This window comes from Nymphalis io, chromosome 4 (assembly GCF_905147045.1).
Source record: "Nymphalis io chromosome 4, ilAglIoxx1.1, whole genome shotgun sequence".
In the NCBI taxonomy this organism is placed as follows: Eukaryota; Metazoa; Arthropoda; class Insecta; order Lepidoptera; family Nymphalidae; genus Nymphalis; species Nymphalis io.
The window spans coordinates 14,031,848-14,320,205 of NC_065891.1; the positions used below are offsets into that span (position 1 = coordinate 14,031,848).

The 288,358-nt window shown below is 33.9% G+C and overlaps 6 protein-coding genes and 1 long non-coding RNA gene across 8 annotated transcripts; 4 read left to right on the forward strand and 3 right to left on the reverse strand.

The window, feature by feature from the left end:
• The first annotated feature begins 35,920 nt into the window (after nt 1–35,920).
• LOC126781621 (protein O-mannosyl-transferase TMTC1-like) lies at nt 35,921–149,575 on the forward strand. Its single transcript, XM_050506551.1, has 14 exons — nt 35,921–36,535; nt 85,191–85,368; nt 141,955–142,028; nt 142,450–142,584; nt 142,798–142,968; nt 143,156–143,345; nt 143,870–143,991; nt 144,874–145,038; nt 145,146–145,259; nt 145,855–145,998; nt 147,392–147,591; nt 148,009–148,162; nt 148,466–148,583; nt 148,883–149,575. The coding sequence occupies exons 1-14, from the start codon at nt 36,246–36,248 to the stop codon at nt 149,180–149,182; spliced, it is 2,355 nt and encodes a 784-aa protein (XP_050362508.1). The 5' UTR covers nt 35,921–36,245; the 3' UTR covers nt 149,183–149,575.
• LOC126781622 (uncharacterized) lies at nt 145,152–146,166 on the reverse strand. Its single transcript, XR_007670692.1, has 3 exons — nt 145,883–146,166; nt 145,422–145,538; nt 145,152–145,349 (listed from the first exon to the last, which is right to left on the reverse strand). It is a non-coding gene; the product is annotated as an uncharacterized LOC126781622 (long non-coding RNA).
• A 5,772-nt stretch (nt 149,576–155,347) lies between the features above and the next one.
• Nucleotides 155,348–165,756, forward strand: LOC126781612 (uncharacterized). The gene is made up of 4 exons (XM_050506534.1): nt 155,348–156,408; nt 160,067–160,286; nt 163,610–163,802; nt 164,380–165,756. The coding sequence occupies exons 1-4, from the start codon at nt 155,704–155,706 to the stop codon at nt 164,516–164,518; spliced, it is 1,257 nt and encodes a 418-aa protein (XP_050362491.1). The 5' UTR covers nt 155,348–155,703; the 3' UTR covers nt 164,519–165,756.
• Nucleotides 165,757–166,026: 270 nt separating this feature from the next.
• LOC126781618 (uncharacterized) lies at nt 166,027–168,654 on the reverse strand. The gene is made up of 5 exons (XM_050506546.1): nt 168,397–168,654; nt 167,626–167,797; nt 166,785–167,005; nt 166,459–166,589; nt 166,027–166,286 (listed from the first exon to the last, which is right to left on the reverse strand). Exons 1-5 carry the CDS (start codon nt 168,526–168,528, stop codon nt 166,103–166,105), a joined length of 840 nt encoding a protein of 279 aa, XP_050362503.1. The 5' UTR covers nt 168,529–168,654; the 3' UTR covers nt 166,027–166,102.
• A 313-nt stretch (nt 168,655–168,967) lies between these two features.
• Nucleotides 168,968–171,557, forward strand: LOC126781615 (uncharacterized). Its single transcript, XM_050506544.1, has 5 exons — nt 168,968–169,239; nt 169,363–169,549; nt 170,622–170,842; nt 170,989–171,122; nt 171,330–171,557. Exons 1-5 carry the CDS (start codon nt 169,084–169,086, stop codon nt 171,502–171,504), a joined length of 873 nt encoding a protein of 290 aa, XP_050362501.1. The 5' UTR covers nt 168,968–169,083; the 3' UTR covers nt 171,505–171,557.
• A 977-nt stretch (nt 171,558–172,534) lies between these two features.
• On the forward strand, nt 172,535–201,197 carry LOC126781620 (uncharacterized). 2 transcript variants are annotated; one of them, XM_050506550.1, is made up of 6 exons: nt 172,535–172,696; nt 172,836–172,977; nt 173,182–173,392; nt 173,596–173,680; nt 173,804–174,117; nt 201,188–201,197. In XM_050506550.1, the coding sequence occupies exons 2-5, from the start codon at nt 172,843–172,845 to the stop codon at nt 173,913–173,915; spliced, it is 543 nt and encodes a 180-aa protein (XP_050362507.1). In that variant the 5' UTR covers nt 172,535–172,696; nt 172,836–172,842; the 3' UTR covers nt 173,916–174,117; nt 201,188–201,197. The 2 variants fall into 2 exon arrangements, with proteins under 2 accessions (XP_050362507.1, XP_050362506.1); XM_050506549.1 differs by having other exon boundaries at nt 172,535–172,977.
• Nucleotides 177,068–185,862, reverse strand: LOC126781619 (protein ARV1). The gene is made up of 7 exons (XM_050506547.1): nt 185,552–185,862; nt 185,101–185,220; nt 184,795–184,928; nt 184,006–184,142; nt 179,590–179,661; nt 178,587–178,754; nt 177,068–178,189 (listed from the first exon to the last, which is right to left on the reverse strand). Exons 1-7 carry the CDS (start codon nt 185,639–185,641, stop codon nt 178,077–178,079), a joined length of 834 nt encoding a protein of 277 aa, XP_050362504.1. The 5' UTR covers nt 185,642–185,862; the 3' UTR covers nt 177,068–178,076.
• Nucleotides 201,198–288,358: the final 87,161 nt, after the last annotated feature.

A 288,358-nucleotide genomic window follows, 5' to 3' on the forward strand; every position in this document is an offset into this window, starting at 1 on the left:
TATTTATGAAAAGACCGTAACCGTAACCGTAACAGCCTGTGAATGTCCCACTGCTGGGCTAAAGGCCTCCTCTCCCCTTTTTGAGGAGAAGGTTTGGAGCTTATTCCACCACGCTGCTCCAATGCGGGTTGGTAGAATTCACATGTGGCAGAATTTCAGTGAAATTAGACACATGCAGGTTTCCTCACGATGTTTTCCTTCACCGTAAAGCACGAGATGAATTATAATCAGAAATTAAGCACATGAAAATTCAGTGGTGCTTGCCCGGGTTTGAACCCACGATCATCGGTTAAGATTCACGCGTTCTTACCACTGGGCCATCTCGGCATATGAAAAGACGCTCAATGAAAATTACTGAAAATGTATTCATGGAAAAGGTCACAGAATGACAACCATATTCCGATCAATTGAGAATGTTGACCCTTAGTATAACTGCTTTTACTAATTCCATAAGTATCTATCAGAAAGGTTTGATTAATCCTAAGAGTACTATTAGGATGTTCAGAAGATACATCTTATATATTCCTATTGAAATAAAAAAATAATATTATAATAATTGGTTTAATAGCTTTCAAATTGGAGGCTGATAGTACTATTAATATGATTAGTTTTAATCATAGTAAAGTCCGAGTTTAGAATTTCTATGAAGACTCTCATAGAACTTATTAAATAACAATAATATTGAAGTCTTCGCTTCTTTATTTAATTTGCCAGATGCCATTTCTATAAAGTTAATTTATCTAATCGAGGCGGCACGAGTGAGAGAGCTCACATTTAGCTGTCTTAAAGGCACGTAACTTGAATATGGCAGTTAAAGTTGAAATGAACAGTTAGAGCTCTTTGCTTATTTACATATTTAATTTGATTTTAATACTTATAACTCCCTAAAGATATCAAAAGTATTTATTAATTGAGAACGTTTTATAAAGATGATTTTATTCTGATCTAAATAGTTTGGAATTCCTTATCAGCGCATCTACAAATTATTAATTTTGCCCCATGTGTATCCACTAATCCACATCGTGCAGTGTCTTTATGCTGAGAGAATTCTTATTAGCTTACCTAGTCCCATGTTATTTCGAAAGGGTAGTCGCCTTATGGTCTTCACGATATAGTTTTATTATCGTGGAGACCGTAAGTAATCTCTTTTTTTGCTTACCAATGTGTAAACTCAGAATATATATCTTAAATTCACTTTTATAATTCCATATGAATGTTGCATGTTGAAATAAAATTATTTTTTTATAATTAAGATAAGAGAAGACTTTTGTCCAGCAGTGGAATATATACAAGCAGTTACTTCAATGTATTCCTTAAAATGGGCTAAGGTGATTTTATTATCATATGATCCATTTGCTTGGTCTTCCTTACAGAAAAATAAACACAAAATAATTCATTGCAATCCATCTTTTGAAATTATCGAAAGCACTTATTACTTTTGCTTTAAAATTATCAATGTAGTAATCGGTTAAGCTATCAATCTTGCTGCAAGGCTTTAAATATTGTTGCCATTGCAATTAATTGAATGGCCACGAAGCGTTTATTATCGACATCAGTTGCAGAATAGATAACGTGCTCGGATACGTATTGGCTCATCTAGTTACTGAGACAATACACGTGGATCAAATAATATGAGGTTATAAAAAATTAAAAACAATAAATTACAGACTTTATGTTATGCAGGTAAATTGCAGATTATTTCATCATGTTGCTCTAATGCTGGCTTGTGCAGTGCAGAAAACATTATAGTGGTGCACAGCACACATTCTCTAACCATCTCTCTTTAACGTGATTTCTACGGCACGGGTGTATAAACACTGTAAAGTAAAATAACAGCATGTAAGTGGCATTCGCTGAAATAACGGTCGACATCAGAGAGCTCAAGAGGACTTGAACAGAAATTCCAATGAAAGTCAGAAATTCCTTATTATTTGTTTGATAAACTAGTTTAAATAAGAAAAACATCGTTAACACAAAAGTGTCTTTATAACGCCATGAAATATTTTTTTTTTTGGTAAAAATCATAAGGGTTCATCCATCACTTTTGTAACGTCATCAGTCGTCTCAGTTCGATGATTTGTGACGTCACGGAACCGTTTCGTCATATCCCTGAGTGAGATGGCTATAAATAGGTCAACACTTTTGAAACATCTATCGAGTACCATGACCTTATAGAAACAAAACGAGTAATCGAAATACAAATAATACTGAAATACATAAATTTATTTATTGTTATACAATAGAAGACAATTGTTGTTCAGAATTAATTGAAGATTATTATCAAAAGCCGATGTCTCTTTATTGTATTTGTTCAATAAATTCTATCGATAGTTGCTACATACAGTTATGTAAGTTGTGTTTTTGTAAAATGTAACAATGAAGCCCTTAAAGTTTCACTCTTAGGTCTGTTTTTGCATCTGTCACAGAATTTGGTGCCCCAATAAAGGCTAAACAACGAACATTCTAACTAAAATTTTCGGGGTTTAAAAACAGGTATTATGCGTTGTATTGGTGTTGGTATGGTTTATGAGATGAAATATAACGAAAACATATTTAAGGAGTTTATATTTCATTTTTTTATGTCCGAAATATTTCCTGCGAGAAGAATTTTGTTGTCTGGAGGATTTCTCGCCTACCTCTTAAGTAATATAGCTTATAAGGTGTGGGAGGCTTAAGAGTAGGTGGTTTGTGGGAAACAGATTAGGGGTATATTAAGATATTTTTAAATAAATACTCTTCTTTTACATGGTTTGTTCTTGTACAAGTTTAATATAAGATTGTAATTTCTCTATGTAATTGAGTAAAATTCAATACATTAGAATTAAAAGCAATATGTGTCTTACTGCAGTGCCTTTTCTCCTTGAGCAGTTTTGGAGCTTATCTCACCACGAATATAATACAGGCCGAATTTGAACTCGAGATCTTTGATAAAGATACATAAATAATAATAATTAATAATAATAATAAATAATAATACATATGCCATGACAAGTTGGTACAATTTAGGCAAAAAATTTTGGCCGTTTTTAAAATAACACATTAATAATGCATGCACTATTGAAATTATAATTTAAATGAAACTTGGATCTGTTTGTCATGAATTAATTAATGATATTTTTTATAGACATTTATGAATATTCATATATGTACATATAATATATATTTTCTTCTTGATTAATTTTAGTATTACACATAATGCATTTTTTTTTAAAATAACTATAATAAAATAAAATATTTTTTTAAATTTAATTTTGTGATATTTTAAAACTTTGTGTTATATTGAAATGTTAAATTGTATTTTCTGTAATAATGTTATTAGTTATGTCAATGCTATTGATTATTATATAATGTTTTATTGAATTTATTATTATTGTTTTTTAATTTAAATCTTGATATACTACAATTATTATATTTTGCATGATGTGATAGCCTATAATTAAAAGGACATTTAAGTTATTGTTAATAGTTTGATAATGAAATGAATGTAATAATGTTTTCTTTTGTTGGTTATCCAAATAATAATAAATAAATAATAAATAAATAAATAAATAAAGATTTAATTATTCTAACCACCGAGATGGCCTAGTGGTTAGAACGCATGGATCTTAACCGATGATCGTGGGTCCAAACCCAGGCAAGCACCACTGAATGTTCATGTGCTTAATTTGTGTTTATAATTCATCTCGTGCTTGACGGTGAAGGAAAACATCATGAGGAAACCTGCATGTGTCTAATTTCATTGAAATTATGCCACATGTGTATTCTACCAACCCGCATTGGAGCAGCGTGGTGGAATAAGCTCCAAACCTTCTCCTCAAAAGGGAGAGGAGGCCTTAGGCCAGCAGTGGGACATTAACAGGCTGTTACTGTATTCTAACCACTGATTTTCTGTCGTTTTGGATATGATTAATGAATACTGCGTATAAACATTGATCAATAGAAAATCGTAAATATAATAAAACTTGTATTTAGTTAAATCAATTTAAAACAAAAACATTTTTATATACAATATTTTAAGCATATAAAAAAATATCATGTTTATGATTCTGACCGTTGGAGAGTTCCTTCGTTTGGAACTAATCCTGAATATGTAATAAGATTATCCTTACTATAAAACTGTATTGTCATCGGAATCGAACCAACATTATAATAACATTTCAGATTCTTAGGATATATAGACGTGGTTCTAATTCAGCGTGCATTTGATTTAATCAGACTGATAAACGTTGCCATTTAAATAAAAGCTTTTTAAAATTGGTGTAAGTCGATTATAGTTTGAAAAATCTTATTTATAAATAGCTTTATGTAAATAAAAAATCTGTAAATATGCAATTTGCCTTTAAAATAAAATAATAAACGTCATTCCCTTGGGATCGGTGTTCACTTTGTTTTAATATGCAAAGCAGGTTGATTCTTCGTCTTACGTCAGATCAAAGAAAAAATTTCGGCAAGTTTGTAACAAGATCTAATGAAGTGACGCTTGGTTCGGAGAATAATGTTTAGTGATCAGAGTTTGGTACATACACTTGATTGTATAAGAAAAATATTGGATAAAACGCTATTTTGCGGGTATCGACGAGGCTTTTAGGTCAACGTTTTCATTTTCGAAATAGAAAATACGATGGGATTCGTACAGTTTAAGTTTTAGTGATATATGTTATCCATTTTATTTATTATATTCGGGTTTTAGCTGCGATCATACCTTGCTTATCATTGTTACTTTTGGCTGGTAAAAGATTATGAAAACGCCTAAATTCCTATTATAATATTGCGTATATGAGACGATGTTTGTTTGGATACTCAATTCATCAATTGACTTCTTAAATTTATAGTATTCTAGTGTTGGCTTAAGTTATTTTGGTATATAAATCATTTTATGCTCATAAATATGGCAGTATCAATAATCTTATATGTTAACATAAACAGAGAAAACAACACCATAGGTTTTTCGGCATGACAGATGATTGTTTTCCAATAATGTCTCTTCTAAGGCTGAAACTTGCCTTCCCTCAAGAAGGTCTGGATATTATTCCGCGCATATTTTTGATGTTGTTTTCTTTCACTGCCGAGTACAAGAGACACACATTTGTAGCAATGGTATTTTCCCATATATAAAGAATCTAATACGTTTATATTATAATTATGGTGTTTAATAGTGACAACTCATAAGATTTGTTTTCTTTTTCACTCTTTCATACACATACTCTAAATATATGTACGCACATACACTGTTTTCTATAGTTCGACCACTATTTTGTAGTTCTCTCATTGAAACAGATTATATAATTGATTAAAATAATTTCATTGGGATTACTTGAAATACTTGAAACCTTTTCTTATTCTTATTCATAAAAATATTAAAGGGAATTCTATGAAATTTATTTGTACAAAGTGAGAGACTTAACAACGGAACAACGGAACAAACGTTAACAACGGAATATGGAATAATAAAAGAATATATGATAGTTTATTAAAATATCTAATTAAAAATCATAAAGAACTGAGATAGCTTAGTGGTTTCCCTATATATATTCCAACCCAGGCGAGTATTGCCGAACTTATATGCATAATTCGTATTTTTAATTGCATCTATTGCTCATCGTATATGTAAAGAAATATGAATGTATTGAATACAATTCTGTCACATGTATATCCACCAAACTGCTTTGGAGCAGCGTGGTGTGTAAGCTCCAAACCTTCTTTTAAGAGAAAACCTTTCTCCAGCAGTGGTACATATGATAACGGTTATTACACTAACTTAGTTGAAATTGAAATTTAAATTCAGCTACTTTGAATTTGTTTATTGCAATATGAATATTCTTGATACTTGTGGAGATCACAATAAAAATTTATATTAACACGAGACTTATTTAAGTATTGTACGGTTACCAAGCGAAACTTCTAGTAATTGGATACACTTTCACGAAATTCTCTGGTTTCAAAGCGCTACGTGTACTGTATTTCAATTCCTTGAATATGAGCGTGTACTGTTTTATTGTTAGAGGATGGGGTATTGTTTGAATTCTGTAAACGTATATTTTTTTAAATATAATAAAATGTAACTACATCGTTACTCGATGATGAGTTATATAACAGTAGATGATAAATAAACGCGGAGTTAGTATTCGTTGATGCGAGATATATTATGTAATAATTTAAAATATAGCTAATTAATATTCCTGTTTAATTTAATTATTGGAAAAGAGTAACTTAGTTTCTTTCCAGTTCTCTTTGTCTGTAAAATATATATTCCAAGCAGATGGTAACTTTAAATTTAATTTTATTCTTGTAAAACAATGTTTGGAAAGAACTTATCTTACGAGCTTTTTTCAGTATATTTTGAAGTTAACATTTTTGATCTTTAAACTTTAGTTGGGCGTCGTGCATTGGATAATTTCCAGTCAATAAGTAAAGTAGTGTCAAACACCAATAATGTTATAACGCAGATGACGTGGCGATATAAGAAGTAGTTTGTATTACTTAGAAAACTACTGTCTTTGGGTGAAGATGACCATTTATCATCCGCAAGCCTATTGACTCTGCGTTCCTAAAATAAATTTGTAGATACTTTCAGAAATTTTTATTGCTTTTCTTGTTGTTTAGCAATTACAATGTGCCTGGAATAATATCATCAATTCGAAACCAGTAATTGCTTTCGTATCGCCAATTACGAATATGTGATAATGTATAATGATTTAAGATACAGGAAACACAGCATCCCATATCTTGCTAATGACGTATTGTGTAATGAAATCAATCAGATAGCTTGGTTACAACTAACTCGATATTTCGACGATAACATTCGAGCAACGGTTCACCTATCACTATTCTATTTGAGTTAAAGATTTCTGAAATTACATTGTAACTAAAATACTGTACGGTTAATTTTAATTTTTCCCTATGACTTAAAACGGCTAGATTCATTATAATAGAACTCTCAGGATATTTAGTTCGAGTATGATTATTCGATAAAAATAGATTCAAATGGTTTCTTAGGTAAATACTAATAGAAGTATAATAGATATACTTAGCCATTTTAAAATAGTTTCTCAGTGCTCAGTCAAAGTTTCTAAAATGTCCAATCAACTTATTTTTATTTCTGGTACTCAGTTGGTTATCTCGGTATATCGAACATAACTATCATATATTTTACTTGGTGGCGTGGCTTTGTGTAAGCCCCACCATCCCACTCATCATATGTATATTCTACTATCTAACAGCAATACTTAGAATCGGTAGAAATTTGGTATGATGACAGGCATAAGTGACATAGCATCTTAGTTCCCAAGGTTGGTGCATTTAAGACGTAAGGGACGGTTAATATTTTTGACAGTGTAAATGTCTATCGGTAGTCGTGACTAATATCATCCAGGTCGATCATATGACAGTCCGCTTACGCCTACCTATTATAAAAATAAAATATATAGATTTAAAAATCATATTGACGGAAAAAAAATAGTTTATCTAATCGTCAACATTTTAATGGAAACTTTAAAACAAAGTTTTGAGGACCGCAGTTAGGGTAAAACTAAAAGGATCGAAAATTAATAAGACATCTTGATAATAAGAGTTTCTCTACAATTTCGAGCGTATGTAGTCAGCCTGGCTTAGATCCCTTACAGCTTATTCATCTTTACTTTGCGGCGCAAAGTTCGATACAAAAGAAAAAGTTAAGAATCATCGTACAAACGGTCGTTCTTCAAACATCATTTGTTAAATATTTGGCCAGTAATTAGTTTACTTGTTGGCCAAAATTTCGGCAGTAAAATAGCCTTAAGCACAGGTCATTACCAGATGGGTCATTAGTAAAATTATTATTGGATTGGAGTGGATTTATGTATCTGTATCTTTTAGCTCATTAGTGACCAAATTTTTTTTTTCTTCGTTATTCCATTTTCAAAAATTAATATACGTAGAGCAAACTTTTCCTTATTTGAGCCCGTGAGCTTGAATATTATGCTCGTATATTACCCACGGACCGTCGCAGTCTATCACGCAAACTTTACACAAACCTTTCTTTATCTATTTAAGCAAATAAATCAACAAATAAACTTTTTTATTTTCATTAATTCTTACATTTTCAAAAATTAATAAGTAAAGCTAATTTTTCCGTATTTGAACCCGTTAGCTTGAATATTATGCTCGTATTCTTCCCAAGGGACTGTCACAGACTATCACGCAAACTTTACAGAAGCCTTCTTTTATCCATTTAGTTATCAACCTGAATCTAAACGAACGTTAAGTATCTCGGGGTTTGAGATGATTTTCTTTGCGCATCTTAAGTTCCCCTTTCGAGGCATTATCCCAGCCATCTAATAATTCATTGATCCCTATAACTTATGATAGGTTTTTCTTATATATAGAAATAGTCTTTAGGAGCAATATGTATTTCAACAGCGAGCTTTCTATCATCCGTAGCTTCCGTATCGATTATTTGTTATAGTTGGAAACAATAACAAAATTTTTTACTCATCAAATTAAGCGAAATTAAATTGGAGTTATTATGTAATAGTAGAGGTTCACTATCTACCTGGCGCCAACATCAAAGTTCAATAATATCTAATAAAATCACCCGAACCATTACCATTTATATTACATCTACAATTAAAAGTATATTCAAATAGACTTCCAAGGGTTGATTACTTCATACTTTCGTTATATTTATAGGAGTACTTAATATATATTAACATGTAAATAGTATCGTTAATTATGTTACTCGTACAGTTATTTGTTATATACTTACTTACTAATATACTTTTAAAGTAAAAGGAAATATTAATTCATATTTCATGATTACAACATTCATATGAGTTGGTAGCTGGCGGTTGCCAGGTTGTCGGTTTGACCCATTTTCTCTCAGTAGAGATAGAAAAATGACATTATTTAAATAATATTTTAGTAGCATTTCAGCTTAATTATGTTAAATTAAAAAGTATTTGTAAGAGATAATTCTATAAAATATGTTTAGATTTTTACTTAATACTTGGTTAAAAGAAGTAAGTCTCAGGTAATAATTAATTGCCCTTTTGTCACCTTCGCAATATAACGACCTTCTGTTAAACTTATGGGAGTCAACATTCTGCTACGATCTTATATCTTTATATTTTTCTTTTTACTTTTATGGATTAATAACAAAAAGGAAATATTTCTGTTAACAATATAACTATTTACAAGAAACGTGTTTGCTTTTAAGTAAATTATTTATTGCGAAACAAATATCGAGTGTATTCTTCTTTTCTCTTGTATTCTTCGTACATTTGTAACATTTAACTTAAAAGTTTTCTACAAAATAGTTCTCTAGGAAATGTTTTGTTGTTACTCGTATTCGCTATCTCGCAAGGGAAATAATGTGTAGAAAAATAAACGGATCTTTAACAAGTACGTTTGTTACTTGGACAATATAACATGGTCTGGTAACTTTTTTTGTCAATAGACCCTCACCAAGTTTGAATGCTTAAGATCGCGTGAGTTCGTCTCGAGTGTTTTAAATTTGCTCGCGTTATAATAGCGACATTACCTCCCCGATTTTGTCATCAAACAATGGCGGTACCGGGCAGATTTTAATTTTCTAAGCCATATTTATGAGTTTCCTTACTCTTAATAACTTGCCGTTAAGACTTCAAAGGAATGAATAATGCTTCATTATAGCTTGTAAAATAAATGTATTATTTTTATCTTCTTTATAATGCACTTGTTTCTTTAATATATTTTGATAAGATTATTTATACAAAAGTTCTTTGAATTTTAAAGAAAAATGAATGAATATACATTATAAATCTTGATTGAACCCGTATTTTAAGGTTACATTAACCTAAGTATTACAAATCAGTAGCTGGACGAGATGTGGGTATATTTGTATTCATCTATCCAGCCAATCTAGGCTCCATTTTTATTTCAAATCTGTAGGCAGTATGGCACAGGGTAAGTTATCACCCCCTCCCCATAGATATTGCCACTGTAAGAAATATATAATAAAATTTTTTAATCATCTACCGAGTTTCTTGACTTATCTATAAGTACACTTAATATATTTTTGCTAATTGATGATTCAGTAGAGCTGGTACTAGTTCTTTTGAATATATTTTACTTATTTTAATTTATAATGAAACTTCAACAGAAAATAAAGTACGGTAACCTTTTAAAGATATATTGTGAACTTAATTCAAAAACAAGGTATAGATAAATTAGCTTGGGGAGGTTGTAATTTCATATTACAAACATGCTATGACGTCATTTATGACGTCACACGCAGATAACATTACATAGTAGTAACAGCATGTTGTCACCAAGCCAGTGACACTTGCCAAAAGCAATTGACTATGAAACTGTAATCTGCAAAACAAATTAAATTTACTTCGTAATGTAAACTTTATTTCCTTGTTAAAAGGTCTAAAGTTGAATGCGAAATCTTCACCGTTCAATATGTGTTTACAAGTGCAGTCATGGACAACGAGAGGTACGGAAATTCAGTAAACCTTGAGCCTTTTTTGTTTCTTGTCCGGAAATATAGATTCTACTTATTTTACTTGTTAGAAGAGCTTTGTCCAAGCCTGGCAAAGCTTAGGGCTGGTGGGCACTCATCATATATTCTTAGTTCTATTCTAGTATCTTAGTTTCCAAAGTGAATATTTTTACAGGACGAATGCGGTGACCATTTATCATACGTATTTTATAAAAAAAAAAAATTGCAATCTTCACAGTCATCATGTATGCGTAAATTTCGCTTATATTTCAAAAAAATGGTTTCGTTGTTATCTAAAATGCTATTTTGTTCATGCATTACAAAACATATTTAATTTTAACACGGGGAAATACATTAGCATTTGATAGTATGATTAACAAAACCCAGACTGTATGCCATCGTTATGTCGATCGGTTGAATTGTATAGGAGTTGATGTGCTGCAATTAATTGTCTCTGATCTCGAGTTATAACAAAGTGGAAAGTGAAAACCATCTTCATGAATCATGCATATGTATTTCAACTTTCACGGTAATCGGACGAACTATGTCGAAGTATTAATTTGCAAGTTATATATTAAGATCCAAATTAATAAAAAAAAATTACAATGTGAGTACACTTATAATTAAATAATTAGCAATCGACGAAACCCTTTTTTAAAAAAAGATAACACCTGTCAGTCTTCAATTTAGGTTCTCGACTATAACTAGCACATAAACAAAGTGTTTTATGTAATCGAGTCGGTGCCTAATATGTGAACATAATAGTCTGGTTGTATAAAATAATAACAAAAGAATCACTTTTTCATGTGCTAGCCTGGTCTCTTTGTTCAGAGTAGGGTTATCAAATCCGTTGAAAAGGGAATTTGGGAGCGATGAAATATGACGGAAAATTTGTTTTCACTTAAAATTGAATGCGTTACATTAAAAAGCGTCTGAAAAGAATAAAATGATAAAAAAGTGAACCTCATTCCCTATGAAACCATTTAACAAGAATCATTAAAAGTATAAGTAAAGAATCGTTTATAATACAGATACTACGAAAAACTAAGTTGAGTGAAGCTATACTATCCGTAGCTGTTCAAAATTGAGCCACAGAATTTAGTGATTTTCGCTCCAAACCATCTCCTCAAAAAAAAGGAGAAGAGGCCTTAGCCTAGCTGTGGGACATTCACAGGTTGTTACTTTGCAGTGATTTTCGAATATTTACCTTTCAAACTACGCAGTTTATAAATTAAAAAATATATATATACTTGTGTTTCTAATAAGGAGAGTTCCTTATTAGTTTCATTTAATATGACAAATGACACTCATAGACATTAAAACTGTTAGAAATATTATTCAATACTTACAAAACCAACTGCCGTCGACCTAGAAAAAATATAAATCAGATGTATTAGCGTTATTAACGATGTACATTTTATTTAATTTTATATATTGCGCCCTAAAATCAACCCATGGCAACACGTTATTATGCTAATTTCAAATTATTTTGTCCAAAATATTTGAATAAAATAGTCTATGGCAGACGGGCACCCAATCGCTCGGGTGCCCGTCTAAAACTATTTTTCGTATTTCATTCAACTTAAAAATAGTAGTACATATTATTCAAGATTATTTTCATAACATGAATATATTAAATAAAATTAATATAACGGTAAAAGTTTACGTATTGAATACGTAATGTAATATTTAGGAATACACACGCTATTTTAATCTAGTAAAATCGCTGAAGCCAGTTTAAAATAGCTTAGTGCTTTCGTAATCCTAAAATATTATAATAGAATCCCAAGAGCCGGAAAGTTTATAAATTTTCCTGCCAAATTCTAGGAGAATATTGGAATTTCGAAAGGCTGCCAACCCTGTCTGCGAGCATATTTTGGTAACAAACACTGCGGCATCGCGCCACTATTTGGGAAACAAGGTACACGTGAGGCAAACGAGTGTCAACGCTCGACCCGTTTGTCAATTCGTACCAATTGGCACGTACTAGCACTCGCATGAGACGGACAAGCCTTCTAAAATATCCTAAAATATAAAATAATATTTTTGACAAAAATAAAGCGTTCCAGAGAAACGTTTATGTTGCTGTTTTTGGTAATTATAGATGTCTTTATTGCACAGAAATGAACATAATATATGAAATATTATAGATTCCAGGTACGTTGCCGGCCTTTAACTAAAGAGCATATTCTTTTCTTGAAGGTCAGTAAGAAGGAACGTACATAAACGCATGAAACGTATAAATATAATTTCATACACATACATAATATAAATAACAATATAATATACTAAACACATAATGCGAACTAATAAGAGTCATAAACATCTATAGTGTTTTCAGATTTCAATTAAAAAGATGGCGTTTGTCTTATAAATAAATAACAGAGCACATAACCCTAGCAATGGCACTAAGGACAAAACAATAATTAATCACTTAATTACGCTCACTAACTAACGCTTAAACCGGAACACATTAATATAAATTATTGCTATTTGGCAATAGAATAATTGATGAGATGAGACCCAGGCGGACCAAAGCCCACCGCCGTGTGATTATCTTAACTATGATTTCAGATTATCATAAGCTAAAAAAACATACAACGCAAACGGTACTAATGAGTAATGACATAATTAATTTTCAGAGTATATATATTTTTTTATGAATAAAAAATAAGATAATTTATATGTTTTAAATAACTTTTTAATTTTTACATTAATAAGTAATAGTAAGTGTTATGTTAAAATTCAATTATAAAATATATAAATAAGGGACAATATTTGTTGATTTTAAGCTGGATATACAAATTTTCACTTAATTTATTATCGTACCCTTTAATATATAATTGAAAAATTGTTACTGAATTTCTTGTCCGTTTTTTCGATATTATGTACGTTCCGAAAAGGTAGCTTTACGTTTAATATAATATTGCCAGAGGTCAAATTTAAGATATTTTTGTGGAAACCTACTTGATAAAGTATATCTGTTTTTTTTTAAATGCAAAACGTTAGCAGACTGGCAAATAATCACCCTGGTATGACCCTAGGTAAGTGATCTAGGAGTTCGCTTTGTATGAAATGTTCAGCCAACCCTTACATCACCAATACGCCACCATCCTTAAGCCCCTTGTGACGTTTTTTTATAGAATAGGTAGGCGGACGAGCAAATGGGCCACCTGATAAGTGGTCACCAACGCCATAGCTTACATCACCAATGCGCCACCAACCATGGGAACTAAGATGTTATGTCCCTTGTGTCTGTAATTACACTGGCTTACTGGGTGGTACCTACCCAGACGAGCTTGCACAAAGCCCTACCACTATACTGGCTCACTCACCCTTAAAATCAGAACATAACAATACTAAATATTGATCTTTGACGGTAGAATATACATAGTGGGTGGTATCTACCCTGATGGGCTTGCACGCAGCCCTTGGTTGGAGTATCTGATTAAGCTTACTGAATAGACAGACAGTAGCACCAGTTCTATTTATTTTCGTGTGTGTGGTATGCCTGAATTAACAAGAGGCATTCGTGCCTCGCAGGCTTTGTGATTAGCTTGGTTTATTATTTAATTACTTGAAGCGTAGAACTCTATGTTTAGGAAAATGAAATATTCCTCTTATTGTAAGGTCGTAGTCGGACGCGGTAATAATATAAATTATAATTCAACCAATAATCATTGGCCTTCTTCGTCTCGCTGAGTTTTTTGGCGATTGTTCTCTTTAGAATCTACATGCGAAACTGGTGGTAGGCTTACATTTAATTAATTAGTAACATCAATATGGTTGATTCGGGCCCATTTTTAAGTCCACTTCACGAATAAATTATTAGATGTGAGCAGTAAAGCAATTTCAAAAGACTAACCAACGCAGTCATGATATTTCTACTTTATATAGCAAAAGTGCGTGTATGCGTGCTTTATATAGAAAAAGAGACAACGGACCTAAAAGTTGAACCTGCCCCAATGTTGAACCCAGAACTACGATAACCAATAAGGAAATTATAATATTATTTTTTTATAATTTCCGAAAAGGCAAATGACTCCACTCCACCTAATGGTAAGTGGTAGTAGAGCCCTAACGTGACTGCAAATACAGTCGGGATAAATAACCTACACTAGCCGTCCCCTTGCCGGCTCGCATGATGCCTTTTCACGCCTCCTTTGAAGGAACCAACTATATCATGCATACACGATGTCAATTAAAGTATAATTTAATATAATGGACACATCCATGAATGAAAATTGATGTTTGAATGAGCAATATTAAAAACTAGTTCACGCCCGCGGCTTCGTTCGCATGTCATCGGCAAGTATAAGGTACCCTATGTTCTGTAATTAATATAAAAGCTATAGTAAAGTCAATTAATTCAATTCAATTGTTTTTAAAATCCAAATATGTCACCTGATGATAAGTGGCCACCATCGCCATAGACATCGCCATACTGGTGGTAGGGCTTTGTGCAAGCTCGTCTGGGTAGGTACCACCCACTCATCAGATATTCTACCGCAAAACAGCAATACTTGATATTGTTGTGTTCCGGTTTGAAGGGTGAGTGAGCCAGTGTAATTACAGGCACAAGGGACATAAAATCTTAGTTCCCAAGGTTGGTGGCGCATTGGATATGTAAGCGATGGTTGACATTTCTTACAATGCCAATGTCTAAGAGCGTTGGTGACCACTTACCATCAGGTGGCCCATATGCTCGTCCGCCTTCCTTTACTATAAAAAAAAAAAAAGACATTAGTGCCTTGAGAAAAATTAACTATTCCTTACATTGCCAATGCGCCCCGAACCTGGGAACGAAGATGTTATATCCCATTGCGCCTAAAGTTTCACTGGCTCACTCAGCCTATCAACTAGAACACAACATTACTAAGTAATAATGTTTGGCGTTAGAATATACCGAGTGTTTCTACCCAGGCAGGCACACGCACAAAGCCATACTGCCAAGTGCTAAAACATACACAAAATAATAATAAAGATTAATAATATATACTTATATATATTTATACCATAGTAATAATCATGAATGTGGTTACAGCACCAACCGTTGCACCAAACAGTTTTAAACGACAAAATACGTATTGAACTGTGACAGTATAAGTATTTATAGCATTCAGCGGATAATAGCGGTGAACGTTCGTGCCAGGTACACTGTTTGTTTGACATTATGACGACATGTTGAAACATTCCCGCGCTGGTTCTGGGATATATATTTTTTAGGGTTTCAGATTGTCCAAAAGCTGCTAAAATTTGTTGATTGTAATTGTTAGTTCACTAATATACGTTTGTATATAATATTAATTAATTATTATACTTTCTATATATGTTGGAAAACGAGATTTTCTTTTCTTATTCTTTTTGTTAATGTGTATACTTCTTGCTTAAAAAAAGTAATTTATCAACTTAATAATTCTTACTAAATATTAGTATTTCGTAAAAAATTACAATTCGAAAGTGAGTTTGTTTGTTACGTACTTAAGTACTCAACCGGTCATCATGAAATTTTGCATAATCGTTACCAGGGGCACCTAAAATGCCTCCCCACCCCTCATACGCAAAGCCGTTGACGACAACTAGAATATATTCATAGTGTATATATTAAGCTATGAATAATATAATTGATTACGTATAATAATATATTAAAAGCTTTGTTGTATGTTTATGATTCCATAGCTAAATGAGAGACTAAGTGTTTCGTTAGCACTTAAAAAAAAACCCTTAAAAGATTTGTTTGCAACGGCTTTTAGAAGTTTCTCGAAGCTATTGCAAACTGACGAGGAGACATTTGCTCGTCAAATATACAAACATTAAGGTAGTACACGTTTGGCTAGCGCTTTGGTGCAACTTGTATCGTATTCGTCGTATTTTTACGCCATTAGCCAGTATAAGATTTAGCTAGCGCTCGCTTTAGACACTTATATGATATTATTGACTGCCTCGTTGGTCTAGTGGCTAAATGTAAGGCCGCAGAACCGGAGATCTTGGGTTCAAATCCAAATAAAAATTTATTGAGTTTTTCTGCCGAAAATTCTCAATAGCAGTCCGGAGTCTGGAAGTTGGAAGTGTGACACTGCCGTGCCTCGTGCAAGTAAAGCCATTGATCCTGCGCCTGAACTCTTTTCGGTCACGTCGGATTGCCGTCCCATCGGATTATGAGAGTAAGGGAATAGAGAGTGCACCTGTGTTTGCGCTCACGCTTGTGCACTATAATATCTTCAGCGCAGTTGGCTAATTTCTCTGTCGCCCATGGCGGCCAATCTCAAGAGAAATCTGTCTAAAGGACGTTATTATTGTAATTATATTATATAATATCAACTTTAAGTATATTAATAATAATAAATCATTAATTTCGACCAACAAGGATCATATACAATATAACAAACCATACAATAAAAAGATAAAAGTTATAATAATAATATTTACAGTTTATAATGGTAATTTTATTTTGTTATTACAATAATCATGTCATAAATTAAAGTAATTTGAATTAAATTATTATATTATATTAATTTTTATTTTTTATTTTATCGAATTAAATTATATAAGAGAGCGCCTAGAAATTAATTCACGAGACAAATAAACTGTAAATCATAAACTTTTCGTCTCAGAACGATACGTCATATACAAACGTAACATTTATATTTTACAATTTGGCCAAGGCTCTTCTGAACAGATTAATAACAAAGAGCACAAACACAACTAGTTTTTCTATTCATTTACTCTCATAGTCCGATCGGATGGCAACTACAAAAATATCAGGTGCTGTTACTAAAAATTACTTATGAGAGAGCCCCAAAAGTTTTACGAAGTTGACCTGGGATTGGAACCCAGTGTTTCATGATCTGAGCTGAGCGGGATAGCTACTAGATCAACGAGTTACTTCATTTAATAAATATAAGCGTGTCGAAAAGAAATCCGCTGAAAGTAGTAAAACAAAGTTGTTTTGATCGGGTAAATAATAACGTGGCAGTATACTTTTAAGCTTTTGATCATTTTATATTCCATAACCGACCATAAAATTTTAGTTGATCCTCGTCATTTCACGCAGTTGAACCATCGAAATAAAACCAGCAAATATAAATAATAAATAATAATAAATGGAACACAATACAATAGATATACGTCATTATAAAAGCGATGCTAAGTACTGAATACAACTCTCATAATAGCGCTAATAACCAATCAACGATCGAACTTTTAAGGCCGGTTCATAATTAAGCCAATCATTATTCGTATAAACAATCATTATTATTTATACGTAACTACGCGTGGTCTATTGTTTCAAAATGTTTTTATGACCTTAATGAAAAAAAGTTAAAGTTATAACGACATGCTCAGGAAACTTTTATTTAAATGTTTCCAGTATTTTTAAATCCTTATATATATATATATATATATATATATATATATATATATATATATATATTGTATTTATATATTTGGTTGCGCATATATTTTATTTATATATGTTCTCTTTATTACAATATTTGTTTTTGGATAAAGTAATAATTTTTGTTTATTTTATATTTTTTTTTTTTTTTTGATTAACTACATAACATACAGTTGAAAAAACAGTTAAATATCAGAATTTAGATTCTGACAACAATGTTAACTGTTAACAATGTCTTATACTAATGTAATTTGAAGCTTTACTGAGTTCAGAGCAAAAATAATCGTCAAACATTTATATGAAAAAGATATATACATATATACTGATGACATATGTTTCTTTAGAGTCAATTAAAAGTAGCCTGACACACATTCAAAACGTTATTAGATAATGTTCGGTTCATATAGACAAATAAAAACAAACTGTCCATTCTACATGTATATCCTACAAATGAAGCCTAAAACGTAGTTGAAAAAGAAAAAATCGAAGGAATGATTGCGATGTTTCTTCGTTTCCATTCGTGAAATGAATTCAAGCGGATTTGCTAAAAAACACATTCCCCTCCCTTACATGGGTGTAATAAAAGATATAAATATGGCGGCTCTGCCCAGGTATTGCGCATAAAAATAAATTCATTCCATTTTTATTATACGGAAAAACAAGCCTAATTTTACATAATGCTGACACAGATAATAAACTGTTACCGTGTGCTGGTGTCTTGTACTCTCTTATGAAAAGAAAGAGATTGTCTTACAGACTGTTTGTATTTGTATGTTTGAATATAAAATAAGGATAATATTTTATTAGTTTTAGTAAAGCTGTAACAGGTAAAGACAGTTATGATAACGTTTTTTGTAACGGGTATTAATTTCAACATTATATTAAAATTACAACAAAACATTTCATGTCGAATAAAACAACATAATTACATTAGTAACATAATTAAAACAGCAGCGAAATAATTATCATATATGTAGGATTAAATTTATATTATATACATAACATGGTTTTTGTGTTTGGTTTGGGTTTTGAGCAAGCCCGTCTGGGTACGTTTACCACCCATTTATAACTTATTCTAGCACTAAACAGCACTAAAAAGTATTTCTGTGTTTCGGTTCGACGAGTGAGTGAGCTAGGGGAATTACAGGCTTTTGCCTGTAGTATGTCCCATTTATAAATTAGTTCTAAAGCTGGGTGGCACATTAACCATGTAAGGAATGATTAAAATTTCTTACAGAGCCATGCAGCAGCAGATGTCTTTAAACAGTGGCGACCTTTTATTATCAGTAATATCCATATTATTAATAGGTATGCAAGTTCACCTACTTATTATAAGTACAAATAAATAAATATGCAAACTTAATCTATACATTTATGTCATAATCATAATCAACGTTATTTATCAATCGATTTCGTTTCAGATTCAATGTCAAAACGAACAATACATTTTCTACCCCTTCACCATTAAAACAATGTCCCAACGAATGTAACTATCAATGTAATATGTATATGTGTAGTACATGACATCATTTGTATAACCACTACCGTTATTTGAGCCTAATAACTACGAGATGTGAATCATTTTGTCAAATTGTGCCCCGAATGTGGCCGGCAAATGGATCGTAACGCCTCGAACAAGCCCGCCTGTTCTGAATTAGTTCGATTCAGATTGGATATCTATTAAACATAATCGCGTCTTGACTACAGGCATTTTATCTTTTGGGGGAGATTTTCAGGAAATGGATAATCGTTTATTATGATGTAATGAACCAATGCTGCTTAATTTAAATGGTAGAAAATATTTGAAGAGTAACTACTGACTTTCTTGCCGTTTCTCGATACAATCTACATTTCGAAACGGTAATAACTTCAAATTTCATTGATTTCTGTAACATGACGACTCAAAAGTGCCCTTATAAACCTCCTTGAATAAAAAAATAAATTATTTGATTTGATTCTATAAATAAATAATAACAAATGTGTGTATTTGTCTTCTATGGGTTTCTAAGCCATTGATCCGATTGTGATGAAAATCTCGTGAGGTTTCTTGTGTACGCTCGGGAAGGTTACTGACCTATAAAAAGCAGGGTTTTTTCTTTGTATATTTGTCCTTCAATAAACGTAGTTTACGTTTACGTTACGTTACGTTACGTTTACGTTTTACGCAGATCCTTGTGCCTGTGCGGAGCGTGGCTAGTAGCTGGTTTATTTATAAATATATGTGGGAACACGTAGTCGAAGATTGTGGGACTTGTGATCGAGCAAGGAATTTGTTTTCATGTGATTAATATGTATTTATAAGTCCTCTTTTTTAATCTTTAGTGTAGTCACCGCAGACGTGTTGTCCGTGCTTTGATGTATCTTTTTATCAGTTTAATTTGGAGATTTGATGTGCTGGCATATTTTTTTTAATAATGATCACCTACCCACGTTGGAGTAATGTGGTGTAATAATTAAGTCATCTAATAATCACAGTTAAACTAGTCAAGTTTATTAAACTGAAAATTCACAATAATTGAATAACTATAATCGAATTCCTAAAAAACATTTTCACTAAAGTTCCATACACCGAAACAATTTTCATAAATCATTTAATATGCAAGTATACTATAAATAACAAACTAATAACGATTTAACTAGCAAGATTTATTAATCCGAGGTCTTAATTACTTCAAGCTAATGAAATTAAACGTCGCCGCAAACTGATACTCTAGATAGTGTAACCTGAATCTGAGGCTTAATTATTTTAGGGAGCACTCAACTGGGTAGGATTCAGGTTAGATATAGATTTAGTAGATACAGGTTGCCTAGGTCGAGGTTTAGTAACAGATCTAAGATCTTAATTACTAGAAATGAATTGAAGCGTCTTCGTAAGTAATTTGGCTTACTCAGAGTTTGTAACTACAAGCGGAACGCTTTCTTTAATTGGATTCGATATAAATTTATTTCCTTTTTATATTAAAAAGTAACTTATAAATAAATATCTTAATTATTAAGTTCTAGTTAATTATATATTCCTCTGTTATTTTTTAAAAAGATAATTAAATAAGTATTTAAATCCAAATTGTAAATATAATAAAATATCAATTTTGAAAGTGCCTTGTTTCATTTCATAAAATATGTAAGCTAATATACATTTTCATAATGTTAAATATAAACTATATTTCATTTTTACAAATTACAACAGGAAACTAACAATGGCAGTTTAAACTTTTTTATTTCACTTTTTGTAATTGTTTTTATAAGCGATAACTTACTTAGTAATTTAAAATTCACATAAAATGTTGTTAAAACGAGTCATCTCAGTATTTAGCTGAGTCCAAATATAAAATTGGCTTTCATTTCACCTTTTTACTTTGGGCATTATGTAATGTATGTGATTTGGATTTGATGATTGGCTTCCCTACTCCTAACATAGGGCTTGTACATAGGAATATTAGTAATTCCTTAAAACGAGTATTGCTAAATAAATATATTATTATGTAACACGAACATAAATAAAAAGATAATCTTATCCATATATACCTAAAAAAGGAGAAAAGAATAAATCTAATATATAATATTATTTATTTTAATAAAATATCATATATTATGCTAATAAAAAATGGCAAGTGGTTCTACCAAATGGACGATACTACTAACTATAATACAATGTAGGTTCTGAAATTTATCGTCCATTCCACTAAAAATAAATATATTAAGAACACTAACGTATTATTAACTTCAACAGAAACGGTATCTGAAAATAGATTTAACAGTGTTATATTTCGAAAATTTTAACAAATCACAAACTTCCTTAATCCTTTGTAACAACAACCAGTAATATAATTATCGATAAATTTCAAAATGACGTTAGCTATTGACATTTAATTGTCGTCAAAATAGTCAACTTGACCACACAGTCATATCTCTGTCATGTATTACCACTTACGTTTATAGCTGGCGTGGCAGTATCGCTGTCAATTAACAACCCTCATGCGGATGGTGTTCTGGCAAGTTTGGACGCGGATCGAATTAGGTCAGGTATATTTGGCATGAATGCATCAATTTAAAGAAACCTCACAGTGCCCTGTGAACTCTTGGTCAGCAAAGCGGTCGCGTTTTACATTTTGCCAACACAAATATTCGTGTTCGTGCCCACTGTATCAGAAAGTCATACAATTCGTTGTTAGGTCCAAGTTAGACGATATAAGCTATTTAATATTTATATATTTAGATAAAATTTAAAATTATATAATAGTATTAATAATATTTTACAAAATTAAATGTTATAAGTAACGAAGTAAACTTCAACTCATTATAAAAGAGCTAATATAGCATTGGACAGATAATCTAAACCAATTGCAGGTTCAAGCCAGTTAAGCATCATTTAGTTTTACTTAATCCCAAGGAAAACATCGTGATAAAACGTATGATACATATGGTTACACCATGTAATCCACCAAGCCACACAGTGAAATAAGCGCCTTCTCGCATTTTAGAAAATAAATTGCCTCAGTCCAATTTGGTCTGTCACTCAACTGACCATTTTTCGTAGAGCAAAATCCTGAGATTTGCACTTCGAAAAATCACACAATATAAATACTGAATGGAAGATCAAAAATTGTAAATATTCTATCTCTAAGCTATCCACTTGCATCCACACCATCACCAAACCGCTCGTCCGAATAACTGATATGAGTCGAAGTTTGAATTGCAAAACTACGCCGGATCTCGCCTCTCCTACTCCACTGCACTTTGCACACGAGTGCGTTCGAACGTCAATGATACGTGAAGTTCTTTTGTTCCACTAACAATCTAACCAAACTGCTTTTGTTGGTATTTCGCTTTGTCGTGTAAACATAGCTTAGTTCTCCATTTCAAATAAGAAGTAGCTTACGTTGATATTTATTTTGGGTATATAATATTATCATTTAATTCGTGAAGATTTGGAAAAAATATGTGTATTTGGTTCTTTGTTACTCAATCGAAGCACTGCGCGGATTAAATTAATACCGAGTCGATTAAGTTCTGGAGTTGCGTGGCCTTAATTATTCATTTGATTATTAAAAATATTTTATATATTTTAATTTACATTCTGGTGAAAAGGGCTGTTATAAGCTAGTTAATAATAAATTGATGTTATTGTGTGGTATAACAAACAGAGCCAACTTTAAAGAGGCAAAGTGTTTATTATAATGTATGTCGATAATATTAGAAGTTCACCTGATCGACGTCGCAGGCGCAACAACTAGAGTTGTTAAACAAAATATTATTTACTTTGATGTCATTTACATATAATTTTGTCCCATAACTATAGAATAACCGCCAAAAAACGTATTTATATGAACTGAAATAGGAATTATTCTTAATTCTTTGCTTTAAAATTGAAATATTATTCCCTTTTAAAAGTAAAATGTCCTTAATAATCCAGGTCTTAATTGGCTGAAAGGCAATTGTTTTACTTGAAATTGATAGTTTAACAATTTATCTTGGATAATTTATTGCGCTCCTTAAAAGCTGTAAGAGATCTCATTTAAATCTTAAACAAGATATCTAGTAACATTGATCTTTTAAAATGTATTTGCCAGCTTTGTTTATTTGCCAGCTAATTTTAAGTATATAATAAATATGTTGTAAATAAATTATAACCGAATAATATAATAGTTAAAGATAACGTACGCGTACATTAATTTTATTTTAATTTACTTTGTACATGTACTTTTATTTGTAATGGCTATGTTTTTCACAATAAATCATTGCAGGATAGCTATTATCATCTCACTCTCATTTCTATTTTATACATTTCATCTTATACATAACACAATATTTTATATGTTAATTTTTCTATGATTGACTCCACTTTCGAACTTATTTTGTGTACGCATTCCTTGTCTTATATTCCTGCTTTTCACTCCACATGCATATCAACATTTTTCTTTAGTATACATGTAATCGATTTATTAAGTATTGCGACTATTACGACAGGTTATAATATTGATACTTAGTTAACTATCTATTTAATTTTTAGTAATATTTGTAAATTATATTTTAATAAACATATATTAGTATTATAATATCACACTCATTCTCAAAATACAATTAATTTATATAGATACAGATTGAAATAAAAAATAATTACTGAAGAAATAATTGCGTACTGTGAAATGGTGGTCAGAATTTATCATCATAGTATGCAAAATAGTTTAACATCGGTTTGGAAACTGCACCGAAGGCATTGCAAAGATTTAAACTGTTAAGGTTCGGTGTACCTTCTATTTTAACAGAACGAATTGTAGTTTCCGTAAAAATTACGATCAAATTCTTTTTATAAAATAATTTACCTGCTGATTTTTTATAAATGCAATTTAAGAATTAAAGTTTATAATTTTAAAAGTGGAAACAAAACAATAACTAGTTATTTCTTTATTAATCTTGAGATACTTACCCATATTTATTCCAAGCCCGGTCGAGGTGGGAGGTTCAAAAACGTCCCGGTTCCTCTCTGCGTTATTTACTCAGCGAGAAGTCCACTGCCGGCAGTTACAGAATGTTACTATTAACGGAGGAAGCTCGTAACCTGGAATGAAATTCTCGGCATTAGCATTTCAAATCGAGTTTTCTGAAGGCGTGAATGTTAGGACCTGATTCATCAAAGTACTAGAGATAAAAGTCAAGGTTTTTGACGAGTTTTGCATTAATCTAGGAAAACTTCTGCCTGCTTAAAACAGGAGATCTTAAATTAATTATGTTATAACAGATAAGAGTTAGAATACGAGTTTTTGTTGCTGCGTTTTATCTCAAAATTTAGTTAATTATTTAATTATTTAAATAATTTCAAGTAGAATTTGATAAGGACGCGATTGAGGATAATTTATGCATTTACATTATGTAGGTTGAGCTTTTTAGTACTGTTTGAATTTTAAGTAATGGCAAGCAACTAAGTAAGATATCGCAAAGCTATTTGGCAAACTTTACCATTACACATGCTGCCAACTATGACATTTAAGATGGAATGTCTCTTGGATCGATAACCTGGTAATATATAAGTCATGAATACCAGGATTTGAGGTATGTAATATAATATTTATTTCTTTCTATTTTGTGTAAAATATGTTTTGATTGCCTCATAATATTACAACGGTTTAATTTGAAAATTTCTCAAGGATTACAGATAAAGATTAAAAGTCTATCAAATTCGTTCATCATTGAGATAGAAAATGTATTATCTTACTGTTTCATTTAAACGTGATCAAATCACCGATACTAAATTAAACATAATCTTCAAAATTTTAATTATACTCCGTTAAGCGATGTTGTATTTATACATTCGTTATCTTTAGGCTATTCAATAAATGCCAATGAAAACATTCCACTTTGAAAAACAAATCTCGTATCAATTAACCTTTCCGTATCGGATTTTCCAAAATTCGTCGATGGAACATAAACAAAGGCGACATCAGACGACGTTGTTTACAGCATTGACTTTGCTGTGAAACGAAATAAATTACTCAGAAACGATTTGTTTACGCTGATGTCATCTTCAGTACAAAATAAAATAATCGATGGTTATTATGCTGTAATTATTTTTTACATAACATGTATAGCACGGATTGACGGATTCAAGTTGAGCTTTGAAGTTCTTTCACCATATTTATACACGATTGTGAATTTATTTGTGATTTAGGTCCGTGGTGCCATAAGCTAACCAATATTAGAAGATATTATGGAATAAATGGTATAACTTAGATAAATTATTTACCGTCTAACATTTCGTTATAAGTTTATTTAGATAATTCAAATAAAACTTTTTCTAAATGTAACTAAGGTCGCTTTTAAATGACTCTGTAGTTTTAATTTATCCATGAAAACTATGAATACTCCATAACATGTACATAATAATTTAGATAAGATATTTAAAAAGAAAATGTATTATCACAGCGAATATTGAAAACATAATCAACAATTTAATATCAAAGGCATCTCATCTGCTCCTAATCGAAAAACTTGTATCGTGTTAGCAAAACTATGACGTCGGTTATACGATCCATTTTCGCTAATCAACTCTATCTCGGGACAAATGACCCTCAACTTTGTGATTGATCACGGTCTTAGTGTTCCGGACACTGGTAATCCCCGCGGTATGTGTATCATACAAATGGATTAGACCAGCACGATGCTGTTTTTTATTGGTACAGACTTACACCCATTTATCGAACAGTATTGACATCACATCTCCTAAATAACTTATTGCTTGTGGCGCTTGTGGCGTTTCATTTGTTAATTTTATTAGTAACTATATAGTCATCAAGAGTTCGTGCAAGTGATGTAATGGTTAATTTTAATATTGTGTTTTATTTACCCTTAAGTTATATTTAATTAAAAATATATTTATGTATGTACTATAATTACACTGCCTATAGCTATTATGGTTGTAATTAATCTTGTGGAATTACTGTGTAAAGTAATAATTATACTCGAATGAGGTTTTTAATATATTTCTATGAAATAAAGGCTTCTGTTTCATAGAAATATATTTATTTACTAGTTTCTACTAGTTGCTAGCTGTATATAGTAATAAGTAATAATAGCTGTTCCGAATAATGCTTAAACGAATGAAGTTCTTACGTTTTATTGTTTTATTTTTGGAAGTTAATATATTAGATAATATAAATGTTGCGTAGAGATCTATATTATATTTTCTGTCGCAGTAAATACGAGGTAATTAGCTTGGTTTTCAAAATAAAAATTTTAAATTGTTTGTAATTTGGTAGAATTTTCTTAGTTTAATCAAATTACAAAAGGCTTCTAGATTAACTTCCTGTGGTGGGGAGCCCTCGGAGTTACGGAAGATTCATGTAGGTAATGATTTCCTTAATCGTGGGACTGGGTTGCGTAAAAAGTTTAAGATTAGCTTAACAAATGAAATAACTTTAAAATAACATTATGAAAATGATTCTTAGATTATTTATCATATTAAATCAACAAGTTTTTTATTAATTTTCCAAGCTCATATAAATTTAAAAACAAAAGCAAGCGATAAAATTGTAAATGACGATATATTATATATTGTAGTACTCGTACAGTTTCTGAATTTAATAATTTATTTTCGCGGTTAGAAAGTATACTAAGCGGGATAGACCAAGCACATAGACTAATAAAAGGGCTAGAGGCGAATTAATTGTCGGAAAGCTGGAAACGGTTTTAATATCTTCATTTGCATGTAAAAAGAGTTTATGAATTATGCACCAATTTTCTGCTTGTGCTAGATGAGAGAGTTCGAAAAAATCGTATATTTTTCAGTTTTTTTTCTAAGAATTCCTAAGCAATGCATTTCTAAGGAGTATGTATTCTTTTATAAAGTTCAGCATCAAATGAGTGACATTTATTTAAAATTACACCAAATCGTTATCGGTTATATTATATATATAATTATCGGTTTGTGTCTTTACCGTAATTATTGCACTCAAGTCATGTTAGGGACCATACTTTGGCTTCGTTACATCCGTACACTAGACAAGCGTTGGGTGAGGTAAATTCATTAATTCAATTTATTACTTAGTAACTACCCGTCCCGATTTTGTACGGGTGGGATTAAGGACTTATCCCAAGATATTTCAAGCTAATAATATATATTGTGAATACAAATATAACCAGTATCGCTTCAACGATCCTCCTGGCCAGACTCCTGCCGCGTATTGCATTGTTTTTTTTAAATTTAAAATAGGAATTTACGAGCAAGTGGGTGGCTTAATGGTAATAAGTCACCATGACCAATACATATTGGCACATTGGCCGCCAATCTGGGATATTTTTTTTTATTTCTGGTTCATTCGCTCCTCAAAATGAACCAGCAATCTACAATATTAATGGTTGTCTATAATAAACTTGGGCTGAGTGTTACCCACCCGGATGGTCTTGCACAAAGTCCCGTTAAGTAAATCTCTCTGTCATTATCTGTACGTAAATTCAAAAAGATTAATCTTTTCTTCCTTTGTCAAGGAATCATTAAGTTACTTCATTACCATAAAACGTCTCCGTTGACAAAATTTGACTTAAATGGAATAAAATTTGGGCGTTTAACTAAATAAAAATGGTTAGTTAATTTTGTAACCCATTTTCGATTCGGAACGTGCCATAGTTAAAAATGGATTTTGGATATGATCGTTTCGTATGGTTTCGTCACCATTTTCAAACTAAATGAAACTTTGATAAAGATTCGAGAACATTTTGGCAAAAGTTCGACAATTATGAATTTTAAATATCGTACAATGCCTGAACATGTGTTGTTTTTTGTAATGAAGCTGCATGTGTATAAAATGTTTTCGTAAAGATAAACCGTCTGCAGGGTTGAAAAACGTCGCTTATGAAGATTTTTTTTCTGTTTATTGCAATTCAAATTCAAAAATGTGTTCAAATAGACTTATAAAAGCCCTTTTAAATCATTACAAAGTAAATTTGTAAAGACTTTTGTGCGTGAAGTTCCTACTGTTTTATCTAAGTAAATATTCTATTATTCGGCCTCCTTTCCATTTGAGGATTTCGTTTTTCGAATAAATTGTATTATAAACTAAAACTTGTAGGTACTTTGTTTGTTTATTTCCTCAAGTCGTCTCAAAGTGGTTCTATTTTTTTTATGAATATACAAGAAAATTTTTATATTTGTTGAGTTGATAAAAAATTAAATTACAATTTTAATATATAACGAGTGGGTCCAGTTTAAACTTATATTCCAATAAAGGAACTTCATTGTTCCATCAGAAGCATCCTATTCATTTTTTATCGAGTAAAAAAAACCATACAGGGTTTTATAAAACTTCATCGAACGATAAAAACTCTTCAGCGAAATTTTCCCAGAGCGTTATCTGCCGTAAATTGTTTTTAAAAATCGCTTATCAAGATAAAGTTGAAAGTTTGTGAAAAATTCGAAGCTGATGGGAAAACTTGGACTCCTGAGATTGGCCCCTGTAATATATGACAATTTCATTGCGTCAGTAATAGCGATGAAAAATCTATCAGTTTGAAATAATTTTATTTTATAAGCTGATGACTGTGGCTAAAAGGTAGTTGCATTGGTAATATCTTGTATAAACAAAATACGTGAAAATTTGAGTATACATGACGTTAGAATGAACATTACCTAACAACAACGTCCGATCAGACGTATCGCTTTAATCTTTATATAGACAGTCCATGTAAATATTTTATTTATATTGCGCTAAGGAAAAAGGAAAATGATAATATTTCATGATTAAATCGCTATTCTATTTGTCTATAGATATGTGTGATCTATGACGATATTCTTTGAGTTTGAGGACGAGAAAATTTCTCTATTTATCGATTCATTATCGTGAATGAGCATTAATATTTGAATAAAAATAGCTTTTGTACAAATGCGAATGGAATTATTTATTTAATTTAATGTTTAAATATTTTGCAGTCATTTACTTTAATTACATTGCAATATTAACAGCCGCTACATTCTTCTCTTGAATTATACAACAGTTATTTAATAAAGCCATATAAAGCGCTTCAGAAAATATACGAAATATTTAAAAAATCTTTTAGTTCGAACAACCATTAAATTGATTAATAAAACATTATTTATATACGAGTAGTTACAAAAGTCTGTAAAAACGAATAAATGCTTGTAAAGTCAGCTTTTATTTAAAAATTTTAAATAAATATAGTTGCCAGGTATGAAAGTGGTTACGTCTAAAATAGAGGCTTGAACTGAATGAGGAGCATGTGCTCGTCATTTAATAGTTATTTATATTATCATTGCGTAGATAATATTTGATGTCATATTTTTTGTTGGTTAAATCTTTTAAATGAATGTATAAGTAGGCATCCACCTTGTAATGTATATACAGTAACAGCCTGTTAATATCCCACTGCTGGGCTCTTCCTCTTACTTTTTGAGGAGAAGGTTTGGAGCTTATTCCACCACGTTGCTCCAATGGTAGAATACACATGTGGCATAATTTCAATTAAATTAGAGACATGCAGGATTGTAATATATATACTACTTATATATTATATGTTTATAATACTTTTTAAATTATTAACTGATTTAGTATTAAATTTATTATTAATCTGTTTATTAGGGATTATTCGTATTGATTGTGTGATTCCCCTAAGATATATTTTTAATGTAGCTTACATTCGATAATTTCTCGAAGTTATTTTTATACCCAATTCTACTACTCTATTTACTACTCTCTATCCTTCTACTAATCGATAAACGAAAATAATTACCCTATCTGGTGGTAGGGCTTTGTGCAGACCCTGTGTTGTCTGGGTGAGTACCGCCCACTCATCAGATATTCTACCACTAAGCAGCAATACTTAGTATTGTCAGGTTCCGGTTTGAAGGATGAGTGAGCAGTGTAACTATAGGCACAAAGAACATAACATCCCAGTTCCCAAGGTTGGTGGCGCATTGGCGAGGTAGGGAATGGTTATTATTTCGTACCTCGCGAATGTCTATGGGCGGAGGTGACCACTTACCAATTACATAAAAAAAATCAACATAATATCGAGATATCTTGCCCAAATGAGACAAAAATTTTGTATAATGAATTTAGAAACGATTCGATATAGAATATTCGTTTAAAAATAATTATCAATTCTTTACGTAATTTTCTATTCGTTAAAATGGCTGAGCATGTGACTAATCGAATGTCATTTGCTCTAGTGGCTTGCAATAGATATTCACGCAGGCAGCTCTGCATATATCCGCAGAGGAAATCCTAGTGACATTTGCAGGATCAACATACATACATACACATAACATACTTACTTCATATAGTAGTATGTAATTTACTGATTTCAACAAAAAGGGTACACGCAAAGATCATAACGTAAAGTTATAACAGTCTATAATTTATTTCAATAAATAGGCTTTATAAAGCACAAATATTTTCGGATCGGAATAGTAGAGCCTCAAATTACCACGTTCCAACAGTGAAATAAATACCTTCATACATTTATTTTTATAGGTACATAAAATACATACAATTTATACACATTACACTTATATAACAGACCCGTTGGCGTAATTGGCTCTTACCCTGCCATCAGCATCGGGGTTGCGGGTTCGATTCTCGTCCCCAGTCGGGGTGTGTAATGTATAAAATCGTGTATTATGTATTTACACATTTTGTTAAAATGATGTATCTGTGTCTTATCTTAGGAACAAGACGACCGTGAGTGTAAAGAAATACCTTTTTTTTATTTATTTTTTTATAAAATAGGAAGGCGGACGAGCATATGGGCGACCTGATGGTAAGTGGTCACCAACGCCCTTAGACATTGGCATTGTAAGAAATGTCAACCATCGCTTACATATCCAATGCGCAACCAACCTAGGGAACTAAGATTTTATGTCCCTTGTGCCTGTAATTACACTGGCTCACTCACCCTTCAAACCGGAACACAACAATACCAAGTACTGCTGTTTTGCGGTAGAATATCTGATGAGTGGGTGGTACCTACCCAGACGAGCTTGCATAAAGCCCTACCACCAGTAGGGTAGTTATAATATATATAATAATAAAAATATTCGAGTATATACAGGATAACCTACTTGTAATAAGTAGGTTACCTATCGCGTGTAAATTATATTATGTTATAAATAGCAATTTCGTATTGATGAATTCAAAATAACGCTGGTGTTTTCGATATCAAATATCATATTCAGTTAAATATTACGCAGACGAGTGGTTTCGGTTAATTATGGCTTAACATAATTAAAGGAATTTTAATTATAGAACAAATTTAATTTAAAATTGTTTACGTTACAAATTTTATTGAACATTTTTAACCGCTGTTTACACTGTATGCACAATTTGTATGTTTTTATAAGGTAACCATCCTGGCTTCGTATGGATAAATTAAGGGGTAATATACCGTTTATATTAAACGAAAAACATACAAAGAAGAAATTTTTAGGTCAGTAACCTTCGCAGGCGTTCGCAGAATAGCTCACCAAAGTTTCATTAGAATTAGATGAATGACTTAAACACACACAGAGGACTAACATACAAATACTTATTGCCATTTATGCCAAGTATATAATTAATCAAGTAATCATAAGTGCAGAAATATACGAGGGCTCATAAGCTTTTGAATCATGTTGCAATGTAGTCTCATAGAATGTACAGTATGTAGCATGTAGAGGCGAAAAAACTCAGCAATTATTTTTTTCATCAATCGTATTACATATAGTATTCATTTATATTTTTTTTATATTAAGCAATATGTACATGTCTTATTTTTGGGCTAAGAGCTATTTTTCTTTGTCGCGAAGAAGGTTTGGAGCTAACTCCAACACGTTGCTCAAATCTGGGTTGGTGGATATATGTGGTTGAACTTAATCCGCCACATTCATGTTTCCTCGCTATGTTTTTCTTCACGAAATGAATTGTAATCATAAATTAAGCACATGAAAATTCAGTTGTGCTCGCTGGGGTTCGAACTCGGTATCAGCAAAGTAAAGGAACAGCTTATAAATATTTCACTGCTTGTCTAAGACCTGCCCTGTTGAGGATATGATTCGGTGCTCATTTCACCATGCCTCTCCAGTACTGGTTGGTGCATTCACACATAGACAGTTTGACTGCCGCTCATGAGATGGATTATAAAAACATAAAAAATCGATGCTAAGCCGGGTTTGAACCGGCAGTATTCGATTAAGATTGTGGTGCTCTAACCACTAAGCCAACTCAGCTGATTATACTTATAAACATTTTGATAAAACCCTAAATATTTGTGGTTGAAGCCGATCTGTTTGCTTATAAGTTGTAACAGTACAAAAATAGCCTGTGAATGTCCCACTGCTGGGCTAAGGCCTCCTCTCCCTTTTTAAGGAGAAGGTTTTAGAGCTTTTCCACTACGCTGCTCCAATGCGGGTAGGTGGAATTACTTTTAAAGTTGTAATTTAATTGTTTTCCATATTGCGCTCCATAAAAATATCAACAGCTGTTCATACTTTTAGGAAGCTTTTATGACGCTTAGTGCGCGAACACATAAGCACCATTGGATTATCATGTGCTTAATTTGTGTCTGAACCTGCATGTGTCTAATGCAATGTGCCATATCAATCAACTATATTGGGGAACTATATTCTCCCTCAAACGGACAGGAGCTTAGCCCAGCTGTGCCACATTCACAGGCTGTTTCTATTTATTACTTTTTACTCACAGTTAAAATATATTTTGATAAAACTAACAATGCCTATTGACTTTATCAATATTCCTATTTTTTTATAGAACGTATGGGAGTAAGTGTAGACTAGAGCATCACACCACTTCACAAAGCTGGATTGTTCAATCAATGCATATTAAAATATTTTTATATAAGAAGATACTTATAAAAAAGTCAGTTTCGGTCAAATTACTGGATATTAAATAAGGCGCTATCACCAGTACCGAAAATATATTCTACCGAAAAATAAATACGTAAAATCAGTAGTTATTGTTTTTTTTAAATGAAATATCTAATTACATATACAATTAAAGTTCCACGCTTTTTGTTCATCGATACTGTATACGCCATAATTATTAAGATTTTTATGAGAAAATTCTTAATTAATACTAAGGAAAATCAAATAAAATTATCAGTATGTTGTAAGAATGTAATTATGTGGATTGGAATGTGATTTGAGAACGAACGTCCTTTTAGATTAGACATGGATAGTTGGTCGTCCTCATATCGCTCATACTCAATCACACATAATCCGATATTTCCGCCGGCCCAGTAATTGTGAAGGGATTAATATTAAGCTACTACATGACGTGTTATTTATAATAGAAAATATTTTAAAATCCGTTTAAATTAACAATAAACCAAATAATTTTTTGTTACTTTTGCTAGGAAATTAATAAATTTAAAAGATTCTACAACAGAATAATACTCTGCTATATTTAATTTTATTTTACGTGTCAAGGATTTCTTCGAAGCAGGTTAATCTTTTATCGTTGAAAATATATAATTTCAAATAAATTAATTTAAGGTTTCACGATATTTTATAAAATGCTCGTATTTTAACAAGCAATATTTATTTAATTGGTCGACAATTCATTCATATATATATACTATAAAATTATAAAATATCGGTCGTTATAAAAGTATGAGTAATTTAAGAAGCGGTTTAAAAAGAATATTTGTTATATAAAAACTGCATATGATAAGAGCATGCCAGATGACCATTATTTATGTTACTTCCAAATTATGAAACGTCAAATTAACTAATTTGACTTTAATCTCAACGGTCATTGGTCGCTTATTGCGTCATCAACTGCAATCGACCAATGACCAATCAGATTACGACCAAATTAGTTTATTTGACGTTTGATCAACTCATAATAGACATTGGAGAAATACAATATAGCGAAGTCTATTAATAGTAATAATAATAATGTCCTCCAAAGCCAACTGCGCAGGAGATATTACAGCGCACAAGTGTGTGCGCAAAAATAGGTGCACTCTCTCATCCCTCACTCTCATAACCCGATGGGACGGCAATTCGACACGATCGGAAAGAGTTCAGGCGCAGGATCAACGGCTTTACGTGCTTTCCGAGGCACGGGAGTGTACACCCTTCCAACTTTCAGACTCCGGAATGCTACTGAGAATTTTCTGACAAAAAAACCCAATATAATAATAATAATAATATAATGATAAAATAATAATTTAATATATTTGATTGCATAACAAAATTATCATCGTCATTAACGTTGTATAAACGTAGTTATAATGCGATTCTGCTATGAATTCATTTAGCATATACTGATGTAATGAAATTACGTCGTCTTAATTCATAGTGCAGAAGTGAATTGGGAAACATAACATTAGCATTTCAAATGCTGTAGTTTCAGGAGCTTATGTTAAGGCCGATTCGCACTATCAATTTAACGTTATTTCAAAAATGGAATTTTTATGTTTTTATCGATAATTTTTATACATCTAGTATTTTTTAAGTGTTTGTTTTATTTTTTGATGCCGGTGGTGGGGCTTTGTGCAAGCTCGTGTGGGTAGGTACCAACCACTCGTCAGATATTCTACCGCAAAACAGCATTACTTGATATTGTTGTGTTCTGGTTGGAAGGGCCAAGAGTGAGCCAGTGTAATTACAGGCACAAGGGACATAAAATCTTAGTTCCCAAGGTTGGTGGCGCATTGGCTATGTAAGCGATTGTTGACATTTCTTACAATGCCAATGTCTAAGGGCGTTTGGTGACCACTTACCATCAGGTCGTCCATATGCTCGTCCGCCTGGATATTCTATAAAAAAAAAATTTAAAGTGTGTCGTTAATGAAGTAGTTTTTATAAAATTCAAAGTATAATTATAAACGAATACTAATTCGATTAAAAAAGACACTATTATTAATCAATCAAATATGTCAGGCTCAAATTCAAAACTAATATTAAACATAAAAATACTAATTTATACTTTAAGTAAATGGTTTTACTCAAATATGCCTGCCTTATTATATAAAATTTGGTATGAATCAAGCTTAAGCCCCAAGGATATAGGCCACCTGTCGCTAATACAAAGCCGCCGGCGAAAACTAGCAGAGTAACTAGTGGGTTTAAATTTATATTTTAATAAGGCAATAAAATCATTTAACATTCAATTCATGATATTATTATTTTTTTTCACTTTTTTCTAATAAAATGCCTAAGAAATATTAATTTAATACTTTACAGATTAATTCTTATTACATCCAACTTTGAGTTATCGTTCACCATCCTTTTAAAATGTCAATCCCTTTTTCTTTTATCATCTTTTGGATACTTTTCAATTATCACTTTTCATGTAGTTAAAAAAAGAAGAATAAATATTTTGTATTCTTATGAATGTAATGACTATCTTATAACATCGTTACATCTGCATGCTTTTTACATTGGCTCGCTCGCCCTTTATGGCCGTATAATTGATGAGCGGTAAACACAAAGCACAAAGCTTCAACCAGTAAAAAGTAAAAGTTAACCAAAGCTTGTTTCTTCTTGTTTCAGATTCAGAACGAGAACCTTAATAAAAATAAAAATAAAAAATTACTACGCCGAAGTGAAGTAATAATAAAAAACGAAATACAGAAAAGGGTCGACCATCTTCGTCCGGAGCATCGTTTAGCACCGGGTTACTCATGAATATGACATCAGCGGTCCTGGACTGACCCAATATTGATTTATGTGCCGGTGATCCATCATACTTGATAAACGTACCCCCCGCAAACATTCTGTGTATACATACACATACCAATAACTTCTGCCACTGACCAAAGGAAGTTTTGCCGTAGCACGAAATTGATATGATAAGTCGAATTTTAAATCGCTGTTTTTGTAAATTATTTCACGTTAAAGTTTTCTTGTGATAATTCAAAAATGTTATAAGTGCCAATATGCGACGTCGGCCGTTACCTGTTCGTGAATCGAGTTCGAAATCGTGGTGTAGTTTGTGTGAAAATGAGTGGGCAATATACGCACTTGTAGCGTCAGTGGGTGCCTTGACGTATTCGAATAGCTTGAACGGTGAATTCGTACACGATGACATACCCGCTATCGTGACGAACGGTGACGTGACGGGCGCGAATCCAGTACTGAGGATATTTGAAAATGATTTCTGGGGCACGCCGATGTCTGATCCTGGCAGTCACAAATCATATCGACCGCTGACTACACTGACGTTTAGGTACGTACATTGTAGTATATGATTCTTTTGTTTAAAATAAAAGTCATATGTTTATTTTTAATGCTTTAATGTTATATAATATATACAACTATAAACATATTAAAATAAATAATTTATTCTTATAGATATATATTTAAACATACAAGATATCATACTAAGACCTAGTAACTCGCTATTACTGTGTTCGGATTTATAAATTCAATATATATGATCATGAGGGTCCTTTGAAATGCCAAACAGTATGATTCGAATCGGGAACCAGAATTATATACGAAGAACTCACATCCTCAGAAGCCCAATCAGGTGAAAGGCTTTTACTATTGTAATGCGACCAAAAATATATCATTTCATATTATTATTATTAACTGTATTGGTTCTTCATTTTTGGTACTCGTATTTCCAAGAAATTAATATTTGTAATTTGTTAATATTATAAATTGAAAATCTATATATGTTATGAAGAACGTATAACTTTTCTTATTTTATTCTACATTCCTATTAATGACAAAAGTATTCAAATTGGTAGATCACAGGTGTTTGTACTTTTTACTTTAGTCGCTTAACATCAGTTAAATTAGGATGAGACCATTTTGCGAGATGTAAATGTATTGCATACTATCATAGCTTTACATTTTATTTATCACTTATATGTTGATATCATAAAAAAAACTAAATAACAAAATAAGTTTAAAGACTGGAACCCGAATGCAGAGAAAATCGCACTTTGACAAGTACAACACAGGAAATATTATTATTGTCTTAAATTTTAATCAACCAACTATTTCATATCATATAATGCGTAGACAACTTATACATTTCAAACACACATACCTAGGTATAGGTATGTGTATATATATATATATATATATATATATATATATATATATATATATATATATATATATATATATATACTTTCTTAGTATTATTGCATCCAATGCCAAAGAAAGGATTTTTTCTACTTTGTATTGTTACCAACTCTGAAACCATTTTGAAAATTAAGCTTGTTTTATTATTTATACTATAATTACTAATATCTATCAAAAGTGTGTGCGAATTGAGTTTACACACAATCTGTTTATTCACTTTTAAAAAATGGTTAAAAGTAAATAATGTTGGTGTCCACGGCGACATGTATATTATAAAATCGATACAAGATTAAACATAAATGTAATTAACTTCTCTATTGTAAAAGTTACAAAGTACAACTACAACACAAGTGCTATTGTGGTTATAATAGAGTTTTATAAGTACTTAAGAGCTAATTATGCAAGTTATTATAATTAACAATTTCTACATTATTTAGTTCCGAGTAAATCTAATAAAACGCGCATAAAATGTGGTTTCTCTCGAGTGCAACATTTTTAGCTGTATTTATTACTTTTTAGTTTTATAAGATTTTTTATTATATTTACAAATAAAGAACGTTGAAGTATGTGTATTTAGATTCGTAAGCTGTGTTTTATTTTATATGAAAATATATAAATAAATAGTAAGAACGTTTTTTTCTGTATAGGTTGGATTAAATCCAATACAGAACTTTTGTGAGTTGAAACAATATAATTACCTGAAGGTTGTTACATCATCATGCAAGTTACTACCATTGGCCAATGGTAAGGCTTTGTGTTGACCCAACCAGCCACTATTCAACCACATAATGTAAAAACTACAAAGTAAATGAGCCAGTGTAATTAAAAATTTAAAAAAAAATCTTATAAATGTTCCACTACTGAGCTACGGCCTCCTACTTTTTGGGGAAGATTTGAGCTCACTTTCAATACGCTGCTCCTGGTGGATACACATGGCAGTTTTTTTTCATGATGTTTTCTTTCACTTCTGAGTATGTAATGAATTAAAGATATAGTTCGGTGGTTCTTGCCCGGATTTGGACTGGGAATCATCGGTTAAGATTCTCGTCTTCTAATCACTGAGTCATAATGGCATATTGTGATTATAGCTACATGTAATACACGGTGTAAGGAATGGTTTTTACTTCCTTCAGTGTGACTTACTATCAACTGGTCTTTTAGCACAGCCACAAATATCTTTCTAAAATAACTAAAAAAAACTACGAGTATAGTGTATAATTATATCCGAAAATTATAAATGGTCTCTTGTTCTTTTAGGATAATTCATTAGTTACCTCTATATATAAATTACATGATATATATATACATATACACTACCAAAACTAGTAAAACTAAAAATCAGTGTGGTGAAATAACGCCTCCATGCTGCTCCAATGCGGTTTGGTGCCTACACAAGTCACAAACACGACGCGTACAGGACACTCAGGAGCTTGTCCAGGTAGGAGCAATCTTTCATTAACGTGGTTCACCACATCCAGCCATCCAATAAAATATAATATTAAATGAAAATCCGGGACTAATAACATTTGCCATTTTATTATTTATGCATTATTATATAAATTAATTATAAATAAATTATTATTATATAATTATTTATAAACTTAAGTTGTTATAAAAATATTCATTACAGTCTATCAATCATCATTACATAGAACTGTTTATTTTTGAAAGTATAGTAACAGCCTGTAAATGTCCCACTGCTGGGCTAAGGCCTCCTCTCCCTATTTGAGGAGAAGGTTTGGAGCTTATTCCACCACGCTGCTCCAATGCGGGTTGGTGGAATACACATGTGGCAGAATTTCGATGAAATTAGACACATGCAGGTTTCCTCACGATGTTTTCCTTCACCGAAAAGCACGAGATGACTTATAAACAGAAATTAAGCACATGAAAATTCAGAGGTGCTTGCCCGGGTTCGAACCCACGTTCATCGGTTAAGATTCACGCGTTCGAACCACTGGGCCATCTCGGCTTATTTTTGAAACATCAATATAAATTCATTTCCGTTATAATTACGAGACGCCTGACGAGAACAAATACTTAAGACGAGATAGCCTTATTTATAGAACACTTGGCATTTACATACAAGTTTCCACTTGCTCGATTTGTATTCATAATTTATCTCGTGCTCAGTTGTGAAGGAAATTTACAAATATAGTAAAATATATCCTGCCATGTATATCAACTGTCCTGCTTGGAACGGTGTTGCGGATTATGATCCAAGCTTTCTTCGTAATACCGGACTGGGCAAACCCACTCCTGTTTTGCCCAGTCTGGTAATTAATTCCTTACTATGATAAATAAGATTGGATTGCAAATTCTATTATGTTATTCCCTTACTCATTCATAGTTCGATTTGGGTGTAATCTCGTTCGTAGTATTGGCTAATCTCCGTTGATAATGTCCACCGCATACGAAATTAGAAAGATCATCCTAGCTGATCATAATGTCTTATTTAAATTATTGTTATAGTTTTTTTTAATTCGCAAATTACTGATTACTTATGTTACATAGCATATATACACTACATAACCTCATTCGAAATAGTTATTACTAAATTAATAGTAAATTTCGAATAATGGTGTTCGATCGATTTGATATTATATAGCTTTATCTATATTTGTAAGGACCCTCAATGGATAAAAACTCTGAAGCTATTTTTCTCTAGCTTGGGAATTTTCAATCGAATATAAAAATATTATTCAACAAAATATTTCTATGGATCCAAACATAATACGATACCATATCCAATATGTCAGAGTTTTTGCGGATTACAACTATCGAATTCGCTTTTGTAGCAGCTCCACTCTCGATATGATGTTTAATATAAGAGAAAGGCTACATTGGGTGAACAGACAGCCATTTCAGTTCTAAAACAAAGGATCAAACAATAATGAGCTTTAACACTTCATTATAAAGTAGCTGTTTCTTTACTCAAATGTAAAATTAACTCAGGCATGTATGTTAAAGATTTTTTTTGCGCGAGAAACGGAAATGGGACATGTGATATGCAAATTTAGATATATTTTTATAGGTTACAGATAATACGAGGGTGTGGGGACGTGAATGGCGCAAAACCGATTTGTTATTTTCCCTCCGTGTCAGTACATCAGAGTTCATTTTGCGATAATGATGTTCTGTCTTGTCTATTTGTTATGATTGGTATTGGTAGTAATGCTATCTGTGTCGTAAAGTTGAAGAATTTTTTGTTCTGTTTGAACAAGCTAATCTAAGAATCTATTAGTTCTATTTGAAAAAAATATTTGCATTAGGTAGTCCATTTTATTAAGCGATTATTGCGTTCATGTGGATAATTTTTTTTAAATACAATTTGCCAAATATTTTTTTACCGCCGTAAAAAAATATTTGCCACTGGTTCAACTATCCCGTATTGGTACAGCGTAGTAAAATAGATATCTTCTTAAGAGGAGCTTGTTGGGCTACCCAGCACTGGAATATTTAATATAATTATTTATCTACATGATAAGTTTTACATGCTTAAATCATATACTTAATACATATATTAAATCTTATTTGTAACAACTCCTTTGAAGGCGTTGGTATCAAGCGATGTAAAATGAGCTTTGAGTGAAACGTAATTTCAACTTAAATACCCTATGGTTGTTTAGTAAGATGAATAGCAACAATTTAAGAAAGGTGTACGAGGTAAAATTCTATTTTCGGCGAATTTTTCCTTTTGAAATAAAACCTTTTTCGTTTGAAATAACACGAAGACTAAATTTATCATAATAATAATTAAGTCTATGGTTACCGTGTGAATACACGCAGATAAATAGACAATCACGAAAACATTTCGTGTATTGACAGGGGTTATTTTATTATATTTAGGTTTTGATATTTATATTTTTACCGGTGGATGGCTTCTAGTTTGTAGGATGAGTTAGTGTAATAAAAGATAACATCTTGTCCCATTTGACGATGTACGAAGTTGTTTCTTAGTCATAGTCTATGCTGTTTTATTTGCAATTATAACCAATCAGCAAAATAAAATATAAACATATTATATTATTCAGTTCTTTGTACACTAACAACAAAAAATGTACTATTTTATAACATATACCTAATATACTATTTCACAAATTATACGGCCATATTTACTCTTTAAAAAGTGGCAAGTTTATTTTCTCACTCACATCCGCTAAAAGTTGGCCGAATATGACCAGTCATTAGTCTAGCACATTTAGACACTCGTAAAATCAGCAGCATTTTATTCAAAAAATCCAGATTATTATGTTTAAAAAAAGTTGAAGTTATAAATTTTCATAAAATATTTAACACAGGTTTGGTCATTGACGGTTTTTATCACTTAAAGACAAAATAGCATCGATATAGACACGTCACTTATAATAAAAGAAAACCATAAATTAAATTTTCAATTTTAAAGCAGAAATTTCTAATATTTTATGACTCTATTGAAATCTCATTTGATGGAAAGCAATAAAATTGACAAAAACTTCACTTGGCTAAGCATAATCATCGACAAACCGACTTCGTCAGATTCACTTGTGCAATCTCGCCTGGGTAGGTACCACCCACTCATCAGATATTCTACCGCAAAACAGCAGTAATTAGTATTGTTGTGTTCCGGTTTAAAGGTTGAGTGAGTCAGGGTAATTATAGGCACAAGGGACATAACATCTTTGTTCCCAAGGTTGGTGGAGCATTGGTGATGCAGGCGATGGTTAACATTTCTTAAAATGCTAATGTCTATGGGCGTTGGTGACCACTAACCATCAGGTGGCCCATATGCTCGTCCGCCTTAAAAAAATCAACATTATGTCAAGACTTAATAAAGAGTAAGCTTAAAATTATTTAATATTCAAGTATTACATAAAAATTTGTACTGAAATGGACCTTATACTGAACGAATAACGTTCACTTCACGCTACGAAGGTAGATATTGCACAAAAAACTACAAAACACAAGTGTAAGGAAGTAGGTCACAGAGATTCTCAAGACAATGGCTGTGAAGCGCTCTGTGATAAACGACACGGTGATGAGTAGGTGGAAAACCCTTGGAAATTAAATGTGTTCCCATGATAAATGAGCACTTCTGCAGGAAGACATGCTTCTTTATTTAATTTACTTAAATTTTAAAAAGATAGTACGTGCATATTGTAGAATATTTCAATGGATTTGTTGGAAGTTAAAAATATCTTTGGCAGTATTAATATTACTCTTTTGCAATCAATATATTTTTTTAATTATGGTTATACTTTAAATATAATATTAATTGCAATGTTTTCACACACATATATAATAGAAGTAATTGCTCAATAATGGTATACTTTCGTGCTAATAATGTTATCGTGTGTTCAACCTTATTAACATGAAATAATATTCTTATAAATACAAGATTGACACGTTTTATTTTCGAAAAGTTCTATTTTTTAAATGTTTAAAACTTATTTAGAGATTGATCTTGTTTTACGAATATTTCTATGTATGTAAATATAAGATTATTTAGTAATCTAATTTGTTATTTAAACTAAAGAGCAGCATACTAACTTAAATAGGTTTATCGAAACAGTAGTCGTTATTAGGCGATGGCTTTGATGATGAACAATATCACATTTTATCAAATAATTTAGTAAATTTAGGTATAGATTTACATACGTCAAACAAACTGAAACCGAATATTAATCAAATATAGCCATCTATGTGAGATTTCGATAACAGATGTGTTATTACTAAGCAACGTCATAGTTACGTCAATGATGTTTTTTACTTCCGATAGCAATAATGGTTTTTATTAGCTGATGTTTCGTGATTCGTGACGAATGCAAGCTATTTGCCAACAGGAATGAGTTATAGTGGGAATCGCAATGCGGTAAGAGGCAACACGCAACATTGACGCTAACACTGCGTACTTCTGTCTGAGCTCGTCTGACTTCTCAAGACTGTAATTGCTCAATTCAATTACATAAATATAAAATTAAATTGTTGCCTCCGTTCTTTTCGGTAAAATACCAAGGAGTTGCCTATACTTGAATTGCCACTAAACAAATATATTTGCTATTATTAATATTAATATACTTTTTATTAATATGAAAAAATGCAAGAAACGAATGATTGCTGGCTCTCGTGTAAGAATATTTAAAACGTGTAACCACTTCATTTCTTGCTGATTGTTCTCGGTAGATTCTGAATGTCGAGCCGGCAGTAATGCTGGAAAATTCAAAAGTACTTGTAAAAGTCTATTTAAATAAAAAAATACTACTGACAAACATGTTTTCCAGTTTGCATGGTGAGTGAACCAGTGTAACTACACGAACAAAGGACATAACATCTAAGTTGTTAAGTTTTTCGATAGCGACCACTTATCATCAGATAGCCTTAATAAATAGAGCCGTCCGCCTCCTTATTATACAAAATTCTCGAATCATTGGATTTAAATATTAATTAAAAATATACCAATAAAATCCTCACAATAGTTTTCATTCAAAATTTAACGATATTTACAAACTCGTAAATGTTAAATTTTTGTTCCAATATTCTTATTTTATATTAAGCATTCCGTTCGTTTTCAAAGAGAATATTTTGAATATAACTTTGTTCCTACAAGGAACATAATATTTAGAAGAACGTGCATAATTATATTTGAACACAGTTATTGCCCAAAACATAGTTCGTCAATATATATATTTTTATAAAATTGCTTGGCAGATTTGCCGCCTTTTGGTAACTGGCCACCACCACCCATTGACTGTAAAAAATAGGATATATATAAAATATAATATCTAATAAGTGCTTTTACAAATAATATCCTGGGACATTATTCACACAAAATAAACAGAGCTTGTACTATGGAAACCAGACAAATGATATACTACATATATTAGTTTTCTTTTGTAAATACATACTGATATAGATAATTAAACGCAGACTCGGGACAAACAGACATGTTCATGCACACAAATGTCTGTCCTGGGTGGGAATCGATTCCACATCCTTCGGCGTGAAAGTATCTACCAACCAAGCTAACCGGCCCGTCATCGAAATAAAGATTATTTCGATTTTGTTTGTGAAAACATACCATGAACTATCTCAAATATATATATTTTATAATTTGCCAACACATAAATTACCACTTAGAATTGGTTAAATCAGTTAACAGTAGAACTTAATGAGTTGAGCACTTATCACGGATACATGTGAAGAGAAATAAAATATGTTCGTAAAGGATTCTTTCAAAACTTGCAAACGCCTGTCCACAGATAAAATATCCGATTCCATACATTATATTAAACTAAGGAATCAAATAAAAATTATAATTCGTAAAATATTTTAATGTTGAAAAATTTGCCAGGAGAGGTGAAATATGCGAATCGCAATGCGGTATGAGGTCACACGCGACCGTGACACTGCGGGTTTCCGACTGACTCTGAGGTTTTTCGCTCTAATTACTTCAACGCATTTATTAGTGGAGCAACACTTTCAGCATATAACTTCCAATACCTGCCTCACTTGTGAATATAATTGATATCAAGTTATTTCAGCTAATGGTTTATTTATTTAGAAGGGTTTTGATACTTGAACGATTACAATTAAAATTGGCACATAATATATGTTTTTTTTTTTTGGAAATATTTTAAATGTTATATGTTTTATTGTAACTCACTCATTGTAGGCTAGTTTTTTTATTCATCAATCTAAGTTAAGTAATAAATTTTTCTTATATGCCTACATTTTTAGTACAATCAGAGAGCCAACAATAGAAACTGTAACGGTCTGTAAATGTTCCACTGCTGCGCAAACATCTCATGATAAGGCGTAAGTTTATTTGACTATTCCCTCACGGTACTCCACTGTGGGTTCGTGGATATATTTACAAAAATAAAGATCATATAAACATATGTATAATATGAAAAATATAACAAACTTTATCTCTTTACAATATTAGTATGATTATTGTAATATTTTTATAACAAAGTAATTTCTGTCCGCGACTTCGCCCACGTGTGAGGAGGGAAGAGTTATTAGGAATAAAATATTATAAGAAAAAAATGTGCGTACTACTTGTAACAAATAGCCTTATTCTTCTAAGCATGCTTAATACCAAATTTTAACAAAATCAGTTTATTAGTTTAGTCGTGAAAGCGTAACAGAAGTAAAGTACTGGTGGTAAGGCTTTGTGTAAGCTCGTCTGGGTAGGTACCACCCAATCATCAGATATTCTACCTCAAAACAGCAGTACTTGATATTGTTGTGTTATAGTTTTAAGGATGAGTAAGCCAGTGTAAGTACAGGCACAAGGGAGATAAAATCTTAGTTCCCTAGGTGCGCCATCAACCTTGGTTATGTAAGCGATGGTTGACATTTCCAGTTGGTGACCACTTACCATCAGGTAGCCCATATGCTCGTCCGCCTTCCTGTTCTTTAAAAAAAATGTTTATTTTTAAGGTAAACTTAAAAAAATGCATACTTCAATTTCATCTAATTTTTGAATAATCATTTCGTGTCAAGAGTATGTACGTAGCGACAATTTGGACACACGACTTAATTGGCTCAGCACTCTGGAAGCGAAACTCCAACGAGACAACGAGTGCAAGTTGAATTTCGCATTTTGTATAAATTTTGAATGTAAAACTACGACTTAAATTCCATTACAATCAGTTATAACTACACAAATAGAAAAACAAATATATGCAGTATACACATATTACGAGGTGTTTGGATTTGTACACACCCACACACACAGAGAAACACAACAGGTGCACGCACGCACAGACTGGTAAAAATAATTACTCTAAAATCCAATTTAATTATACAGGCAATAATATAATAAAGGCTTATAAAATAAAATAAAAAGGATTTTAAACAAGAAAATCAAGATATACTTAAACATTCACGTTGTTCAAAGAGACTAAACTGTGTGCTCAACTTCGTAAAGTGCTCTTCGTAACTTAAATTCTAAATAAACGTATCGCGTACAAAGTCATAGGGATTAAAGATAGAGTGAAAGCACAGTGAAAGGCTTGCCAATTCAGAACGGTTGAAGAGGTCTCATAGAAAGATAACCCGCAAAAACACGCCTGAAAACGGTTGAATAGAAAGCTAATAGAATACCGTGGATGTTTAAGTGCTATTTAATTATATTCCATTTTAATTTTAAGCAAAAGGATAGTTGATGATAAATATAAATTGAATAAAAAGTATTATATATATAATATAAGTATTATAGTTATAGTTTCACAATCGACTCGACCCAATCAAGCATGAATAATACAAAGGAATTTCAAGTAAGACTTCTTCGTCGAACTTCAATTGTATAAAATGTATGTATCTTAAAATCTAAACTCAATAGTAAAGATGCAAGAACATATAAAATATGTTATATTGTACATATTATATATATATAAACATACATACAGGGACAAGTAATACGTGAAGTAAAATTTTGTGAAAAACTAAACACATTTGATGTCTAGTTTTTAAATTATTGTTTTCTGTTTACCAAAAAAAAAAATATCGCACAAAAAACGTAGAGTTAAGATGGTAAATTGTGCGTTAATATTATCCTAAGTATTCAAATTCAAGCACAAGTAAGCACCATTGAATTTTGCTATGAAATATGCTAATGCGTTAGAAATATTAAACATCGCTTATATCGTCAATGCGTCACCTATAGGGACATCACCTGTAGTTATACTGGCTCACTCACTGTTCAAGCTGAAACATAATAACAAAACTATTGCAGCTTGGCAGTAGAATATGACTGTGATGAGTGTGTGGTGCCTACCCAGACGGCCTCGCACAGAATCCACTGTCTAACCGCGGTACTTTTACATTTATTAAGGGCGTATATTTTTATGTTTTTTTTGTAAATATGTGCACATCAAAAATGTATATATAAAAAATATAATAAAAGACGAGCCGACCTCTCAACGCAGCCCACGTATGTCGTACTTACTAACACACATGAGTTGGTACGACATACGCAAGAAATATCAAGGTGAGGCGTAGCAATCTACCATTTACCTTTTAAATCTTAAAATAATTTATTTTACTTTTCATTGCAGTGTTTGTTAAAAGTCAAAGGCAGTGAATATAAATATATTGTAATGGACCCCTTAGTTAGTAACACGTTGTTGGTGTACGAAATTTTTATTTTCCTTAAAAAATAACACTATTTTCTTAATTTTAATTGATGTCTACTTGTTGAAATTAATTAGTTCAAATAATTCATAATCTTACAGTTGTCGTTAGGCCAAATCCACGAAACCTTAACAAAATGTAATTTCACGAATCGATGAGCTGTTCCATGAGCATAGCTCGTTTATTCCACACTCGAAATAATGATCCTTTAGCAGAGCAGACGTCAATGTCGTTTGACACGTTCTGCGGTGACTCTGCTGGATCTAACATAAGCTTCTTCAACACCCTAATATGGCTTTATCAAATTACTTACACGTGCAATTAAATTAATTGTTGTTTAAATAATAATATTATACATCATCTTTCAATAACTTCTTTCTAATAACTATATACATTTAAATTATAGGGCTTTTTAAAATTATATAACAGTTCAGATTTATTTCATTTATGATTAGAGATTTAGTGTGTCTATTGAAGGCGTTTAGCATGAAACAAATATTTTGACTTATATCTAAACCGTACGGGTTAATGCTGGACAAAGGGATGGGACGAGATTAAAACCAATAATTTACGGCCATTAAGATAGGACACATCCGAACAACATAGCTTTGCGAGCGAGCTTTACCGCTTGAGATAGCGTAGCGCTTGTAACTATAATACTTGTAGCATACTAAGCGTTACGAGTTACAATTCGTAGGGTTTTTAAGGTAAAATAATGTTAAAGATATCAATGATCCAGTTTTTACTATTTAATTGCAAAAAATAATTCCAATGAGGCAATTTTTACGTAATTATTAAATGGGAAATATTTTTTTATAAGTCTAGTCTTATTTAAACAGGTGAGAGAGATGGAAGATTTACTCTGCTATTATACAGAAAATATAAAAGTTTTTTTTACCACACGTTATTGTGATACAGCGCCCTTAAAGTGTTCTCAGAGATAATGATGGCGCGTTTTCTCACAATATGTTTACTAAAAAGAAAACTGTTTCAACAATTTAAGTATATTTTAAGTACATAAAGAACAATCAATTTAAGTACGTAAAAACACAGCGGCGCTTTTGTTGGTTGATCTGTATTTGAACACGAGGTGTACAGCGCCGCTTTTGTACACGGTCTGGCCTCTGGACTATTAAGACAGATTAAGATAATGCAAAAGATAATGTAAAAATTTTACTTTGAGTTTTTTATTTTATAAAAAATAAATTTAAAGCTGAGATGGCCGAGTGGTAAGATGATTGTGGGTTCAAACCCGAGCAAGCACCACTGAATTTTAATGTGCTTACATTGTGATTATAATTCATCTCGTGCTTGACGGTGAAAGAAAACATAGTGAGGAAACCTGCAAGTATCTAATTTCACTGAAATTCAGCCACATGTCCACCGACCGGCATTGGAGCAGCGTGGTAGAGTAAGCTTCAAAAACCTTTTCCTCAAAAAGGGAGAGGAGACCTTAGCCCAGCAGTGGGACATTCACAAATTACAAGTTCTTCAATAATAGGTCTTTAAAAATTAGTATTTTTCCTAGAACAACCGAAATCCGGGGTTTCTGGTCACGTTAAGGAACCAAAAAACATGTTTTTGCAAAAAATAAATGAATTTTTGAATTAAATGTAATATTATTAAATAATCTGTGGACAATAGCACTGTGAGCATACACTTCATAGCTATCACAGGCTTCTTTTGTTTTCTATCATCCTTTTACGCGCGTTTACTTTATTAATAATATTAATGATACGAGAGGAGATTTCAATATTAGGATAAAGTTTCGTCGATTTAAATTTAAAATTATAAGTTAAATTTCATGTACCACCTTATCTTATGGCTGCACGGTCTCGTAAGCTATGTATATTCATTTTAAACCGCTTTCTTAAGGAGCTTTCTACACGTACTTGACTATCGCAGGTGAAAATTCTGTCAGAATTCCGATTAGTTACTTAAGTAAATTGCCTCGAGTTGAATTCAGATTAAAATAAAATTATACTATTTTCGGTACTTAACTTATTTTCGCTGTCATTAACTTTTACAAATAACATCTGCTTTTCTATCTGTAGAATTTTAGAATAGTTAAGTTATCTCATATAATAGATATGTTATTTAAGATTACTTGATAATTGATTTATTTTATGTTGGTATACCTATTAGAGATTAATTATATTGTTTAAGGAGAAGTTCTATGATCCCCTTTGTTGTAACGTGCTGCTAGATAGCGCTGCAGCACTTCTATGACGTTCATATTTACACAGAGAGAATATAATACACCAGATTTTGATGTTATAAATAAGTTTCTTTTAAATATGTCTGACCTTCGCATAATCCATCTGGGAGCGCCATGACAGAGATAATTATAGTGAAACCCTTCCCGAGTTCTGATTAGATCAAGCTAATCCCCGACTATTTTCTCTAAAAAATACGACATACCGTCGCAGATAAGCCTTAGTCGCTTTATATAATCATATATTCTGTATCAATACAATCTGACTTTTTTTTTTTTTTATAGAATAGGAAGGTGGACGAGCATATGGGCCACCTGATGGTAAGTGGTCACCAAACGCCCTTAGACATTGGCATTCTAAGAAATGTCAACCATCGCTTATAGCCAATGCGCCACCAACCTTGGGAACTAAGATTTTATGTCCCTTGTGCCTGTAATTACACTGGCTCACTCACCCTTCAAACCGGAACACAACAATATCAAGTATTGCTGTTTTGCGGTAGAATATCTGATGAGTGGGTGGTACCTACCCAGACGAGCTTGCACAAAGCCCTACCACCAGTGGGCAGTGTGTCGGCTTGAAGGTGAGTAAATATAATAATTTTGTTCTACGTTTGGTTGTATATTGGCATCAAATAAAATTACCAATGACGTCATCAAGTTTAATATAAAACAACTATTTTTTGAATCGACATTTCGAAACATAAAAAATAAAAAAACTTTTTATTTTATTTACGCATTACAAAAAGATGGGCATTACATAAATATATTAAAATTTTTCTTCTATTGAGTACTTTTTACGAGCTTTTTTTAACTAGTTTGTCTGTTAGTTTGTTTAATTCAAACTACTGAAGCCGCTTTCTCTTATAATATAGAATTAATATTTTATTGGATTGGCTGCTGACGAAGTAACTTTCTAATGGTCAAGAGCGTGGACACGGTATTATGTTTATAAAAGATTATTGTTTTTTTTAATATTAATTTATATATACAAATATAAAAGAATAACTGACTGATTGATATATCAATATTTAGCTGAAAATACTGGAGCTAGTTATATGTAAATATGTTACATTCCTATACACACGGGTTCCTCTTAGATAGTAAGTTAACACTATGTAAGGTTTTTTTAAATGTAACTGGTTGATAAGGGGTTGAAAGTTTGTATGAAAATCTTTTGATATTTAAAGAGAAAGCTATGGAAATTCTCGTTAAGCAATTCAGAATTGAATTGAATTTGACGCGAGCAAAACCGCGGGTGGAGCGTACTTTTATTATATATAAAATTATATATAACCATTAATGTATTATCCTTTGCACATCGTTAACTAATTTGAACTATCACCATTGAACGAACTAAATTAAATTCATGAACTAATATATAGTTGATAGAGCAGTTTCGTCCCATTCATGCCAATTTACACAATGCTGCTGAATGCGGAGTGAATGATGGAATGAATAAATTCTGTGAAATCACTCCGCTTGCTAGAATTCAAGATAACTTGCTGATGGTTAGCTTGATGGATGAAACGTTAACAAGGCATTCATGTTTAACTCCTCACTTTGCAGACGACTCATTTCAATAGTGAAATGTTTAGAAGTGTAACGATATACCAATATTTTATAAAATGAATCACGCCCACAACTTTTTTGGTTTTGATTTTAATTATTTGTAAAGCAAAAATAGTTACAGATACATATTTTTTATAGTATTGGTAAGTGGTCACCAACGCCCATAGGCATTGTAAGCAATGTTAACCATTGCTTATATCGCCAATGCGCCACCAAACTTGGGAACTAAGATGTTATGTCCCTTGTGCCTGTAACTACACTGGCTCATTCACCCTTCAAACGGAAACCGGAGTTACTGTTATTTTATTTTGCTTAAAACGTAGTCTTACGTTTTGAACAGTGGACGAGCTAGTGTAGTGTCTAGCACTAGTTTTTATTGGTTGGTTCTACAGTTGTGATATTTAACGTGTTGGTTAACAAATACTAAAATGTGAATAAAAGATCAATAAAAGAATTGTAGTGTTTGAACAAACACGCGTTCAATCGATTTCAGTTGTACAATATTCAAAAATGCTAAAACTGAATTCGAATAAGTAACTTTATGTCCTTTTAACAAAGAGTTTAATTTCCTTTGAGCATATTTCATCAAAGCGACACTATTGAGTACACTAGTGTTCAGTTTTTGATAAATGTTTCGGTACATCCATCACTGCCACTCTCTAGTGCACCGACGTGATGAATTATTTTAAATCTCCGTATAACATAGGAATATTCCTTTTTTGAATGTTTTAAAGTTAAAAAATATATAACATTTTACAGACTGCTACACTACACTCGACTTTGTTTATGATTGAACGTTTTATTTGTCTTTCAAAGTTGGAACAACTGTAAAAGTTTCAAATAAAAACTACTATTTATTTATTTGTATAAATTGAAAGTACCTTCATGTATTTCTTGAATAATGATGTTTTTCAATTGTTAATTTTTTATTTACTAGTTTTTATTATTGTATTGTTTATTTCTATATTTTTATAGCATAAATATTTCGTTTATGTTTGTATTATTTGATTATTACTGTAATTTTCTTTGTAGCGCCTTCATGTCTTTCTAATTAGCCTGACGATTGAATGATGTAGAGAATACTATTTGGAATTATTTCTGTCTCTTGTACTAACTATAATAATTTGGTCAATAAAGTTTTTAAATAAATAAATAAGTTGAACAGACCCGTATGTCAATTCTGTTAAAAATAAATAATTTAAAATTAATTTAAAATTAATAAATTTAATATTAATAAATTTATTTAATATTTGACTTCTTCCTGAGTTTCACCTTGCGATGCCTCTTTATTTATTATTTTTAAACTAAAATTACATAAGTCGTCCTAATCGTCACATGTTACTTACTATGCCAGACACTTTCACGCATTTCAACACAACCATTTTGCTATAGTACCTTATACAAGACAATCAATTAAACATAAATTTATATATAATACTATAGAAATAACTTCATCATAATATAAAATAACATTTCACAAACGATATAAATAATATTTAAAATACATGTTCATTTACGGAATTTTTACTCAGAATTTCTAAAACATTTTATTATTGGTATTTAATAAATGTTGTTCCATTTTAATTAACAAAATCGCAATTTTACGCTCGCAGTAATTACTTAAAAGATTAATTAACTTTCCAAAAAGAAAAACATGTTAACCCCCAAAAGGGACACTTGACATATTTCACTAATATATACCAATTTACAAAATGTAATTTGGTATCCTTATACATATTGGCGGTAAGCGTAAAAAAAAACATTACTCGTAGTACTCTTCGATGTATTAATTAAAATTCTGTGTACGGGAAGCAAAGTGCCCCGTCACGTGATTGACGCTAGAATAGGGGGCAGGGAATGGATCTGAACGGAGCAGGGGCTCAGCGGGGGACAGGGGCATTTTGATTAATTCGTTTAATTAAAGCGGAGGGCATCGGAACGTGTGCTCCTATATCGGGAATTAATATTTTTTGCCCGCAACGGTTCGGCTGTCAATCTAATTAATGGCCGTCATTGTACGGCCAAGGGTTACTGCTTTATTGGATTTTTACATGCTTTTTAATGAAATTAGGGAGTTTCGAAAGTAATTAATCTATCTCTTCTTTATTTTAGGTGCCAGTTTATGGGAATTTATTAATATGTCATCTGGCTGGCTAATTAATGATTGAAATGATTTTGTATGATTTATAAGTTTGAGATTATAAAAGATAAAAGTATTTTTTTAAACAATAGAGAGAGTACTTTAATTAATTATCAGTTTATCAGTAAATATGGAAGGCAGACGAGCAAATGGGCCACCATAGTGAGTGATCGTCTTGACCCATAGACGCATTGCAAAATGTAAAATCTCATACTTTGTCTACTATTTCACCGTCACTGCGCCAACGATTCGATCCAACATGCCCTTACGTGCATGTAATTGACTGGCTCACTAACCCTTCAGATAAAAACACATAATGTTTAATAGTAGGGTAATTGATAATCGATGAAAAATCATCATTTGTTCAAAATTGGTTCATCCGTTTAGGAGCTACGATATTACAGATAGAAACACACATTCCCACATTAAATTTATTAATCTTTTTTTGCTTCAGGGTTAAAAATGCAACGTATAAGATATTGTAAATAAAAACACAAAAAATGCAAGGACACGAAAATAATAAAAAATTACACACGATTCACATTAGTACCTTTAACCAACCGATAGAAGATCGTTAGTATAAAAATTCTAGATCATCATGATATTACTTAGTACCAGTTAGTTTGACGTTTCATTTCGATGAAGTAAAATTTCAGCCTCATTTTAGCTCAAAATTCACCCTCAGGAAATTCGTATCCGTAGACCGAGGCGTGAAGGAGACCTTTTTTGGTAGCGGTAAAAATACTACAAAAATAAAAACTACGGATGAATTTCTCGACCCACTTTTCAAAATACGAAATAAATTGATGTATATTTCGAGATCTTTTGTAACAAAGAGCCGTGTGACGATTCTAGAGATTTTAAATAAAACATAAACATTTTTTCAAATGAAAATTCAAACTTAATGTTTCTCCATTTGTATGTTTTCAGTGTCTGTTAATATTTTCATTTTCACAAAATACAGAATATCATTGATCTTATTATGTTTTAAGGATTATCTAGATTAAAAACTTCCTGTAATAAAATAAATTTCAATTATTTTAAATAAAATAAGAAGAGGACAAGATCAAACCCATTTTAAATTTATTTTATGTAGTTTAATAATGACCGAATTTTGGGTATATCACATTTTTATGCGAAAACTTTAATGTCGTTAAAAATTTAAAAATGATGTGATCACTCAGCTCCTTATAATATGAAAACGGTCGATATCTTTCGAAGAATGAATATATTTTTATTTTATAATATAGGTAGGCGGACGAGCATATGGGCCACCTGATGGTAAGTGGTCACCAACGCCCATAGACATAGTCAAAAGTAACAAGTACTGCTGCTTTCCGGTAGAATATCTGATGAGTGGGTGGTACCTACCCAGACAATAGGTCGACTATTCAATAAAAAAAAACACCTCATATACTCATTCACTCCATTAATTACGGTAAATAAACTATAATATTGCGATTATATTTAATCTAGCGGTCCTAAAAACTTATAAAGAGAGTAGAAGTTTTGAATAAAATAATAAGCAAAAGTACGAGCAATTGGTAATGGAGTTTATATTTTAACAAGATAGCAAGCAATACCATTTATTCAGTTGTATCTTAACCTAACCTGAATTATGAAGAAAGTTTTCTTGCGACTTCATGTTATTCATACCGAAGTGACCAAGTTGGAGTTGGAGAACTAAAACTTTAGGTTACTGCTACTAACTAATATTTATTCATGTTCGTCCGTGTTTACATTAACATTGTGATCATTTATTTTAGAACAATAATTTCTTATCAAGATCAGCGAACTCCTCGGTGATATTAGAATTAAGAAATTAAAAATATAATAAATAGTCTAGGCTTTGTATTTAAAGATCACATAGATCCAATTGTTTTACATCATCATAATTTCTTGATAAGGAAATTAAAACTTTTAAAAGCCTACTGTAGGTACAATCTATCCTTTAATTAAAAGTAAATATATGTGATTATTTATGTCCCTGTATGTAAGGAGAAACAAAGGATCTTAATGCTGCTTTAATGCTTAATGCTGGAAAATAAACATTTAGCAATGTATCATCCGACACATGCAGATTTCTTAACGATAAAGTTCAATCAATCAACAGCCAATCGTTGTCCACTGCTGAACATAGGCCTCTCCCAAGGTGCGCCAAAGCTCCCTGTCCTCCGCCTTCCACATCCAGTTGGTGCCCACCACCTTCTTAAGGTCGTCGGTCCACCTGGCTGGAGGGCGCCCTACGCTGCGCTTGCCGATTCGCGGTCTCCACTCTAGGACTCGTCTGCTCCAACGGCCATCGGTCCTACGACATACGTGACCAGCCCACTGCCACTTCAGCCTGCTAATTTTGCAAGCTATGTCGGTGACTCCGGTTCTTTTCCGGATAATCTCATTTCTGATCTTATCCTTCAAAGATACTCCGAGCATAGCTCGCTCCATAGCACGCCGAGCGACTTTGAATTTGTGGACTAGTCCCGCAGTTAGTGTCCACGTTTCGGCACCGTATGTCATGGCAGGTAAGACGCATTGGTTGAAGACTTTTGTCTTCAAACATTGCGGTATAGACGACTTGAGGACTTGACGAAGGTTACCAAATGCTGCCCATCCCAAGTGAATTCTTCGATCGGCTTCCTTCTCGAAGTTATTCCTACCGACTTGTATTATCTGTCCTAGGTAGGTATATTCACTAACAACTTCGAGAGGTTTCCCCTCGACGTATATCGGTCCCGGCACGACATGCCTATTGAACATGACCTTGGTCTTGTCCAAGTTCATACCGAGACCGACACACCGGGAAGACTCGCCTAGGCTACGCAGCATTTCGGTGAGTTGTTCCAGCGACTCTGCTATGATGACGATATCGTCGGCAAATCGAAGGTATGAGATGTACTCGCCGTTTACATTGACTCCATACCCAGTCCAATCCAGCGTCTTGAAAACGTCTTCCAACGCGTTGGTGAACAGTTTCGTGGATATTACATCCCCCTGTCTCACCCCTCTGCGCAGATGGATCGCCTTCGTCTTACAGTCCTGGATGTGGACAGTCATTGTAGCGGCGTTGTACATCGTTGACATCTCTGCAATGAGTCGACCACTGCCCAGGTTTCGATGGAGTCGAAGGCTTTCTCGTAGTCCACAAATGCCATACACAGCGGCTGATTGTACTCTTCGGTCTTCTGCACTATCTGCCGAACAGTACGGATGTGGTCCACGGTGTTGTAGCCTGATCGAAAGCCAGCTTGCTCTGGGGGCTGGAACTCGTCAAATCGTCTGGCGAGACGGTTCGTGACGACTCTTGAGAACAGCTTATACACGTGACTCAGGAGGAAGATTGATCTGTAGTTTTTTAAGAGGGTTTTATCACCTTTCTTGAAAAACAGTACCACCTCACTCCCGCTCCACGTTTCCGGGGTCTTGCCATTTTGGATGACGGAATACGGCTTGCTAGCTCTTTCAGGACCAGAGTCCCGCCTGCTTTAAGCGACTCTGTTGTGATTCCGTCATCTCCCGGAGCTTTGTTGTTTTTAAGCTGTTCTAGAGCCGCCCTAATCTCGCCTTGGTCAACGACCGGGAGCTCCTCGGGGTAATGGCGCGTAAGAGGGGCGCGCTGGTCATCAATACTGATTCCCACGGGTTTATCCAATCTTGAAGAGAACAGCCCATAAAACCTCTCTACTTCTCCGACAATCTCAGGCCTAGAGGTAACGACCCCACCATTTTCAGTTTTAAGTTTTGTCAGACTCGGCCTCCCAAACTTGCGAGCGAACACTTTCGATCCCCGATTTTGCTCAATCGCAGCCTTGATGGCACGGGTATTGGAGCGTCGGAGATCGCGTCGCGTCAGCGTTTTTATTGTTCGGTTTAAGGCCTTATCTGACAAAAACGATGGTAGTTCTCGTCATTTTCTCATGAGCTCGAGTGTCTCAGCAGAGAGTTTTGGTGCGTTGTCTCTTCTCTGTGGCGGAAAACACTTGCATTATGTGTTTTGCAATATTTTGACCAGCGTGTCGGTTTTCTCATCAATGCTGCTTACGGTTTCCAACGCGGTGAATTGATTTTGAAGTTCCATTTGGAACTTTTCGGAGCCTTGAGCAGCTTGGAGCACGGTAGGTCGGAGAGTAGACCTCATCATTCTCGATCTTTCGGCTTTGAAGTCGATATTTAGAGTGCCTCGAACCAAGCGGTGATCACTTCCGGTATTAAACCTGTTGATCACTGAAACATCTCTAAATATGTGCCTTTTATTCGAAATGATAAAGTCTATCTCGTTTCTTGTCACGTTATCGGGGCTTCGCCAGGTCCACCTCCTCTGAGGCTTCTTTTGAAAGAAAGAATTCATCAAAAAGAGCCCCTGTGCTTCGAGAAAGTTTACCAGCATTTGCCCCCTGTGATTTCTGCAACCTAAACCCTAAGGTCCGACTTTCGATTCACCGCTATCTTGTACTCCCTTTTTAGCATTAAAGTCTCCCATAACAACATTGTAGTGGGCCTTCGAGGTGTCGTTGAGGGCCTTTGCGATGTCCTCGTACATCGCTTCGACCACATCATCAGAGTATGTCGAAGTTGGCGCATATACCTGTACGACCTTCAGGGAGTACCTGTCGGAAAGTTTTAGGACAAGGTACGCTACCTGGTTCGATACACTACTGATTTCCACAATGCTGCTAATGAGATCCTTTTTGACTAGAAAACCGACACCACCCTGGGAGAGGTTATTACCTTCGCGGAAGTAGAGTAAGTTACCGGACTCTAGAGTTATCGTGTCCTCCCCCTGTCTTCGGACTTCAGATAACCCCAGTATATGCCAGTTTATATGACTTAACTCTACTTCTAATTCGGCGAGGTGATGGTCCAGCCTCATCGAGCGTCCATTGTACGTTGCCATCTGAAGTCGTCTTATATGGTAGCCTGCCGTGAACCGGTGATTCTTAGCACCCACTGCCCTGCCGATACCGCGACCGCTACCTTGGTCGGGCCTAGCGGGCTTGCCGGTAACTGGGGGCCTTTTTTTGGGCGCATCTGCCATTAAGGGAGGGGTTTGCCCATACTCGCCGCGCTGGGCAGGCGTGTTGGCGAGCGCAGTAGGGAGGTAAGATGTTTATGGGGGAGGGACGCTGCTGTCCATCCCCCCTTTTCCCCGTCCCTCAGTCGCCTCTTACGACACCCACGGGATGAGATTGGGGGAGTACTATTCTAAGCCGGTACTCCACGGCAACGATAAAGTTCGATATTAAATAAATAAATGTAACCCTACTCTACTGAGACTGAGGTGAATTATAAGCACCTAAAACTCAATGACACTTTTCCGGATATGAAGCTCCAATCTTCGGTTAAGACTTACGTGTTCCATGCATTATGCCATCTCGGTTTTTCTACGTGTCTTAATTATTGATAGTTAATGCTGAATTTTACAATTATAACCACATGCTAACGCAACAACTTCATTCTGATCTACACCTGCCATGCCTTTTATGTGAAACTAATGAATTGGTGGGCCTTGGGAGTAAAACCAAATCGAAGCTGCTATTGCAAACTGCATGACGCTTTCTACTCCCTTATTATATTTTTATAATACTTATTTATATAGTTAAAGTTTTACAGCTAAAGTTTTTCGTCCAAAGCGATCTTCCTCCAAAAATGCTTCATCGATGTCTTGAGTTCGGTTATATAATTATTAATAATTTTTTTTTAATTTTTTTAATTCTAATTAACATACATATAATTGAATTCAATTACTTTTTAAATGTTATGACAATATGGGTAGTTATAAAACTTTGTTCACGCCTAGAACTAGTTAGTCGAAATACAACGTTAGGTGTCAAGAATAAAATTTCGATACACGTATCATTATGAGGAAGGCATTAATAAGTCGTCAAATATTGGAGGATCGGTGACAAGTGTAACTAATAATTGAAGCCTGCTTTGTGGCAACTGAAGTATAGACTGCGGATTTTTATTTATTAAATGCGTATACCTAGCCCTAAAAACGATTGATTAAGTTTATTATATATATATTATTCACATATCTGAGGGAAGTTCTAGCTCCAAAATTATAAATAGTCCGTATGGCCCTTTTTTGAAGAATGAAAATCTCTTCAATATCAGTCGCTTTACCCCAAAGAAGGATGCCGTAAGACAATATTGTGGAAGTAACTGAAATAAACGATCCTGGCAGTTTCGATATCTGTCAATGAAAGTTTCAATAATGGTAGCAATATATTTTGCTAAGAATATAGCTTTTATGTCTGCCTTATTGGCTTAGTGGCGAAACTAAGGTAGAACCCGAGTTCCTGAGAACAAATCCCTGCCCGGGACAATAAAATGTTATCTGTTTTTTTGTGAAGTAATTTTCTGTATCAGTCTAAGGTTGAAGTTGCCAGTGTTTATATTCCCGTGCCCTGGAGAGCACGTAAAGTTACTAATCCTATGCTTAACTCCTAGACTTTTTCAGTGACAAAATCTATTTATTTCTAGTACTACGGAACATGTTATAGGATTGCTACAACTAATTTTATAAATAAAGTAGTCACGAAAGATATGTGCTTAGCTAAAGTAATTCAATCCACTAAGTAAGTTGAAGGTATAATAATTATAAATATATGTATGCGTGAGCAGCGACGATCGCTTTGTGAGTATGGCTACAATACCTAATTTAAGTTTTTAGCACAGAAGCGCACTACAATTGGTTGTTGTGATGATAATAATAATAATAATAATAATAAAAATTTATTGCTTCAGATAGGTCGTACATTACAAAGTAACTCTTAAGAAAAACATACATATTTTTTATGAGATACAAATTATTCATACTGGACACATTTTTTCTAATTTACCACTCTTTTTCATTGACGACCGTATCGCAATTGGTTGCAAGCTCAGCTATGTGCTGTGTTATGCCCAGCGCTGATTTTCAGCTATATTATGTTGATTTAGTTGAATCAACATAATATAGAAGGAGCAAGCAATGAATTGAAAAAAAATAATAGTCAGAGGCTCAATAGTAATTAGCGTGGGCTCATGGCAAACATTTATATAGGTATGAGACTCATATCAAAAGGTTATCTGGAAAACAGATTCTTGCGTAAAATTAATTAATCTATTTACTTAATACAATTTAACTCAACTTGGTGGTGAGTCTTTGTGTAAAACCGTCAGGGTATATACCATCCACACATCAGATATAAACCGCCAAATAGCAATACTTGGTATTATTATGTTCCTGTTGAAAGGAGCCAGTGTAACTGCAGGTACAAAGGAAATAGCATTTTAGTTTCCAAGGTTGGTGGCGCATTGGCTTTTATTATTGTTATCATTATTATTATTATCTTCATCCCATACTCTGCGTTGTTTATCCATCATTGAAGGAACGTGGTGGATTAAGCTCCACACCTTTTCTTCAAGAAGTCAGAATGTCTTTGTCTAGCAGGATGGAGGAGGACTTTAACAAGTTGTTTAATATATATATATTTATAAATAAAAATAAATGAAAGGTGTTAAAAGTCAATATAAACAAAATTCAAGTGAAAATGCTGAATTATTTCTCGGTTCTTGTCGAAAGAATTCACGTTCCAAATCGATGGCTCTCTTCGAACTGGCGTTATAGACTTCAAAAATGACGACTCAAAAGAATTTAATTAAATTACATTACCTTATTCTCTCTTCAAAATTTGTTGGCTAATGGAAGGAAGGTTCCCTCAGAATTTCCTCAGATTCAGATAAATAAAAATAATTCTAAAACTCGTTGAAAATAAAATATCGGTAAGATCGTTAATACACAAACTGAGATTAAAATAATATTCTAGAATTTTTTATCAGGACTGAAAGATCCATAAGGTCACATAGATCCGTTGCACCTACAGATATCTGAGTTGCATCAAGTGAAGATTAAGTATTATAATATATATAAACCTTTGTACAGAGTGTCCTATTCAGCTAGGGAATACTTAAATGCTAAACTTATAACAGACTGCAAGATTCGCATATTTCGTCAACAGTAGTGGCCGAAGTAGGAGGTTGAAGGTCAGTAAAATAATATTTTAGTAAATAGCACAATCCTCGTGGTCGGAGGGACGCCCGGGATAGCGACCCTATTATATAATTCAGTTGATCTGCCCTCGTTTATGACAAGGTCAAAAGTTCGAGAACATTGTCCATCGGTTGTTTATATTATTTTATTTGTGGGATTATTTTTACGGGTATTTTTTTAACATTACCTAAGTTTATACACGGATTTCGGGTATAAATCAATTTTCTTTTCATTTTACTAAGAAAATAATTTTCTTAGTAATTTCATGTACTATATAGACGCAAACATTACTATTATTATTATCAGTTATTTTTAATAAATGACAATGCTTATCTTTATCTTTCTCATTTAAAAAATTGATATATAACCAAAAATTACAATAAAATCAACATGCTCAGCAAATAATAAGAAATATTTCAGAGCGCGATTTTTTCCGTAGTCGTTATAGTTTTTAAGCTTATTTTTTATTTTCTATTTAAGAATAAAGTAGTGTCTATGTAACTGTATATTATATATTTTATACACCCGAGCACATTATGATTTAATAAAGATAAAAAAATACCAGCCTGTATATGTCCCACTCCTAATCAAAGACCTCAAGAGGAGACTCTTGAGGAGTATGTTTGGAGCTTATTCCACCAGGCTGCTACAATGCGGGTTAGTGGAATACACATGTGGCAGAATTTCAGTGAAATTAGATACATGCAGGTTTCCTCACAATGTTTTCCTTCACCGTCAAGCACGAGATGAATTATAAAAACAAATTAAACACATGAAAACAGTGGTGTTTGTCTGGGCTTGAATCCACGATCATCGGTTAAAATTCACGCGTTCTTACCACTGGATCATCTTGGTACCTTCTCCTCAAAAAGGGAGAGGAGGCCTTAGCCCAGCAGTGGGACAATCACAGACTGTTACTTACTAACTATTTAAACCACAAGCAATCATTATCAACCATGCATGTTGAGAGCAAATACTGGTATGTTCTATATTAGGGGAGGTGTGGCATAGATATTTTCGTACATTTGACGGGAGCGTAATGCAATAAGGAGAAACATGACTGTATTTACACAAATAGAAGTAATATATGTATTCATGTCTCGGATAAGCTCAGAGACGGAATACAAGCGACGAATTTCATAGGCAAGGAAATAGCAACGTGAGCGCGTTCCGAATTTGTATCTTGGAAATAAAATGTTACCGTTCGGTGCCCTTCGTATGTTGTCGGTTTAATGGATGCTTGGTTCGGTTATACGAGTATAACAATAGCTCTTGACAGCTTGGATAATCTAAAAACAAAAAACATAATTAAAAAAAACGATTTTCATTTTTTTAATAATTTAGACTTTTTAATATAAATTGAATTAAAAATAAATGTTTTAGCGAATTGAAATATTTTTAAACGCATATGAAACAGCTTAGCTTAAAATAGATATTAAAAAGTTTAGTTAGCTTTATTTTGATCTATAAAGGTTTCTTATGAAACGTAATCCTATATAAGGTTATTGTATAAAGTAAATGAGCACTAAAATATTATTTTTTATTATGTTATATATTTTTTTTTATTTAAAAATATATTCACTATAAGGAGTTGACATGTGATGAGATTTTTGATGGAAATTCGTCGTTTTCGAAGTATATATCATCCAGCTATTCCTTAGTTCCAGTTTTCATATTTTTATATGAAAACTGGAGTTAATACTCCTTTTATTTTAGAAATTTGTATATTTTTTTAAAAATGTAAATTTCGTGGCGTATTTAGCGATTATTTGTAGAAGTGGATACAAAAGCGAGAAAATAAGATGGCATAGTCAAATCGGATTATTCAAAAACTAACATTTGATAAGCAGATTGTTTTAAGAAGCAGATGATTAAATACAAAACCAATGGATACAATAAAACATATTACACTTGCACGAAGGCATTAACTATTGAAGGTAATAATAATAATAATAATGTTATAATATTATTTAAAAGTTATATTTAGATACAAATGGATGCACAACCTCAGTTCTCATATGTCGAGGTAGGAGGCTTACAAGTATAGAAAGTTATTCTATATCAAAGGCGTATGACTCACGCTCTCCAATTAGCCTTTCAGAGGTATATTGTTAAGTTAATGTAGTCGTATATTTTAATATGATAATACATTTCATACATCTATTTTTGTAGATTTAATTTAAGATGTGATATGTTTTAATAACATACTAGCAATATTATCGTTGTCAAGAAGCAAGCACGAAATGTTGTTCCCCTCGAAAAGAAAGTTCAACATTATTGATTATTGTACATCGGGATATTTTAATTTTCATTCGCAAATGATTTCTAAGATGAATGTTTGAACTATTTTTAAAAATGTCACACAGTTCTGTTATTGAAAATAGTTCACATGCAAATTATAGAAATCATACAGTCGATAGAATTAATCTAAGCACGATATAGATAAGACTTGTCGTATGTTTTTATTATAACGTGAAATACTTTATATAGCAAAACCACAGGGAGTAGACAGAACAACAGAAGTTTCTAACATTGTTTTTTAGTTTGTCTTTTGTGATATACTTTTACTTTTATACATATACGGTTTTATTAATGCTGTGTCTTTTTCTTTCGAATGTCAAATCAGTGACGACAAAAGGAGATAAATCGGTCTTTAAACAAAACACATGCTAATCAACGTTTATAAGTAAGCCCTGTAGTAATTCTTGTAGAATTATTTACATAAGCCACTATGTATTTTGATGGATGTGTCGTCTATGTACATTTTTGGCGTTCCAAAAATAAATAACCATTCGTTGATATTTTAATATAAACGTACACAGCTTGTGTTATATTCTTACATTTATAAGCCTACATTTAATTTTCCTCTCGACTTAATTAAGAGAGCTTGTATAATGTTAATAGTATTTTTTTCTTCATTCAGAGTTCTTTTGCATTGTTCTGTTCTTATCCACTGGCTTATAATTTGTAAAGAATATCAGTGGGTGAAAAAACATAATTTTAGCCTTAAGCAACTGTTTCGAAATAAAAGAAAGACACTGACCCGTTATATATGTTTATATTATAACAATACTATTTATGATTTAGTAATGGTGGTAGGGCTTTGTGCAAGCTCGTCTGGGTAGGTACTACCCACTCATCAGATATTCTACCGCAAAACAGCACTACTTGATATTGTTGTGTTCCGGTTTGAAGAGTAAGTGAGCCAGTGTAAATACAGGTACAAGGGATATAAAATCTTAGTTCCCAAGGTTGGTGGCGCATTGGCTATGTAAGCGATGGTTGACATTTCTTACAATGCCAATGTCTAAGGGCGTTTGGTGACCACTTACCATCAGGTGGCCCATATGCTTGTCCGCCTTCCTATTCTATGTAAAAAAAAGAAAAAAAGTAATATTGAATACAAAAAAGATAGATAGAGATAATAGATAGAAAGATGCAGAACAACGAAACTAAGATTTTCATTACAAAAAAATTTTTTAGTACATGATATTAGTAAATAACAAAATTTATAAATAGATGTGTTCATTCATTCATTTTCAACATTTATGAATGAAGGTGGTGTTTTTTTAAATATAATGAAAATATAATAGTATGTAAATAAAATGAAAATAATGTTTTCATATATAAAAAGATTTGTCTTGCCCGGCTTTAAACGTATATAAGCCAAAATAAATTAATGAGCCCACGTTATTATAGTAACAGCCTGTGAATGTCCCACTGCTGGGCTAAGACCTCCTCTCCCTTTTTGAAGAGAATGTATGAGCTTATTCCACCACGCTGCTCCAATGCGGGTTGGTGGAATACACATGTGGCAGAATTTCAGTGAAATTAGATACATGCAGGTTTCCTCACGATGTTTTCCTTCACCGTATAGCATGAGATGAATTATAATCACAAATGAAGCACATGAAAATTCAGTGATGCTTACCCAGGCCTGAGCCCACGATCATCGGTTAAGATTCACGCGTTCTTACCACTGGGTCATCTCGGCCACTTTATTGTTGTAAATTTATTTTTAATTTAAAACAATTAAAATTATTTTTACTGGTGCAAGTCTAACGTTTATTATGTATTGAGAAATCACAGTATTCGCTATAAAGTATTGTTACCTTGTAAAATAAATTAAAAATAAATAAATAACAAATCCTCTACAGGAATGACTTCGCAATTTTTTACCTAAGGAATTAATTAAACTTCTCAATAAAGAATTCGAAACTACTTTAAACTTGCATCTGTAGTTAGATGAGGTCTCAACTCGCTGGAAGTGACTTACAGATACGAAGAAATGAGTTTTTATTAGAACTCTCCTGCGCTTAGCTTTAACATTTAAAATAGTTAACAACGAATAGCGGAGATAAAGTTAAAATTATACATCCATTGGCGTAACTTGCAAACTTATTTTAACTGGAATGATCTGGGAATGACAATTATATAATTCACAATCAAACAATTAAAGTATATATATTATTAGATATTTATATAACAGTAACAGCCTGTTCATGTTCCACTACTGGGCTAACGCCTCTCCCTTTTGAGGTGAAGGTTATTCCACCACGCTGCTCCAATGCGGGTTGGTAGAAAACATTTATATATTATATAATATTTCCATATTTATGGTCCGTCGGCTTATCAACAACAATATTAACCAAACATCAACAATTTGAGGTTAAGAACATCATTTGAATTATTTAACCTTTCTAAGCTTCTTTCATTTTTTTTTTTTTTATAGAATAGGAAGGTGGACGAGCATATGGGCCACCTGATGGTGGGTGGTCACCAAACGCCCTTAGACATTGGCATTGTAAGAAATGTCAACCATCGCTTATAGCCAATGCGCCACCAACCTTGGGAACTAAGATTTTATGTCCCTTGTGCCTGTAATTACATTGGCTCACTCACCCTTCAAACCGGAACACAACAATATCAAGTATTATTATTCATTATACATATGTACACACGTGTTGAACATTTTAAAATATCTTCTCAGTTGAAAGTTAAAATTATGAGTACAAATCGTAAATTATATAAAGTTATTACAGCGCCAGCAAGATCGCTTATAGCTTAATTCCGTTTTTGGAAAATTTAGGACCGTGAAATCTAAAGCATCCTGCAAATAATCGCTTTGTCCAATAACCCGGTAAAAGTCCATTTTCCTCACAATTAACCGAGAGTCCCACACGTGTTGCCGTACCTTTATTGTTATTAAAGCGATCATATTGTTGTTGTTAAAAAGCCGAGATGGCCTAGTGGTTAGAATGCGTGAATCTTTACCGATGATCGTGGGATCAAACCCGGGCAAGCACCATTGAATTTTCATGTGCTTAATTTGTGTTCATAATTCATCTCGTGCTTGACGGTGAAGGAAACATCGTGAGGAAACCTGCATGTGTCTAATTTCATTGAAATGCTGCCACATGTGTATTCTACCAACCCGCATTGGAGCAGCGTGGTGCAATAAGCTCCAAACCTCCTCAAAAGGGAGAGGAGGCCTTAGCCCAGCACTGGGACATTAACAGGCTGTTACCTGATCATATTGTTACGTATAGTCTAATATAACTCAAACTTATATAACTACATTTAAACAACACAATAAATTATTAATTAGGGATTTAATTTTAACTATTTTAAAAGATAAATGTTCTTCCTTTAAGGAGGCAGATTTCTAATGCTGGTAAGTCTAAGGTTGGCCATTTATAATAAGGAATCTTTCGCCAAACGAAGAAGAGGCGTTGGCCTCATCTCCCCATTAATCTATAACTTTGTGGTTGTTAAAAAATCAACTATTCTCTTTTTTCTCAATTTTGGCCATCATGAAGGTCTATGACATTTCTGCTTAGTTTCACCGGTTGGAGGCTTTCTTTTTTTTGTATCCAATTTATTGTAGCAACCTTTGTTAATATCACAATTCAAAGGTCTCGTAATATACTCTTCTAAAGTCTATACTGTCACTGTATTAGAATAAATTAATATCATAATACGTATTCTACGGATTTTATTATGTTAATATATATATATTATATATATAAAATGATAGCTACTGAAAAATGACCGCGTGAAACAGTGGCAAAAATTCTAGCAGATTTCACCGTCGGTTCGAAAAATGAATCACCCCTTCTGTCTTCCTTAAAAGTATGATATGGTAAATTTATACATACATCTAAAGTTACTTTGATACACTGTTAAGTGTATTGCAATGTTTATTATACATTAAATAACTTATTATTAAAATTATATATGAGTATAATACTTATTTAAAGTACAACTTGAACAATATTTCATTTGCTAACGACGCGTTATCAATTATATAGCCTTAAATTTTTTCATCATCTTAACTGAAAGCGTCGTTGACGTTCTTTTAAGGAACAAATTTTTAATATAAAAGTTTTGCGATGTCGTTATACCTTTCAACTTTTAATTTCGAAATACAAGATTATGTTTCAAAATCCGAGCCTTAGTATGAACTTCATAGAACTTTCCCGAAAGTTTCCATTATTTTACTCTTTATGATAAAATGATATGCCTCCAAAAAAACTCTATAAGTTTACAACCTTTTTTTATTATTACCTTATAATACTTTCTTTTTAATATAATTGACAAGGTTTACTAGCTGTACGAATTTATATGGAATATACGATTTTACTGGTGGTAGGGCTTTGTGCAAGCCCGTCTGGGCAGGTACCACCCGTACCTGCCCTACTAATCAGATATTCTACCGCAAAACAGCAGTACTTGTAATTATTTTTTAAAACGGTTTAAAGGGTGAGTGAGCCAGTATAATTACAAGCACAAGGGACATAACATCTTAGTTCCCAAGGTTTGTGGCGGATGGCGATGTAAGTGATGGTTAGCATTTCTTACAATGCCAATGTCTATGGACGTTGGTGACCACTTACCATCAGGTGACCCATATGCTCGTCCGCCAACCGATACTATAAAAAATACGAAAACTTCAACTTTACAGTATTTTAATTTATCTTTTACAAAAATGTAAATAAAAATATAAGTACGTATATTTTAGTTGAATGCTATAATATTAATTGAATATAAAAACGGTTCAGACTGTAATTTTATAGAAAAGAAACGACAGGAAATTTAGTAGTTAGTCTTTTGTGCTGATTAAAATATTTGCATCGATTAAATGTTTATAATAAAACTGTATAATATATACTTGAAATACAAAAAAAAAAAATGAAATTATTAAATATTTATTCACACCTGCTTATCCTATGAGTATCGTAATTTTATCGGATAATATTTTGTGATTGCATTATTTGCTTTCAGCTTACGTAGCGACAATTGTAAGCGCTGGATTAAAAGTAAAAAAGTAACTGCCTGTATTACACGTCAGATTTGAGGACCCCTCTCGTCTTCAAAAGGTTTGGAGCTTATTCCATCACGCTGCTTGTTACACTTGTCGAAAACCCTCATAGTTTTCGACAAGTGTAACAAAATTTTAACAGATTTTTTCGCGATATTGTTCTTACCCACCAAGCACAAGATGATTTACGCTTAATAACCATATATTATGATAACTCCGCGTTACTTGTCCGTGCTTGATCTCTTAACTTTCAATTTAAATTCAATTAATTTTGCTATCTCGACATTTGAGATTATAATATTGTTCGTCTAAAAAGTTCATTACAGGTTGCTTACAAAAGCTCGAGTGACGTCACACAACCGTGCGTATTCGTAGAGAGCCGTTACAGGAATATGTACGGACCTATACGTAAGCACAAGTGTATTACACTGTGTACATATGTCAGAGGTGACCGAGCAACTCCTCACGTAATAATTCCTATGGGTATCTAATATCAAACCAACCGTGACTACGTAGATTATACGTGCATATTATATAATACATATGTAACGATTCTGTTTTGTTTGACTTAGTTATGTTATGAATATTTTATTTTTATTCTCGTCGTTTCCTTTTGACAATATTAATATAATAATTGCAGCTCTATTAAACTGAACCAGAATGCAAGCTTTCATATCGGCTTTTTGAAAAGTAATACAACTAGAGCGGGAGCCACAGGAAAAATATATTTAAATTTTATTAAGTGTAACATTTAATTGCTAAAAGATGTACTCATAAATATTATTAAATTGAACAAATAACCATTAAATATAAATAACAACGCATTTTAAATAATCCCAAAATTAAAACCACTCGTCAATTCATTTAATAAATCGTGTAAAAATAAAATTACCTAAAAAAACAGTTATGAACTTTGACCAGTCTCTTTTAAACCCTCATTATAATAAGGAAGAATCTGTGAGGCGGAATACGTTATGATGATTATGGCAGCCATTCATCCTTTCTGTTGGAAATTTTACGGTATATTTGAGTCGGAATTTATTTCCCTTTATCTACCTTTATAAACATAACATTAAATATCTCATGATCATGTGAAACTGGTGTAAGATTAAATAAAGACCTAATCTGGTATAGATAATAAAATATTCGATGTTTTTCTTTTGATCGTATTCAAAAGCACTCGTGTGTTTTATGCCTCTTATGATATCCAACACAGTGGCTTAAAAAACCAGTAATATGGAGTGTAATTGTCGAAAACACTCGCAATGAAAGTCTTGTTACCGTTGTTATCAAGATTTTAAAATGGAATGAAAGGAATCTTGATTGATTTGATTCATGTTTCTGTTATCTGAATCTGATTGTGATCGTCTCCTTTAAAATATAAGATTTAAGGCCACGATGTTCTGGTAGGTTCGTTGGTATAAAAAATATGGCAGAATTTAATGCTAGATTTTTCAGGACTCTTTTAGTAGTAATTTTATACAGATGAATTTTAAATGTAACTGTCCAATAGGCAAACCCGGTTTCTAAAGAGGTGACGACTTAAGAGGTCTAGTAGTGACTTAAGAGGTCACCACATATAACGTAAGAGGTAACCTTATAACAAAGGTAAAAATCAGTTATTTGTGATTTTATAGTAACCTGTAAATATCTCACTGCTGTTATAAGGCCTCCTCATTCATTTGAGAGGAAGGTTTGGAGCTTATTCCATCATGCTATTTCAGAGCGGGTAGGTGAATACATATGTAGCAGAATTTCTGTGAAGTTAGACGCACGTTCTCTCACGTTATTTTCCTTCACAACCGAGGATGAGATGAACATGAAAATTCAGTTTCTTCTTACATCTCCGCTCTTTATAATTATATAAATATCTATATAATTTTAAATAATTACCTTCAATTTAACAAATAGAGATGGTTAGTACACTGTGTATAAATTATAGCGTATGTCTTTAGTCTTGAAAATGAACATATGATGCTTAACTTACTACGTTAAGCTTCTTATTTCCATTAGCCAAATAACTTACAAATGTAATATTTATTTATTTATGTGGAAATATAAATAAGATAATAATATCTAAAAAAATAACAAGAAAAACTATAAATAGTCGCAAGAATTGAATAAATTGTAACCAATTCATTGAACAAATATATTATTAGACTATGTACTGTGACGGCACAAAGGAATAAATCACTCAGCCATAGACAAGGCTAAGAAGCTCTTCACACAAAGAGAGAATATAAAGTATGAAAGATTTACTTATTACTTATAGCAAAACTGTGTCTGTTATGTATATTAATGAATTTATCGAATTCAAAAAAATAAGAATATCAATTATATTGTGCTTCCTTTTTAAAAAAAAAAAGTGTTCGTTAGCTTAAAATTCCTTCATTTGAACCTTTTTTTGACTTTCCGTTTGATCCCATTTAAATATGAAGAAAAAATACCAATCTTAAGAAAAAACAGGGGCTGATAAAATGGGAACGAATTTTATTTGAGTCGGTTTTGTTTTTAAGCATAAAATTATTTGTCTATAAACACATATACACGAATTGTTGATATGAATCGTCTCTGATCTTTGTGACAGTATTAATGAGAAATTTCGAAACGTTAGATATGGTTTCGTATAAGGTGGAGCAACGGTTACAAATCTAAGACTTATATAGACATTTTCTATTAATGTTCATTAACTGGATGCGGAACGCATCGCTTTGACCCAGTTTATTAAAAACATATAACAAGGCTTTATTATTATATAATTAAATCGTATTACCTCTCCCCTGTAAAATCATGTTTTCTAACTTACAATTCTATACTTCGGAGTTATCATAGCGCTTTCTATTGAATGTATCACGGCGAGTGCTCTGAGGAATTATTCTCCCTAATTCCTGCTTCCCCTTTCCTTCACAAGTCTACGCTGGCTCTCGATGTCACCGCCTAACTGTGACCTCAATTTCATTGCGCACGAAGAAATTTGGCAACTCTTTTCTTTGTCGCACCACCAAAAAATGGAACTCTTTACCAGCACACGTGTTCCCCTCCTCTTACAACCTGGGTTCCTTCAAACGAGGCGTGAAGAGGCATCTTGCGGGCCAGCAAGGCGGGAGCAGCTAGAGCAGAACATTCTTCCCGACTGAACTAGCCGCCGTCGCGTTTGGACTCCACTACCACTTACCATCAGGTGGAGTGGAGTCATTTGCTCTCCCGGTTCTTATAAAAAAAAATCTATTTAATAGTTTGCACTTTGCCGCATCATCATTAAACGAAGATAATCTACAAAGATGCAGTTTAATGTATTGTTGGGTTGTTGGGTTTGTTACTTTAATTTTCTTAATAAGGTACGCAGGTATCTTTAATTATTGTGATGATTAACCGACTGTATAAAACAAAAATAGTAAATAAATGGTTTAATATGTACATAAATGTATTTTTATATATAAAGAGAAGCGGTGCTTTGGTATCTTTAAATTAAATGAATTTTCAGTATCCTTTCTTATTAAGTGAATAAGTGTAATTTGATAAAGATGATATTCTCCAGTTTTATCGGAGATATCCTCCAAATTTAAAGTATCTATGCCTTATAGTTAAAGCTATGGGTTGTCAGTCGTTGTCATTAGCTGCAAGTCAGGCTTATATAAATGTATATATTAAATAAAATCACCATAAAATAAAGAGGACGTTTTATCTTATTTGTAATTTTTTAAGAGCTCTCAGACGTAAACATTCACGAACGACACTTTACTGTGAGCGCAATTTCGAAAGAGACGAGTCGAAATAGCATTAAACTTTCATTAAAATACTTTAAAATATAAAAATGATTGCGTCACAAATGAATTACTTAAAATAAATACGGTTTTTTTTTGTAATTATGGTAGTAATGAAGTAGAACTTTCGTGCTCATTCACGTGGATGTCGGATAAAAACATCTGTATAAATTATTATTACGCGAATGAATTTAAAAAAGAGGGGAATGAAAGCTACATAATTCACAAATTACTATAGATATTCTCGAATAAAAATTGGTCGAATGTATTTCTACGATCCTTTTTATTTGTCGAAAATCTAAACAGTCCTCTTATACTGTTTTTTTTAACAAAAATACCTCTAAACAATATGTATTAATTACATTCTGTTTTGAATCCCAAAAAATTAAGAACAATAAAAATGTATTTTGATATTATTTTAATGACGAGCCTTAAAATTCGATTTAATTATATACTCTTTCAGTTACTGATAATGTGGATTTTTTTTTTCTTACCGCAGCTCGCAAAATTACTGTATACAGATGCGTATTGTAATAAAAAGCGTTTGCATTTTATCTATGCTTTATATCAGTGCGATCAAAGCAGGTGATCGGCAAATCTTGTACTTCACAAGAAAACAAGAACACAACTCTGACACCTACAGACAACTTGCTTGCATGCAGAACCAGTTCGTATAATAGTGGCCCAATAACTGATCCCTGAGTGACCCCATAGAACATCCCTGAGTCCTCGTACATTGTGCGATATAAATAACATACCTGTGGTACAAATAGCCTTAGGCAGCCTGCAGGTAAGAGGCAAACAATAGTTTAGGGGCACCGTCTGATATCGTACCATGTTTTAGCAGTAATGCGCTTCATCGATAATGACGCACCGCCCCGAGCCACCGCATGATTTGTCTAAAACTGGACCGGTATCATCACGGCTACATAAAAGTCAAACAAGAATGGTGCACGGTACTGGGAATAAAATGAATCCAGGCCATTGCATATGAAAAAAAAAGTATTTTATTGTATAAAACCTATAATTGTAAAATATGAGTTACAAAAAAATCCGCTGAGTTTCTTTCGCCGGTTCTTCTCAGGTCTAAGGTGTTCCAAACCGGTGGTTTGGAATTTTGGACAGTCAACAAGAATATAATACTTCTATATTGAAAAAAGATTTTTGACAATGTTCATACTAAATTTCAAACTTATTTCCGTATGCGACTTCCCATGTCAATAAAATAAAACATAAGGCAAAATAAGAAATATTCATATTTAATGGAACTGCGTTCCAAAGTTTATTATAACAAGGCATATGTTATAAACTTTGTTATCAAAAGGAAGGATTTCCTGAACGTGGGCTCAGGGCGAAGGGCTGCAGCAAGGGATCAAACCGACAAAGTTTCAGAACTTGACCAACGGTTTTAAATTGTTCAAATAACTTTCAAAATATCTAACATGATAATAACATTTCAAAACAATTTAAGTGTATACAACTCGTAACTTCTTAAAGGGATCGAACGTAATTAAAAGACGCGAGTTTTATTTCCTTGTTTATTTTTACTCTGTTTTATGCAGAATTTACTGATCTATATCCAACCAAATAATATGGAACTTATATATTATGTTACAATAAATAATAAAAAAGGAGAACTTTGCCTAATAGCGGCTCTCTTTTATTTATATGGTCATTCTCGGCTGTAACCTTATGTGTTATGTGTAGAACATGTGTTTACACTAGAATTATAATATAATACACAAAAGGTAAAATGTTTTAATTATAATATATATATTTACATACATACATACATATATGTATGTATGTATGTAAATTGATGATCCGTCAATCATCCATACTTGTCTTAATAAATAATTAATTATTTATACTTCGGTATAATATCATTGTTATTAAAATAACATTCATAAATCAAAGAAAAATCTGATAAGGACAATTTCAATAAGTTTTCTCGGCGTTCTTTTCTCAGCCGTTTTCAATTCAAAAAGAGAATATTACTAAATTATTTTTCCTCCATTCATTAAGAACAATAAACGAAATGGGAACAAAACAGAAACTTGGCGTTCTATTGTTTTGTATATATTTTTTTTATTATAATTTATAAAACAAAGGCTACTTGAACTGATTTGTTGTAAGCAAAATTATTTTATTTCATATTTATTAAACAATGAAAATGTCCAATTCATTCGTGCATACTAAAATAAAGAGTACGCGTATCACAGAGCGGTACCCGTGCCTCGGGTTGTGATTAATAATTTATAAAAAGATTCATTCCTATGAATTTCGAAATTTTCGTTTAAGAAAATGTGTTTATATTTTTAGTAAAAATCATCAGTCTACGTCACATTGTATTTTTTACAAAATGATTGTATCTATACAAATACAGTAAATAATAATAATTTGATTTCTAATAATTTATATGTTATTAGTAAAATGTAACGTTTGACTTTTAAGTTAGTGTTAGTACCTACTGTTAAATGAATCTAATTTGATCTAATCTATGTTTTTTTTTTGTTTTTGAATATTAATTCTGTAGAAATGATTCATTTAAGGGTAAAGTAATCTGCTATCATTGCTAGGATACTGTAGAGTTCGCGCATTCTACGTACCATACTACGTAAGTAGCGCTTAGAACAGTCCCAGCAGTAAGCTCGTTTATAAAGGTGCGCAGTAAACTCGAAACAGAAATATTTTATTTCTTCGAGCATCGATTAAAGCTGCGAGCAATTAAATTCGCTTATATGGCTCTTCTTTCCAGTTCTTAACTTTATTAAGATTTAGACTAAGGTATAAATAGCGAGCCAGATATATATTTAAACTGATAGTCAAAATGTAGACTGTGTAGTGTACCGGCCTATGCTGTGCACTACATCAACACGAATTTTATTACTCAAGAAGGCCTCGTGGTTAGAACGGGTGAAACATTAATAAATCATTAATCATTAACAATAAATCATCAATTAATAAATCATTAAAAATCATTTTTTAACATATTATTTATTAAATATTAACATATACTTTTATTTATTTATTTATAAAATTAACTTTACGCAAACACGATAGCACATCATCGAAGTACAGAATATACAGCACGTTATAAGCGTGCATAGCCGGCCTTATCGCTATAGCGACATCTTCTATGAAAATTTTTGCCAGAACTTAAAAAAATAGTACAAAATAATATAAAAATGAGGTAACATAACACCAAATGGAAGTAAAAAGGTAGTATTTCTGGGATAACAGAACCTTGTCCAAACTGTCTTGTAGCAACTGTTTCAGCTATTTACGATATAAATCCATTTGGTTAATGATGGCCGAGATGGCCCAGTGGTAAGAACGCGTGAATCTTAACCAATGATCATGGGTTCAAACCCGGGCAAGTACCACTGAATTTTCATATGCTTAATTTGTGTTTATAATTCATCTTGTGCTTGACGGTGCAGAAAAACATCGTGAGGAAACCTGCATGTGTCGAATTTCACTGAAATTCTGCCACATGTGTATTCCAACAACCCCCATTGGAGCGTAGTGGAATAAGCTCCAAGCCTTCTCCTCAAAAAGGGAGAGAAGGCCTTAGCCCATCAGTGGGACATTCACAGGCCGTTACTGTTACTGTAACGATTAAATAACTTGTTAATCGAAAGTCTCAGTTTAAAAGCAAATTCCCCCAATGCCTTGCTATTTTTACCTGAGAAATTAATTAAACTTCTCAAAGAGCAATCTCGAGTTTTCAAGTTGCATCTGTAGTTAGATGAGCTTTTTTATTCCTTAAATTCACTAAAAATGAGTTACAGAAAGGTTCAAATTATTTTTTTCAATTTCATTCAATTTATTATTTTTTTATTCTAAGATTCTTTAATAGACTATAATTACCTGCTTTCTCGTCTCTAAAGAGCTGTGCATATTAATATATAATACATAGAACCTTTTTAATTTTTAATCGCATACGTATATGTCTTTACTTGATAGGAGGTTTTTGATACCACCCACTCATTACATATTCTTGAATACGACATTTCCATTCATTTTTAATACCAAAATATAGATTTTGATCATGCCTGGTAACAAAAACTTGCGGGCACTTTAAAATAATATAAACAAGATAAGATACCCCAAAGATAAATACAATATGTCAGTGTAGATAGAAACATAATAAATAAAAAAAAATATCACCCTAAATCCAAGATGGTTTAAACATTGTTAAGCCGTTAGTAATTTTTTACGTATAAGAAATATGGGTTGCATGTTACTGCTCGAGAACATGGAGTTCCCCTTGACTTGAACTTCGTGGCTCTGAATCAGCTATGATTTTCAACGGGATTGGAGTGGTTGGTAGACACTTGCCTTTCACGCCGAAGGTTGTGGGTTCGATTTCCACTCAGGACACAAATTTATGTGCACGAACGAATTATCTATATAAGTATGTATTTGCATAAGACAAGTAGTATATGTAGTATATCAGTTATCTAGGTTTCCATAGTACACTGCTTAGTTTGGGATCAGATGGCCGTGTGTGAATAATGTCTCAGGATAAAATAAAAATAAAAATAAATGATGGTAAGATCACTATAAGTATATATACTCCCTCACTTAACACAGCAATTCAATATACCAGTGTGGGTCGGTAGAATGCATATGAGTGGACACCTACATAGAGAAACTTACACAAAGTCATTCCACAAATAAATGTAGTAATAATTAAAATAGTTGCTCGTAACCTTAAATATATATAAAATAAGTAAGTGTGCCGCATTACCCACTATAACCCGACTGTGTGCAGTTTAATTTGCGGCGCCGACTCCCAATGAGGTCCACTAATTACCGTCCACGCAACTAACTGTGACCGGAGTCAGTTCATTTATTAAATTTTAAGCGGGTGATATCATCTTTCTGAGTTTTATCGTTAAACTACGAGCGTAGTTAAAATAATATTAGAAACTTCTGAACTCAGCTTATTTATTATACAAGTAGATATGAAATGAGATAATAAAAATAATATATAGTTCCAGTGATTAAGCGGTTATCTAGCAATCTTTTACTCTGACGAAAGGCGTCGCAGGTGCTGCGAATAAACGAAAAAAAAGGTATTTATAAATACCACTTAAAACAATATTATTTATCCATAGAACGTTACATTGCTATTATACACGTGGGCCACGACGTTTAAAGATAACCGACTGGGAAGAAAATTAATTGAATGGAGACAACGACTCGTATAATGAAGTACAGCACGTTTCTGGACCAGATGCACTGAAAACAATAGATAACAGAGAACCGCTGAAACAGGATGGCGCAGGCTTTAAAGGCTGATGATTTTTTTTTTATTTTGCGTGCATAAATATATGTCTGCTATATATTGCTTTGCTTTTGAGGATAAGGTTTGGAGCTTATTCCACCACGCTGCTCCAATCCGGTTTGGAAGAATACACATGTGGCAGAATTTCAATGAAATTAGACACATGGAGGTTTTCTCACGATGTTTTCCTTCACCGTCAAGCACGAGATGAACTAACCACTATGCCATGTCGGCTCTTATCATTTTGCTATAAGTATAAAAGTTTATATTCATTTTCATATTTCAAAATTACACACAATTTTGCTATAAAGGTTTTTTATTCTGTTCTATGATCAATTGTAACAGAAAGCCGTAATAGTAATGGCTGTAGCCTTTTTTGTTGAAGGATTGAACCCTATTATTATATTATAAACATAAACAGTATTGACCTGTATTTTTTCAGCTTATCGCCATCCACTGCTGAACCAAAGCCTCCCACCAAACGCCAACCATCACGATCTTGGGCAGTGCGCATTCATCATGTGCCTGCCACCTTTTTTAAATCGTTGGTCTACCTTAAGCTTAAGATCCTTTATAAATACTAATAAAGAACACGAAAATCGGTTATATATGTATACTTTGAATTAATTAACGATATAAGTACGATATATACATATAATTCAATTAATTAAACCTCAGTGACCATATCATCTCCCCTGAGTTCCACCGTGAAAATTAATGTCATCTCCAAATATACACATATCCCAATTAACCAGAGAGCCTTCTTTCGTAATTAGACGTAGGTTTGACCAGCGGGTGTGTTTTGTGTTATTGTTGTAGCAGCTTTAATATTTATTACAGTAAAAATCATTGGTAAAGTTATATTTAACTAAATTTACATTTAAATAAAATTTAATTTATATTTTTAGCGATATATAATAAAATAGCTTATAAATATGAGTATCTACGCTTCATATTATGTACATGCATTTACTTATGGTGTAGTGACAACTGAGCAAGAAATTCCTACCCTCTATAGGAGAAGTTTTGAAGCATATCCCACCACACTGCGATTTTATCACAATGTTTGTCTTCACTGCCTATCGTGTGATAAAATAATTTATTATTCTTTGTGACCCAAAAATCCAAACTTTCCATTCCAATTACAATTCACAAACCTTCAATTCCATTTTTTTTACCCTCGAGAAAAAAAAAAGGTTGTGTCCTTGTGGGGTTCAAGCTTACTTTAGTAGTACAGCCGTGGAGACAGACACATAGAAATTACCATCGCATTTATAATATATATCCTAATAAATAAAAATAATAAATATAAATATACATTACATACATATAAATTGTTACAAGCTTTACTATTTTTTCTTTACATGCAAATGAAGACATTAAAAATGTTTCTAGCTTTCCGAGAAATAAAATCACCTTCGCTCTGTTTTTCTTTGGTTCCCGGACTATGACTAAATAAAGAATTAAATATGATCTACCCGGCTCACCTTTTTAATTAGCAAAAGAAGTCGGAAAATAAAAATTAAAAATTATACCATTAAAACATATTCTACTTCGCTAAGCTCATCCAGCCGGTAATGGGAAATAATGGGGTCCAGCTCTAGATAAAATGTCCTTACCATAATATAAAGTTAGTGAGCATCGCGTAGCGCCATTGCTTCTGTTATAACTTCTGCTAACACAAATTACAACCGCTTTCAAAGTCTAAACGTTAAGTCTTCTTTATATTCTTGATGGAAAATGCCTTGGATTTTTTTATCACTTAGAACCTTCACTTTGATATGGAATTTCTTGTTCTGATATAATAACATTTGATTCAACTGAGAAGCTCCTCAGTCGAATTACTAAAGGGCATGTAACCTTACTTATGAATATAATATTTACCATATTATGCAGGCAACTTAAATATCTAAAATATATTATCCTTTAACCTATCATTCTAAAATATTGTAATTACAGCTAAAAGATAATATTCTTAATCGAGCGTATACCAATACCTGGTTTGTTAAACGTAAACGGGTTCCGATACCAGACCTCCTAGTGTTTACCAACGAATTATATTTTGTTGTATTGAATTGTATGAGTTATTTTTTGTTTTATTACAATAAATAACCACATTACCTATAGCTTGAATATGTATCTATCTACTCTCAAGCTCAATTTCTCTTATTTCTCTCATCTAGGCCAAACTGACCGCTTGATGTCGGAAAACAATGTAACGCACATGCAAAGTGCGTTTGTCAAATGAAATACTATCGCATGTGTCCACCAACACGCATTGGAGAAGCGTGATAGAATAACCAACCTTCTCCTCATCTAGATAAACGTGTTACGTATATAATATTATTATAATCTTGACCTTTTACTGACCAGGAAATTATTTCCGTCAAAAAGAACTCGCATGTTTAAAGACAACATTATGATTCTCTTCGCTGTTACAAATATAAACAAACAATTTCGTTACAAAGGAAAGCTTATCTCTATAATACTTTGTCTACTCACCCTTGAATATGTGTAATAAATGAGTTTGTAATTATAGTAATGTAGGTACAGTCAGCATTAAAAATTACGAAACACGGTACTTTATAGTACATGTGTATACATACAATTGAAATTAAAAATAAAAAAATTAACGTTACAAGTAAGTCCAAGCGCGGTGGCTAATTACAAAGACTATCCTGACTGACTAGCTATGCGTTAAGGACAAAAGGGCTGAAAAGATAACCTCGTATGTAATTGTGCTTGTAGATAGATCTCTCTTTTAAAAATCCTCCTTACATTATTCTTTGAAATTATAAGTAATTTAATCTTTTTACATAGATAGAGTTTATATACATCATAATTATACGAACAATATAAATAAATAAAGGTACAAAAATTATCATCGACAATATATTATTTATTATATTCAATTGACACAAAAGATTTCTGTCAGGACTTCGCTTTAGTTACGGGATAACATTCGCGTCAATCATACGCCAGGGCGGATTCATCTGGCTTCCACAGATGACTTTATTAAGATGAGGGTATTATAAACAAGTTGAGTTTACGACGCAGTGCTATTGCGAGCAGACATGATAATATCGTATTTAATGAGAGGCTTAAACGCACATGTGGGTGCGAACCTTATTTTATTTAAGGTAGATTAGAATCATATGGGGCTTAACAGGAAATTATAAAGATAATGAGGGTTATCTTATTGCTTCCTAATTACATAACCTGCATTATTTTCTTAATTGATCAATAATTCTTTTATTGGAAGGATTTTGTACAGGTCTGGATAGATACCAACTATTCTATATATTTTTTCCATTTTTGAAGAGTTACAGAGCTAGTGTACAATATTAGCAGGATTAGCATAATAATGCTACTTCAGTGTTTAATTAATCACTGAAGAAATTTCTTCAATCTATGATATGATATAAGACTGACGTCACAATAATATATAAAATACCTCTGATTGACCCATCAGATCTTCGAACTATACTCCTTTCGTAACGTCGTCTACGTTATGTCTATGGTGCAGTGCCTTTAGTTTTTTTTTCTTTTTTTTTATAGAATAGGAAGGCGCACTACCATATGGACCTGATGGTCACCAACGCCCTTAGACATTGGCATTCTAAGAAATGTCAACCATCGCTTACAAGCCAATATACTTAGCCAATGCGCCACCAACAAACTTATATCTTCTATCCGTTGTGGTTATAATTACAGTAACTTGCTCACTTTTCAATCTGAACACAGTATTTTAGTATAATTACTTAGTAATAAAATATGTAATGAATGATTTGTATTTACCAAGGGGTATGAATTGATGGAACTGGTTCAAATTGATTATAATCGAATATCAAGAATGATCTGTCAAAGTGTCCGTTCCTGTCGATTTCAACCGCAATCACCAGACTCTCTACAACCCGACCAATAAAATGGACGGAGTTTTTCGATAAGTGAATGTCAAATGTAAAGTGGTTTTCTACCAATTGTGTTTTTTATATGTTTGATGAACCTATTTTTATCTTATAAATGATAATTTTCGAAGTTTAATAAATACCTACTGGCTTATATCTGTGGTTTAGTTCTGATTCTTACAATGACAAAAAAATTGTTGCACTATTTGGACAAATCCTTGAAATACAAGTCATCCTAGAAAAACTGCTGATAATCAAACTTCAAATAGATATTACAAAAATATATTTTTTATATCTATAAAAACATCATCACCAAATTAAAACACTGCATTCCCAAAATAAATCACATAAATTTATGAAATTTAAAATTTTGTCTGATGGATTCGAAATAAAATAATCTGCGATGTATATATCTTTGTATATCTATTAGGGCTCTAGTTTTGCGCTGGATGTGTAAAGATGGCCGAGATAGCGCAATGGTAAAAACGCGTAAATCTTAACCAAGGATCGTGGGTTCAAACCCGGGCAAGCACCACTTAATTTTCAATTTTCATTCACTGGTGGTAGGGCTTTGTGCAAGCTCGTCTGGGTAGGTACCACCCACTCATCAGATATTCTACCGCAAAACAGCAATACTTGATATTGTTGTGTTCCGGTTTGAAGGGTGAGTGAGCCAGTGTAATTACAGGCACAAGGGACATAAAATCTTAGTTCCCAAGGTTGGTGGCGCATTGGATATGTAAGCGATGGTTGACATTTCTTACAATGCCAATGTCTAAGAGCGTTGGTGACCACTTACCATCAGGTGGCCCATATGCTCGTCCGCCTTCCTATTCTATAAAAAAAAAAAAAAAAATGTGCTTAATTTGTGATTATAATTCATCTCGTGCTGTACGATGAAGGAAAACATCGTGAGGAAACCTGCATGTGTATAATCACTGAATTTCTGTCACATGTGTATTTCATCAACCCGCATTGGACCACGTGCTTTTGGTCCAGCAGTGGAACATTCACAGGCTGTTACGGTATAAAAGATTAAAAATATAAAACGAGTAAGCTAACGGACGATTTAAATTGTAATGTAATTGAAAATATTTCCTTACCAACTGAATCAGTAATAACGCACAAAGGAAAAGATGAAAGATCCTTTGAATATCGTATTTAAGTGAAGTTGAACATAAAATTAGGCGTCTTAAAATAAAACGTCATGACGTCACAGCTGTCTCGCCCGACTCAGGCTTTGTTTCATCGCCCGAGGCTGCATATCTCACGTATGTGCTCGTATATCGTTTTGACGTCAACAAAACGTAAAACGCCAGACGTTTACTGGGGACAAAAGGGGAAATCTTCCTAAACTATGTTAAACACCGCGGTACTTGACATAGCTTTGCTGCATTCAAAATGTTGCTGCAATTTTTGGACACATTTAAAAATTCATTCTCTTGAACGAAATTGCACGTGATGTTGAAATGTAAATTGTTTTGAATTCTAAAATAATATAGTGTGTTTAATGTTATTTATTGGATATTCCTGTATGCCACCAGGGAGTAAGTGGTGGTCAATGTGAAAAGGCATTAACAATATGAGAAATATGTAATATTATCTATACTAATATTATAATTGCGAAACTCTATTTGTCTGTTATGCTTTCACGGTTATGCCACTAAACCAATTTTGATGAACGTTGGTAGGCAAGCTTGAACTTTTTTGTTACTTACACCTTCAAAAGAAAAACAGAACAGTATTTCAGACTTTAATTGAACAGGTAAAAGGCAACAATAATTGTATTTCTATATAATATTATTTATATTTAGTATAATAAAAAGTGGATCTTATAAAAATATAATATAAAGCTTTAAAAAATATTTAAAAGTTTTGCAAGAACAAATTATTGCAAAGAAAAATAATAAAGCTAGATTTATTCCAAATATTAAATAATATTATACAGATGCAAATCTCGGTAATTGTGGCGCAGAGGAACCGGGTTGTTGACAAGACACAAAAACTGTGAATATATTAACACTAAGGCAGCTTAAGCCATTATTTTAATTAATTATAACAATATGTACTAATAATTTATCTCGGTACTTAAGAAATCCTTGTCTCGTTATTTCTCTCCAGATAGCGCTTACTATTGTAACTGTCCTTTTATGTTTAAGGCGACATTTCTCACGGAAAGCAATTTAAGCATTAAGAAAATCTCTGTTTTAGCCACAAAACCATTAGAGCTCTGCGACAGACAATGCAAGGCCCATTAAAGACGTCGCCCATACATCCTTGGACGTAGCGAGGAATTTAGGACGCGGAGCCTTAAATTCTGTACGAAGTCTTAACTTATTCTTGAAATTTTGAATTTCGTAGACAAAATACTTTAAACGAACGAAAATAGAATAATATTATATTATATTAATGGTACTAGACTATTATCTCCATCTAGGTAGATACCACCTACCAGTTATTCTACCACCAAAGTGTTTCCTACTTTGGATAGTGAGTGAGCCACTGTACTAAACTGAGTAGCTTGTCGCTTTACATTTAATGTTTTTCTGAAATATGATTTGAATGTGCTTATAAAAAAATACTTGAATAAAGAATATTTTGATTGATCGACAGTCAATACTATTATTATCCTAGATGGCCCAGTGGTAAGAACATGTGAATCTTAACCGATGATCGTGGGTTCAAGTGGAAGTGGATCGTGGGCAAGCACCACTGAATTTTCATGTGCTTAATTTGTGATTATAATTCATTTTGTGCTTTACGGTGAAGGAAAACATCGTGAGGAAACCTGCATGTGTCTAATTTCACTGAAATTCTGCCACATGTGTAATCCACCAACCCGCATTGGAGCAGCGTGGTGGAATAAGCTCTAAACCTTCTCCTCAAAACGAGGAGAGGAGGCCTTTAGCCCATCAGTGGGACATTCACAGGCTGTTACGGTTACGGTTACGGTACTATTATTCTTTAAATAAAGAATATATTGTTGTACATTTACGGCCTTATTTATAAACGTTTCTTAGCGACTATTCAGTAAAACACAGATTTCTTTTTTTGTCATTATTTGATATTCAAGAGAGGAAATATTGTATAACTAATCACCCGATAAGCATCGTTTATAAGTAAGGCCGTTACATATTCTGTATCGTAATCAACGAATATTAACTTTTTTTCATTTGTTTATTATTTTATATTGAATTAGCCTTATCTATTAACGTTTGTTGAACATTTAAATATAGAAAATTAAAAAAATTTACTAATATTCCCCCAATTAAGCGTAAACCTTGTGTTAGCCTTGTGGGGCTAACAATAAAAGGCGGGTACAAAATTTTACATTTTAAATTGCTAGAGCCGTTAACCGTTAGATTGTTAAGTTATGTAAAGTATCAAGGTAATAATTAAAACTCTAATTACTATTACAGGCTAAACTACGCGTTATGCGGGCTCTCGGCGTGGTGGTGGCACATGTGTAACATCGCGCTGCACGCCGCGTGCTGTGCGCTGGTCGCGCGAGCTGGTGCTGTTGTAGCAGGTCTGCAGAGACCATTCGCCGTACTCGCCGCTTTGCTGTTCGCCGTGCATCCAGTTCACACTGAAGCGGTGAGCTTATAATATTTTGTTGCATCTAGCTATTACGGAAATAAAACTCCATGTATTTTTTTTAGTAAAAAACTTAGCAAGCTATTAACGAAATATGTGTTTATTTTATTCTCTGTTATTATATACTGACTCGTTTATTTAGTACTTGAAAGTACATAGACATAGAAGTCTTGAAAGCATATTCTGGGCCAGGTGTCTCAAGAGAGCTCCGCAGAGCCATGACTGGAGCACAGCATTAAAGGGACCACGGATGTATATGTATATTCCTGAAGTTTCTCTGATTAGTCCATACGAGTATACCAGTTAGTAAGAATCCCCCATACTCAGGTACACTACAGGGGCTCAAGTACCTCTCTGAAGATATCCACTGCACGAAAAAAAAAACATTATTATGTAAAGATGTCAGGCCGCGCTTAAACTCTTCCCGATCGTATCCGATTATGAGAAAGAGGAATAGAGGTGAAACCTATGTTGCACGTGCGCACTTGTCAGATATACCCTTACATTGGATTAATAGTACTTACATAGGTGAGCGTATTGGTAAGGCAACATGCTAGAGAAACATAACATCTTAATCCCAATGGACATGTAAGAAGAAACCACTTCTTACGATTCCAATGTCTATAGTAATGGTAAACATCACGTAACCTATCCACCTACCAATATTAAATTAAAAAAGGCATATGTTTCATTATTCATATATTTTAACAATTAATTCACAAATATGAATAATTCATAGCGCAGTCCATGGTATTGCAAAAATAATGGAAGAGAAAAGGTAATACGGGCGTACTCCGCGTATTTTTCTTCCATCTCGAAATTACTATGGATATGACATTCCTATCCAGTAATGTGCATTTCGAATTGCTCGTACATTTATATGAAAGGACTCGTGCACTAGAAATATATTGTGGAATTAGTTTGTGGCATCTGTTATTGTAAGAGCCGGCATATTTCTGTCCTTGCGTTGATATTAAAAATTACGATGAGTGGCTTGTTTAAAGTATACAAGTTACGCCTATTTGCAATGTTGCCCTCGTGTTGAGCGTTAATCTTGTGTTAGGAGTGAGAGCAGCGATAGCTGAAGACTACAATGAAATTATTTATCCTGCCTAGAAATTAACAAATACAAAGTAAACGATTTTTTATGTCTAAAGTAAATAAAGGCTTATTATTATATATTTACCTATTGTTTAAATTTTTAAATTTATTAATATGTAATTAATTATTATATTTAATTTTAAATTTATTAATGTAATCTTGCTTTCTAGTTAATCGTTAAGCTTATTTAAGGACTATGGTCTAAGGTGTTACGATCAAACTTACGACATTTACAACACAAGGCGGCCATATGCCATTGTTTTTTCGTTTCAATAGGGTTAATAACCAAATGAGCACACTGATGGTAGTGTTCATCGTTTTCACTCGAGTCAATGAATCTAAGTAGATAAATCAGACCACTGCAATACAGAGTAGGTATACATCTACCACGACGGGTGCATAACGCCCTAACACCGAGTAAATCGGTTATTATTTCTCGAACCAAAAGCATTTAATCTAATTATTAATATTCGTTAAAAAAGGTTTGAAACCAGGTATGCTTTCATCCACATGATATTATTTATTTATTATTATTTAAATAATTTAAAAAATAATAATTAAAAAAATAAATAATTTAAAAAATAATAATAATTTAAAAAAAAAAAATGGTTTTATAACAAGGTGTTTAAAAAATATTTAAAAAGCAAAATGTATTCTATTTTGCTTCAATCTTTAAAATAAGAAATTTTATTCAATAAAATGAAAGATATCCAGTATTTCGACTCAAGTATTTGTGTAGACAATAAAGGTAAACACCTCGACACTCGTTATACGCGACGTGTACCGACAGACACGCTTGTTACAGCTTCGTCCACTGCAGGAGACACCGATTTATACTACGATATAAGTTTTGGAAATAAAAAACACCAAACATTTAACAAAACTTTTAACTGTTATCATAGTTATATTTTTATAAGGTATTTCATATAATATACCTTATATCTTGTATGATAACTTATTTATAAATAGAATATTTGTTTTAGCAAAAAATGCCTAAATTTAAAATATCATAACAGTTTCCAATATGAATTAAATTAAGTTTGAAGCATCTTGAACCATACTGTATCCAAAGCCAACATTATCATCAATTATTGATTATATATAAGCAAAAACTGAATACCCCAAACACATTAAAATATACTTTATTAATATTAGTGGAATAAAACCCTAACATTGAATGGACAATTTTAAGATGTTAAATCACCGTTTATATATATTTTTAATTCCTCTTTTTATCGAATATTCCACTAAATTGTTTTTTATACATTTATATATTGGGCTATCATCTTTATCATTGAATTATATAATTTGTAAGTACTAAATATCTATGAATACTATATATATATATATATATATATATATATATATATATATATATAGTATAATTCATATATATATATATTATATATATCATATATATATATATATTATATATATATATGAATTAGCTGACATATATTGCTAAATTAAATATTATAATCTATCATTTTTGCTTATCTCCGAATTCATACAGGCAGTAGTAGTACATAATATAAAGTTTTTAATTAGTACACTTTTAATAAAAAACACAACTTATTTTTTGCACTTTTTATCACATTCCTGTTACTTTTGAAGTCGCCTTAATCATGTAGAAATAAAGTAAGGGTAGTAAAATTTCCGAATCTACTTTTTAATGTTTAATTCATATTTTGGTGCGCCAATATTTTTTTTATTTGGACCATAAGCTCGTTGCAATCGGTGAAGTTATATATTATTATAGTAACGCGGCATATCATAAAGGTTACGCGTGAAAATACCTACAATATTGATAATTAATAAATTTTCATACATAGTATAATGGTTAGCTCTGTCTAGTTGGTTTAATGGCTAGTCTATAAGCTGAAATCCGAGTTCGAGCGAATAAAAACTGTCGTAAGTATCGGGTAATAATAAATAATAGTTTGAAATATTATTTATTAAAAATTCAATTTTAGTAAATTATTGTATTGTCATCGCTCCTTCAGAAGTGTGCGAAGTTTTACTTCAAACCGACGTTTTAAGGTGGGTGAAAATCACGTTCAAAGATTCCATTACATAGACACATACAAAGCTAATAAAAGCGTGTTAAAAATGTTATTCAATCAAAGCGGTTTTAGTAGTCCAATTTTGTTATTTAATATCCTGGGATATTTTTTACACACGGCCATCTGATCCCAAATTAAGCTTGTACAAAGCTTTTGCTATGGAAACCAGGCAACTGATATACTACATATACTACTTTTCTTTTGTAAATACATACTTATATAGATAATTACACCCAGACTCAGGACAAACAGACATGTTCATGCACACAAATGTCAGTCCTGGGTGGGAATCGAATCCACAACCTTTGGCGTGAAAGGCAAGTATCTACCAACTACGCCAACCGGCTCGTCGTTATTAGATTACATAACCGAAAAAAAAACTTACTTATAATATATAGTAAGACTTGTAAAACAGAGAGTTGTTATACTGTAAAGTTGGAAATAAGAAACAAGATGGAGGAGTTCAGAAAAGGTCGAAGTTGTAAAATCTAGTTATGCCGTTTCGTAGCCCGCAGGTAATGGGGCATCCTTCTGTTTAAGAGATTATAATCCTCAAGTTGCAGGAAATAAGATTCATTTTGGTGTAAAATATATATGATTTTAAAGGTAAACTCAATACATGATGTATTTAGGAACCTGAGCTACGAATAAGGCAATTCTAGTTAAATATTTCTATATAAAGGCTAAGATTCTTTGAAAGTCTTGCCTTTAAGATTTCGAGTTCTGAAATATGGCCAAGTTTGCTCACTATATTTCCGAGAAACGGTCAAAGTGAGATTTATAGTTTGATATAAAAGTCAAACTTTAAGGAGGTATTGCGAAGTTCAAATAAACACTATTAGACCGTGTATTTTTACACAAAGGTCTCTTTCGTCGTCGTTGCATAAGGGAAGTCACGTTGCACATATTTTAGTATTCATTTAAAGCGAAGTCGGTTTAGACGAACGGATTTATGTGAAACTAAAGACATGAACGTTTAAATTATCATGAAATTTAGCTCCTTTTTTATTTTTGATGACAATATTGTTACATTTTTGTATTAATTATATATTATTATTATTAAATTTACATTATTAATTTTTATTATTTTAGCCAAATTTAAAATAGTCCCTCCCGATTCCCACCCGACGCAAAGCTGCCCATAATACAGGCCGCATTTCCGCGCTGTATGGCAATGGACAACCTTTGTGCCAAGTGGGACCCGGAGCGGCTGTCGTATTAATTGCTTATGTTTATCTTAATATTATTTGGGATTTTAAGAGATAGATAAATAAACTATTGTTGTAAATAACAATGATTATAAAAGCTTTCAAAAATAATTGAATACTTAAAGATATTATAATAAATGTATAATATAAGGCAATGAACAATAATATGATACACGTGGCAAATATTTATAATATGAAATTAGTACAAATCAACAGCCAATCCAGTTCTTTTCCGGATAATCTCATTTCTGATCTTATCCTTTAAAGATACTCTGAGCATAGCTCGCTCCATAGCACGCTGAGCGACTTTGAATTTGTGGACTAGTCCCGCAGTTAGTGTCCACGTTTCGGCACCGTTACTAAGGTTATATACAGAAAAACCAACATTGAAAAATGCTAAATACTTTCTCGACACTTATAGTTACCAGCTGCATCACAGGAAGAATGTATAAAAACCACCTAAATCTATATTTCTTGTTCGTCGGTGAAGAAAAACATCGTGAGAAAACTTGAATGTGTTTTGGTTGAAATTCTGCCATAATTATGTTCCACCAACAGAGAGAGCGCTACGAAATAAGCTCAAAACCTTCTTAAAAAGGGGCCTTAGCCCAGCAGTGGCACTTATTTTTAACTTTTCATTTGAAATTACTCATTAGAAAATCCGCCAGATCCTATAACAAGTCTTGATAAATTCTGTGTACAACGCATTTAATTTGCGGGCGTTATACAGGAGAGCTCAACAAACACCATTTACTGAGTTGAAATGCAAAATGGCGCGGTGTTTCTTTCTGAACGACTCTCTAAGCTGCGCGATTTATTTACTGTCTGAATTTAAATTGTTCCACTCCAGCGTAGCCTATCTCTTCTCCTGTTTAGTCAGTCAACGAAAGCACTTAGCTCTGCAGCGTTCGGATAAATAATAAATCGACAACAATTCTTATTATTTTGATTAAAAGTAAATAATATATTTGTGACGATCAATATACGAGTTTCATTCCAATAAGACCGTTTTTTAAATATTTTATAGCTCAGTAGATAGAAGACCCAAATCACAATCAATGGTTGAAGGGTACGTTAGTACTGAGCAATTATTCATAATATGTCTTTGTGCTTAAACTCATTTAGTATTGGGAGGTTAAGGAAAGCTTTGTTAGGTTATCTTACTTATTTTTAAATTGGAAAAAATATGTCCCATCTGTATCAAGTATTGACGTACGGAATACACTGTGAGTGGTGAAATAAATTCAAAATTATTTTGCTAAACAGGAGAAGTGCTTTGTCGATCAATTACGGATGTAACCGTAAAGTAAATACAAAGCGTAAAAACATTTATTTTTAATTCGACCAAAAAGGCTTATACTGAAGTTAGTGCGCAGTCTTAATCTTAAGTTCACGCGATATAATTTTCTGGATTTGTTCTCTAAAGTTCTACAAAACTAAATAACAATTAAACTTTGAAATAAGTTCTTTGTTGAATAAATATTTTTTCAGACAAAAAGAAATACCGATTTATTTAAAATCATAATTCAATCTTGAAGCTTTATACTTCTTTATTTCCAATTCGAAAAATAAAATAAGAAGCGAAGAAATGGTAAAAGAATGGATTTTTTCAAACATGGCTTCCAGTTCATAAATATCCGTTCCACAATCTCAAAAGAACACACGAGAACATTGGACCCACATTACATGCTGATCGTAACTCCTTCCACTTATCTTCCAAATTCCTTCCAAGAACTTTGGATAAGTGATAACCACGTAAGTGATTTGCAATCACGGTCGCGTGTCGCTGATAGCGCGGATTAGACTCGGAGAGATTTATGTTCAGGTCCAACGTGTTTTACGTTAACGCGGGTATAAAAGGATCTTTTTAGTATGCTAAGAAATGTTTAAATATTCACTCACTTAAATTCTTAAAAACTATTTAAAGTTTAGTCACAAGTTCAGTACATATACAGCAACTAACATTTGAAATGATAGTATTTTAATATTATAAATATGTATATAATATGTGTTGTTGCGCTTGGATGTATCGTAGTTAAATGATTGGTGTAATTGGATTCTAACTTAACGTAAAATATATCATAGCATACTTTTCTTTTGATTGATTTCTTCGAGAGGTTTTCGTTTCACCAAGTGGCATTAAATGAATTATGATCACATGAAAAAAACAATGGTGTTTAACCGGCTTAAACCCGCAACCGATGAGATTAAGATTCACGTGGTCTAACCACTGGACCAGCTCGACTCGGAAATCAGTATACTGCTATAATAATTGAATAATACTTTATTGTACATCACACCACAAAGAGAAAAATACAAAACATGTATATTGCCTAAATAAATGTACAATTATGGCGACCTTATTTACCTTACGCTACACAGCGATCTCTTCCAGGTAACCGAGTGTAAGTAATTACAGATAGGATATGGGGTAGGTGGTGGTATGAATAAAATAATATTAATATTTAATTAAAATTAAACCAATTATTAAATGTAAATATAAAATACACATACTATACATATATCCATAAATAAATTATATTATCAGTACATAAAAAATTATAAGTATATGATATAAATACATACTATATACAGCAACAACGAATAAAACGATAAGTTCTCAAACATAACAAAAAAGAAAAAAGAAAAGCAGATGACTAATACAAGATATACTGAAATAAAAGAAATTATTGTTGATAAGGCATTTGAGACAAAAAGTGATCTTTCACAAGTTTTTTAAAAATATTTATAGATTTGGTCTCCCGAATATTTATAGGAAGATCGTACTAGAGTTTAATAGCCTGAATTGTAAAAAAATTATTATAAAATGATGATTTATGTTCGGGCACCTTTAAAATCCATCTCTTCACAGAACGAACTACTTCTCCAGGATTTCCTAAAAATAAAAATTTCTCCTTCAAGTAAGGGGGAGTATAAAGGTGAAACAAGACGCAGTACAGAATAGACAGGATGTGCATATTCCGGCGAAGTCAAATGGGTAACCAATTAAGACGAGAACGAAATTGTGAAATGTGGTCATATTTGCGTAATCCAAATATAAACCGAATAAATATATTTTGAAGTCTCTCAAGCTTAGTTAATTGGTCTTCGGTTAAGTCAACAAAGCTTGCGTCAGCATAATCAAGGATAGGAAGGAGTAGAGTCTGTGCGAGCATAATTTTAGTAGGAATTGAAAGAAAATGTCGAAGACGACGCAAAGACCTCAGCGCAACAAACACCTTCCTGCTGATCTCATTTACATAGCGAGTCCAGCTAAGAGTATTATCAAGGAAAACTCCCAAGTTTTTAACACAATCGCAATAAGGGATGACAATATTGTCAAACATTATTGATGGCAAGGAAGACCAGTCAACTTTTGATAATTGTTTCCGGCTGCCAATTATTATGGCTTAAGATTTGCTAGGATTAACATTAAGACCAAAAGATTTACTATATTTACGATTTAATTTTATATCTTATAAACATGAAAATCCAAAAAAAATTAGATAAAAATAATAGGGACAAGTCATTGCAATCAAAGTTGTGTAGCGTCAATTTCAAAAGATTAAATGACTCAAACTTGATGTATTTCAGAAAAGTCTTGAAACTCTGTTAAAATAATATATTTTGTTTCTTTTTTTTCAATTTTTAGAAAAAGAAACACGAGAAAGATTATTATTAAAATGAAAAGTACCTTTACGCTACGCATACGTATTAACTATTATTCCACGTTTAATTAGTTTCATTTGTATGTAGACATTCCACCAACCCACATTGGGCAGCGTGGTGGAAAAGCTCCAAACCTTCTCCTCAAAATGAAGAGAGGAGGCCTTTAGCCCAGCAGTGGGACATTCACAGGCTGTTACGGTTACGGTTTGTAGACATGTATATAAATAACGACGTCACCGTATAAGTAAATCTACTTTTAACCTACTTGTAAAAATTATATTGATTTAAAACTTTGCAAGTATATAATGAATCCAATTATATTAATTTGGATTCATTAGCTTGGAAGGCTGATCTAATGGAGCCAGGATATTTATAGTTAAACTTTTTATGACCAGTAGCTGTTCGAGTTTAAGCTCATTTACTTTATTCTGACAAATACAATACAATAAAATATAAACAGGTTGTTTATGTTTAAGTATATATTATTTATATTATTTTAAATTATCAATTAATTACTTAAATACTGATTAAATTCTTATATATATAACATTGTACGAAAACATATAGTGTTATCGAGTTCCATGACATCGATATTTGATATTATTCAGTAACAGCCTGTTAATGTCCTCCTGTCATGTCAATTTTCCTCACGATATTTTCATTCACCGTCAAGCACGAGATGAATTATAATCACAAATTAAGCACATGAAATTCAGTGGTGCTTGCCCGGGTTTGAACCCACGATCGTCGGTTAAGATTCACGCATTCTAACCACTAGGCCATCTCGACTTGCATCGAAAACTTTATTATCTTTAAAATATTTCTAGTGGCAAAAATAATAATAAAATAGCGTTTATATATCAATATTTACATTTTTACCGTACCGTACCGTAAAGACAAGACAAGACAGTACAAGTATCAAATGTCGTTTTTCGTGATTCGTTAAATAATACTGTGTCCATGTCACACACACAAGATGACACAATCTTATTTTTTTTATAGAATAGGAAGGTGGACGAGCATATGGGCCATCTGATAGTAAGTGGTCATCGACGCCCATAGACATTGGCATTGTAAGAAATGTTAACCATCGCTTACATCACCAACGCGCCACCAACCTTGGGAACTAAGATGTTATGTCCCTTGTGCCTGTAATTATACTGGCTGACTCACCCTTCAAACCGGAACACAAAAATACCAAATACTGCTGTTTTGCGGTAGAATATCTGATGACAGTATAGAAAGACAAATATTGATCGTCGAATCAATGATGACAAAAATAAATAAATAAATGTTTAACTAAATACCTGCTAGACAAATTTTATAAATAAAGATAAACATTTTTCCTTCGATCATAATATTGTTCTAAATTTGAACATAAACATTTAAAATCTACTAAATTCAATAGAATTCTGAAGATAACCACGTCATGCTTTTACAACTGAAACAACAAACTTCGTTTATACCCTTATTAGTTTCAAACAGGGCAGAGTATTTCACTATGATATTACCCTCGCTCGCCTTTATTGCTATTTTATTGTTAATCCACGCGCGAACGCTGAAATTACCAACAATAATACAGGGGTATCATTTTATAATATACTTGGTAGCACGAACATAGACAATGATGATTCCAAATTAAATCAAATCATATTAAATGCCTTTGCAACTATTAAGTAACAAATTTATAATTGATAATGTACTATACAATATTATTTATAAATTTATTACGTTTTTATTGTGAATAAGTACGAGGTACGAGGTACGAGGAGATGTTCACTTGATGGTAGTGATCACCGTTGCCTTTGGAAACCTGCAACATAAGTGGAGTTTCTAAAGCTTTACCAGCCTTGAAGGAACCTGTACACTAGAAGTTTGAAAACTACTACATATATAGTGCTTCAGATCTTTCCACAAGCTGCACGTGCACGGAAGTTTGATACGAATGATGCGTGCCAAGTAATGCAGTATGTTTGTCGATTTAGATAAATTATAAAATTATATATTATAGACCTTATAATAGAAATAAATATCAGTTATTTTATAGAATTTTCTTTGTAAGTGTATATGTTTGGCTTTCTATACTGACATTACATGAACAACAACAGAATGATTGACGTCTAGTGGCCAAATATAAGGTCGTAGATTTCGTGTTCCTGGGTTCAAGCCCCGGGTAGGATCAACCAGTTAACTAACTTTCAGTAGCAATACACTGATAATATACAAAATATACTTACATAAATACATTAATATTAATTTAATCAATTTATCTAAGAAGAATAGGTAATTTTTATGTGCTTTAAAATATACATTGATATTTTAAATTAATAAATTTAATATAAAGCCGCCATCTTGTAACGGAATAGGGATTAAATAATTTACAGAAAAGTTTCACGTTCCTCATCAATTGCGCAATATCACGGAGAGAAAATCGCATACTATTCGTAATTACCGTATGTGAAACTTCGAGCTGTTAAATAATTCCGACCGATGTAAGTGAACTTTTCCCTGGGAATATTTAAAATATTAAACGTGGGCTCGTGTTCAACGCTAAGCTTGGATTTAGATATCTTAAGGTTAAGTCTTTCAGCAGAAGAATTTTTGTTTGAATTATGCGAAAATTATTTCAAATAAAAATCATTATTCAAATTAACGATTGTCAAATTAGAAATTACCACCGCTTCGGAAAATAAATACCCTGACCTAAGAATAACCGGCGACATAAACTAAGAACTTTATATTCATTGCCGTGAAATTTGTATATACAATAATATATATAATATAATTTATGTACTGATATATTATATGTATATTTTATATTTACATTTATTTATTAGTTTGTTTTAATTATATTATATTATTACAGCACCGCCTACCTCATATCCTATCAGTTATTACTTACACTGTTGGTTGCCCGGAAGAGATCGCTATTGTAGCGATAATATCCCCATAATGCTACTTTTATTTAGGCTGTATCCATGTTTTGTATTTTTCTGTTTGTGGTGTACAATAAAATATAAAAGTATATATATATATATATATATATATATATATATATATATATATATATGTATATATATGTATATACTATATATATATATATATATACTTTATATATATATATATATATAATGCTTAAATATTTACAAAGATAAATTGGCTACCAATCCGAAAAGCAAAGCACCAATTGCAACTAATAAGAAATTCTCTTTATGCTGAGGAAATAACATCAGATGAGCAGAGCAATCTAGGAGAGCGAATCCGCTTTTAAATTTACAAAAATCCCCTCCAACATTGGCAGGCGTTCAAAGGCGCCTACGTCATGTAACTTCAAAGACGGGCGACCAATTAAATTTTGTTTCTCAAACTAAATTAGATAGCGCGTGCTTTACTGGATTGTCGGGAACTCGACGCTGGCATTTAATTTGCTTCGGTTTAGAATCGCAAAAAGACTAACTCGATAAAAGAATCATCATTTTTATTATCTCGTAGCCTTTGAACCCACCACACGGATTACACCAGGTTGCGGTAACTCATGTAATTAGAGCCTTATAAATTTTGCGTAAAATTATGTTTAAATTTTAAACTTAAAAAGGAGTCCAGAATTACCACTGAACTTTTATGTGTTCTCTTCAATTTATTTTGGTCATCACACCAGTTAATGAAATGCTATTTTTATAAATAAAATCTGAATTTTGATATAAGTGCAAAAAACGTTTTTATCTATCTTTTATACTGGTTTTTTTTTATGAAATAGACGAAAATAATTTCATTCTGTTCCTAACTCAATCTACTATGATCAGGCGTAACTGAATTTAAGCTATTAACTTTGCAGATTTGAAGATTTAACGCAGCTGTACTAGATAGTCATCTGAACTACTTTAATTACTTAAACTTAGGAGTTAGAACAAGTTTATCTTCGGAGGCTGCTTTTTCATGTCATAAGAACATGAAAAACCAGCCAAGCCAAGCAGACAAGGCATATGGTAAAGAAGATAATCGTAAGGAATTCCGTGTTGAATGAAATTCTGTCAAATGTGTATTTACCGAACAGCATTTATGTATGTATATACGCGGTGGAGTGAGCTCCAAAAATTCTTCTCTTTTTATAAAATATGTAAGTGGGCCAATTAATAGGCCAGCTGAGGGAAAATGGTTACCATCGCCCATAGATATTCACGCTGTAAGAAATATTAACCGTTTATTACATCGCCAAAGCGCCACTAACCATGAAAACTAAGTCACCCTTCAGATCGAAACAGAAATATTGCTGTTCGGGGATAGAATATGTGATGAGTGGGTGGTACCTACACAGGCGGGTACAAAGCGTCTAAAAGAGGAGGCATTTACAAACTTTTAATATGATATAAACCCAATAAAAATAAGTTAATGGCGCAAGCAACAACTGGTATCATATATATCAAGCAATTATTAGATAATTTAGAATTTATGTGAACTTTTCTCTCTTTAAAATTTTCAACACGTCCCCACCGATAGCACCCTCAGTAACTTAGCGTTACTTACCTTAGAAATTTTCTTCAGAGATCGATGTTCTCTCAGTGGAGCGGTTGAGACATTAATTCGCGAGTTAACAAACTGGTCGTTAAGACCGTGAGTTATGTAGGGACAGGTAGCCGTGTTAACGAGTTCGGTGCTGCGACTGATAAATAACCGCAGATACCGCGTAATGTCTCTTTGTCCCTGGATTGATAAGAGAAAAAGCCTGTTAATATTTCTCTGTACTTATGAATTATCATGGTATGGATAGTAGTACTAATAAATAATTATTTAAGATACTACTATATATTATACCCAGTGGTTAGAACGCGTGAATCGATGATGGTTTGTTCAAATCCAAGCAAGCATCACCGAATTTTCATGTACTTGTGTTTATAATGATTCATCTCGTGCTCAATGGTAAAGGAATAATTATATTATAACTTCACTGAAATTCTGCCACTTGTGTATTCATCGACCCGTATTATAGCAGCGTGTATACAAACATATATAAACTTTTTTTTACATTACTTTAAATATTACTGACCTATCTCGTTCACATGAGTAGTGGGATGACTATAGTTGTTGGTAATCTCTCTATCGTACACATATCACACTAGCCGAATTTGAACCTGAAATCTTCGGTTCAATTTATTCATGAGTTCTAACTGTCTAGGCAGTCAAAGTATGACAAAGTATATAAATGTAAATTCGTTCATATTAAAGCTCAATATGTCATCATGAAAGGGCGAAGCTTATTTGTCTTTATATAAAACCCCAAAAAGCCCTTGGAGGGTTTGATTTAAAATTACAATCTGGATCTGAGTTGCCATGAATTTTATACATGTAATTTTTTAAATATATATATTCGCCGAGCCGAGATGTCCCAGTGGTAAGAGTGCGTGAATCTTAATATATAATTCATCTCGTGCTTGTCGGTGAAGGAAACATCGTGAGGAAACCCGCGTTTGTCTAATTTCACTGAGATTCTGCCACATGTGTATTCCACCAACACGGATTGGAGCAGCGTGGTGGAATAACCTCCAAAACCTTCTTCTCAAAAAGGGAGAGTAGACCTTAGCCCAGCAGTGGGACATTCACAAGCTGTACTTTACTGTATTTTTTTTTACTTCATAATGAGAAAATGATTATATACATAAATAGTATAGACATAAAATATATTTTGCGAGCATTTAGTTGCAATTTATGTAAAATAATTCACCACGGACATGTAATAATTTGTTTAATACAGGGCCATTGCTCTCATTATCTCGAGCCCTTTAGGCGGGGGTCGATCTCTTCGACAAACTAGCCACTTTGTGTAATGTTTACGCTTACAAGTTCTCAACTGGCTCCAATCACATTTGTCACAACTAAAACAATCTTGGCTACTAATATCTCTAATTGCCACGTCCAAAGCTTAAAGTCAAGTCAAAATCTTTACTCAATATAACAGCGTTATGGACGCTTGTTTATTTGTTGTCATAAAGTTCCGCTGTTTCGGAAAGCAACACCTTAGATCTGAGATAAGCCGAGGAAACAAACTTAGCGGCTTTTTTTCCTTCGATGATTATAACTTTGTTTCCAGCTCACTTTATTTCCACTATGCGTACTATCATAAAACGTCAGAAAAGCCATAAAGGAAAACTTTAAATTAAAGTGATTTTATTTGATTTAATAATTGATAATTTAAAATATAATTAGTCACCCCCCTACATAGAATTACACTATCTAGACTTTAGGAAAGTCTATCGTCTACTTGTTGGTATTACTATATTATATATTATATGGATAAACAGTCACAATTGCTTTTATAAAATATGATAAACCAGTTATGTATGTTTTCTATAATCGGTAAGTATATAAATTTTGTCATAAGTTATTTTAATTAAGGCAATTGTAGTAAGGATTCCGAAGAATTACACTATGTGAGTTTTAATCGGCCAGGATATTTTAAAATAGGTTAAATATATAATACCTTCTATTAATATTAAGGTTGACGTGTGGTGACGGCGACGAATATCACCACCCCATCTCATCCCGTGGGGGGCGTAGAAGTCGACCCGAGGGAATATACACCAGAGAATGGGCAGCAGCGTCTCTCTGAGTACTATGACTAACTTACTGCGATCGCCAACCCGTCTGCCAAGCGTGGCGATTATGGCATATCCCCTCATGATTCGCGCAACTAAACCACGGCCCCTAGTCCCCAGCAGCCCTGCTATTCCTAGCCTTGGTAACAGCTGTGGTAACGGCGGGGCAGGGGGTGCTAAGAATCCCCGGCAGACCTCTGGCCCTGGCAACATATAACACGCGTACACTGCGGACCGACGAGAAGATCATCGAACTGGAGGAAGAATTGAGCAGGTTACACTGGGATATCGTCGTTACGTTAATACGTTACGTTATCGGGTTACACTGGATTATCCGAAGTCCGAAGACAGGGGGAGGATACGATGATCCTGAAATCCGGTAACCTTCTCTATTTCCGAGAGGGCGATCTACTGTCTCAAGGTGGTGTCGGGGTCATAGTCCACAAGTACCTCGTTAACAACGTTGTGAAAATCGAGAGCGTGTCGACTAGGGTAGCGTACCTTATACTCAGAATCACGAAGCGGTATTCTTTGAAGGTTATACAGGTATACGCGCTGACTTCGACACACTCCGACGATGAGGTTGAGGTCATGTATGAGCATTTATCTAAAGCCATACATACCAATAAGACTCATTTCACTGTTGTAATGGGGGACTTTAACGCGAAGCTGGGCAAACGATTCGGTGATGAGTTAAAGGTGGGACCTCATGGAATTGGAGACCGCGACCCTCGGGGCCAGATGTTGGCCGACTTTATGGAGAAGGAGGGACTCTTTATGATGAACTCCTTTTTCAAGAAGCCAGGTCAGCGTAAATGGACCTGGGTGAGCCCTGATGGGAAAACCAAGAATGAGATAGACTTCATCTTGTCGACGAGAAGACAAATATTTAATGACGTCTCCGTGATCAATGCAGTCAAAACTGGGAGCGATCACAGACTCGTAAGAGGCTCGTTAAATATCAATGTTAAACTCCAGAGGTCCCGACTGATGAAGTCTACGCTCCGACCATCACCTCTTCAAATCCGAAATCCCGAAGCCTTTCAGCTCGAACTCCAAAACCGATTCGATTGCCTAGCAGACTGCGAGGAAGTGGACACATACAACGACAGGCTTGTGGAAACTGTCCGTACGGCTGGGTCTAAGACCTTCAAGACCAGCCGTACAAAAGGAACCAAAAAGATCTCTGCCTCTACCCTACGGCTTATGGAGGAAAGACGGAAAATGATTCTGACGTCCCCAGCTGATGCTGCCGGCTATCGGCTGATCAACAGACGGATTTCAAAGTCTCTAACTCGCGACACTCGCCAATTTAATACAATGCGCATTAAAGAGGCCATCGAGCGGAACAAAGGCTCTAAAGTGTTCGCCAGAGATCTGTCTGTTGGTCAGAGTCAACTGACAAGGCTGAAAACTGAGGATGGCAGAATAGTCACGTCAAGATCTGAGCTGTTGGAAGAGGCTGAGAAGTTCTACGGTCAGCTGTACACGACAGCTCAATCACCTGTCAGTAGTCATGCTGCAGATCCCAGAGCAAGACTAACCCGACACTACACTGAAAATTTTCAGGACGTCAGTCTTTTCGAGATTAGAATGGCTCTCGGACAACTCAAAAACAACAAGGCACCTGGTGATGATGGTATTACAGCCGAGCTTCTGAAGGCGGGTGGTACACTGATCCTCAGGGCTCTTCAGAGGCTTTTTAACTCCGTCATTGCCAAAGGTCAAACGCCAAAAGCATGGCACAGAAGGGTGATAAAACCCTTCTGAAGAATTACAGGCCCATCTCACTGCTGAGTCATGTTTACAAGTTGTTTTCGAGAGTCATTACGAATCGTCTCGAGCAAAGGCTTGACGACTTCCAGCCACCCGAACAAGCCGGATTCCGGAAAGGCTTTAGCACCATAGACCACATACATACGCTGCGGCAAGTTATACAGAAGACTGAGGAGTATAACCAGCCACTTTGCTTAGCGTTTGTGGACTATGAGAAAGCCTTTGATTCGATCGAAACCTGGGCCGTGCTGAATTCTCTTCAAAGGTGCCAAATTGTTTATCGGTATATCAGGGTGTTAAAGTGCTTGTACGAGAACGCCACCATGTCGATCCGACTCCAGGATCAGAACTCAAAACCTATCCAACTACAGAGAGGTGTAAGACAGGGGGACATCTGGGGTGGTATCTATATATGTATGGTAGGGTGATATCTCCGAAACTGTTTACCGCTGCATTGGAAGATGTTTTCAAGCTTCTGGACTCGAACGGACTTGGCATCAATATCAACGGCAAGTACATCACTCATCTTCGATTTGCCGATGACATTGTAATTATGGCTGAGACCTTGGAAGACCTCGGCACTATGCTCGATGACCTCAGTAGGGTTTCCCAACAAGTGGGTCTAAAAATGAACATGGACAAGACGAAAATCATGTCGAACATCCATGTTGCACCCACTCAAGTCAAGGTTGGAAATTCTGCACTCGAAGTTGTAGACAACTATGTCTACCTAGGTCAGACCATCCAACTAGGTAGGTCCAACTTCAAGAAAGAGGTCAATCGTCGAATTCAACTCGGCTGGGCAGCGTTCGGGAATCTACATGATATCTTCTCATCCCAAATACCGCAGTGTCTCAAGTCAAAAGTCTTCGACCAGTGTGTGTTGCCAGTGATGACTTATGGATCAGAGACGTGGTCGCTCACAATGGGCCTCATAAGAAGGCTCAAGGTCACTCAAAGTGCAATGGAGAGGGCTATGCTCGGAGTTTCTCTGCGAGATCGAATCAGAAATGATGAAATCCGCAGGCGAACCAAAGTAACCGACATAACCCGAAGAATTGCTAAATTGAAGTGGCAGTAGGCGGGGCACATTGCTCGCAGAACCGACGGCCACTGGGGCAGAAAGGTTCTCGAGTGGCGACCACGAATCGGAAGACGTAGCGTGGGAAGGCCCCCTACAAGGTGGACCGACGACTTAGAACGAGTCGCGGGAAGCCGTTGGATGCGGGCAGCGCAAGATCGGGCAACGTGGAAATCCTTGGGGGAGGCCTTTGTCCAGCAGTGGACGTCTTTCGGCTGATGATGATGATGATGATGATGAATTGATAATTTTTAAACGTTTTCTTGGATGTAGATGTATTCAAAGACATTTTATTACTTTTATGCCTCAAAGACATCAATAATCATTATTATGTAATAATTTGGTATGTGTTTATTATAATAAGCATTTTACATAATTATATCGCATGTAAGAACGCATGAATCTTAACCGATGATCGTGGGTTCAAACTCAGACAAGCACCATTGAATTTTCATGTGCTAAATATGTAAATATAATTCATCTCGTGCTCAATGGTGAAGAAAAACATCGTGAGGAGACCTGCATGTGTCGAATTTCACAGAAAATCTGCCACATGTGTATTTCACCAACCCGCATTGGAGCAGCGTGGTGAAATAAGCTCCGAACCTTCTCCTCAAAAAGGAGAGAAGGTTATACCGCATGTTATATAAGTCGCAAATAAAAAGATTTGGCTTATGACAGTTTGAGGATAAATATATAGAAAAGCTGGTTATTAAATACTTAAAAAAAACGTTGAACGAATAACTGTTTATTTTTAATTACATCAACTGCTAAACCATATCGAATAAAATATTCATGGAAAATGGATTTAGCCACCCGAAATTAATTTGATTATTCAGTGCCGAATTGAGTTATCACTTATTCATTGGCTGACATCGGGGCTGTAATTAATAGCGACACAAAACTTCACATGTTAAACAAATTTGATTGGATGTATCCCTGATTCACTCGCTCCCAAGCTAACCGGCGCCATGTTTGCACGACGCCATTTTAATTATGTTCCATTTGAATTTGGAACAAGTTGTCCGTTAATCAGGGTAGACACTTTTGTTGATGAGTGTAGTTTTGTGTGCAAAGGATGAATAATGACACATTATCATCGGACAGCAGCATTGTTATCATATAAAGAACAATTACAGCATTAAATCTTATTTAATTACAAACATGCTATAAGTTAAATATATAAGTGAATTTTATTGTGGATATAAGCCTGTTAATATCCGTTACGCGGGGCCTCTTCTTAAGGGCTTCTTATTTGCATGGACCAACTACCAAATAACAATACTCGGTACTAACAATTGCTATATATCTTGTCCAACAATTTTGTTTTCTAATTTTCATTTAAATAAGACCCGCGTCTCAATAATAACAATGTAAACTATTACACAATAGTGACCCTGTATCTGAATACACAGTGCACAGTAAAACAATATCGGGTTTTCGTTGCACTGATAGATACTCTATTATGAATCGAAAAATAGAATTAATAATTAAAATTTCAAATATTATTATAAAATGTAAAGAACATCTGACACTGAGTCAAAGGAAGAGCGAGATAATTGGCGAGAGAATAAATTTATTAACATCTCCACGCCTCTTGATTTACAGCTTTTTCCGATCTAGAATTATAAAATAATATTTCACCTACAATTTATATTGAGGACTTTGGACGTTTTATTATTAAGAATTTTCTGCGACTTCGTTCGTATTTTTGAATATGGAGGAGCTATTAGACTCCGGGCTGCTATTAAGAATCTTCCCACAAAAAATTAGACATTTACAGGATGTTGCTGTTACTATAAAGCCGTTTCCGTGATACACGAAACAATTTTATCAATACAAATAAATAAAATTGAAGTGTCTGTCTGTGATATATTTTATTTTATATAAAATAGGAAGGCGGACGAGCATATGGGCCACCTGATGGTAAGTGGTCACCAACGTCCATAGACATTGGCATTATAAGAAATGATAACAATCGCTTACATCGCCAATGCTGATGACCTTGGGAACTAAAATGTTATGTCCCTTGTGCCTGTAATTACACTGGCTCACACCCTTCAAACCGAAACACAACAATAACAAGTACTGCTGTTTTGCGGTAGAATATCTGATGAGTGGGTGGTACCTACCCAGACGAGCTTGCACAAAGCACTACCACTAGTAAATTCAATTTCAATATAATTTTCTTTTCTTAGTTATTTGCGAGTTACCAAAAACACCATCTTTTTTATTTTAGAGTGCCACTGTTACCTAATATAACTAAATTTTAATATTTAGTACCTATAATTCAAAGCGACATTATGTATATTACTTTTGGTGTGTAGGCTTTAAGATGGCTGATTTTGAAGGATTTTCATCTTTTTTTTTTTTTTTATAGAATAGGAAGGTGGACGAGCATATGGGCCACCTGATGGTAAGTGGTCACCAAACGCCCTTAGACATTGGCATTGTAAGAAATGTCAACCATCGCTTATAGCCAATGCGCCACCAACCTTGGGAACTAAGATTTTATGTCCCTTGTGCCTGTAATTACACTGGCTCACTCACCCTTCAAACCGGAACACAACAATATCAAGTATTGCTGTTTTGCGGTAGAATATCTGATGAGTGGGTGGTACCTACCCAGACGAGCTTGCACAAAGCCCTACCACCAGTAAGCTAAGTATCTCGAGCTAACTTCCGCAGGAAGCCGCGACTTTTGGTAATATATAAATACATAAACAAAAACTGTTCATTTAATATCATAAGATGAGCAAAATCAAGATCTAAAGTTATTTTTAAACAAGTATTTTATAAAACTACTACAATAAATAATTATATATAATGTAAATACACTTAAACTACCTACTTTAATCCGAGTATATATTGGAATAAGAAAACAAACACATTATTAAGAACAAGAGAAACCTTTTCAAGTCGTAACTTGAAATATTTATTTATAGTGCTCTTACAGGGCACTCCGCGCAGGAAATACGATGGGAGGGGATGCTACCCGGGGGGATGTTCCGCTTACTATTTTATTTCTAGTCTCCATTCGATTTGGGATTATTCCTAATTTCTATCCATTACCAAACTAGATACGAGTACTTTGTAATAATATAGCGTTTATTTTTATACATAGCATTGAGTTTTGTAAGATTTTATGAATAGTTGAATTATAGTTTATATGTATGGCGAAAAAGCCGAGACGGCCCATTGGTAAGAACGGGTGAATCTTAACCGATGATCGTGGGTTCAAACTCGGGCAAGCACCACTGAATTTTCATGTGCTTAATTTGTGATTATAATTCATCTCGTACTTTACGGTGGAGGAAAAGATCACGAGGAAACCTGCATGTCTTTAATTTCACTGAAATTCTGCCACATGTGTATTCCACCAACCCGCACTGGAGCAGCGTGGTGGAATAAGCTCCAAACCTTCTCCTCAACAAGGGAGAGGAGGCCTTCAGCCTAGCAATAGGACATTCACAGGCTGTTATGGATATATATGGCGAATGATTGAATAGCAATATGATAATACTCGATTGAAAATAAGAGGAAATAAATACAGCCAACCTTAAATATTTAATCATATCAATACTATTAAGTTGAATGTTTTGATTGTTAGTTTATATTTTCCGGATAATGTACAACTTCTAATCAAAAAGATTTGAAACTTTTACCTTATTATAGGTTATAGCTTAGAAATATTATTTTTTCAATATTAACTTATGTTCATATTAATAAAACCGTGTACTGTCTATTAAAATCAATCACTTATCATAATCATTGGCTATTTTTATCGAATAGGAAGGCGGACGAGCATATGGGCCACCTGATGGTAAGTGGTCACCAACGCCCATAGACATTGGCATTGTAAGAAATGTTAACCATCGCTTACATCACCAATGCGCCATTAACCTTGGGAACTAAAATGTTATGTCCCTTGTGTCTGTAATTACACCCTTCAAACCGGAACACTAAAATACCAAGTACTACTGTTTTGCGGTAGAATATCTGATGAGTGGGTGGTACCTACCCAGACGAGCTTGCTCAAAGCTCGACCACCAGTAAAGTAATCGCAGTCCACTGCTATAACTAGGTCTCTCCTAAGTTCAAAGCGCCCGGTTTTCCCTTCCACTATCGGTTCCCGCCACCTCCGTTAGGACACGTCACTACTCACGATGGTTTAATATATCATTGACTGTACATCATACAAGTCATCATTCATAGGAGGCATATAAAGGGCAGAATAGTATAATATAACAAAAACACCTATGATAGTAAACTGTATCGGTGCACCGTTATCAACACGTGTGCTCACAATATTGACAATATTGGTTAAGGCTGTCTACGAAAATCAATATAATGCCTTACTTTACATGAATACATAAAATTATGGGACAATTGCGTCCAAAACACGACTGTTGATATTTAGCAATTTTAGTATATTGTTTTTTTTATATATAAACCGGGAAAGCAAATGACTCCACCTGATGGTAAATGGTAGTGGAGTCCAAACGTATTTTGTTCAATACTTTGTCATAGTTTGTAGCAAAATTTATAAAATGTTTTTATGTTACGTAACACGTTTTAACAAATTTCTTTACTTAGAAAGTAGATCTAAAGACCAAACTGATAGTTATAAAATATAACACAACAACGTTCAACGTTTTTATCAATTTTAAAGCTCCCTTTGAAAACATCTCACGAAACTAATCAAATTACATCAAAATATAATTAGTTAAAATTTAATGAAGTTATATATTTTTTTAAAACTACAATATCAGTACCAATATTATCGGACAACAAAAAATATTAATTGTTCATCACATTGTATTTATCAAATCAAATGAACATAACGATAGCAAGTAAACAAACTTAAAATAGAATTATTTCCAAGATATTATTACAAGAAGACCAGACCGATTGTTGCCTCATTTTTTTATTAATTTCAATGGACATTAGATTATTACGCCTGATCTATTATTGTTCTTAACGTGCACTCTCAGATTGAATGACGACGAAGAAAAATCGCACGACAAATCGCATCACCCGTTTGCCCTGACACAGAGATGTAACACTGTTAAATTCATAACCCCAGGTTTCTACTGATATCATGGCAGTAAAAGGACAGTAATTTTTATCATCCCTACCGAGATTATAAGCCATGGCCTCGGACCCTCCATATAAGTTGGCAATCAACGAAGCAGTCATCAGTTGCGTGTAATTAAAGTGTTTGATAAAAAGTTAAACAAGTACAATTATATTACTTTAAAATAATCATTGACCTCTTCCAGGTACAAGAACAGGGAACATAGAATCAAATCCACTTAATCTGCTTATATTGACTCAAAGGAAACTTTGTTTAAAGCGAAGCTAACAACGTTACTTGAAATCAATTGGATACCTTTAAATGTATAAAATAACAGAAGAGAACGATCACGCTCAAAAAGGAAACCCGGTTAATAATATGGAAGGTAATTCCTTATTGGTATATTATGAATTATTAAATTAACATTGAGTATTTTTGAGGTTGGTTTAAAAGATGGACTATCATGGATGTCCTTTGCTGGTAAATTTTTTAGGAATGTTGTTGAAGTTAGGCGATATTTTGTCGAGAAATGGTTATAAATTTTTATTGGTTGCTCTACGTTATTTTGAGTGATGTAAGGAGTAAGGCACCTTCAGTGCTTGGAAATTGTATGTTTTTCTTACGTAGAATATCTGCTCTCATAAAGCATATCCTTACTATGTTTTAAATTAAATAATTAATCATTTAATTCCTTCAAGAAATTTAATTCTCCTTAAGTTCATATATTACAAAATCAAATAATTACATACATATTATACAAGACGACAAATAAACATTTTTTATTTTATTAATTGTAAAAATACCTTATATAATATATAAAAATAGCTGCTTGGAGTTGTATACTATTTATCTTTTAAACAATAACACATACAATAACTCAGGAACACATGCGTTTTTTTATCTCTCTGGCAAAACGCATTTACGCGTTTCCCCCACATACAAGAGGGTATGGATGAGTGTGACTTGTATGTGACTCGCCGTTTGCGACAGTTTTTTTTTCTGTCCGTACTAAGTATTTTTCGCAGTTTGTTCTTTTCTTTATTAGGACGCATTGTAAAGACAGTTTTTATGTCCTGTGCACATTTGCAGGTTATGGATCAATATTTTAATAAGCTAGTATTATAATAATAATAATAATAATAATATTCTGGGACATTTTTCACACACGGCCATCTGATCCCAAATTAAGCTTGTACTATGGAAACCAGACAACTGATATACTACAAATTCTATTTTTCTTTTGTAAGTACATCCTTATATAGATAATTACATCCAGACTCAGGACAAACAGACATGTTTATGCACATAAATATCTGTCCTGGGTGGGAATCGAATCCACAACCTTTGGCGTGAAAGGCAAGCATCCACCAACCACGCCAACCGGCTCGTCATAAACGTCGCTAACATTTTCCGTTTCTTGTCATGTCAAAACTCAAACTCAAGCCCTTGGTGTACAATAAATTATGTTATTATGAATTTTTACTATCAATGTCATAATATATCGGATTATTGTTCAAAAAATATTTCTAATAAGAATTACGTTCGAAAGTTTTATTACATAGTAAGTGGCATAGGATGGCATGTGCAAGTGTGTACGCTAATTCCACTACGCTGCTGCAGTGCGGATTAATTGATACACATGTGGCAGATTTTCATCCCATATAATTAGCATAAAAGACATGAGTTACATTCACTAAATAAAACACATGAATATTTACGGGGCCACCGTTTCGAATCCGTAATCTACGATTAAGCTTACTAACCTTATACTGTCTACTCGGCCTGTGCACGCATTGTGAAATATTATAGTCCAGCTTTATTTTTATATAATAATGTATTGCTTTACTGACTGTACTTAGTTATACCAAATAAATAAATAAATATATTAAGCCGCCATGACTATTAATATTATCAACAAGTAAATAGCGACATAATTGCTTATTAAATATGTATTAAAAAACATAATTGATAGTCGAGATGGCCCAGTGGTAAGAACGCGTGAATCTTAACCGATGAACGTGGGTTCAAACCCGGGCAAGCACCTCTGAATTTTCATGTGCTTAATTTCTGTTATAATTCATCTCGTGCTTTTCGGTGAAGTAAAACATCGTGAGGAAACCTGCATGTGTCTAATTTCATCGAAATTCTGCCACATGTGTATTCCGCCAACCCGCATTGGAGCAGCGTGGTGGAATAAGCTCCAAACCTTCTCCTCAAAAAGGGAGAGGAGGCCTTGGCCCAGCAGTGGGACATTTACAGGCTGTTACTTACTGTAAACATAATTGACGGGTTTCACCTAATTCAGGAATCACAACCGAAAGCCATTAACGTATTTTATAGTGGCGAAACCATTAAGTAATTCTTGTGTAGGAGACAAAGCGCTTATAACTGTTGAAACAATGCACTGTTCCAAAGCCGAAATGAATTTCTTTCTCCGCGTACTCTAATTGCTGCTTTTGTTTCCTCATCTCGCGTTAATGTAATTTAAGAATGCCTTTTATGAATTTATAAAGTTATTTCGTGGTTGAATAATTTTAAACCGAAATGGTTCATTAGAAATAATATTTGATACTTAGCTAGAAAATCAATTTTTCAAGTGCTAAAAGTTTACAAATGATTTGTTCATCAGTGTTTTAAGATCATTATAATTGTTATATACATACCATACCTTATTTTTATCGGTGTTGCAAGGATATATGTATGTATATTTATACCAAAATTAAATAATAAACAATCAACCAATCTCTCTTTAGGCTTTTGTCCAGTAATGATGATTAATATCCTACAAAAATTATAAACACAAAAGTTCGAGATAACGGATGGATGGAATCTTTGTTAGTCTTTCACGCAAAAACTAGAGAACAATTTTGGACGAAATTTAATAAGCTTATACTCTGGACTTAACGCATATACTAGTATATCAATGGATATGTTTTAGGAAAAAACGCATAACATATTACATATGTTCATGCACAGCAACGGCTCGAGTAGAAGCGATATAATATTTTGTTTTAGTAAGTGATTTAAATTATGATACAGAAAGAAAGAAACATAAGGTTGCGTACTTTCGATGTTATGTGTGATATGGCCGCCGAGATACTTTCACCAGTTCTTTTTAAGTCAGAGGACATTTTACCTTGGTAGATTTTTACAATAAATGAAAAACGTGTTATACTCTATATACCACAGTAACGGCCTGTGAATGCCAATGCCTCTTATTATTTATGGATTAAAGATTTTTGATTTTGATTTACTTTATTTAAATCTCTGTCAATTGTTATTCTATGACGTAATTAATTAAAATTATTATACAGTTTGGAAAAGTTATATAGATTCTATTATAATTTTCGTGTTTACAATTACTTAAATCATATATGTATACAAATTACAAATTTTATAAGGTACTTTAAAGGACAAAGGATTCGTTTAATTGGTATTATCATGACAAATATTGTTCTACAGTTCCTGTGTCTTTTGAAACATGCTTGCTTTATACAATTTGCGTTAACGTAAAATTATATAGGCTAAAATATTTACCATTATAAACACGAAAACTATATTACGTAAAAGAAACAAATCAGTTTGGTCCCAGATTAACGCGTTCAACCATAAAAACTCTCGGCTTTATAAAAACAGTACGGATTACAAATCAATAAAAAGTCTATTTAATTCGTCTAAGATTTATTTTTATAAGTTGTGTATCAATTTAATTTGTGTTTAAAATTGAGTTGAATTTGAAATTTTCACACTTTTTACTCAACTCGTATTTCAAAGAGAAATATTGCTATGGCTGTTTTTGCACTAATGGTATAAATACATTATTTAAGCTTTATAGCTTTTCATGATAATATATTATCTATGTAATATACATCAAAAGTCATCGCAAATAGAAGAAAAAAACATTGGTCGTTTTTTTAAATTATTTCAGGGCAGATGTAATGGTTATCTAATGAGCATTTAATTTCATTGTCATTTTTCATAATTCTCAAGTTTCAACGTTTTAAGAAAACGTAAACTCAAATCTCATGTCAATAAAATATTTGCAATTATTTTTACTTAACCAAACATAGATAATAAAAAAGCTTGAAGCTATTTGTTTATTTTCATGCTGAATAAATTTAACATTTTATTGTATTTAATTAACATACCTACGTAAATTGCTGGAAAAGAGTAACTAATGAGTTTTTTGCTGGTTCCTTGAATCCTTACTCCGAACTGTTGGTAGTTTTACATTTAATTCAATACAGAAACATCTCGATTAAAAAGTGGTTTTATTTTAAACGCGTGTTAGGGGAAACGGGGTAGTATTAGGTAAAAAAGTAGCCAATGTCCGTGCTTGGAATTCAAACTTGTTATGAAACAAATTTTATCAAAATCAGTTCAGTGGTTTAGCCTTAAAAGCATAACAGACAGACACACTTATTTTCACATTTATAATATTCGTATAGATTGAATAAAGAGTAATTTAATTTTGATTTCATTAACACGCTAAGAACTATGAGATTTAAGATTTCATTTATTTATAATACCACTGTCTCCATTCGCTAGAGGCCTCTTGTACGAAACCCAACAATCGATATGTATTCTAATATTGAAGCAAATTATGTGCTAATTTAATAATCATGCGATCAATTACCAAAGTTAACTAACGTAGCGGTAAACAATAGTTTTGGAACTAAGTAACTTATAGTACAATCGCCGACAACAACGCGAAACTTCACAGTTTTAGTTCCACCAGAACTCGAAACCGTTGGATTTCACTCGAACATTTCGAGTAGAAACTATAGCGAACGTGTGAAGTACAAAACTGCTATATAATAATGATACTGGCAAATCTGCTTATATACCATATAAGTACATATTTTTGGATAAGCTAAAGATTATTCATTCTTAATAATGTCTTATGTGGATTTTATTAAATAGATATTTTAGAAAACTTTGCTTTTCACGTCACATTTTGCGTCACACGTTTGCGTCACATTTTGTATTCAATGATTAAATCTTAAACTTTTATTGTGTCCATAGATTTTTTTCCCTTAAAATATTAAAGCTGGCTTTAATACTAACGATCAAAATATTTCCACTAATATTATTATTAACATTTGTATTTATTTATAGATAGTAAAATAAATTAACAACTTGTAAACCCTTGTCCCACATCTGGGAAGAGAAGGAAGCTTGAGATTCTTCCACCACGCTGCATCATTGCGAGTTGGTGGATACACATGTGATAATATTGTACCGGACACGTAGATTTCCTCATTAAATGGAATTAAAGACATGTAAACTCTTGATTACTTGGGCTCGTACCCGCAATCTTCTGTTAATATTTAGTGTAATAAAGTCACTGGGCTGTAGCGATTCAATTTATAAATTATATCGTTAAAATATTTAATCTTTTGAAATCGATATTTCTTGTTTAACCTCTTATTAAGAGGTCGCCTTTGTAATTCAAAAATTTAATAGGTCGTTTCTTTTCTCCTTGCCGTAATGATCTAAATCGAAATTAAATTGAGGAAAATCATTGTTTAAAATACCCGTGATCTTTTATCATTACACGACGAAGGATAAATAAGGTTTTTAAATTAAACCTATATATATATGCACGTATACATTTTTTAAAGCTGTTATGAGGCCTTGTATGCTTACCAAGTACATTTTGATTGTACATTTGATATGTAAGATTTTTATTTATTTTAGAAGGACAGGCAACTTTTTGGTGGAAGGAATACCCAGAGCGGGTGCGTATGTTCAAATACCTCGGTGCTTGGTTAAATGAAGATAGGGACTGTGGGCAAGAAATTCAGACCCGGATTGAAATTGCCCGAGCAAGCCTTGAAAGGTTGGAGAAGGTTTTGTGTTGCCGTAAACTATCCATAAAGCTCAGACTAAGAATACTCCACTGCTATATATGGCCAGTAGTGTACGGTAGTTTACGGTAGTGAGGCATGGACTTTGCAAGCTGACACCCAGAAACGACTAGAAGCTTTTGAGATGTGGTGTTACCGCAGAATGCTTCGTATTAGCTGGACACAGAAAGATTTGAACGTGAGAGTACTCCAGCGCGTCACCAGTAGCCGGAATTTGCTGCAAACCGTCAAGAAGAGAAAAGCCGAGTATTTGGGCCACGTCTTGAGACACGAGCGATACCAACTGGTCCAAATTATAATGATTGGCAAAGAAAAGGATACAACGACGCACTGAAAGAAGAAAAAAGTCCTGGTTGCGTAACATCCACGAATGGACGAAGATCGCCAGCGTGGAAAAACTATTTCGCTTGGCGCGAGACCGCGAAAAATTCGCTGAGCTGACGGCCAACCTCCAGTAGTGAAGAGGCACAAGAAGAAAAGGCAAATTTTTAACATTGCAATGACATACCAATCGTATTGTAAGAAAGAACCACCGCCAATGCCCCCTGTGTAATGACAGGTACAAGGGACATAACATCTTAGATCCCAAGGTTGATGGTGCATTGGCGATATAAGCGGTGGTTAACATTTCTTACAATGCCAATGTCTATGAGCGTTATTGACCACTTACCATCACATGGCCCATATGCTGTGCTACCTACCTATTCCATAAAAATAAAAAATAAATGCCCCGCCACCCACGGGATCACTTTAGATATCCCAAGTCAAGGTGTGGTACCATATGTTTCTGTTCATTTTATTATTAATAAATTAAATTGCTGGTGTTATGGAATAATATTTAACGAAACTATTTACTATCTTAGTGCGATTTGGTATGTTAGTTGCACAACTTATTACAATTGCATTTATTTCAAAGTAACAAAGAATCTTTTTTCATTGACACACTTTACATAACTAAACATACAATGACCATTTGTAATTCACGTATAAATTATACATGTTATGTGTTGCTAAAGGACCATCAATCAATCAACAGCCAATCGTTGTCCACTGCTGAACATAGGCCTCTCCCAAGGTGCGCCAAAGCTCCCTGTCCTCCGCCTTCCGCATCCAGTTGGTGCCCGCCACCTTCTTAAGGTCGTCGGTCCACCTGGCTGGAGGGCGCCCTACGCTGCGCTTGCCGATTCGCGGTCTCCACTCTAGGACTCGTCTGCTCCAACGGCCATCGGTCCTACGACATACGTGACCAGCCCACTGCCACTTCAGCCTGCTAATTTTGCAAGCTATGTCGGTGACTCCGGTTCTTTTCCGGATAATCTCATTTCTGATCTTATCCTTCAAAGATACTCCGAGCATAGCTCGCTCCATAGCACGCTGAGCGACTTTGAATTTGTGGACTAGTCCCGCAGTTAGTGTCCACGTTTCGGCACCGTATGTCATGGCAGGTAAGACGCATTGGTTGAAGACTTTCGTCTTCAAACATTGCGGTATAGACGACTTGAGGACTTGACGAAGGTTGCCAAATGCTGCCCATCCCAAGCGAATTCTTCGATCGGCTTCCTTCTCGAAGTTGTTCCTACCGACTTGTATTATCTGTCCTAGGTAGGTATATTCACTAACAACTTCGAGAGGTTTCCCCTCGACGTATATCGGTCCCGGCACGACATGCCTATTGAACATGACCTTGGTCTTGTCCAAGTTCATACCGAGACCGACACACCGGGAAGACTCGCCTAGGCTACGCAGCATTTCGGTGAGTTGTTCCAGCGACTCTGCTATGATGACGATATCGTCGGCAAATCGAAGGTGTGAGATGTACTCGCCGTTTACATTGACTCCATACCTAGTCCAATCCAGCGTTTTGAAAACGTCTTCCAACGCGTTGGTGAACAGTTTCGGGGATATTACATCCCCCTGTCTCACCCCTCTGCGCAGTTGGATCGCCTTCGTCTTACAGTCCTGGATGTGGACAGTCATTGTAGCGGCGTTGTACAGACATCTCAGTACCTCGATATATCTCCAATCGATATGACATCTCTGCAATGAGTCGAGCACTGCCCAGGTTTCGATGGAGTCGAAGGCTTTCTCGTAGTCCACAAATGCCATACACAGTGGCTGATTGTACTCTTCGGTCTTCTGCACAATCTGCCGAACAGTATGGATGTGGTCCACGGTGCTGTAGCCTGATCGAAAGCCGGCTTGCTCTGGGGGCTGGAACTCGTCAAGTCGTCTGGCGAGACGGTTCGTGACGACTCTTGAGAACAGCTTATACACGTGACTCAGGAGGGAGATTGGTCTGTAGTTTTTCAAGAGGGTTTTATCACCTTTCTTGAAAAACAGTACCACCTCACTCCCGCTCCACGTTTCCGGGGTCTTGCCATGTTGGATGACGGAATTAAAGAGGCTTGCTAGCTCTTTCAGGACCGGAGTCCCGCCTGCCTTAAGCAACTCTGTTGTGATTCCGTCATCTCCCGGAGCTTTGTTGTTTTTAAGCTGTTCTAGAGCCGCCCTAATCTCTCCTTGGTCAACGACCGGGAGCTCCTCGGAGTAATGGCGCATAAGAGGGGCGCGCTGGTCATCAATACTGATTCCCACGGGTTTATCCGATCTTGAAGAGAACAACTGCCCATAAAACCTCTCTACTTCTCCGATAATCTCAGGCCTAGAGGTAACGACCCCACCATTTTCAGTTTTAAGTTTTGTCAGACGCGGCCTCCCAAACTTGCGAGCGAACACTTTCGATCCCCGATTTTGCTCAATCGCAGCCTTGATGGCACGGGTATTGGAGCGTCGGAGATCGCGTCGCGTCAGCGTTTTTATTGTTCGGTTTAAGGCCTTATCTGACAAAAACGATGGTAGTTCTCGTCGTTTTCTCATGAGCTCGAGTGTCTCAGCAGAGAGTTTTGGTGCGTTGTCTCTTCTCTGTGGCGGAAAACACTTGCGGGATGTGTTTTGCAGTATTTTGACCAGCGTGTCGGTTCTCTCATCAATGCTGCTTATGGTTTCCAACGCGGTGAATTGATTTTGAAGTTCCATTTGGAACTTTTCGGAGCCTTGAGCAGCTTGGAGCATGGTAGGTCGGAGAGTAGACCTCATCATTCTCGATCTTTCGGCTTTTAAGTTGATATTTAGAGTGCCTCGAACCAAGCGGTGATCACTTCCGGTATTAAACCTGTTGATCACTGAAACATCTCTAAATATGTGCCTTTTATTCGAAATGATAAAGTCTATCTCGTTCCTTGTCACGTTATCGGGGCTTCGCCAGGTCCACCTCCTCTGAGGCTTCTTTTGAAAGAAAGAATTCATCAAAAAGGACCATAGCTGAGTCGAATTACAACACTGGTTTTTTTTTTTAATGTATAGGCTAGCGCTTGACTGTTATCACACCTGATGGAAAGTGAGATACAGTCTAAGATAAAGCGCGCTTGCCTAGAAGATGCCTATTCAGACTCTAAACTCGAAGGTATCGAAGGTATATAGGTGGGGAAAACGGAAGTCGGGAGGGTGAGGTGGTTATTATCTGCCTCCTTTAAATCACCTAAGCAATATTAACAAACTATTTATTATGCAAACAATAACAGATAAAAAAATTGTATGTATCAAAAACATAAAAGGTATAATTATGCATAATCTTGACGAAATAAAAAAAGAGAATATCATAATAATCAAAAATAAAACTTAAATCAATCACAAAGTTATTCGTCTTTGTTTGTGCGTGTTGCTAGTCAAAGTCAAATTTCAATAAAGAAATATTGCACTCAAATTTTTGTGTCAATCTACTATAGGAAAACACAACCAGGCTAAAACCAACAAGAAACAGCTAAAGAAAATTAGCGATGATGAAAATGAACGATGAAACAAAGTAATCACAATAAAGTTCCACCTACCATTGAAATCGGCAATATTCGTTTAATAAGATTGGCTTTATTAGATCTCCAAATAAGAAGTCTATAAACGTAACAAAAATAAAATAGAAATAGTTAGCAATAAATCACCGTACATCAGCTCATTGTAGTGACTAGTGAGTAGTCATTTATTCATCTCGTGACAGGTATGAACGTCGATCTGTCACAAATGTCAACAGCTAAGTTGAAATTCGTGTCAGCTATTTACGGTTGAAAGTTTCGCTATCGTAGATAACAAAAAATGTTTTGAAATAATGTATTAAAAAATTTTATATCATAAATGTTGGAAACAACTATTTTTTTTAATTTACACATTACTATTACAGAACTAGTTCTAATGGGTAGCGGCGACAACTTCCCATCGGCGGGCCTTTCGCATTAGTAACGGTTAAGCATTATAAATGTTTAACATACAAATTCATGTGGCAATCTTAATATATATAAATATTCTTTACTTGTAATTGTCACCTAATTCCTCCTTAATAACTCAACTGATCATCATTAAATTTTTCAAACACACTATCAGGGGTCCAGAAAATATCATAGTACCTAACGTACTATGGACTGAGGGGGTCCTCACTCCTCTCACACGTGTGCGAAACCACAAGCAGAAAAAAGTTCAATATAATGTGGTTATAATAGTTTTTGGTGTAGTACTGTAATGTCCTGTCATACTACTACTTGCTATAAGCGATTATAACCTAAGACAATTATATTTAACGTAGTTTATTTTAATTACATTCAAATAATAGATTAAGCTCTTGTATTCGAAAAAAATATTCAGAAATATTGGTATTCCTTTTTGGTATATTGTGAAATTGCCTTGTAATAAGCGATATCACTGATAGTGACGTAATAATAAAAATGAATCTGTCAGATGTGAAGTATAATGCTTTTAATTCAGAGCCTGCGAGAGAGTGACAGATATAAACGCAATCTGTCAGAGATGTCAGCAGCCATGTTATATGGTGCCGAGTATTTACCGAGTGATGTCGCTAAGTTAAAGCGTCAACAAGACGCGCGTCTTTACGTCAAACAAGACACACAGAACTTATACGCATCGAGTTTAAGGTTTTACATCGTCCAGATCTTTGTTTCTTTGATATCCTTACTACTGACTTTGTTTGTTTATTTGTTACGCTTTTACTTCTTAACTACTCAACCGATCATCATGAAATTTTGCAGGGATACAGAAAATGATATAGGGTACCTAGCCCCCTCAATAGAGGGGCTGTTACTCATACTCTAACTAATGTTCTTATAAAGTTTGTTAATTTACATGTGCGAACGAACTAATCTCAGTATCTACGAGTAGTGCTAGTATTTTATATAAAAGATTAACCTTCAGTTTCTGAGACGCTAATCAAAGTCAGGTTTAACAAATTGATTAAATACTAAACGCTCAATAGTCGCCTATTTTATCATCGTTTGCCATCTGACCGATCACTATTCAGATTAAACTTAAATTAATGAATCTGTGTTTCATCAATTCAGTTCAGAAACTAGAAGTAATCGTCACAGTCAAAAAACCTGTGCTTCAATAAATTATAAGCATTTTTTTTAATTAAGCATAAATAAAAGCTTCCAAGTTTACTGAATAAAAAAAAAACAAATTCGTTGGAACACTGGAATGAAAAACATTTCACTTTTGTCAAGTCAATCCAAGTTAATTATTTCAGTCTTATATCCTGCTCTTCAATAGCGCGATTCTATTTTAGCCAAAAACATAAAAAGAAAAAGCAAACGCTCCGTCATTTCGAGTAAGTTGAGTAACACAACAATCCTCGAGCTCGTGGTTATGCGGCGAATTCGGAACAATGTAGTAATTTCCGCCGCTAAAAATGACAGAGGCGAAATACGAACGGTAATGGTGCATTAGCAAGTGTTGAACGGGGCCCGCTTTATCAAAGCAATTTATCTGCTTAATACTCGTAAATTAACCGCTTGATAGGAGATACGCTGAGAGCTATTTCAGTCCGCTTTGCTTGTACTAACTTTCCGTTTTAATAAGCTTTCCCATAGTTTTTTTACAAGTGAAAGTCTCGTGACTTGTAGGCGAGTCCTCAGTGGATATGAATCTTAAATGAAGATCGTGGGCTCAAATCTCGACAAGCAAACTTTATCTCCCCACGAATCATACTGTTATTGTAAAATATACCCTTATACATTAATATATTATTACTTATAATATATTTATGTAAACATGTGTTAATATATTTATTATCATTCTATATAGAAATGAGCATTCAAGATTGAGCAAATCGTCCGTCTACTCATCTGTATTTTGTTATATTGTATTGCGTGCTAATGATACTATATTACTTCTTTAGTACAGATTACACGCTACTCATGATGAAGTATACAAAGGATAATCAATGATACAAAAAGGGTTCATAAAATTATAATACGTTTTTAATGCCAACAAAAAAAATAAAACGCGCAGTTTTAATATTTTTTAAGCTAACATTAAAACATAGTGATCTTATCTTAATATCAACCAACATATTCGCTTCTATTATGAAATTCCGCAGATATTTTAATTTTGTCTCCTTATTGACTAATAATTAATGTTAATTAGATGATACAAGACAACAAAACATATATAGATGTTAAAAAGCGAAGAGTTTGTGTTTATTATGGAGCCTCCAGGAGCGTCCTCTGTTCATTCAAGAACTTTTCTTTCACATAGATTTGCAGTCCCTCAAACTGCCATTTTAGCTTGCCAACTCTGCGAGCTATGTGTATAGCAGTTAACATTTTTTTTTGCTGCGTGATACCCTTAAACTTATATAGTTTAAGTTCGTTTTCGTAGTGTTTGTTCGGATATTTTATATTCCTCTTTGATAATAGTTGTTAGTTTACTTTTATTTTTTTATTACTTTTGTTCATCTAATATGTTAGGAAATGTTAAATTTTAATAAATTGTAAATAGTTTAAGAATTGATATATAGATAGATAGAATATTATTGTACGCCACGATAAAATAAAAATTACAAACACATGAATACCAAATAATTAACATACAACTTTGGCAGCGTTATCGCCACATAGCGATCTCTTCCGGACAACCAAAGATACTTCAACTCATTTAACAGAAATGTGTCATAAATTACAAACCACTTTTATTGTAGTTAATAAGCCATAAATTTAATTCGCAATCTCAACAATTAATTTGTATTGAAATTGTTGAGTGACCCGCAATCCAAGTTAAATACGAGAAATGTATTATATTATTGAAATTTGTAAGCTGGAAATTTTCAGACCGCATTCGTAAGCCACAAATTGGCGGCTTGTGACACGCTTTTAATATTGTGAATATTTATAAGTTTCCAGACTTTACCTAAACCACACAGACTTCAATATGTCTCAACGGAATCTGCGGTTCACTAGAACTATTTAATATTGTAAATACTATGCTTAAAATAAACATTTATTTATTTATCGTATAGCAGGATATTTATGATTAAATATGAGGGCGAGACTGTGGCGCCGTCATTGATTTAGATTATTAAATTTTAGACGAGAGTAGCCTGCCAGAGTGGCATTACAACAAAAAGTATGCAATCATACTTTTCGTTGTTATCAAACGGGCAGCCACGTTGGACGTCATCGACGGATCGCCGTTTATTATAATTACGTTTGAATTATAATATAATATGGATTTATCTAATGTATCTACTGATACGCCGAATAATATAAGGAAGGCTAATGTACAAGTTACTTACTACTTTTACTGAAAGTAGATCTTTGTGCAAGCTCGTCTGGGTAGGTACCAACCACTCATCAGATATTCTACCGCAAAACAGTAGTACTAGTGGTGTTGTTGTGTTCCATTTTAAAGGGTGAGTGAGCCAGTGTAATTACAGGCACAAAGGACATAACATCTTAGTTTCCAAGGTTGGTGGCGCATTGGTGATGTAAGCGATGGTTAATATTTCTTACAATGCCAATGTCTATGGGCGTTGGTGTCCACTTACCATCAGGTGGCCCATATGCTAGTCCACCTTCGTATTCTATAAAAAAGAAACTTCGCACGGTAAAAAATTGTATTGGTCTAATTTTTTTTGATAGTGAAATATAATTATTAAGAAATTTAATAACACCATCAGTAACAAACGAAGCTATCGAACATTAATATATTTTTATATCTCAAAACCTTTCGACGCAAATTGAAAGGCGGAATGTAGAATAACGATGATTCTACTTGATAAAAATATATATTATAACTTGTAGTGACTGCCTTGGTCTAGTGGCTAGATATACGGCCGTAGATCCCGAGCAATTTAAACCCTAGGTCGGGTCAGTAAAAATAGATAAAAGGGTATTAGGTTTCCCTGTCGAATTTATATAAAAACAAAACAAAAAAATATTAACATATTTGTAAATGTAATATTTCTCATTCACATCACACATATACAAATCTACACGGCTCTACATAAGTCCTATATATTAACAATACAAACAGGTTGTCTAAAAAAATACAAAGCCAGTTGTATTTTCAGATATAAATAAAAACGGTGTGTCGCCTCCACGTTGTCACTCGCACACCGTGTCATGAATAAATATCACAAAATTAAACGCCACATACGATTCAATAACGGGCTCTGAATTGTACTCGCTTCAATCTTGTTCAAAACAGACACTCCATCTGATATTATTGGGAATTTCTCAGTTTTTAAATAATACAAATTATTTTTTAGTCTTACTTTTTGGGAAAAAGATAGAGCCTATAAATCTATATTAATTTCAAATTATTTTGAATCAACTAAATCACCTTAAAATACTGTAAAGGTTCGAACAGGCCAGGCTGTATGTGTTTTAAGATGAATAGCTTTATGTGTGTTTACAAAGCAAGTGTAGCGCAAAACATACTATTTTTATTAATTATGATAGGTAGATAGACTGGCAAATGGCCTACCTGATGGTAAACGTCACCACCACCCAAGACTATAAGACATATTTACTATTCATTACATCGCCAATGTGGCATCAACCTTATGAACTAAGATGTTCGAAGTGTTGCTGTTTGGTGGCAGAATATGTGAAAAGTGAATAAGTACATAACCAAGCGTGCTTTCACAACGCCCTACCATCAAGTCCGCTATGATTTATAACAATTTTGGAATTAATTCTTCGTACATGACGTACATATATCTCTAACAATCACTTGGGAACTATGTCCGAAAATTTAATTAATTTTCGTATGTTTACTGGAGGAACTTGTAACTTATGTTAACGTATTACAAAGGGATAGTAACTCTTTTGTGGAATAGTTCGCTGTAAGCTTTAACGACATCTTCTTTTTAAAATCACACCTAACCTTTACGTGCCGAAGGATAAAAAAACTAGTATTTTACATTCGCAATAAAATTATAAATAATTGGAAAAAAATATTATCCCACTTTGCCGGTTCTTTTTAGGTATTTCATCATTTAGTTAGTCGACATATGACAACCAATAAGTATGATAATTCAAAGAACAAATTCGAAAACCATTTTTTTTCAGCCTTTTGCCGTCCACTGCTTGACGAAAGCCTCCCCCATAGAACGCCAACCATCCCGATCTTAAAAAGGGATATAAGGGGAGCCGACAACAACCTAGGCTCTCTACCGTCAACCTTACCTGCTCGTGGTACATCCTGCTAATCAACGAACGAGGCTCTGGCCACCGAAATCGTGGCGGTATAACCACACAAATACTGGAATTCGAAAATGAAAATCCTGATAGCGGGCAGCAGCGCTATTACTGAAAGATTTCCAGCCACTGCGGTCACCAACCCGCCAGCCAAGCGTGGTGACTAAGGCAAATACCCTCCTATGAGCGACGACAAAAATTCACGGCTTCCAATTCCCGGTAATCGCACTATTCCTGGCCACGGTACCGGCCATGGTAACGGTGCGATAGGGGGTGCTAATAATCCCCGGGCTACGGCAGGGTACCACAAACAGCGACTGTTTCTGGCCACGTATAAAACCATTTTGATGGTACCAAATCTAATACACACATATTTTAACAAACTACATAACAAATATCAACCATATTTGACTTTCTGAAGCACGGGTATGGAAACACAATCAGAGCTCAAAACTTTCTCCGACAAGACCAAAGGAATTCATGATGACATTTGATTTTGATTCAGATAAATTATAAAATTTTCTCTCAAATGTCCGTGCTTCGTAATTTTAAATTATAACGATGCGGGACCTTTTATATTTAAACTATTTTGACCTTTTACAATTTTATTATATATCAATCATTCCAGTATTTCGTTATTGTGAATTGTTCAATTGAAAAAAGTATAATATAAATTTTCTAAGGGCGGGATGCATTGTAATGCGTGTTTCAATTTCGTTGTCAATAACTATCCGTAACGATTTGAGCGCCATTTATTACACGTTTATAATAGTAAATTGAAAATCCTTATGCAAGTGTCAAAACCATGTTCAAAGTTTCATCTGAATATTCAGATTTAGATTTCATTTAGTATCATGATATACATATAATTTTTATTATATATATATATATATATATATATATATATATATATTTATTAAATAAAAAAAATATTTTCTAGTTTTTTCAATAACAGTGATAACTAAATTGACCTACGCAAAGTTATTTTATCCAATTGGGTATTTTGAATCTGGGCGGGTGCTCTAGTACTCTTCTCGTACCACTCGACTCGACCAGGTGGTCTGTCAAAATTAAAAATGTATATATTCATGTCATATAAAAGGCAGAATATAAAAACTACACAGCGCTACTCTCTAGCTTATGACATATCACACAGAATAATTCTTCTAACTTCGTGTTCGGTATCTTCATGATAGGTGTTTTTCTGGTTATTCAAAATAGTCGGCTAATAAATGAATGCTTATATAATTGTGCTTATACCGAAACACTTGGATCTCAACTCTTCTTCAGTATTTACGTTTCCTTTCCACTGAATTTATTCTAAATATTTGTATATTCGATATACAAATTTCATGAGTACGAATGTCATCTTTCTTTAAATATACAAATGCGTCATCATTAACTTCCAATGTTAGGCTTAAAGTCCTCAAACAATGGCCTCCAAATATAGACCTAACTCAGCAACTAGGCAGTAAACAATGGAATGGTTCAAGTCATTTAACGGTTTTCATTTCCCAGGGAACGCTAATTGTACCCGACGTGACCCGAATTTTCTTGACTATGAATAAAATGGAAGGATTTTAGTCATGTTCATTCTAAAATAAGATTTCAAATGGTAGGGTAAATATAAAAAATATTTAAAATTAACAAGTGACAAAAAATTAAATTTGATAAGTTTTAAGTTTATACTGATTTTTAAAATTTTTATCGAATTTAATTATATATTTTTAACGAATTTAACAAAAAAAAGTTAGTTTCTTATATTTTAAGCTATGCGATTTTTAATTTAAAATTTAAATAAATATCGAAAAGTTCGCATATTTTAACATCATCTCTTAAGCCCTTATTGATATTCAATACACCCTAAAAAACGACAACAACCCGAGCGAGGCTGGGTACAAAAATAAGTGGCCAGTGCTCGAAGCGTAAGCACGAATCGCTGATCTAATAAAAGCCTTCGGCACTCCCGTCTCCGTCTCGATGAATATTCATATTGCTTTTTACACTGCCACGGATCTTCCATTTAAGGGTTGAATACTGGATTAAGTGAGCAAGTCCTTGCTCTGAAAATAGTTGTGGAGAAATTTAACTAATCTAGATTGTACACTACTATTACTACTACTAATTTAAAACTACTAACTTAATAGAATACGAATATAAGTTATATTTTTATTATTTTTGAAAACATCCACCAGTTATCTTTTCCAATATTTTCTATAAATGGAAGTTTACTTACTACAAGTAAGCATATCTTTTACAAACTTCCGTTTCCATAAGTTTTATTAAAATTGTCAATAACCGTACCTCGCTGCTCGAGTAATTACCAGGCTATTTCGTTCAGAACTGCAGTGTCAGATTAACCAGACTAGACATTTACCCGACTGCAAGTTGGAAGATTAATTTAGTGCGGAGAGATTATCGCACTCGGAGGTCTCGACGTCAATTAGTATGGCTTAACTTGGATAGTGGGTACAGGTTGAGATAAAGTTAAGAAGGTGACAAATTAACTTGCGAGATATAATATGAAATATATTATATACATTAATATCGTGATTACATTACAAGTTTTTTATTGTGTAAAATAAATCATTTAAATGAGAAAATCCAAGATGTTAGAATACGTAAATATCTACTGTAGACTGCAGTTTCACACACGGGCTAAATTAAAACGGCATTATTCATGTGTTTAATTGGTGTGTATGAGTCATCTCGTGCTCCGGAGTGAAAAAAAAACATCGTGAGGTGAGTCGGATGAAATTCTGCCACAAGTGCAGCTACTAATCCGTATTGAAGCAGCTAATTTTCTGCTCAAAAGGAAAGGAGGCCTAAGCACAGTAGAATTGAAGTTCCAAATTTCTAGGCTCCACGCATTTTCATTTTAGAGACCTTCCGAATGACAAACTTTAATGCATAAATGAAATAGAAGTAACCGTAATAAATAATAATAATTACACATTCGTATCATTAAATAGTAGGAAATAAGTTTTTTCTTATATTTGCCGGGTCACCTGTAGTAGAATCCCAACGACGACAGTCAGTACAGTCGGGAAGAATAAGTATGTTATACCAAAACTAAATATCAAAATATGCACCGAATATCCAAAACAAAACATTTGTAGGATAAATGAAATCCTTTATCATCTATATATACACCGCACTCCAAATCAATAACAGAAGCAAAACCACAATATTAGAGGGGCGAGCGTGTGTTGACTAAACCCTGCGGCACACGCGATCAATAGTGGATATGGGTGCATGCATATCCTTCAGACTCATGTTACTTGCTACGATATAAATTATTTTAATTTATCACTACGAGTGCCAAATGTGAAATATCTTAGAGCCAGATGTGTTTTTTAACATAGCAAAAGCCTATGTATATCTTGAAATTTAACTCATACCGCGCCCAGGAATTTCTCTCCAAAAACTTAAGAGCATGTTACGTTCACGAGAAAATGGAATTGATGTCCACATTTATCTTTTTTATCTGCCTTGTTAGTCTAATGGCTAGATCAAGCCTGTGATCCGCATCGAGGACGGCCATTGTACGGTTGTGGTGAGTGTAAATTCCACATAAGCCGCTAAGAATTTTTTTGAATCATTCAAAAATTTTCATTGCGTCACACAAAAATCAGTTACCGGCTTTGGTCAGAAAAAAAATATAGCGTTTTTCTTTCAAGAAATTCTCAGTGGTAGAGGCAACTCAAAATTTGGTAGTTTTTCTCTGGCCTCGGAAAGCACGTAAAGCCGTTGGTCCTTTGACTGAACTATTCAATCGCTTCGGAATACTGTCGTATTGAATATAAGTGTGAGGGAATTGTATTTATTTAATTTTGTATTCACACAAATACACTTATGTACTGTAAAACCGAAATCAGTCAGGAGGACATTATTATAACTATCTTAAAAATATATTTGTCTATATAAATTGTGTAATATTACGTATTCTAAGGTATTTTACATTACAACTTATATCGAAGTTTCATAATTTCATATCATAATATTATATACCATCAAATCTTTATGTATAGTAAATAGAAGACAATGTACTGACTGACAGCAACTCGCAACTTATACTTTAAGACACAGATACTTGAAATTTGGAGGAAAACTTTGTTTCGTAATCTCGATGCACTTTAAGAAAGAATTTTGCGAAAATTCTTGAAGCGAACGAAGAAAGAATTTTGCAAAATTTCAATTTTAAGGGGACCGTTCCATATCATTCCAGTATTATACTTCAAGTATATTATATAAATATACAGCATATTCCTATGGCAGTAGTCATTTTATGTATTTGTTTAGTTACTCGATAAGAAACTTTCAAGTTAACTTACGTAGATAAAAATCAGCAGTGGATAGATAGAAGCACCCAACGGGCTCTAGTACAGAAACATCAAATGGTAGGATTTTTATTGATTAAAGGCTTGTCGGTATCGGAATTGAGCGACAGAAGAGCTTGAGCGACCGAACAGAGTGCAATTATATAATCAATTACCCTCTGAATTCCGCATGGAGAAGATATTCGTTTCTATATTTCATCGAAGACATTTTAAATTTACTATTTATAAAAAGCCTAACAACATATTTTTGTTCATAACAATAATATTTTTTATGTAGAATAAGAAGTATATAATAATTATTTTCGTTAATAAAATAATAATGTATGTGTGTAATTGTAAAAATAAAACTTCTGGCTTTTTGTCGGGTCTCTTCGGTACAATCCACAATCCAAAGCAATGTTAGTTTGACGTTTATGCTTCACGTTTGAGTTTAATATGAATTAAAAAGATCCAACCAAATTTTTTAATTTTTATTTGGTACATAATTCACACACAGCCATCTGATTCCAAACTAAGCAGAGCTTGTACTATGGAAACCAGACAACTGATATACTACATATATTACTTTTCTTTGGTAAAACATACTTATATAGATAATTACACCCAGACTTAGGACAAACAGAGATGTTCATGTATACACATGTCTGTCCTGGGTGCGAATCGAACCCAAATCTTTTGACGTGAAAGGCAAGTATCTACCAACCACGCTAACCGGCCCGTCATAATTAAAACGTATAATTTTATTGAATTGTAACTGTATATATTTTTGTATTTCTGTGGTAAGTTGCTTTTATAAAATATATATGAGAATAAACAACTAACATAGTTTCTCAAAGTTTCTCGGTATCAGTTCCAGGAAGTCATCTAAGTACCATCACCCTTAATCAAACTTGAGCTCTCTAACTAGTTCAATCAAAGTTTGTATCTAATATAGCGAGAGATAAATTTAAATATTTCGTGTGGATGTGCGACATAAGATGTGATCGTATTGAATACTTACTTGGTGGTAGGACCAAGCCCGTCCGGGTAGGTACCATCCACTCATCAGATTTTCTACCGCCAAACAGCAAAAGTGTTATTGTGTAGGGGACGAAAGGGACATACCGTATTAATTATTAACGTTGGTGGTGCATTGGCGATGTAAATATTTCTACCATCGACAATGTCTAGGCGGACTTGCAAATGAGCCTCCGGTTAGTGGTGACCACTAACTATCACATAGCTCATTTGCTAGTTCACCTTGTTATATTAAAGTAACAGCCTGTAAATGTCCCACTGCTGGGCTAAGGCCTCCTCTCCCTATTTGAGGAGAAGGTTTGGAGCTTATTCCACCACGCTGTTCCAATGCGGGTTGGTGGAATACACATGTGGCAGAATTTTGATGAAATTAGACACATGCAGGTTTCCTCACGATGTTTTCCTTCACCGAAAAGTACGAGATGAATTATAAACAGAAATTAAGCACATGAAAATTCAGAGGTGCTTGCCCGGGTTTGAACCCACGTTCATCGGTTAAGATTCACGCGTTCTTACCACTGGGCCATTTCGACTTCCGTTCTTACCACTGGGCCTTGTTATATTGTATAAAAAAAAAACAAAGTATTCGGTAAATACTGGTTGTAGAGCTTTGTGCAAGCTCGTCTGGGTAGGTACCACCCACTCATCAGATATTTTACCGCAAAACAGCAGTACTTAGTATTGTTGTGTTCCGGTTTGAAGGGTGAGTGAGCCAGTGTAATTACAGGAAGACAAGGGACACAGCATCTTAGTTCCCAATGTTGGTGGTGCATTGATGATGTAAGCGATGGTTAACATTTCTTACAATGCCAATGTCTATGGGCGTCGGTGACCACTTACCATCGGGTAGCCCATATGCTCGTCCGCCTTCCTATTCTATAAAAAAAATCGTCCTAACTCCCTACTGGGTATAGGTTTTTGGTTTTTATTTTTTTCCACATATGCGTCAATACATAGTTAAATTATAGCACTATTGCACTAAAAATTTCCATTTGTATCCCAAAGTTCATTTAAGTCTGTTTACTGTAATGATATTTAAAAACTGCGCCGACCTTACATACAATTAATGAAAAAATGAACACTATTTTTTTAAACGCTTTATGAAAGTAGTTATTTGTTGATATGGACTAGAGATTAATTGTACTATTTCATCATTTTGTTCTTCATTTAATAAAATCAATTGTTAACAATTAACATCTACATTCAGTTCCTACTTGTGGAGAAGTAGCAGTCTTATCGAAACTTGAAAATAAAACAAAAAATGCCTGAAGCAAAACTGCGCTTCAAATATCTACTGCAATAATAGTTAAAAAATTTAGAAAAAACCGAAGTTATGAATACGAATTATAAAAATACTAAAAAGTATTAAAATATCTCAAGCTGTGGAAGCATTTTAGTGGTTCAGGGAATGCGCTTTCGTAATAAAGAAAAACAAATTTCTTTTTAAAAAATTCAAGTATAATGCGACTTGCCTGGCGCGGGCGGTCAGTGTAGCGGGCCAAGTGCCACGCCGGAGCAATAATAGTGCTCTCACCGCTGAGGACCGGCACAATAACATAATTCCTAAGTTTGTTTTTTATACTATATTTATTTGACAAAAATTAAAACTTAAGAAAGCCACTGTAGGCTTCCTAAATACATTATATTAAAACTAAATAACAATAGTTTTTGTTTTTAATTTCATTATCAACGGAAGTTGATTGTTTCTCAATCTGCGTTGAATATTTAAAATCAAAATAATGAAATAAAAACGCATCATATTTCAATATGTCTTTGCACTTAGTCACATACGTAAACAAGAAATATTTCCGCATAAATATTAAATACACAAAAGGGATCTTGAAATGTTTTTCAAGCAAAGTTTATTAATTATCGTCGGCATTTGTTAAATTCTCGGAATACCTTTTATCATGATAAAAAGTAAGATATCAGCTTTCACGCAGGTTTTATTACAATTTTAAATATAATTTTCAATCTTAGGTAGATTTTAGGTAGATTATATAAAAAATATGTACACAAAATGATTATATACATATAGTTATATAATCATTTTGTGTATATATTTAATTTAGGGATAATATTAATTATAAAACAAGCACGATGGTAACCATTTACCATGAGGTCAATTTTCTCAACCTTTTTCAATAAAGAAATTTGAAACAAATACCTTTGATCTAAAAAAATTATGTATATGTGACGGTTAAAGTCACATAAGTCACATAAGTTAAATATGTTTATCCGATCGCATCGGAGCAGCGTGGAATAAGGTCCAAACATTCAACTCAAGAAGTCATAATGCAATCGCTCAAGTGGATCATTTACAGATACATTTAAAGTGTGACACCTGACTGTCACATTGACAAAATTAATAATATTATATTAATGCGAAAGTGAATTTATTTATATGCTTTCACGTCTTAACTACGAAACCGATCATAAAGTTTATTTTTCATTTACGTTGTTAGTTGAACAGAAAAGGATATATATAGGAAAAGAATATATAAAGAAAATATAAAGAAAAATAGGAAAAACAGAAAGGATATATAAAGGATATATATAGGAAGGATAAAGGTAACGTACAAGCGGGTGAAACTATTTAACCATAATAGTATTCAAGTGATCGCTTAAACGACGCAGAAAACAATCACTTTACACTAGTGTATAGTTGTAGGATAAAACTAGTTAAAATGCGAAAAAAGAACTTCATTGCAGTTAAGGCTAGTACCATTGTTGGCTCAACAATCGTGCACTTTACCTATTGAGCTGGGCTGGATTAAAAATTTTATTCCAATACATTACGCAACTTTATAGCGGAAGGCACTCTTTGCATAATTTGTTGAAAGTGGAATTAAAATTCTACTGCATTTTAGAAAACGATTATATTTGTTTTGTTTGTTTTACTATTATTTGAAATATATGGCGCGAATCAGTTCTATTTAACCGGAAATCCCGATAAATATTCGCGTTGTAATTGTGATTTAAGTGTGATACAAAGGCGTTTAGTCGCAAGTTAAATAGTAAATAGTAAAAATATTTAATGTAATAGTAGTAATAGATAAAAATGAATCTGATTTAGTTTTAATTCCATGCGATTCATTAATATGTTATTTATTACAAAAAAAAATGTTAAAAAGATTTTCAAATAAAATAGACTTTAACAAATCGATTTTGAATCTTCAAACGCTGTTATAGTATAATAACATATTAATTCATATGTTTTCGATCATTAATTTATAATTTTTTTGTGATATGACATCAACGATATAAATTTGTCACCTACTTTAAGTATCCGTTAAAGTCCTGAGTCGATTTTGTTTGGTGAAAAGATGACGTGATTTTAATCAAATATTTGGCTTTGAGTCTTCGCAAGCACCACTGGTATTTGATGACTTTCATTTGCGGAAAAGATTATTTATTGATATGATTGAATTTAATTGATCATGCTCAGTGGTGAGTATAACATTGTGTCGAAGCCTGCACGTGTCGTAATAATTAATAAAATATGTTTATCACGCATGGATTAGCATGATGGATTATGCTCCAAACTATGATAATAAGATGCATTTGCTCAATTACAACAACAACAATGGAACATTACCCGCGTATATATTTTTTTTGCATCTGCCCAGTATAACTCCCGCGTATATGATCAAAATTGCGACTTAAAAGAAAATTATCACAAATATGTCATCTTCGAAACCTTCCTCCGAACATGTAAATAAAGAGATCAACTTCGAGGTAAAACAAAATTAATGATATATCTTGTAAAAAGTAACAAAGCTTCAACTCAACCATCAATCATTCTCGACGCAAATAGAACGAAGAAACGAAGCGCCGCTGATGAGTTTCACGCTATTTCTTCAGAGGCAATTAACGCCTATAGTATAACAATCGAAATAATCGTTTGTTACTTTTTGTTATGATGATTATAATGACCCACGAAATTTTGCAACAGATAATTAAGGACGTTTTATTAAAATACACTTTTTGTTAAAGCACACACACAACAAACACTTTTTGTTTACTGGTGATAGGGCTTTGTGCAAGCTCGTCTGGGTAGGTGCCACCCACTCATCAGATATTCTACCGCAAAACAGCAATACTTGATATTGTTGTGTTCCGGTTTGAAGGGTGAGTGAACCAGTGTAATTACAGGCACATAAAATCTTAGTTCCCAATGTTGGTGCCGCATTGCCTATGTAAGCGATGGTTGACATTTCTTACAATGCTAATGTCTAAGGGCGTTTGGTGACCACTTACCATCAGGTGGCCCATATGCTCGTCCGCCTTCCTATTCTATAAAAAAGGGGCAAATGTCATATAATTGTTGATGCTCACTTCTGTTTATTTATATTTACATTATAAAAAATATAGACCATGTTTGGTAAAGCAACAGCACAGCAATGGCTGATCATGCTCAACACATGTAGAAGATACTTAAGTAAAAGCATACGTGTGACGTCACAAGCAATGCTGGTATGTTAACGATATCTTAATAAATAAAATGAAGATTTATTTGTATGTTTTTTCAATATAAACGTTTTGTATACACCCTTATTCTACCCTAAACTAAGCTTGGACGGATAGTTGGAACAGATGGAACTATTGTATGCGTACTTATTTGCTTAGGAATATGCTTGTCTCAAGAAACGGACCTCGATTAGCAAGTTTATAACCTACTAAGCGCAAACATTAAGTACTTTACTGAATCTGTAATGAACTTTACAATAAATCAACGACTAATTAATGAAAACCATAACTGCTCACGATTTTGGGTAAAAAAAGTATCTTATATGGTAGAGGTCTGGTCCCTGATTACAACAACACTCGCGTCGCGCGAAAATGCACCGTTTTTGAGAAATTTAATAAAAACTATCATAATCTTTAAATGCGAAAATATGTCAAATAGACCGTAATATCAATGTAAGAGCAGGCTAAGTAATATAGTTTGTTTAAGTTCGACAAGGATGCAACATACATTATTGATTATCATATGTCAAAACGATCAATGAATGTGTCAAATGTCATAAACTCGTTGTCATTATTCATATTTCATTTCGTTGTTCCTCTAAATGTAAAACTGATATAATTGTTTTATTTGTACTTTGAATAATTGAACTTGAATAGAATGAGAAAGTTCAGATTTATATATATTTTTTTTATTATGAAAATTGACAAAACTGACTGTTTTCATTCCGACTCTATGTGGTCTTGTCGATCTTACCCCTAGAGTGTTTTTTAAGAAACCGAAGGCGCGAAGGGGGTGCATCATCCGCCTGCTATAACAAAGCACATGAGTTTCGAAATTGTTGATGAACAACCTAATTATGAGGATAGAATTATAAGATTTGTGCTTCTGCCAAAATCTCAGGAACAGAGCATTTCTTTATGATGAGAATGGTGCCGGTGGATAGAAGAAAGACCCCTTCCCCATCCCCTCCCGTTAACCCCAACCCCTCGTGCGGCTGGACACTAAACCGTATCCATTACATTTTCACCGTTATAAATAAAATAAAAACGGGAAGGGATTACACATATTATATATAAATATTTGTAAGCTTAGGTCTTCGTTGTTATCGTAGGCTAGACGCTTATTTATAGTTTGTTAATTATAAATAAGCGTTTAGTATGTTTCCCAAAATCAATTGTAACAGTGCATTTTTTGTTTGACTATAATTTATATTTTTGTGGACCAATATATATATATATATATAAAGCCAAAATAATTATTTACACACATGCTACAATCATCACAACTTATTTTTAAGTTACCGACGAAACATAGAAATATCGTTAATACTATCAATTTGTATGGGAAACTGATCCGATTTAAAAAATCACTTTTACATTTCTTTTGTTATTAACGGTTAAATACGGACTACGCATTGAAGCAGCATGGTGCAAAAACTCCTAGCTGCACTCCTCTTTAGATGTCGGAAAGATTTGCTCAATAGTGAAACATTTACGGGATGTTATGTTGCTACTGGATTGCAAAGAAAATGATAACATTAAAAATTATAATAATATTAGTTTCAAATTAACATTACAATACTATTCACAAGTTTATATCGGTATCAAAATTTATTATTATTTATTTTGTTATTTAAGTTAAAGTTGGTTTTTTGTTGTTTTTCGTCAATTAGGCATTTTTTTTAATGTTAAGTTAGCCTATAATTGATGTATATTTTGTTACAATGTTTTTATACATGCAATAAGACAATGTTTGTCTTAATACATAACGTTGGTTTGCTATTTGATAATAAATATAATTTCGGATTGATTGTGACAAAGTATAAATGATTCATAATCATAAATAAACTAACGACTACTGTTTTCTACATCCCAATATTACATAAGTGTTATAGGACATTATTTTACATCACATAATATAGCCCTAGACGCATTATCTCGATTGCTTCTAGGTCATTGGTGATATTTCATAATGTCCACCATCAAAATTTTATGTCTCCGTCCTCTTGAAATAAAGCTCCGATACAAATCGTAAACTATTTTACAGCCTCCCTTTATATATTGTTAGGGCGGGATTAGCTGGCTCGGGGACGATTCGGCTTCGAGATTTCATAAAATGTCTTTATGTATTTTATCATTGTATGAGACCAATTCTTTTAGATTTTATTTTACACTTTGCAGTTAAATTCGGCTGACTTTTGTCCTTTTTATTTTGTTGATTTCAACTTATGTAAATATTTTTTTTTTTTTTATAGAATAGGAAGGCGGACGAGCATATGGGCCACCTGATGGTAAGTGGTCACCAACGCTCTTAGACATTGGCATTGTAAGAAATGTCAACCATCGCTTACATATCCAATGCGCCACCAACCTTGGGAACTAAGATTTTATGTCCCTTGTGCCTGTAATTACACTGGCTCACTCACCCTTCAAACCGGAACACAACAATATCAAGTATTGCTGTTTTGCGGTAGAATATCTGATGAGTGGGTGGTACCTACCCAGACGAGCTTGCACAAAGCCCTACCACCAGTAATTTAGTATTAACCATCTTGTCCTAATGAATGAATGAATGTAACAGCCTGTTAATATCCAACTGCTGGGCTAAGGCCTCCTCTCCCTTTTTGAGGAGAAGGTTTGGAACTTATTCCACCACACTGCTCCAATGCGGGTTGGTGGAATACACATTTGGCAGAATTTCAGTGAAATTAGACAAATGCAGGTTTCCTCGCAATGTTCCGTCACCGTCATTAAGAGATGAATTATAAACACAAATTAAGCACATACAAATTCATTGGTACTTGCCCGGATTTGAACCCTCGATCATCGGATAAGATCACACGTACTAACCACTGGGCCATCTCGGCTCGATTGTCCTAATGGAGAATATAAAAGTTTCAGTGGGTGGAATTTATTATTAAAGAATTATTGCATCATTATCACCTGTCGTACCAAAATGACATTCAACTACACTATTTATTATGCTAGGAGTCATCTTGTTTACAAATTACATTGTTGGTCAACTATTCTTAGAGGCGAGCTAAACAGCAGCTGCGATGTGCAGTTACAAAAACGCTCTTGTAATGAAAAATGCATTAAAACATTATTGGCGAGAAAGATTGTCCCAAAGAGTATTTGAAATAAGATTTTTTTTTCCTAATACTGCATTTTTTTTCATAATGCACAGGTTAAATAAAATAAGAATAAATAAATCTGTCTACTGATAGAATGTTGCTTTAGCACATTTTGGTTTTAAAAAATTGAAACTTTTTTTTCAATACGGAATAATAACATTAATAATATTAAAAGGAATTCTAACAAACTTGTATATATGTAAAAATAAGTAATTTTATCATTACTCGAATAGTATATTAGTAAAGTTATACGAAAGACATTAAATATCCGACATTGCTAGATTCGATTATATAATAAAATCTTTACACTTTAAACACAGTCTTTAGTTTAGTGTTTCACGTATGCAGTATGGTTCTTTGCACCGTAAATAACATCCCCCCCCCGGGTTTACGGTGCAAAGAATTCCAAGTTTGCTGATGACCACGAGACGAGAGGTTTATTTCTCAATAAAAAAAAAAAACTAGGTGGCATCAAATTATTTCAACTTAAATCTGAATAACTTACAAATTTAAAAATATTCGTCACAAAAAACTGTTATTAAAGATATTTCCTTTATTTACTGTAGCAGGTATTATAACAAACAAGTATCAGAATCCGAAAAAAAGCAAAAAGGTATGTTAAAAAAGAAATATCCGAGCAAACAATGCCAAGCTTAATAAATGTCGGCTACAGATTAACTCTGCAATATTTCACATTTCTTTGTGTGGATATTCCTTCGACGAATTTAAACGATGCCTTCTAGCTTTATTGCGGTATATTTATTCAATTAATAGCCGAGTCCACGTAAACATGTTTCTTCATTTTATTTTGGACTGCTTAATTTGATTTTTCATCTTTCTTTTTTAAACAATTATATAATTGATTCTCATTTCGAACTACCATATATATAATTATAAGAAGGTCGTAAAAGAAAATATAATGCTATGTAAAACGTTATTAACGTACAAAGTATGACATACTTTACAATTTACTACATTTATTTTTTTTATATAGAATAGGAAGGCGGACGAGCATATGGGCTACCTGATGGTAAGTGGTCACCAACGCCCTTAGACATTGGCATTGTAAAAAATTTCAACCATCGCTTACATAGCCAATGCACCACCAACCTTGGGAACTAAGATTTTATGTCCCTTGTGCCTGTAATTACACTGGCTCACTCACCCTTCAAACCGGAATACAACAATATCAAGTACTGCTGTTTTGCGGTAAGATATCTGATTTGTGGGTGGTACCTACCCAGCTTTCAAAAAGCCTTACCACCAGTGTTATTATATAGTAGTTATTGAATAGTACTAACAAGTATATGAAAAAAAAAATATTAGTACGAAATGTAATGTTCATCTATGTATTTAATTACTTGTATATGTGTGCTTTTTACACCGGCTAAAATATACAGTTTCTATAAAATATTGAAGCGTGTCACTTTAAAACTATTACTGTATATTCTGCAACAAGTTTACTTTACTTGTCCCAGTTGAATTTCAGTTACGGCCAATCTCAAGAACTACTCAACTACCTATCCCCACACTTTCATAGTCCAATGAAACAGCAATCCCACACGATGGGAGATAGATCAACGGATATGAGAACAATTCCAGGCTGCTACTGGGAATTCAATAGAAACACTCAATGACCACCATCCCGAGGTAGGGTTTGAACTCAGATCCTCGAGGTCTCAACGCTACCTAGACTAGAATAGAGATAAAGTCTACACTAGTACAATATGTATTATATTTTATTCGTGTTGTTTAATAACAACACGAATATTGTAATTGTGATTTAATAATGTTGTGATTTAATAATCACAATATATTTAATTCGTAATATTATTTAGCAAAGTTTTACCGGTGTGAAATTCTAGTAAACAAGATTAGCGACTCCATCGCAGCTTCAAAACTAAGTTAATTAACAGTGTCTGAGCGTTTATTGTTTTTAGCGTTAAGGTTTGTGAAAGGATGAAAGCAGCATTTAAGGGTTTCTGAAGGTTAAAATCAAATATGCGGTTCAAATTTCTATTTGTGTTAGATGTTCTACTGTTTCCTTTGTTAATTATTTTTTATTTAAAAGTTTGTTTTACGGTGTATTTATAGCTTTTTTGTATTTTAATTTCATTATGTTTGAATGCTTATGTACAATTTTAAATTATTATTATTATTATTTAATTTAATAGAAAAAATATATATTACATTGCATTTGTAATGTAATTTACCATGATTTTTGATTTGAAGCAATTTCATTTTGTCAAATAAAGTTAGGCAACTTTAATCGAATGTGTTAAATAGTCATGATTGGTTGTTTATTTAATAACAATATACGCTTATTTAGAGAGAAATTTTTGTTACACTTAGATGTTTAGAAAAACGTGTCATGTGAGTGGAGACATTATAACAAAGCCATGCACAGGTAATAGTGGACAAACTGAAACAATCATCAATTCAGTTATACTTTGTTTATTTTATCACTATGTAAAAAGTTAGAAATATAATAATAATAATAATGTCCTCCAGACCGATTTCGGCCACGGCGGCCAATCTCAAGGGAGATTAGCCAACTACGCAGGAGATATTATAGTGCAAAAGTGTGTGCGCAAAAACAGGTGCACTCTCTATTCCCTATTTCTCATAATCCGATGGGACGGCAATCCGACACGACCGGAAAGAGTTCACACACACAGGAGTGTACACACTTCCAACTTCCAGACTCCGGACTGCTACTGAGAATTTTCTGACAGAAAAACCCAACAACTTTTTATTGGCCCGACCTGGGAATTGAACCCAGGACCTCCGGGTCTGCGGCTATACATCAAGCCGCTAAACCAACGAGGCAGTTGGTCTAGCGGCTTGATAAAAAGTAAGAAATATACCAGGTATATGTCGATGGTTTCGAGCTTCCATCGCGTTACTCCAATATGACTTGGTGGTCGTTACTCATGTGGCAGAATTTTAGTGCAAATTTAGGTTTCCTCAGTATTTTTTCTCTATCGCTGAGCACGAGATGAATATTATAAGCACAAATTAAGCACATGAAAAATCAATGAAAAATCAAGGGTATGAACCCGTAATCTTCGCTTAAGATTCACGTGTTGTAACCACTGCCTATATTTAATTGTAGTATTGTGTTTATTTTAAGTAAGTAAGTAACAGCCTGTAAATGTCCCACTGCTGGGCTAAGGCCTCCTCTCCCTATTTGAGGAGAAGGTTTGGAGCTTATTCCACCACGCTGCTCCAATGCGGGTTGGTGGAATACACATGTGGCAGAATTTCGATGAAATTAGACACATGCAGGTTTCCTCACGATGTTTTCCTTCACCGAAAAGCACGAGATGAATTATAAACAGAAATTAAGCACATGAAAATTCAGAGGTGCTTGCCCGGATTTGAACCCACGTTCATCGGTTAAGATTCACGCGTTCTTACCACTGGGACATTTATGAATAAAAAAAAAAACAAAAATAAAAAAAACGCAAAACAGCAATACTTGATATTGTTGTGTTCCGGTTTGAAGGGTTAGTGAGCCAGTGTAATTACAGGCACAAGGGACATAAAATCTTAGTTCCCAAGGTTGGTGGCGCATTGGCTATAAGCGATGGTTGACATTTCTTAGAATGCTAATGTCTAAGGGCGTTTGGTGACCACTTACCATCAGGTGGCCCATATGCTCGTCCACCTTCCTATTCTATAAAAAAAAAAAAAATGAATATACTTATTTTTTTTTTATAATAATAAATGAAAACGAACAAAAAATACATTTAATACGCTGATATTACCTATCAGTTAGTTAGTATCAATTTTTGTAATATCAATGTAGAAACAATATATTAAGCAAAGTAATTAAAAAAGCTGCTATCCCTTTTACTTTTAAATTTTGAAGTGACTTTTCTAGAGCGAGACAAAGACAAATAGACGAAGCGAACAAACAATCTTAATGTGAACTATTGGAAGGCAATATTCTTAAAGTTTTCCTATTAGTCGGCTGATTGCAGGACTTGTCTCTAGCTGGGCTTAATTTGAAAAGTTGCCACCGCCATGCAATTTATATCGGAACTCGAAGTAGCCTTCATTTTTCACTTGATTGCTTGCCGTTGTTACAGATGTAATAGCTTATGAAATGATACATTATGTGCGTAATTAATTGTTAAGAAATGATTTGACTGAAACATGCCACGCGCATTTTTATTTAGATTGCTAAACCGATTAGTCCTATGATCTATATGTGATAGGTGAACCCAAGTTACTTGCCTCAGTATGAAATGAAATAGTTTCATAGAATAATTGACAATACACTAGATTTTAATAAGTTAAAAAATTTCACGTAGAATTTTAACAAGTTTTTGAGCAAAGTTTAAGTTATTAGATCGTCGTCGTCGTCGTTCGTCGTCGTTCGTGAAATCCGGGCAAGCACCACTGAATTTTCATGCGCTTAATTTGTGTTTATAATCCATCTCAAGGTCATTAAGGTTCAATCCAGACTGGTCGGGCTATTGTCCCCACAAGCTGTTCGCTTAATTGGAAGGGTAGCCTTGAATTAATGTATAGTATAGTCTAACAATAAAAGGTATATTATGGCTCGTTAGTTAGAAAATTATTTGGCACTGAGGTCGCTATGTCTGATTTATATACTGCAATATTACATTGCTAGTAATAAAATATTTTCCTACGCCACATCTGTTATCAAATACTATTGGATGAGTGTCTCCATGAGCTTTTATTATACAGTACAAAAAAGGAAATAAAGAAATTTATAAAAAACTCGTAATTTAAAATTATTTCTATCGACAGAACGACAAACTACGGTTAAAACAAAATAATTGATCAGCAACAAAGGGCCGGGTAACGAGCGGTTCCGGCTCGCAATTAATTCGCCTGATTGTACTAATTGACGTCGCCGACTGTACATTATCGTTCGCTGAAATTATTCTCACGCCTATAGTCTGTCAGCCTGTGCGTAATTAAAGGGATCGGATTAATGGGTATACAAAAATTATCGTTATTTTTTTCTTTAACATATTTGAAATATTTATGTTTTCCAAATAAAATGAAATGTATGCCATTTCATTTTATTTGGAAATGGCTCAGTTACGAGTGGAACATTGGCAATATATATAGGCTATCTGAAGTATCCATTATATGAATTTTATTAATATAGAATTCAATAATATAAAACGAAATGACTTGGACGTAGAGAAAGGTAATTCTTGACAATAAAGTAAATAAACTTTTATTGTATCTCGTTGGCCGTATTTTGTGCGATATTTAAAGGCATCTAGTTATATTCCTAATGGCCTTTTACAGATAAACTGTCCCGTTTGGAACGGATAAACGAAATCCTAATGCAGTTAGGGCCTCCTTAATTGCGCAGTAGGCGCTACGGGCTTAAATTAAATGTTTAGAGGCGTTTACGTTAGCGTGTCGGCGGATATGTTGCCTTAAGTGCAAATTTTGGAATTGGTTTTAAAAATTATGGTCTCATTAATAACAATTTATTTTACTTATTTAATGTCTGATGTAATACAATTTGATTTAATTATCATAAATGACGAGTAACTAAAAGTACTATATATATAGTACTATATACTAAAATTTCTCTGCATTGAAAATATAATATATGTGGTTATCAATTATTTTTTTATATTCTTTTTCTCTATCAGGTGGCCGGTGTGGTCGGTCGTGCTGATGTTTTGGCCTGCGTATTCTTCCTCTTGTCTCTTCTACTTTATCATGGGTAAATATTTATATTGCCTCATCTTATGTATTATAAGTCGAACGATTAAATATTTTAATTTGTTTTATTATACTAATACAACGAATGTAACCACGATTCCCTTTCTAAAAATTCCCTCGACATATCTAAAGAAACCATGCAAATAGACTTAATGTCCCGCGACAGTTAGAGATAGTTTGCACACTTACAACTACTTCCATAATATTGTTACCGACTTTGTCCCTTGTTTTGGAAACTATGAAAGAATGTCAGGCGTGGCGAAGGTTCAGAAACTTTGCTGACACATGATATTAAACCTCCCCAAGGGTTACAAATTGCCAGTAATTTTATTAGGAATATTTCAAATATTATGTCACGAAATCTTATTTACATCAAATATATACATTGAGAACATAAATTATATAAAATTTAATGATTATAGGTCATCAAGCAGGAGAAGAGTGTGGTCAAGCGTGGTTCTGGCTGCTCTCAGTATGCTGGCTAAAGAAACAGGACTAACAGCACTTCTGTTCAACTTAGCCTTCGATATATATCGTAGTTGGAGCTCATTAACGAGGTATTCTGACAACATTAATTCGTATATACTAAGTTACATACAAGCTAAGATAATAATTTAAAAATATGATACTATATTTTTTAAGCTTATGGCATAACTTGCTAAGTCTTTAATCATTAATTTACTCACAATCAAAAAAATTCTTTGAAATATATGGCTTTTTTATTTAATTGTTATTATGTTACAATAAAAAAAATACTTTCGATTTCTCAGGTCACCGGCGAAATGTCGCTGGAAAAGTGACAACGTTTGGGGAAGAGTGGGAAAAGGCTTATTGGTTCTTCTACTTTTGGCTGTAGCCAGATTAGCTTTGCTACAGGGATCGTTACCAGCTTTCTCCGCACAAGACAATCCTCCTGCTTTCCACCCATCGTTTACGATCAGGTGATTTAAGTCTGAAGAATATTCCCATTTCAACATTTAAATATAATAGTTAAAAATTATAGCTATCTTAGTTATTTTTTAAGCAAATATAATCATAGTAAGGATATTCAAAAAATAAAGAAGTACTAAACTTCTTGTACCTTTAAAAATTAGTAGCATTATTAAAGTTACTAATATTCTATTTCAGACTGTTGACCTTCTGCTATTTAGCAGCGTTTAATTGGTGGTTGCTGCTTTGTCCGTGGACTCTTAGCCATGATTGGCAAATGGGATCAATACCATTGATTACTAGTGGGTGGGATCCAAGGAATTTGGTGACATGCGCAGCACTGATAGCACTGCTTGCTCTGTCCTATAGATGCTTGATGGACTTAGAGGTAGTTTGATAAAATTATGAAAATATTGACAAATATTATAGAGACTATAAAATCAATAATTAGGACGTACATAGTAAAGTGATAAATATCTCACTTCTGGGCCTTCTCGCCTTTTTGAGGAGCCCATTTCACCACACTGCTCAAATGAGGATTGGAGGATACACGTAGCAGATTTTCATCAGAGCAGGGAACTCTGAGCGCAGTGTAAATTACACATACAAATTTATCAAATAAAATTCGATCGTGCGAACCCTCAAATCAAATTTGAACCCTCAATCTTTACGTGTTCTTACCACTAGATCGTCAGCTTGGCTCCTATATAGTTTACGTCCTAATTAATTAACTTTACCGATATTTTTTTGGTACCCCAAGCTCAATTATTATTCTCTTTTCGTCTTTAATTTTGGAGTAAATTAAACTCAGCACCAAAACTTCGTCTTGGTAGACGGCTTATTATTCTTAAATTCGTAATGAGAATTCTAATTAATTTGTCGACTAAATTATATTTTGATGTGTCGTTCTAGCTTCAACGTCACACGCCTCTGGTGGTTGGTCTGATGCTCTTAATCATTCCTTACCTTCCTGCTTCCAATATGTTGGTTACCGTCGGCTTCGTAGTAGCTGAACGAGTACTCTATATACCAAGGTAATAATTGTATAAATATATATCTATTTGTTTTGCCCTAACTTTAAGTAAAGCGCAACAAAATCTAATGATATATATATATATATATATATGTATGTATATATATTATTAGAATACAAAGGATTTAATTCGTTATAAATAATTATAACTGATAGGAGTGTGGTTTATGTCACTATGCAATATAGAAAACGTTTCGTTTATTTTACGGATAGTAGAATGGCCTACTTACAAATCAAATGTCATGGAGATACTCGGTGTTTCAATAACAAATATTGCAAAACCTTACTTTTTTTTCTATCCGTAAATAAAACGAACTATTTTTAATGAAACTGGGCCCTAGGTCAAGATTGGATTGATCACATATTTATTAAATTCATTAAATTTCAATATCCTTCGTACGAATATTTTCTCTACAACTGTCAGTTCCAGTAAAAATACATGTTATTCCTAGCATCAGCTTATTCTTCATTTAATAAATATTTAATTAATTTTATTTTTTATACATTATACAAAATTATTTTCATTTAAATCAATATAAACTTTCTTTGGTGCTGATTAATATTGTACTTCCTACATATATGTTATTCGTAGAATATTTTACACTCAACTAATGTAGATATACGGCACCATAAGATATTTTAAAATTACTATTGGACAAACGAACTTACTAATCGTTCGATTTAATTCATTTCAATACATTTTTAGCTATGGTAATTGGAATATCCAAGGTAATTCAACATAAAAAACTAACGTTATCTTCAAAAATATTCACAAACTGACGTAAACAAAGAAAATTAATATAATGAAAGATTATTTTAGTTGAATATATATTTTGAACACAACCCATTATATTATGAGTAACATTCTAATATTGATTTGCAGTTTTGGTTCAGTTGTGATCACGGTTTATGGAGTTCAGCTGATCTGGAAGCGTGGGGCGGGGGGTCGCAGGCTGCTGGTACTAAGCGTCGTGGTGCTTGTTGCTGCCAGCGCTGCCAGGACGCATCTGAGAAACCGGGATTGGAAAACTAGAGAAACTTTACTTAAGTGAGTTAATTTATTAATAATATTAATTCGTAAAGTATACTTTAATAATATGTCTTCGGAAAAATATTTAAAAAAAAAAAAATTATTACATTAAATATTTCTTGCAGAGCTGATCTCGCGGTCTTGCCACATAACGCGAAATTACATTATAATTTCGCTAATTTCTTAAAAGACGTGGAGCAACAAGAGAATGCCATCCATCACTATAAGGAAGCGCTCAAGTACGTTAAAAAAACCATCTCTATCTATCTCCATCATATACAGGTCTTCCAAGTCTGGAAATTCTTTATAACCTTTTCAATCAATGGCTTCTGTAAGACAATAATTACATTATACTTATAACTTAAATCATGGCAGTTTTATTTCATTGCGTAGAGACAGACCAATTACAGGAACGTAACACTTTAGATCCCGTGATTAGCGGCGCTTGACAGTGTAGGAAGTGAAGGCGATAATGGCTATTAGACCGTAACTAGTAGACCGTTTGCTCGTCTCTATTCCTAACATAAATAAAAAAAAAACTGTAGAGATTACAAATATTCTGTAAGAACGATATTATATTTGAATATAAACATAAAAATGTATACATCCACTAGGATTGTATTAAGAGAATGATAATTAATTTATCTACAAAGTAACTCACATTATCTCATATTTGTTTCGAAATATTAGAAAATATATTGAGAAAACTATTAAAAGTATGATAAATTACACATCAGAATATTTTGCTAAAAACAACGTCGACCAAAAATAATAAATAAGACCAATATTATAATGATTAAGGATATTAATTTTGATATTTTAATTGAATTGCAGATTATGGCCAAGCTATGCAAGTGCTCACAATAATCTCGGCACGCTGGTGCTAGCATCGGGGCGAGCTGAACACCATTTCCTGCAAGCGTTAAAGTATAACCGAGACCACGTCAATGCACATTATAATTTGGCTAAGCTTTACAGGTAAATATTTTTCTTAGATGACTTAGATAATGTGATAAATCTAAAAAGTTTAGTTGATACACAAAGGTAGTATTTCCGTCAACAACACAGAACCGAGCAAAGACAGGCAACCGCGATCTTCGTTTAAAATTAAATATATCTCAATTCAAAAAACTATTATAAATAACAATAATTATCTTTTAAACCCACGATGCAACTGATTAGTACTTGATTTTATCGTTTAACAAAAGAAAACACATTGTTATTGTGTACACTGCACTGACGTCATTGAATTAACATTAAAATTATTTACACTACAGTTGCTGGATTTGACTGATAAAGGGAGCTTATTTGCCTTGTTATCAAAACATTATGAAGGACTGTTATCATAGTTCTAAGTTAAATACTTGATTATTGTCGGATGAATAAAATATATGCAAATTAAGACGAAGGTTCAAAAATAAAGCATAAAGGAATGATGTTTTCTTAGATTGACTTGTATAATCTTATATACTTACTCCTTCTTCAATATATGATGATTGACTAGATAAACCAAGAAATAATCTTTTTTTTTTATTTATTTAAAAACTTTTTTGTCCACCACATTGTGTAGTAGGACAAAAGGCAGACTTAATGGTAGGCTTACTTAAAGGCGGTAATTAATTCTTAAAAATATACCTACATACAAGTATAACAAAAAAAACAAAGCTATAACATATATATGAATAATATATTTATAAACATATGAATAATAATGCATTATAGATGTCAAAGATGAAGACAACTAGGAGCTTTTGTTATTATTTATGTTAAATTAAATTAATACTACTACACAAACACGATCACATGAGTATTTCATCATGTGATCGTATTTAATTTGACGTGGCCTTGCCTAGGTAATATAGTTATAAAAATTACGAGTCTTTCGAACTAATACGGAAAAATATAATTCATGCGGACGACTTCTCAGAGAACAGCTACGTTGTTATAAATATAATGTATAATTAAATTCTCGAGAAAATTATCTGTGGCTGTGAAATTGTCTGCTAGTAATAATAAATATATTTACTGAACACACTGAATTAAATAAGAAATATGATTTCTTACTTAATTAGAGGCAAATCATCTCTCTTTTTTTGCTCCTGCAATGTTGGTCGTTATAAATCTTCAACGAGGTTATTTACAAACACAAATTTACCAGGAGAAAAGAAATCAGAATCTTAAGCGTTTGGTTTTTAGTTAAATTCCACATATTCTATCCACTGTACTAACTCGGGTTTCTCCAAGTAAGAGCAATTACCATCGCGAGTTATATACGCACTGTTTCTAATTTACATAAACTACATACCCTTATCCTTATAACTAAAATTAAACGAAATAATATTAAACTTAATACTTTTGCTTATTTTTTTAGAAAGAAGAATCGAATAGCGGAATCATTGAAAATGCTTGAAAGATGCATATCACTAGAACCTCGCTTCGTACAAGCACATTTAGAGTTGTTGCACATCACTCCTGAAAGTGAAAAGAGAAAGACTTTGGAAAAATTATTGGATTTAGAACCGAAAAATTGGGAACATTACCATCTTTACGGAAACTGGTTAAAAGGAAGAGGTAATATATTTAAAAAAAGTTTGTAATATACAAATGGCGTATATGTGTCTTTTTTCTCATTATAGAATTTAAAATACTTATACACTAGCTCTATATGAAGTATGAGCCATTATTTAACCATGTACCTCCAACGACTGGATCGAAGATGCTGTTTCTTGTAACTGTATTAACACTGGCTGACCGTGCATATTGAATTAAAAAAATTAAAACTATTGCTATATCGCGACAGCATGTTGACAAAAGATTGGGTGGTACCCACCTAAATGTACTTGCTCAAATTATAGACATATTAGTTTGATTAAATTAATTATCCAAAAAACTAGTGATTTAATTTTCTTTTTCTATATATTATATAATAAAATATATTTTGATTATTATTTAATTAGGCTCTAAAATAGATGTAATATAAATTTTCAGGTCTCTGGCCACTATCACTCGCCTATTATACATCAGGTATACGGCTATCCCTCGACAGAGACGGGGAACGTGGCGCGTTGCCTTCTTTACGCGCAGCGTGCTTAATACTGAGGAGTGCAGGCCAGAGAGCTAGACTGCTACAACTCCTTACCAGGTATTTTTTGCATGACCCAGAATGACATATAATATATATTATGCTTTCTTGAACGAATAGCTCTCTTAATTGATTACACTTATATTGCTATAACGACATTTCCTTACAATATTTTTTTTTTATTTATTTACTCCAAAAAAAAATATGTATAAACACAATTTATTTCGAAATCAGTTAAACGCTAGCTTAAAATGATGCGATTATTTATATTTTAATTATTTCTTTTCAAACTTCAATGACAATAAATGAATTTACATTCTCATGAAGTCACGCAGTTTTGTACATTTGCTATTGATGACTTAGATGGCAAGGCGCGGGCGGGGGCGCGGCGGCGGCGGAGAGGCGGCGCGCGGCAGCCGCGGCGTGGCGCCTGCGCACCGAGCTGGAAGGACGGGCTGCGAAATATGCACGCGCGCCGTTGGTGTGTTTCCGTTTATTATATTATACTTATTTTATATCTGCTCACAATTTTTAATCAATGTAATATACCGAGATAAGCCGGCAGCAAACTCAGCTGGATTACACTCTTTTTTAATTGGTAATTTGGGCTTACAGTAAAATGTAAGTATAATATTTTTACTTAAACGACATACATCCAAAAACTTTTTATTTTTATTTTGACGTTGTTTGACGAACCTGTATACATTGTCGACAAAATAGTCCATATTACTGCGCCCATATATTATTTATTTACTATAAAATTAAATTTAATGATTTCAGGTAACATCGACTTGCCTTCATCACAGCCAACTCGAAGTCCACGAGCCAGAAGCTAAACATACAATATTGAACGAACATTCCAGAACAGTTGTTCCTACCCTAGATAATAAATTAAGAGCAAGTTGCCAAAAAAATGCGTATAATAAGAAAAGTGTATCCATATCGGCTCAGTATAAACCTATTCATAATAAATCGGAGGCTGGCATCAAACAGAAGAGTTGCCCTTTGCATAAGAAGAAGGAAATCAATAATTCAGATTCTCTGCCCTATGTGTCCGATCATTTGATAAAGACTTATTAATATAAGATCTATGGTACATATAAGTATTAAATATATATATTAATTGCCTTAGTTACATTCCAAAGCGTTTTACGTAATAATCTATATCACGCAACAAACGTTTCAAGCAATCTTGGAGTTCATCTGGGAAAGCGCAGCGCAGAGCATTCACGAGCGTCGCCGCGTGAATATCATTGGGTTATCTTGAATACCTACCAGTTTATTTATTTATTTCATATGTTTTTTAACAAAATGCGACGTGCTGTGCTTAACCAGAGGTGCACGTGTTCTTATTCAGTTTTATTTATATAACTTTAAAGAAAATAAAGTAATTACTAGTCATTGGAGCATACATTCTTAGTTTAAGCCCTACTTTTTTATACTCTTAAATTGTTTAGGCTTAGAAAGACTTCGGTGATTTCTAAAATCAATATTTATTCTAATAAAAAAGTGTTAAATTATTTATAAGTTGTGTGTATATAATATGGAAACTTAGCCATAAGTATTGTTTAAAGCTATATAAATAAATCAATCAATAACGAAATATTTTACCTCCGCATCAATATTAGTAATTAAAATTTTTACTTATAATCTTGTAAATAAAAATATCAACTGCGTGCCATTCAGGAATTGTATATGACTATTATGTATGTAACTATTATGTATATACACCTATTTTAAATTATTGAGTATATGATCAAACGATTTATAGAAAAATATATTTTACTGGTAATCGGTTAGTGATAAGTTCACCGCTTTTATTAATAAAAATTAAACGGTTCATAAATTATAAACTGTTTAGAAATTCCGTTTTATTTAAACTCAAATAGGTTTACACATCGAAATTTTCGCACAGTACTTAAGTACACCAATATAAATTTTAGCAAGCCTCTTACTTTACATGGTGCTTAATAAGTGTATAATATATTGTTAGTGGCAAAGGAAAACATCGCGAGAAAACCTGCCTGTTTCTGTGGAATTTATGCCATTAACATGCACTGGAATATTAATTTGGAATTCATCCTTTTTCTTAGAAGGAAATTTTCGCTCAGCTATGGGACATTTAAAGTATATTACTGTTTAAGCCATGTTAACAAATTTGTAAGAAAAACTTAATATAATATGATATATTAATGTTGAAAAATATATTTCGTAAGCCGTTTTGAAATAAAAAGCAAAAAATTGCGAACTCACTCTACTCGAATGTTATTGCTTATTAAATAAAGCAGGTGAACTTTTTCATTAACTGTAATATCACGGCGTATATTCAATTAACAATTAATTATATCTTTATGCAACGAAAGTAAAAAATAACTACTTAAGCCACATAGAAGATACTTTTGTTGATACTTGGACTTTAGCCAAATTATTGTTCAGTTCAAAGTATCATAACGCATTATAACTATAGCTATTGTAAATATTGTAGAAAAATAAGTGTAAGGGTTACAATGTAATTGATAAAACTATTGATATGCGAAGCCTGTCATTGTAATAATAAGATTTATCAAACGACGTATTGGCACGTGTTATTTCATACCTTACTTTTTACTGATCAAACAATATTGTATACAATAAAATAAGTTATCAAGTTAAAGAAAACGTTTTATACACAAGCTTTTATTTAATTATGCACTAAAACGAACAACATTTCGTATACTAGATTATATCGTGATCACCAAATGTCACGTCATATTGAAATCAATCGTTTGGATTATTTTATTATTTAGTTGCACACATTATGGATTTAATTTGCATAAACCAACATGTGAAGTTAAATAAAAGCTTGTGAAAAACATTAACACGATTATAAAATAAATTCAGGCACATAAGAATACATCTCAACAACTATGTCTCTTGTTCTAAGGAAGCTGTAAAGTTGATATTTCTCCTCCAGCTCCAATGCTCAACTCACTAACCCATAGTTGCGCACGAGGACATGCTGATTGAGGCCCATAATAAAATTAATGTGTTGCTGTTAGTAATTAGTGATTTTTAGAGTGTGTGTGAGTCGGACATTTCGTCGCCTTGTATTAATAACCTTTTGATTGCATAAAAATTGGTACTCATTCGACATTATAGATATATTATGTTTTTTTTTCTGCTTGTATCTAAGAGCGTGAAATATTAATACAATTTTTTAGTTAGTACATGGTATTGCTGGTATATCAACGTAATATACTTTAATAAATAAGTTTCATCAGAGGCTCAGGGCCCAATCAGCTTAGGGAGTTTTGGTGCACCGCACCGTCTTGCCGTATAATATATGCGCTACGGGTCCTGACTAGACTAGTTTCATTTGACCATAATGACCACCTGTGCACGATAAGCTGTGCACTTTCGTTCTAAGATTCTTTAGACATCTTCTGGCCAACAAATAAATAAAAGAAAAAGCAACAAACTTATAGTTTATGAGCCTTATTTCAAGGTAATAATAATTTATACAAAAATACTCATAATATGTGCAGAGTGCCCGTGCGTTGCTGTGGGTTAGAGACTTAAATATTAATTGACGGATAAGCATTTATTGCTGTCAATGTAAAGAATTGTTTACTTATTTGAAATAAACAGGTGTTTGAGAATGTTTTGTTTTTATTAGCAACCGGCCCTGATATGAAATAATAATATCCTCTGACATTACTCACACACGGCCAACTGATCCTAAATTAAGCAGAGCTTGTACTATGGAAACCAAACAACTGATATACTACATATACTACTTTTAATTTTGTAAATACATACTTATATAGATAATTGCACCCAGACTCAGGACAAAAAGACATGTTCATGCACACAAATGTCTGTCCTGGGTGGGAATCGAACCCACAACCTTCGGCGTGAAAAGCATGTTTCCACCAACCACGCCAACCGGCCCTATCAAAGGAAGGAATAATCCTGACAAAATTTTCAGTATTACCAGCCAACCTCAACAACTAGCCAGTTGACCAGTAGCACTGTTAGGAACACCTAGGAGCATGCTCATAATCCGTATCGCTGCGACACGGCGAACAGTAATTAGGGGCAGCACTGACGGTTTCACCCAAGCAGTAAGTGAGGATAACACTGCTAAGTTTCTATTTCACGCTACTACTGAAAATTATTTACTAGCTGTCCAAATGTTCTAGATACACTCGCCCAATGAGACTTCTTACCTGTTATTTAGTAAACCTTGAAGGTCGTTTGTATTGTCTCACCCATCTTGTGTAAATTAATTAGTTTCAACTCGAAAAGCGTTAACAAGTTTTCGAAATGCCTAACCGCACTTAATTAATAATTCTCTTTGCGGTAAGATAAAAAGAAAAAATGTGATCGAAAGTTGCTCATAGATCTGATTATGACAGAACCCGGAGCTAATATAACAGTTTGAAGGAACTTTCTAATTCGTTTTTAATTTGGTAAATGTCTTAATTAGTATGTAAGATTATTTCATGCTATTTTATTACTATATATATAATTTTCTTATGTAAATATTCATATTTATATTTTATAAAAGCGTTGCAGGCTATCTCATCGACTGCTCCAAGCTCGGGATTATAGTTTTTTTTATGTAAGAGGGGGTTGAGTCTCCCCCGGTTGACAGTCACTACGACGGCTCATGGACGTTTGCAACACTAGATACTGATCTTTAATTATTTTATCTCATTAAAGAAAATTTGTAAGATTTTCTTTTTAAACATTATTTTTAATTTTTTTACCGTTACATGCATACGTATCAATAATTAAGTTACATATTATAAATAAGTTTTCTTTACCATAGACGGAAAATAGTCTCACTGTTTAAAAGTTTTAAGAAAAATTAATTTGAAAATTAAGAAGCGGTTTGAGTCAAGTTGAGAAATATATAATAAATATTTCGGGTTAAAGAAACTTTATTTCTCATTAAAAATAATATTCACTTACATGAGAGCATAAGATAATTACAATTATTGCCTAGCGGCGTTACAAAGTAACATTTATACAGCATATTAGTAAAAAATAAAGAAAAATATACTTACGAAGAGGGTATCTGTGAAAACCTTGCATTATTGTCGATAGACTGGTTTTATCGTGAATATACGGATTAAGTACAATGTACAAGTAAGCTGGAAGTGGTATGAGTGAATGTATTTATTATTAAATTTTTATTGTTACTTCTTACATTATAAAATTTAATAAATTATTTTACATTATTATACAGTTTGTTTCATATTATATATTTGCTTTATTTTATATTGCTTTTAACATATATTTTTAATAGTCCTTTAAACTGACGCATATTTTTATATGTTATATAAATATTTATTTAATGATTCCATAAATAACATAATACAAAAATAATTTCTATCAAATGCTATTTTTTTTTATTGTCTAAGCCTATTGCGAAAGTTTAACTCTGAAATAAACAAATCGATATCAACAACACGATAAAAACTTTACAAATGTAAATTATCTACAATTGTAAAATCTAATTAAGGCCATTCTTAAGAAAGCAATTCTTGTTATAATATATTTGTTAAGAAAAGTTACGTCAATATTGATACTTTAAATTGGAATGCGTGACGCACTCTTTCTTTAACTCATCATTCATCATCTATCCTTTTCTGACAGATGTCGTTTATTTATGAGAAAGTAGGACAGCATCAAATTTAATTCGATTTCTAATTCCATGACCCTACATAATAACACAATTTATTTTAATACAAAACCTCATTACGATATTATTATTGTGGTCAAGGATTATTACGGAATATCGATTAAATATTTTAATTATTTTTTTACCATTCGAAACGTTAAAAAGAATCTAAAAACTTAATTATTTTTTGTATATTTGAAAAACATTTATTAATTATTATTTTTCAATGAAGACGACAAAAAAATAACAGAGCATAGTGCTTATTTTCAATGAACTTATCTGAATTGATACTATTCTCATTGAAATGCTACTGTTAAAATATGGGTGACACCTGCTATGTAGTAGCACGCTAATTTCAAAGTGAACTTCAAATCAGGATTCAGTTTAAAATATATATATTTTTAAAACCAATTTGATTTCTATATTGCATGTTTGTTAGGCGTGTTAGAAAGATGTAGACTAGAATAGAATGTTTTTGTACTATGTGATATGTATTACTGCAAAATGAAACCGATTAAATCTAGTAATTACATTACTTAATAATGTAAAAACTAGCGTTATTATAAACGAAATAATTATGACTACGTTTGCTTATATTCCTCGACTGCTCGTGTTCTGGTGCCAAACTATATATACAAGTATTAAAAATAGAAATAAAAAGGCATATTAAAGGCGTATCGCTTTTCGATGGAATATATCGATTTTACATATATCACTTCTAAAATCAAATCTATTAAAAAATACTAATACGTAACGAACGTGAATATTCTACTTCTGAGCAAAGACCTATCTTCAACAGAAGATGGGTTGGGGCTTATTCTACCGTTCTATTAGACTGGGGGTTGGCATGAAACCAACATGTTGGGTGTGTTGGTTTTTTGCTAAACATGCAGGTATCGTAACAATGCTTTTATCATCAGCATCGCCAAAAACGAGGCGGATCAAGAATATCCATGACGATTAAAACCCCCACTGGATTACCAAGCCTCATCATTGGAAACAAACCCAATTGTAATAATAATTGGAAAACGATTTTGACCAAATTTAAATCTAAACAAATACAGTCATGGAATGTCGTGCATTAAATGATAAAAATCAATTTTTAAAATGAAAATGTTCTTACAGGTGTTCTTCCAACATTGATACTGAAAATATAATTATACAAATTATCTTCTTAGTTTTTAAACACTATATAATTTCATTTATTATTTAAAAGAAAAAAAAGTAAATATTAATCATAACATAAAATGTTAAGTGACTCATTATCGCGCCACTGCAAAGCAAATAAGTAATCTTAAGTTTGTGAAGAGTAAAGATTATTTTACACGGATAATGCTCGAAGGCGTCTCCATGTTTTATATGCGTAAATAGATTGTACGAGCATGTATTTTTATCCCGCATGTTATAAAATATTGAAATAGACTCATTGTAATTAAAAGTTAAGCGAAGTCACTTGAAAACAATACAAAAATTCCTTGTATTTATTTTAATAAAACGTATGGCAAAAAATATATTTTAAAATTTTTTTTAATCAATAAAACTCATGACGGTAGTTTTGAAATCATATGGAACTGAGCCTAAGCTGCTATCTGGCAAAGAACAAATATTACATCACTTTTGTCATAAGTAAAAGTAATATAATTCACGGTCAACGTTTTTACTTATCGTAAAATCTCGAAAATATTCAAGAGGGGCAGCGATTTGTGCCGGGTTATGAACGCTTTCTATGCCGGCGAGTGCGCGCAGTTCCTCCACCGCGCTTATCCCGTACGAACGTAACTCAGCAAACAATACGGACAAAATGTTTGCACACCCCGTGATATAAAGTCACGACGCATCTATTCACGAGCAAAAGTTAGCAACGGTTTGCCAACAGTGAAAGGCTTCGTTATAAGTATATAACAAAAAACGTTTCGAAGTAGCTCAGTTCGAGATGCGAACGGCCATCTGGGTGTTGACCCTCGCGGCGATCGCGGTCGCCGAAATCGCTGATGAACCCTGGGTCGAAGAGGAGGACTTGGAAGAACCGTACTCGAATGACAGAGAGGACGATCATGATAGAAGAAAACGAGAAGTGTATGTCGAAGGTCCCTTTGAAGAACACGTTAGGGTTAAGAGAGGTTGCGATGACGAACCAAAATATAGAGTACAGCGATCGGAGGACCACGTAAGGAAGGCACGTCAGGTTCATCAATATGAAGTTCACGAGTTCAATGACGAGGCGTCTCTCCCTTCGCCTCCGTATGAGGAAATGCTAGCAGCAAGTGCCGAGCATTACCACAGAGTATACGCTCCAGCTCCCCAAGCTCGTAGTTTGAATAGAGAAGTGAATGCCGGTCCACTTACATTTGGTGTCCCTGCGGCGTATGATCCTGTCCGAGTTGTAGCTGCGCCAGCTCTAAGACCTGTATCTAACATTGCTGAACCCAATCAACCAGACAATATTGCTTCCGTTTCTTTACCGAATGCGGAACCAGTCGCTTTTCTGCCGTTATCTCCAGCGCCTTTAAGAGTAGCGGATGATTTGTCAACAGCAGCTGGTCACCACAAGGAGAAACATCATCCTAAGTCTCGAGGGTATTCTAGTGGTGGCGGTCACCAAAAGCATGGCATCCACAACGCGGAACACGGTGGAAAGGTAATTTTGGAATATTTTTTTCTTTAAACTACTATATACATATATATACAATAGTAAATTACAAACGATATTATTATTTTCATTTAATTTCAAAACTACAATAAAATTAATATACCATTTTGACATTTGATTATATTTTTGGTTAGGTTAGTTATTTAATTTTAACCAAATCTAAATGTAATTTATTCATATAGGCTCATGAAAGTACCCTTGAATCGAAATTTTACAATATTTAATTAACTGTAACAGAATTCGTACAGTAATATTGTAAGAAATCAGGAACGCTTTGTTTATAACCATAAGTCATACATTATACTTTATCGTTAGACATACATCTAACACAGTTATATATATATATAAAAGAAATATAATGAATTGACATTATTTTTTTTGTTCCTAAAATGAATTTCCATAAAAACTTAAGGTTATATGAACAATATGTACATTATATTCATATAATATCCATTGTGTTTTAAACAATGTTTACTTTGACGTTTTTCTTTTTTCTATTGTAAATAATTATCCACTTAATATTTTTGCTTCTTAATAAGCATAAGTTTCTAAACTAAGGTCTAGTTCAAGTTGAACGTCTTCATTAGGATTCACCATTTTGTATATTAAATAAATATACATAAGAGAATCGAGATGGTCCAATGGATATATCGCAAGAATCTTGACCGATGATTGCAGGTTCAAACAAAAAGAATTACCATTGAATTTTATGTGCTTAATATGTGTTATGTTGTGCGTGCTCAGCGGTGAAGGAAAATATCGTGAGGAAACTTGCATGTGTCTAACTTTACTGAAATTCTACCACATGTGTATTTCCCAATCCGCATTGGAGCAGGCTGTTGGAATATGTTCCAAACCTTCTCCTCAAAGGGAGATCAGGCCTTAGCCCAGAAGTGGTTTATCTAAGAAATGTTATATATCTTATAAAGCTGCTACTTATATAGAAATGTAATCGAAAAAACTTATGTTGTAAGGCTTATAATTCTTTAACAAGAACCTTACCCGCGTAAATTGTTTATTTTACATAAACAGCACTGTGACTGTGTATCGTTAACATGAAACGTTGAAAAGTTTCTTACGTGGTCGGTTAAGGGTTTAAGCTTTATTAAGTTCTGTTTGTTGAATCCTACTTAATTAATTGATTTATAAGTCTATAATGACATTAATAATAATAATAATAATGTCCTCCAGACCGATTTCGGCCACGGCGGCCAATCTCAAGAGAGATTAGCCAACTACGCAGGAGATATTATAGTGCACAAGTGTGTGCGCAAACACAGATGCACTCTCTATTCCCTAACTCTCATAATCCGATGGGACGGCAATCCGACACGACCGGAAAGAGTTCAGGCGCAGGACCAACGGCTTTACGTGCTTTCCGAGGCACGGGAGTGTACACACTTCCAACTTCCAGACTCCGGGCTGCTACTGAGATTTTTCTGACAGAAAAACCCAATAACTTTTTATTGGCCCGACCTGGGAATTGAACCCACCACCTCCAGGTCTGCGGCCTTATATCAAGCCACTAGACCAACGAGGCAGTCATAATTTTTTTTTATAGAATAGGAAGGCGGACGACGAGCATATGGGCGACCTGATGGTAAGTGGTCACCAACGCCCTTAGACATTGGCATTGTAAGAAATGTCAACCATCACTTATAGCCAATGCGCCACCAACCTTAGGAACTAAGATTTTATGTCCCTTGTGCCTGCCTTCTTGCTATTGGCGTTGGTGACCACTTACCATCAGGTGGCCCATATGCTCGTCCGTCTTCCTATTCTATAAAAAAAAAGAAAAACTCCGCTCGTAAACATAGACTATAAAAATGCTATTCATTTCTCAAACTACTTCGCCATCAAGTATGGAAACTAAAATGTTATGTCCCGGTGTCTGTAATTACTCTGGCTCATTCAGCCTTCAAACCTCCTCCAAACACATCAAACCAAAGCATAACTGACCTAACCAGACAGATTAGCATAAGAAACCCTTTACTGATACTACTAATTATAACTGAAGCACTTAAATTATTTTTATTTTATTTTTTTTCTCTTTTCTTTGTGTTTCCATAATAATGCAATTCCCATTTTACATTCAATTATATTTAATAGATATAGATTAAATGAAATTAGATGCAAAATATTTTTGTAAATATTTTTGTAAGTTAGTTAATTTTTTATTTATTTTTTTCTACGACATAAATTAACTTAAACTCTGTGTTACTTTTGTCATTTCTTTTTTATCTTCTTATTTTTACTCATGTGGTGTGATCCAAATAAAGACTTTATCTATCTATCTATCTATCTATCTAAATATACGAATACAACGTTTATAGTAATCTTTAAAAGATAAAACACTCCAGTTAAACGTTAAACTTGGCTTGAAGGGACTTGAAGTTTTATCCACCACACCTTTTATTGTCTCTCAAGAGATAATCTATGAAATCAAATTAAGCATTTGAAATCTCAGTCGTGCTTGTCCGGATGAACCCTCAATCTTCTATCAAGATTCAAATTCCCGATTCCATATAATGTATTCAATCTATTTAAATATTCATCATATTAGTCATTTGTTTTTCCAACGAAAAGAAATAAGCAAATTTAATAATAATGCAGAAGTTTATAATCAATTTATATATAATATTTTTTATGCAAAATGAATGTTAATAATTTAGTATTGAAAAAAATATACCCAATTATAAAAATGACGTCATATATTTAACTACACGATTATTTATCGATAATCAATTATTTATTTCTTACTTAAACAATGGCATATCTTTCTATGAATTATGATAAATTCGTAATGCGTTTATAATATACAAAAGATAATTAGGCGCTTTGTCAATTCATAATTATAATCGGTGATTACGAGGCTTAATATGTTTATAGCATTTATGTAATATCATATTAGTATATAATATAAATTAGCTTCATACATATGAATGAATGAAATGAATGTTATTAGAAAACCGGCGTGTTAATGCCGATCTTAACAATTCAATTAGAACTCAATTAAAAGGCGTTAAATTTAATTGACTTTGAAACTTTTATTTTTATCGTTAATAAAAGTTAATCATTTATTTTTAATTAATAAAATATTTTTTTGTTAGTTCATTTCGTCGATTGTTTTTTTTTTAATCTTGAAATCGAATAATATTCTGGAACTACTCATCTTTCTAAAAACAAAACTTATGTTAAAGTATCGAATCTACATTTTTTATTTGCTTATAAGAGTTCTGTTCGTTGTTAGAAAATAAAAATTAAAAAATCGAAAACCAAAAATTACGTTAATTTACATCACAAATATAATTATTACATATCTTTTTTCTTGTGTTTATTATTTATACATACAAAACTATTTATTGATAAGGTATTATCTTTAACGGCTTTCCTAATAAACGTTGCTTAGCAGCTGTATAGTTAAACATTGATTTCTTATTTATTTGTCATTCGAATGAAGAAAACACATAATTGTTTAACTAATCACCCGTTAAACGACGCTAAACTAAGGAAAATACTTTTTATGAACGACTTTTTATAAAATGACGTTCCACTCCAAGTTAAAACTCATTCATATTACATTTGTAGAAGTAAAAGTGATTATTTTTATAACATTAATATAATAAATTATTTCGAACAATTTCAGAGTTCAAAGAAGTCGAATTCTGAGCATCATTTAGATAAGGGTGCTAAAGGCTTCAAGACAGACGAACTTCATCGCAAGGAATACGAAGAGGCTGGGGGTCAGAAGAAGAAACATCATGACAGAGCCGAACACAAAGGTGATCACGAAGAAGAGGCCTTCGGTTCCAGGGGAGCACATTTCGGCGAAAAGAAGGGACACAAAAAAGGTCACAAAACAAAAGGTATGATAACAATGAATAAAATAAATACTAAAAGGTATATAATTATTTAGAATACATATGTCTATTTATATATGATAATATAATTTTAGTCAGTACACTTGCGCGTAGTTGTTATTTGCTTCTTAATCATGCTTGCACGCAGCCACACACATCAAGTGTCCGGTTTCTTTGTAAAAATACAACCAGGGTATTCATATTTTAAATTAAAACTAGTAATTAAGCCAATTAAACTAGCTTAACAATTAACCTAGCTTCACTAATTCGCTTCTAATTTGTAGTTGTCTTTTGGCCACATCGAGTTAAAACACTTACAAAGAAAGATTTAAGCGAATTATGTCAAAATAAATTCTTATTCAGACAAACATTGGAATGTGTAATTAATAAGTTTCCTTTTTCAAATAAAGCATTTTCCATTACATTACAATTCTATATAATATTATAAATGCGAAAGTAAGTTTGTTTGTTACGCTGTCACTCCTTAACTCAACAGCTCCTCGTGTAATTTTTCATACAAGTTGTCAGGGATACGGAAAAGGATATAGGATACCTAACACCTATCCCCTCCCCATCACAGGTGGGTGATGCCGTTAGAAGAGTAGATGTAATTACTAAATTAAAATATGGCATAACAAGATGCAGGCACTATTGTTATACGATTGACCTCATTACACGAAACACAATTATAATATTATCATAACAGATAAATAAATTCTAGTTTACACGATTCGCGCAACACGTAATATGAAAAACAAGAGAAAATAGAAATCACTTTTGATTAATAGATAGCATAGCGAAGATAATTTATTTAAAATTACGATGAGGTCAAATGATCAATAGCGAACGAATAACTTTATGTAACAAAACTAACGCTTTCTCTTGACCGCAAAATACTTATTTTTTTCTCGAACAATAGCCAGTGACGGACGTATTGAGACACACTAACAATCAATTCAACATTAGTCAGTCAATCATTGCAAATTTCATAATTTAATGCGCTTTTTTTGTAACAATTTGAATTCCACTAGATGCCTTTGCTTTTTTGTTTTTATATCAAGCAAACAAACATAAAATAATCGAGACAGATTTGACTGATCAATATCTGATCTATTCGTTTATTTCGTTCGTTAGCAATGTATTTAATATTTATGTTCCTAGGTTCTATGTTTAAGTAGTTATTTAAGCGATGTCGAAATTTATATTTAATGGACAATGCGTATTATCACATAGACTATAATACATATATAAAGCATCATATCAAAAAACAGATAAACAAAGAATATTATTCAACACAAAATTATACGGATGATAAAGATGCGTTGAGTTAGTTTGTTGATTTCCAAGCAAGATGTGTGTGAATTTAGTTGAAACTGTAATTTAAATGGTGGAAAATATTAACAGCTGAGTTTCTTGCAGTAAGTTATTCTCAATGGAATCTACATTCCTAGCCGGTGGTAAATTGACATTTAATTCAATAATTTAACATGTTGTAGAAGGGCCTTTATGAGCCTATTTGAATAAAGAATATTTTGATTTGATTCATCGTCGAGCTATTACATGTTTACATGGTTATTGGGTTGGTAATATGTGTACCAAATGAGTAATGACTTATGCGTTTTTTATAGAAGAGGTAGGCGCACGAGCATATGGGTCACTTGATGGTAAATGGTCACCAACACCCATAGACATTGGCATTGTAAGAAATGTTAATCATCGCTTATATCGCCAATGCGCCACCAACCTGGGGGCTAAGATTTTATGTCCCTTGTGCCTGTAATTACACTGACTCACCCTTCAAACCGGAACACAACAATACCAATTACCGCTGTTTTGCGGTAGAATATCTGATGAGTGGATGGTCTACTCAGGTGAGCTTTCCCTACCACCATATACTTATAGATATAGCCCTGCACCAGCATATACTTGTAGATATAAAGTGTAATATAAAATTAATGTTAATCGAAGATCGTGGCTTCAAATTTGAGCTAGCGTGTGATTATCTTGTTCTTAATTGGTGTTTATAGATCATTGTGCTCAGCGGTGAAGAAAAATTTCGTGAAATAACCAGAATTTTGTATCATGACAAATTCGTATAAAATATTGCGTTGTTTCTGTTTAACGGATTAATCAATCATTATTATAACAGGCAGAAAAGGGAATGGGAAGTAAGATCTTATATACATTGACCGCATTAGTGGTTTGTACACCTGACAGCCAGTTTCACCAATAACCAACTAATTACCATTTTGGTCACCAGCAATCCTGAAACAAATTAATTCGATTCAGTTACCTCATAATATGTTCACAAAATATTATTTACAAACATTCACAAAAATATATCTACATTTTGATAGATTCAGTTACAATCATTTTATAAACATGAGAAGTAAAAAAAACTTCAAGTAAATATAAATGAAGTATATTTATATTTATATGTAAATCTAATTATAGTTCTCAAGTTGGTGACGCATTGGCAATGTAAGGAATTGTTAATATTTCTCATGGTGCCAAAGTTTATGGGTGATGTTGACGACTTACCATCAGGTGGCCCATTTGCCCTACACTTTTTTTGCATACGTAAATTAAATATGTATATTGACATTATTAATTAAACAACAGCAGGTTTACCTGTATTTTTTGACATTTTTTTCATTAGTTTTGATAAATCGATCTTGAATTTTATTACAAAACTAACTCTGGATGTTGACAGAGTTCATACGCCACTTTACTAAGTCTGTAAGCTACTATGTCCTCCAGACCGATTTCGGCCACGGCGGTCAATCTCAAGAGAGATTAGCCAACTGCGCAGGAGATATTATAGTGCACAAGTGTGTGCGCAAACACACTCTATTCCCTAACTCTCATAATCCGATGGGACGGCAATCCGACACGACCGGAAAGGGTTCAGGCGCAGGAACAACGGCTTTACGTGCTTTCCGAGGCACGGGAGTGTACACACTTCCAACTTCCAGACTCCGGGCTGCTACTGAGAATTTTCTGACAGAAAAACCCAATAACTTTTTATCGGCCCGACCTGGGAATTGAACCCAGGACCTCCGGGTCTGCGGCCTTACATCAAGCCACCAGACCAACGAGGCAGTCTACTACTACTACTATGATTAACATTATGAGAGTTAGAGGATCGTGAGTAGATCTGTGTTTGCTTTCACATTTGAGCAATACTCCTGCATAGTTCGCTATTCTCCGTGAGCATGCTCATGATGTCTGCCATTGATCATGAAGACATTTTCACCTCTGTAATGTGCTATTTAAAGCTCAAGCATTAATAACATGATTAAGTAACAATTGTACTATTTCTTTTTAAGGATTCCACAATAAATATCACAAGGATGAATTCCATAAAGAACACAAATTCTATGACGACTTCCACAAGGGTGGTGAACACCACCGATACGGCAAGTTCAACGCCAAACACGCGAGCAACGAGAGCGGTAAGAAGAAGGTACACCACGTCAACGCTGGACACGACTTCTTAGAACATGGCAAGAAGGGCTACAGGTAAATCATTAAATCGTGATTGCTTGAAAGATACATATAGGATCTATATACTCTTATTTATCTCCGAGATAGCTGAGACACTTCAATTCCAGACCATATTTGTGACGAAACAACATAACGAAACATTTTTCTTTATATCTCATCTTGTACTTGGTATCGAAGAGCAACCTTGTGATAAAACTTATGTGATACCACAGTCGAAAGAAAACAACTGGCGTTGAAAGCTTAGAATTCTCAACAAGATAAGAAGGGGCTTTTGTTGACAAACTGATGACAGTGATCTATTTCGAGCTGTTACTTTAACAGCTTAACTACGTATCAAAATTATATTCCATTAAATTATTATAGTAAACTCTAGATCTTAGGTACCTACTGATATGGAAACGAATTGTGTGCTCTACATGTTTTCGTTTCGTATTATTTCAACTATATAAAGTGCAAAGAACAAATATTCCGTAAATACTTAGGACTATTTCAAAATAATGATATATTTAAAAAATCTTAACCGAAATTAATTACAAAGTAAAATAAATAAATAATATTGACACCAAATTAATAATACTTTATGAATTTTCAGCAACAAAGGGCATTTAGACGCTGACCACAAGGGTCATAAGGGAAAAGCAGGCCATGAAGAGCACAATCAACACCACGCCCAACACGGAAAGAAGGGTGGTAAAGAAGGCGGTTCGCATTGGGCATATGCCAAGAACTAACCCTAAGAAACTCTTTATATAAATGCCATAGTTGTGCTTAGGGCGTTTTAAAGTTAAAAATATTGTTAATTGGTACTGAATTGTTAAAATCTTAGTTTTACTGTAGTTTTCGTTTGGTTTAGGATTTTGCTGATATTAAAATATAATATTCATATAAGAAATATTTACAACTACATAATTTAAAATCTAAACATTCTTTAAGTAGGCTCATAAAATAATTTTTACCAGCTTCCACAGGTTTGGAGAGTAGATTTTACCGTAAAGAACTATCAAGAGCTTCATTAGTTACTTATATTTGACTTCTTTGATAACTATGAATGATTATTATAAAAAACTATAATTTACCGCTGAACTTATAAACGTTATTAAGCGGGTAATTTGTTAAAGAATACTGTGTCTTCTTCTTTCGAATGTCAAATCAATAAATAGAAATATAATAGAAATAATAGAAAGAGCGAAATCTGTTTTAAATTTAACAGACTCTTAGTAAACGTTACGTACCGTTTTATAAGTAAAACTTTTACTTTATTTCCTATCCTTAATGATTATTTGAATGTTTTTAGTAACGTGCTCAGTAAAGCAACATGCTTTTTTACGGCTTAGAGTTAAATTTAGCTTTTAAATTATTCATTTTTAATTTACAATTTAATAACAGAGAAGCAATTTTCCTTTCGAAAATTGCTTCTCTGTTAGAAGCAATTTTCCCTTAAATATAACAATATAATGTGTTGCATTATCAAACGTAGAAAAAACTAATTTCACAGTGAATTGTGAATTAAACAGAAATTCATCTAAAAACTTTTATATTGATTCTTTACACAATCATCGGAACAAATCGTTTACTCGTTGTAACTGTTTAAGGTCATTTGGACCTTTCATTTGACTTCGCGTTTTATAATAAATTTCTTTTATTTTTATTGAAGCTAGTTTAGCTTCTATGAAATTTAAATCGAAATCTTGTAATAAATGTGTCAATTAATATCAGCAGAATCTAATTCTTCATTATTTTTAAGCAACTGTGTGTAATTCCAACTTCTTAAGTCGCTTTAAATTCATCTCTCTTGTTTTCTTAAAGTTTGTAGTGTTCATTTTTCCCTCTCTAAATTATACTATCTCATTAACAAACATTTTATTGGTTAAGACGGTAAGAAATTGGAATTAATAGAAATAAATAATTATTATATGGGTTTTTGTAACTTTGTAACGATTGTAATAAATGTACATATTAAATGTGTTTTTGTAAAGCTGGCTATTCCGCAACTGTTCCTTGAGATATCTCAAAAAATGTAAGAGTTTGCTACTAACTGAATTTTAAACCAATTCTACCTTGAACTTCGTGTTGGTGACAATACAATCTTGGGTACTCATTTTCATTCGTTTTAGTACAAAATACACTTGTTTTAAAAAATGACAATTTAAAATAGAAAAGACAAAACTCAAATTATTATCAACCTTTACAAGGAAATAAAAATGATTTGTACATTTTTTATAGATCTTTATTTGCAGCTAATTGTTATCTTAAATATTTGATGCCTGTTAAAACTATCACAAAAGTTACACCATTAATTAGCTTGGTAGCTAATGCTATAAAATAATAGGCTTGCGAGGTTCCCGTCCACCAGCTGCTGGATTAAAATGTTTCGTATACACGCTCACAGTATGATGAGGTCTTCGAGGAAAGAATACCCTTTGTCCAGCATCGTCAATAAAGTCACTAAAGTCCATCGACCATTCTCGCTTTAGACCACATTTTTCACAGATTTTTGATCTACAAATAAAATTAAACGAAAATAATTCATAGGACAAGTCAATGTTTTCTAAACTATAACAATTAGTATATAATTAAAAAATCTTTAGTTCTGTATCTTTTAATCTCTTTAAGGATATAAATTGAGTTCTACAAATGTTCTCATAGCAGAGATATAGTTAGAAATACTTACGTATATTGACTGACAGCTATAACTTGAACGAGAGGATGCCGCAGTTCCTCCGCGTGGTCGAGAACTGTACGCAATAGAAGTGTACCTACTCCTTGACCTGCTACATCGGAAGAGGTCCCCAGTATCTCCACCTAATAGAATATAATTATAACAACATATTGATAACAAAGCTACAAACTTTTATGTATATTCGTAGTGTTCAAAATTTATCTATTTTCCTTATTATTTATAATATTTATTTCTATATTACAACATTACATATATTCGATTCGGTTTGTAATTGCAATAATAATCATTGTAATTAAAGTTATAAGACAAACACTTACATCATAAAGATAATTAACATTATACTTGTTAAACAAATTGGGCGTTTTCAAGCAGTGTGCTATGAAGTACATTCGGTTCCTTTCAGGTCTAGATGATGTATAATGCGCCCACTCCTCCAACTCGTTTATCATCCAAGGGTATGTTTTATTGGCAACGCTCACACCAACCAGCTTCCTTTCTTTTGTGCGCTGAATGTATTCATAAGCCAAAAGACGGTCACCTAAAATAAAGTAATAAAGTCAACTAGTGCGATTCAATCTGGATTCTATAAAATCTTACAAATTTGTATTTAAATTGTGATACTAGACGAAATCTGTCATAATTAAAATAAATATGAATTCAGTACTTGATATACTCTTGCAATAAAACCTTATATAATTTCTATATATTATATACTAATACTATAAATTATTTTCACAATTTGCAAAACACAGATTGATGCACTAATTTAAGCCTTATATTAAAGCTTACTTATTATAATTGCAAGATCATCTCGATGTGTATAATTTTATTTATTTATTTATTTTGAACAAATTATACATATCTTAAACAATAAATATGATAGGAACTACATTAGTATAAAACTGTGTCGTAGCTACTATCGCCCTCCAATTCGACAGCACATTTATTTATTATTTGTTCATTATAAACATAACAATCAAATATCATTTAATTTAATAACACAATTACTAATAACAAAATATACTATATAAATATATACATCTAAATATATATACTATAAGGAAGGGATGGGGTAGGGAGAAAGAATAGGTTAGGTCAATGTTATATCGATCGTTTTAGTAATGCTTGTAATAATTGAAATGTAAACAATATGAGTACCAGAATTAGAATATTTGTCCGTAAGAACTCCTAGATAGGAACAGTTGAGACACATCCAGAGACCCACGACGGTCGGTTCCCGCGGCCAGTAATGGGAATAGAGAAACGATTTAATTAATTTTGCGTGACTTGAATTCCCACGTTCCACCGATACTGTGTTTATGTTAAAGCACTGAAAATTTTAAGATCATATTATTCTTATTGATAGTTAATTTTTTTTGGATATCGAGTCTCCAGATCTTTCGAAGTATGATTTGTCCATAATGATAGTATTTTTACGATGAATTAAAATACAGATATGATTTTATACTTGGCAATCATTGGCATTGGCTGTATATTAACATGTTTTATTTATGTAACAATGTTAACAACCAAATAACAATTAAATGATGGCACATTAAAAATCACGAATGTTTATCTTGTGCTAGTGCCTTTCCGTCTATGGATTTACATACAATATACACTATAATTGTTTTAAATAATAAATCTTCAATTTGTATTTAATATTCTAAATAGTTATTTCTTGTCTTGTTCTGTTATCTAAGCTATTTTAATCATGTAAGAGCTAGTACGCTGTCCATAATATTGTGGAATTGGTTTTTGCGATGTTTCGAATACAACGTAACCATTTGAGAAAAGGTCTCCATGAGATATAATATCAATCTAAATCAATGTCTTAGTAAAATTTAATCTAATCCCATGTGTAATAATTTGACCAAAAGTAATGAGGATGAGATCAAATATTACTCGAAAAGATCAAATATTTCATACCGGCTTTTTATCGGGGATAAAGCACTCATCGCACGCTGACGACTTTGTAAATCGTTTAATTGGTAAATTGATGCGGGGCTTGATACACCGCTCAGCTAGCTTGGCATACCTTAATATTTTAAAACAATTCATTGTTGCTAATGCTCAATCATTGCTGGAGTTCTGTCCTCATTTTTTTAGATTAGTTTTTGAAATATTGTTTTTATTACACTAAATGATTTTTTGTTAAATCATTTTCTGACTTCTTTCGTCATGTTTAACATTGTCTGACTTCTTTGTCATTTAAAAACTTTGAAAATAGTATCATTAAAAGTAAAACATTTTTCATTGACAAATATTACTCTAGAAATATTCTGTTTTCAAAATTGATTGAATACATTATTAAAAATATTACAATATTTTTAATAAAAGTATAATAATTAACTTCCAAACAAATAATGCTTATTTAAAGTCTTAAATACCGAACATATTTAAGAATATATTTATTTATATAAAATCTTTAAAGTCAATTTGATATTTTATTGCCCATTTGAATTCGTAAAAAAAAATCGGTTAGATCAGCTGTCACCAATCGGCCATGACATATTAAATAATTATTTATATCAAACCTAATAATAAAAATAGCCGAAAATGTTACACCGAAAGCATAAATAGTATTAATAATCAATCCACTCATCACCACTTACAATGACGTTAATAATCAGTTACCTCAAATTGTTATCAACAAAAAATATTTTTACGAAGATGCCGACATATTATAAGGTTACACCGATCAACTGGAATGAATTCAAGAGAAATTACGCTGATAAGCCCAAAATAGATTCAAAATCGAAGCAGATAATGGTAAGTTGTCAATTACTCTTAACGATTGCCAAAAAATATAATTATTATTTATTATGTTTATATAATATATATTATGTACTAACAGTTCATACATAGGTAATAAGAGTTATGGTTATTCATTAGGTACAAGGTACAGAAGATGAGCCCCGAATGCGGGTACGGCGTGCCCGACCCGCGGATGTGCCTCGTATCCTTCGATTTGTACGAGAAAACTCTCGATTAGCTTGGCCAGGTCTAGTTAACAAGACACCCGGAACCAATAATAATAATGTCGTGCTATCTGATTACATCGCCAGAACGCTAGCTCAAGGTATTAAACTCTCTTTTTTGTTTTATAATTAAAACAATTAATTCGATGTAGTCTTAGTGATGGTGATAATTAGCAATACTATGTATCAGCCTGACCTAAGTCTAAGCCTAACCTGATGTATGCGCTTAGACAAATTTACATAGCAATTGTCGATTACGTTTGTTTAAATGGCTAAAATGTATAGAAAAGACATATTATGGATTCTGTTGATCACTTCATCAACAAGTAAAGTATTGTTTTGAATCATTTAGACATAAGCGAAGTTTCAAATGGCTTCGACAAATTTCTGATGCAATTTCTCTAGGAACTTTTTCCTTCATTTTTAATATAAGTAATATTGGAAATAAATATAAGGTCGTCCAGACCGATTTCGGCCACGGCGGCCAATCTCAAAAGAAATTAGCCAACTGCGTAGGAAATTTTATAGTGCACAAACACAGGTGTACTTTCTATTCTTTAACTCTCATAATCTGATGGGACGGCAATCCGACAGGACCGGAAAGAGTTCAGGCGTAGGACCAACGGCTTTACGTGCTTTTAGAGGCACGGGAGTGTACACACTTCCAACTTCCAGACCCCGGGCTGCTACAGAGAATTTTCTGACAGAGAAACCCAATAACTTTTCATTCACCTGACCTGGGAATTGAACCGAGTACCTCCGGATCAGCGGCCCTATATCTAGCCACTAGACCAACGAGGCAGACGAAAATAAATACATATAATATGTGTCATTGTTTACGACAGGTCTATATCGAAAAAATTAAGGAAATGTTATTGGCACTTAATTTTCATTTCCATTCATAGATAGTAATATCATAGTGTCCAAAATTTGTGTACGGATAAGTTTTATTTTTTCGAAAAGCATTTATCTTTTCGAAAAGCAACCAGCAACCCTTACCCCTTACACATTATATAATTTAATGATTAGATTATTTGGTTCCTTGTACTCTCTATTTATGTATCTCAGGGCTTAGTGTTATCCTACATTAATGAGTTACTAATAAGCTTGGAAATTATATAATAATTATCTTCGGAATCGGAATATATCATTTTACCAACTGAATCATACCAGGTCACTCAATGTTAGCGGAACAACAAGAAGCCAAACGTGGCTGGTCACAAATCCGAGGCCTTGCAATAAGTACCTCGGTGTGTCCCTGGGACGCAACAATGTTGGAAAAATGGGCTCGTTGTATGCGTTGTTCTCGATCAAGAAAACTGATGCTCTTCACAGCACATTGCTTGAGAGCACCAGGTTTACATGACAAATACAATGTGCATAATATATTACAAGTAAGTTCATTCACCTACTGCTATAAATGCTCGAAAAATTTGTGAATCATAGCGTAACGTAGTATAAGTTCTAGGTGCAATTTATACACGTTTGCGGCGTGTTTGTATTACTGCTTGAAAAAGTCGGTAAATTATATTATTTATAGGTAGTACTTTTGGTATCGCCTGATGTCCCAAGAGCGTCGGAGATCGTTCATATGCTTGCAAAAAACTCCATACAACGGGGACGGGATTCAGGATTTTCAGTGCTACGCTTTGATGTGACTGATAATAGTCTTATGTTAGTAGGCAAAATATGCGTTAGTATTCATTTAAAATAAATTTGGTAATGTATAATGTACATAAGATTAAGATCAAACCTTTTTTTTCTCCACCAAGGTTAATTATATTTTTTTGTTATTTGAACCTCGCTTATATCATACTAAAATCTTAAAATATCCTGATTCATTATCAAGTTTTTACTTCTATACAACATTTTTTTATACAGAGCAAAGGTGTTGGATGAACTGCGATTAAAAAAAGAATATGAGTTAAACTTTGAAGTTTTACCGCATGCTATAAAATTAGTTTCGGATGAAGCGCCAAATGACGAGGAATTGATTGAAAACAAAGGAAAAATCATAACGGTTTTTACAGCGTTTCCTACCGCGGGAAAATCTTGATATCTCACTCATATTAAAATTTATATTTAAATTATAACTGATGGTTTGGTGATAGCTGATAATATATGGAATTTACTAAATAAAAACACAATATTTTTATTTCTGATATACTCGTAATTTAAGTATGACAGAAGAATTTCATCTATAAAGGTGAAAACAGACGGATTTCAACAGGAACAGTAATTAGTTTTGGATATTGGCATTCGGGGTAGAAATGAAAATTGCATTCTTCAGTTCAATGAGCCTGATATCACCTTAACTGATTTTTCAAATTAAACGAGCGTCTAAAATACTGGTTTCCATTGCGATCCCAGATCAAATAATATTTAGTTTAGTTTATAAAAACAAAGTAAAACAGGACCGCAGTCATATAAATAATTACGTAATATTAACCACATCTTTTTTACGCACCGCATTATTCATAGATACGATATTTAAATATGACTACGTAACATGAGACAGTTCACGGAACACTGCACACGGTACAGAACCACAAGTTCGTTTTCAATAAGTGATTTACGACATATCAGCTCGTGCTTTCTGTTATTTATATCTTTATTACAAAATTCAATCACGTTTACACTTAAATGTGATTTGTCATCAGCAACAATGGCTATCCGTTGAAATTGTGCCCTCGAAATATTTTTGGCAACGTCTGTTGATTTTCCAACAATTATTGCAAGTGATTATGAAATTGTAAATTATATTCGCGATGAAATTATAATAAATTATTACTACTTTTATTAATATATATGTGTATTTTAATTCATTATAAAAGGAGTCGAATTAAAATTTCGTAAACAAACTTCGATCAAAAATTATATACAAATATATATATTTCTCGTGGTCAATAACCACGAGAAATACCTAATGATAAATACAAAAGTAATATGTAATAAATAATAAACCACGGGTCAAATATAAACAACAATTAAAATGCAGTGACTCATTGCAATTGAATAAATAATTACGGTATTAAAAGAAAAATCTAAATAAAATGATTAGTCTATAAACAATACCAGTTCAGAAGCAATCGCAGCGAGAAGGACGGTTCTAGAGCTGGCGTTATGTTGTGAAAGATTTCGCGGTTGCAAGCGGCCGTTATATAAAATACAAGATTTGAACTACAATGTGGAGTTCGTAAACGGTGCGCTACGAACGGACGGAACAGTTTTTGTTAATTTAATTTTAGGTAAAAAAGCAGAAACGTGACAAACATTTATGTGGCTAAAATATGGTTTAGATTTAAAAATTACATAACAAATTTTAGCACAAAGTTGAAGTTTTTCTTGAGATAAAAGTATAAATTTTAATAGCAGATAATATTTTAGAGCAATAATGGAATTGAAGTTATTTGCATTGGGTTTTTTGCATTTGGCTATAGCCATGCCGGCCATAACACTCCATGATTTGGAAATGGTCGATGACACCATGTCAGTCGGTTCATATGTCCGGGAAGCCAGGGCTGCACCCGTAAGTACCTTCTGTTTAATTACTTAAACATAGTATTTAAAAAGTAACCTATTCCATTTGGGAGCATTTAAATGTTAGGTCTTTGCATAATAATATCACTGTTCTAATAATTCAGTAGGAGATGAATTCGTCCTGAAAGTGTTTGGAAATCAGATAGTAATCGTTACATCTTATTGTAGGTAATTTCTCAAATATTTGTTTCAGCCTGAAAATTTCCACAAAACTTACCAAAGCGAAGGTGACGGTGAAATCGGGTATTCTAGAAAGAAGACTGGCGGTGGCAAAAAAGGTTACCAACATTTCGACTCCTACCACAAAAAGGCTGGAGACAACTATGAGCTTGAGACACAAGACTCATATGGATTAGATGACGAAGGTCATGATGGAGCACACAGTCATCCTCAAGAGAAAAGAGGTGATTTGACACTTTAGATTATTTTGTTAGAAGATTTATAAATAAATATATGTATTAGTTTAAAATATGCCTTGCAGTAAGGAGGTATTAAGGTATTAAAAGATAAAAGCGTCAATAGTGTATTAGGATAAATTAGGTATCTTAAATGTTTAGTGTTTTCGCTTAAAAAATGAATTAATCCAATCTAATAATTTTAATTTTAGAAAGGTATCGTGAAGAAGAACCGGAAGCTGAGGACGAAGAACGAGAAAAAGTTGAAAAGTCAGCAAATGATCACGAAGAATTAAGGTTTGATTAAAACATTATATATCGAAATCTTATAAAAATAGTATCTACTTTTAAAAAAAAATATTTTCTAATTGTAACAATCCCTAACATTGTTTTGTTTTTTTTTTCATTATTTTTAAACAGAGACGGTCCTCATGATGGCAACGGTGGTGTGGAAGCTGTAGGTCATGATCCTGCTGACTACGTTCTTCCAGAAAAATACACCTATGGTACTGGGGATGAATATAATTTCTAAACGTCTAGGTCGTAGGCCTTTTAAAAGTAAAATAATAAGAATATATTATCATACAAAGTGTATCTAATAAGAGAAGGCAAATTCAAACAGACTACACAACTAAAAATACAACTAAATTAACCAAAGACTTAAAATGTTATTATTATTAATGTATAAAATATTAAGTACTTTGTTTTAGTACAATATTCAACATAATTTAGCTGTAATCCAATAAAATGTGTTTTTTAAAAATTACATTAAAATGTAATCCAATCAATTTCTTTATTATCATTTATAAATAAAGAATCAATTATATTACATTATTGTTTTATTTTTTACTTAGCATTAACAAAACGTTATTCAAAATAAAAAACGCATGACAAAATGATTTCAGATTCAGACAGTTAAGTGACATTTTGATTTTGACAATTGACATTTGTTTTGCTTGCGCGACGAAGTCGAATAAAGATTCACCGAAAGCGAAATAGACAAAAACTTCCTGATCCCGTTACAATTTGTGATGTGAGGCCTCAAGAGACCTATACACGAGAAATATGGGTATCAAAATCATCGATATTATTGCAACAATAATAATAAATTTAATATCTTGCGCATACTCGGGTAAGTACCTAAACAATTATTTAATTGAATCAATTCATTCAGGACGTGATATTCGAGAACTTTATTCTTTTTAACAGAGCATATCCTGTTCTGCAACACAAGCCAGTTGAATAGCTGCCCAGGGAATAATCAAGTATGCAATGAAACTTCAAATGAATGTTATTGCTTAGAACAGTATGTTAGGAATGGAGACGAGTGTATAGCTGAATCGGATTCATCCTCGAATCACGATGCTACAGCAGCCGTTGTTTCAATATTCACAATAGCTCTCGTTGTCGCTGGCCTGGTGTTAGTCATTAAGAAATATAATTTGATTGAGTATATTCGTCAAAAGATTTATTTAAAAAGAAATAATGATGTTATGTATGAGGATGTCATGATTGGCCAAGACGATCCACCTTTGGTTCCATAATCTCTCACTGGATTGGTCATAATTTATTTGTTTAGATAATAAAACTATCTAAGTTTTAATATTTATAAACCAAGCTATGTAGCATTTGATATAATTTATTCTATAATTTTCCTGTTTGATGAGAGTGAATATAAAATTATTGTTATAAATTTAAATTATATTCTTAATGCTGATTGGGTTTTTTATTTATATGTTGATGGAAAGTTGTTTTATTAGAATTTATTTTTAAATTGTAATGTGTTTAAATTCCTTTATAACGTTTTATGGCATAAATATTGTATATTACTTCAGTAATGCAATAGCAAAGCATTTGAACACTTACAATTCAATTGTTTGATATAGTATTAAATTATTTTTTAAATTCTTACAAATTTTACAATAAAAGAACATTAATACTCAAAAAAAAAAAAACATGTAATATGAAACTCTTTAACTTCATATGAATTATTTACATTGATCACTAGTATATAAGTATTTCAAATGGATCATAAGAATACTAGTGACATTTTGTTTTTATATCGTAATTCTGATTATTTGGGCGAAATATGTACCTCGATTCCTGGCACCAGAGGAGGCAATGTGAATTAATAACAATGTACTCCTTATATCCTTTAACATTGCAACATGTTACATGCTTGGTAAATAAATATTAATTACTTTTACATAAATGTTAAATAAAACAAATGTAATTAAAAAACATAAAAAGGGTTGTTCACTTTCTTAAATACATTTAAAATAGATCTGTTGAATCTTTAATAATTTATAAAGTATATGAATATATTAAGCTATAATAATAATTTATAACTAATTGCATTCGGCATTTCCTTCGCCTTTTTAGTGTAGTGATTGTAAAAGTAGCTTATATTATAAACTTGAATTATTATTGTACTTTGTGATTTGAGCTCAATTTCACCAAAGACTGTTGTGGTAACAATACTCCACCTTGTTCCTTATAATTTTTATTAAAATATAAATATTATGATCGTTTTTAATCCTTAACTACTATTTCAAGATAATTTTAATATTTTACATTTAACAGAATAATTTAAGACAGAATAAAACAGCCAGTATAATAAAAATCTTCAAGGGCCACATCTTCAGTTAAGAAGGATAATGTTTATCGGTGAAATCATAAAATTAATACAAACAAATTGTCTAATACAATTTTATTTTATGTTGTGAATTATATGCAGCTAGTTTATTCGCTTAAGACATTTTTTAGGGTATTATGTTATCATAGATAATTGTGATTGATTTTAATTTAAGGAAGTTAAACATGCACAAAATAACATGCTAAGCATAGATCATAGTTACATATATTGTTTATCTGTCTTTATGAATACTAAATAGCATTTTGATGATGAAACATATTAAAGGTGACTTGTGTTAGGTGACATTGCAAGTACTAAAAATAGATTCTTGTCTTACATGTAATGTAATAAAATGTGCACATTGCTTATGTAAAATTACATATGTACATGAATTCACCTAGTTTAATGCTAGTAGCTATTGTATTGTTCTTATGAATATCAAAGCATGGTTGCTATATTTAAGGAGTTAGTACCTGTCATCATACATTTACCCAACTATGTGGTATTATGTAGTCTTTTAGACTTTTTATTGAATATAGTATCTGGGCATTAAACACTCAGTGCTTGCGTAGATTCTTGTGAGTTAAAATTCAAGAGTTCTCTTTGACATTGAAACTTGCCATGTATAAAATTTGATAAATATCTTTGTGCAGTGAACGATGATCAGTTAAAGTCATAGATAAATATTAATTCATCTATTAAATTTCTGTTTTTATCTATTTTAATTAAAAACATATTGTAATTTTCGTCAGTTTATTATATGAAAAGAAAATTATGGAACATTCCTGAATGCTAAGCCCAAAATGTATTTAAAACTTATTGCATAGTTTTCTATTTCTTATCAACAAAAACCATTGTATATTTAAATTTGATGGTGTCTTCCAAACCATGACTTTAATTATATTATTTTTAGCAATGTTTGATAATTACATTTGATATGTATCCAAGTATATTTGTATATTAGTATAAGTACAATTTTAAATAAAGAATATGATTACCAAGATGGAAATTTAATGTTGGATATATTTTGCAAAATAAATACTCTGTGATATTGCAAATGTATTTATTTCATTTATTACTAAAAATATTTACATATTTTACACAATTAAAATGTTCACAGGTGGGTTTGTGTAGGTCTGGGTAGTAACAATCTGTCTTCGATTTTCCCGTTCTATATATTAAGTACAAAGTATTTATCTTTTCTAGTTTTTAAGGGTTAGTGAGCCATGTAACAAAGGGCACAGGTGTCATGGTGTTTTACATCTGTTACAGTAAGGAGTTGTTTATTCATATTGTTGTTGTTAAAATTTATATTCAAATAGTCTGTGCATTACATCAAGAAACAATCCTTTAAATAATCCCCTCCCATTCCTATGTATTTTTAATAAATTTAGGGACTTAGGACTCTGAAGTCATATGGCACATGTTCCGTTGAAATGTTTCTTAGGTTGAAATCAGCATAAGTAACTCATATTGTTACACAGACATGTTATCCATTACCTGCTGTTGCCTTTAGTGTGATCTTATCTAAAACATTTTTAAGGTGTCTGCATGTTTATCACAATCTATGTTTAAGGAAAAAATCGATATAGTATTAATTTTCAATTTAAAGTTGGTTTGTCTTTGATGTTGTAGCCCAGATGACTTCTTCATTGACTCAGAATGTGTGAATCCAGTTGACTTTCTTGGGTGTTGGGTGTCTTTGTTCATCATTCTGAATACCTCTGGTCTGGATGGTCAGTCTTACCCGCTGTTCTTGCCTGTCTCTTTGTATTAACAATTTGTTTCTTGTATATATTTTTACAATCAATTATATCACTTTTATTAATTCATATCTGCCTACTTTGATGTCAAGTTACAAACTCCTACTTTTTGGCATAATCTGCTAAATTTAGAATTAAGTGGGAATTATACAGATATTCAGACAGGCATTTGTTACAAAGACCATTGTTGACTGCTATATTTTTATTTAATAGTCATTATGAATGTATTCGTTATATAATAACAGATTTATCATTCATCAATAGTTTTCTTGGTAACTTTAGTTTTCATTTACTGCTATCTTGTTATTTTCCTTATAAACGGCGTCATGTGGAATGTCGTTATGTATTTAACACAGTAACTAATAGTGAGGACAATCGCAGTCACTGTTTTAGGGCTCTCGTATAACACTGAAACGAGATTTCTTTGTTATAAATTGAAAACAATTTAACATCACTAGTTTTATAACAGGTTTAAAAATCAATGATAATTATAAGAAATATTTAAAAAATTGTTCGTGTTGCTAATTATGAATAATCCAATTGACAGACACGTCTTGCGCCAGCTCCATAGAGTAAGTAAAAAAAATGTAGAGTATAAAAATACAAATCGTTTATTCCTGCTCATGATTGTGAGTTGACATAACTTGTGTCTGCCCAGTCACTCTTGAATTGACAACTTGGGACAATGTTAGAGGGAATTAACAAATGATTTTGAAATAACGATGACATTTCATAGTTCACAATATTATTTTAAATATAAACCAGAATATAAAGTTACGAATAAAAACTCTGTAAGTTTTCTCACCTCGGAACGTGTTATAGAAGAAAATGAAGCTGTAGACGAAGACCATCAAGTAATGCAACATTCTCGTCTCCGGAGGAGTGTCGGAGTTGCCCCACACGAGCATGGGGAGGGTGAATAGGAGGCTCATGTTGGCCAACGAAAACGATTTCAGCACTCTTGTTAATGAAACTGTAAACATTCAATAAACCATTAAGTATTATTTTCATTATCTGTTTTTATTGTTTTATTTAATTAATATATTATTTCAAGGGGTCGGAATCGAACGTGAGAGCGTTTCAAAATGTATAGCCGTAATCGCTGGGGAGTTTGGCGAATTGGCAACATCATAGAAAACGATTTTAATTTTCGAAGTGTTTCTACTGTATAGCCTTTGCTTTTCGTCGTGTCGGATTTGCCGTCCCATTGGATTACGAAAGTGAGGCTATCATCACCAGCCGAAAGACGTCCACTGCTGGACAAAGGCCTCCCCCAAGGATTTCCACGTTGGCCGATCTTGCGCTGCCCGCATCCAACGGCTTCCCGCGACTCGTTCTAAGTCGTCGGTCCACCTTGTAGGGGGCCTGCCCACGCTGCGTCTTCCGGTTCGTGGTCGCCACTCGAGAACCTTTCTGCCCCAGCGGCCGTCGGTTCTGCGAGCAATGTGCCTCGCCCACTGCCACTTCAATTTAGCAATTCTTAGTGAGGCTATAAAGATACAAATGAACTCTGCCATCTGATGTGCTATGATATATATATTGTTGACTAGTCTCTCTTAAGATTGATCAAATGGCTAAAATCGCTCAGTAATAAATAATTATGTAATAATGTAAATAAAAAGTCAGAACATTATCAATTATGACACTTTGTATTAGATCATGGTAAAGTTCAATACAATGAGCATATTTTTATTGATGTCTTGTCCATGAAATGCAAAAATTTGTGATACATTTAAAACAAAACATATTTTTAAATTTCTATATTTGTGTTAACAATAAAGAGTATAAATAAACTAATAGCTGCTTACCTTCATTTTGGAAACAAATTTTCTTAAAAAGCTTCATTAATAAGTGAACTAGTGTGATGAATAATATTATTCCTGAAACAGATAAATTAAAATCCAAAATATATATTCAAGGTTTGAAAGAGGTTTGAAGCTTATTACACCACCCTGATTCGTTGCAGATTGGGGATTGTGACAGAATTTCATAAGATACATGCATTATACATAAGATACATGAATTTTCATGTGCTTAATTTGTGATTATAATTCATCTCATGCTTTACGGTGAACGAAAACATCTTGAGAAAACCTCTAACCGTGTCTAATTTCACTGAAATTCTGCTACATGTGTATTTCACCAACTCGCTCTGTAACAGGGTAGCGGAATAAGTTCCAAACCTTCTCCTCAAAAAGGGAGAGGAGGCCTTCCCAGCAGTGGGATATTCACAGGTTGTTACAGACATGCAAGATTCCTCAAAAATGTTTCATTCACCACAGAGCATGAGATAAATTCTAATAAAAAATTAGGTCAGGTTTTTAATAAGTATCTGGGTGGGCAAATGTTAAATGGTCACCACTTCCCATAAACATAGACGCTGTAAGAAATATTAATCATTCCTAATATCACTTACATGCCACCAGCCTTGGGAACTAAGATGTTATATCCCCTTGTAGTTACACTGGCTAACTCACCCTTCAAACTAAACTCAATAATAATAATTATTGCTGTTAAATATTGGTGGTAGAGAATATTATGCATAAGTGGTACCTATCCAGATGGGCTTGCACAAAGCCCTACCAACAAGAAAGTAAACTTAATGTTTGAATGGAATAATTTCAAATGAAAAGACATATATACAGCATATTACTATATACTACACTACATATGCCCGAGCGAGTATTGCCGCGATGGGTGTTGGTCCGATTGGAGACGGCTGTTGAACCAATGCCGGGGGAAACTGTATTGACCTGCCGGACAGGGAGACCCGAAGAAACGGCTGTTCCGCTGGCCGCCCGTGGCATAGTACAGGGGCCCGAGCGTGCCTAACCAGCTCGTGAGGCTGCCCCACCAGGCCACGCATAATCTCGGGGTGGACCGTCGTGCCGGTTGGTGACCGGTAGGTGGGGTCCCGGCGGCCACTTCCGGGGGGGTTCGGGGGCCCTTCCGTCTGGCGGGTCAGTGTATTTTTCCTTTTGGCAACCACTTGGGGAAACACGCCTCCACACTTTGCCCATCCCTATCGTGGCAATACATCGCTCGCTTCACGTCTCTTTTCCATTTCTTTTTTCCCAAATGGCGCAACAAAAAAGAAATAACGGTCGTACAGCGGTGCACACCCCCACCATACCCTCGCTGTTTGAGGTCGAGTTCTCTAACATCCGAGGACTCCACACTAACCTCAACGCTGTCCACCACCATCTCGAGACAGCACGGCCAGCAATGTTGTTTCTCACGAAGACACAAATACTCCGTCCTGCCGATACCAGCTACCTTAATTATCCCGGCTACACGCTTGAAGAATCCTTCAAAGCGAAAGCCGGAGTATGCTTGTTCGTCAGGACGGATGTTTGCTGTCACCGACTGCGCTGCTTGGAGGACCCCTCCTTCTCCATGTTGGTGGTACGTGTGGACCTGGTTCGTCAGAGCCGAGTCTACGTGTGCCTCTACAGATCCCACAATGGTGACTTGGAGACAAGCCGATTATTTGACCATCTTAGTCGGGTGGCAGATGCTGCGCAAGAGCAATTTCCTAACGCGGAATTGGTGTTTTTGGGGGATTTTAATGCTCACCACGAATCCTGGTTGAAATATATGGCATATGGTCCCTCAAAACTGACCATGCTGGAAGGACTGCTCATGCTTTTGCTCTCACACATGACTTGACCCAACTGGTTGATCAGCCCACCAGGATTCCAGACATTGATGGGCAAGCACCTTCTCTACTGGACCTTCTGCTGACTTCTCACCCGGTGGAATATCAGGTTGTGGTTTAGGCTCCTCTTGGCTCTTCGGATCACAGCCTTATTTCTACCAGAGTGCCACAGGCCAAGCTGCCGCCACTAGCGGTATGCAAACGTCGCGTTTGGCACTATAAGTCGGCGGATTGGGACGGTATGCGCGATTACTATGCGTCGGTCCCTTGGAAGGAACGTTGCTTCAGTGGGAATGACCCGACAGCTAGTGCCGCTGCTGTTGCTGGCGAGATCATGCTGGGAATGGAATACTACATTCCTAGCTCAGATCGCCAGTCGATCCAGTAGGAGTACGCGTAACCGTTGGTTCACTCGTGAATGTGCCGATGCTGTATCATCTAAGCAGGCGGCATATCGCAAGTGGATCAACGGCTGCATTAGCGGGGCATCTAACATTGACTCACTGAAAGCAAACTATAATAAAAATTCCAAGTCCTGTAGAAAGGCATACACGAGAGCGGATGCACAGCGCATTGTACAGATTGGTCATGACCTTGTTTCGCATCCTAGGGGCTCCCGTAGCTTCTGGCGTCTGACCAAGTCTGTGCAAAACAATTTCTGCCAACCTTCGCTGCCACCGCTCAGAAATCCGGACGGATCGCTAGCTCACAGTCCGCAAGAGCAAGCTGATCTCCTGGCTAAACTCTTTGCCGACAATTCCGTAATCGATGATTGTAGTGCACTGCCACCTACAATACCTGCATGTGGCCATACGATGCCTGACATTAAAATCAGGCAAAGTGATGTGCGTGCGGAGCTGCAATCACTTGATGTACGGAAAGCTAGCGGTCCCGATGGAATACCAGCCATAGTGCTGAAGAAGTGCGCAGCGGAGCTGTCTCCTGTGTTAACGCGCCTGTTCCAACTTTCTCTCTCTTCGGGAAGTGTGCCGGAGGCTTGGAGAAGAGCTAATGTGCAAGCGGTTCCCAAAAAAGGGGATCGGTCTGACCCGGCAAATTATCGGCCAATAACTATCACCTCAGTACTTTGTAAGGTGATGGAACGGATTTTAAACAACCAACTGATCCATTACCTAGAAGATCACTGTCTGATTAATGATCGTCAGTACGGGTTTCGACCAAAACGGTCCACAGGTGATCTTCTAGCGTACGTAACACACCTCTGGGGTGAAGCTATCGACAAGCATGGAGAATCGTTGGCTGTCAGCCTCGATATCTCCAAGGCTTTCGACAGGGTCTGGCACAGAAGTCTTCTCTCCAAGCTACCGGCATATGGTCTGCCAGCTCAGCTATGCACCTGGATTGCCAGCTTCCTACACAAGCGTAGCCTTCGTGTTTTAGTAGATGGTTGCGCTTCACAATTCTATGTAGTGAATGCTGGGGTCCCCCAGGGATCTGTGCTATCTCCCACACTCTTTCTTTTGCATATCAATGATATGCTCTCCCTTGGGAACATACATTGCTATGCAGATGATAGTACAGTGCATGGTGGATACCACGGACGCGCAGTGGCTGGGCGGGCGGAAACTGAGGAGAGGCGGGAGAATCTTGTCATTGAACTCGATAGGACGTTAGAGCTCATCGCCAAATGGGGCTCTGATAATCTTGTTGAGTTTAATGCCAAGAAAACATAGGTATGCGCTCTCACGGCGAAAAAGTCAACATTTTCCCCTCTTCCCTCCCTCTGTGGTACTCCGCTGGTGATGCAAAGCAAAATCGCCATGCTGGGGATTGACGTTCGCTGCGACCTTAGTCCAAGGGATTACATCGAGGCTGTTATAAAAACAGCTTCACGGAAACTCGGAGTTCTGAACAAGGTGCGGCGCTTTTTCACGCCACAACAACTGTGCCTGCTGTACAAAACACAGGTACGGTCTTGCGTGGAATATTGCTCGCACCTTTGGAATGGCTCCGCTAAGTACCTACTTGAGGCCTTGGACCGGTTGCAGCGACGTGCCGTACGCATTATTGGCGACGTAAAGGTCACAAACACCCTTGAACCTTTACAATTGCGTCGCGAGATAGCAGCACTGAGCGCTTTCTATCGTCTGTATCACGGCGAGTGCTCTGAGGAATTATTCTCTCTAATTCCTGCTTCCCCCTTCCTTCTTAAGTCCACGCGAGCTGGTTCTCGATGTCACGGCCTAACTGTGACATCAATTCCATCGCGCACAAAGAAATTTGGCAACTCCTTTCTTTGTCGCACTTCCAAAAAATGGAATTCCTTACCAGCTCACGTGTTCCCCTCCTCTTACAACCCGGGTTCCTTCAAACGAGGCGTGAAGAGGCATCTTGCGGGCCGGCAAGGCGAAGGCGGCTAGTGCAGAATGTTTTTCCCGTCTGTACTGGCCGTCGTCGCGTTTGGACTCTACTACCACTTACCATCAGGTGGAGTAGAGTCATTTGCCCTCCCGGCGAATATATAAAAAAAAAAAAAAAATGCATAGTATTACTTTACATAGTTACTTGAAGCACCTATACTATAATGTTATATATGTTAACATACCAGTAAATATGGACAAGAATTGTATGTAGAAGTCTTTCTCCCATATAAAGAGATCCATGGATTCCTTATCCTCGTATGCCCAGCCTTTACAATCACTCATCCAAGGTTCTGGTACCGATATGTTTATCGGTAAGGTACTGAAAAATATAAAGAAAACATATTTCAATTTTGGTAGTAAATTATATATTTCTTTTTGTATTGTAGTAGTTCATTCGATCAAGTTTGTTGATCACACTTTCCAGGTTTCGAGACAATAACATTAAAATTTTAAAAGATGGTGTGCAAGTCATGTAATGTTTTTTGATAAAAACAACAAACAATTGCAACTTAAATAAAATAATGGTATGGTGGCTAAACTAGAGATAACAAATACAGTTACAAGCTATACTGCAATTACTTAAGCACATACATTCCTTAATATTCATGCATTCATTTATTATAAAATAACCAAAGTTATTTACAATATTTTAATACATAGAAATAGATTATCGTTATATAAATACATAATTTGCACGTTTAGCTATTATTGGTTATTGCAGTTTAATATTTTATTTAACATCAAAAACATACAAAAGAATAGTTTTCCACATGGTTTTCTTAAATTTGCTGAAATATGACTATGTTTGTTGAAGTTGGATAAAATCATGACGACTGGGAGCTTTACTGGCATTAGTGGCCAAACCAAGCAACTTATTTGTAATGTTATAAACATTTATAGACCAATATTCTACCAGTGTGAAGCCGGGATGGGTAAGTAGTATATTACCAATATAATTAACTAATACTTACATATAAGTAGAATTAATTGTACTATTGTTTTTTATATTGCATATTGTATTGATAGCTATATTAAAGAGACTATCATTTCTCCATACTCCATATGTTTCTAGCATTATGAGAATTATAAATAACTTCCAATAAGACTGAAAAAAAGTTAATTCATAAATATTATATATAAGATAATTATTCTTCTATACAAAAAACCCTTTGAAAAACCAAGCTTGTCTTTTACATCAACAAACAACAAACACAATAAACTTAATTAAACAATGTGTTGATGCAATATTATGTTCAACAAATATATTTTCTACTTACCTTAAACTCAGTGTTGTAAATAATATGCCGTTGTGCTTCTTTAGACATTAAGACAAGATCAATCATTACAATCACGGGATCATATTCTATGTATTTATCTACCACTCCCTTACAGCTCGCCTGAAATCAACAATTTAATAGAACATTATAATTTGTTTTAAAACCTATGGGATAAATATTGTAATAATATATATAAATGTGTTTTATCATCTGTATACAATTTTTCATTGAGAATCCTATGTATTGCTTTCTAGAATAGATTTTTACTATCAATCATTTCTGTAGAATGCTTTATTTTATGTACAAATACTTATAGGTTGATTAAATGATAAGAAATTATTTAAATTATTTTGGTTCTGCTTTAAATATGTAAAAAATTACAATTAAATGGTAAATTAAAAAGGAATGTAATTTCTATCAATTTCATTACCCTGTGGTTTTGATTACTTACACATTTTGTTAATTTTAAAACAGAAGGCCCATACGTTTTGTACAGAGCACTGGCAGCACCACCACAATTAACACATTTATACGAATTCATTTTATTTAATATTTTCTTACTTAAAAACCTATAATTTATGTCTTTTTTAAAAAATATATTCCAAAAATATTTTATTAAATGTTTGCAAATTATTACGTTTTATATTATTATAACACAACGAAAACATTTAAATAAGACTTGCTATAACTTTTATGAATAAGAAACAAGGATTTATGATAAAAACCAAATAAAATGAACATATTTTCTTTGGTTTGTTGATATTTTCGATGTTTTCAACCAGATTTTTGACAATAACCATTAGAGTTGCCAACATCAAAAATCATAGTGATTTTATTTTTCTAAAAAGTAATATTTGCTTTGCTTGCATGATTTTTTTGTCATAAAACCATGTAGGTATAATTTCAAAGTTTTATTATACTTCAATTATATCAAATAAAATTTAATATTATAATTATATCCTAAAAAAAATCTTTAATAATATATCCGAATGAATAATAAATAATGTTTAACTAGGAGGTAATATTATTAATTTCTTAAATTAATTAAAGAAACGATGTTTAATTTTTTTTAAAAGCTTGCTATTATGATTGCTAGTTTAATTAACGCTGATCATTTTAATAATTACCAATAATTCTTTTGAACATGTATTCATGATTATATTTTTAAATTACAGCTCATTATTTTTAGTGATTTTACTTTATTTATTGTTTGCATTAATTGTATTCAACATAAGCTGCTATAATATCAATGCACTTTGATTATATTAAAGGTAAAGAGTTTTCTTAGCTCTTATAATTTGTGATTTAATAGGTTTTTTAAAGTTGATTTATTTTGTTGCGGTGTTGTTAGGAGAATCATTGTACTTATATACGTATTATTTTCCTTTTAGATCAGTTTTTCGTTGTAATTTGGAAAGTCGGTGTAAAACTCTATATTAAACAAACTATTTTGATTTTATTCAATTTGATCAAACAACAATAGACTGCATAGGTTTTTAGAGGACGGCAGATATATAAAAAGAAATATTGAGATTGCCTCGTTGGTCTAGTGGCTTGATGTTAGGCCGCAGACCCGAAAGTCCTGGGTTCAATTCCCAGGTGGGGCCGATAAAAAGTTATTGGGTTTTTCTGTCAGAAAATTCTCAGTAGCAGCCCGGAGTCTGGAAGTTGGAACTGTGTAAACTCCCGTGCCTCGGAAAGCACGTAACGCCGTTGTTCCTGCGCCTGAACCCTTTCCGGTCGTGTCGGATTGCCGTCCCATCGGATTATGAGAGTTAGGGAATAGAGAGTGCACCTGTGTTTGCGCACACACTTGTGCACTATAATATCTCCTGCGTAGTTGGCTAATCTCTCTTGAGATTGGCCGCCGTGGCCGAAATCGGTCTGGAGAACATTATTTATTATTATTAAAAAGAAATAATTGTCTATGGTTGTCCACTTAATTTTCAAAGGCATTTTAACTTTTCTTATAAACGTTGAAGTACAACAAAAAAAGGAACAAAGGATATTTTCAAAATATTTATTTCTTCGTATTTATTTAGAGTCAGCATAAATCTGGGGATGTTAAATACGTATCCCTTGTTCTTACAAAAATGTAGGGCTAAATATACATTACTCTATCTATCTACTCTTTGTTAACTGTTCTTATCAATAGTGTACATAGTTATCATATTTATTTAAATATTAAGTCTATTTAGTACCTATGTATAAGGTACGTATATTAACTGCGCTATCAAGCGTCTAACGCTTTAATTGCTCTATCATCTCAAATATACGAGCGGTCCCGGAAACTGTTAAGCTATTCGTAAGAGAATAAACTTCATAATGCTGTAATAATATTTATTGAAAGTGAAACTTTTCTTTGGTTATGATGAAACTGGAGCATCTCTCACTGCACGAATTGAGACATTTTAGTGTATTAAAGATCCTTAATATTTGATTATAAAGTTTGACCAGGAACACAGATTAATCGTCTAAGTAACCTATGCAATATAATGTCAAACTAGACATCGCTGGTCTCTCTATATTATATTTCTAGAATTATGTCATGTTTCATAATAGCATTTACTTTTTAATAAGGATTATAAGGATTAACATAAGTAATAAGGATTATTAATATTTGGCGATTAACCGTTAAATTATGGATCTGGAATATATATTTTCATATATTAATAAATGGACAGGAATTAGCCGACGGTGTAAGAGATATTTTTTGTTTATATTTTTTATTTAATCCTAAATTTTTGTTTAATCCCGCTGAAAAATGTAGAGCGAGTAGCGTGTATTTGAAATCGCCAGCGCCTGGAGCACCTAACGCGTGTAAGTGCGTTGGAATACCCACTAAAAACCACCGGTACTTCCATTTCTTCAGAGGGTGTCACGGGATCGCTTGCGCATACCACTGTAACGCTTCGACGTCTTCATTCAAGGGTCAGAGAACCCCCCAAGCAGCGGCAAAGGTAACGGCGGAGGCAGAAGGTGCGTATTGATGGTGGTATCTACCCATACGTGTGGCAACGCCTTATAACCAGTTTACCTAAAGCATCTATTTATCAAAATGATTTAAGATATACTAGGCTTTATGATATTATCTATTGGACGTCAACCTTAACCTCGAACTTGTTAACAAGTTGATAGCTGTCGTAATCCTCAAACTGCAAACACACATTGTACTCAAACTTATCGCAGTTACCAACAAAGCACTTAACAGCTTTACGTCTTGTTTCGCCAATAAACCCTTTTGTAATTTGACTAACGTTACTTCGGTACTTTGTTTGACAATCCAACTTATGCAACGTAAGCTGTAAGCTAAGGGCAAAGACCACAGGGTGTACTTACCCAGGAAAGTCTCGAGCCACTTTGTAATAAGAACCGACTATGTTTTATGTTCTTAATAATTTTTCTTTGTTATAATACTCGTTATAAATTTCAATACAGAAAATGAAAAAGTAATTTAAAACTAAACAACTAAAGTAAAAAAGGAGGGAAAATTATTTAAAACGAATTTTATTATATTAACAAAGAATTAAATATAAATATAGACAAACCTAATGATTACTTTAGCCTTGGGTGATGTTGAACAGTTTCAGTGTTAACGAAGATAATCTAACTTCAATCAAGTAAAAACTTAAGATATTTCCTCGCCTCAATTTCTGAAGTAATTGTTTTAATATACAAAGTTTTAATTGTAACAGTTTTCGCGTACCTACAATTAGCGGTGTGTTTAACGCATAAACTTAAGCGTTGCGATGCAAACAACATTCTAACTAGTTATATAATATTTTGTTTAATTTTTAAAACTATATGAAAATATAGTCTTATACCCTAATTTATAGGGTATAAATTATTTTTCATTTTTTTAAAATTCTATTTTTAATTTTTCATCGACTCGAGGAAGTTATCATGAGGTACCTTAATGTGTTATGTCAAGTTTATCTACCAACTAACTTTAGTACAGCGTGGAAGAATAATAATTTAAAAAAACTTCTGCTTAAGTGGAGAAATGTTACCCGGCGGTAGGATCTTATACATATGAGGATTTGTATTATTCCGAAGCAGAAAGATAATATAAAAATGTATTTTCTTCTGTATCGGTATCTATTGAAGAAAACTTCACGAACCGTGTCTTATAATAGTTACATTTATAGAACATTGTACATATCGTCACCACACACACAAACACACACACACACAATGTCACAATCTCTTACATTTCACTCAAGAAATTGAAGTTGAACTTTTTACTTAAATATTATTAGTTTATATTTTTTATTTAGAAATTAATGCACCCTATACAGGTTAATATACTTCATTAAATTATTGGTGTTTAAAAAGCACGGAGTAATTTGAGTAAGAAATAACCTGTTTTTAAAATGCATCTCGAAGCCGTTATTGGTCGTCGTTGACCGCAATATTAATTTCGTATTTCATGAAAACCATTTTTCAAAAGACCGAGCTTTGCTATTAACTTAAACTATCCTTTACACATCGCGTAACGATGTTGTAACGATTTTCGTATTACAAACTGTTGGTCGTTGGTCGAAAGTAAGTTGATATATTTTTGGATGTACCTTTTTAAAGTAAATATTCTTTGAACGCTGTGTGAGAGAAAACGTTAAGACCGAATTTGTGTTTAGCATTTCTACATGTAACGTTTCTCAAATACACGTTTCTATTGCAATAAAAATTTTTCCCAACTATTCCAGACAAAAGTTCACAGGATGGTTACGTTATTTGAGTTTGTACTTACTTTTGTTTCAATAATATGGAATATTTAAATCTTTTGAAGCTTATTAACTTTGCATAATAGAAATACTGAAAAGAAAGAACAAAAAATAAGTAAGATAACAATTTTGGACGATTAGACGACGTGACGAAAATGTGATTTGACGTGTATTCATACAAATACAATTATTAAATTTGTAAATAGTAGATCCCTAAAAAGCTCACCACAATGCAAAACAAGAATAAAACTTTTTAAAATTGAATACGTCTACAGCTTTTTTCAACCTTTTGCTTTCTTTTTTCTCATAAGCAGCCATATCACGGGTATCATCAAGACAAGAGTAAATAGGCATCTTCTATGCACACTGCTTCTATCTTATAATAATTACCTTCAGAGGTATCAGGTGTGATTGTGGTCAATCGTTTCAAATCGTAACCCTATAGTCAATAATAAAAAAATGGATCGTATGTTATAAACGTCCTTCCAGTATAAGCGCAGGTTATTCCATTAGCGTAGTGCTTGGTTGCGGAGCGACGCAGCGCTCTTTCGGGCCGATTTTAAAATAATTGGACGAATAACTGAATCAGATCGGCGCTACGTGGGCTGCCTGGCTGTCTAGTTAACGGGAAATTGGTTTAATCCGTCAAAGAACGTTCAATACTATATGTTCAATACGAAGTTTATATTGGAAAATTTCCATCGCTCGTAAACATGATATGGAGACTTGACAATTTTCTCTCAATAAAATATATAAGCTTAAATGATTAAAATGTTTGTGCATAATTATATACTTATTACAATCATAATATTTTAGTTACGTAATTCGCTTATATAAAATCAATAAATATGAAGTTAAATTTTGTTTTAATATACTAATAATATAAATGCGAAAGTAACTTTGTCTGTATATTACGCTTTCATGGATAAACAGTTGCTATAAAGTCTATATGAATTAACCGTAACAGCCTGTGAATGTCCCACTGCTGGGCTAAAGGCCTCCTCTCCTCTTTTTGAGGAGACGGTTTGGAGCTTATTCCACCACGCTGCTCCAATGCGGGTTGGTAGAATTCACATGTGGCAGAATTTCAGTGAAATTAGACACATGCAGGTTTCCTCACGATGTTTTCCTTCACCGTAAAGCACGAGATGAATTATAATCACAAATTAAGCACATGAAAATTCAGTGGTGCTTGCCCGGGTTTGAACCCACGATCATCGGTTAAGATTCACGCGTTCTTACCACCATACACACCATATATACACCATCATTAAGCGATGTTTTAAATAAAGCTTTATATTTTAGTTGGAGAATATTTTAATTTAGTCTTAATTAAGTAGAACTAAGATCTTAGTTGCTTCATTGCGCTCAATATCATTAGAATATTATGCTCCTGAAATGAGGGTAAGGGAAATTAGGTTGCGGCCATATTGAAATTTCAAAAAATACAACTTATTTTAATAACTAAAATAGCATTGTCAATTATTTACGTTAGACAAAATATTGTTTTTTTTTATAATATTTCACTAACAGTAAAGTTTATGTTCTAATGCCGCCAAATGTTGGTACAAACCTTGGTATGTTGGTATACACCTGGTTGATTTTCATCACACGTAAGTTTCTCCACCGAGTACGACATAAATTATTACAACATGCAATGGTACCATTGTGCGTGATGAAATATGATCCAAAAACTTTCTTCCTTTTTAATAAGGGACAAAACAAATGCTTTCCAAATAAGCAATTATGTAAATGGCATATTACCATTATTGTAATTTACATATTTGGACTGTTTGGGCTGTTCTATGTTTGCACGTAAAAAAACTTACTATTAATTGAAGATTCAGTTGCGCGTTGCAAATCAAGAGTGATAATTTTACATTATAAGATAACAATTTATTCAAACTCAAGTTTAAGTTTTCCTATTGAACTTTTTCTACGATTCAAATGCAATACGTCCAAAATATTACATCGGCAAATTCACCATCATTCACATTAAGGTTGCACGAATGACTCGATCGTTCTTCATTCGTTCGTTCGTCTAAGGCTCCAGGTTCTTCTTATTTGTGCATTCGCATTCTAACTAAACACTATGAAATACATTAATAAACGTTAAGTTATGAAAACGAGAAAGTTAATTGTCATTCAGTTTCTGCAACTTATCAACAAACTAATGAATTGCCTTCAATCTAACTAAATATTGGGCAGTGGCAGCTGATGACGCTATAGACAAGCAATGAGATTTCAGACTAAAGCCGATTCAGTTAATCTGACTTGTATGGTAAGCCATCTAATATTAGCGTACTATGTCAGCATAATATTCACAGTCTCTATTCAAATATCAAGTATATATTCATAAGCATTAATATTCATAATAGGTCCCTTTCTTACAGCGGCCGCTCCCTAAAGTATCTTACACCCCATTACTCTCTCTAACCTAGGATTATGTTAGGTTATCCAGAATTTGTGGCCTAGATAAAGCCGGTGTTTCGGTATAATTACATTATTCTAAGATTAAACTCGACTAGTCTTAATTTAACTCATAATTGCTTTATTATTTTTTATTGACACATGAATGTCTGAGGTAAATATATAAATTACAAAGTCATAATAAGTAAATAAATATTTTAATCATAAAAAACGCAACGTATATAAATATAAAGTGTCAAATGAATACGTAGGTTTTTTTAACTGCAATTCAAGTAGTATTTTGTACTGTAGTATTAGAAAGTATTATGTACTGTTATAAATTTGATAATAATTTTTCCTTTTTAAATTATTTGATTTATATTGATCACTCTAGCATTCACTTGTTTATGTAAAATTTAATATCAGAATTCAGTTAAATATTTTGCTAGTAAATACTGTTATTTAAGTTAAAGATTTTTTTTGTCAGGTGTCTGTGTGCCGTGACCGAGTTAAAATGAGTGTATAAGCAAATTAGGTTACAAAAATCTCTAATTCAGTCGGTTCCTTAATAACGTTTCTGATGGGATATCGCAACAGGCAACACGGCTAGTAAATAAAATAATAAATAAAACGAATATGGAAGACATAGTCGTACTCTCATCAAGTTATTGTAAGATTATAGTCTAACTATAATTAACATTTTTAATGTAATGCTGAATGCAGGCGCATCAAAATAACGGCATATTTCGAGCTTGGCTTCTACGGAAATAAGTCGACTCTTATAAATATCAAGTACAATTATTATTGACTGCTTTTAAGCTCTTCATAGATCTAACTTTGCACAACAAAATAAATTCTCACTTAATCGAAGCCCTCTCGATGTAAAGAGGTACTGTTAATGAAATCGACGGCCCTCCAAACACCTCGCTAAGCGCCCCATCGTGAGCGATTACGAGATTTACTAAATAAATAACACTCATTTAATAGGGCTTAGAGAGAGCCACCCACATTCAGTGGCCATTAAAATCATCAACTCTTCAGATATAAATCTCTGTTTACAGTCCAGCATAATTTTCCAGATGACATAATTTCATAAACGATTAAATAATTAAATTAAAAAAAAAATCTTTTTCATTTATTTAGTAGGCAATTTCGAAATAAATCTAAAAAATATGTTTATATAAATATAGTCTATTATATTAAAAGCACTTTTAAATCTTAATGTTATGAAATTAGTTCGACTGTAAAGCTACCATTGGAATGGACTGTTGATTCTACCGAAGAGAAGCTAGGACTTTACTCTTTTCCACTTTTTAAATAATATACAAAATATAAGCCTACCTAGGGAATAATAAATCCCTATTGACTAATTGACTTGAAGAGTTATCCAGCGTCATCGAGATTGGCCACCGTAGCAGAAAATCGCTCTGATTATAATAACGAGGAAATTATTATTTGTTGATTGTTTTCTTACTGCAGGATTAATGAGGATTCCTTAAAAGCCCAATAAATTTTAATTGACCTCATAATTTGACTTAGACCATCGAGACACAGTCCTTTATGTACAATAATCCGAAATAAATAAATATATCGAGTAATCTTATACCGAATAATCCTATATAAATTTTTCTGATAAAATTGTTACAGTTTAACCACAAAATGTATTATTTAATTAAAGGAAAACTGACTGTACAATTGTATTCAATTAATTTAAACTAGATCACGTTCAACTTCATTTCCACTGTTTCACGCGAGAATATCTCGAAATTCAAAGAAATTCCTTTTAATGTTCTTGATCTTTAATTTCTTATGCTTGTAGCTAAACTTTGGGATTTTAATCTTGAGATTACTGAAAATATGTTACTACATAGATTACTTCGAAAATTATGTTTCTAGATGTATTTCTTGCACACGCCCGCACTTTCCCGATTTAAGCTACTTTTGAATTATTAGTCTTTTGCATACGACCCTTCTAAATGACTTTCCAACATTCTTGGCTGGCTGACCGCGATTGATTTTGAAATTTACTTGACAGAAAAAACTGACTAACTTTTTATCGACATTGGACTGGACATCGGAGCCAGAAGTCCAACGGGGCGGTTATATATATATTACATATTATTACATAATATTTATACCGAGATGGCCATGTGGTTAGACACATGAATCTTATCCGATGATTGCGGTTTGATATTTGATATTGGGCTAGCTAACATTTACTTAAATTGTGTTTTTAATTCAGGAACACAGATATGAAAGCTGCATTAAAATCTGCCACACATATATATATAATAAACTGCATTAGAACAACCTGGTATTAAGGTAGCATGCACAAGCGATCCCGTGAAGCCACCCAAATGCGACAACGAGAGGATACCGCTTGTTTTTTTAGTGTATATTCCAGTTCATTGGATGTTCTAGGCGCTAGCAAGACCCCTCTTTTCATGTGGAGTACACGTAACTGTGTTTTGCCATCAAAAAAAAGGATCGTGGTGGAATGAGGTATAAGCCTCCTTATCGAAAAAAGAGAAGTCCTTAGCTATGAGACATTTACAGGCTATTATTTACATAAATGATGTTACTCTGTTATTATATTTTTTTAATAAAATCTAATCCTGCTAAAGAATTCTCTAATAATTAATTCAATTGTAATTGTAGCATACAATGTTCACTAATTGAGGTTGGCTGTTTCAATCTAACGACCCTCGTAGGGTCGTTAGATTGAAACATCCCTTATGTGTTGTCAGTAACGGTACTTTATATAAATACAATATCAATACCAATTTATGTATATATACATAAACTGCTCCTACTATAATAAAAAATATTTTTGACTATGATTTTGGTAGGCCACATATTTGTCTTTATAAACTAGATCTTTCTTACTTAACCGGTAAAGCTCGAAAAAACATTTCCCTTCTTTGAAATATTATTATCATAGATTCCCAATTTACCACATAGAGCAATCGTATTATTTCACTCACCTTTGATTGTAACTCCTACATATTCATATCTCTAATCTACACAGCTTTGAGTTCGAATACACTCCATATTGTCTACGTGTCGACTATATTGCCGTTATGAAGTTAGTTCTCGTGCCTTGTTTTGTGCATAGTTTTCGTTATGGACTGCTCTGTTCCTCCAGTGACTAGCTTAAAGCTGAAGATCCCGAAGACACGTTCAAGCCCTAGAAAGCCCAAGAAATGGTGTAGAATTTGTCAGTCAAGAAATTCACGTTAGCAGTCCAAAGTTTGTAAATTCGTTTGGCTCTCTTACGCCCAAGGTCTCCTTGGTCTTGTCGCTTCCTTACTTCGATTCTTACATTTTTAAGAAAAAGATTTTAATATATTTAAGGAAAATGCATTTTGAATAAAGTTATTCTGTTTTATTCTACATATACATAATTAAAACTGTTTTGTGCTTGCTCTCTTGTAAACTATAATTATCCCCAATCGCGTTGAATAAGAAGATGTATTAAGTAGTGGTAAATTCAATATTCAAGTTTTTATACCTTAGAACAACTGGTTTTACGCACCTCAAACTAAAGAAGATAATTATAGTAGAAATTATATATAAACTTTATAAACAAAAGTATTAAAACTATTTTATCTATTTTTGCACATGAATAAGAACGTGACGACTTTATATTATATAATATAAAAATAATAATAATATCCTGGGACATTTTCACACAGATGGCCGCATCTGATCCTAAATTAAGCGTGTACCGAGCTTGTACTATGGAACAACTGATATATTACATATACTATTTTTATTTTGTAAATATATACTTATATAGATAATAACACCCAGACTCAGGACAAACAGACATGTTCATGCACACAAATATCTGTCCTGGGTGGGAATCGAATCCACAACCTTCGGCGTGAAAGGCAAGCACCAACCACGACAACCGGCTCGTCATATATAATTATAGTTAATATTATTCGCTCGTCTGATTTTTAAACATAAATTAAAAAAAAACATTTTGATACGTAATGAGTCGTTATCATACAAGACTCACAGAATATATTTAAACAAACTCAGTTTAATATGTTACATCATGGTACTTATACAACATCTGGTTATTTCATACTTTTTACCGTGGCACTAAAAAAGGAGAGGATCGAACAAACAATTTCATGTGACAGTGAATTTTCCGTAATTTTAAATAAAATGTATGTGATTAAAATAGGATATTGAAGAGAAACAAATGAGTTAACAATATTTGTTATCCCTTATACAATGAATACATTCCACATTCGAAACTTATTCCAATAATGTCACACCGAAGCGCAGATGTTAAAGTTGACACTTCGGGTTAAACCTCGTCTACAATTTCACCTAAAGTTGCTAACAATTTCGAAATACAGAATTGAACTTTACATCTCTTTGTTAAAACTAGGTAAGTTCTGAAATTATATGTAAAACAACAGAACTGAAATGTATATAACGTTATTGGTATGATTGTGTAGTGTGTTGGCTTTTGATATATTTATTTTAATGTGAATCTGTTTTTTTTTATTTGATATTAAATCAACGTTAAGGGTTGTCGATAATTCTGTCATATTTTTTTTATATTATATCGACTAACTCGCATGATTTTTATTTTATTTTTTATTTCGAAATACTTTGACGGACTGGCAAATGGGACACCTGATGACGTCACCATATTCCATGGACATTAGCGTTGTATGGAATACTGGCTACCAACCTTGGGAACTACTTACATACATATATATACTACATACATAACATATGTTACCCTTGTGGGTTGTACTCGAACACCCTTTGAACCGGAAAGAAAACAATATAAGGTATTTACTGGTGGTAGGGCTTTGTGCAAGCTCGTCTGGGTAGGTACCACCCACTCATCAGATATTCTACCGTAAAACAGCAATACTTGATATTGTTGTATTCCGGTTTGAAGGGTGAGTGAGCCAGTGTAATTACAGGCACAAGGGATATAAAATCTTAGTTCCCAAGGTTGGTGGCGCATTGGCTATAAGCGATGGTTGACATTTCTTACAATGCCAATGTCTAAGGGCGTTTGGTGACCACTTACCATCAGGTGGCCCATATGCTCGTCCACCTTCCTATTCTATAAAAAAAATATTGCTATTATTATATATTCTATATAATTGCATTAGAATACTGGACGGAATAAGCTCCAAACCTCCTCTAAGCAAAGAGAGGGCCTCCTCTCTTTGCTTAGAGGAGCAGTAAGATATTTACAGGCTGTTATTTTTTACATTAATAAAACCAAATTTGTCATAATATTCTGAAGCAAATATTCGCGTACTGTGAACGATGACGCGGATTGCGACTAAAACAAATGTATGGAAGTGTATCAAGCAGGCCACGGGCAACGGCGACCGGCGGCGCGAAAGGAACTGTGAATGTTGCCGCGCGAATAGCACGAGCGTCAGGCGAAGCGACTGGTAGCAAAAATACTCTAGGAACCAAATTGGTTTGGTTGTATTCGCCGCCAAACAATGGGCATGGATTTTTTTCATAGGTGTATTTAAGTTAGTTGTGAGCTGAGAGGGCCCAGTGGTAAGAATGCGTTAATCTTAACCGATGATCGTGGATTCAAATCCGGGCAAGCACCTCTGAATTTTCATGTGCTTAATTTGTGAATATAACTCATCTGCACGAGATGATGATTTACGGTGAAGGAAAACATCGTGCGGAAACCTGCATGTGTCTAATTTCACTGAAATTCTGCCATACGTGTATTCCACCAACCCGCATTGGAGCAGCGTGGTGGAATAAGCTCCAAACCTTCTCCTCAAAAAGGTAGAGGAGGCCTTTACCCCAGCTGTGGGACATTCACAGGCTGTTCGGTATTTAAGTTAATATAAAACATTTTTTGTCTTTTACTATTTAGTTTATTATTCGACTATCCATCAGTATCAAGAAATGACTCATTCAGAAATAAAAACATATTGACTAGCGTTTGGTCTTAGTTTCCAAACTCGCGGTACCTGCTGTAAGCTTGGCGTGTAATTTATATGTACAGGCTGAGGTGGGCAACAATTTTGGCGCCGCAACAATCTCACGTGCAGTAAATCTGCCTAATGAGATGTTTCAGTCAAATTAATTCAGGAGGGATTTCCTAGAGTGCTTGTTTTCCGCAAATGTACCAAGGAGTCGTGCACTGCGTAGAACTTCGGTTCATTCTTTGTATAAAATCTCTTCGCTCTCAAAAAAAAGCTTGTTTCGCTTGTTTAATTGAATTTTCCCTAATGTTTGAATAAATTCAATGTTGAGTTGAGTGTAAACAAAACATATATATACATTTGGTAAGCAATACGTTTATAGTAGGTGTGTACATAATTATTGGGGGTAATTTGATATAAATCTGCGCACCTTCAATGTTTGTTCACGTCTTCGCGAATACCAACAAACTATAGTATATGCAACTGTATATACTAGCTCGAGGATAACTTCGCTTTGTTACTTCGTGTTTAATTGTGTGATTAAAACGGAGAGAGCTTTTTTATAAATTTCGTATTAATGTGCAAAAAATGTGTGCATGTAGTTGTAGGTGTTTGTCTATATAAAATTTGGTAGTAGGTGTTAAATATGGGTTTATAAATAAAAGTTTAATAATTTTGTTTTGAATAATCTGTAGTTCTGCTGAATGAGTTTTAGCGGCAATACCCCACACTTCAGGTAAGTATAAAAGATGTGGTTTAACTAGGTAGTTATAGACGATATATCGCAGGGATCGTAGAATATAACGAACAACATTACAAAAGAGCCCAATGCATGAAGAAAGATTTGTTTTGTTCTATGCGAGTTTTCTACGTTAAATTGTCATTCAGCCTCAATGCCAAATAGCTTATATCCAGACGTCCTGAGTTCAAATTTCGAATCGGAAAAAATATTTTAGTTTAGTCAAGAAATTATCAGTACAATTACTTTTGTCTGTTTTCTCACCAATGACGTCGGATTTACGTTACATCGTATTGAGAATAAGGGAATCAGATCGAAGTAGGAATATTATGTTACAACAGCAGTATTGTACAGTTTTCACGACTGTAATAATAAATGTAATATCGACTTAAACCTTTTATTTTTTTAAATAATAATAATTATTATTATAAATAAAAAGGTTTAAGTCAAGAAATTATCAGTACAATTACTTTTGTCTGTTTTCTCACCAATGACGTCGGATTTACGTCACATCGTATTGAGAATAAGGGAATCAGATCGAAGTAGGAATATTATGTTACAGCAGCAGTATTGTACTGTTTTCACGACTGTAATAATAAATGTAATATCGACTTAAACGTTTTTATTTATAATAATAATAATAATTATTATTTATTTATTCAAGTAACAAGATTCATATACAATATTACAAAAAAATAAAATAAAATAAACACTACTATCTACTACTTATAAAATTTATTCGTCCAGCTGAAATTTTACAACAGAGGTTTATAAATATACAGTCTAGTCTGTTAGCAACCATGATTAGAATTTTGTTGGAGCTGGAAATTGAATTTATACGCCATTGAAAAGACTTATTTTTATATTTTGTACCAATAAAAATCATTAAGCAAATAAAATAATACTAGACAAATATTTTAATAATCAAATTCAAAAGAGAGCATAACAAAACATACTTAACAACCACGCTGAAATGTCTAACCGAGATGAATAAATAATGTCAATATATAAATTGAAAAAAAAAATGCTAGTAAATATAATTAGCGATCCCTCACAGGGGTTGGAACAAGTGAATTATATCTTACGTACCTTGTTAACATGGCAGCGTAAAAAGAGGAAAAAGTATTAAAATATTACGCAAATAATTATTATACGAAAAAGTTATATTTGAATTCTAACAGTAATTATACAAAGACCGTTTTCGTTTAAATGTGTAAATGACATTCGTAAACATTAATTCGTAAAGAAAAATATACAAAGTGGTTGATTTGATAACAACGGTCGTATTTCAACTTCGAAATCGAAAATTATGAGTTGGACTTTTTATATTATTTTATTTTAATGTTGTTGTTTTAAAATACGAGTAAGTGCATTTAGTCGCTAATAATTTGCTTTTTATTTTATAGTATATGGACGAGCATATGGACCACCTGATGGTAAGTGGTCACCAACGCTCATAGACATTGGCATTGTAAGAAATGTTAACCATCACTTACATCGCCAATGCGCCATCGACCTTGGTAATTAAGATGTTATGTCCCTTGCAATTACAGGCACAATTATACTGGCTCACTTATCTTTCGAATCGGAACACAACAATACCAAGTACTGCTGTTTTGCGGTAGAATATCTGATGAGTGGGTGATACCTACCCAGACAAGTTTGCACAAAGCCCTACCACCAATAAATTTAGTTGAATTGTTTTTAGAAATATAAAAAATCATATTAAAAGAAAATACTTTAAAATTGAATCAACACAATTGGAAAAGTGACAATAAAAAAATACTAGTTGCTTGAATATAGTTGATAGTCTGTTCAGATGTGTCAAATCGCTTTTAATTTGACACGAGCGTCTACTATTGACACGTGCGAAAACAGTTTTTTAAACCTTGTAATTTTGAACCAATTACGTTCAAATATATTCTTAACATTCTAGTTACTAGCATTACGCTAATGATATAACGCTGCTGTAACCTAAGACGGAGCATATTTGTCTAGAGGACAGCCTGTAACCTAAGACGGAGCATATTTGTCTACTCATATTTATTTTTATTAAAGATATCCAAATTGTACATCAACAAAAATCTTTTATATACGAAACAATCTCTGCAAATATATATTGTGGTAAAACAGTATTTTGAAAAAAGGAAATATTTATGGTAAATATGTAAACAAACAAATTTATCATAATTAAATTACTGATCTCAGGAAATAGTCAATTGTGCAGGATTATAGTACAAAAATATGAGTGCACTCTATAAGCCGACAGAAAGGCAATCCGACACAATTGGGGAGAGATTAAGGACAAGCCAATGATTTTAAGTACTTTTCAAGGTTTGTTTCTAGGTGGTAAGGGTTTTGTGCAAACCATCAGATATTCCACCGCTAAACATCAATACTTAGTATTGTTGGTTTGAAGGGCGTGTGAACCAGTAACTTCAATCACAAGGTACATAAAATCTTCGTGTCAATAGTTTGACCTTTTATATCGATTTTCATTTTTGTTTCAGGTTAACTGTAAAAACAAATAGAAAATTAATAACGTCTATGTGATTCAGAATACGTTTTATTCAACCGGCTTAATAAACCAAAGAAAATAGAGTGCTCGCTTTACGAGCGTATAAACTATTCTTTTTGACTCTGAATAAAATAAACTATAACGGAGTATGCAAGGTCTGAGTGTTATTATTCACTGGCAAGTAGGGATGAAAAATATTGTAAGGAAATAATGATTGTTAGTAGGTTCCTATTACTTATTCTGTAAGAACGTACTTCGTGTCTCGGTGGTGAAATGTTGAAAACCGACTTATGGTGATACTAATTTGTTGTTGTCGATAACGTCACATATCGCTCCCTTCTGTTCTGCGGTGGGTTTTGTTCTTATAGAATATGTGAGACCTTAATGAAACATTTACAGACTATTATTTATTTTAGCGAACGATCATAGCTTATAACATCGTTGATCAACATTCGTTTCGATCATAGTAAAAAAATATAAACCAAATACGTAAAAATAAATATATTATATAAGCGAAATGATAAAACTGATGTTCAAATTATCCGCAAGTGTGAAGCATAAGCATATTACGCATTTTTTGGAAATATCCCTGTGTGCATGCAGCATTGATCATAATAATAATAACATTTCAAGTATCAAAAAAGGCGATATGGCCCAGTGGTAAGAACGCTTGAATCTTAACCGATGAACTTGGATTCAAACCCAGGCAAGCACCTCTGAATTTTCATGTGCTTTATTTCTGTTTATAATTCATCTCGTACTTTTCGGTGAAGGAAAACATCGTGAGGAAATCTGTATGTGTCTAATTTCATCAAAATTCTGCCACATGTGTATTCCACCAACCCGCATTAGAGCAGCGTAGTAGAATAAGCACCAAAACTTCTCCTCAAAAAGGGAGAAGAGGCCTTAGCCCAGCAGTGGGACATTTACAGGCTGTTACTGTACTGTACTACAAGTATCATCATCAACCTTCTTTCGTCCACTCCTGGACATAGGTCTCTCCAATGCTACGCCACTGAGATCCATCTTCAGTTTTCAATCTCCATCCGCTGTCATCCACTGTGCGTATATCGTCACTTCACCTAGCAGGAGCACCTTACGCTACGTTTGCCAAGGCGTGGTCTCCACTCCACTATATATCACCACTCGATCATAAGTAAATTGTTAACATTTCACGGGTGAGTAATGACGCAAGTTCTTTGTGGTGTAACCGTAATACGAGACCACAAATCGTGAAGATATTAAAAAAAATATTAAACAAGTATTATAAGCATCGAGCTTATATTCAACATTAGAAAGTTACTTCCCTCGAACTCAAGGAACAACACTATTATAATTTTAATTAAAGAGAGAAATACAAACTAATATTCAAAGAAAACGAGCCTACTTTTAATGTTAGCGTTTAAATAAATTATTCGTTTAATTAAAGCCAATACGATTTCAACATCAGCTGTGTTACTCGGCTCCGTATCCGCAACATGCTGCCACTGGAACAGGATTAATTACATTCCGTCTTCGGCATTCTAGCAAAGAGTACAGAGACATGTATGTATGTGTAATTACATGTATAATTACAGCACCGGCTTTAGTCGTTTTATTTTGTGACACTTGTATTATTCAAATAGAGAGAACATTCACTAGCCCATAGTGGCCTTTTGAATGATTTTTATACAATATTGCCGCACTGTTGATTTTTTTTTAATCTGACTGATTGTCAGATTTATACTCATTTGTTTTTTTTTTCAATACTCGGATCTCAATCCGTTGGATGTAAATTTATTGGTGTTGTTTTTTTTAATGTGTAAGCGAACTGGCAAATAGGCCAATTAAGAGTAACCATTGCCCATGGACATCACGACTGTACGAAATTATCTCTCACATCGCCAGTGCATTGGCGATGTGAGAGATAATTTCGTACAGTCCAACATTAGAAACTAGGTTGTTACGTCCCTTATACCTGTAGTTACTATTTGACAGTTAAGTATGCGATATCACCCATATTTACCCAGATGGGTTTGCACTAAGCAAGTTTTTTTTATAGGTTACAAAATTGTAATATTTTGTTATTTAAGTTTGCAGCCAATTGAATTTTAAAGCTAATTACTAAAGCGAAATACCGCACAAGTTTATTATTAAATATCCACCGCCATTATAATTAATACTGTACATACACTATTAAAATTGTTCAGTACTCGTGTAGTGACCGCTATCAATTTGGACTTTGATCACGAATGTGTTTGACATTAGCACATCGTGCCTGGTCCCAACTATGTATTCATAAGCTAACATTAAATGGGTCTGAGATTAGTCTGCAAATATCGTTTGATCTGATATAATACTGTAGCGTAAGGGGTTAACAAGGTCGACTCAAAGTCAAACTCAACTTTCTAATATGTGTTTGCTAGCGATCAAAGTTTGAAATCAATATAAAAGTAATGCCCCTATGGTTTGAAGTGACACCACTGAATTTTCATGTGTTCAATTTTTGTTTTTAATTCATCTCGTTTTCGGTGGTGAATAAAAAATTTTAAGGAAGATTCACGTTGTCAGGGGTACAGAAAGGACATACGGTTTTTGTTACTTCGGTTATTATTATGTATTTTTAACAATCTTCGACCGATTGTAACAATTCCTTGTGCTGGAATATATTTAAAAAAAATATATTTAAAAGCGCGTCATTGCCTGTCACAGAAGAGGATATTCTTCTTACTTACTTTTTGACACGAAATTTGGGGACTTCGAAAATACATATATATTATTGTCAAGGAATATTTGATGTACTAGTTGGTTTTTTTAGCATTTAAACTATTTTAGTTATTCTTGTTTGTTATTTGCTTATTCTAATTATAAAGCCATATACTTATTTGTGATTTATTAAAAAAAAAATTTAACAACTCCATCACGAAGTTGAAGTTTTACAGTTATTGCACAGTTCTAATTTGTCGTTTATCTTGAGGGTAAAAGACGGTAGTTGTGGATATTAACAATGAAATTCTGCATCGATTTTAAATGCTCATTCTGTGTTTTTTAACTGTTGCCGAATTCTCAAATATGTTTTTTTTAGTAAAATAAAAATATTTTTATCATTTCCTAAAATTAGAGGAAAGTAACTAACTACATTTATCACTGCAATGATTTTTTTTTATTTGTACTGATATAGCTTTTGATGTTCTTATATAATTACCGTCAAGCGGTATTGTGTTTATAATTCATCTCGTGCTTGACGGTGAAGGAAAACGTCTTAAGGAAACCTGCATGTCTCTAATTTCACTGAAATTCTGCCATGTGTATTCCACCAACCCGCATTGAAGCAGCGTGGTGGAATAAGCTCCAAACCTTCTCCTCAAAAAGAAAACAAACAAAAGGCCTTAGCCCAGCAGTGGGACATTCACAGGCTGTTACTGGTTACTAGTACAATTACATATTTATTAATGAAGTTGACCAAGCGTGTATTACGTGTATACACGTACAATATACAAAGTATTATCTTTCTTGGTAATAAAAAAATATTAAAGCTATGAAAAATAATAGTTCTCTGAATACATTACTTATGCAAAACATTCGAGTCGGAGAGATTTAAAAATGAAAATACAACGAACTTTTACGAGAACGGTTACGTAAAAGAAATCCAAAAATTCTTTTCAGTTTCCGGACACAATAGATTACTACATTTTTGTGCAAAGTGGTTATGCTTATTACACAATCACAAAACTTAGCTTCTCTTCAACTTAAGATGTGAAATACTTATTGTTACTTTATAATGTTTAGACGAATTATTTATTTATTTAACAACAAAATAATTTTGTTTATTTTTATTCTTGATACCCATAAGCCTTGTCGGTTTGTAACGGTCAATTTGTTATAAAAATTATCTATGGGTGGTAATTTAAACTTGTTTGATTTATAATCTTAAAGTCCTGGGGGGTCGTCTGGTGCTATAGCAACGAATTTAATTCTACTATTACCCCTTATATTGTCTGCACATATATTTACTTATCCCTTAAGAACGTTAAGTTTTAAGCATTAAGTTTATTTCAGTCTCATTTAATTTCTTGGCTTATAAAAAGTTTTTGAGGGAAGACTATTTTTTATAACTTTATGAAACCCCAACAAAATATACAAGAAGCCAGCTTACTAATAACGTAAATAAAGATACAAAAGTGCATCTATATGAAGAAATAATATTTTATAATAACTTTAAAAATCTACTTGAAATCAATGAAAACTAACTCGCTTTTTATTATCAACATTATGATTTACAGAATAATAGTTTTTTCTAGTTAAAAGCACATAACAATAATTTTTTTAAAAGGTAAAAACGAGAGTTTTTTTTCGGGATAACAAAATATTATAAGCTTAATAATATAAGTATAGATAAAAGAGTTTGTTTGAACAGGCTAATCTCAGGATCTACTAGTCCGATTTGAAATCAATCTTTTTGGCTTAGATAGAAAATTTAAAAGCTTAACTCGGATGAGACTTCGTGGAATAGCTATTTCGGTATATAAATATCATAACTTTGAGTTTTTTTAACTCAATGGTTATCATATCATGTCACAAAACGAAATACAGTCAATATTAAAAAAAAATTTTGACCTAAATATAGATAAAAATATCCACCGTCATTTATCTTATTCATAAATATTTACGCGCGTGATGTAAAGGGATGTCCAATGAAAGATGACGTACTATGATTGTAGGTCAACAAATATATCAAAACAATAACACACAAGTTTTAAGCATTTGCGATTCATGTTATCATAATATTTGGCTTAAAATTATAAACACAAATGAAGCACATGAAAATTGGAGCTAGCCTGGAATTGAACTCGCGATGTTCCATTGAGATCGACGTGTTCCATCCACTAAGGTTTTCTCTTTTTTAAAAATATTATATACAAAGTATTTAGATTGTTGCCTGACAGGTCCGTAAGTCATTTGAACCTTCGGGGGTATTATTGGTCTCTTTGCATAATAATGAATATGCAAAGGGAGCAATAAATCTGGTTCAATCGTCCCGGCTAATGTCACGATGAAATCAAATTAATATCTCTACACGGTTCTGTTTATTAGGTAATCAATGGGAAATATATATTTGGCTCAAATAATAGTAATGTCAAAAATCACATATCTTGAAACTTATCATTCTAGTATTATACAACTTCGGAAAATACTGGAAATGGCGAGTTAGAATTTCGTTCCGTATACAATTATCAAAAAAAGTGTAAAAAAGAAAACGATAATTGAATCCGCTTCAAAAAATATTAAAAAATGACAAAAAACTCAAGTGGTTTCTTTTTTGCTTTCACATTTTTTTGTAGCTAACCATGTAGTGGCTGTATGACGCTGCACCAATATCAATAATTTAATTTCTATACCGCTCGCCACAATAATTGGTAAACATTTCGAAAGCGAATATTTTTATACAAGTTATATTGACAATATTTTAAAAACAAATTTAAAGATGTATATGTCCGACCATATATATATTTATATATTAGGTCCTTACATATGAAATTAGCGTTTTGTCGTACTGACCACTTTGATCTGAAATATCTCCTCTTTAAGTTTATTAAGAATTCCAAATTTATAAATTCATTTAGCTGGTACATTTGAGTTTTAAAAACAGTCATTCGTTTGTTTTTTCCTCATTATTTTTTTCTTTGGCGTCGCTTATTACCGCACAATGGAAAACATGAAATATCGGTATATTTACGAGTACGAGTTCTACCGTGGCACCAGTGCTGCAGAAACAGCTCGAAGGATTCATAATGTTTACGGCGCTGGTGTCGCAAAAGAAAGCACGGTACGTTTTTGGTTTCAACGTTTTCGTTCTGGAAATTTTGACCTTCAGAACCAACCCCGTGGACGGCCGGAGACCAAAGTGGAAAATGAAGAATTAAAGGCTATTGTGGAAGCGGATCCATCACAAAGCACTTCAGAGATAGCTGCAGGCTTCGGGGTAAATGATAAAATTGTGTTAATTCAATTTGAAGCAAATCGGGAAAGTAAAAAAATTTGAACGATGGGTACCTCATGAATTGAGTCGATCTCTCGAATAAAATGAGATCTAACTTCGAAACATGCGTCGACTGTGTTACTTTGCTCAACCGACATAATAATGAAGGAATTTTAAATCGAATCATTACATGTGATGAAAAGTAGATACTGTACGATAATCGGAAGCACTCGTCGCAATGGCTGAACCCTGGAGACCCAGCCAAATGCCCTAAACGATAATTGACTCAGAAAAAAGTTACAACACTCATAGTGTTTGGTGGACAAGCGCCGGTGTCGTTCACTACAGCTTTCTAAAATCTAGCCAAACGATTACGGTAGATATCTATTGTCAGCAACTGCAAACCATGAAAAAGGAACTAGCTGCTAAACAATCGAGATTGGTCAATCGCTCTAGGCCACTGCTGCTTCACGACAACGCAAGACCACACACTGCACACAAAAAAACAATCATTAAGTTAGATGAGCTACAATTGGAATGTCTGCGACATCCACCGTACTCCCCGGACCTAGCTCCAACAGATTACCATTTTTTCCGGAATTTGGACAGCTTCTTACAAGGAAAAAAATTCAACTCCGATGCGGCAGTCCAAACCACCTTCAAAGAGTTTATTGATTCTCGCCCCACATTTTAATCACATTTTATGCATTTATATGCCATGGCGGATTACATAGTTTTTAAATAGGTATATAATTCTGCTGCACTATGTTCGTTTAGTTCAGTGGAATTATAATACACACATGTCACTGTGGCTTTATCTGGACGTGGCTGGACCTATTTAGATGAAATTTTGTGGGAATCGCAGCGACCGGGTCACAGGAATTTTTTTAACAAAAAAAAATTATTTATATATATAGTAATCTTATTTCTATGTCTTATTCTATTTACTGGTGGTAGGGCTTTGTGCAGGCCCGTCTGGGTAGGTACTACCCACTCATCAGATATTCTACCGCAAAACAGTAGTAGTACTTGTTATTGTTGTGTTCCGGTTTGAAGGGTGAGCGAGCCAGTTTAATAACATGCACAAGGGACATAACATTTTAGTTCCCAAGGTTGGTTGCGCATTGGCGATGTAACCGATGGTTTACATTTCTTATAATGGCTATGGGTTTTGGACCACTTACCATCAGGTGGCCCATATGCTTGTCCACGTACCTATACTACAAAAAAAATCACCCGTACGAAGTCAGAACGACTGGCTTGTTATAAAGCAATCAGTATATAGGTCACGTACTTAAGGAAATAAAAAAAATGTGTTTTTATTTAAAAGAAACAATTATATCAAACACTTTTCGTACACTAAAATTATACAAGAGCATCTGGAAAAATTACAATATCTCTGTCCGCCTTCGAGCCATTGAAGTTAATTGCTCTCTTGCAATATTTATCTTGTTTAAGAAATTCCCGAAGAAGAGAAATGAAAGATACGCTGCCGTTTGTGTAAAGCTAATTTAAATATTTGTTGCACGAATACTATTTGTTCTGAGATCCTGATGGAAAACGCTATTGTAACACTTGACATTTATCAAATTATGAAAATTGTATTTTGCATAAAATAAATATACTTAACAACTATCTTAGCATTATTCTTTAAAATATAAAAAATATGTTAAAATTCGTATGAAAAATGTGTTTGTACACAGTATATATTTTAGTGCACACACTTATTTATTTCACCCTTCGCAGTGATGGCTAATCCTTATAAATCGACCAGGAGGTCGAGTTGTTATACGCAGACGCTGAACTTCTAGGTAGTTTATAAATGGTTTCATGTTTATTTATAATTTATTTGTGTTCCGGTTAAAAGCTAAATCCATACATATTTCTATTTATTTATCATCTTAATTATTTTGTATTACATTATATCGTAAACGTTTTGTAAATTGTGTGCAATAAATAATAAATAAATTTAAACATTGTATAATGTGGTATAGTTATAAGTTTACTGTTGGCAGGCCTTTGTGCAAGCTCGTCTTACCCACTCATCACATATTCTACCGCAAAAAAGCAGTACTGGGTATTGTTATGTATCGGTTTGAACGGTGAGTGAGCCAGTGTAATTACAGGCACAAGGGACACTACATCTTAGTTTCCTAGGTTGGTGGCGCATTGGCGATGTAAGCGATGGTTTTCATTTCTTATAATGGCTATGGGTTTAGGACCACTTACTATCAGGTGGCCCATATGCTTGTCCACGTACCTATACTACAAAAAAATGTTTTATGAAAGTGGTTCACTTTTTTACGTTCGGATCTTGTCTAATATCAAAAGAGTGAAAAGGAAAGTAATAAAATTATCACAAACATAATATTTTATCTACGTTAAACTGTTTGCGATTTCGAGGCGTGACAATTGAGTCAATCTCGATACTTTCTCGGTCGAAGAAAATCGTCGTTCGAAGCTGCGGTTAAACTACAAATTCGCTCGCGTAGCGCTACAGCGCTGCAGGATTCAATGGATTCTCGTGAGTTTACGGACTTACCTACCGCTTGTTCGGCGCTCACTATCGCGTTTCACTTTAGCACTAATTTTACAGCTAACAGTATATTTTCCAGCGCACTAAGTGTGTAACTTTGAACATATCCTTGAATTTATTGTACGACTACTCGGATTTAAAGTACTTAAGTATTTAGACTGGAAATACCTTTACCTTGTTAACATTTTTTGCATAAAACTAGCTTAAGAAAATTATTGTTACTAAATAACGTCATTTTACAATGACTGTAGTGATTGTAATAAAAAAAGTCTGTCTATTTAAGCGCAATCAACTCAAAAACTACAGAGCGGACTTTCATACGGTTTTCACCAATGGCCGGTGTGACTCATGAGGCAGGTTTAGGTGTATAATTAATTAAGATTTTGTGTAACTGAAATATGCTGAAATATGACGATTATTGTTGAAGGTGTTGGAAAAAAAATGCCACCTAGACGGCAATCCAACACGACCAGTTATGGTAGCTATTATTGCCTTGGTTTGAGCACAGGATCTCAGCATCGGTAGCTGTATACACTAGCCACTAGACCATGGTAGTATTAAAAAATATATAACATAATCACTTTCCATTAGAGCTAGTTGTGTGTACGGAATGGGTTGTTCTGTATGCTGCAGTAAATTTAATTGCATAGTTGAAGGCATCAGTGGAGTCGAAGTCGTCTCGTAAAATATATTGGTCGCGGTTTGATCGCTCGCTCCGAGATTAAGAGCACTCGGGGATGTAATTGTACATTTATTGAATCCAAGCTGGCTGGGTTTACTACTGTCATTACGGAATTACGGAAGCTAAAGAGGCGTAGGGAAATCACAGATGTACGGTAAAATTGCGGTCGTTCTAAGTCGTTCTAAGTCTCGGTCTTAATTTTTTGTTGGGTATGTTCGTCGATAGCTTCCTTGATTGTAACGATTTGGTTGATTATTTTTACCTCGATTGGTTTTACAACGAGAGTGGCTAATTGTATTTAAAAAATGTAATACAATACAAATAATATATAATAGGCACCTAGTTGAGGACGCTTTGGCTTTTAATTTTCAATTAGATTTTTGGTCGAATGATAAACAATAATAGAGCCGATTAGTGTTTCGGGTTGTATGTCTGTCTTGGTATTATTAATTCAATTACGAGGAATCTAAATGAAAATATAACCGATTACTCTACTCTTCACTAAGGTGGAATATTTAAAGAACGATGGATTTTTTTCATTGTATAATCAAAATGGAATTGATTTTAATTTAAAATCGAAGGAATTTCCAACAAAGCGTTATATTGGCCCCTCGTCGGTTTCTCGACACAATTATCGGGTTCCTCTCTTATAATGTTATCTTCTTTCGTTTTGCGGGAAATTGGACACGTTTTTTGTAAAATAACATTCTATTTATTTCGTGCTGAATAAAAAACCGATATTTTCTCTCTGTTAACAAATTTACACTTTTTTATGTCAATGCCGGTTATCTTGTACGTTTTTCTTTATTTATTGGACTGTTTGTTAAACGTTTAATATTATATTGGATTTGGTGTTGTTAAAAAATGTATTCCATTCTTACTTATTCGATTTCTGATCGTTTTAATGTCAAAAATATATAATATATAGAGATAAAATATTTATCCTTGCTTAATAAATACATGTAAAAGTTAGTTTGGTGGTTGTTTCGTTTTCACGTCTGAACTACTGAACTGAATTTGATTCTGAATCATCCTGAAATTTTTCATACACGTTGTCAGGATACAGATAATGAAGACACATTAATCTATTTTCTTGTATGGTATCTCATCTGTCTTATATTTGAAATTGAATTAAAGGCTTATATGTAACATATTTGTGAGCTCGAGATGATAATAATGATAATAATATCCTGGGACATTTTTCACACACGACCATCTGATTCCAAATAATGCATGTACAGAGCTTGTACTATGGAAACCAGACAACTAATATACTACATATACTATTTTTATTTTGTAAATACATACTTATATATATAATTACACCCAGACTCAGGACAAACAGCCGTGTTCATGCACACAAATATCTGTCACGGGTGGGAATCGAACCCACAACCTTCGGCGTGAAAGGCAAGCATCCACCAACCACGCCAACCGACTCTGTTTATACTCTGAATTATAAACACAAATTAAGCACATAATAAGCTTAGTAGTATATTTCTGGGCTTGAACCCGCGATCATTGGTTAATATTCATGCGTTCTAACCACTGGACCATCTCATGCTTACGTGAGTTGACGTTTTTTCGATCACATGCGTCATCATATAATATGCGCTTAAGTAAATACTTCAATTTGATTGATGCGGCGTTCCTGTTAACATATTGCTTTTTTATTAAAGCTATCCCGCGCTTAAGTATTACTACGCAATTATTCGTAAAAAGGGGTACTCATACATAGAGGAATATTTACGGCCAATATCGCTGTAATGTAAAATGATAGAACGAACTAATCCCAAAGGACACTTATTTACACTGATATATTTTTTTTTAATTACACACGGTCGTCTATTTCTGAGGTAGGCAATTTAATGTCGGTTTAACAGCCGACTGATATACATGTTGTAGAAGCCGAGCGACTTTGTGTAATTTGTTCGTCTGACATAGTCAGTGTGCACGTGTGACACGGTCGAGTGTTCTCAATACAATGATTTCGAACCCCGCTCTACTGACTTACGATAAGGCATGTAACTGTCAAAGCATCTTATGTCACTGTCAGTGTTGCCATTAGTCGTACACGAGTCAAAATTGAGACTATATTTAATTATTATTACTTATTCTCTAACATAAATATTTACATATATAATTTTAAATAAATGTATAAATACATAATAAGCACTTATATACATAATACCCTCAGGATACTGGCGGATATCGAACCTGCAACGCCGGAGCGGAATGTATAAAACGAAAAAACTATACATTAAGCATATAAATAACCACCTCCAAGCAAGTATATATATTTTATTTATAAATTGTTTTCACGGCTTTACGATAATTCAAATGTGCCTGTAAATTAAATAAATTTGAATATAATATTTTGAATGTGAAAACTTCAGGCAATTTTCGATATAATGGAAGTGGTGTATAAGTGGAAAGTCGTTAGTAAGTGGCGAGCTGCCAGGTCGTTGTACCGTCAGTGGTAATTTGTAACGGCTAAAACTTACACTGAGCTCATATTGTATTATTTATAATTTGTGCATATTTTTAGCTCTCATTCCTTTTTTCGTCCGCAATTGAAGCATACAGGCAATAAACGAAGTTATTACGTTATAGGTTTGAGGTAATTGCAATAATTCAAAAGTCATCAAAAGTTAATGACTTAAAAACTTACGGCCTTACTAATAAGTAATGTTTATTAAACAGTACTGTATCTTCTTTCGAGTGTCTGATCAATAACGATAGAAAGGGATAAATCAGTATTTAACTACACAGCCACTAAGCAAAGTATGTAAGGCCGTTAATAAATAATTTGCAGGATATTACAAAACTAGACGTAGCTATTGTAATATATTACACAAAATGAAACCACTGGCTCACATTATTTTCATATTCGTATAAAGAAATCTTTAATAGTTTCATAACATTTGTTCTAAAACATTTTGTCTCTTTTTAGAATACTTCTATGTAACTGATTCGTTACTGCTACAAACTGTTCCACTATCTGATATCACTCGAAGATGGCTCACTGGATATAACTTTTTGTATTACATCGTGTGATTAATGCTGGCTGTGCTATTCTGTAAGAACTCTTTTCGTATCTCGCTTGAGGAGTTTTGAAAATCGACCTATAGTAAAACGATATTCAGATACGTGTCCTTTAGATGTTAAAATGATTATTATAATCAATGTTATTACTTTCTGCTTTTATTAAAACTTATAAATTTAATAAACAATTTATTGATGTGTAAAACACCTTAACGCTCGATACACGGTAGGAGCTAACTGAGACTTTGAGCTTCAGACGAGTAAGCGTAAGATTTCGAACGTTAGATGACGTCAACGTAATATTTCGAACGTTAGATGACGTCAGCGTAAGATTTCGAACGTTACATGACGTCAGCGTAATATTTCGAACGTTAGATGACGTCAGCGTAAGATTTCGAACGTTAGATGACGTCAGCGTAATATTTCGAACGTTAGATGACGTCAGCGTAAGATTTCGAACGTTAGATGACTTCAGCGTAAGATTTGTTATTGCAAGTGCGTTAAATGTGCGTGAGGTCGGTACATGAGCTCACATGCTTACACATCAATTCTCGTGAGTACCTTGGCACTTAACCCATTTATTTTGTCCCATGTGTCCATTTAATTTGTTAAATAATGTTAATATTATCATTTAAAATTAACAGCTTCAGTTGAATTTGGTCTATGTGACAGCAATCGAAAATCAGTTTCATGTTGCCCTCGTATTTCAGTTATTCTTAATTGTATGCTATATCATTTTGTTGACTGTTCGTCGGCTTAATGGGTAGCCTTTATATGCAACATAGCCTTACTGCAGATCGTGTGGTCCTGAGTTCAAAATCCGGTTCGGGCTAATAAAATATATAATAATCGGGTATATATAATAATCGGGCAATTTATTGCGTTGTGATACGTGGACTAAGCTCCAAACCATCTTCTCATAGAGGAGAATTGTCTTTAGACCAACTGTGGGATATTTACAGGCCATTAATTTTTTTAATGTTTGATTATAAATTGACGTGATAAAGAAATATATTGTCCTAATGGACAATATTACTTTAATAGAAACAACGATAAAGAATGTTTTGAAAAGGAATAACGAATGGCAACATTATACAGGATTAGAGGGTCACAAAAAGTAAAAAAGCAAGTGTCTTAATACTTATATATATTTCGTTTATAACGCTTTTCCATAATGTATATGTATGTATGAGTGTGTATAAGAGTGTGCGTGAGTGTATGATAAATTTCAATTTTACTGATTGTTATTATATTCTGTTTTATGATATAAAGTTTCTGAAATAACAAATAATATCGATTCCTCTGATATATTAATGTAGCCGGAGGCCGGCCGGTTCACCTCGAGAAATCTCTGACCCTCACTCTCCGACCGCTATCGCTAATTCAAGGCTATTAATCACCGCACGTCTAATTGATAGATTATCGAAAATCTTTCGGTAATGACCCCGTATATTGGGGTTTTGTTTTCATATCGTCCATGTAAGTGGATATTAATAATAACTACTATATTGCGTCCTAACTTATATTACAAGTATGTTGTGCGTTTAAGAAACCACATAGTCAAGTTTCGGGAGCTTCGATAAGATTTTTTAAAACGAATTAAATTTAATTTATTTTAACAAAATTATAACTTAATTATATAAAATGATTACAAGTGACAGATTTGGATGCCAGGCATGTAATGAAGCATTAAATATTAAAATAATCCATAATCCGTAACAGCCTGTGAATGTCTCACTGCTGGGCTGAAGGCCACCTCTCCCATTTTGAGGCGAAGGTTTGGAGCTTATTCCTTATTGCTTATTTTTTTATTAAAATAATACATATTCCTTTTTAATGTATTAGAAAATTTTGTGGGAACTCACAAAACTTAGTTGGTATTGTGTACTGCGCAACATAACTACATTGAAATTCCTTACGCATTCCTATTTTTTTTTATTCAAGTGCTCTGCAAGTTATGTGTGAACACATTATAGCCGACATGATGCAGTGTCTGTGGATTTTTTTTGCCGTAAAATGCGGAGTCAAATCCAGGTAATTGTGCTTTATCTTCTGTTTGAATGCATATGATAGACAAAATTCTGTTACATGTCATGAATGAGGCGCTAAGTCTTCCCCTTAAAATGAACGGAAATTTCCACAAGCATTTTTAGGGGCTGCAACTATTACTAATGTACAGAAATAGTCTTGACTGACTGATTGAACCCTTAAGAAGAAACTACATTTTATAAATGTGACAAATATTGCTATAATAAAATGTTCACAGAGGATTGCCAAAAAGAAATAAAATCTGATACCCCATGGGTTGGGAGCTCGTAACAAGCGTCACATTACGGAGGGTAGGACGGAACCGTGAACATTATTTATAGCCGCGAACCCTAAACCTTACTCTAATAGACATTTCTCATCGACAGTATTCTTCTCAAACGTTTATGATCTAATTTTATTGTAACACTTTTATATTTTATTGTGATATATTGATTGGCAAACTTGGGTAACCGACTCGTAGGCCGTGACGTCAAACGGTGTGACGTTCTGTTTTAATGCCATGCCTCCTCTCCGCCGCCGTTCTACGTTTGATGCGTGTGCGTATTTACGTATTTGTTATATATTGACTATAATAATAAGAAAAAATATTAATTATACGTATTTTTTTGATGTATTTTACTATATTTCTTTAAATCCTACACATTAACATTATTCACGTGTTACTCTTGTATGAGGAGAATGAAAAATGTATGAATATAAAAAAAAATACTTTGTTGTTATACACAAAAATATATATAAAACGATTATTAATTAAATTGCTTGCATCAAATAAAGAAAATAGAATAAACAAATAGTTTATTTCATTTATAAATGCATATTAAAGGTTAAATTTATTCTTTAGAAAATACCAGGAAATTTGTTCAGCTTTTATGTAATATAATATGAAATACTCGGAAGATGCGAAGCACGTGCCGTAGTGAATCTAATTATCCTTACAAAGTACCATTTTAAAAGGATAAAAATGCGTTTGTCCTTTGATCTTGTTTACCCTCCTTTAGTTCATTGCGTTACACATTATAATTATATTATTTACGGACAGACATAATTATGTCATAACACTTTAATTGGATATTTAGTGGGTTCGGAACATGATGCTTCAAACGTATTTGTAATATATTACATAAATTATTATAGACGCGGTTATTACAAAAAACATCAGCTTTTTTTAATATTTGCCGGGAGGGCAAATGTCTCTACTCCACCTGATGGTAAGTGGTAGTAGAGTCCAAACGCGATGACGGCCAGTACAGTCGGAAGAATGTTCTGCACTAGCCGCCTTCGCCTTGCCGGTCCGCAAGATGCCTCTTCACGCCTCGTTTGTAGGAACCCGGGTTGTAAGAGGAGAGGAACACGTAAGCTGGTAAGGAATTCCATTTTTTGGAAGTGCGACAATGAAATGAGTTGACAAATATCTTTGTGCGCGATGGCATTGATGTTACAGTTAGGCGATTACATCGAGAGCTTAAGATCTACGTGGTATTTCCACTGACCCAGTTCAGCAGTGCTATTTTGTAAGAACTCCGGTTATTACTCATCCGTGAAATATTAACAACGGACTTATGGTGATATACTATTTTGATGCGTGTATTCTTGAAATGTTAAAATTATTACTATCAATGTCGTATGTCACTTCCTGATATTTCACGAACGTTTTCTTTGGTGAGTTTCGAATTTGTTGTTTCTGTTAAGTATACAAATATTTTAAAAACAAAAGTCCACATGTCTCTTGAAGATGATAGAATTATATCATAAATATTCTATAAAGCTTAAAAGCTTAAAGGGGAGAGGTATGTCATAACTCATATAAGACCGTGATCGTTGATAACACTTCGGTTCGGGGGTAGAGACGCAACCGCCGGAGATAGACCATAACATATAGCGATAACTTACTCTTCGATGTATCACACTTATCGTAAAGCGTTTCTGTTACAATCTATAAAGGATACGCAGCCTTATATTATGTTCCAAAATTATGTCTCTAGCAATAAAGATTGAAGTTTGTAAACAAAGAAGTGAAAATAAAAATATATTTGTACAAAAAGTATATAAGGCCTTATTCCTTATGTACAGAAATATATATTGTATTATTCAATAAAAGTATATAAAAATTGAAGTATTTCTTATGTACAAAATGTTTATAAGCAATTAAAAATACAAAATCAAATTAAGTAAGAAGCATTTCTAAAGGAACCTGCATTTAAGTCGACTAAGGTTTTCCTCCCCCTACATACCTCCACTTGTATATTATTTATTGTATAGGATATTATATTATTTGAGTTAATATTCAATGGAATCTAAATATGACACCGATGTAGTTGTAAGTACACTAAAATGTTATTTGATTATGCTATTTGTTGAAACAAAACATTACAATTGTTTGCATTAAAACAATGAATTGTTATCAAGTACTACTTGATAACAATTACTACTATAGTTAATACTATACTGTGAAACACAAACTAGTACTTCTAAATTAGTTGCAGATATCAACAAAATTATAATTGCATGCACATATGTACTTGCAACTAAGTTTAAACGAACCTGTTAGTTCAATCGGAATAGTTGTATTGACTTTCCGAGAATCAATAACAACTATTTTTTTTTTATTTGATATTTCGTGCTAATAGTAATTGTAATTTGCCTCTGCCTCGACTGCCTTGTTGGTCTAGTGGCTAGATATACCTCACACTGGATGGTCGCTGTTGGCTTCGAGGAGCACTTCGAGCGCCTAGCCCCCCGGATCGAGAAGATAGCGGGTGCCATGCACAGACTGCTACCTAATCTCGGGGGACCGAGGGAGGAAGTTCGCCGTCTCTATGCCGGTGTCGTGCGATCGATAGCCCTCTACGGGGCACCCGTTTGGTCTCACAGACTATCGGGCATCCGCCGCTGCAGGACTAAGATCCAAAGTTCGCAGCGGAGAGTGGCCATCCTACGAGGCGGCAACCGTCCTAGCGCGCTTTCCGCCCTTGGATATTCTGGCCGATATAGATGCGAGGGTCTACCAACAGACCCGCATCCTCCGCCAGAACAGTGAAAGCGCGCCCACTTCGAGTGCGCTCGATGCGTTGAAGCGGCAGGAACACCGGAGGGCTCTTGCGACGTGGCGCGACCGTCTCTGTGAAGAACGGTAAACACGCAAACGCGTCGTTGGAGCGATCCTGCCAGCCTTCGAAGCCTGGACGAGACGAAAGCGACGAGTCACCTTCCGACTTACGCAGGTAATGACCGGTCACGGTTGTTTTGGAGAATACCTGTCTAAGATCGGACGCGAATCGACGGCGATGTGTCACCACTGTGGCGCGGACCGGGACACCGCTCAGAGTACGTTGGAAGTGTGCCCCACGTGGAGTGCGGAGAGGGAGATCCTGGTCCGTGAAGTCGGACAAGATCTGTCCCTGCGAACAATCGTGTCGGCGATGTTTCGCTGGGAATCGGCGTGGAGGGCCGTAGCCTCCTATTGTGAGACCGACATGGTTCAGAAGGAGACGGTGGAGCTAGAACTGGAAAGGGCCGATCCTGCTCGGCGGAGACGACGACGGCGTCGTCTCGGCCCTCCCATAGCCCAGACGCCCGGGGCTTAAAAGATAGAACGTAACCCTGGGGCCGTGGATGCGTGAGGTGGGGGCCTCACATGTCCTATTTCAGACGGCCCTGTGGAGGACGGCAGCCGTGATGGCCTCGCGCTGCCGTATGCACTAGCGAGGAGTACGGGGGGGGGGAAATTCGCCCCCTGATGAGAGTTCCGCCGAGCCACGAGTGGAGCAAAGCACGGGAAAGGCCGCGGATATGTTATATCAACACGATCCGATCCGTGCTGAGGACGGCCATCGCAGTGGTTTTAGTGGGTAAGAATCCCACATAACCCGGTTCCACCCCCATAGGACCCGAGTTCCTTTCTGAAGGTTTCCACTGTGAGAGAAAAAAATAGTGGTTAGATATAAGGCCGCAGACCCAGAAGTCCTGGGTTCAATTCCTAGGTCAGGCCAATAAAAGTAATTGGGTTTTTTGTTAGAAAATTCTCAGTAGCAGCCCGGGTCGTTGGAAGTGTGTACACTCCCCTCCCAATCAACAGCCAATCGTTGTCCACTGCTGAACATAGGCCTCTCCCAAGGTGCGCCAAAGCTCCCTGTCCTCCGCCTTCCGCATCCAGTTGGTGCCCGCCACCTTCTTGAGGTCGTCGGTCCACCTGGCTGGAGGGCGCCCTACGCTGCGCTTGCCGATTCGCGGTCTCCACTCTAGGACTCGTCTGCTCCAACGGCCATCGGTCCTACGACATACGTGACCAGCCCACTGCCACTTCAGCCTGCTAATTTTGCAAGCTATGTCGGTGACTCCGGTTCTTTTCCGGATAATCTCATTTCTGATCTTATCCTTCAAAGATACTCCGAGCATAGCTCGCTCCATAGCACGCTGAGCGACTTTGAATTTGTGGACTAGTCCCGCAGTTAGTGTCCACGTTTCGGCACCGTATGTCATGGCAGGTAAGACGCATTGGTTGAAGACTTTCGTCTTCAAACATTGCGGTATAGACGACTTGAGGACTTGACGAAGGTTGCCAAATGCTGCCCATCCCAAGCGAATTCTTCGATCGGCTTCCTTCTCGAAGTTGTTCCTACCGACTTGTATTATCTGTCCTAGGTAGGTATATTCACTAACAACTTCGAGAGGTTTCCCCTCGACGTATATCGGTCCCGGCACGACATGCCTATTGAACATGACCTTGGTCTTTTCCAAGTTCATACCGAGACCGACACACCGGGAAGACTCGCCTAGGCTACGCAGCATTTCGGTGAGTTGTTCCAGCGACTCTGCTATGATGACGATATCGTCGGCAAATCGAAGGTGTGAGATGTACTCGCCGTTTACATTGACTCCATACCTAGTCCAATCCAGCGTTTTGAAAACGTCTTCCAACGCGTTGGTGAACAGTTTCGGGGATATTACATCCCCCTGTCTCACCCCTCTGCGCAGTTGGATCGCCTTCGTCTTACAGTCCTGGATGTGGACAGTCATTGTAGCGGCGTTGTACAGACATCTCAGTACCTCGATATATCTCCAATCGATATGACATCTCTGCAATGAGTCGAGCACTGCCCAGGTTTCGATGGAGTCGAAGGCTTTCTCGTAGTCCACAAATGCCATACACAGCGGCTGATTGTACTCTTCGGTCTTCTGCACAATCTGCCGAACAGTATGGATGTGGTCCACGGTGCTGTAGCCTGATCGAAAGCCGGCTTGCTCTGGGGGCTGGAACTCGTCAAGTCGTCTGGCGAGACGGTTCGTGACGACTCTTGAGAACAGCTTATACACGTGACTCAGGAGGGAGATTGGTCTGTAGTTTTTCAAGAGGGTTTTATCACCTTTCTTGAAAAACACAGTACCACCTCACTCCCGCTCCACGTTTCCGGGGTCTTGCCATGTTGGATGACGGAATTAAAGAGGCTTGCTAGCTCTTTCAGGACCGGAGTCCCGCCTGCCTTAAGCAACTCTGTTGTGATTCCGTCATCTCCCGGAGCTTTGTTGTTTTTAAGCTGTTCTAGAGCCGCCCTAATCTCTCCTTGGTCAACGACCGGGAGCTCCTCGGAGTAATGGCGCATAAGAGGGGCGCGCTGGTCATCAATACTGATTCCCACGGGTTTATCCGATCTTGAAGAGAACAACTGCCCATAAAACCTCTCTACTTCTCCGATAATCTCAGGCCTAGAGGTAACGACCCCACCATTTTCAGTTTTAAGTTTTGTCAGACGCGGCCTCCCAAACTTGCGAGCGAACACTTTCGATCCCCGATTTTGCTCAATCGCAGCCTTGATGGCACGGGTATTGGAGCGTCGGAGATCGCGTCGCGTCAGCGTTTTTATTGTTCGGTTTAAGGCCTTATCTGACAAAAACGATGGTAGTTCTCGTCGTTTTCTCATGAGCTCGAGTGTCTCAGCAGAGAGTTTTGGTGCGTTGTCTCTTCTCTGTGGCGGAAAACACTTGCGGGATGTGTTTTGCAGTATTTTGACCAGCGTGTCGGTTCTCTCATCAATGCTGCTTATGGTTTCCAACGCGGTGAATTGATTTTGAAGTTCCATTTGGAACTTTTCGGAGCCTTGAGCAGCTTGGAGCATGGTAGGTCGGAGAGTAGACCTCATCATTCTCGATCTTTCGGCTTTTAAGTTGATATTTAGAGTGCCTCGAACCAAGCGGTGATCACTTCCGGTATTAAACCTGTTGATCACTGAAACATCTCTAAATATGTGCCTTTTATTCGAAATGATAAAGTCTATCTCGTTCCTTGTCACGTTATCGGGGCTTCGCCAGGTCCACCTCCTCTGAGGCTTCTTTTGAAAGAAAGAATTCATCAAAAAAAGCCCCTGCGCTTCGAGAAAGTTTACCAGCATTTGCCCCCTGTGATTTCTGCAGCCCAAGCCGTAAGGTCCGACTTTCGATTCACCGCTATCTTGTACTCCCACTTTAGCATTAAAGTCTCCCATAACAACATTGTAGTGGGCCCTCGACGTTGAGGGCCTTTGCGATGTCCTCGTACATCGCTTCGACCACATCATCAGAGTATGTCGAAGTTGGCGCATATACCTGTACAACCTTCAGGGAGTACCTGTCGGAAAGTTTTAGGACAAGGTACGCTACCCGATTCGACACACTACTGATTTCCACAATGCTGCTAATGAGATCCTTTTTGACAAGAAAACCGACACCACCCTGGGAGAGGTTATCACCTTCGCGGAAGTAGAGTAAGTTACCGGACTCTAGAGTTATCGTGTCCTCCCCCTGTCTTCGGACTTCAGATAACCCCAGTATATGCCAGTTTATATGACTTAACTCTACTTCTAATTCGGCGAGGTGATGGTCCACTCCTCGGAAATCACGTAAAGTCATTGGTCCTGCGCCTGAACTTTTTCCGGTCGTGTCGGATTGCCGTCCCATCGGATTATGAGAGTTAGGGAATAGAGAGTGCACCTGTGTTTGCGCACCCACGTGTGCACTATAATATCTCCTGCGCAGTTAGCTAATGTCTCTTGAGATTGACTGCCCTGGCCGAAATTGGTCTGGAGGACATTATTATTATTATTAATTGTAATTTCCATATTACCAAGGTATTTGTATATTTTAATTTATTATAATATCTCTATCTAGGATACTTAAGCTTTGGAGTACAGTTTGTGTAGTTCCATCTTTGGGCGTTATCGAATAGTGTCTTGAATTGCATTTACTTATACATTTACGATGCAAGAAGATTTTACTTTCATGTCGTCTAACGCTTTTTATCGACTTTATTTTGCTTACATTACTCGATGTCGTGTCAGATTTGCTATCCAATCAGATTATTAGGGTGACGAAATAGAGAGTGCACCTGTGTTCTCACACTTGTCCATTATAATATGTTTTGTGCAGTGGCCGAAATCTTTACTTCACGATTTACTGAATTATACTGAAGCCTTTGTTCAGTTAAGTAACCTTATTATATTAAATAAGATTTGTTTTTTTTTTTGGAAATAATAAATGTATATAACTAGATATTAGCAAAATAACTTAATGTATTATATATATAATACAATATATCAAAAATCTACCACCATTTCGGAAAGTAGCACAGACCTGTGAAGAACCGATCTGTACACTTAACTCTTCCATATAACTAATTCTTATATATATATAAGAATATATATAAGATTTGTTTTTTTTTTTGGAAATAATAAATGGAAATAATACAATATATATATATATATATATATATATAATATATATAATACATTATATATATACATTATATATATATATATATATATATATATATATATATATATATATATAATACATTAAGTTATTTTGCTAATATCTAGTTATATTTACTGGTGGTAGGGCTTTGTGCAAGCTCGTCTGGGTAGGTACCACCCACTCATCAGATATTCTACCGCAAAACAGCAATACTTGGTATTGTTGTGTTCCGGTTTGAAGGGTGAGTGAGCCAGTGTAATTACAGGCACAAGGGACATAAAATCTTAGTTCCCAAGGTTGGTGGCGCATTGGATATGTAAGCGATGGTTGACATTTCTTACAATGCTAATGTCTAAGAGCGTTGGTGACCACTTACCATCAGGTGGCCCATATGCTCGTCCGCCTTCCTATTCTATAAAAAAAAAAAAATATATATACATTTATTATTTCCAAAAAAAAAAAAAGAAATCTTATATATATTCTTATATATATATATAAGAATTAGTTATATGGAAGAGTTAAGGGTACAGATCGGTTCTTCACAGGTCTGTGCTACTTTCCGAAATGGTGGTAGATTTTTGATGATCAATAAGAAAGTGTAATGCTTTTACGTCGAATAAAGATTTTGATTTGATTTGAATCATGATTTCGTTGAATATTGGCGAGAATGCTAGCAGCATTTCCCAGTTGAATCGCAATTCATTATAATTTAACTTGTTCGTGTACGTATTTTGGATTAATATGATACTGTTTGTGTAATACATGCTTATTCACAGACGAATAAGCATGTATTATTTATTGAAATGAATCTTAGTTCACAGTTCACTAGCTTCCAACCGCGGGTTCGCCCGAGTTTGAATCAGGTGTTAGATTCCGTATGTCCTTTTCTATGCCCATGTGTATGCGAACTATCACGATGGTCGGTTGAGTTAATACATTAGGAAAGCTTAACAAACAAATAAACATGATTTCACATTTATATTATTATTATTATTCGTTACGATGTCCTGGATTTAAATATATACTGGAAAAAAATAGTAGAAAGATAATGTATAAATAGATAAGACATTAGTATATAAATTAAAATTATATTTATTATTATATTATATAGTTTATATTTATACACAAGGGATTGTATCAATAGTATAATTGTAACGCCCCTTACGTTTACCCTCCAGTTACCGTATGAGGGGATTTTCTAATAACTTATCAGAGGAAGGTTAATTTGGTATACAGTCATGTACAGTCATGTTCAGCCATGCTTGTCACATTTATATAATATACTCGTAAATTATCTGTAAATTGGTGTTTGATTAAATCTCCATGCGGTCGCCTCCTAATTGAATCGGCTGATCTCAGTGCGTGACCGCAGACCTTGCTCGATCAATATTCCACGCTCGGTTCCTATCTATAATCCATTTCATTATAACCTACACAAAAGACAAACTAGCTTAGAAATACGAATAATTGAATTAGATTAAATTTTAAACTCGTTCAAGTAAATATAAACGTCAATAGCGCAATAACTAATAGGTCACCTAGCGATGTTGAAGTCGTAGGTTCGTTCTTGATCCCTTGGGCTATTGTCATCCACTCCTAACACAAGCTGTACGATTAATTGGAAGAGTAAATGAGAATATAGCACATCGCTACTATTCTTTTTCAATAAAAAAAATCATAATATTAATATAAAATATGGGGACAAAAAACTTTACGTACCTTAAAAATAAAAAAACACGACTGCAATAAATGAATGAATGCAGGCTTTAAGCCTGAAATTAAAGTGTCACTCGGGATGATGTTTTTTTTATAGTATAGGTAGGCGGATGAGCATTTTTTTGACCTTTTTTACCTGGTGGTAATTGGTCACCAACGCCCATAGACATTGGCGTTGTAAGAAATGATAACCATTGCTTACATCGCCAATGTGGCCACCATCTTGGGAAGTAAGATATTGTGTCCCTTGTGCTTGTAATTACACTGTCTCACTCACCCTTCAAACCGAAACACAACAATACCAAATACTGCTGTTCTGCGGTAGAATACCTGATAAAGGGTTGTTGCTAACCCAGTGCATAATTTGTATTTATAAATAAACTCGTGATCGGTGGTGAAGAAAAAACATCGGTGGAAAACTTACACGTATCTATCCTGCCACATGTTTATCGACCAATCCGCATAAGAGCAGCGTGGTGGAGTTGTGAAAAAACCGCCTCCTCATAAGAAGACGAGGCCTTATCAAAGCAGTAGGACATTTACAGGCTCTTACTTTTTTATTTCTTATAAATACATAATACCATTAGGTAAAATATTTAATTATACTAAAATAAAAAGAGTTATATCTCAAACTAAGCACAATCAATATAAAGCAATCGGATAATCAATCAATTATGTCGCGTGTCGAATGAAGTTAGATCGACGGATTAACGCGATTCAGACATTAATGTATTTATTGCTAGCTGTAATTATCGATAATATTTCAAAGTAATAACAAACATAGATATTAAATTAATAAAACATTTAACATGTAGTTGTATAACATTTAGAATCTTAATAGTAAAAATAATACAAGAGATTATGCACATACTGTACTGTACGAGTACAAGTATATGTGCAAAATCTCAAAAGGTGCACTCTCTATATTCTCTCATTGTTAAACCGTAAGAATATATTAGTAATAAAATGTTGTACGGAAAAATAATGAATCAAAAAATGCCAAATCTATTTAAAAAAATTCGAGACCCTAAGTTAATACTGAACGTTTTGTTTCATTGTAACCACCAGCGCGTAATGGTAAGAAATGTCAACCGGAACTACGGAAGTGGTTTTATGGATCGTGAGTATATTATGTTCCTTCGATACGGCGGTAGCTGTACTACTTTCAGTATATCAAATCGGCGCACCCAAGGATAGCAGCGGCATAGCCGTAATCTACAGCGGCGGAGCCGATTAAGGAGGCACAACCGATGAAGAACATCTTCTTCAAAAGGTAGTGTGAGTGCTGTGGTTGGTAGTGTTTGGGTAACTGTGCAAACTGTGAGCACTTTGAAATTCATTATTATAGGTAGGAATTCAATAAATTTTGAACATTTATATTTAAAAAAAAGTTAAGTTAAAAGTAAATGTGAATTTGGGACTTGGAATAATTTAATTATTTCTAAGTAAAAACAACAAAAAGACTGACTACTCGACCAATAAGATATTCAGACTAAAATAATAAGACATATAAACATACTTTATAGACTAATTCCATAGTTTTAAATTAAAATGAAAAATCGAACCCTTAAAATATATATTCCAGACAACATTCTGCACCCAAACCGAATTCTGCTGTAGGTTGACAGACTTAGAATTCAGTCATTATAAAATGCACGTACGTTAAGCCAACACGTTTTTGAACTTATTCAAATAGAGATAGGAACATATTCCAACGTTTAATTTTCTAAGATAGATCGTATGTGGAATAATTATTTTCTATTTTTTAGTATTCGTGTATAGCTTGCGTCGAACAATTCGTTATTCAATGTAATGATAGTAGCCCAGCAGTGGGGCATATACAGACTGTGTGAGATGTTTTGTCCCTTGTGCCTGTAGTTACACTGGCTAACTCAGCCTTCAAACCGGAACGCAACAATGATAAGTATTGCTGCTTAGTGGCAGAATATCTAGTTAAATAAAGTCTTGTAAAACGTTATTCATTTCAACTGAAATATTTGCTGCAGAGATATTTAAAATAACTTGTTTGCAAGGTCGCCTGTCATAAAGCAGGTACGGGCTTGCTCTCTGACATATTAATAGTTTTCTAGCTCACTGAAGCTGGATATTTCCATTTGTATTCGAATCAAATAATATTTTTACATTTTTCAACAACGTAATACACTTCACTCTTTTTGACTCAATGATTTAATGTGACATTATAGGTTTAATAATGTTCGATAAAAGAATTGTTCATAGAACCAGTAGTTGACATGATCCCTAATTTGTCCAAATGTTTTTAGGAAATAAACGTCTGTTTTTTTTTCTTTATTAAACATTTTTATAATAAAAAATCTCCTAATAAATAACAGTAACAATCAAGACTAGATTTTTAAATGGGTGAATATGATTATGTCAATATTGTTTACATCAGTATTATTATTTTATACACCCACACAAATAAGACTCAACTCAATACTTAATATTATCTTATTACTACAGTTAGGTAATAAATGTCATTATGTTTGTAATGCAATATAATATGAATATAAAAATATGAGTTCAATTTTTAATATAAAGCAGTCTTGTTTATTTGGTGCTGTAGTCATGTAGTGTGTAATGATGGCAACATTCTTTATAATTATTATAAAGATAAATGCTAGTTTGATATAATGCAGTTTGAACTCTTGTTGACGGTTGAACGCGAACGCTTGCCGATCTTTTGTAAATGCGATGTTACGAGTCGGTACAGCTTGATTGTCTAAAAATACTGCAACTTAGCTGCATTCATTTTCTGGCTACTCTATTGGTAAGAACGCGTGAATCTTAACCGCTGATCGTGGGTTCGAACTCGGGCAAGCACCACTGAATTTTTATGTGCTTAATTTGTGATTATAATTAATCTCCTGCTTGACGGTGAAGAAAAACAGCGTAAGGAAACCTGTATGTGTTCAAATTCTGCCACATGTGTATTCCAATAACCCGTATTGGAGCAGCATGGTGAAATAAGCTTCAAACCTTTTCCTCAAAAAGTGAGAGAAGACCTTAGCCCAGCAGTGGGATATTCACAGGCTGTTATTGAGTATAATATTATTTCCTGCTCTGATGACTATTCTCCATTAAGAAAAGCCGCCGAGATCGAATAGCCAGCAAGACATCATGATCGTTCTACTACTAGCTGAGCCATTTCCCCGTTAAATTTTACTTCTACATAAACATGTCTGTTGTATGCAGTTTGCTATATCTGCTGACGTTAGTGGTTACTGCGTCGCTTCTTACAGTCGTAGCGTGAAGTTATAGCCTATAACGTTCCTAAATAAATGGACTATCTAACACAAAAAGAGTTATTCCTTTCTATTACATACAGCCATACGAACTATCCAGCTTTATGATTTAATATACATTATACTTTAATAAAACTGTATAAAGAGAAATTAAAACATCAAATAGAAATAAAATTTTTATTTTAAAAATAGCAACATTATTTTTAAATAAGATGTAAATTTTATATATGAATCTGAAATCCTTATGCACGATACTTAGTAGACAATCTCAGGCAGTCAATCGAATTAGTCAGCCAAGTCATTGTAATTAAATCATAAAAGAAGATTGGATTTGAATTTTTAGTTAGAATCTAGTTACTAAATAAAATCCCACCCTTATCTCTATAGTATCTATGTATTATAAAGTTAATTCTTTTTTTTTTTCTTTTAGTAAAAGAAAATAATTGGCTTACAGTTCCCTGACGATTCATTTAATTAATTTTAATAAAATTTAAGAATATATTTCTTACATTATATATTTATAGATGTCTGTAAACATCACTACATATTATGAAATAAAGCGTTCGTTGCTACTGAACGGATTTTCATAGGGTTTTCACCATTGCATGGAGTAATTCATGAGGAAGGTATAGATGTATAATTCAATAAGGTTCTGTTTAAATCGGCTGAATATGATTTCGGAAAAAACCAAGCTGACAGAAGTAGATAAACAGTTGAACTGAGTTATATGTATAACGATATAAACTTTTATAAAGAACCTTATTGTATCCGTACGAAGCCGGTTAGTTAGATAAAATAAAATTGTTCTTCATTCGAAGACAGTGGCTCATTTTTGAATTGTCATATTACAAGATTAATTAGTAGTCCTTTTTTAATACATAATAATATGAAATATTTATTTAACACATAATAAAATTTGACGAGCCAGTTGGAGTGGTTGGTAGAACACTTGCCTTTCACGCCGAAGGTTGTGGGTTCGATTCCCACCCAGGACAGACATTTGTGTGCATGAACATGTCTATTTGTCCTGAGTCTGGGTGTAATTATCTATATAAGTATGTATTTACAAAAAGAAAAGTAGTATATGTAGTATATCAGTTGTCTGGTTTCCATAGCACAAGCTTTGTACAAGCTTAATTTGGGATCAGATGGCCGTGTGTGAAAAATGTTCCAGGATATTATTATTATTATACATTTTAAACTAGACAATAATTTTATCTTTGGCAGACTTTTTAGCATTTTTGTATATACTGCTATTTATTTTAAGCATAAGTAACGAATTCTGTGTGCAATAGAGAATAAATAAATTTAATAAATAAAGTCGTATGATAACTTTTACGTTCAAACGAAGTCATAAGCGTCTCGACTAGTTATTAAGTTGCAAAATGGAAATCCCCATGCTAGTATAAAGTTCACTGTAAATATATCACCAACATTATTCAGCAATGTACGATATAAATTTTAGTGTATTGTGTGGTCTCGGTGAATCAGTGCCGCGCTGTGTCGTTACCGCGCTGTCGGCTGTGTAGCTTCACTTTGTGAAGTGGAGCAATGTTGTTATGAAAATTCAACTTTGAATCAAATATAATTTTCATTTGTAATCTAGTACTATTACAGTATATGCACTTACAATTAAAAAGTTAGGAAACAGGTCATATAGCTTTATGAATAATGATAGTTAGATGCTTTTTAATTTAAATATAGAGAAAATAGGCCACTTGATAGTAGTAGTTTCCTTCGTCTATGTATATATGTATATTACTAATGTTTCAATTATAGCTGACCATGGTATCTAGGGTGATATGTGCCCGTAATTACATAAACTTATTCAACAGTTCAACGGGAACATGAACATTCTACTTGTTGAATATGAGAGACGCCACCGTTCCCTTTACCACGAAAACCGACGCCAAGCCTATATTTTTCAAGTGATGTGAAATCCATCATAACTGTTTCCCTTCGTCAGTCAAATTCGTTCTTCTAACTATCCTTGCTTTTCCTTCAGGAGAATAAATAGGTACTATTATTATAGCTAAAGATGTTGTAATACCGATCCAAGGCAAGTCAGCCATTTACCCATTAGTGGTACATTTTAAGGTTGCAGACTGAATAAAGAAGTACCAATTTTCGCCACTGATTTTGTTACGACAAAATACTTTACTTTATGTCCAATGTTGGGTTATAAAATTTTATGTGCCATAAAGATATGACAATAACTCTGTTACAGGCGGTATGTGGGAGGATTGCGGAGGAGGAGTACGAGGCGGGATCTGTAACGATATTTTGCAAGAACATTGAAACTGTTTGATTAATTCAAATGAGAAGTGCACGGAGTAGTACGAAAGTAAATATAAAGTAATCATATAAGTACTGTATAAGTAGCTACTGGTGGTAGAGCTTTGTGCAAGCTCGTCTGGGTAGGTACCACCCACTCATCAGATATTCTACCGCAAAACAGCAATACTTGATATTGTTGTGTTCCGAAAAAAAAGCCGAGATGGCCCAGTGGTAAGAACGCGTGAATCTTAACCGATGATCGTGGGTTCAAACCCGGGCAAGCACCACTGAATTTTCATGTGCTTAATTTGTGATTATAATTCATCTCGTGCTTTACGGTGAAGGAAAACATCGTGAGGAAACCTGCATGTGTCTAATTTCACTGAAGTTCTGCCACATGTGAATTCTACCAACCCGCATTGGAGCAGCGTGGTGGAATAAGCTCCAAACCTTCTCCTCAAAAAGAGGAGAGGAGGCCTTTAGCCCAGCAGTGGGACATTCACAGGCTGTTACGGTACGGTACGGTTGTGTTCCGGTTTGAAGGGTGAGTGAGCCAGTGTAATTACAGGCACAAGGGACATAAAATCTTAGTTCCCAAGGTTGGTGGCGCATTGGATATGTAAGCGATGGTTGACATTTCTTACAATGCCAATGTCTAAGAGCGTTGGTGACCACTTACCATCAGGTGGCCCATATGCTCGTCCGCCTTCCTATTCTATAAAAAAAAAAAAAAAAATATATAAGTTAAGCGTATGATTACAATGACTGTTGTTGTTTCTTTATAGTTAGTAGCAATATAGTTTACTTGTAAATATTTTATAAAGTTAAACATTTTTGTTCCTAAGGTTGGTAGCACATTAGCGACGTAAGGGATGGTTAATATTTCTTACAGCGCCAATGTCTATGAGCAGTGGTGATCTATTTATATAAAAAATAAAAGAAAAAAGTTGTCACTTTTAACATTAATTTTAAAGTGTCTACTTTGCAAGCCCTTTGGAAATATTGTGATAAATGTAAATTACTTACTTTGATTCAGTTTATCGTTAGAGAACAAGTTATACAATTCGATTGCTAAGAAAAACACAACCCTAACTAAACTTAAATTACTTCGTATCTTTAAATAACAAAGTTTGAAATTTATCTTCTTAGTAATTAAAAAAAACAAACTTACATTTTTCGAAGAAAATACTAAGACAAGACAGATGGATAAAATCTACCAGGCAGATTGGTAAATTAAGCTCTAAAAACTTGTCCAGTTGTACATTTACTGACTTCTACTTATACTCATATTATTTGAAGAATAATGTTCTTAATAATGCTTAGATCATTATATTCGTATTGTACGATGAGAGGAGGCGTAACACCGCGCGGTCAAAGCGTCGGGTTTGTTTAAAGATAAGCTAACGAGCGTCACTCAGAGAGCTGGTGTTATAAAGTTAATTGCATCTTTTGTCGTGGATTTTCTAACCGTAAAAATTATAGCTCGCTGCTGTATGACGATTTATAACTTAACCTGTTATGACTGATATAAAAGAAAACGATAAATATATAGCTGTATGTATCTGTTTGGCATGAGTCTTCAATTCGGAGATTTCTGCGTATTTTTCACGTGTTTATAAACCGCTCTTATAAGTCTATTGGCTAAAGTTAAGGTTGCTGGTTTTAAAGGCTTAAATAACAAAGTTGGATTCTTCTGCCGAGTAATACTCAGTAGAAACCCTGGATAGAAAGTTGGCATTGTAACAATCTTGTCTCAAAAACTATCCCGGATTTTACCATCAGACAGAGCGTAGAAGTAATAATGCACCTGCCAATACTTGCCAAATTTTTATTACATTTTCAAAAAAATACTTGTTTTTTTTAAGGGTAGATAAATACGTAAAAACGTATAATTTAATTATTTGAGAAATGAAATTTCCAAGTTTATGAATATGAATACTATACATACTAGAAGCAACAAAACCCTACCTTGTTGCAAAAATATACAGTCAGTAACTCTTTTACGGGGCACTGTATACGCTCTTACAGCAGCATCTGAGAATATGTTCAAAATGATATAAAATTTTAAAATATAGTTATGTATCGTTTGTAGCTTAAATATTACAAAGAAGGTGATTTCTTACAGAAATGGGTCTTTGTCATAAATATAAAATAAGTTGTCGATTAATATTTTTCCATAACAGGTTTTGAGCTCGTTTAAATTCTGAACTGAGTTTTAAAGATTTTTACATCAAGATTTTCACATATAAATAAATTTCACATATAGATAAATTTTCGCATTAATAAAAATACTTGCGTTTACACATAGTCACGGTAATCGACATAGTTAATGTGCTGAAGTGCCATCGACATTTACAACATCGAAGGGCTTGCTTGAAGTGCTGCTGATCTTAGAAAGAATAGGCTCTTTTTATGTCGTCTTGAAGTCTCTACAGACAGTCCATGCATTTGGTGTATCTTTCTATCAGTTTAGAGCTTGGTAGTTCAATGCGTCTGCATTGAAACATTTCTACTTTCAGGCAGCAAAATATTTGGTTTGTTTTGTGTCAGTTGTCATTCCTGTTCTGGATTCCTAGGCTAGTTAGGATCATTTAGCCAGCCTGTCCATGATAAGCTCTATTATGGATCGTGATTGTAAAGATATAGTCCAGAATTTCATTGGTAATCGCCATTTGTATCCCCGTCGCTTCGTCTGTCGTCGGTGTAATAAACGAAGTTCTTCGTGTGACGCGTTATTGCAATTGATGGGATACGCTATAATGTGATTGTATCTTTTTCGTCGCACATTTTATTACGATGACCGTCTCGTACCATACTTGGTTATTTTTTTAAAGGTTCCCAAGTCATATAGGCCTCGAAAAATCACTTTCGAAAGCTATGGACGTGCGACGCAGAAAATGACTTAAAAATCGCGCTGTTATAGATTGTCATTCGTAAATGGAAAATATAATAATAATAATATCCTGGAACATCATTCACAGACGGCTATCTGATCCCAAACTGAGAGCTTTTACTATGAAAACCAGACAACTGATATACTACATTTACTACTTTTCTTTATAAATACATACTTATATAGATAATTACACCCAGACTCAGGACAAACAGACATGTTCGTGCACACAAATGTCTGTCCTGGGTGGGAATCGAACTCAAAACCTTCGGCGTGAAAGGCAAGCATCTACCAACCATGCCAACCGGCTCGTCATAATTATTATGAGTCCATTTTCATTGTAATATACCAAACAAAGTCGATGTCTATTAATCTAAAAGAGATATCATATCATCAGTTTTTATATATAAGATCAGATCACGCCAACAATCAGGCGAAATTAAAAAAGTAAGATCACGAATCTAACACGAATATAAAAATGGTTAGAAAAATATTTAATTTCACAGTTTTGTAAAAACACGCGTACGTAAAATTGTATGATCCAGATCACTGCACTGTCCGCGTCGTCGATCGTTGTTTTAAATGTATTTCACGGATTCAGCGATATGTACCGTTTAAAAAAAATATAAGCTACGAATGGGTGATTTATTTCCTGGCACATTCCAGGATGTATTTAGTGTTTCTGGCTTCTTTAATATTGACACTGTTTTTTTCTCATGCTGTGAGCCCTTACATCAACTGAAACTATAGAAATAATATATGTAAAGCCGAGATGGCCCAGTGGTAAGAACGCGTGAATCTTAATCGATGATGAAGCACCTCTGAATTTTCATGTGCTTAATTTCTGTTTATAATGCATCTCGTGCTTTTCGGTGAAGGAAAACATCGTGAGGAAACCTGCATGTGTCTAATTTCAACGAAATTCTGCCACATGTGTATTCCACCAACCCACATTAGAGTAGCGTGGTGGAATAAGCTCCAAACCTTCTCCTCAAAAAGGGAAAGGAGGCCTTAGCCCAGCAGTGTGAAGTGTGTGTGTGTGTGTGGGTTTACAGGCTGTTATTGTAAGTCCCTACATTAACGGAAACCATTGTAATAATAACTAAATGTTTTTTTTTTATTAAGGTTAGTTAAGATAATGCTGTCTTCTAAGCCGATTTCGGTCACGGCGGCCACTCTTAATAATAAGAGCTATTACCGTGCACAAGTATGAGCGGCTGGGTGGTAAACCCGAAGTGATTAGAAAGGTTTTTAAGCATAGTACCAGTAAAAAAAAACATTTTTTTAGTTTAATTTTTTTTAATTAGTAATGTATAAATAATGTAGATATAATTAAAAAAATATATAATAATTAAAACTACTAAAACCCGACCGACTATTATTCGCAATTTACTATTGCATATAATAAATAATACATCGGAATTCGTAAATTAGAACCATTCATATTATCAAATTAATTTGTCAAATGTCTATTTTTGTTGTTTGGCATATTATGAAAATAATATCCGGCATATTGGATTTAAAATAATATTGCAGCCTCTGTGGGCGAAGCTCGCTCGAAGATGTAGCTAACGACATATTATTTGTCAATGATAATTTATTCTAACAGCTTAGAAGCCAAACTGGAACGAATGAATGTAACACATATTTCTATAATTAAATTTATACTTTTATACTATTATTATAAATGTTACGTATGAATATAATTTGACTCTTTGTATAACATGCTTAGTAGTTAGTTTACGATAATTGAGACAAGGTCGTATTGTAAATTCAAATACATAAAATTTCCTCAGGTCTCGTGGACCCAATGTCATCGTCGACGAGTTACGATACCATGAAATGTACAGCGGAGATAATAGGAAAAGATAAGACAGATAACAAAGGAGGTTAAAATTGAAGTGAACCTTCACAATCCCACAGGCCAGTGAACGAAATTCCCTTTTTGTTTCCTAACCCTCACTTTCCATTGTTTTATATAAAGTGGGGTGTTTTGTAATAGAGAATTGCTCGTTTCAATTAAACGAAAGAATAATGTTTGTAGTTTCTCTGAATTATGTATATGAGCTGAATTTTTATTCGTGAATGATTAAATGTTGAAATATTATTATGAATATTTCTCGTTATATTTTTTGTTAGACGAAAAATCTTGCCAAGAGTTTAACGGCGTTCGATAAAAATACTCTTTAATAAACTAGGAATTAGTTTTAATATTCTCGGCTTGTCGATAAAACGAAAATGTAACTTATTTTTCTCTTAGTTCTCTTAAAAGTGAAAGTAATTTTTCGTGACATCAGATTAGTACTCGCCGACTGAAAACATGTTAAGAGACTTTAAAAAAAGGACGGTACATAAAGTACGACGCTATTTTTACATATTTTCGCCGATTATAAATAACAATTATTTAAAAAAAAATCGATAAATTATTCTGTATTCTATTGAGGCAAATTTTTTTTCTCGGTATTAATTTGTTTAAAAATATAAAATATTTCTTAAAGCGTCCGATCGCTCATGGAAACTAAGATGTTTTGCGCCTGTAATGTATGTATGTATGTATATACATAAGAACAGTTCACTTGAATAGTTAACTTTTAACTTTCAGGGATTACGTATTTAATAAGAACGTCCTTTCATCCCAATGTAACGTGTTATAATTAAATAAATAGAAAAAAGTAAGGCACAATAACAACCTGTAATTACCTCACATATTATGTATATGATGTAAATAATGATAATTATAAAAATAGTACATAAGTTACTTTTGTATATTGATGGATCAAGTTTGTCACATATTATAAAGATAATATGAATTATTACACACGAATCAGTAGTTTCAGCGATTATCAATAACAAGGTAACGAGTCTTTCCTCCTTATAATATTAAATAATAAAGATATAGCAATGAAGTAAATAGTCTGCGCGCCATGCAGAACTAAGGAGCGGCAGCGGAGGGACGGCATGAGAACGCCATACCGTTTGCCGTCACGATATACGAGTCTGTCTTACCTCTAAAGTACATAATTATATACGCATATAATAGTTAATGGAACCGGTTTCGCATGGATAGACAAGAAGAAAAATGTATTTTAGATAAGATTTTACGCAAATCTAAAATACACATACACACTTTACGGTCCGAGTGACCTCAATCTTTTATACCTACTTTGTTATTAACATCTGAAGACTGAGTAATTTTTAATGAAATAACAATTCAATTAATATCAAAATATTCTTTCACCAAGTAGTCTCCTATAAGCACTGAATCGTTATAATAACATAGAAATAAATTTTCAAATATAACATCTCCAGAAATTAATTTATAAATAATGATTAATTAACGTGTAATAATAGAGTTCTGCCTTAGTCTTCGTTTCTTTGATTGGGGCCAACAATCCTTTCCTGACATGGGTCTTACGAATGACGAGCCAAGTCGCGAGTTTTACAAAATTTTCATCCACGGTTCATCTCGTTCCTCACGATGTTGAACTTGCAGTGATCGTATTAAACACATTCGCAAAATTAGTCGCACCAAATGACTGACATGATACATGACTGACAATTTACTTGCAGCATAATATCTACTTATTTTGAAGGCTCGAATTTATCAAATATTCTAAAGAGTTTTGTTGTTTGTTGAGCAAGTTGCAAAAAGTTCGCTAAATAAAAACGTAATTAAATTAGCGACATTGTAACGAATATATAACTAAGGCATTAATAAACTTATTTTACTAAGAAAAGAGATTATGCTCAAATCTCTGATGTTAAATTTGTTTAGATAACCTAAATCAAAGTTAAGATAAAGCATTATATGTATACTTTACTTAAGTAGGCTCCGTTTATCTAATCTTAAGATTATAGCAGAGCAATATTAATTGCTGAATGTAGAGTAGTAGCTAATTACAACATTCAAAATGAAAATATTTTTATTTACGTCGGCACTTTCAAACAGTTATTTTACACGATATCTTAAATTGTACGTACGTACGTAAAGCATTTAAAAACGAGTACATAATCAAAGCTATATATATATATATATATATATATATATATATATATATATTTCTACTTGATTTGAAAGATTTAAAAACGATTAATGATACAATTTGGCAAGTTCACTCGTAAACCTTTCTACATATAAAGAATGCAAACATCCATCCTGTACTATATTGTTATGTAACTGTACAGTACAGTAACAGCCTGTTAATGTCCCACTGCTGGGCTAAGGCCTCCTCTCCCTTTTGAGGAGAAGGTTTGGAGCTTATTCCACCACGGATGGATGCGGATTGGTAGAATACACATGTGGTAGAATTTCAATGAAATCAGACAAATGCAGGTCTTCTCACGATGTTTTCCTTCACCGTCAAGCACGAGATAAATTATAAACACAAATTAAGCACATGAAAATTCAGTGGTGCTTGCCTGGGTTTGAATCCAAGTTCATCGGTTAAGATTCAAGCGTTCTTACCACTGGGCCATATCGCCTTTTTTGATACTTGAAATGTTATTATTATTATGATCAATGCTGCATGCACACAGGGATATTTCCAAAAAATGCGTAATATGCTTATGCTTCACACTTGCGGATAATTTGAACATCAGTTTTATCATTTCGCTTATATAATATATTTATTTTTACCTTGCCTGGGTTTGAACCCACGATCATCGGTTAAGATTCATGCGTTCTAACCACTAGGCCATCTCGACTTATGTAATATATAATTCAAAATCTCTTGAATATAAAAAAACATTTTATGTTCAGACACAGTACCGTAATAGTTTTGCTATTATATGTTGAAATGCATAAATATTTTCGAATAAAACTCGACTCAAACAGAAATGGGAGCCATTTGTCAAAACCAAAAGCAATATCTATCAACTTCAGGTACGAAAAATAATTTATTCTTTAAGCCGTCAACTGTTTGCTGTCGGTGAAGAATACGCTCCAATTCTGTCTACATTTAAGTATCAGCTATAGCCGCGGCTGTCGCGTGCATATCCAATAACGTGACTCCTTTTAAATAAAGTTTTAAATATTTTTAGTAAAATTGCAAATTGGTTTCTGATTGTATTTATTCAACATTTTAAGAAATGGTGATGTCCTCTTCTCCAATTACGCTTATAGCGGCTATTCTCAATAATGTTTTCACAAACAAATGTGCTTTATTTATTTATTCCATATCATAATTTTACAGGACGACAATCTAACACGACCAGAATGAGTTCAGGCGCAGCATTAACCATTTTACGTGGATGCAGTGCGCTGAGGGAGCAAAAACACAGAGTCTAAGCATCAGACTACTACTGAGAATTACTAGGTAGACAAACTAGATAACTTTTAATTGACATGAGGTGTGAGACTGACCTCGGAATCTGTCTCAACGACTAGACCAGGCACACAAAAGCAATATTACTGAAATTACTATTGATCTCGTATATGTTTTGCTTCATCCTATGCAGATATGCTTCAAGAACGACAGTTTTAATGATCTAGCAAGACTTAAAGGCTAAAGTACTGAAATCTGGCCAAGAAATTATATTGGAGTTTTTATTTTTAGTATTTTTTAACAATTATGGAACTTTAATTTATCCGTGCCGTCAAGTTCATGCTTTATAAAAAGATATATAGGTATATGATCAGACACAGTTACAATTTTATTGTAATAATGTATGTATATAGACTTATGTAAATTCTAACGAAATAACAAAAGCTATCGCAAAGTTTGGCTGCTGACAGACAGGAATTTATATTATTTTCTTGATTTAAAGTAAAATACCCCTTCTAGGCAAAATCCTTTTTTAAGATAAAAAGCTTGAAACTTATTCCAATACAAGCTGCTCCAACTGGTTAATGGAAACCATGTATGAAGCAGCTTTTCGTCTTTTTCTTATAATTTCTCATAATATTTGCTTTGCCACCGAGCGCGAGATCAATTATTATAAACACAAATTAAGCCCATGAAAATTATGTACAAATAAAACTAAATGACATATTCACTCCTTATTTAAGCTTTCCAGTAATTATATTTTTTACTGTAACAATTTTTTAGTGTATATTGACCCTACAATCTTATGACACAATTATTAAGTATTAATAAAAAAAAAATCATATGGAAAGCTTTATAGGATGTATACAATTGAAACAACCATTAAGGCTTAGATTATTTTTAAACACTAAACCAATTAGTTTTTGGTGAAAACGTACATACAAGGCTTTAGAGGGAAATTTCAGTTTGGTTTTAGTCATCTATTACTAGCAAGTGCATCGATATTTGCTTTGTTGGTTCAATTCAATGGAAACGAATATTTGCGGGCTCGCGTGCAACTCGATTTCAAGCAATGCTCTAAATACGCTGCGGGTTTCATGCAGCGAATTGTACTTAATAGAAACAATGTATCAATGTTTAGTTATCAGTGATTACTTTTATTAACCGACTTCAAAAGAGGAGAAACTGATACGTTTACTTTTTTTTTATAATTAAGCGTTATTAATATAAAACTATATATTATATATCGATGGATGCTTGCATGCTTTGGATACCCTCATCGAGAACTTCACACGATAAGCTTGTTTAGCTGCTATGTTACCGACGTCCTCATCAAATATTAATTTCAATAAGCCAATATTAATAACCAATAATTATTATATATATATATATTACCTACATAGTATAAAAATACACAAGTATGTAAATGTATGAAAATGCCTTTTATATTTTCGACAAAACATTTTATTTTCAATTTATGCATGTAGATATATCAAACGTTTTAAAATTTAATTAAAACTGAGATGAAATATAAAGTATTAAAACATAATATTCAAAAATGTTTAATCAATAAAATTGCGTATTAATCAAAATACTTCTATTCAAAAGTCGATTCATCCATGTATATAATTAATAAATATTTCATATAAAGTATTAATATGAGAACGACGTGAAATATTATATGCGACGAATTCAGTTGTTACTGTGTTTAATCGATTAGTATATTAAACTGACAATCGTAGATGCTTTTTAATTTTGTCATGTAACATTTTAATTAGCGGCAACGGGAATAGTGTATTTTACACGAATGCTCATAAGACGTATGTCATGTTTTTAAGGTTTTAGTTACATCATGAGGAAAAAATATAGATACGAAGTACACTGGACTGTAAAATTTGGTGCAACAAAGTGGTCTCAGTATACCTAGCAGTGAGTATCTAATTGTTAAGATATATAAAACTCGATTATAAAAAAGCTAGTTTTACGTAAAATATAAAATAAAATTGCATGCAAACGCGGCCTTATCGGCAAGCGCAGCGTAGAGCGCCCTCCAGCCAGGTGGACCGACGACCTTAAGAAGGTGGCGGGCACCAACTGGATGCGGAAGGCGGAGGACAGGGAGCTTTGGCGCACCTTGGGAGAGGCCTATGTTCAGCAGTGGACAACGATTGGCTGTTGATTGATTGCGGCCTTATCATTAATAGCGATCTGTTAGGGGCAACCTCGGGTGTAGTGAGATTAGACATACATTGTGCAAATATATACCTACACTAGCTGCCATCCCGACTTCGTCCGGCTGAATTAAGTTTGTTTTAAATTCCTGATTCCGTTTAGGAGAAATTCAATGACGTACAAACGTACAGAAGAATTATATATGTACATTTGTGAAGATAATGTAATTAAATTATATAATATGTATGTACTGTTTCAACATTTTAAATATATATTATTTAAATACATTACGTTAAAATCCCACTGCTGGGCAAGTGTATTCTTTCTCGCTGAGAATCCACGACACTTTGCTCGATTCTTATTGATAAAATTATATCGAGACGCATTTACAACACAAATTAAGCACATCCAAACTTAGTGTTGTTTAGGAGCTCACGATATTCGTAGACCATCATATATTAGTTCTTCCATTTATTAAACCCAATTATTTATAAACATCAGCCATTTATATTAAAATTACACACGTGCTTCGATTATTTAAAATAATTCGCGTGTAAAGAGTCTCTTTGTTAAATATATTTACTATCTAGCTTTTGTTTTACAATTAGCTTGCTTGAAAAATTTATCGTGATTCTTTGTACGCCTAATTCTGGGTAGAGCTTTGTTTCCGCCCAATGCTGATATCAGTTAATTTATTACCCTGAGTACAGTGCTTAGTTTTTAACTTATCAGTGTATAGGTTTCTTAGTAATTTCAAGTTTAGATTACATAAAAATATGTCATTGTATGTTGTACCAGATGTATGAATAATAAATAGAAATGTATAATAAAACGGTAACTGAAATAAATAATAATAAAAATAATATTAATAAATGCGACACGCATCACTAACATTTTAAAGGCGCAACATCGTAATGTTGTTCTGTTCTTGTTTTAATGGTGAGTGAGCCAGTGTAACTACACAATGGACGTAACATCTCAGTTCCGAAGGTACGTCTCATTATCGATATAAAGGATGGTCAATATTGCCCGCAGTGCTAATGTCAGTGGGTGGTGACCGCTTACCATTAGGTGGCCCATTTTTTCGCTTGCATACCTATATTAAATTTTAATAGATTCAAATGTTTGTAATGAGTAATTATCGTTTTAGAAATGACGTCAGTAATCACATTATTTACTAATCATAATTTCCCTGTAATATCCGCAGACCTCCACGCCAATCTCACTCGGTCGAATTATACACCATCTATTAACCGATTCATTCATATTGATTGCTATTCCTATTATTAATAACTCAACCCATATAGATTAGCTGTTTATATTATGACATCCCAGTGCAAGTAGATTGAATACATAGTATGTGAATATAATTTTCAGTTAGCAAGATAAGCAAGATCTTGTAAGTTATATGTTGTAAAGGTCAGTTTCTTCATTGGATAGCGTATTAAGCTGTAACTGCCGAGATTGTGGGTTTAAATCTCTGGCTGATAAAAGTTAGTGGGTTTCTCGTCAAAAAATTATCTTCATTGCTTAATTTAATTTTACTTTTCTTTTATACAGGAACAGTAACAGCCTGTTTATGTCCCACTGCTGGGCTAAGGCCTCCTCTCCCTATTGAGGAGAAGGTTTTGGAGCTTATTCCACCACGCTGCTCCAATGCGGGTTGGTAGAATACATAAGTGGCATAATTTCAATGAAATTAGACACATGCAGGTTTCCTCACGATGTTTTCCTTCACCGTCAAGCACGAAATGAATTATAAGCACAAAATAAGCACATGAAAATTCAGTGGTGCTTGCCCGGGTTTGAACCCACGATCATCGGTTTAGATTCACGCGTTCTAACCACTAGGCCATCTCGTCTTCTTTTATAAGATTAAACTTATTAATTGTAATTAGGAATGAATTTTCTTTTTAAGAATAAGTAAAAGTAACATGTTTTTAAATTTACCAACGCTGCGGTAAGAGGAGAGGAGTTTATTCCACCACGCTGCTGCAATGCATGTTGGATACACATGTGATAGATTTTCATCCACAGGTTTCCTCACAATGATTTTCTTTACCAACAAGCTCTAGTTGAATGATAAAAAATAAGCACATGAAAACTCAGTGGTCCTTGCCCGGGTTTGAACCCACAAAATTCGGGTAAGATTCACGTTTGCTAGCACTTGAGCCATATTGGCATCCATTTATATTAATTGAAAAATGTTTAAAGAACAAAGCTAAAGCTAGTAACAAACAAAGCTTTTGTAATATTATAATATAATCCTTAATAATTTAAATGTATAACAAACGTTGACAAAATAATACAAAATAAACCAATTTGCTCACTCTGTCCTAAGCTTCAAAGCTAAATTAACAAATTTGTGTAACAGTTTAGTTTCCCCAGACAATTCTAGAGCTAAATTGTTAAGAAACGTACGCTATTTTGCGTGCGTTCAAGATATGCAAATACGGTTTGACTACCCCTTTAGAAACTTAATTTTTCTTCGAAATAAGAACAGTTAAAGCGCATGTTTATTGTATTATTTATATTTATGTTATAATATTTAATTTATAAATGAAATATGTGTGTTATACAATAAAATTAATAATGAAATGAATAAAACACACACTTCAAGTTTAGTTAATTAATATAATGTGTAAATATAATCACTCACTTATGAACGACAAAAAAACTAGTAACTTGATCAAAAACCGCTTAAAGATGATCTATTTTATTTATTTCAAACTATCTGTTCAGATAGTTTAATATCATTAAGCCATATTGCATCAACAAAGCTTAAACAGGTTATAATTTTTGTTCAAATCATAACATAACAGGATATAGTAGAACCACTCAGTGAAACCAGCTTTCGCCGGCGACTTTTCCGAACCGATATAACATAGATATCTTCAAGAAAGGAACGTACTCATTCCTTAAAGGCCGGCAACGCCACTGCAAGCCCTCGGGTGTCCATGAGCGGTGGTAGTCACTTTCCATCAGATGTGAATCCTGCTCGTTTACCCCCACTTACACTAACTCAACCAAACATGATTAAAAAAAAAGTTTGTATAATAATAATAATAAGGAACTTTATGCACCAAAAAAATATATAGTAAAAGTACAAAATAAATTGTTAAGCAATATGACGTTTACATGGACATAAAAAAAAATAAAAAAGTTGTTCAATCAATTAATATGAATGACGTGGTTGATAAATTGACGCTGTGTACTCTGACGCTGTAAGCTTATATGGTGTTTTTTTGTATCAAGCTATTAACATATTACCATGTTAAGTTCTATTAGTAGGTACTTCGAGAACCTGCGCGATCAACTTCGTTTCGCAGAACTCTACAACAAAAACATTTGTTTTAAATCAAGAATTCAGCTATCGAGTAAAATTGAAGTCGATATTAATAAAACATTATTACGTACAAATATAAAGCGATACATAATTCATTAGGTAATAAATTACCTTCCCAAAGCTGAAATGTTTTTTTTACATTATTTACAATGTTAATTTTTGTATGTGTTGTATGTATTTTATTATAAATATAATAAGCAAGTTAGTGAAAATTATACGTGGGCTCGTGTAAATAATGACTCGCCCAGTAGTTATTTATTATTATTATTTGCACATTAGTTGTTATATTTCATATAAATTAAACCTTAGTTTGGTTAGTTTTTATATATATATATTTATATATATTTAATATAATTAAAAAACATTTATTATACTGTTCAGGTTTCTATAATATGTTTGTTAGAGGTTTGTCAATGGTCACCGTCTTATGAATTTTGCTATTTATTGCTGTTCTTTTACTAGTTTAAATATATAGTAAATAGACAAAAATGTAATACAAATACATTGAAATGTTTTTTCAACAATTTTATTGTAAATTTCAATCTGTTTTTTTTAACGATTTCGATTATTTTTTATCTTGATTCGCAGATAAGCAGTTACATTCGAACAAGCTGTTAATGACTGTCTCGGTGAGCATCTGAGCGATTAAGCGAGCGAGTGATTTTACTGTATTTGCATAAACAAACTCTGTTCTATGAATAAAATTTGCATCTAAAATATTCCTGTCGAGTATTTGTATACTTATCAAGTACCTAAAAGGCATTTAAGAATCTATTAAATTTCATATAAGTAATACATAAATCATTTGGGACAGCTTGCACGTTTACATTTTTATTTTAAAATGATAATTATTGTATGATAAAATGAAATCAAAAACCTTTATTTAAAATGGAAGCATTTAGCTTAATTATTTATGAAACCAGACTTTAAAACCTCGTTGTTTTTGTTTGTTGTTTATTGTTTTTGCCCACTGAAAGTTATGTCTTGACTGATTGTAGTGAGGACAGCCATTGTCGACGGAGAAAAGCTAAGAGCTCAAGTGTGTAAGTACTTACAGGTGCACTCTCTATTCTCTTACTTTAATACTCTAATAGGTCGGAAATTCAATATGATGGGCTAGAGATTAAGCGCAGAGACAACGGTTTACGTGTTTTTAAAGACACGAGATCGGAAGTGTAAACACTGCAAACTTTTAAAGTCTGGGATGCTACTCTGATGGGGATATATGGAACTATAGCATTTCGAAAAGCACAATTAACAACTGAGAATAAATTCAATTCTATGACATTACATTTTTTATTTATTTATAGAATAGGAAGGCGGGCGAGCATATTGACCACCTGATGGTAAGTGGTCGCTAACGCTCGTAGACATTGGCATTGTAAGAAACAAATAATATGGATGGTAGCTGCTGTATCGGAAAACCAGGTATTGTGTTACGGTTTGTATATATTGGAATAATTTTCTATTTCATAGTTTGTACTCAATTTAAACGCAAGTATACATTAAGTCCAACTATAAACTAGAAGTCTAGAACTATAAACTAGAACGTATATAACGTTCTTAATTAATCACCCGCAAAGCAACGTGTTTAAGTAAGGCCAATATTTTTTTTTATAAATTAACTGACGGCAAAAAAATATTTGTTTGTGCATTCGTTTTTCATAACGTAACGTAATTTGTAGATATTAAAATAATAAACCTCGAATTGAAAAAAAATCAAAAATAAATCGTAGAGGCAAAAATTGAATTTTTATTTAAAGCTCTCGCGATAAAAACTGCAACGAATAAAAATATAAAATTCTTTCATTTTCAGAAACGGAAATAAAAATATATATATTTTTTAAATTGAAACAACCGAATGCGTTTAAAGGTGGCTTCTCACGATGCGTGATTCTACGTGATTATTCACTCAGTGCTCGCGACTACGCACCGTAGTAAGATTCTTGCAACAGTGCGAGTCGGTCTTGAGATTCGAAGCAATCTTGTCATTCCAAAATGAAACAATTCGCACCGCAACTTTGACTTATTTGCGATTCCACAGAAGATTGACTTGAATTGAAAGACGTGAAATCGTAACAAAGAAAGAAGCAATGAAAACGCATTTAAAATAATATAACATACCAATCAAAAATATTATTTTAACAACTAAGTAGCTTATGAAATAAAAAAAATCTTATGAATAGTTTGTAGGTATTACGTCTTTTTATAATTGCATTTTCTTGCAATACTTGCAATTGTTAACAAATGATCCAGATACGTGAAGTCCTTTAAGCTGAAATGTATTATTGTGACTATTTCGCTATTGGCTCAGTTGAGGATAAAGCTTACAACCTATAGCACTCATGGTAAATGTACGTTGCGATATGTTGCAGTCATTTCCCTGGTTGTAAGGAGTTATCCAACTCCAAGCCCACTTAGTAAATATTATACTTATAATTGAGCGTTACCCTTTGTATCTTCAGCCAAAAGAGAAATAACAATTTTAGCGTTACTTAAATTTCTTCAAACCCGTCTTATGTTAGTGTTAAAATAATATACGTCGTAAAATAAAATTTGTGTTTAACGTTTAAAAGGCGTAACTATAAAACTAAATGTACACAAATGAATTTATAGGTACTAACCGAATACGAGCCACGTTCTCTTGGTTAAATGACGTCACACGCTGGACCGTCGCGTAAAACTAAATTAATTTTGCAAGTGCAACTTTAAAGTTTCATAACTTTTTATTTGTTGAGGGATTTTTCAGAAGTTAATATAAACATTTTACATTACATATATTTTATTTTACCGAGTTTTTTAATTAATGTATACAACGAATAATTTATTTAATTGCAAGACTTTATGTCCCCTAGAGGGACATTCACATTGTATTTAGAGCGAGAGCACATAGCCTAAAATCAGTTGCTTGACTGCCTACGCAAAACGCTTCTAAAGATACCTTATTTATCAAATTATGATAAATAGCTTAGAAAGTATGTGGCAACAGATAAACATACATATACATAAGTTGAAATCATAACGCTCTTTTTGACTTCGCCGTAGTCAGGTAAAAAGGTAAACTTGACTATATATTAGGTCCTTATATATGAAATTAGCGTTTTGTATGGGAGGAATATAAAGTTAATTTTTTTTGTAAAATATATTTAATTAATCAAAGTATGCATCGTTGTTGTTTATGCACTTTTGCCATCTCATAGTAGTTCATTGATCCCTTTACTAAAAAAAACCATGTGGGCGAGAATCAATAAACTCTTTGAAGGTGGTTTGGACTGCTGCATCGGAATTGAATTTTTTCCCTTGTAAGAAGTTGTCCAAATTCCGGAAAAAATAGTAATCATTACAATTGTAGCTCATCTAACTTAGTGGTTGTTTGTTGTGCAGTGTGTGGTCTTGCGTTGTCGTGAAGCAGCAGTGGCCTAGAGCGATTGAGCAATCTCGGTTGTTCTTCTTTCATGGTTTGCAGTTTCTGACAATAGATATCTGCCGTAATCAATTGGCCAGATTTTAGAAAGCTGTAGTGAACGAAACCGGCGCTAGTCCACCAAACACTCACAAGTAACTTTTGCTGAGTCAATTTTCGTTTAGGGCATTTGGCTGGGTCTTCAGTGTTCAGCTATTGCGACGACCGTTTCCGATTATCGTACAGTATCCACTTTTCATCACAAGTAATGATTCGATTTAAAATCCCTTCATTATTGTGTCGGATGAGCAAAGTAACACAGCAGTCAACGCGTTTGCAAGTTCGATTCACTCAATTCATGAGTTACCCATCGTTCAAGTTTTTTTACTTTCCCGATTTGTTTCAAGTGGATTAATACAGTTTTATCACTTACTCCGAAGCCTGCAGCTATCTCTGAAGTGCTTTGTGATGGATTCGCTTCCACAATAGCCTTTAATTCTTCATTTTCCACTTTGATATCCGGCCGTCCACGGGGATGGTTCTGAAGGCCGGAATTTCCAGAACGAAAACGTTGAAACCAAAAACGTACCGTGCTTTCTTGTGCGACACCAGCGCCATACATATCATTAATCCTTCTAGCTGTTTCTGCAGCACTGGTGCCACGGTAGAACTCGTACTCGTAAATATACTGATATTTCATGTTTTCCATTGTGCGGTAATAAGCGACGCCAAAGAAAAAAATAATGAGGAAAAACAAATGAATGACTGTTTTCAAAACTCAAATGTACCAGCTAAATGAATTTATAAATTTGGAATTCTTAATAAACTTAAAGAGGAGATATTTCAGATCAAAGTGGTCAGTACGACAAAACGCTAATTTCATATGTAAGGACCTAATTAAATTAAATGTAAGGCCCTTCAAATGTAACTTAATTGATGTCGCAAGCACACTTACATTAAAACGCGTGGACTAAGTTCGTAGTCTGAGCAAATATTTCTTGCATCATTAATTCAAATGAATTGAAATTAGATCCAGTTGTTGTTGAATCTAGCTCGCCTGAATGTTTCTGGAGGAGTACTAGTAATAAAATAGTTAGAGATGGCGTGCGTGTCGTGTTGGACAATTATTAACAAAAGTATTTAAAGCCTATAGCAACAAATTATGTATTAGCTGGACCTTAAGAATATATAATTCAATATATTTATTCACGGCTTTATCGCTTTTCTTTGTTTCGTATTTCAACTAAATTAAGTCGCAAATTCATTTCCCTTGGGCTATTGTAGTATTCATTGCTAACATAAGTTTAGCACTTGGTTGAAAGGAATCGAAATACAAATTGTTGTATTAATATACGAATATTTAGTTTGTAGTATATTGTTACATATAATTAAATAATATGAAAAAATGGGTTGTTCAGAATGTATGAATCGTAATATGATTGAAATTAATAATAACTGAAGGTTCAAACCAAACCAAGCATCACTTAATTTTCATATGCTTAATTGTGCTCATAATTTTTCTCGGCGGTGAAGAAAAATATCCACCAACCCGCATTGGAGCAGCGTGTTGGAATAAGCTTCAGGCTATGGAATAAGCACGGCGCGTACTACCTGTTTGTGTTTATAGGTGTTTGTTTTTCCGCCAAATAAAATTTTAAGCTTTCGCTCTAAATTATATTTACATCATAAAGGTAAAAAAATAAGGAAATTCATAATTTTCCGAGAGTTATTCGAGACAAAAGTATATTTTAATGTGAAAGAAGAAATACAGAAACAGATTAATTAGGTTCACAGTCGTTAGAGATTTAAAACGGGCAATTTATTCCTTTATAAAAGTCTTAACGCTGCTTTCTTATTAATTGAAACAAATAGTCTTTGCAAGACGACTACGAAGACGAAGCGCTGTGTTTAAGAAAATCATGGGATGCAATCATTACTAATAACATTATCTTATAAACGATCTACGTCTCTATTTTTATCCGATTCTATCTATGAATTTTTTTAAAGGATAAGAAAAGGCTATTTTTTTTATAAATTTAAAAGTATAGGAATGTATGTATTCCTATTTGCGACCAGTTATTAATAATTAGTGTAATAAAAATAGTGTAAAAAGTGTAATAAAAGGAACAAGGGACATAACATTTTAAATCCGTCGTTAGCGTTATGAGCTCGATATAGCTAGAGACGTCTCCGGCTACGGCTTCTCATTAAATGATATACGCAATGTTCGACTTCAGCGTAAACTTCCAATCGACGTTGCAACGCCAGACACGACGTCAAACAAACATACCTCAGTAGTAGTAAACGAAGTCTCGACCACGTGCTTTTAAAGCGACTGAATTTATCATACAACGCCATCAGCGTTTTAAAGAGACCATAACATTTCTATAGATATCATCATGACACGGCATGGTGTGACGCTGTAAGTGATTTCGTTTGTAGGTGACCAAAGTCAATCAAAAGTGATAGTCCATTTGCTGGACTGCTGAAAAAAAAGTATGCTATTATATTAATGGATTTTGCGGGTCAACATGAAATTTTTATCCTAGTAAATGAAGAAATTCCCTGAGGACATTCTAAAAGTCTATCCTCAAGAATGAAGTTGCGAACCCAACAGCTCGGAAAAAATATCACTAAAGAAACATATTAACTTTATGTTCGTATTATAAATGTTTGGTAATGATTAACGTTAAAATGGACTCAGAGATAATTTTTTACTCTTTGTCTCTCATACAATGTCTGCTATTAACGAAGAATGGGCATTGTTAAAAGGCTTGAGCCATTACCAGCTTTGTGTGACGTCATTATTCGTTTAATTATGTAATTTCAGGAAAGTAACATGGCATTGTAATATTATTTATATTTTATAAAGATTTTATGACTCTATGCGCAGTATTAGTGATCTCAGCTTGGGGTAACGTAACCGCTATGTTTATTCACTGTTTATTTCCTGTGGTTAATCCTGTCTTGAAATAAAAATGCTAAAATATTTTATGTTTTAACAGACCATTTATGTCTCATGGCTAGGTTCTCTTCACTTTTGGATAAGGTTGGAGCTTATTTCATTATGCTACTTCACTACTGTACTGATGATACATGTAGTATGAATATAGTATACATTATAATTATTTTTTAAGTACATAAGAACTCGTTATATTTGCTAAGATCCAGTTCTTCTCATCATCTGAACCATTTCGGCTCATTTTTGTGTTTCAACGTCATAGAATTTTGTCCCCTTTCTAAGAAGGGAAAACTAAAATGAATTATGACCTAAATAAGACTAATCTTATTTAGGCCATAATTCATTTTAATTTTTTTATTAAATCCACAAAATTTGTCCCCAAAAATAAGACGTTTCTCTGATTTTATATATTAATAATTAATCATTTATATTACGATTGACTAATGCAACGCCGTATGACGCTTCATAATTGAAAGCTTGCTGTCGTCACATCTGAGTTAGAAGTTATTGTAATTAAACATTACACCTGATATTCAAAAATAAAAGTCAAATATAGTATGTAGGATATTACAGTCACTTTTGAATGTTCGCTTTGTAACATTAAAATTACCAACGATTCATAAAATTGATCCCACTGAAAAGAACCGACAAGAAACTCAGTAGTTACTCTTTCTGTTTTCTCTTTCTTCTATAAAAAATTAAATTACTTTATCTGAATTAAATACAACTACAATATTATTTATCCTGCTTACAAGACAATGAATGGTGACTCTATGATGCTTTTAATTTTATTTTAATACAACTTTTATTAATAGCCATATATGAATGCCATTAATATTAACTTTTAATAATCATTTATGTACATACTTATTTGACTGTGGCTGGATATAAGGCCGCTGACTCGGAGGTCCTGGATTCAATTCCCAGGTAGGGCCAATAAAAAGTTATTGGGCTTTCCTGTCAGAAAGTTCTCAGTAGCAGTTGGAAGTGTATACTCCCGTGCCTCGGAAAGCACGTAAAGCCGTTGGTCCTGCGCCTGAAATCTTTCAGGTGCACGACCAACGAGAAAGAAGCAGTAAAGAGAGTGCACCTATGTGTGCGCACACATTTGTGCACTATAATATCTCCTGCGCAGTTGGCTAATCTCTCTTGATATTGGCCGCTGTGGCCGAAATCGGTCTGGATGACTTTATGTACACACACATATGTATCGATGACTTTAGATTGTTATAAGTGGTTTTTAGCATTTGAATCCATAAACTATGTTTTAAAAAGTTATAATTGAAATAGCAACTAATAACATCCAGGATATTATTATCTTATCTTTCCTCCAGCCCCTTTTTAATATCGAACGGCCAGGCAAACGCGACCAAAGCGCCATAGGTACACAGTGGAAATTCCCCGCCTACGTACGAAGCGCTTTGTCTACATTCATCATTCGCACTGCGAAACTTTGGAATGCTTTGCCTGGGTCCCTATTTCCCGATAGGTACAATGTTGGTGTCTTCAAATCCAGAGTAAACAGGTTTCTTATAGGCAAGCGTGCTACATCTTAGACTGTGTCGATGCTTAACATCAGGCAAGTCAACGGTCAAACGCTGGCCTATTAATAGTACAAAAAAAAAAACTTGGAACATTATTCACACACGGCCATTAGATCCCAAACTAAGTACAGCTTGTACTATGGAAACCAGACAACTTATATACTACATATACTACATATACTACTTTTATTTTGTAAATACTTACTTATATAGATAATTACACCCAGACTCAGGACAAACAGACATGTTCATGCACACAAATGTATGTCCTGAGTGTGGAAATCGAACCCGCAAACCGGCCCGTCAAATCTTAAAAACATTGTTCTTATGTGATAGCAATAGTAATTGTATATTTGCATTGAACATAATATACATGTATACAGTAAATACATGCTAAGTCAGCAACTGTATGACATGCAAATATTATTACAAAAACTTAAAACTAATATCAATTGATTATAATTTACTTATTTCCATTTTACCTAGAATCATGTGAATTAAGTATCAATCTAAGAATCATGCGGAAATCACTGAAGGTATTATAAAAACTTGGCAAAGTTACAAGGAAATAAAATCGCGACTACAACAGTTCCATTTTATCGGCAACACAACCAAAAATCGAATTAACTTATGGAAATTTAAGCACTAAAGTAAACAATCTCGTTCATGTATCAGAGTCAAATCAAATCCCAAAGTCGAGCGCTCAGTTGCGGCGTGGCCCTGTTGTGGTTATCGACACGCCTTGATACAATTGTACAACGAGCCACAATTCAAATAAGTACAATACAATATTGTTTATCTATAAACTAATTGTGACTTATCTATTTAATATACTAATTAAATTTGTGTTTATAATTAATCTCGTCCTTGTTCTTGACGGTGAAGGAAAACATCGCGAGGAAACCTGCATGTGTCTAATTTCATTGAAATTCTGCCAAATGTGTATTCTACCAACCCGCATTGGAGCAGCGTGGTGGATAGACTCCAAACCTTCTCCTCAAAAGGGAGGCCTTAGCCCAGCAGTGGGACATTAACAGGCTAATTGAATTATGTAGTTCAAATATTTTCGTAATAAATATGACTTTATATTCCGCCAATTATAAATGTTAATAATAACTACTGATTCAATGAATAGTATATAAAACTAGCTTATAATTTAAAATGTGTTTAAAATGGAGAATGCTTAATTTATTTTATACCTTAAAAAACATAAATCTATAAATAATAGTATAAAATAGTCTCCCGCTACCGTTTGTAGTAAAAATGTGCAAAAGCAACCAAAAGGTTCACGTGGACTAAACTACAACTTTTGAATGGTACTAAAAATGTCTATAGAAAAATATTACCTTACATCGATAAGCCACAGAAACTTTTTTTAGTTATAGAAAGAAACACAGTCAATATGCCTCACTGCGGCTTTGCCTTTCGCCCCGCTCTCGTTCAACCAAGCGTATCAGTAGAGGCACTGAACGCACTATTCTCTGGAACAACCAGTCGGAATTTATTTAATTTTAAAATATTTTTTATTTATTAGCCTTATTCTCTAAGTGAAGCAAGTACGTTTTACGCGGGTGAAACCACGCTAACCTACTAGTTTAAGTATACAAATTATTTGAATTCCGAGAAAATGTCGTGATACACAAAATCGGTGTAATATGTTTAGCTGTGTCAAATTGTCATCAAACTATTGAGGAATTTAAATCCCTCATTCGTAACCGTCGGAACTGTGTTTTGGAATGCAATATCGTTGGATAAAATAGCGTTTCTGTTGGCGGTAATTTCACATTCCTACTAATTTTAACTTTCATTTTAACCATATTACAATGTATCTGCATTTACGTAATATGTGACACTGAATTATTATAAGTACTTTACATTATATTACTCTTTCCACCTCGCTGCCCCAATGCACATTTTCTCCCATTGCTGAGCACGATATCAAAAGAGACAACTAACAAGAAACTTCGGTTAACATTTAGGTGGGCTAACCGCTAGGGCATCGACTTATCTTAAAGAAAATATTACATGAAATATCACAGATTGCTTTATTATCAAGGTAGTAGTTTATAATATTATTAAATACTGTACAACAACGAAACAAAACTGCTTTTGTCGAGCCTATGAGCACATCGTTTGATATGTATTAATATGCTTCTAATAATTATATTATGCACACCAACCATCGAACAACAGAAATTGGAAGCAGCGATTGATATTAAAATTATTAACTACCTGAAATTGTATTCAGAGACCGACAAACTCCAGTTACAAAATTGATTTCAAACTTTATGGGTACATTTGGTGATATTAACGCTTACCGGAGCAATAGTGTCGGTTAACTATTAAAGTTTCATAATTAATTAGAACATTATTTAATTTTATAACAATTATAAATAAAATATTTATTCACTATGATTGCCATATTTAATACGATAATTCGTTTTTTTTTTAAGTATGTTGTATATTTATATTTCTCTCTGAGTTTGTTTTTGCACTTAATTAAGGCCTAATTTATTTTAAGTATTACTTTTTTAGTGTATGTTTTGTTGTTTATCCTAAATAAATAAAAAAACCTGACAAGCTGATTTAAATCAAGATTTAATAATTTGACTACCAGGTCAGTCTAGTGGCTGGTCTAGAGGGCTGCAGATCCTGAGGTCTTGGTACAAACCACAGGTCGCGCTACAAAAATACTATTGAGCTTTCTGAAAAGAAATTCTCCGTAGCAGACTGAAGTTTCGACACCCTACCGTGTGTAACTCTACCGTGGCCCGAAATCTACTTGGTGGTGGTATCCACTCACACCGCAGTTTTGTATATTCAACAAAATACAACTATACTTTGTATTGTATACAACAATACTTTCTATTGTTGTATTTTGTGTTGACTATGAAAAAAACGGGGTTTACACCAGTATTCATAGTGCCCTCAGCGGTAGACTCATTACAATTAATTTAACACAGCTGAAATTTAAGCAGTGTCTTGAACATATTTTCGCTATATTTTGACAGCTGCTTATTAACTCGAAGACTGAAAAGAAATTCATCCATCCTTGTAGTTTATGTCGCATATAATCTTCTATAAATATGTTAACCTAAGAATATGAATATCCCGTTAAACCTGTGAGCTTGTTTCAGCGACATTGTAAATATACAAAGACGTTTAATTTTGACTCTGTTTTAATTGTTCGCTCAGTGTCAAGACATTAAATTCAAATGATTCCATCACCATTAAAGCTGTCAAATTATGGAATTCCCTGCATTGTGAGTTCTGCAAGCTATACATATTTCTATGAGTCGCTTGTATTTATCATCTTAATTTTTTTGTATTACATTATATCGTATACGTTTTGTAAACTGTGTGCAATAAATAATAAATAAATTCAAACATTATATAATGTGATACAGTTATAAGTTTACTGGTGGTAGGGCTTTGTGCAAGCTCGTCTGGGTAGGTACCACCCACTCATTAGATATTCTACCGCAAAAAAGCAGTACTGGGTATTGTTATGTTTCGGTATGAAGGGTGAGTAAGCCGGTGTCTTACAGGCACAAGGGAAATAACATCTTAGTTCCCAAGGTTGGTGTTGCATTGGAAATGTAAGCGATGATTAACATTTCTTACAATGCCAATGTCTGTGGGTGTGGGTTTACTACATACCATCAGGTAGCCCATAAGCTCGTCTACCTACGTCTAGTTACCTTGACTTGAGGGTAAGACCTACTCGTTTGCCACGAAGACAAACGGCATGACCCTAGCGTGTGCGTGGTTTTGTTGCTATATATTATAATAATAATTGAAAGAAAAATATATTTATTTTACTTTATATTTTTTATTAGTATTTTTAATTATGAATTATTTTAATGATCATCAATTTCGACATTTCACATCTGCCGAGAAAAAAGCCGAGATGGCCCAGTTAAAAGCCGAAATGTTCCAGTAATTAGAACGCGTGAATCTTAACAGATGATCGTGGGTTCAAACCCGGGCAAGCACCACATAATTTTCATGTGCTTAATTTGTGTTTATAATTCACATCGTTCTTGATCGTCTAATTTCAATGAAATTGTCCGTGTGTATTTTGCCAATGCTCATTGGAGCAGCGTGGTGAAATGAACTCCAAAACTTCTCAAAAAATAAAAAAAGGAGAGGAGGCTTTAGCCCAGCATCTTTTTTATGTTATTATCATTAGGATACAAACATTTCGTAATAAAATAATATTCTCAAAGAAAGAAATGATGCGACGTCAAATACTATTTTCTTTTCTCGTCTACTTTGCGGTTAGATCGTCGTTTAGTTGAGCTACTTTGTTTGTATTCCGCTGAGTGATTGATGAATTTCCTTTCAGTCTTCGAGTTAAAGGAAAGAAAATTACCAAGTTCCTTTTTTATTTGATAAAGAATACAATTGTAGATAATATAAATCATATTATATTTAAATTATTTTATTGAATATATTTACTTATCTATACATGTCATGTATAGAATGATTTGAATACAAAACATAAAGAATTAAAATTGTACCTTTATCATATAATATAACGTTTTAAGTTTAAATATAATTTAACGTAAAGTTCTTAAACTTCATTCAATCATATTATAACAAATTAATATGATTATACAATAATCTCATCACAATAGTTTTTGAGTGCTCGTGTTGTGCTATAAACGTATTTATATAACTTACATTCGGCGTGCGATATTTATTTTTGCTCAAGGTAAGTCATTTTGATCAAAAGGAAAAGTTTTGTTCTAAATAAGCTAATATAATACAGACAAGAAATTGTAATTTTACTAGGAACTAAACCAACGATATACACGAAATATAATAAAATTTATTTTACAATAATTATAAATAAGGCTACAAGTAATAAAAAAATCAAGTACGTTATTTAAAAAAGTAGTGAGAAACAATAAAAAATACCTACAAGCGTGATTTGTAATGTTGTATAATATTCCTATTTTCCTTCTAATTAAGCGTACAGCTTAGGCGTGGGACGAAATTAGCCCAAGGAGTTATAAACGAAAGTGTTCCTGCCATATTACGTAGGAGTAGGTACACCTAGAGCTGTTGATACCGCAAAATAAAAAAAGGATGTTGTTAAATATAAAATATATGAAACTTTTATTGCGATCGGAGAAGGCTATAAAACGTTAATTATACCTTTTGTGGTAGCTGTGTTGTGACCCTCGTAAACTTTGCGGCCTTTTGTCCACAATAAAATGTACACGACAAAGCTTGCATTATCTATCACCCCGTGTTGTAACATTTTTAACATCTCGCATTGGTGTGAAATAAATTTTGGACAACGAAAATAAACTTTTTCAGTCTCGACTGTGTTTGTCAGCAAATACGAATCTAAATTAACTATTCAGATTGTGAAAACAGTTCCAAAAGAAAGAAGGAAAAATTCATTTATATTATATAAGATTCTCAACACTAGTATAAGTTACGAAAAAGATTTAAATGCATTAAAAAACAGTAATTTAAAATGACTTTATGCAGAACGAAAATTACGTTAAATACAATTTCCAGCATGAAACGTCATTTTACGTCGGTCCTTGCTACTTGAGTAATGATAAAACTTCTTGCACACGGGTCGCCTGTGACGTCACCACATTAACGATTCACATGTCGCCGCGACATAAACGTATAACGTCATACGTCAGAATGACATCAAAGTGAAAGAACGACGTTTCAAACGTATGTTAATACTGAGTTTCTAGCGGGTTCTTCTCGGTAGAATTTATATTCCGAACCTGTGAAACTTTACGATTACGATTTAGAAATGCTTATTAAAACCAGCTTGAATAAAATATATTGATTTTATTATAATTCGCACAATATACAATGTTTACAAGCATATTAAATATATATTTAAAATATTACATAATATGTTAAACATCTGTGAATTTTACGCGTAGGCGAAGGCTGTTTTTCCTTTGCAGATATGCGACGAGATGACTGTGGCTAGACCTCTAATATTGTGTGCCTAGTTTGTGATTAGCGATGAAAGAAAACCTCGAAAGAAAATCTGTATTAGACGTTAAAAATTCTGCCACGTAAGTAACTATCAAACCTATCCAAATACTTTACATGGTGGTACGGCTTTGTGCACTCCCGTCTGGTTAGATACCATCCACTTATCAGATATTTTATTGCTGAACAAAGTTGGTGGTGCATTGGCGATGTAAGGAATGATTAATATTTTTACCAATGCCAATATTTATGGGCGTCGATCATTTACCATCTGGTGTCCCATTTGCGATTCCACCTATTTTATAAAAAACCCGCACTAGAGAAATGTGGTGCTACTGTGCTCCATACTCGCAGACTTTCCTGTTGAATATCTTACGGGCTTTGTCATTACTTTTTGTATTAATTACAATCAGTAAAGTGAAGGTAAATGATAACTTTTATCATATCGCCTGATCTTCTGAATTTGGCAGTAAAAGCTCACATTAAACGGCACTAGAGCCGCTCGTGTGTTATGTGTTTTATGACGTAATAAAATAAACAGCGATAGCTTCACGAGATGTTTTTATTCAGGTAGGTTTGAATTGATTTGTATTTTTATTTTATTTTTTCTATCAATAATCACATACACACACAAATTACACATATATATAAAAACATATTAACTCGTTTAAATAACTTTAAATGTTAAACAAATAAAAAAAAATATTTACGGAGCACAAGGTGTCAAGATAACTTACAAATGAAACTCTCTTATTTGGTTCTGAGCCCAAATGCCATAAAAAATATTTATTATTATAATAATATTTAGCAACTAAGGGACGTTGCACACTAGACGGCATCTACCAGGGCCAGTCGTGTTCGTGGTCGCAATCTTGGTTGTATTAGTTTCGCTCAAACTGCGGCTACGTCCACATTTGGCCGTGAAGCTCAAAATGCACTGAACGCTCAGCACGAGGACATATGGTTTCTTTATTTACCCTGCTTGACAAAGCCACAGGCCGGACTGGTCCTTAGGTACACGCGCCTCGTACATACAAGAGAGTGGAGAGCGGCGGCGGAGACGAGGCATGTGGACATAATAGAGTGAGTGCCGTTTGCTTGTCGTCACAGTATACGAATCTTAACCCCAAGGCGCGTCACTAGATTTTATACATCAATACCCACTATAAATGTAATGTTTTGCTATGTAACACTTTATTGCAACGATCTTTATAAAGCTAAGTTGCATGACTATAATTTTTATGATAATACCCTATATAATATATTCTTGCCCTCAGTATAATTTCCATAATGGAACGGAGGAAAATAATAGGTAAAACCCTGTATAAATGTAGGGTCCATTGTTTTCACTAATGAAGTCGTGGGTTCTACTCGATTCTAAATATTACTGTACAGAGTGTTCTTTATAGTAATTATGGACATTAGGCAGCGACTTAAGCTTACAATATCAAAATATACCTAATTATAAATACTTATAAGTTTAAAAGGTGGTTGTTCGTTCTTATGAAACTTTTTTGAATATTTGAATAGCCCTTATAACATCAATCAAATTAATGTTACAGTCAACGTAAAGTCTAAATATTTATTTAGTAAAGAAGCATTATACTTGTTTATTGGCCTAAAAATTTCCCAACGGTCCGGAAAAAAGGTACTTCAGATATATGAAGAACCATCGAAAGAAAGTCAGCGGTATTTTCACAATAACGATTTTCAATAAAATTAATATCATAATTGATATAATATTTGAAACGACCTCAGAACGCACCTTGTAATCGCCAACGTCTACGATGAAAATATACGGCCTTATTTATAAACGTTGCTTAGCGTAAATTAGTTAAACAATATAATTATGTGTTATTCTTTCAAATGTCAAATTAATAATCATAACATTGACGAGCCGGTTGGCGTGGTTGGTAGATACTTGCCTTTTCACGCCGAAGGTTGTGAATTCGATTCCCACCCAGGACAGACATTTGTGTGCATGAACATGTCTGTTTGTCCCGAGTCTGGGTTTAATTTTCTATATAAGTATGTATTTACAAAAGAAAAGTAGTATATGTAGTATATCAGTTGTCTGGTTTCCATAGCACAAGCTTTGTACAAGCTTAATTTGGGACCAGATGGCCGTGTGTGAAAAATGTCCCAGGATATTATTATTATTATTATTTCTTTTTAACTTTTAAAGTTTCTCTTCTTTCGAAGGGTTTAAACCTAAAACGCGGGCTGCAGCCAAGCATTAAGGAGTGTTGCTTATATTAAAAACGTTGATGATAAAGTGGATGATGATATAAACTTTCGGGTGATACGGCAGGTGTTAAGGATTACGGTTTTTTGAAGTACATGGAGGACATATTATAATATTTATTATTATATTTACTGGTGGTAGGGCTTTGTGCAAGCTCGTCTGGGTAGGTACCACCCACTCATCAGATATTCTACCGCAAAACAGCAATACTTGATATTGTTGTGTTCCGGTTTGAAGGGTGAGTGAGCCAGTGTAATTACAGGCACAAGGGACATAAAATCTTAGTTCCCAAGGTTGGTGGCGCATTGGTTGTATAAGCAATGGTTGACATTTCTTACAATGCCAATGTCTAAGGGCGTTTGGTGACCACTTACCATCAGGTGGCCCATATGCTCGTCCACCTTCCTATTCTATAAAAAAAAAAACATATGTTGGCATTTGTAAGGTGTTCAGACTTTGTGTCAAGGATTTTGGCACGATACCTGTGGATGATAGGACTATTGGGACTATGTGTACCGTTTGTGTTTTCCATTGCGTTTGAATTTCTATGGTGAGATTTTGATATTTATTTAACTTTTCAGATATTGTGGTTTGTATGTTATGTGAATTAGAAACGGCTATATCGATCAGATAAACGATTCTATTGATTTTATCATGAACGGTAATATCCGGTCTATTATAACAGATAGTTTTGTCAGTTATTATTGTTCTATCCAAGTAGATTTTGTGGTTTCTCTTGTCTAATACACTTTCCGGCTTATATTTGTAATATGGATTCATTTCTGTTATAAGTTTATATTTGTATGCTAGATGTTGGTTGTATGATTGCAGCCACTTGATCATGTCGATGCTTATAATCGGTCTGTGCGAGAGATTTGCAATCCCCGTTATGTGTTGAATAGTTTCAGAGGCTGTGTTACAGTGTCTACATAAGTCAGTAGGTTGATAATGATCCTTCATTATGTACTTCCTATAGTTACGAGTTGCTATTATTTGGTCTTGAATGGCGAGCATAAAACCTTTGGTCTCAGGGAACAGTTCACCTCGTTTGAGCCATTCGTTCGACTTGTCTTTGTCGACGTGGGGTTGGTTCAAATAGGCTCGGTGCCTCCCATGCAGTGTTTTTTCAGCCCATGCCAACATTTGCTGTTGTGTACTTATGATATGTTCATTTACTTGAGTGTTTTTGTCATGAAGGTTTAATGGTGTAAGCTTTTTGTCTATTTCTGTTGCGTGTCTATGTAGAGGTGAGTGTTCGGATTTATCATGGAAGTATGTATCTGCTTATTATGTAAATTGTGTATGTCTATTAATCCCCTTCCTCCTTCTTTGCGTGGTAGTGTGAGCCTTTGAATACAATATTTTGGATGACGTTTCCTATATTTAGTGAAGTGAGTGTTTATAGTTCGCTGCAATTTTTTTTGTCACCATTGTATTATTCCGAAAGAGTACGTAAGTAAGGGTACGGCAATGTGTTAATAGCTTTTATTGTGTTTTTAGAGTTAAGGTGTGTCTTTAATACGAGATTTAATCGGTGCGAGAATTTTGTAAGCAGTTCTTGTTTTGTCGTAGTTTGTAGTATTTGCCTAGATTGTTTAAAAACAAGGTATTTATATGTGTTTTGTTCATCCATTGGTTCAATTTGTTCACCAGTTTCGAGTATGTAGCTATTATAAGGATTTTTCCTTTCGAGATTGATAGAATTTTGCACTTGTCGACTCCGAATTTCATATGAATATCTTTTGAGAACTGTTCTGTAATGCATGCTAACTCCAGCAGCGTATTTTTGTCAGTGGAGTAAAGTTTTATATCGTCCATGTACATGAGGTGTTATTTTTATTATTATTATTATTATAACAGAAATAAGTATAAATAAAAATCAAAGGAACTGTTGTTTTGTTTTGATTGGTAAACTAACTAATCTCATGATAGGTTCCAAGTGTGGAACACTAATGCCACTTTTTAACTTTTGTGGAATTCTAAACTGGCGTTCGACAGCCACATATACCAAGATTCATCACTGTCACAGTCTTGAGATTCCAAGAAATTTTGTCATTCCAAAATGACAAAAATTCGCACCACACCTTTGAAGCTATGAACTACGACTGCTTATCGCTACGGACTTGACTGCGATTCTACAGACGATACTCTACCCGCGGTGCATTGGTGCGGGCTGGTCGGCGTCCACTCGGTAATATCACACATTTAGAAATAGCAATGTAATGCAAAACTCACCGCAGTATATGATCATTCGTTTGCAATTGATGCAGCATTATTTTTATTAATTATAAGGTTCAAGAGATCCATCAGAAAAGTATATCACCGCGAGTCTGTTTTGACATATTTTCACGAGTGAGATATGTACGTAGTTAATTCTTACTGCACTGCAATATAATAGCACTACTAATTAAAAAAAACTTTGACTGTGTAACTTTTATATGTACTCTCCGGTCGCTTACATTATATCGAATGAAAATAAAAATAACCCGAAGAATAAATACGTTATATTTTAACCCAATATTTTTTATAAGAAAAAATAATCTTTTGTTTAAATAAATGATGTCTACTAAGCTGTAGGTAATATCAATAAACTTTATCATCTCGTGAAGTTGTTATTAAACCGTTAAGGCCCAAGTTGCTCGGCTAAAAGTTTGAATGTCGTAGTAGTAACAACATTTACCTTACATTTTTCCTTTAGCTCGCGACAGACTTAAGTTATCGCGACGTTCATGAGGCAGCTGACAAAGATTTATATGTTCCGCCTCATATTTACCTTACCTTACTTTTCAGTGCTTGTTACGAGTAACTGTTATTACATTTGTTATATTGTTGTAATAAGGTAAAATAATGTTTTACTAATTAATTTTCTGCCACAGCGGGAAATAGCAAGAATTACCCAACTACGCAGGAAATATTACACAGCACAAGTTTGTTTAAACTTCAAAGCTCAGATGGCCTATTAAAGTCGAGATGGCCTAGTGGTTAGAACGCGTGAATCTTAAGCGATGATCGTGGGTTCAAACCCAGGCAAGCACCACTGAATTTTAATGTGCTTAATTTGTGTTTATAATTCATCTCGTACTTCCTTTTGTACTATGGACTAGCGACCCACTCTCCTCAAAAGGGAGAAGAGGCCTTAGCCCAGCAATGGGACATTAACAGGCTGTTACTGTACTGTACTACTGCACAAGTTTGTCATTCTCATAATCAAACGATAGTACCTCCTTCCTTTTTACGAATATTTAATGAGAATTTATTGACAGAAGATCGAATAACTTCTTGTTGATCCGACCTGAGATTCGAGTACGGGGTCTCAGAATTTGCCATACAGCCATTTCACCAATTTGAATACCGTTTACTGGTGGTGATGACATTTAAGTGGCTCAATTGTCTATCTACATTCCTATATCACAATTATAATAATCTTACATGCAAGCCGCAGGCAGGCTTATATTGCAACTTTAGTTTAATTGTAAACACAGAGCCACCGCTTACAAAGTCAGTGATGCAAATTAAAATCCGGGGAAGCGTCACTAATTTTTCCCAGCTACCTGAGTTTGTGGTCTGCTTTCAGGTTGCCTTTTTATATTTCAAAATTAGTATACTTTAATTATTTGAATGGTGTTATTTTTTAATTATTAATCGGAGGGAAAAAATTTCAATCAAAATTTATTTTGATTCTTAAAATCAATTGTATTGTATTATTGCATAGGACTCGAAGATAACATATGTTATTTCACGTTCATATTCCAACGGGCTAGCTAGTGCTTAGATGGTTCAGTGATTATAAGAATTTTAAACAAAAAATCCAAATCCACGTTCAAACCCGGGAAAGTATTATGAAATTTTCATATGTTTACAATTAATTTTGTGCTCTACACTAAAGGAAAATGTCGCGATGAAAACATAATATTCTGTCCGATGAAAATGTGCTACGTGCGTATCTACTAACGTGCATTTGAGCAGCGAGGTTAAATAACTTCCTAAAGTTCTTCTCAGAAGGAGCCGAGGCTTTAGTCCAGAAGTAGCATATTAATCTAGTACCCTTATGCACTAACAGTTTTACGTGCTACTACTACAACCATTATAAACAGTGTAAAAACATGACTCGAAACTAAAATGCTAATTATATCCGAGCATACTAATGTTAATAGCATTTCTTTTAGAATTTCAAAGGAAACAATAAACAAATATACACAAAGAAAATATTCAGTGAAAAGTAAATAAATTTTATAATAAACGTAATACTTAATTTATGTTACTTCAATTATAAAACCTTTAATGTGAGAACTCTTGAATCTTCATACATTTTGATTACTCTCGAAAAAGCTCAGCTGGCGAACATTACGAAGTTAATTATGCTATTAAAAGTAACATTAATTAATGTGTTTTAACTCACAAATCGCGTCATGTTATTATTAATTTCCTAAAGTAATGTAAAATCAACTTTGTCAACGAAAGATTTAAAATTTAACGGCCAATGACCGTGATTATTAAATGACCAAGCAAAGGAAACTGGTTCTTTAGTTTAGTTGTTTTGTGTTCTACTTCTGTTTAATCTTAGTAATCTTTTCATAGTACAGATTTTTGCGTGTATTCAGTTTATTTTCCGATATGTGATGTTATTTAAGTTATTAGTACCCCGTCACTATATACACCTTTTTTTTTTAAGAATAGCTAGGACGAGCAAATGGGCCACCTGATGGTAAGTGAGTAAGAAATGTTAACCATCGCTTACATCGCCGATGGGCCACCAACCTTGAGAACTAAGATGCTTTGTCCCATGAGACTGTTAATTACAACTCACTGACCCTTCAAACCGGAATACAACAATACCAACTATTGCTGTTTTGTGGTAGAATATCTGATAAGTGGGTGGTATCTACCCAGACGAGGTTAATTAGGTCTACTTGCACAAAGCTCTACCACCAGTAATATTACTATTTAATATAGTTACCTTGATTGATGGTTATAGTTACTCCTTCGCTCCACAGATTTATTATTATAACTGCTGCTAAATATAATACAAACTCTAATGCAAATAAAAAATATCGAACCACGATATATGCTCCTGGGCAGGCGCGTCAGTAAGCGTAACGAATTAATTATGTTTCAATTTAAAAGTTTCTCTCTCTATTACTATAATATTAGTGAATCATTTTTTGAGTGAATCGAAGCCAATCTATCTTGTTTTTCGAAAGAACAATGGTTTTTTTTTTCGAATAAACTATATATATGTGTGCAGACACTCCTTGCTCATTTATCACGCCATTAGTACTATTGAAAGTACTTACTATGCTGGTAAAATAAAAAGTATCTTAAGAAGCTATACATCAATTACGTCAGGTGGTTAGTTTGCATTAAAAACGTGAAGCAATTCATATTTCCATGTCCTCAATACTACGTAGGGTACTATGTAACGCGTTCAGAATTATCGTCTTATATAGTAATTAGCTGTAATCGCAGCTGCGCGCAGCTTTGGTTCGATGCCAGCTGCGTTGTTATTTATTGCTAGCAATTTGTAAACGATAAACCTACGAATTCTGAAACAACTACGTTTTGGTTACCGTGAGTACCGTTAAATATCCTATAGTTTCCTTTATGAAAAAGTTTCCTTAAACTAGCGCGATATTTCACAGAGAACTGATGGAAAGGAGTTAGTCACCTCTAGAATTTCAATAACAGAGTCAAATATCAAAATTTAATGAATCCCCAAGGCGCGCAAATAATTGTTTTACATTAATAATACTTAAGAAAAGCACAACAGTAAATGGATGCAGCACAGTATAAACCACACCTGACCTGAGTTAGTTAGGTTATCTTTTGATTATATATTTTTTTATAGAATAGGAAGGCGGACGATAATATGGGCCACCTGATGGTAAGTGGTCACCAACGCTCATAGTCATTGGCATTGTAAGAAATGTTAACCATCGCTTACATTACCAATGCGCCACCAACCTTGGGAACTAAGATGTTATGTCCCTTGTGCCTGTAATTACACTGGTTCACTCACCCTTCAAACCAGAACACAACAATACCAAGTACTGCTGTTTTGTGGTAGAATATCTGATGAGTGGGTGGTATCTACCCGGACGAGCATGCACAAAGCTCTACCACCAGTAAATTTAAAACATAGTACTCATTTAAACTGTAATACAGTAATACAAAATATTGATGTTTTAAGAAAGAATAGTTGATGTGAGAGTGGTACACACGCAGACAGTCCTAAACAAACTCAAAGCACGGGAATAGTTCAACAAATATGGCAAATAATAATATATTGATGAGAAGAAGAGCCGTAGCATTTCTCGCGTAACGTCTCTTGATTTATAAAAGAAACGTGGGTTTTTAGTAAATATATACTCATAACACGAACAAATATAATTAAACATATGTATATATCGAATGGTAAAGTTGTTGTGAAATTAAATAGTGGCTAAAGAACTTCTGCCGTTATTTAAAAGTTATGATAAAATTTTAATACACTCTTAAAAACCATAATGTGGCTTGATAACACAAAAGATCATCATAATCCTTTGAAAGTTAGAAAACGATACGATATATGAATTATAATATTTAATGCGATCTATAAAAAAATCCGATGAAAATGAGTCCCAAGTAAAAGCTAGTAACTTAATGAAGGCATTCAGTCTATTAGTTCATAAATTCCCCGAGTGCAAATTCAATTTTCTGCGAGCGCTGAGCGCTTCACTTCATTAATATTCTCATTGAATATCCACAGTGAGTGTTAAGCATATGTACGTTTAATGAATTGGAAACTATAAAAACATGTCTATGGTAGTAAAACGTACTTGTAAATATTCCACTGCTGGGCAAAGGTCTCCTATTGAGGAGGCTTGGAGCTTAATCGAACACGCGGCTCTAATACGGATCATACGGATCATACGGACATACATCGGACAGGTGGTAGCTTTTCCATGATATTTTCAATTACCGCAAAACACGAGATAAGATAAGATAAGCAAAATAAAATTCAGAAGTACTTGCGAGGGTTTTGACTCGCAATCTTCCATTAATATCTGTTTTATGATAATTTCATTAAAAGTTTTATTAACAATTTCGTGCAGTTGATTTTTTTTCGTTGAGAAACGCCGTTGTTGTTGGATTCGGACAAGGGACATAATCACTGTTTGTTTAAGATTACAAAAAGTTCGCCTATTCATGTCATGTCGCAGAACGAGGCCACAGAGCAGGAGCATGAGGTGAGTGCCTCAGCTGACCCGCTCTGCCGAAGAAGACCGGGGAGAAGATGCCGATGCTATGCACACCTTCTCCACTCGCCGTAAGCGTCGCTAGGGCTAGTCGGTAAAAATGGTAGGATGCGCAAGCGATCCCATGACGCCTCTTTGAAGAGGCGGAGTGGGTAACGCTGGTTTTTTAGTGGGTCTTCCACATACCCCACCAATGTGGTGAAAACAGGAACCTGCGTGAAATAATATTATATATTCCTATAGTATTCCTACATGAATATATAATATTGTGGCGTCCCGCCAATTATAAATAAAAATTTAAATGAATTAATAATAAAATAAATAAATAAAATAAAAATACATTTCAACAAACAAAGTACAATTATATTTGTAGTAGATAAATACGAAGCGATCATACGACCGCGCGCCTCGCTCATTCGCCACCGCTGTCCTCCTACCCAACAGCTAGTGATCGGCGGCAAGAGGCGCGGGGGGGGGGAAATCAGTCATAACTCGACATCGACGCGCACTACTTTGATTTATTATTTTACGCCTTACTCTCACTCGCTTACGCTTCACTTACTGTAATTACTGGTTATCTGTTTATGTGGACTTTGACTGTGCTGTGCTGTGCTGTAAGTGCGAACAATAAATTGTAGACTGTTCGTTGTTTTTTTTGTTGTTTACGTACCAAGTACTAACCCCGCACCGACAACTACAATATTATTTCTGTAGATAAATTACTACTGTTCATGTTTCGTATTTAGTTCTTAGCCGAATTCAAAAAAAGGAGGAGATTATGTAAAGTAGATTAAATTATCAATTCTGTCATATTTTTGTCCACCAACTCACAGTAAAACGTCAAAACAATTATGTCAGAAAGAGATAACTAATACTGAACTAAACATAACCTAAGCAAAGTTTTCAAATACGACCGTTGATCACTAAAAGCAACAAGTTTTAATCTATGAAAGCCTAGTGTAGTAAGCAAAAGTTTGTTACAATCCCTAATTGCCAAAGTAACATTTTTAGAATAATAAACTGAGATCCAAAGTTTGGAAATCTTTATTATAACTGGAATGTTGTTCGGTTGCTCTCAAATGTTAAGTCAACCTACCGTCTACGGGTTAGACAGAGAAACAAATAGACCAAGGGGCCGTGAAACCGCGATTGAGACAGAGATAGTTTGTCAATGTGTGCGTATAATGTTGCCACAGTAACTGCATTCCTTGTTTTGTGAGATAATTAATTTTTAGGATTTAATTAAAACAAAATGAGGTTATTAAATTTTACTTTTTAATATTTATTATATTTTTTTTTAATTAAAATATTTTTTTGTTTTCCTACTACACCCAAAAACCGTTGCATTGTTTGTTTTGGTTTGCGTTATCAATAGTACTTCAGCATCTTTATATGGTACTGGATTAGCATTCTTCTCAGATGTTGAAATCTTAAACACACAATTAAATTATTAATAAAGAATGGTTGCCACATATATTTCTATGATAACCTCTTGACTCGGGATCTAATAATATTATAGATTCATAAAGAATGTTAAATAATGTTGTCGTAAGGAAATTATAAATAGGAGAACGAATAAATTAAAATAACATATTTACATATAACGAAGCTCTATAAGTTATTATTGGACTGGTATTTATTTGTTTACATTGTCGAGTCGATATTTTTTATCGAAAATCGGGACTTTTTTTAGCTGACGCTGGCAGCACTTACATGATAAATAATTATAGGTTATGAATCATAAAAACTGGAAATTCCTATTATCTTCAGGATTTTAATACGATATAAGGTTCCATAATGCTCTGGCATAAATAAACATCACTGAGAAACTTCATTTAGGGACAAATAGTCGTACTTACGCGTGAAAACACACGCCGGCAATTTTCTTCTTGCTATCGTTTTAACATGAAATAATACGACAATGCACCATTATATAACCTTCGATATGATATAATGATTGTTTCTGGGCCTTTTCATTGGATTAAAATAGTTTTATAACATAAAAATAAGCGAAAATTCAACAAAAAACACAATGAACGCACCAACTGTCAAGTTTGTTTCGCTACTTGAGTAGCGAAACAAACTTGACAGTTGGTGCGTGCGAACACCAAAACTGGTTACGCGATAACAGACAAAAGATTTGATAATTCTATCTCTGTCTAAGCATTTGTATCGTAATTTTCGTTCTCTTTCTTGTGTAAGTGAGAAGGAAATCATCATTGCGTCTATTAGTTTCTCTGTCTACGCCTATACTATAAATGATGTGAATTTGAATTTAGAACTTAATGACGTCACCAGCTGTCCCTCGCGATCCAGACTAGATTTTGTTTTTAATTACACGACGCTAATGTTAGTGTAAAATGTACATATTGTGTACTTACGTTATATTGTGTATGTTCTATTTACTGATTAATTTCTTGCTGTATTTGTTACTATTCTATTAATATTTTATGCTATGCTGTTTGTATCGTAACTCATGAATAATAATTTAACTAGAATTTTTTAATATTTTATATTTGCTTCTCCACGCGGCTTAACCTACGTCAAGCATTACTGTTCTACCTCATGGATCGTTGCGTGATTATATATAATAATTATGAGTAAAGTTAGAGTTTAAAAATTAGAGAGTTAAAAAAATTTTCAACATGTCCAATTCATTTTACGCAAACATTATTTCCATCCGGAGATTAGCGCGTTCAAATTTGAGTATACATAACAATAATAACTATACATAACATTGTTATTTTCATACATCCTAATTATTTTTCCCCGACTGCAAAGGGTTTAGGATTTCAGTCGGTTTGTAAGTTTGTTTATCTATTCATGCATAACCTTGAAACTAGTTATTTAACAAATGAGGTACTTATTGTTAAAAGGGACTTGATTGTCCACTGGTATTAGTTTTGTGACGTCACTCTAAATTGAATATGGTGCCTTATAGAGGACATAAGGTCCTGTATTAAAAAAACGCTGTATTGAGTATTAAAAGGAATTAATTTCAATATATATTTTTAGCTCTTACTTGCTGTTTTACTTGAGTAAACTTGATAACTGCTTTGTTTACACAACTCTACATTATAACAATAATAAGCGATCCTTAGGATAAGGTGGCATAGGACCACGGCCATTCTCTGTATATCACTATTTTTACAAATTTCAGTATTAAACTAAATTGTATACTGTTTCATATTTTTGCAAAAAAAACCTCTTTATTTCTTAAATTAAAATAAAACCGTAACATAGAATTTTTCAGTTTGAATTAATTGTAAGTTAGTTTTTTTGCAGATGACTTGTACAATGTGTATAATGGTATACATGTCTAAACGTGTTTTATGTATATTTTGCGAAATCCCATGGTATTTAATAACACTGGACGCAAAAATCCTTATAGAAAATATTTTTGTATCGATATTAAATATTCTGTCTTTATCTAAATATGCAGGTCTGTAGAGGAACACATGAGCATTTGAAAGCTCTGAGAATCACGTCTTTATCCAAGTAAACTGTGGTAAAAGATCCAGTTTAAATTCATCTATAAGGATTCCGGATTTAGTGTTGCTCGAGTGAACGCTGGAAAATCTTTTAATACTGAAACTACTCGGTTTTGAGCAGTAAATCGTATCTTAAGACTTCTTAAAGCAATTGAAACTGTTATATTATGTCTAAGGGGTTAAGCGTTTAATCGTTACAAGAGTGAAAGATTTGTACAGCATCCGAGTAAACGTTGAAGTATTACCTGTACAAATGTTTATTTTTTTTTTGTTTTTTTTTTTATATTCGCCGGGAGGGCAAATGACTCTACTCCACCTGATGGTAAGTGGTAGTAGAGTCCAAACGCGACGACGGCCAGTACAGACGGGAAAAACGTTCTGCACTAGCCGCCTTCGCCTTGCCGGCCCGCAAGATGCCTCTTCACGTCTCGTTTGAAGGAACCCGGGTTGTAAGAGGAGGGGAACACGTGAGCTGGTAAGGAATTCCATTTTTTGGAAGTGCGACAAAGAAAGGAGTTGCCAAATTTCTTTGTTCGCGATGGAATTGATGTGACGGAAGGGGGAAGCAGGAATTAGAAAGAATAATTCCTCAGAGCACTCGCCGTGATACAGTCGATAGAAAGAGCTCAGTGCTGCTATCTATATTGTATAATTTGAGTTATTTTATTCATTAAGACACTGCAGTTGTAAATTGTTCTGTATTTGCTACTTTCGTTACTTTTCATTGATTAACATAAAAACGTTATCGATTTTTATAATCAGTGAGCTTGGTTATTTCCAAAGTATGAATTTTCAGTCGTGTATAACGTTTAACGTTATAAATAACTAGGATTTAGATCTAGCTCATCTTAGTATTATAACATTGTATATGTTTAAAATACCAAAATAATATAAATTTAAGTATTATCTTCGCCTTATTTAAGCCTATATTTGATTTTAAGCCGTTTATGTAGTCATTAGTCACATAGTATACTTAACGACTAATCGTTTCAACGCCTTTTGTATTACCTCAGATCCTCGGATTAAAGTCAGCGTACACCAATATACGATCGTTCAATAAAGCTAATGAGTCTCAAACTAGCCATAGAAACTCTTTTTACTGGAAAATTATAGTCAATAAACTTACAGATATAAATAATGTACGGCATTCGGCCGAGTACAACTTGACTTTCTTCCGAAGTAAAAATATTAATAAGGATTTGATTACTATGTTTAATGGTAGGTACCACCCACTCATCAGATATTCTACCGCAAAACAGCAATACTTGATATTGTTGTGTTCCGGTTTGAAGGGTGAGTGAGCCAGTGTAATTACAGGCACAAGGGACATAAAATCTTAGTTCCCAAGGTTGGTGGCGCATTGGTTGTATAAGCAATGGTTGACATTTCTTACAATGCCAATGTCTAAGGGCGTTTGGTGACCACTTACCATCAGGTGGCCCATATGCTCGTCCACCTTCCTATTCTATAAAAAAAAAAAAATAATAATAATGTTTCCTTTATGTCAGGGATATTATAATATTATCGAATTATACGCAATAATAAACAATCTTGTTTAGTGCGGCTTATTATTAAGCATTTCTTATCTTTATTAATTTATTTTTCCTGATAATGTTTTTTCTTTCCTAAGGGCTTAGTTGTCCTTAATGTATTACATTGACTTATGTAATTCGAAATTATTTTTGCTATATTACCTATAACTATAGCCAAGATTCTTAATTAGTAAGTCTTAAAGTTTAATTACGCTTCTGAGCTTAGAGTTTCAACAAAATTAATGTAGTGGAGACGCGTCACACGCACGTCGTCGCTAGTTATTAGTAGGCAAATATGCTTATACATGAGCTTGCTATGATAATAACGTGGCGCCCAAAATGAACAGAGCTGAAGCCAAAAGCTTGCATGGCTTAGCCGAGCGCTGTAGTAATCCGTCTTTCGATAATTCCATATTAACTAGTGATTTTAGCCAGTAATTGTAGACAGTATTTAACAAATTAAAATAGGAAGTCATGTCATTTGTTTTTTTTTTTCTTAATTAATCAGATATCTCAGACATGTTGTCTGTGTTTTTGTTTTGATTGATTGATGGTGATTCTTTTTGTTTTGACGATGTAAGAAATATCAATGTCCTTTATGATAATATTTATTTGTGAGACGGCTTATAGCCTATACTTCATAAGGTTTTAGAAAATTAATTAATAAATTTTCTTCATTAGGGAAATCATCGAAATATCTATGCTATGGTACTCCCTGTTAAAGCAGGAAATACCACTACACAATATTTTTTTGGTATATTTATTATTTATCAAATATAATATTGTTATTGTATAAGCCATCATGCTATTTGTTAAACCACGTGTGTGGTGAAGGCCAGATTGTAGTTCCATATTAAGGTTCCTCAATAGAGCGTCCTTTTCCTCATATTATGAGAGTTTTCATTTTCGTCACTAAAAAGGTTAATGGGGCCTTTCTAATGCCAAGTCTTAAGGGACGTCCACTCCGAGTAAAAGTAAAACTTCGGAAATGAGTGCTCCCTCAACCTTCTAAAGCTAAAACAAAACGAACGTTTGTTTATTTGTCTTTGAGCTTATGTAAATGTATATTTAATTTATCTTCATATTGTATTATATTACAGTGTAATATTGTTTTCATATAAATAAAGAAAACCTAAAACTACAATAACCGCAATTAAATAAAGGAGTAGAAATAAATTATATACAGAAAAAGTATTAGGTTATATAAAGGGTATTTGTATTTTTTTTTTTCATTTTAAATATCTTTTAAATTCTAAGCCATACAAAAAATTCTATAAAATTCTCGAATGAATACCTCCCCTCAATGCGAATGAAAACTGAAAAAAAATAGAATATTTATCTATGAGCCATTTAGCCCATTGGTTTTCATTCCGCCTCGAAATTATTTAACCACCTACGAGTTCCTGAGCCCGAAATTTCAAATGTTGAACACACACGTGATGTTATTTACCGCTCGAGCACTACGTAAGTGTTGCCATTAACAGTGACGTTCGAACAAATACTCACTTTGGTAAAAACAGTGTTTGTGTTTATTTATATTTTACTATATACAAATATTTGTTGGTTAGCATTTACGCATTGAGCGAAAAATATACGATGTGTATATTGCTTATGTATTATAAAAAATAAGCAATGTGACATATTTTGGAGTGGTAATTAAAAGTTAGTGTGGTTTTAAAAATAATTATTATATATATTACTATCTCTATGTATAACAGCACTAGTTAATTATATATAAAAAGTTAATTATAATTAATGTAATATTTATAATTATGCATTCTTAATGCTGTAATACACACCGTCTGTCTTTGTGAATGTAATAAAAGTTTATTAAGCTTAATAAGTTGAGAGACACTAGGCTGACTGTATTAAAGCGATGTGCGCTGTTTTATTACTTAATATAATTACGATTATCTTTTAATAAGATTTTTTTTTATTTCACACGAGTCTCACGTTGCATAAGGTTATCATATACGAGAATACTTCTAATTCTTATTATTTTTTAATATTTATTATAAAATATTATGTAAGTTTTTTTTTTTTTAAGAAATCTTTCAATTATTCACAGATGCGTTGTTCGTGCGTTTAGTATACCTTTTTATTATTTGATTGAGTTGATCATGATACGATAATGTGTCTGTATGTTTTTGTTTCTAAACGTCATCAACAGTGCTGTTCTGTAAGAACTCACTTCATTACCCACCCGAGAAATGCTGTCAAATGACTTATGTAATACTAATGTACAATAGAGATCTAATGTAGAAATCAAGTTATATATGTTCTTGAAAACATTAACAACATTTTGTTTAACTAAGAGAACATCTTCAATATCTAAACGATGTGGATTATTGCTTTCAATATTCATTCTTCGAGAGCACTGAATCCGTTATCGCTCTAAGGAAATGAATTTATATTCATATCGTTGGAAGGCTCGCGTCATTTGAATTTATTTGCGGTGAAATCGACAGCATAAAGCTTAGAGCTCGTACAGACGAAAGCGTTTAATTCCCGTTCTGTACCTATTCGAATTCTATGCGAGTGGGTGTGCTGTTACAAAAACTATAATATTGTTACTTTGTTTTCTCTGCCATTAATAATAAAGCTTAAATTTTAAATCTCTCCGCGTACATCGCAAATGTATGGTTTCCAGCATCTATGTGCGGCCCAGGTACGTCGAGCTCTTTGTATAATAGCGCGATATTCACTTCATATAAAACTTAATGCGCCCGTCGCGTATTTAATGTTTCTGTGCGTTCGCGGTGTGAACGTGTATCAGGCATATGTGTGTAAGTCGTATAAACGCACCCTAACGTTGCCATCATCTGCTTCAGGATTGACGTGAAGTATTTATGTACGCTGTCAATATTTTTTTATAAGATAAGATAAAATATGGATACTGCTAACTACTCAGGCTATTATGTTAAATTTATTGGCATAAAAACAGACACGCGAAATTTAAAACCAGAATCTCTGTATCTACAGCCTTCTAAGCTCCTAGCCACTAGACCAGTGGCTACCGCTTTGGGAAGTTAAAAATGAACTAAACACAGATTTTGAAAGGGACTAATTTTATTTCATAGAAATTGAATATATACATAATTACTTGAAAACATGCAACGCTAATGAAATTCCTAGAATGCTAAAGGTCAAACTAGTAGAAATTTCTTTAACGTCCAAAATAAAGAAGTAATTCGTTATGATTAATATTCTCTATCAGTAAATTAATAAAAATGATACATAAACGGAAGAGCACAACACTTAACTGAAAATTGCTGCAATTGCATTAAACTTCAAACAACAAATCGTTAATTGTGTTAAGAAACGTTATTGGTAATCTATCATTAGACACTTATTAAGAGCCTAGGGGATTAGATTATTGGATTTCTCGCAAACCGCAGAAGCTACCTCAATGAATCAATTAGACGCTTTCGATTTCCATAGGTTATATTAAATAAATATAGGCCTCTGCATCTTTGACAGATGATTTAAGCGGCATCGCGAAGGCACTTGCGTTCATGACTGAATAGACCAATGCGAGAGAGGATCCTCCGGCCGCACTTCCGACAAGTGTATGCGCCCCCAGATGGGCGGGGGTTTGAAGCCCGCTCATAACGCCTAGTGCGTTTTTCTTTTAGTAGTTTAAACCAGTCATTGTCATGCTTTGATTGACCTTCGTGAATAAGGCGTCGCCACTTGGCACGGTCCTCTGCCAGTTCCTCCCATCGATTGCTAGGGATGTTAAACGCAACCATATCACGCTTAGCGCAATCTTTGTAACGGAGCATAGGCCTCCCAACAGACCTCTTTGCATCCACAACCTCTCCCAGTAGTATTTGCCTTGGAAGACGGGTCTGCTCCATTCGATGCACGTGTCCCAGCCACCGTAACCGTTTTTTTTTGAGAATGGCCATGATGCTAGGCAGCTGTGCCTCGCCTAGAACAGACTCGTTTGTCACGCGATCCTGCCATGTGATGCCCAGAATGCTCCGAAGACAGCGCAAGTGAAATGTGTTTAGTCGGCGTTCTTGTTTTGCGTACGTTGTCCACGTTTCTGCTCCATACAAGAGTGTGCTTAGGACACATGATTGGTAAACAAGCATTTTCGTTTTTACCGTAAGGTGTCTGTTATCCCAAGCCCTTGAACAGAGCCTCCCGAACGTAGAGGCTGCTTTGCCGATGCGGAAGTCGATCTCTGCATCAAGCGAGAGATTGCTCGACAAATGCGACCCAAGGTAGCAAAATTTGTTAACCACCTGTAAAGGTGCGCCGTTAAGCAAGATGACTGGTTGCTCTAAACATCCTTGCGCTAAAATAACGGTCTTCTTGCAGTTTATGGACATTGAAAAGAGGTCGCACGCTCTGGCAAATTTGTCCATTAGACTCTGGAGTTGAGCTTGGTCATGAGCAACGAAGGCAGCGTCGTCAGCGAAGAGGAGACTATCTACAAATAAGTCCTCCCTGTAGCGTTTGGACTTGAGCATTGAGATGTTGTACAGCCTACCATCGGTTCGCGTGTGTAAGTGGACGCCTTCCTGTTCATCTCCAAAAGCAACCTTCAGAAGCACTGAGAAGAATATTCCGAACAAGGTGGGGGCCAGTGCACAACCTTGACGAACACCACGGCGTACGTCGAATGGCGTGGATGCGTTGCCATTGTGCAGGACGGTAACTTCCATACCTTCGTGGAACGATTGCACTATCCTTAGGAGTTTTGGGGGGCATCCAATTCTGACAAGAACCGAGTACAACCCCTCTCTGCTTACGGAGTCAAAAGCCTTATTTAGGTCTACAAATGCAATGACTAGGGGGGTATGTTGCTCCCTACACTTTTCTTGTAGCTGTCTGAGTGAAAATATCATGTCGACAGTTGACCGTTGGGACCTAAAACCACATTGTGCCTCAGGGTATACGCGGTCGGCGAGCCTTTGTAGTTTGCCTAAAATGGCCCTGGCAAAGGCTTTACCGACGATGCTAAGAAGAGATATTCCGCGGTAACAGTTGCAGTCGCCACGATCGCCTTTGCCTTTATAAAGAGTGACGATGTTAGCATCTCGCATATCCTGAGGGACGTAGTTGTCTTCCCAGCACTTAGCCAGGTGGTTATGAAGGATGGGCAAGAGGCACTCAAGCTTGACGACTTCGGTGACAACATCGTCTTTTCCGGGGCTCTTTCCACATTTGAGCTTCTTGACGGCCAGATAAAGTTCCTCTACTGTGGGTGCAACGTCTAGCTCGTGCCAAGTTGCCAGATTCGGGACAAGCTCCATTGCTTCTGGCTGAAAATCCACTGGGCACGAGTAGAGCCCCTTGTAGTATTCTACCCATCTTGCCATCTGACGGGTGCTGTCTGTTATAACAGAACCGTCGGTTTCCTTGAGAGGTGCCGTCTTTTTTGGAGTAGGTCCAAGAGCTCTTTTGATGCCCGCGTACACCCCGCCAATATCCCCCGCGATTGCGCACGCTTGGATGCTTTGGCAAAGCTCTGTCCAATACGCATTTACAAAGAAGCGCGTGCTACGCTGGAGTGAGGCTTTTGCCTTCGTGAGATCTTTACGCGTCGCATCGCAAGGGTTAAGGCGAAAATTTAAAGCGGCTTGGCGTTTCGAGTCAATCAAGGGAAGTAAGTGCTTCTCGTTTTCTTGAAACCAGTCGTAAGATTTTGCCTTTTGATAGCCAAAAATCTTGCCTGCAGTGTCAGTGAGAAGAGACTTGACTTTTTCCCATTCGACTCGCGCTGATGCCGTACTATCCCAAGTTGCAACTTCTTCGCGGACGAGTTCCCCAAATGACTCCACTACTTCCATGTCACGAGTCTTGAAAAGATTTATCTTTTTTCGACCGAGTGGCTTGGAAGAATGGACTCTTCTAGGGACAAGTCGGACTTTAGTAGCGACGAGGCTGTGATCGGTGTCGCAATCGGCACTGTGAAACGCCCGCGTGTGGAGCGTTTCCCGTAGATCCCTCCTTCTTGTTAGAGCAAGGTCTAATTGGTGCCAGTGTTTAGATCGAGGGTGCATCCACGAGACTTTCCGCATCATTTTGCCTTTAAAAAAGGTGTTGGTAACACACAGCTGGTGCCTTGAGCAAAACTCCAACAGTCGTTGTCCGTTGTCGTTAAGCTTGCCTATGCCGTGTGCACCGAGGCATTCAGGCCAGGCTGATGTACCCTGACCAACGCGGGCATTAAAGTCACCCAAAATATGCAGTCTGTCAGTTGGATTCACCCTGCGCACTGTCTCATCGAGCTGGCCGTAGAACTGATCCTTGGTCTCAGGTTTTGAACTAAGCGTCGGTGCGTAAGCGGAAATTAGCGTGACAAAGCCGCTTTTTGTGTTTAGACGCAAGACCATAATCCGCTCGGAAACGCCTACAGGTGTCTCTATGGCGTTGATGAGATGGTTTCGAACCGCGAAACCTACACCATGCTCTCGTGTTTCCAAGGAACTCTTGCCCTTCCAGTAAAAAGTGTAGTTAGCTTCACGCAAAGACCCTTCGTCTTCAGTTCTGGTCTCTTGTAAGGCTACGATATCGATTTTAAGCCTTTTAAGCTCCACGTCGATACTGTAAGTTTTGCGCAGTTTTTGGGCGCAATCGGAGCTTCCGTAGGTGTTCGGGAAGCCTGTCCTCATCGTTCGGACATTCCATGTCGCAAAGCGCATGTAAGCAGCGTTGTTGTGGGTTTTGAGATTTTTGTTTCTTTGAGCAGGTGGTTAATGTCACAGCGTCAACGTCTAGCTGTAAGGCTTGTGTTCCGTTCACCCAGGCGGAACAAGTTAACGCTGAGGCGGATCAGTACCTTATTGATCGGGGGCTGCCCGACTTAAAGCAGGCGGTAACTGATCAATGGATCTACGATGGATCCTCCTACTGTCAAGAGTGGCCCCTGGCGTCCGCACTTACGCCTATTCGTGCTGACTTATAACCGGTGACTGCCACTCTCCGTGTTGTTTTCCACCTGCAAGACAGGTGAGCGAAGTGTCCTCTCCGTGGATGCTGCTACGCCTGGGCCTGGCGACTTTATGGCAACACGGGCTTGCCCAGTACCCATGCCACCCTCTCCTCCTCCCCAGCAGGATCCGCAGGAATGACGAGTCAATACGTGTGGTGCTGGTTTGGCCGCAGGTGACTGGCTTACGCCTAAACGGAGGCACCGCTCCGGGTTTAATATTAGTTTTCCTTCTTCTTTGGCGTGACGCTGGGATAATTTTGGGAAACAACGTATCAAGGAGAGGGGGGAGGATACTGTGATCACGGAAGATACAGGAATGTGACACTAGTAGCTAGAGCAGTCCGGGGTCGCGTACCCGTAGTGATTCCAACCAGCTATCGGACAGATAACTGGTAGATCCACCCTCTGGACTGTAGGTTATATTAGTATTAATATAAAATGTTAAAATAAAAGCCGAGATCGCCTAGTGGTAAGAACGCGTGAATCTTAACCGATGATCATGGATTCAAACCCGGGCAACTACCACTGAATTTTCATGTGCTTAATTTGTGATTATAATTCATCTCGTGCTTTATGGTCAAGGAAAACATCGTGAGGAAACCTACATGTGTCTTATTTCACTAAAATTCTGCTACATGTGTATTCCACCAACCCACACTGAAGCAGCGTGGTGGAATAAGCTCTAAACCTTTTCCTCAAAAAGGGAGAGGAGGCCTTCAGCTTTGCAGTGGGATATTCACAGGCTGTTACGGATATTCGTGTTGTCTTGGATTACAAAAACATATAATTATAATAAATAGCACCAGCTCGTTTTATAATTTAGACTCACCTAACAAAATATTGGGCATAATATATTTGGACTAGCATTTAATATCGAAACGTAATATTACAACAATGCGTTGCTGTTTTGTACCAATGATTAAAGAATGTAATATTTAAGCCTTAACTAACAATTCAGATAAGCCATTGATTGAATAGTATAGTATAGTATTATGAAGTCATTTCTTTCTCATGCTGAAAACTTAAAACGTTACAAAATATTCGTTTAGAATCTTTAATCTGCTCTTCTCCGGTCTGGTCTGGTAATATCTTTCAATTTTATAACAACAAACTCGAGAATCGCCGCAGAAATCGGTCGTGAAATGTCACAAACGATATGCGACATTAACCATAATAATTATAAAATTTCAAGAATACACGCACCATAAGAGATAGAGGGTTCTTCCTGATTGACCCTACAGCCAGTCTGGGTACGGGCCTCGGGGCTACCTTCTTTACCTGGGCTGTTCCTCACCGCCAAGTAACCTTGCCGTGTCTTTTCATTTTGGCCCAAAGGGCCAGGGTCTCAATGGCCAGTGGCTGTTGCTTTAGTCAGTGTTTAGGTTATCTTATCCGGGTGGTTGTCTTGTCCAAAGGTTGCCGTCCTACCATTCGTGGTCCTGTTCGTCGCAGTTGACAGGCGATAGCAGGAGTTCCCGAGGTAGAGAACGCCCCTCAGGTGGTCGTGCATGCAGTGGTGCTATGCCGTGGAGGTGACCACACGCACTATTGTCCGCTCTTCCAATGAACTCCTTCACGGTGGGCGTCCTGGTGTCTCAATGAATGACATCGTTTCTTACGTACCTCGGGACTCCTACATCATTCACAGGCATCGATTCTGCTGGATGTGGAACCTCCGCGTCTGGTGCGCTGAGCATAGCACATACCATGCGGGGGCCGCATACGTCAGGCACGAGCGGACGTAGGTTCCGTAGATCCTCATGATTACCGCCTTATTGACGGTGGGGACGGTCATGCGCAGCCTGCGGTCAATGTGACACCCCAGACGCATCAAAATAGTATATCATAAGTCGGTTGGCAGCATTTCATCAATAGATGTCGCTATATTTAGTATATTTCTTTCCTGATTACGTTTTAATATTGATCTTTATAATACTTTTTGTAATTTTTATTGACGTTTTATGCTCGTCATGTTTGTGTTAACCTAAAATAGTATATTTTATATTTATAAGATAGTGAGATCTCAAAAACAATATAATAAAGTAGAATTATAAGAGATTTTGGCCCCCTTAAAATCTCAACTTATTTCCTTTTACGCTTAAAAACTACTTTATCTTTCAAGTTATGAGATACTATAAATAATTGAGTTTTATATAAATGCTTCAACTTCGTAGGTATGATGATTGATAAAATCAGTAAACATTTAGAAATATTCAATGAATATTTGCAACGTAATAAATAACAATGCGGTTTGGAAAACAAACACCTCGCCCGGATCGGCTTAGCGGACGTCGAACAAGCTTCAACCATTAACGATGTATTTAATCTCCTTAAACAACCATTTAATTAAAAACATTGCAAGCTATTTAAAGATAGCTTGGCATAACATAAACTGATTCGCTATCCATTTCCATTTAAAGTGGCAATTTATTTCACACCTAGTGTAAGAAATATTTTGAATATTGAGCCGAGACGGTTCAGTGGCTAGAATACACGTATTATTAGAATACTGGACCACTGGACCGTTTCAGCTCAGTGTTCAAATAACGGTGAAAAAAGAATGTGGTGCTTGCTTATAGTACTCAATATTTATAAAACATTTCGTATTTAGTGGTGAAGGAAAATATCGTGAGGAAACCTACATGTTATGGGTAAAATTATGCTTCGTATTGTGTATTCATCAACTAGCATTTAGCGACGTGGTGGCACGAGCTACCGAAACGTATCTGGTATAGAACTCCGTCTCAGAAATCTTCATGCAAGTGCCAACATAAACTATACAAATATTTAAAGCAATCGGATAAAAAATGTGCTAATCCATATACAATATGTACATACATCTTAGATGTATAATAGAGGGGATATAAGATTGATCAAATTTAGAAAATATAGGTAATTGTTGAAAGTTAGAATAAAAAGCTAAACAAATTAACATATTTATGAAAAAAAAAAGTTTCAATAGACAATAAACTCGTAAATGTACTCGTGCGTAATGCCTTGTCTACAGTTTACAAGTCCTGCGGCAAATCGACTGCTAGCGACAAGTCGGACAAAACGAACCACAAGGCTTCGTCGACATAAAATGTGATAAATATCGTTGAAAATTTTTCATTCGCACAAACAACAACAGCTGTTTCCGATGTTTCTATTTGAAGTTTAGAAGTTGAAAATTTATTGTGAGTTTTATTATTGAGGCCATTAATTATTCAGCGAATAATCTTGCTCATTGACATTACTAATGTGTGTCATTCGCTATTCCTTATATTACTATTGTGATGCCAACTCTATGTTAATATCGAATAAAATTTTCCAACAGAAAACTAAGCTAATGAACTTTTAATTCTTATTTAACATCTTAGTGTTTTTCTTTAGCGATCCTAAACTAAACGACAACAAAGGATTCATGATTATTGAAGAAGAAAAACATCAAAGCAAGACAATAATAGTATTATTTATCAATACTACTTATCAATCAATCAATCAACAGCCAATCGTTGTACACTGCTGAACATAGGCCTCTCCCAAGGTGCGCCAAAGCTCCCTGTCCTCCGCATTCCGCATCCAGTTGGTGCCCGCCACCTTCTTAAGGTCGTCGGTCCACCTGGCTGGAGGGCGCCCTACGCTGCGCTTGCCGATTCGCGGTCTCCACTCTAGGACTCGTCTGCTCCAACGGCCATCGGTCCTACGACATACGTGACCAGCCCACTGCCACTTCAGCCTGCTAATTTTGCAAGCTATGTCGGCGACTCCGGTTCTTTTCCGGATAATCTCATTTCTGATCTTATCCTTCAAAGATACTCCGAGCATAGCTCGCTCCATAGCACGCTGAGCGACTTTGAATTTGTGGACTAGTCCCGCAGTTAGTGTCCACGTTTTTTTTTTTTTTTTTATAGAAAAGGAAGGCGGACGAGCATATGGGCCACCTGATGGTAAGTGGTCACCAACGCTCTTAGACATTGGCATTGTAAGAAATGTCAACCATCGCTTACATATCCAATGCGCCACCAACCTTGGGAACTAAGATTTTATGTCCCTTGTGCCTGTAATTACACTGGCTCACTCACCCTTCAAACCGGAACACAACAATATCAAGTATTGCTGTTTTGCGGTAGAATATCTGATGAGTGGGTGGTACCTACCCAGACGAGCTTGCACAAAGCCCTACCACCAGTATTCGGCACCGTATGTCATGGCAGGTAAGACGCATTGGTTGAAGACTTTCGTCTTCAAACATTGCGGTATAGACGACTTGAGGACTTGACGAAGGTTGCCAAATGCTGCCCATCCCAAGCGAATTCTTCGATCGGCTTCCTTCTCGAAGTTGTTCCTACCGACTTGTATTATCTGTCCTAGGTAGGTATATTCACTAACAACTTCGAGAGGTTTCCCCTCGACGTATATCGGTCCCGGCACGACATGCCTATTGAACATGACCTTGGTCTTGTCCAAGTTCATACCGAGACCGACACACCGGGAAGACTCGCCTAGGCTACGCAGCATTTCGGTGAGTTGTTCCAGTGACTCTGCTATGATGACGATATCGTCGGCAAATCGAAGGTGTGAGATGTACTCGCCGTTTACATTGACTCCATACCTAGTATGGAATAATAACTACTTAACTCAGAGTTTATCCACATATACGAAGGTAACAGTATTTCTTCGTTTCGAAATTAAATAAAATATGTTTATTCCAGATGTTGGGCCCACGTGGTGTTAATGTACCAACACCAAATGAGCCGTAATTATATTTACTAAAAATTGGGTAATAAAAACAAAAATAAATTAAATATTCGTTTATATACTTGCCGCTTAACACAGGATCTAAACATATAGACACGTTTGTATATGTTGTTCTGGGTACATATGTGTATATGTCACTAAGAGTTATGCTTTTATGTTGAATAAAGAATTTAACTTTTATTTAGTATAACACACTAGGTACATACACGATGTGTTCACCCAGTCTCAGTATTTATAATGCTCTTCTAATCTTAAATTTTGAGAATAAAAGTATAATATTCTTACTGAAAAATGATTATAATATAATAATAATAATGTCCTGGCACATTATTCACACACGGCCATCTGATCCCAAACTAAGCAGAGCTTGTATTATGGAAACCAGACAACTGATATATTACATTTTAAGTTAAATCTAAAAACAAATTAAAATTAGAAATATTTATTATCCAATCCTAATATCCTGCTCTTAAAAAACTGCATGATATCGCTTAAAGAATTACACTTAATTTTAATTATAATATAATATAATAATATTTTCGAAATGCTTAGTTAGGTTTTATATATAAATAAACAAATATGAATGAATAATTAAGTCTTTATAAGTGTTTTACATACACTATTCGTATGTATTCCAACTCAAACTTGAACATCAAAACATGATGGTTTATTTGCTCATAGAGGCATGCGGTGTAGCTGTCGCGTAGCTCGTTGCGCTACAAGCTACGCCGCATCTACGGACGGTTTCACATCGTTTGTAAATTATTTGGTTTCAAATTTTAAATGTACTCGTAACAATATGAAACAAACCTAAGGCTTGGAACACTGAGAAGTAAATAAGTGTTAAATATAATATCACAGTAATTGTTAAAACCAACATGTAGCAGTAGACTATTAGCTTTAAGCTTCTTCTAATATTATGTTTGTAAATAAGATGTTGAGGCTTTATAACTATGTCTGAATGGGTACCACCTAATTATTCTAAATATATAATTTGTGTTATAATTGGTTTCCTTTTAATTGGTCTATTTGGCAACTAGTAAAAATACAGGCAACGAGGAATAGAAGAGATTAGATCGTATGGTTGCCGGTACATTGGCGGCCACTACCGTCAGGTGGATAAGCTGTCCGTCCTTCTATGAAAGATACGTATCAAATTTCATTATATAAAATATTATGCTTATTTTAAGTACTAGAACAAAAAATTCTAGTCTTACATAACTTTAGTACTCTTCAGTGTAGTGGAAAACTTGCACGGACGTCATAAATCAATGTCAGCGCTGCATGAATGCTGCGATATGCGCTTATTTGTCACACATTGTAACTGAATAGGTTAATGGACTATAAAAGTCAGCTTCATTTATTATGATCATGATTGAAATAACAAGCTTTGCTATAAATTAAGCTGAAATGGCCCAGAATCTGTAACAGCATAGCTCTTATTGTCAAATTGCTTTCGATTTGCTTTCGAGCTTTGTGCAAGCTCTTCGGAGTGGGTGCCACCCACTTATCAGATATTCTACCACAAAATAGCAGTACTTGGTAGTGAGTTGGTGAGTGAGCCAGTGCAGAGTAATTACAAGCTCAAGATACATAAAATCTTAGTCCCCAAGGTTGGTGGCGCATTGGTGAAGTAAGCGATGGTTAACATTTTTTATAATGCCAATAAGTATGAGCGTTGGTGACCACTTACCATCAGGTGGCCCACCTGATGGTAAGTGGTCACCAATATGCTCGTCCGTAACCGCCTGTGAATGTCCCACTGCTGGGCTAAAGGCCTCCTCTCCTCTTTTTGAGGAGAAGGTTTGGAGCTTATTCCACCACGCTGCTCCAATGCGGGTTGGTAGAATTCACATATGGCAGAATTTCAGTGAAATTAGACACATGCAGGTTTCCTCACGATGTTTTCCTTCACCGTAAAGCACGAGATGAATTATAATCACAAATTAAGCACATGAAAATTCAGTGGTGCTTGCCCGGGTTTGAACCTACGATCATCGGTTAAGATTCACGCGTTCTTACCACTGGGCCATCTCGGCTTACAATACATATTACGTGTAATGGCAAATAATACATAAATTACAAAAATAATCTTTCAACTGTGCTATTAAATAATTAAAAAAAAAATTGTCAATGTCAAAATTGCCGCCAAAATTAACATATAACCGTAAAATTTGTTTTGCTTTAAATGTCATATAATACAATATATGATATAAAATAAAATTTATTTACAATTTACACATAATATATATGTATATAAAAAATTAAACAAACTTTTTAAAAAAAAAAGAAACACCGAGAGATTATCGTCGCTTACAATATAATAATTTTATTCAATTATATTATTACTTTCATCATCAACTTTGGAATGTCTCTCATCATTGTAGGATTCTGCTTAAATCCTCATATCGATGCAGGAGTTGGGACGAGTTGTAATGCGGACTCTCGCTGTAAAAGAACGGCCGTTTCATCGTATTTTGCCAGAGCTGCGTGTGCGCGGCGAGTGCGTTCTGCTTGGCGATGAGCAGCTCGGGGCCGGGCCGCGCGCTGCCCTCCGCCCCGCCCCCGCCCCCCGCGCCCCCCGCGCCGCCCGTGCCCGCCGCGCCCGGCGGCGAGTAGTACGGGCTGCTCTGCGGCTGCAGCACGTTGTCGCAGCTGTTGGGAGTATCAGGTTCCTGCTTCACTTGATGCTGTATCTGTTCCAAGATCCTCTGTTGTTCGATGACTCGCCTTTGACTGTCGTACATCGCGTTTTGGTCGATTTGCTCTTTATTCTGTTCATATATGAACTTGTCTTCTTCGTTGCCGAAATCTATTTCCTGCTTTATATGATTCTCGTTAAAGAAGTTCTGATTCTCGTTGATCCTGTGCTGTTCCTGCAATACCTGCAATGCTCGTCCACCTAACTATATTATGAAATATCCGATAACCATTAGTGTGCACTTAGCATGCGCAATAAGCTTCTCTTTAAAACATTATTTTGTCTTACATTGAGACACAGTAAACAATAAAAAAAATATCAGCATGTAAATATCTCATGGTTGGGTGAACGCGACCTCTCTCCGCGAGGAGGTTTGGAGCGTATTCCACCACGCTGTTTTTCTTCATCACCGAGGGCAAGATGTATTACTTACCCAAATTAAGCATCGATTGGAACTCGCAATTTTCGATTAAGATTAACGACAATTTTAAGAATATATATTATATATAGTCTTAAACTATAACAAATAATAGTTTTCGATTTGGTAATAAAATAAAGTCTATTTTAAATAAAAAAGATTAAATGGTTCAAGAAATATATTAGAATCTCAGAATGTATGTGGAAATTAAGGCGCACATTTCAAATTATTTAGAATTTAATAATGAATATTACAAAAACTTTTTTTTAATATCAGTATTCAACATAATGAGTTCGTTCTGTTTTTACTTATTTTCAAATAATTTAATATTTATTATAAAAAGATCTGCTCAAATAAAATTGAATAATATTTTAAAAATTCTCGGACGGTATTTGTGAATTTCTACAGAATTCCAATTCAACTTTCCTTCAACTAGCTCTTAACTTAATCAATGCTAATACCCAAAAATATCGAATGAAACTATTCCAAAGAGCTTTCGCTATAATTCATTCTTACCATCAATATGACGTTGATTTAGATTGGAAACATTAATTCTATCTTAGTTTTATTCAGCGGATAAATTAGTTATACTCGAGTATTTTTGCATATACATTTTAAGCATTACTACATAAGGTGAGTTATACAATAAGAGATTGTATTGATGATAAAAAATCGTGAAATTAGCATTACTTGATTACATGTAGTATAAATATAATAATTCAATTGTATTTAATCAAATCAAATAAAAATATAGCTATATATAGATTAAATTATATTTCAGTATCAATTTGTTCTTTATACCC

What these genes read in the sequence shown, in the direction of transcription:
- LOC126781621 (XM_050506551.1), top strand. Translation starts at nt 36,246, where the DNA reads ATGCGACGTCGGCCGTTACCTGTTCGTGAATCGAGTTCGAAATCGTGG. An exon ending in AATTTGGCTAAGCTTTACAG is followed by an intron (nt 145,999 to 147,391) that starts GTAAATATTTTT and finishes TTATTTTTTTAG; the next exon opens with AAAGAAGAATCGAATAGCGG. An exon ending in CTGCTACAACTCCTTACCAG is followed by an intron (nt 148,163 to 148,465) that starts GTATTTTTTGCA and finishes TTGATGACTTAG; the next exon opens with ATGGCAAGGCGCGGGCGGGG.
- LOC126781612 (XM_050506534.1), top strand. Translation starts at nt 155,704, where the DNA reads ATGCGAACGGCCATCTGGGTGTTGACCCTCGCGGCGATCGCGGTCGCC. An exon ending in AAAAGGTCACAAAACAAAAG is followed by an intron (nt 160,287 to 163,609) that starts GTATGATAACAA and finishes TTTCTTTTTAAG; the next exon opens with GATTCCACAATAAATATCAC. An exon ending in CATGGCAAGAAGGGCTACAG is followed by an intron (nt 163,803 to 164,379) that starts GTAAATCATTAA and finishes ATGAATTTTCAG; the next exon opens with CAACAAAGGGCATTTAGACG.
- LOC126781618 (XM_050506546.1), bottom strand. Translation starts at nt 168,528, where the DNA reads ATGAATTGTTTTAAAATATTAAGGTATGCCAAGCTAGCTGAGCGGTGT. An exon ending in TTATCCCCGATAAAAAGCCG is followed by an intron (nt 167,798 to 168,396) that starts GTATGAAATATT and finishes TAAAATTTTCAG; the next exon opens with TGCTTTAACATAAACACAGT. An exon ending in ATAGCTGTCAGTCAATATAC is followed by an intron (nt 166,287 to 166,458) that starts GTAAGTATTTCT and finishes TTTTATTTGTAG; the next exon opens with ATCAAAAATCTGTGAAAAAT.
- LOC126781615 (XM_050506544.1), top strand. Translation starts at nt 169,084, where the DNA reads ATGACGTTAATAATCAGTTACCTCAAATTGTTATCAACAAAAAATATT. An exon ending in CAAAATCGAAGCAGATAATG is followed by an intron (nt 169,240 to 169,362) that starts GTAAGTTGTCAA and finishes GTTATTCATTAG; the next exon opens with GTACAAGGTACAGAAGATGA. An exon ending in GTGACTGATAATAGTCTTAT is followed by an intron (nt 171,123 to 171,329) that starts GTTAGTAGGCAA and finishes TTTTTTATACAG; the next exon opens with AGCAAAGGTGTTGGATGAAC.
- LOC126781620 (XM_050506549.1), top strand. Translation starts at nt 172,843, where the DNA reads ATGGAATTGAAGTTATTTGCATTGGGTTTTTTGCATTTGGCTATAGCC. An exon ending in TCATCCTCAAGAGAAAAGAG is followed by an intron (nt 173,393 to 173,595) that starts GTGATTTGACAC and finishes TTTTAATTTTAG; the next exon opens with AAAGGTATCGTGAAGAAGAA. An exon ending in AATGATCACGAAGAATTAAG is followed by an intron (nt 173,681 to 173,803) that starts GTTTGATTAAAA and finishes ATTTTTAAACAG; the next exon opens with AGACGGTCCTCATGATGGCA.
- LOC126781619 (XM_050506547.1), bottom strand. Translation starts at nt 185,641, where the DNA reads ATGAATTCGTATAAATGTGTTAATTGTGGTGGTGCTGCCAGTGCTCTG. An exon ending in TTTACAACACTGAGTTTAAG is followed by an intron (nt 184,929 to 185,100) that starts GTAAGTAGAAAA and finishes ACTTTTTTTCAG; the next exon opens with TCTTATTGGAAGTTATTTAT. An exon ending in ATTCTTGTCCATATTTACTG is followed by an intron (nt 179,662 to 184,005) that starts GTATGTTAACAT and finishes TATCTGTTTCAG; the next exon opens with GAATAATATTATTCATCACA.